Source organism: Symphalangus syndactylus, chromosome 20, assembly GCF_028878055.3.
Source record: "Symphalangus syndactylus isolate Jambi chromosome 20, NHGRI_mSymSyn1-v2.1_pri, whole genome shotgun sequence".
NCBI lineage: Eukaryota > Metazoa > Chordata > Mammalia > Primates > Hylobatidae > Symphalangus > Symphalangus syndactylus.
The window spans coordinates 40240649-40513682 of NC_072442.2; the positions used below are offsets into that span (position 1 = coordinate 40240649).

At 46.2% G+C, this 273034-nt stretch overlaps 8 protein-coding genes and 2 pseudogenes across 53 annotated transcripts; 5 read left to right on the forward strand and 5 right to left on the reverse strand.

The window, feature by feature from the left end:
• The first annotated feature begins 10315 nt into the window (after positions 1-10315).
• Positions 10316-39656, forward strand: ERBB2 (erb-b2 receptor tyrosine kinase 2). 23 transcript variants are annotated; one of them, XM_055256520.2, is made up of 29 exons: positions 10779-11058; positions 17706-17857; positions 19041-19254; positions 20037-20171; positions 20532-20600; positions 20805-20920; positions 21059-21200; positions 22670-22789; positions 23064-23190; positions 23286-23287; positions 23913-24027; positions 26329-26402; positions 26489-26579; positions 26796-26995; positions 27357-27489; positions 27572-27662; positions 28384-28544; positions 30860-30907; positions 34382-34520; positions 34601-34687; positions 34972-35070; positions 35788-35973; positions 36111-36266; positions 36389-36464; positions 36766-36912; positions 37620-37717; positions 37893-38081; positions 38371-38623; positions 38766-39656. In XM_055256520.2, exons 1-29 carry the CDS (start codon positions 10986-10988, stop codon positions 39119-39121), a joined length of 3849 nt encoding a protein of 1282 aa, XP_055112495.1. In that variant the 5' UTR covers positions 10779-10985; the 3' UTR covers positions 39122-39656. The 23 variants fall into 23 exon arrangements, with proteins under 23 accessions (XP_055112514.1, XP_055112495.1, XP_055112515.1 ...); XM_055256517.2 differs by having other exon boundaries at positions 10780-11058; positions 34601-34723; XM_055256514.2 differs by lacking the exons at positions 23286-23287; positions 23913-24027 and adding an exon at positions 28127-28228 and having other exon boundaries at positions 10780-11058; positions 34601-34723.
• Positions 34174-41606, reverse strand: MIEN1 (migration and invasion enhancer 1). 3 transcript variants are annotated; one of them, XM_055256542.2, is made up of 4 exons: positions 41467-41602; positions 41254-41351; positions 40744-40820; positions 34174-34984 (listed from the first exon to the last, which is right to left on the reverse strand). In XM_055256542.2, the coding sequence occupies exons 1-4, from the start codon at positions 41553-41555 to the stop codon at positions 34787-34789; spliced, it is 462 nt and encodes a 153-aa protein (XP_055112517.2). In that variant the 5' UTR covers positions 41556-41602; the 3' UTR covers positions 34174-34786. The 3 variants fall into 3 exon arrangements, with proteins under 3 accessions (XP_055112517.2, XP_055112518.2, XP_063485051.1); XM_055256543.2 differs by lacking the exon at positions 34174-34984 and adding an exon at positions 40207-40657 and having other exon boundaries at positions 41467-41606; XM_063628981.1 differs by lacking the exon at positions 34174-34984 and having other exon boundaries at positions 40207-40820.
• A 7681-nt stretch (positions 41607-49287) lies between these two features.
• On the forward strand, positions 49288-58642 carry GRB7 (growth factor receptor bound protein 7). Of its 4 annotated transcripts, none has more exons than XM_055256591.2 (15): positions 49288-49482; positions 53668-53827; positions 53937-54087; positions 54266-54422; positions 54548-54669; positions 54761-54838; positions 55423-55560; positions 55906-56016; positions 56240-56338; positions 56597-56677; positions 56776-56892; positions 57082-57142; positions 57267-57354; positions 57461-57554; positions 58108-58642. In XM_055256591.2, the coding sequence occupies exons 2-15, from the start codon at positions 53673-53675 to the stop codon at positions 58252-58254; spliced, it is 1599 nt and encodes a 532-aa protein (XP_055112566.1). In that variant the 5' UTR covers positions 49288-49482; positions 53668-53672; the 3' UTR covers positions 58255-58642. The 4 variants fall into 4 exon arrangements, with proteins under 4 accessions (XP_055112566.1, XP_063485901.1, XP_055112567.1 ...); XM_063629831.1 differs by lacking the exon at positions 49288-49482 and adding an exon at positions 49663-49740; XM_055256590.2 differs by lacking the exon at positions 49288-49482 and adding an exon at positions 50120-50272 and having other exon boundaries at positions 53623-53827.
• A 10394-nt stretch (positions 58643-69036) lies between these two features.
• On the reverse strand, positions 69037-177255 carry IKZF3 (IKAROS family zinc finger 3). 12 transcript variants are annotated; one of them, XM_055256122.2, is made up of 8 exons: positions 176315-177255; positions 144961-145014; positions 142270-142371; positions 104163-104423; positions 102914-103081; positions 99488-99604; positions 88895-89011; positions 69037-77780 (listed from the first exon to the last, which is right to left on the reverse strand). In XM_055256122.2, the coding sequence occupies exons 1-8, from the start codon at positions 176319-176321 to the stop codon at positions 77077-77079; spliced, it is 1530 nt and encodes a 509-aa protein (XP_055112097.1). In that variant the 5' UTR covers positions 176322-177255; the 3' UTR covers positions 69037-77076. The 12 variants fall into 12 exon arrangements, with proteins under 12 accessions (XP_055112097.1, XP_055112103.1, XP_055112101.1 ...); XM_055256128.2 differs by lacking the exon at positions 104163-104423 and having other exon boundaries at positions 176315-177130; XM_055256126.2 differs by lacking the exon at positions 102914-103081 and having other exon boundaries at positions 176315-177130.
• LOC129469483 (large ribosomal subunit protein eL39-like) lies at positions 152398-152726 on the reverse strand (annotated as a pseudogene).
• A 3083-nt stretch (positions 177256-180338) lies between the features above and the next one.
• Positions 180339-189361, forward strand: ZPBP2 (zona pellucida binding protein 2). The gene is given in 9 exon segments (XM_055256135.2): positions 180339-180611; positions 180754-180819; positions 182928-183053; positions 183713-183874; positions 184521-184739; positions 185294-185376; positions 187500-187560; positions 187563-187679; positions 188898-189361. Coding segments are annotated over 9 exon segments (1014 nt in total). The 5' UTR covers positions 180339-180559; the 3' UTR covers positions 189026-189361.
• A 28694-nt stretch (positions 189362-218055) lies between these two features.
• On the reverse strand, positions 218056-231589 carry GSDMB (gasdermin B). The gene is made up of 11 exons (XM_055256929.2): positions 231574-231589; positions 230902-231150; positions 225801-225972; positions 223224-223392; positions 222426-222510; positions 221675-221713; positions 220480-220506; positions 219631-219791; positions 219367-219505; positions 218944-219014; positions 218056-218482 (listed from the first exon to the last, which is right to left on the reverse strand). Exons 1-11 carry the CDS (start codon positions 231587-231589, stop codon positions 218330-218332), a joined length of 1281 nt encoding a protein of 426 aa, XP_055112904.1. The 3' UTR covers positions 218056-218329.
• A 3240-nt stretch (positions 231590-234829) lies between these two features.
• ORMDL3 (ORMDL sphingolipid biosynthesis regulator 3) lies at positions 234830-241391 on the reverse strand. Of its 7 annotated transcripts, none has more exons than XM_055257507.2 (4): positions 241248-241391; positions 237854-238001; positions 236897-237048; positions 234830-236470 (listed from the first exon to the last, which is right to left on the reverse strand). In XM_055257507.2, the coding sequence occupies exons 2-4, from the start codon at positions 237977-237979 to the stop codon at positions 236335-236337; spliced, it is 414 nt and encodes a 137-aa protein (XP_055113482.1). In that variant the 5' UTR covers positions 237980-238001; positions 241248-241391; the 3' UTR covers positions 234830-236334. The 7 variants fall into 7 exon arrangements, with proteins under 7 accessions (XP_055113482.1, XP_055113483.1, XP_063485049.1 ...); XM_055257508.2 differs by having other exon boundaries at positions 237806-238001; XM_063628979.1 differs by having other exon boundaries at positions 237854-237996; positions 241248-241382.
• A 66-nt stretch (positions 241392-241457) lies between these two features.
• LRRC3C (leucine rich repeat containing 3C) lies at positions 241458-257585 on the forward strand. 2 transcript variants are annotated; one of them, XM_055257965.2, is made up of 3 exons: positions 241458-241665; positions 254154-254260; positions 256631-257585. In XM_055257965.2, exons 2-3 carry the CDS (start codon positions 254235-254237, stop codon positions 257430-257432), a joined length of 828 nt encoding a protein of 275 aa, XP_055113940.2. In that variant the 5' UTR covers positions 241458-241665; positions 254154-254234; the 3' UTR covers positions 257433-257585. The 2 variants fall into 2 exon arrangements, with proteins under 2 accessions (XP_055113940.2, XP_063485036.1); XM_063628966.1 differs by lacking the exon at positions 241458-241665 and adding an exon at positions 242628-242646.
• Positions 257586-266046: 8461 nt separating this feature from the next.
• LOC129470774 (uncharacterized) lies at positions 266047-266187 on the forward strand (annotated as a pseudogene).
• Positions 266188-273034: the final 6847 nt, after the last annotated feature.

Here is a 273034-nt window from a genome sequence, read left to right on the forward strand (position 1 = left end):
GTACTAGCATGGTAAAACCTTCATTTTATATATATATATATATATATATCTTGTGCCTCAGCCTGCCGAGTAGCTGGTATTACAGGTGTGTGCCACCACACCCGGCTAATTTTTGTATTTTTTAGTAGAGACAGGGCTTCACCATGTTGGTAAGGCTGGTTTTGAACTCCCGACCTCAGGTGATTTACCCGTCTCAGCCTCCCAAAGTGCTGGGATTATAGGCATGAGCCACCACACCTGGCCAAATATTTTTGATAAGTATCAAGTGCACAGTGCAGAACAAAATGTGTGTGTGTGTGCATGTGTATGTACACCTATACACTTATATACAGTACCCCATGTGAAGAAAAATAAGGGCACGTGTTACACGCATAGTATTATGGTTGTTATTTTAGAGAATATATCTAGAAAGATAAAAAAGAAAATGGAAATAGTTCTTGCCTCTGATGGGAATTGGGACTATGTGCCTGATCAATAGGGAAGTAAGGAACACTTTTTTTTTTTTTTTTTTTGAGACGGGAGTTTTTGCTCTTGTTGCTGAGGTTGGAGTGCAATGGCACGATCTTAGCTCACTGCAACCTCTGCCTCCTAGGTTCAAGCGATTCTCCTGCCTCAGCCTCCTGAGTAGCTGGGATTATAGGCATGTGCCTCCACGCCCGGCTAATTTTGTATTTTTAGTAAAGATGGGGTTTCTCCATGTTGGTCAGGCTAGTCTTGAACTCTCGACCTCAGGTGATCTGCCCGCCTCAGCCTCCCAAAGTGCTAGAATTACAGGACCGAGCCACCGCGCCTGGCTAGGAACGCGGTTTATTTTTGTACTTTTAAAATTGTGTACCGTCTGTGTATATAATCAATTAAAAACAAAGAAAAGCCGGGTGCGGTGGCTCATGCCTGTAATCCCAGCCCTTGAGGAGGCCGAGGCCGGTGGCAGATCACCTGAGGTCAGGAGTTCAAGACCAGCCTGACCAAAATGGTGAAAACTCATCTCTACAAGAATACAAAAATTAGCCGGGCATGATGGCAGGTGCCTGTAATCCCAGCTACTTGGGAGGCTGAGGTGGGAGAATCGCTTGAACCTGGGAGGCAGAGATTGCAGTGAGCCAAGATTGTAACACTGCACTCCAGCCTGGGCAACAGAGCAAGTCTCTGTCTCAAGACAAAAACAAAAACACAGGCCGGGCGCGGTGGCTCACGCCTGTAATCCCAGCACTTTGGGAGGCCGAGGCGGGCGGATCACGAGGTCAGGAGATCGAGACCATCCTGGCTAACACGGTGAAACCCCATCTCTACTAAAAATACAAAAATTAGCCGGGCGAGGTGGCAGGCGCCTGTAGTCCCAGCTACTTGGGAGGCTGAGGCAGGAGAATGGCGTGAACCTCGGGGGGCGGAGCCTGCAGTGAGCCGAGATCGCGCCACTGCACTCCAGCCTGGGTGAAAGAGCGAGACTCCGTCTCAAAAAAAAAAAAAACAAAACAAAAACAAAAACACAAAGAGGCCGGGCGCGGTGGCTCACGCTTGTAATCCCAGCACTTTGGGAGGCCGAGGCGAGCGGATCACGAGGTCAGGAGATCGAGACCACGATGAAACCCCGTCTCTACTAAAAACACAAAAAATTAGCCGGGCTTGGTGGCGGGCGCCTGTAGTCCCAGCTACTCGGAGAGGCTGAGGCAGGAGAATGGCGTGAACCCGGGAGGCGGAGCTTGCAGTGAGCCGAGATTGCGCCACTGCACTCGCTGCAGCCTGGGTGACAGAGCGAGACTCCGTCTCAAAAAAAAAAAAAAAAACAAAAAAAAAACCACAAAGAAAAAATGTAAAAACAATTTCATGCAGTAGCAAGCATCGAGTTAAATACAGTTGACCCGGCCGGGCGGGGTGGCTCACGCTTGTAATCCCAGCACTTTGGGAGGCCGAGGCGGGCGGATCACGAGGTCAGGAGATCGAGACCACGGTGAAACCCCGTCTCTACTAAAAAATACAAAAAATTAGCCGGGCGCGGTGGCGGGCGCCTGTAGTCCCAGCTACTCGGAGAGGCTGAGGCAGGAGAATGGCGTGAACCCGGGAGGCGGAGCTTGCAGTGAGCCGAGATCGCGCCACTGCACTCCAGCCTGGGCGACAGAGCGAGACTCCGTCTAAAAAAAAAAAAAAAAAAAAAAAAAAATACAGTTGACCCTTGAACAACACAGGTTTGAATTGCACGGGTCCATTTATACTCACATTTCTTCCACCTCTGCCACCCCCGAAATAGCAAGACCAACCCCATCTCTTTTCCTTTCTCTTCCCCCTCCTCAGCCTACTCAATGTGAAGATGAGAATGAAAACCTTTATGATGATCCACTTACACTTCATGAATGGTAAATATGTTTTTTCTTACTTATGATTTTCTTAGTAGCATTTTCTTTTCTCTAGCTTCCTTTATTATAAACATACAGTATATAACACATATCACATACAAAATGTGTGTGAATGGACTGTTTGCTATTGATAAGGATTCTGGTAAACAGTAGACTATTAGTTTTTTTTGTTTTCTGACAAGATCTCGCTCTATCACCCAGCCTGGAGTGCCGTGGTGTGATCATGGCTCACTGCAGCCAAAAACTTCTGGGCTAAAGCAATCCTCTTGTCTCAGCTTCTCCAGTAGCTGGGAATAAAGGTGCTTGCCACCATGCCCAGCTAATTTTTTAAAGTTTTTGTAAAGACAGTGTTTCCCTATTGCCTAGGCTGGTCTTGAATCCTGAGCTCAAGCAGTCCTGCTACCTCAGCCTACCTAAGTGCTGGGATTACAGGCATGAGCCATGGTACCCGGGCCAGTAGTTAAGTTTTGGGGGAGTCAAAAGTTATACATACACAGATCGCTTGAGCACAGGAGTCTGTGGTTACAGTGAACTATGATCACACCACTGCACTCCAACCTCGGTACAGAGCAAGACCCTGTCTGTTAAAAAAAAAAAAAAAAAGCGCTGGGCATGCTGGTATGCTGGTGGCTCATGCCTGTAATCCCAGCACCTAGCACTGTGGGAGGCAGGAGGGAGGATTGCTTGAGGCCAGGAGTTCCAGGTCACTCTGACAACACAGCAAAACCCTATCTCTACAAAATAAATATTTTTCTAAAAATTAGCCAGGCATGGTGGTCTGCACCTGTATTCTCAGATACTTGGGAGACTGAGGTGGGAGGATTGAGCTATGATTGTGCCACTGCACTCCAGCCTGGATGATAGAGCAAGACGTTGTCTTGGAAAAAAAAAAAAAGGTTATGCACAGATGTTTGACTGCATAAGGGTCAGCACCCCTATCCTCCGTGTTGTTTTCAAGTGAACTATATGACTGGATAATGTGATAGTGACAGCAGGAGGCAGGGGAATGGGGAGGGATGGGAAGCCTACTTTGGATTGGGTGGCTAGGAAAGGCTTTTTTGAGCTGAAACCAGCATGACCAGAAGGAAACAGCCATATTAACACCTGGAGCTGGGCACAGCAGCTCCTGCCTGTAATCATGGCTTTTTGGGAGGCCGAGGTGGGTGGATCACTTGAGGTCAGGAGTTCGAGACCAGCCTGGCCAACATGGTGAAACCCTGTTTCTACTAAAAATAAAAAAAATAAAAAAAAAAAAAAAATTAGCTGAGTGTGGTGGTGCACGCCTGTAGTCCCAGCTACTCAGGAGGGTGAGGCCGGAAAATTGCTTCAACCCGAGAGGCGGAGGTTGCAGTGAGCTGAGATCATGCTACTGCACTCCAGCATGGGAGGTAGACTCCATCTCAAAAAAAAAAAAAAAAATTAGCCAGGCATGGTGGTATGTGCCTATAATCCCAGCTACTCAGGAGGCTGAGGCAGGAGAATCTCTTGAACCTGGGAGGTGGAGGTTGCTGTGAGCCGAGATCATGCCGTTGCACTCCAGCCTGGGCAACAGAGTGAGACCCTGTCTCAAAAAGCAAAACAAAACAAAAAACCACACACACAAATAACACCTGGGGACAGATTGTTCTAGGCTGAGGGAACTGCCAGTGCAAAGGCCCTAAGGTAGGAACATGCTTGGCATCATTGAAAAACAGAAAAGAAGCTACTGGCTGGACTGCTGTGAGACTGAAGCAGCAGCCAGAGACAGGTCTCAGGTCATGGTGGAGAGCTGAGGCAACGGGAAGCCAGTGAGGAGTGTTTTGGTCCTGGAGCAAATGGCATGACTTGATTTATGTTTAAAACATTTACTTTGGTCTAGGCACGGTTGCTCACACCTGTAATCCCAACACTTTGGGAGGCCAAAGTGGGAGGATCAGTCAAAGTTCAAAGTTCAAAGTTGAGCTATGATCAGGCCACTGCTCTGCAGCCTGGGTGACAGAGTGAGACCCCGTCTCTAAATAATAATAGGGGCTGGGCACGATGGCTCACGCCTGTAATCCCAGCCCTTTGGGAGGCCGAGGTGGGTGGATCACGAGGTCAGGAGTTCGAGACCAGCCTGACCAACATGGTGAAACCCCATCTCTACTAAAAATATAAAAATTAGCCAGGCATGGTGGTGCACGCCTGTAATCCCAGCTACTCAGGAGGCTGAGGCAGGAGAATTGCTTGAACCCGGGAGGTGGAGGTTGCAGTGAGCTGAGATTGCACCATTGCATTCCAGCCTGGGCAACAGAGCGAGACTCCATCTCGAAAATAAAAAAGTAAAAATAAAAATAAAATAATAATAATAGGGCTGGGTGTGGTGGCTCACGCCTGTAATCCCAGCACTTTGGGAGGCCAAGACGGGCGGATCACCTGAGGTCAGGAGTCTCAATTAAAAAATAAATAGGCCGGGCGCAGTGGCTCATGCCCATAATCCCAGCACTTTGGGAGGATCACCTGAGGTCAGGAGTTTGAGACCAGCCTGGCCAACATGGAGAAACTCTGCCTCTATCAAAAATATAAAAATTAGCTGGATGTGATGGTGCATGCCTGTAATCCCAGCTACTCGGGAGGCTGAGGCAGGAGAATCACTCGAATCCGGGACACGGAGGTTGCAGTGAGCTGACATCATGCCACTGCACTCCAGCCTGGGTGACAATGAGACTCTGTCTAAAAAAAAAAAAAAAAAAAAAAATATATATATATATATATATATATATATATATAAAATAAAATGAATAATAATAAAACATTTACTTTGGCTGCTGTTGCCGTGGGAAGCATTGCAGGGTGTCAAAAGTAGCACTGGTGGAGGGGTAGTGATCAAAGTCTGGTGCTTTAGCTCAAAGGAGAAATGATAGAGACTCAGACTAGCTGGTGATGGAGGTAGAATAAGCATAAATGTATTAAAAAGAGGAGTTGATAGATCTTAAAGAATGATTGGATTTGAAGGGCAAAGGAAGAGAAGAATCAGCCAGGTGGGTTCAGTGAATGAAACCATCAGAAACAAATTGTCCCCTGAAATCAAGACTTTGTGATTGCCTTAGTTGTATGCTTCTCAAAGGTTCCTCGTCTCCTCTTCCTCGGACCAAAAGTCAGAGGCAAGAATGCCCTCATTCACACCCCAGTGGTCTATACCTCCAGCACCAAGTCAAGTGAGCAAGTGATGTCCTGAAAGGCCCCGTGGATCAGTGGAATGGAGCAGGCAGGAAGACTTAGTGCACCTGAAACAAGGAATCCAGAATCTGGGAGGAGGATGGCTCAGTGGGGCTTTCAAGGGACAAGTGTGGGGGTTGAAGGGGTCACTGTCCCTATACCAAATCCAAAAATATTGTGACCAGGAACCATTCTGTCCAACTCTTCTATTGCAGATGGCAAAGCAAAGCTATATTCAAGGCCACATGCAAAGCTACTCTCTGAGCAAAGAGTCACAGATAAAACGGGGCCACCAGTAGAATGGCCAGGACAAACGCAGTGCAGCACAGAGACTCAGACCCTGACAGCCATGCTTGCGCAGGCAGTAATGAGAGTGACATGTACTGTTGTGGACATGCACAAAAGCGAGGTGAGTCCCAGGACAGAAGAGTGCTTTTTGTTTCAGCAGAGCAGCCTGGGGAGAGATAAAAGCTACTCCTGGGGCCCGGGCCTGCATTCCTGAGATGCGGATGAGAGGGGCCCAGGGTCAGAGTGTCTGGCAAGCTTGGCTCTGCCCCTTTGCTGTCCTGGAGACTAGGGCTAACCCTGGGCTCAGGGAGTGGCCTCCCAGTGGTTAGGATACAAGTAAAGTGCTCATCAAAGGCCACCCCTAGGAAGGACCAATTTTACTATCAGAAGCTTCTAAGTTATACTCCTTTGGCCCAAAGGGACACCTCAAGCCTACTCTGAGGAACTCTTTCCAATGAACTAATTCCTACAGTCACTTCCCCAGCAACCTGTGCCTCAGCCTCAAGGCACTGTGGGGTAGGCCTCAGTTTGTGGCCTGGACCTCGGACTGTGGACCGGACGGCTCCTCCCGATTTCTGTTTGTTTTCAGTCCTCTGACCCCAAGCTGGCTGGTGAAGTAGGTAGAGGGAGGAGACTTTGGTGCACGTGTACACACAGACACACACACACACACACACACACACACACGAGTCTCCTGTGCCCCCCAGTCTCCATGGCTGGTCAATGATTGACTGGCATTTCACAGGCCGCTGGCTGCAGCCCCAATCTGTTGACTTAGAGGTCACCCTCGGAAGCTAGAGCCCTGTCCTGCTTCTTCAGTGTCAGTGGTCACTCCACTGCCCACAGGCCGGGGTCTTGGGCAAAACACATGCATCTGCCCTGATCTGAGTTTGCTGCCCTCTGTCCCGCAGTCAGCCCCACTCTGTTCCCGCTCCCTCTCCCCAGCCCCCTAGCTAGACCCCTCTCACCAGCACCCCCTTCCCTTCCCTGAGGGTCCCCCTCACTGTCTTTGTCCCTTAGACATCCTCTTTCCTGGGCTCTCCTGCCAGGCCCTGCTGGAGGGACAGTTAAGGAGGAAATCGAATCAGCAGCGCCCACCCCTGCCCCCCTTCCTCTCCTCTCGTCAGACACCAGACAAGGTTTTTTCCTCTGGCTTCCCAGCTCTGAATGGGCTCATTCTTTTTCAGAGGCTCGGCCCGCTTGAGCCTCCTCCCCAGGGCGTGAGTTCTGACCCCAGCTCCTCCCCCCATCCCCACTCCAGCCCCCACTCCAGCTGGCTCCACCCTCTCTACCGCCCACTGGGACTGGGCATTGTCTGCCAGTCCGGGTTTCTTCCTAGGATCTGGGATGCAGAGAGGATGGGTTTGCCTGGGCCGGGGGTGGAGAGTGAAGGGGGGAAGGCAGGATCTTTGTAGAGGGAGGGACCTGCAGTTACCCAGACTTCTTTCCTCTGTCTCCCCTCTTGGTACCCTTGACTGGGGCTCTTGAGGGTAATGGGTGAAGCCAAAGCCGCCATGGCTCAGTTCCCAGCTTTGCTCTGTGACCTTGGGAAAGTTCCTTTAGCTCGTGGAATCTCAAGGCTCAAGGTTCCTCTTCTGCAAAATGGGGAATGATAACACCTGCCTCCTCTGGAGCCTTGGGGACTCAGTGTTCTGAGGAATGTGGCTCTAGGTCAGTGGCACAGAATAGGGTCCAATGAAGCATGGCGTCCACAGTAGCTTTTCTGACTGGACTAACTTTTCGGGACACAACAGGAGGGCAGGGGTGGGGCCTGGGGAGAAAGGACACCTCTAACCCTGATCCTAACATCCCGATGGCCTCTAAGGCCGCCTGTGCACTCTTCCAGGTGCAAGCCCTCCAAGGTGTGACAAACCAGTGACTCCTGGAGCCAGGTCAGCCCATCCTTTTCCCGCAGGGCTGTAAGCTGCAGGACTGAGAGGCACGTTGACCAGGTCCTAGGCTGGATGATGGGGTGAGAGTAAGGGGTCAGTTTTGATACATGCTCAACTTTTCTCTCTAGCCCTAAGACATCCTGGGCAAATTGCTTACCTCAGTTCCCCTGATCCTCACCTTAACCCTAACACCAGCCCAAGAGAAAATAGGGATATTGATGGCCATCCAGAAGGGCTGCTGTGTTCCATACACAGCAATCTTTCTCGAATGTTTGTGACAACCGTCCAAGGAATAAGTCAATTTTACATCATCACTCCGGACACCTGTACAAAACTCCACCTTATCCTTACTATATGAATGTGCTAGGGTTTTTTTTGTTTTTGTTTTTGTTTTTGTTTTTTTGAGACAGAGTTTCACTCTTGTTGCCCAGGCTGGAGTACAATGGCGTGATCTTGGCTCACCGCAACCTCCACTTCCCAGGTTCAAGCAATTCGCCTGCTTCAGCCTTCCCGAGTAGCTGGGATTACAGGCATGTGCCACCATGCCCAGCTAATTTTGTGTTTTTAGTAGAGACAGGGTTTCTCTATGTTGGTCAGGCTGGTCCCGAACTCCCGACCTCAGGTGACCCACCTGCCTTGGCCTCCCAAAGTGCTGGGATTACAGGCATGAGCCACCACACCCAGCCGTGCTCGGGTCTTTTTCTATTCCATTCTTTTCTCTCTCTCGCCGTCTTTCTTTCTTTCAGTGGAGTCTCACTCTGTCGCCCAGGCTGGAGTGCAGTGGCAAGATCTCGGCTCACTGCAACCTCCACCCTCTGAGTTCAAGCGATTCTCCTGCCTCAGCCTCCTGAGTAGCTGGGATTACAGGTGTCTGCCACCACACCTGGCTAATTTTTGTATTTTTAGTAGAGATGGGGTTTTGCCACGTTGGCCAGGCTGGTCTCGAACTCCTGACCTCTTGATCTGCCCGCCTCTGCCTCCCAAAGTACTGTAATTACAGGCATGAGCCACCATACTCGGCCAACTTTGTATGACCTTCTTAAAGAGAGTTTCCCAAATTATATAAGCTTCAGGCCCCACAAAACCTGGATCTGCCCCAGTATAACTAAATCTGGGACCATTTATTGAGCAATTATTATGTGCCAAGAATTGCGCTGAGTGCTTCCAGAGCATTATCTCCTTTAACCCCAGCATAGTATGTCAGATGCTGTTTTACAGATGAGCCAACTGAGACCAGAGATGCTCAGTCACTTGCCCAAGGTCACGTGACTGATACGGAATAGATTCAAGATTTTTTTTTTTTTTTTTTTTTTGACACGGAGTCTCACTCTGTCGCCCAGGCTGGAGTGCAGAGGCGCGATCTCGGCTCACTGCAGGCTCTGCCTCCCAGGTTCACGCCATTCTTCTGCCTCAGCCTCCTGAGTAGCTGGGACTACAGGCACCCGCCACCATGCCTGGCTAATTTTTTGTATTTTTAGTAGAGACAGGGTTTCACCGTGTTAGCCAGGATGGTCTCAATCTCCTGACCTTGTGATCCGCCTGCCTCAGCCTCCCAAAGTCCTGGGATTACAGGCGTTGAGCCACCGCACCTGGCCAGATTCAAGATTTGAACCCAGGTCCTCTTGGTCCCAGCGGCCCCTGTTTCTCAACCCCCTAGGATGGCATAGCAACCTGTCCCACAAGAGGTGCCTGCTTTAAGTGTGCTCAGCACATGGAAGCAAGTTTAGAAATGCAAGTATATACCTGTAAAGAGGTGTGGGGGATGGGGGGAGGGAAGAGAGAAAGAGATGCTAGTGTCCTTCATTCTCCAGTCCCTGATAGGTGCCTTTGATCCCTTCTTGACCAGTATAGCTGCGTTCTTGGCTGGGGCATTCCAACTAGAACTGCCAGATTTAGCACACAAAAATAAGAAGGCCCAGTTAAATTTGAATTTCAGATAAACAATGAATAATTTGTTAGTATAAATATGTCCCATGCAATATCTTGTTGAAAAAAAAAAAAAAGTCTTCCTTCCATCCCTACCCCTACCACTAGGCCTAAGGAATAGGGTCAGGGGCTCCAAATAGAATGTGGTTGGGAAGTGGAATTAAGCAGGCTAATAGAAGGCAAGGGACAAAGAAGAAACCTTGAATGCATTGGGTGCTGGGTGCCTCCTTAAATAAGCAAGAAGGATGGATGCACTTTGAAGGATTGAGATAGAAGTCCTTTCGGGCTGGGTGCAGTTGCTCATGGTTGTAATTCCAGCACTTTGGGAGGCTGAGGTGGGAGGATCACCTGAGGTTGGGAGTCCAAGAGCAGCCTGACCAACGTGGAGAAACCCTGTCTCTACTAAAAATACAAAAAATTAGCTGGTCGTGGTGGCACATGCCTGTACTCCCAGCTGCTCGGGAGGCTGAGGCAGGAGAATCACTTGAACCAGGGAGGGAGAGGTTGTGGTGAGCAGAGATCGCTCCATTGCTCTCCAGCCTGGGCAACAAGAGCAAAAGTTCTTCTCAAAAACAAACAAAAAAAATCCTTTCGATGTGACTGTCTCCTCCCAAATTTGTAGAACCTCTTAAGATCATGCTTTTCAGATACTTCAAAGATTCCAGAAGATATGCCCGGGGGTGCTGGAAGCCACAAGGCAAACACAGCACATCCCCTTCCTTGACTATCAATTTTACTGGAGGATGTGGTGGGAAAACCATGATTTGATATTAAAACAAGTAGGCTTGGGATGGAATAGGATGCAAGCTCTCCAGGAAAGTTTAAGATAAAACCTGAGACTTAAAAGGGTGTTAAGAGTGGCAGCCTAGGGAATTTATCCCGGACTCCGAGGGAGAGGGCAGAATCACTAGCCTCTGCGTTTAGGGATTCTCCGAAGAAAAGTGTGAGAACGGCTGCAGGCAACCCAGGCGTCCCGGCGCTGGGAGGGACGCACCCAGGCCTGCGCGAAGAGAGGGAGAAAGTGAAGCTGGGAGTTGCCACTCCCAGACTTGTTGGAATGCAGTTGGAGGGGGCGAGCTGGGAGCGCGCTTGCTCCCAATCACAGGAGGAGGAGGAGGAGGTGGAGGAGGAGGGCTGCTTGAGGAAGTATAAGAATGAAGTTGTGGAGCTGAGATTCCCCTCCATTGGGACCGGAGAAACCAGGGGAGACCCCCGGGCAGCCGCTCGCCCCTTCCCACGGGGCCCTTTCCGGCGCCGCGCGCCCGGTCCCCACCCCTCGCCGCACCCCGCGCCCCGCGCCCTCCCAGCCGGGTCCAGCCGGAGCCATGGGGCCGGAGCCGCAGTGAGCACCATGGAGCTGGCGGCCTTGTGCGGCTGGGGGCTCCTCCTCGCCCTCTTGCCCCCCGGAGCCGCGAGCACCCAAGGTGGGTCTGGTGTGGGGAGGGGACGGAGCAGCGGCGGGACCCTGTCATCTGGATGCCCCGCCGAGGTCCCGCGGCCGGCGGGGCCAGAGGGGCCCGGACGAGCTCTCCCATCCCGAAGTTGTGGACAGTCCAGACGCTCAGGGCAGCCGGGCCCTCCGGCCGGAGAGGGCAGTTACACGGCAGCGGCTCGAGATGGCTCATCCAAGAGACTGGCGCTTTCCAGGCTCCGAGGGGCTCCGGGAACTTGTCAAACAAGTTCTCTGAAATTGTTCAGAAAGTTTTCCCGCAAAGGGTGTATTGCGTAGAGCGCGCGCGCGCGTTTCCCCCCTTCTTGAGCCCCCTCAAGCTTTCTCAAAGCCTTTCCAGTTGGCAGCCTCCGCCTCCGGACTGGCCTGGGCTGGATTCCTTGCGGGGGTCCTCTGCCCTGCCCCTCCTCCAGCCCCTCCCCGCTCCCCTTCAGACGATTTTGGTTTGGTTGCCCCTGCTTCTGGCGGGATCGGGTGTGTGTATGTGTGGTGGGGTGGAGGGTGGCATAGCAACCTGTCCCAACCAGAGCCGGGGAGGAAAGGGTGGCCCGGAGGGTGGCCTCTTGCTGGGGTCTGGATTGGGGGCGGGGAGACGTTTGCTTTGAACAGATTATTGGGGCCAGCTTAGGGACTGTGTTTTGTGACTTTTGGAGCGCGTGGACCATGGAGGGGTGGGGGTGAGTTTCTTAGGGTGTAAAGTGGGAGAATTCCCAGGGAAGGAAGCTAAGAAATAGGCCAGATGGGGGCCTAAGGAGGGCTGCGTTGTTCTGCTGCCTTTTCCTTGGTGCGTGCGTGGGGAAGGGTGAGCAGGGGCAGTGTGTATCCTGACCCATCTGTCCACCTGTGTGCATTAATCATAAAAGCTAACATACAGCCTGGGCCAGGTATACTCTGCCAGGAACTGTTTGTGGTGTTTTGCACGCATTCTCCTTTAATCCTAGAACACCCCTATAGTGGAAGTTCTGCCAGCATTCTGGACTCAAAGAGGTTGAGTAGCAGCTAGTAAGTGGTGGGGTCAAGATGGGACCCCAGGCTGTGCTACCCCCAACCATGCACTCGAAATCGCTATATGAATGAGTGCACCAGGAGCAATGAAGGACGCTGCTCCCTGAGTCACTGGGCTGCAGGGGAGACAAAATGAAAGTGTTCTGGGAGTCGTGGGTGGTCTCCATAGGTCAGGGGGTCTGGGGAGGGGGTGGGGCCCTTGGTGAGTGAGTGCGTGGCCGTGTTATCTCTGCATGTCTATGCCAGGGTGTTCCTCAGTTGTATGGTCTTTGTGTTTGTGTGTCTGGGCTTTGTGTTGCCAAACAGCAGTCTCTCTGCTGACTTGGGGACACAGGCTGAACTCTGTCCTCTGCAGGAACTCCCTCAAGGTGCTGGGCCAGATCTGCCATAAACAGAGGGAGGTAGCCTTCTATGGCCACGCCTTCTTGCTGAGGAAGAAGGTTCCTCTCTTCCAGGGAGTACATCCTTGCCCTCCCTGTTTCCCAGGCGGGCATCTTCACCTCTCATCTTCTGATGAGAAGGGTGAGCCATACTGAGCTGTCAGGCTGAGCTGCTGCCCTTCCTCACCTTGGGCTGGGAGTTGATCAGCGAATGGCAGTTGCTGCAGAGCTGGATTTGAGGGCTGGGTTCTCTGGATGGGGCCTCCTCATGTCCTCACCCCTCAACCTGCACTGTTGATTGTGTTGTGCAGGAGTTGGTTAAAAAGTCGTTGCACAGCCTGGGCAACAAGGCAAAACTCTGTCTGTACAACAAATACAAAAATTAGTTGGATGTGGTGACACGTGCCTGTAGTCCCAGCTACTCTGGAGGCTGAGGCAGGAGGATCACCTGAGCCCAGGAAGTTGAGGCTGCAGTGAGCTGTGATCGCAAATGCTCTCCAGCCTGGGTGACAGCGTGAGACCCCGTTTCAGAAAAAAAGTGTACCACCCAGCTGCCTCCAGCACCCAGATTTTACTCAAGGGCTGAGGGCTGGGGCAGGAATGTGGGGGAAGGGGAGGCCTAGGAGGAGCCCCAGAGGGGTCAGGATTTTGCTGAGATCCTTTCTTAGAGGTATGAGTTTTACAAATTGCAGCAAATGCATCCTTTTAATCTTGCAGAACTCCTTCATATTTTAATTCCAGTATGATTCTTCCAACAGCCTCCTCTTTTTACTATACTTGGGGAAAGTACTCATTTTGTTTGTCAAGAAAAAACAATTGGAAAGATAGGGATCAAATGTAAAAAGAAAAAATACGTGGCATTCCAAAGTCAAACACAAAGCATGTTTAATTTTCTCGTGGTTTGGGATTACCCATATTCCTGCCGTATGAACCTGTCTTGTCTTAACTTTTAAGAAATGTATGGTGTACTTCCTGTATGCTAGGTTTTTATCCAGGGTTTCATTTAATCTCTGTGACAGTCTCATCCTGTACAGATGAGAAATTGGAAGTTCAGAGAAATGAAGCAACTTATCCAAGGCTCCCAGCTACCCAGTAATGTCCAGGGCATTTTTGGACTCTAATGAGGAGGCATTAAGAGGTGGTTAGAGTCTTACTCCAGCCAACAATAATGGGTTGAACAAAGCCTTAGGGGCAGGCAGGTGGCCAGATGGGAGGAGAAGCTCTCCTCTTGTTCAGGCGAATGACCTTTCCATCCACTTCTCTAGGCTGTAGAAAGTGGGGCTGAGCTGGGGGGCCCTGAGGTCCCCTCCTGACTTCAGAGTCCTCTCCCTTCCTGTCCAGCCAATGCCTGTCTTCCTTTTGGGCCCTGCCAGCATGACAGGGGGCTGCGGGCAGGAGGGGACAGAGGCCACGTTGACACAGGGCTGTGGGCGAGAGAGAGAGACAGCTGAAGTGTCAGCGTGAGGGGCCAGTATGGTGTTGCGGCTGGGAGGGCTGGGGTGGGGCCCGGGGTAGTTGTCCCTGTCCTTGGGCGATGGAATGATCTGGAAAGAGATTCCCTTCCCTGCCCTCCACCTGTGAGAAGCCCCTGTAGAGTGGCACCTCCATCTTATGTTTGGCCACCCATCCTCCCCCTGGGAAGAGAGCCGAGGTGGGGTAAGGGATGTGTACTCTTTCAAGGAGTGGGAGAATTATTCTAGCGAATGTTTGTGTTGTCCCAGTTCTGTTTACAAAGCCTCATGATGTTTACAGAGCCTCGTGATGTTTACAGATGGCTGCGCAATTCATTACCTCATTTAACTCTCATATACCACTTCTGAGGGAGTAAGAGCTGTTACAGCCAAGTTTAGGTCAGTAAATATTCACCGAGTTGCAGGTACTGCAGGGCATAGAGATGAATCCGATTTAGCTTCTGCCCTGGAGGTCTGGGAACTTGCTCAAGATCACTCAGTGAGTAGCCGAGCTAGGGTTCTCATCTGAAGACCCTGGGCCCAGGCCCTGGTCTGATGTCAGGCCTGATACACCAGGTGTTTGTGGTCGGGGAATCCAAGTGTCATTGGAATGGGCTGTGACATTATGGGTCTACAAGAGCTGAGCTTTGGGGACACAGGTCATTTTACTGTAGTATTCATGGAAACCAAGGGAAGTGTTGGCTTTTCTTCCGTGAGCAAGAGGAGCAGCTGGGGCTGCAAGCTGGTGGGGAGGAGAGAACCCACCTGAGAGAAACCTCAGGACTGGGGTCAAGTCCTGACCGCCAGAGTCCAGAGAGACATGAAGGACTGTGACCAGCTCTGAGCAGAGAGATGGATACCATGACCTCAGCTGGTCCCTTTTGTTCGGAGACTCTTGATTGGACTTCATTCATCCACTCATTCATTCATTCACTCAGCAGACGCTTTTCCAGCGCTCCCTGTGGCTGGTCCTGCCTCATACTGTCTTTGCTCTGGAGAATTGGAGGTTGGGGTTCCTGAGGGGCAGGGTCCTGGAGACAAGGACACTCCTGGGTAGAATTAGGACCTACCCCCCAGGAAATTAACGGGGACTGGGTGCCGTGGCTCACGCCTGTAATCCCAGCACTTTGGGAGGCCAAGACAGACGGATCACAAGGTCAGCAGTTCAAGACCAGCCTGGCCAACATGGTGAAACCCGTCTCAACTAAAAATACAAAAATTAGCCAGGTGTGGTGTCAGGCGCCTGTAATCCCAGCTACTGAGGAGGCTGAGGCAGGAGAATTGCTTGAACCTGGGAGGCAGAGGTTGCAGTGAGCCGAGATTGAGCCACTGCACTCCAGCCTGGCGACAGGGCGAGACTCCGTCTCAAAAAAAGAAAATCAATGGGACAGGGCAGATATGGGGACAATGGTAAGGAGATGGGAGAGTGGGAGGGAGGTGTCAGGAAGGCCTTCTTGACTTCATGTAGGCGGTGGGGGTGTTAGCCAGCAAGCCTCCAGTTCCCTGGGAACCGTTCTCAGGGTACCAATTTTACCACCTGTCTGCAAACACTTCAAGATTCTTAATCAGACTCAAATTGGCCACAAATCAGGTAAACAAACTCGCTAGTGGGGTGGGGCTACCACCCGTTCTGACCCTCCAGCCCAACCCAGCCCAGCCACCCTGCCCTCCCTAGAGCCTGTGGTGTTTATCGGTGGCATCGGGAGAATTAGTGTGTATTTATGTTGGCGTGGGGTGTGGGGTGGATTTGTGTGTGTGCAGTTAGGCCTAGTGGAAGGAAGGTGGGATCTGAAGGCAGGCCGGCCTGAGTTCCAGTCCTGCCTGTTGCTCACAAGCTTTATGATGCGAGAGCTAACCCCTGCCAGCCTCAGTTGTCTTCTTTGCAAGATGGAGGTTGCAGCCCCAGTCTCTGGAGCGTGTTATGCAGATCCACCCAGAGTGCCTGCCAGGCACACAGTAGGTGCTCAGCTCAGTTACTGTGGCAGCCCCCACTCCCCATTGTTGTTGTTTTCCTATTGCCTGGCGGCCACAGCTGGTATCCCTTGAAAAGGGCTACAGGGGGTGGAGTCAGCCCCTGCCCCAGCCCTGTGGGGACCTTGGGCTTGGGCCAGGGCCTGGGGTCTGGGCCTGCAGACAGCTGTGTCTATAAAGCAGCTGAAGGGCTGAGGCCGGGGGAGGTCCTGGCAGCAGGGCGTTATTTTGGGCCTGGCCTGCCACCCCCAGCTCCTGTTGCTCTTGGGAGTCTGTTGGGGGAAGGAAGCGTGGGGAAGAGGAGGGGGTGCAAGTGGGTGAGGCATGGAGTGGGGAGGCCTCCCTCAGGGACATGGACCCTTGAGTTCTATTTCTGTTCCTCCCTCCTGTTCCTCCCTCTTTGTCCGTATCTGCCTAGAGAGGTGGGAATAGAGGCCACTCTGGGTATCACTAGGAGACCACCAGTTTGTGGCCACTGGCCACTGGCCCGGGCAGGGAACCTGGGGGCTCGCCCTACCAGCCTCTCCCAGCTCTCTGAACGCAGGGGGTACCTCGTATTACCCCCTAGGATTTGACCTTAGGCTCCAACTTGCTGGGAGAGAAGTGCCCCTGGTGTCAGACCCCAAGCTGGCCCTTGTGCTGTCCCTGAATCTGCATGTAGCCTGTGGGAGGCGGAGCAGTGACCGGCAGGAATTCTGGGCAGCTCAGGCACCTGTGGGCCTGAGGGTTTCCTCTGCCCCCACCCTTCTGATCTCCAGGGCAAGACACGCCAGGTGATTCATCTCACCAGTGCAGAAAAACAAGTTCAACTGGGCACTTTCATCTCCCCCTGCCGGCAGGCCCGGTGTGAGCTGCTACCCCGGCGCCCCTCACCAAGGGTGCTTTACCCCCTCTAGTATTTGTGGCCTTAGTGGGCATTTCTGGTCTCAGGGATACCAGGCTGGGGTCCAGGTGGGCCAGGTGTGTTAGTTCAGCCCCGTGCCCCATGGCTGATGGCTGGCGCTGGGCAGGTATGCAGGGCTGACGTAGTGCCTTTGTGGCAGCAGTTTCGTGGCACAGATTCTGCCAGCTGGTTCTGGAGTCTTGCCCTGAGGAGGTGGCCAGGGTGAAGGTGCCAGCGCAGGAACCTTTGGCGCATGCTTCACCCTGGCCTGGGATCTGCAGTCTGGGTCCAGATGCCCACAACTGGAGTCTGACACTCCTTTTCTCTTCATGGGGGACTCCCAGAGGTCTCTGCAATGACCAGGGCCCCGGTTGCCCCATGCCCCAGATGCAACTCCAGCTGACCCTCCTTCCCCACTCTCTGGGTGGCATTACGGGGGTGTGGATCCCTTGCCAGGAGGTTGGCACGTGGGTGTGCTGGAATGGCATAGGGAGAATGCACCAAGTTTGTTTGCTTGGGAGAGGGGCAGGGGGTATCCAGAAGATTCATGATTCGTCATCGCCGCTCTTGGGGGATTTTTACCCCTTTGCCCTGAGTTGTGCCTTTGGGACAAAGGAAGCCTTTCTTTGCCAGCCAACACCCTGTACTGGCGGGCGAGCTCCCCAGGGCTGGCACGCTGGGGCAGCCTCTGAATGCACAGGGTGGGCCTAGTCAGAAGAAGCCTTTCCCCTGAAATCCCACTACTTCCCAAGCACACAAGCTTTCTCCTGCTATTACACCTGCAGTGTGCAAGGGACATGGGTGGAGGGGTCCTTCAGTCAGGCTTCTCCCTATCTGAGGTGGCATGACTCGGAGTGAATTTGGATGGGGTGGCCAGGTCCGAGAAGGTCCCCCGCCAGTGTCCTCTGACCCATCTGCTCCCTCCTGCCAGTGTGCACCGGCACAGACATGAAGCTGCGGCTCCCTGCCAGTCCCGAGACCCACCTGGACATGCTCCGCCACCTCTACCAGGGCTGCCAGGTGGTGCAGGGAAACCTGGAACTCACCTACCTGCCCACCAATGCCAGCCTCTCCTTCCTGCAGGTGAGGCCCATGGGCAACCCAGCCAGGCCCTGCCTCCAGCTGGGCTGAGCCCTCTGTTTACAGGTGGGTGGCAGAAGAAGGTGCCCTGCCCTTCTGTTTCCTCTCTTGTTGTGGTTTCTCAACCAGGAAGTCCTTTCTAACGTCTAACCCCCATTCATTTTACTGCAGAATCAGTTGACTCTCTCTATAACGTGGCTGGCTGAGGTCATCTCTGGATGGGATGCGTCTGTGTTTCCGCTAAATCTTGTGCTCTCTTGCCAGCATGATCATGTCCCCTGTCCACCTGCCCCAGCCACTATCCCTCTCCCACCTACAGCAGCAGAAAGGGCTGGTGAGAAAGGTGGATTACAGGCCCAGTTCTGCCACTGACGAGCCCTATGAATGTGGCCTATACCCCCTTGGCTTCACTGGGTCTCAGTTTCCCTATCTGTATGTTGGGAGCAATTGTGAAGCTCAAAAGAGAAATGTCTGTGAAAAGGTTATGAACAGGAGAGAGAATGGAAACCAAGCTGCTAGATCGTGTCCACGGACCCTGGAGTGGGGCCACATGCTTGGTTTGTCAAATTGCAGACGCCGGCTGGGCGCGATGGCTCATGCATATAATCCCAGCACTTTGGGAGGCCGAGGCGGACAGATCACCTGACGTTGGGAGTTTGAGACCAGGCTGACCAACATGGAGAAACCCCGTTTCTACTAAAAATACAAAATTAGCTGGGCATGGTGGCACATGCCTATAATCCCAGCTACTTGGGAAGGCCGAGGCAGGAGAATCGCTTGAACCTGGGAGATGGAGGTTGCGGTGAGCCTAGATTGTGCCATTGTACTCCAGCCTGGGCAACACGAGTGAAACTCCGTCTCAAAAAAAAAAAAAAAATTGCAGACGCCATCCCATCCAGGCCTTTGCTTTCACTGATGAAGAAACTGAGATACAGAGAGGGCAGGGCACCTGTTCAGAGTTTATAAAGTGCCCCCCGACCATTATCTTTCTTGATCATATAAGAATCTGGTGAGGCAAGGTGGGGCGTGATCTTTATCTCCATTTTATCGTTTTATTTAAGCAGGAACAGGACTGCTCAGTGGCTGGGGGCCTTGCCCAAGATCTCCAAGCACTGGGGGAACCCCAGGGAGGCCCTGGGGGGTGGCAGTGTTCCTGTTTCAGCCCCACCCTGCTTCTCCCTCCCAGGATATCCAGGAGGTACAGGGCTACGTGCTCATCGCTCACAACCAAGTGAGGCAGGTCCCACTGCAGAGGCTGCGGATTGTGCGAGGCACCCAGCTCTTTGAGGACAACTATGCCCTGGCTGTGCTAGATAATGGAGACCTGCTGAACAATACCACCCTTGTCACAGGGGCCTCCCCAGGAGGCCTGCGGGAGCTGCAGCTTCGAAGCCTCACAGGTGGTCTTCACCGTCATTGAAACCTTCTCTTGGTTATTCAGAGCTGACCAGGGCCACTGCTAACCAGGGGGAGGCTTTGTGTGCATTAGAAATGGTGTCCTTCTGGGCAGACGCAGGCAGAGCCCAGGAAGACGCTCTCAGAAGACTGGAAAAAGATTCCCCTTCTTCCTAGGAAGTTGCAGCTTGCGTCAGCACACATAATTCAATCATGAGAATGCAGGCTGGGTTTTTGCCCCCACTTGGCTGAGTGAAGTGCACAGTGAACAACCTGTGTAACTATTTGCTGGCCCTGGAGCTGACTCTGCCCCAGAGTCTGGGTGCCAGGTGCTTTGCCCACATGGCCCATTTCAGTCACGCTGCAGTCCTGTCAGGAAAGAATCAGTGTTATTCTCACTCTACATATGAGAAAACTGAGGCTTGCAGATATAAGGGCCAAAAGTTACACAGCTAGTGAGTGATGGGGCTGAGTTTCAGACTCCACAGTCCCTTAACCACCAAGCAGCATGCCCAGAGTAGAGGTGAGAGGGAAGGAGAAAGCTGCGGTCCACGTGAGCATCTGGACCTAGCATGGACAACTCACTCCTCCCTGGCTCTCGCTTTGTTCTTGTTGTGGGTGTGGTGGTGGTGGGGCTCAAAGACGGTGAAGATATCTTTCTCTCCTCCCTGGGGAATCTGGGGGTTGTTTAAAAGGCCTGCTCTTCTTTTAGAAGGCAGGAGGGCCCCAAGGGAAGCAGAAAGTGACAGAAGGGGAAAGGGTCCTCTGATCATTGCTCACCCCACAGAGATCTTGAAAGGAGGGGTCTTGATCCAGCGGAACCCCCAGCTCTGCTACCAGGACACGATTTTGTGGAAGGACATCTTCCACAAGAACAACCAGCTGGCTCTCACACTGATAGACACCAACCGCTCTCGGGCCTGTAAGCCATGCCCCTCCCTGCTGCCTCTTCTCTCAGACAGCCTGACCCCAGCCCCAAACTCCTGACATACAACCCAGTGCCTGCCTGCCACTGCCCCAGCTGCCTACACCACCCATTTCCTCCCTCTCCATCCCTCCTGCCATCTCTCTGTGCCTCTTCATCTCTGGGGTTCTCTGTCCTGTCTCCCTCTGCTTATAGGTTGTGCCTCTGGTTTGGGGGCCTCTCAGCCTGTCTGGGTCCCTCCCTTGCTGTGCAGTTGGCCTCATGGCCTCTGCTGCTGTTTGTGCCTCTCTCCGTTATTAACCCGTCCTCTCGCTGTTAGACATCTCTCTCACTGCCTGTCTCGGATTCTGTCCTCAGGTCATCCCTGTTCTCCGGTGTGTAAGGGCTCCCGCTGCTGGGGAGAGAGTTCTGAGGATTGTCAGAGCCGTGAGTCTCAGGGAGGCCTGGAGTCAGGGAAGGGGAGGGCTGGGGCCTGGTGGAATGCAGGTGTCATACAGGTGACATGGGAGGGGTGGGATAACAGGCTTGGGATGTCTTCCCTGGGGCAGGTAGTCTCCCTAGAAGGTGATGCTGATGAGGGTCTGGTGCCCAGGGCACCACTCAGCCCTCATCCTGCCCTTTGCCCAACAGTGACGCGCACTGTCTGTGCCGGTGGCTGTGCCCGATGCAAGGGGCCACTGCCCACTGACTGCTGCCATGAGCAGTGTGCTGCCGGCTGCACGGGCCCCAAGCACTCTGATTGCCTGGTATGTGCCTCTGCTTTGTGCCCAATGTGCCCTATCCCCCAGGATGCAAGGGGTGGGCCCCCTGCCTGGTACTGCCCTATTGCCCCTGGCACACCAGGGCAAAACAGCGCAGTGAAAACCAGCCACCTGTCCCCCCAGGCCTGCCTCCACTTCAACCACAGTGGCATCTGTGAGCTGCACTGCCCAGCCCTGGTTACCTACAACACAGACACCTTTGAGTCCATGCCCAATCCCGAGGGCCGGTATACATTCGGCGCCAGCTGTGTGACTGCCTGTCCCTGTGAGTGCCAGGGAGAAACATAGTTTTCATCGTTTTGGTGGGGAGGTTTTTTTCTGTAAATGGGAGCATATGGGGAGCACTGTCTGCATCTTGCTTTGAGAGCTGGTCATGACAGTTCCTGCCCAACTGCCTTGTTCTTTCAACAGCTGTGGAGCAGGTGGCAGTAAGGAGAGGCAGCTAAGAGCCCAGACTTGGGAGCCAGATTGCCTGGGTTTGAAACCCAGCTCTATCAGTTAGTAGGCATGTGACCCTCTTGCTGTGCCTCAGTTTCCTTATCAGTCAAATGGGGGCAAGAATAGTCCCAACCTCATAAGATAGTTATAACATTTGAAAGAGTTAATATTTATAAAGCTCTTAGAACAGTGCCTGGTATGTACTAAGTGCTCCTAAATGTTAGCTTTTATTCTATAGTCTGGCGAGGTCAGTTTTACCTTTCGTTTTGTTTTTGAGACTGAGTTTAGCTCTATCGCAGTGGCGGGATCTCAGCTCACTGCAACCTCTGCCTCCCAGGTTCATGCTATTCTTGTGTCTCAGCCTCCTGAGTAGCTGGGATTACAGGCGCCCACCACCATGCCTGGCTAAATTTTGTATTTTTAGTAGAGACAGGGTTTCACCACATTGGCCAGGCTGGTCTCAAACTCCTGACTTCAGGCAATCCACCTGCCTCTGCCTCTGAAAGTGCTGGGATTACAGGCTTGAGCTACTGCACACGGACTTTTTTTTTTTTTTTTTTTTTTTTTTTTTTTTTTTTTTGGCAGAGTCTCGCTCTGTTGCCCAGGCTGGAGTGCAGTGGTGCAATCTTGGCCCACTGCAACCTCTGCCTTCCGCATTCAAGCAATTCTTGTGCCTCAGACTCTTGAGTAGCTGAGACTATAGGCTTGCACCACCATGGCTGGGTAATTTTTGTATTTTTAGTAGAGATGGAGTTTCACTATGTTGGCCAAGCTGGTCTCCAACTCCTGACCTGAAGTGATCCACCCGCCTTGGTCTCCCAAAGTGCTGGGATTACAGGTGTGAGCCATCGTGCCCAGCCTAGCTCAGTTTTATTTAACAGATCACCTATTTACTGATGGGCATTTATGGACTGGGCTCAGACCTGGGGAACCTCTTTCCTCCTCTCAGAGGAACAGGAGTGGGCCTTCAGATCCTGGCTGACTGTGTTAGGGAGAGGACAAAATGTAGAGCCAGACCATTTGGGTTCAAATCCTCGCTCCTCCACTCACTAGCACAATGACCTTGAATAATTTACAGAACTCTCTGCTTTGGTCTCCCTTTTTGCAAAATGGGAATCTCACAGTGCTGATCCCGTCCGGTTGCTGTGAGGAGTAAATGGATGTCAGGTGCTGATGTGTGGTAGGGCATTTAAGTATTGGCTGATATTATTCTTCTTGTGCCTGGCCACGGTAATGCTGCTCATGGTGGTGCACGAAGGGCCAGAGTATGTGGCTACATGTTCCTGATCTCCTTAGACAACTACCTTTCTACGGACGTGGGATCCTGCACCCTCGTTTGCCCCCTGCACAACCAAGAGGTGACAGCAGAGGATGGAACACAGCGGTGTGAGAAGTGCAGCAAGCCCTGTGCCCGAGGTACCCACTCACTGCCCCTGAGGCCAGCTGCAGTTCCTGTCCCTCTGCTCATGCAGCCTGGCCCAGCCCACCCTGTCCCATCCTTCCTCAGACCCTCTTGGGACCCAGTCTCTGCCTTCTACTGTCTACCCCTGGCCCCCCTCAGCCCTACAAGTGTCCCTATATCCCCTGTCAGTGTGGGGAGGGGCCTGGACCTTGATGCCCATGCGGCTGTTGACCTGTCCCAGTGTGAAGGCTGAGACGGCCCCTTGCCCACCCACCCCCACCCCCTCAGTGTGCTATGGTCTGGGCATGGAGCACTTGCGAGAGGTGAGGGCAGTCACCAGTGCCAATATCCAGGAGTTTGCTGGCTGCAAGAAGATCTTTGGGAGCCTGGCATTTCTGCCGGAGAGCTTTGATGGGTAAGAGTGGGCACAATGGCCTGAGACAGTGTCAGGGCAGGCAGAGTCCTGAGGATCCAGATGTGGCAGCATCTCTTGGGGATGGCAGGAGACAGAAGTGGGGGGGCCAAGAATGCAAAGAAAGCAGTTGGGAGACCAGAGGGAACAGGGCCTTTGGGGTGGGGGTGGTTATTTTTGTAAATGACATGCTATCCATGAACAAGGACTTGTATGGAGGTCAGACCATATAGATAAAGTAAAATTCCCTTTGAGTTCATAGCAGCTTTATTCAAAATATCCCCAAATTGGAAATAACTCAAATGTGCATCACTAGGTGAAGGAATAACCAAGTGGCAGTGTATCCATTTGGTGAAGTTCTACTTAGCAACCAAAGGAAACGAACTACCGATACAACATGAATGAATCTCAGAAACATTACATTGAGCAAAAGAAGCCAGAGACAAGATTCCATACTGTCTCATCCCCTTTATGTGAGGCTGTGAACAGAAAAAAAACACTCTGTGGTGGGAGAGATCAGAACGGTGGTTGCCGTAGGGTGGGGGGCCTCAAAAGGGAGGGACACAAGGACATTTCTGGGGTACTAGAAATGTTCTGTATATTGATTGGGGTAGTGGATACATGAGTGAATCCATTTGTCAAAACTCATTAAACTGTATGCTAAGAGTCTGTACATTTTATTTATTTTATTTTTGTTTTATTTCATTTTATTTTTTGAGATGGAGTCTCGCTCTGTCAGCAGGCTGGAGTGCAGTGGTACAATCTCGGCTCACTGCAACCTCTGCCTCCTGGGTTCAAGCAATTCTCCTGCCTCAGTCTCCTGAGTAGCTGGGACTACAGGTGTGTGCCACCATGCCCAGCTGATTTTTTTTTTTTTTTGAGACGGAGTCTCGCTCTGTCACCCAGGCTGGAGTGCAGTGGCGTGATCTTGGCTCACTGCAAACTCCGCCTCCCAGGTTCACGCCATTCTCCTGCCTCAGCCTCCTGAGTAGCTGGGACTACAGGCACCCGCTACCATGGCCAGCTAATTTTTTTTGTATTTTTAGTAGAGACAGGGTTTCTCCATGTTAGCCAGGATGGTCTCGATCTCCTGACCTCGTGATCCGCCCGCCTCAGCCTCCCAAAGTGCTGGGATTACAGGCGTGAGCCATCGCACCTGGCTGCCCAGCTAATTTTTGTATTTTTAATAGAGACAGGGTTTCACCATGTTGGCAAGGATGGTCTCGATCTCTTGACGTCGTGATCCGCCTGCCTCAGCCTCCCAAAGTGCTGGGATTACAGGCGTGAGCCACCACGCCCGGTGCATTTTATTGTATATAAGTTATACTTCAATAAAAAATGAAATGGGGCCAGGCAAGATGGCTCATCCTGTAATCCCAGCACTTTGGGAGGCCAAGGCAGGCAGATCACTTGAGGTCAGGAGTTCAAGACCAGCCTGGCCAACATGGTGAAACCCCATCTCTACTAAAAATATAAAAAATTAGCCAGGCTTGGTGGCATGCACCTGTAGTCCCAGCTACTTGGGAGGCTGAGACAGGAGAATCGCATAAACTCGGGAGGTGGAGGTTGCAGTGAGCTGAGATTCGCCACTGCACTCCAGCCTGGGGTGACAGAGTGAGACCCTGTCTCAAAAAAAAAAAAAAGGGTCAGGCGCGGTGGTGCTCCTATAATCCCAGCACTTTGGGAGGCTGAAGCAGGAAGATTGCTTGAGCCCAGGAGTTCAAGACCAGCGTGGGCAATATAGTGAGATCCCATCTCTACAAAAAACACAAAAAATTAGCCGGGCATGGTGGTACGCACCTGTAGTCTCAGCTACTAGGGAGACTGAGGTGGGAGAATCACCTGAGCCTGGGAGGTGGAGGTTGCAGTGGGTTGAGATCATGCCACCGTACTCCAGCCTAGGTGACAGAATGAGACCCTGTCTCAGAAAAAAAAAAAAAGAATTCCCTTTCACACTTCCTTTACCTCCACTCCCCTTTCCAGAGGAGACCATGGTTAACAGTGTGTGTGTTCACCTAGACCATTTATGCATCTGTCGACACACACACAGTGGAGTGTGATTTTCATCGTTTTGGTGGGGAGGTTGGTTTCTGTAAATGGGAACATATGGGGAGCACTGTCTGCACCTAGCTTTGAGAGCTGGTCATGACAGTTCCTGTCGAACTGCCTCATTCTTTCAATAGCTGCAGAGCAGGTGGTGGCAAGGAGAGGCAGCTAAGAGCCCGGACTTGGGAGCCAGACTGCCTGGGTTTGAAACCCGGCTCTACCACTTACTAGGCATGTGACCCTTGTGCTGTGCCTCAGTTTCTTCACCTGTAAAGTGGGGGCAAGAACAGTCCCAACCTCATAAGATGGTTGTACCACCATGCCTGGCCAGATGATATAAAGTTTGAATGAGTTAATATTTGTAAAGCTCTTAGAACAGTGCCTGGCAGATACTAAGTGCTCCTAAATGTTGGTTCTTATTATGTGGCTGGGTGGCTCAGGGTTTTATTTAACAGCTCCCCTATTTACTAATAGACATTTAGATCATGTTCCATTTTCAATCTTACAAAGAGTTCCACCTTGTATGTGGCTCTGGGAACATGGGCCAGTGTCTCCCTAGGCCACATGCCTAGAAATAAGCTTTCCTTTTTTTTTTTTTGAGACGGAGTCTTGCTCTGTCACCAGGCTGGTGTGCAGTAGTGTGATCTCGGCTCACTGCAACCTCTGCCTTCCGGGTTCAAGTGATTCTCCTGCCTCAGCCTCTCGAGTAACTGGGACTATAGGTGCGCGGCACCACACCCAGCTAATTTTTGTATTTGTAGTAGAGATGGGGTTTCACCATGTTGGCCAGGATGGTCTCCATCTCTTGACCTCATGATCCGTCCGCCTCGGCTTCCCAAAGTGCTGGGATTACAGGCATGAGCCACTGCGCCCGGGCAGAAATAAGATTTCTAGATCAAAGGATATAAATACTGTTTTGATAGATGTTGCCAAACTAAGGCCTGGGCTTTGAAGCCCAGGATGGAAACAGCTGGGCTCGATGGGCAAAGGGTTTGAGTGAAGGCATTCGTGGTGGGGAGTGGCTGGCATGGCCAGTGCTGGGAGTGATGTCCACCGTGTTCCTGGCTCTGCTGACTCCTCTCCTGATCCCTCCAGGGACCCAGCCTCCAACACCGCCCCGCTCCAGCCAGAGCAGCTCCAAGTGTTTGAGACTCTGGAAGAGATCACAGGTGGGCTCTGTCTCTGCATCCTGCTCTGCAGGGGCTGGGAGTCCTTGTCCTGTCCCCACTCCCTGAATCTCACCCTCTACCTGCAGGTTACTTATACATCTCAGCATGGCCAGACAGCCTGTCTGACCTCAGCGTCTTCCAGAACCTGCAAGTAATCCGGGGACGAATTCTGCACAAGTGAGCACTGAGAAAGAGGGGGCTTGATGGGGAGGAGTCCCAGAGAGGAGTCCCTGTGGGAAGCTTTGGGCCTGAGGGAGTACTCCTTTTCCCCTGGGACACAGCAGTAACCTTTCCATGAAAGTCTGCAGAGTGTGCTGGGGATGGAGAAAGATGAGACTAGCCTTTGCTGACCAGGAAGGGGTCCGTGGTAAGGTGCCCACCTTTCTCCCATAGTGGCGCCTACTCGCTGACCCTGCAAGGGCTGGGCATCAGCTGGCTGGGGCTGCGCTCGCTGCGGGAACTGGGCAGTGGACTGGCTCTCATCCACCATAACACCCGCCTCTGCTTCGTGCACACGGTGCCCTGGGACCAGCTCTTCCGGAACCCGCACCAAGCCCTGCTCCACACTGCCAACCGGCCAGAGGACGAGTGTGGTAAGACAGGGAGCCCAGTGTGTGCGCTCCCCATCTGCCAGCACACAGCAGTGCCCACAGGGCCCTGGCAGCAGCGTTCTTGGACTTGTGCAGACTGCCCGTCCCTGTGCACCCTTCTTGACTCAGCACAGCTCTGGCTGGCTTGGCCTCTTGGCATGGCTTCTGTAGCTGGGTCCTACCTGCCTTGGCATCCTTCCCTCCCCCTCTGTTTCTGAAATCTCAGAACTCTTCCTCTCCCTACATCGGCCCCACCTGTCCCCACCCCTCCAGCCCAGAGCTATGCCCACAGCCAGTTCCCTGGTTCACTTGGACCTGGGGCCTCCCCTAAAAGTCCCCTGCGGTCCCTTCCTCCTCACTGCAGTGGGCGAGGGCCTGGCCTGCCACCAGCTGTGCGCCCGAGGGCACTGCTGGGGTCCAGGGCCCACCCAGTGTGTCAACTGCAGCCAGTTCCTTCGGGGCCAGGAGTGCGTGGAGGAATGCCGAGTACTGCAGGGGTATGAGGGGCGGAGGAGAGGGGTGGCTGGAGGGGTGCATGGGGCTCCTCTCAGACCCCCTCACCACTGTCCCTTCTCCCAGGCTTCCCAGGGAGTATGTGAATGCCAGGCACTGTTTGCCATGCCACCCCGAGTGTCAGCCCCAGAATGGCTCAGTGACCTGTTTTGGACCGGTGAGCTGCTGGCGGGCTCAGAGCTGGGTGGAGGGGTCAGCGAGGGGGATTGCCAGGGACCTGGCAGGATGGCGAGATGCCGTAGGGTGTGCTGCTGTCTGATAAAATATCCCCGGAGAGGGCTCAGCGCTCAGACCTGAACAGCAGCAGAGTGGCAGGAAAGGGGCCCCGGGGACCCTGGGGCCCGGGAACCCTATGAAAAGGTTCTAAGGAGGTCTGTGTTTGTGGCTGTGACTGTGGCTGTGCTAGGGTGGTTAGCCCTGTGGGCTCAGGCGTCAGACTACCTGGATTCAGACCCAGGTCCTGCTTCCAGCCTTGGTTTTTTATTCCTAAAATGGGTATTGTAATAACAGCTACCTTGCTGGGGTGTGGCAAGAATGAAATTAAACAGGGCTTGGCACAGTGAAGCACGGGAAAGGCTTTCTACAGAGCAGTGACTGTTGTTACTCGCTGTTACACCTTAGGTAATGCGTTTTCCTCTCTGGGTGCCTCCCATTCTCTGGCTCAAGTCCCCTCCCAGGATTAAGCTTGGAGGAGGGCCCCGAGGGAGGGTCCACAGAGACTGGGTGAAGAGCAAGGGTGTTTGTCCCAGGAGCATGGTGAAAATTGCTGCTGGGTGGCCTTGGGAAGCACAAAGGGGACCCAACTAAGGGCCTGATCCTACTGCCCTGGGGGTGTCAGTGCCAGCCCCCCACAAACCTTTTCTGCCCCCCCACCCCAGGAGTCTGACCAGTGTGTGGCCTGTGCCCACTATAAGGACCCTCCCTTCTGCGTGGCCCGCTGCCCCAGCGGTGTGAAACCTGACCTCTCCTACATGCCCATCTGGAAGTTTCCAGATGAGGAGGGCACGTGCCAGCCTTGCCCCATCAACTGCACCCACTCGTGAGTCCAAGGGTCTTTTCTGCAGAAAGGAGGACTTTCCTTTCAGGGGTCTTTCTGGGGCTCTTACTATAAAAGGGGACCAACTCTCCCTTTATCATATCTTGTTTCTGATGACAAAAATAGCACATTGTTAAAATTGTAAAATTAAAACATGAAATATAAATTAATGCCCTAGCAGTTCTATCCCCACCGTTAATAATTTGAAATATTTTTCCTCTAGTTATTTTTATCTGTGCACATTCTAATATGTATATATAAGTTAACATATATTAATATTCTCCAGTTATTTTTATCTGTGCACATTCTAACACACACACACACACACACACACGTATATATTTTTAGACGGAGTCTCACTCTGTCACCCAGGCTGGAGTACAGTAGTACAATCTTGGCTCACTGCAGCCTCTGCCTCCTGGGTTTAAGCAATTCTCCTGCCTCCACCTCCTGAGTAGCTGGGATTATAGGAACGTGCTACCTTGCCTGGCTAATTTTTGTATTTTTAGTAGATGGGATTTCACCATGTTGGCCAGGCTGGTCTCGAACCCCTGACTTCAGGTGATCTGCCAGCCTCGGCCTCCCAAAGTGTTGGGATTACAGCAGTGAGCCACCATTCCCAGTCATATATTTCTTTTTACCAAATAGAATCACAGATCATACATATTGTTTTCAAATGGCTTTTTCTCACTTTCCAGAACCTTGAAATGTTTTTCCATGTTCTAACATGGTGATCTACCTTATTCTTTTAATTTTTCTTATTTAGTTGTCTTTACACATGAAACACATGAATACATCCTTGTGATAAACATTTTCAGTAACATAAAAGTATAAATGTTACAAAGCCAATGTGCCCTTTCACTCAACTCCCTGTCCACCCAGTCTCTCCTGTCTGCTGGGAGAACCACCGCATTGACTTGTGTGTTCATCCTTCCGGGCTCTTTTCTGCACACTTGTATAGACATACTACATTTATATTAGGTCGAGTCAAATAAGATTGCTGTTTGTATAAACCAAAAATGGTCAAGAGCCTGGGCGTGGTGACTGACACCTGTAATCTCAGTACTTTGGGAGGCTGAGGCAGGCGGATCACTTGAGATCAGGAGTTCGAGACCAATCTGGCCAACATAGCGAGACCCTGTCTCTATTAAAAATACAAAAATTAGCCAGGTGTGGTGATGCTGTTCTGCACTTTGCTTTCCCCCCGACTTGAGGTATCCTTTCTTGTGAGTACAGACAGATCTACCATCTTTATTTTTTTTTAATTACTCAACCTGTAACATGAACGTAATTTCACTTTGTTTTTGAGGGATATTGAGCTTGTTTCCCTGTTTTTGCAGTTTATTGCAATTGAGCTCCATACACAAGTGAGCCCCCTTTTGTATGCCCCCTAGTGTCCACGTGTTGGCATTTTTAGAGTATACAGTGCTGGCAATGTTTATCACAAGGATGTATTCATGCATTTCAATTCAAAGACAACTAAATGAGAAAAATTAAAAGAATATGGATCCGGGCTGGGCGCGGTGGCTCACGCCTGTAATCCCAGCACTTTGGGAGGCTGAGGAAGGCAGATCACCTGAGGTCAGGAGTTCAAGACCAGCCTGGCCAACATAGCAAAACCCCGTCTCTACTAAAAATACAAAAATTAGCCAGGCGTGGTGGTGGGTGCCTGTAATCCCAGCTATTTGAGAGGCTGAGACAAGAGAATTGCTTGAACCTGGGCAGTGGAGGTTGTGGTGAGCCAAGATTGCACCAGTGCACTCCAACCTGGGCAACGCGGCGAAACTCCGTCTCAAGAAAAAAAGAAAAAAAAAAAAAGAATATGGATCCAGATCCATATGGATCCTAGATCCAGATCATGGTGTTAGAACATGGAAAAACACTGCAAGATTCTGTTAAGTGAAAAAAGCATTTGCAAACAGTATATACGGTCTATATTCAGAGGAGGAACTGCTGGGTCATAGATAATATTTCATAGGTGTTGCCAAACCGTTCTCTGGAGAAGTGGTATCGGTTTACCCTGGGATTCTTCTATGGAGGGAATAGTTGAGCTCCTGGGCTTGCTCTTCTGGGTGCCCCTCCCTGCTTCCTACCCACCACAAGGAGCTGCAGGGGAGCGGGGCATGCCGGTTCCTTGGATAGAGAAGGAGTCTCCTTGTGGGGTGGTAGAAGGAGCACTGATGGCCTTGAGCCCAGTTTCTGCCTTTGTCAAATGGGGATAATGACCCAGCCACACCCCTCCCAGGGTTGTTGTGAGGCTGGAACGGTGGTTCCCAAGAGGGTGGTTCCCAGAATTGATGAGACTCTTTCTCCTGCAGCTGTGTGGACCTGGATGACAAGGGCTGCCCCGCTGAGCAGAGAGCCAGGTTGGCCTGGACCCCAGGATGTACCCCTCATTGCCCTTCACTCCCCTACTGGATGCTGGGTGGTCACTGCTGTAGGGAGGGGACCCCCTGACATATGTCCCTTCTCACCCACTCTTCCACTGTGGAACCTCCTGTCATTTTCCACTTCAACAAGTGACAGAGGACCCGCTCAGATGCTGAGGGGAGGGGACTGCAAGGAAAGATGGCTAGGAAACCCAGTCGCTCCATACCCTGGAGTAACTTGATGCAAAGTTCAATTCCTTGCAAGTCAAGGGAGACTTAGAAGAGTGCAGCTGCAGCACTGAGGGAGTGATGAATTCTTAACTGGGGATGGTGGGAGGCTTCGAGTGGGAGGTGGCATTTGAGCTAGGCTTTGAGAGAGGAGCAGGTATTGCACTTGCATTTAGGTAGAAAGCATTGGGGTGCAAGGTGACACTGGAGGGGGAAGCATCAGGAAATCCAGGGTGTCTTCAAAGTTCTGGTGTTGGGGGCTGTTGAGTAAGCACAGGAATAAGGGGGTCAAGTTAGAGTCAGGGTGGGGTCCGACCTGGATGCCATAGGCCCTGATCCCCAAGCCACAGGGTGGGACTTGACCGTCTGGGCAGTGGGGACCTTTGGGAAGGACTTTGGGGAGAAAAACAGACTGGAGTCTGTCTTAGGCAATCATCTGTCCATGAAATGAGCATGCGTTACAGGCTTGGTATGTACCAGACCCTGTGCTAAGCAAGGGGGTGTGAAGAGGACAGGGTGACAAGAATATTGGATCAACACCCAGGAGCTCCATCTATCCCAGGATGCACTATCTTTTTTTTAATTTTTTTGAGACAGAGTCTCACTCTGCCTGCAGGCTGGAGTGCAGCGGCGCCATCTCGGTTCACTACAACCTCTGCCTCCTGGGTTCAAGCGCTTCTTGTGCCTCAGCCTCCCGAGTAGTTGGGATTACAGGCACATGCCACCACATCCAGCTAATTTTTGCATTCTTAGTAGAGACAGGGTTTCACTATGTTGGCCAGGAGGTTCTCAATCTCTTGACCTCAAGATCCACCCACCTCGGCCTCCCAAAGTGCTGGGATTACAGACATGAGCCACTGTGCCCAGCCAGATATGCTATCTTTTTTTATTGAGTGATTGAGACAGGGTCTTGCTCTGTTGTCCAGTCTTGAATGTGGTGGTGTAATCACAGGCTCACTGCAGCCTTGACCTCCTGGACTCAAGTGATCCTTCTGCAGTAGCTGGGACTATGGGAGCGTGCCACCATGCCTGGGTAATTAAAAAAATTTTTTTTTTGTATAGGCAGGGTCTCACTATGTTGCCCAAGCTGGTCTCAAACTTGTGGGCTCAAGTGATCCTCCAGTTTTGGCCTCCCAAATTGTTGGGATTGCAGGTGTGAGCCACCACTCCTGGCGATGAGCCAAGTCTTTTTTTTTTTTTTTTTTTTCGAGATGGAGTCTCGCTCTATTGCCCAGGCTGGAGTGCAATGGCACGATCTCGGCTCACTGCAACCTCTGCCTCCCAGGTTCAAGCAATCCTTCTGTCTCAGCCCCCCCTAGTAGCTGGGATTATAGGCATGCGCCACCACGCCCGGCTAATTTTTGTATTTTTAGTAGAGACGAAGTTTCGCCATGTTGGCCAGGCTGGTCTTGAACTGCTGACCTCAGGTGATCCACCTGCCTCGGGCTCCCAAAGTGCTGGGATTACAGGCGTGAGCCATCGCGCCTGGCCGAGCCGAGTCTTAAAAGATGACCCTGTGGAGAAATGGTGGTACAGGCTGAAGGGACAGCTTATGCAAACACTGGGAGGTGTGGAAAATCATGACCTGTGGGTGGAAATTTTGGCTAGAACATCAAAATCATCGGGTGTACATTCCTGTACCCATGCAGCAGTCAGAATCTCTGGGGGTGGGGCCCCAAAACTGTATGCATACAGACGGTCCCCTGATTTGCGATGATATTACTTAGGATTTTTTGACTTTACAATGGTGGAAAAGCAATAATATACATTCAGTAGAAACCGTACCTTGAATACCCATACAGCCATTTTGTTTTTCACTTTTATTTATTTTTATTTATTTATTTATTATTTATTTTGAGAAGTTGTTTTGCTGTTGTTGCCCAGGCTGGAGTGCAATGGCACAATCTTGGCTCACCTCACTGCAACCTCCACCTCCCAGGTTCAAATGATTCTCTTGCCTCAGCCTCCAGAGTAGCTGGGATTACAGGCATACACCACTATGCCCGGCTAATTTTGTATTTTTAGTAAAGACGGAGTTTCTCCATGTTAGTCAGGCTGGTCTCCAACTCCCGAGCTCAGGTGATCTGCCCACCTCAGCCTCAAGCCACCATGCCGAGCCCTACTTTCAGTATTCAATAAATTACATAGCCAGGCACCGTGGCTCACACCTGTAATCCCAGCACTTTAGGAGGCCAAGGTGGGAGGATTCTTTGAGGCCAGAAGCTCGAGACCAGCCTGGGCAACATAGTGAGACCCGATTTCTACAAAAAATAAAAAAATTAGCTGAGTGTGGTGGCGTCTGTCTGTAGTTCCAGCTACTTCGGCAGCTGAGGTGGAAGGACTGCGTGAGCCCAGAGGTCAGGGCTGCAGTGGGCCATGATCTCACCACTGCACTCAGCCTGGGCAACACAGCAAGGCCCTGTCCCAAAAATAAATAAATAAATAACACAAACTTATTTAACAGTTTATTATAAAATAGGCTTTGTGTCAGATGATTCTGCCCAACTGTAAGCTGCTGGCAGTGTAAATGTTCTGAGCACGTGTAAGCCAGGCTAGGTGTCTTAAATGCATTTTCAGTTTCAACTTAGAATTGGTTTATCAGGACGTAGCCCCGTGGTGTTGAGGGGCATGTGTATTAACAGTCTCCTTAGTGACTTGTGTTTTTTTTGAGATGGAGTCTTGCACTGGCTGTAGTGCAGTGGTGCAGTCTCAGCTCACTGCAACCTCCGCCTCCCGGGTTCAAGCGATTCTCCTGCCTCAGTCTCCCAAGTAGCTGGGATTACAGGCACCCACACCATGCCTGGCTAATTTTTGTGTGTGTGTATTTTTAGTAGAGACAGGGTTTCACGATGTTGGCCAGGCTGGTCTCGAACTCCTGACCTTGTGATCCGCCCACCTCAGCCCCTCAAAGTGCTGGGATTCCAGGTGTGAGCCACCGCGCCCAGAGTCCTTAGTAATTTTTACACCATGAATTGTTGGAGCCCTAAGCCAGAGCCAAGGGCAAGAGTATAGAGAATCTGGAGATGCGGAGAGCGTTCTGATTGCCAACAAGGAGTTTGGACTTTATTGTGGAGGCAGTGGGGAACCAAGGCAGGTTTTAGGGTAGGAGAGGGTCCAAGCCTGTGGGTCACTCTTCCGACTTTCCTTTCCGAATGCCAAACACCTTCATGTCCCCCGTGGGCCCCCTCTGTCCCTCCCACCCCAAACTAGCCCTCAATCCCTGACCCTGGCTCCCGCCCCCAGCCCTCTGACGTCCATCATCTCTGCGGTGGTGGGCATTCTGCTGGTCGTGGTCTTGGGGGTGGTCTTTGGGATCCTCATCAAGCGACGACAGCAGAAGATCCGGAAGTACACGATGCGGAGGCTGCTGCAGGAAACGGAGGTGAGGCGGGGTGAAGGCCTCCCAGCCCGCGTGGGGTCTGCACTGGCCCCTGGCACTGACCCACCACCCCCTCACCCCAGCTGGTGGAGCCGCTGACACCTAGCGGAGCGATGCCCAACCAGGCGCAGATGCGGATCCTGAAAGAGACGGAGCTGAGGAAGGTGAAGGTGCTTGGATCTGGCGCTTTTGGCACAGTCTACAAGGTCAGGGCCAGGTCCTGGGGTGGGCGGCCCCAGAGGATGGGGGCGGTGCCTGGAGGGGTGTGGTCAGCAGTTCCGATGGGAGGGGCAAGAGCCGGAGGCAGTGTCTGGGGGAGGGCAGTGAGAAGAAGGGAGCGGGGCCAAGCCCCAAGGGTGGTGAAGGATGTTTGGAGCACAAGTAATGATCTCCTGGAAGGCAGGTAGGATCCAGCCCACGCTCTTCTCACTCATATCCTCCTCTTTCTGCCCAGGGCATCTGGATCCCTGATGGGGAGAATGTGAAAATTCCAGTGGCCATCAAAGTGTTGAGGGAAAACACATCCCCCAAAGCCAACAAAGAAATCCTAGACGTAAGCCCCTCCACCCTCTCCTGCTAGGAGGACAGGAAGGACCCCATGGCTGCAGGTCTGGGCTCTGGTCTCTCTTCATTGGGGTTTGCGGAGACAGGACTCCCGCAAACCTAGACTATTTTTTTGGAGACAGAGTCTTGCTCTGTCACCCAGGCTGGAGTGCAGTGGCATGATCTCGGCTCACTGCAACCTCCACCTCCTGGGCTCAAGCGATTTTCATGCCTCAGGCCCCTGAGTAGCTGGGATTACAAGCGCCCGCTAATTTTTTTTTTTTTTTTTTGAGACAGAGTCTTGCTCTGTCACCCAGGCTAGAGTGAAATGGCGCGGTCTCAGCTCAGCCTCCCAGGTTAAAGTGATTCTCCTCCCTTAGTCTCCTGAGTAGCTGGGATTACAGGCACGAGCCACCACGCCTGGCTGATTTTTGTATTTTTAGTAGAGATGGGGTTTCACCATGTTGGCCAGGCTGGTGTCAAACTCCTGACCTCGTGATCCGCCCACCTCGGCCTCCCAAAGTGCTGGGATTACAGGCGTGAGCCACCGTGCCTGGCCTAATCTTTGTATTTTTAGTAGAGACGGGGTTTCACCATGTTGTCCAGACTGGTACTTTGAGCCTTCACAGGCTGTGGGCCATGGCTGTGGTTTGTGATGGTTGGGAGGCTGTGTGGTGTTTGGGGGTGTGTGGTCTCCCATACCCTCTCAGTGTACCCTTGTCCCCAGGAAGCATACGTGATGGCTGGTGTGGGCTCCCCATATGTCTCCCGCCTCCTGGGCATCTGCCTGACATCCACGGTGCAGCTGGTGACACAGCTTATGCCCTATGGCTGCCTCTTAGACCATGTCCGGGAAAACCGCGGACGCCTGGGCTCCCAGGACCTGCTGAACTGGTGTATGCAGATTGCCAAGGTATGCACCTGGGCTCTTTGCAGTTCTCTTCGGAGCAAGCCCCTATGTCCACAAGGGGCTAGGATGGGGACTCTTCCTGGGCATGTGGCCAGGCCCAGGCCCTCCCAGAAGGTCTACATGGGTGCTTCCCATTCCAGGGGATGAGCTACCTGGAGGATGTGCGGCTCGTACACAGGGACTTGGCTGCTCGGAATGTGCTGGTCAAGAGTCCCAACCATGTCAAAATTACAGACTTCGGGCTGGCTCGGCTGCTGGACATTGACGAGACAGAGTACCATGCAGATGGGGGCAAGGTTAGGTGAAGGAGCAAGGAGCAGAGGAAGCTGGGTGGAGTGGTGTCTGGCCCCTGGGAGAACTCTGAGTGGCCACCTCCCCACAACACACAGTTGGAGGACTTCCTCTTCTGCCCTCCCAGGTGCCCATCAAGTGGATGGCACTGGAGTCCATTCTCCGCCGGCGGTTCACCCACCAGAGTGATGTGTGGAGTTATGGTGCGTGGTGGAGGGTGTTGGGAGGGGTGGGTGAGGAGCCATGGCTGGAGGGAGGATGAGAGCTGGGATGGGGAGAATTATGGGGCCACCTCGGCATGTGGAGGGAGGGAAGGGGCTGTCTGTGCCCCACCTTGCAGGGTCTATGCACTTCCCAGGGTTAGGGAAAGACCGGGTAGAGTCTGTCTCCTGGCATCACATCTCCCCCCCGCTGCCATGATGCTAGACTCCTGAGCAGAACCTCTGGCTCAGTACACTAAAGCTCCCTCTGGCCCTCCCACTCCTGACCCTGTCTTTGCCTTAGGTGTGACTGTGTGGGAGCTGATGACTTTTGGGGCCAAACCTTACGATGGGATCCCAGCCCGGGAGATCCCTGACCTGCTGGAAAAGGGGGAGCGGCTGCCCCAGCCCCCCATCTGCACCATTGATGTCTACATGATCATGGTCAAATGTGCGTGGCTGAGCTGTGCTGGCTGCCTGGAGGAGGGTGGGAGGTCCTGGGTGGAGGAGCCCCAAGGGGCATGAAAGGGGACCAGGATGTATGTAAACCCAGGAGCCCTGGTATATTAGGAGCCTCAAAACCTTCTTGTATCCCTTTTACAGTCAAAGTCCAAAGCCACTCTTGAGGAACACTCTTGTACAAAATTAAGCTGGGCACAGTGGCTCATGCCTGTAATCCCAATACTTTGGGAGGCTGAGGTGGGAGGATCCCTTGAAGCCAGGAGTTCAAGACCAGCCTGGGCAACATAGTGAGATCCTATCTCTACAAAAAATAAAAAAAATCGCTGGGTGTGGTGGTGTGTGCCTGTAGTCCCAGCTACTCGGGAGAGGCTGAGGCAGGAAGATCACTTGAGCCTAGTTTAAGGTTGCAGTAAGCTATGATTGCGCCACTTAAATCCAGCCTGGGCGACAGAGCGAAACCTCATCTCAAAAAAATAAAAAAGCAAACAAAAAGAAAAAAGAATGAAAAGGGAAACTAGCAGAGATGCCCAAAGGTTCTGGCTGAAGACCCCAGAGTCTGGTACTACTTCTCTACCACCTGAGGGCTTTGGGCTGTCCCTGGGGACTGTCTAGACCAGACTGGAGGGGGAGTGGGAGGGGAGAGGCAGCAAGCACACAGGGCCCGGGACTAGCATGCTGACCTCCCTCCTGCCCCAGGTTGGATGATTGACTCTGAATGTCGGCCGAGATTCCGGGAGTTGGTGTCTGAATTCTCCCGCATGGCCAGGGACCCCCAGCGCTTTGTGGTCATCCAGGTACTGGGCCTCTGTGCCCCATCCCTGCCTGTGGCTAAGAGCACCCTCCTGCAGAGGGTGGGAAGGGGAGATGAGTCCAGCATGCCAGGCCCCTCACCTGCGATAAGGCTTCCTCACGGAAGGCTGCATGCTGGGCTGGGGAGGGGCCGCCATCCCGCCTCTCCTTCCTCCACAGAATGAGGACTTGGGCCCTGCCAGTCCCTTGGACAGCACCTTCTACCGCTCACTGCTGGAGGATGATGACATGGGGGACCTGGTGGATGCTGAGGAGTATCTGGTACCCCAGCAGGGCTTCTTCTGTCCAGACCCTGCCCCGGGTGCTGGGGGCATGGTCCACCACAGGCACCGCAGCTCATCTACCAGGGTCAGTGCCCTCAGTCACACTGTGTGGCCGTCTGCTTACCTCCCCCAAGCCCGGTGGACTAGGGTCCCTTTCTCTGATGTTCCCTCAACTGTCACCTCTCAAGGAGACCCCATTATCCCTACAAAAAATTCTTACTGCCTTCCAACCCCTGTGACCCCATTCTCTCCACGGTGACTGTCATACCCCAAAGGTGACCTCTGTTTTTCTCCTGTGACCCTGTCACCTCCCATGGAGTCCCCATCCCAGATCCATGAGTGACCTCCATCATGACTTTCTTTCTTGTCCCCAGAGTGGCGGTGGGGACCTGACGCTAGGGCTGGAGCCCTCAGAAGAGGAGGCCCCCAGGTCTCCACTGGCACCCTCCGAAGGGGCTGGCTCCGATGTATTTGATGGTGACCTGGGAATGGGGGCAGCCAAGGGGCTGCAAAGCCTCCCTGCACATGACCCCAGCCCTCTACAGCGGTACAGTGAGGACCCCACAGTACCCCTGCCCTCTGAGACTGACGGCTACGTTACCCCCCTGACCTGCAGCCTCCAGCCCGGTATGGAGTCCAGTCTAAGCGGAGAGACTGATGGGCAGGGGAGGTGGGGACCTTCAGCCTAGGGTCCACTGTAGGGGCAGAGGGAGTGGCAGAGACACCGGGGTTCCTTCCCCTAACAGGTCACCTTCTCTTGGCCTTTCAGAATATGTCAACCAGCCAGATGTTCAGCCACAACCCCCTTCGCCCCGAGAGGGCCCTCTGCCTCCTGCCCGACCTGCTGGTGCCACTCTGGAAAGGCCCAAGACTCTCTCCCCAGGGAAGAATGGGGTCGTCAAAGACGTTTTTGCCTTTGGGGGTGCTGTGGAGAACCCCGAGTACTTGGCACCCCGGGGAGGAGCTGCCCCTCAGCCCCACCCTCCTCCGGCCTTCAGCCCAGCCTTCGACAACCTCTATTACTGGGACCAGGACCCATCAGAGCGGGGGGCTCCACCCAGCACCTTCAAAGGGACACCTACGGCAGAGAACCCAGAGTACCTGGGTCTGGACGTGCCAGTGTGAACCAGAAGGCCAAGTCTGCAGAAGCCCTGATGTGTCCTCAGGGAGCAGGGAAGGCCTGACTTCTGCTGGCATCAAGAGGTGGGAGGGCCCTCCGACCACTTCCAGGGGAACCTGCCATGCCAGGAACCTGTCCTAAGGAACCTTCCTTCCTGCTTGAGTTCCCAGATGGCTGGAAGGGGTCCAGCCTCGTTGGAAAAGGAACAGCACTGGGGAGTCTTGGTGGATTCTGGGGCCCTGCCCAGTGAGACTGTAGGGTCCAGTGGATGCCACAGCCCAGCTTGGCCCTTTCCTTCCAGATCCTGGGTACTGAAAGCCTTAGGGAAGCTGGCCTGAGAGGGGAAGCGGCCCTAAGGGAGTGTCTAAGAACAAGAGCGACCCATTCAGAGACTGTCCCTGAGACCTAGTACTGCCCCCCATGAGGAAAGAGCAGCAATGGTGTCAGTACAGAGTGCTTTTGTACAGAGTGCTTTTCTGTTTAGTTTTTACTTTTTTTGTTTTGTTTTTTTAAAGATGAAATAAAGACCCAGGGGGAGAATGGGTGTTGTATGGGGAGGTAGGTGTGGGGTGTCCTTCTCCACACCCACTTTGTCCATTTGCAAATATATTTTGGAAAACAGCTAGGCACCAGCCTATGTCTGGTCACCTTACACTTAACTCCTCTTTTCCTGGAGGGAGTGGCTGGGAATCTTCAGAAAGCCTGGAAGAGGAGCCAGACATCCAGTTCTCCAGCTTCAGGGTTGGGGGGGATCGGGAAACTGGATTCAGATCTGAGAGCCCTTTGACGGCCAGATCATTCTTATTTAGAACGAACTAATTCCTAAGGCCACTCACCAGAATGGGTTATTTCCTCCTTGTGAGTGAGGAGAGTGGCGGGTAGGGTGGGGGAAACATGAGGCAGGGTCTACTGTGGGACTCATTTTCCTTGCCTTGGCTATGCCAGAGGAGCTCACTGACCTAAGGAGTAGCTGTCCAGAAAGCCCACCCAGCCAGCACAGCCACCCTGGTGGCACGAAGGCTGGGCTGGCCAGACTCTGTGCCCCCCCACATTCCCAGACGGGACATATAAAAACACACACTAGTTAGCATTAGTGTTTGTAGTGCCACTTTACTGCCAATAGCTGACATTGCCCTGGGTTAGGGGAGAATAAATAAAATCTGTGGCATGAGACAGGTATTACTGAGGTGAAGAGTGGACTGGGCTTTCGTGGGCACTTATCCTGGGAAGGGGGTATGAGGTGGCTGGGGAAGTGTCCATGGAAAGTGTCTCTCTCCTGCCCCCAAGGCTATGGAATCTTCTATTCCTTCCTTGCACCCAAAGGGGCAAAGTGGAGGCCAGGGTCTCTTTGCTAAGGAGCTAAGTAGGGGAAAGAGGCAGAGGGAGCTCCCAGCAGGACCAAAGGGAGACCAAGGTTTGGACCCCAGAACAGAGCAGGAACCCAGAGTCCTGTGCAGTCACAGGATGACGCAGGGAGGACGGCTGTTGGTGATCTTTTCTAGGGGTTCTCCGTTACTGGCTCTTCGGATGGCCTCAATGAGCTACAGGACAGAGATGTGGAATGATAGGATGATGCACTGTTGGGGTAGGGTGACCAAGAGGTCCTCCCAACGCTGCAAATACTCACATCTTTCTCATAGGGAAAGCCCCCATTCTCCAGCTTGGAGAACACCAGCTGTCCATTTATCTCTATCTCAAAGGCACCTGGTAGGAAATCAACAGATAAATAAATTGTACACTGAGAACATAGGCAGAAGTCAGGAGTTCCTCCAAAGGGGTCCTCCGCCTTCAAGTCCCCCATCAGTCCCACTGGAGACCCATTTGTAGCTCCTTAAGCCATTCCCCAACCCTGGGTCAAACTCCAGGGAACCTGAGGGAGGCCTCGCCTGTGTGCCCCTCGCAACACTCAATAAAGGACTCCCCTCCAACCCTACACGATTGCAGTCTAATAGGTTTTTCCCCACAGGCCTCTGTGACGCCCCCTGACCTATGGAAGGGAACTCATGTTGGCCGGACATTTTACCATGTGCCAAGCACTGCGGGCACTTTACATAAAGCAGCCAATGTCAGAACTAGAAAGCGGGAGAGCTGGGATTTAGAGCACAGACTGACTCAGCAGGTGTTCCGCGAGCCTCACCTGTGCCCCCCAGGCGCGACTCGATCTCGATGCCCGGATACTGCTCCTTCACAGCACTGGCCAGCTCCAGGTAGGTCGCCTCGAAGCCGCAGGGTTCACTGGGGAGTCAAGATATGGGGCTGGGCTGGGGATTCGGGGGTGGGGCCTCCCGTGGACCCACCTCCGTCCGGCCCGCGGGACCAGGGTGGGGGTCCTCCAGCCGGGGCCGCTCACCAGTACTCCACCACGATGCGGACCCCACTGCCCGGCTCGACCTCCTCGTGAGGGGGCGCTACGGACGTCTGCCCCGGCTCCCCGCTCATCGCGGCCGGCTGCCCTCGGGCCCCTGCTTCCGGGTGTGACGCGAGCCGCGGGCACGTGACGGGGCGGGGCCTCTGGAGCGGGGCGGGGCCGAGGGTGGCGTCCGGGCGCCCCCTGCAGGCCTCCGCCACTGCTACGTTTTGACGTCGTAGGGCAGCTCCGGAGCTCTCGCCCCGGGCAGGGGCTGGGAGGACCGGTCCAGACCCTCCTTCCCTGGCCCGGTCTCCCAGAGTACCGGACTTCCCCACTCCCCACTCGCGGTGTCCGCTGGACTTAATGGCTTCATTTACTCTAATGGACTATCTTAGACTGCAAAGTGCTTTTCAGTTTACAAAAGAAAGAGAAAGTGGTGGGGCAAGCATCCTGGGGATGGGGGTGGGTGTGGCTGATGTATGAAATAGTTGACATTTTCTCGCTAACATGCCGATGGCATTTTTTTTTTTTTTTTTTTGAGACGGAGTTTCACTCTTGTTGCCCAGGCTGGAGTGCAATGGTGCGATCTCGCTTCACTGCAACCTCCGCCTCCCGGGTTCAAGCGATTCTTCTGCCTCAGCTTCCCGAGTCGCTGGGACTACAGGCGCGTGCCACCGCACCCGGCTAATTTTGTATTCTTAGTAGAGACAGGGTTTCACCATGTTGGTCAGGCTGGTCTCGAACTCTTGACCTCAGGTGATCCACCAGCCTCGGCCTCCTAAACTGCTGGAATTATAGACATTAGCCACCACGCCTGGCCCAGTTTTTTGTTTGTTTGTTTTAGTAGAGACAGGGTTTCACCATGTTCGCCAGGCTGGTCTCGAACTCCTGACCTCAAATGATCCGCCCGCCTTGGCCTCCCAAAGTGCTGGGATTGCAGGCGTAAGCCACCACGCCCGGCGCTGATGGCATTTGGAACCGCCCTATAGTTACATACACAAATGTTTCTGATCCCAAAGGTCTAAACTGCTTTTTCCAGTCTTTTGCAACTGCTTCTTGCCTGCACTGGAGAACAGTAGATGCTCTTCAGGCTCTGTGCCCCCAACAGTTTCTGCACATCCCTTCTCATTCAGCCTCTCACTGGGTGGCTGGCGTCATTATTCCCATTTCGCAGCTCTGGAAATGGAGTCTGCTCAAGTCCTCGCTGCCTTTTCCCTGCCTACAGTACCACTATGGTATCCTAACACGCCACCCACTCGAGTGTCCCTTTAGGCTATTTATTTATTTATTTATTTATTTTGAGATAGAGTCTCACTCTGTCACCCAAGCTTGAGTGCAGTGGCGCGATCTCGGTTCACTGCAACCTCCGCCTCCTGGGTTCAGGCGACTCTCCTGCCTCAGCCTCCCTAGTAGCTGAGATGATAGGTGCCAGCCACCACGCCCAGCTAACTTTTCTATTACTATTATTTCTTTGAGACAGAGTCTTGCTCTGTTGCCCAGGCTGGAGTGCAATGGCGCGATCTCGGCTCACTGCAACCTCTGCCTTCCGGCCTCAAGTGAGTCTCCTGTCTCAGCCTCCTAAGCAGCTGGGATTACAGGTGCCCACCACCAAGCCAGCTAATTTTTCTATTTTTAGTACAGATGGGGTTTCGCCATATTGGCCAGGCTGGTCTCGAACTCCTGACATTGTGATCTGCCCATCTTGGCCTCCCAAAGTGCTGGGATTACAGGCATGAACCACTGCACCCGGGCTCATTTTTTATTTATTTATTTATTTTTAAACCAGGCAGGGCGTGGTGGCTCACACCTGTAATCCCAGCGTTTTGGGAGGCCAAGGTGGGCAGATCACTTGAGGCCAGGAGTTCAAGACCAGCCTGGCCAACTCGGCAAAACCCTGTCTCTGCTAAAAATACAAAAATTAGCTGGGTGTGGTGGCGCACCAGCTACTCCAGAGGCTGAGGCAGGAGAATCGCTTGAACCTGGGAGGTGGAGGTTGCAATGAGCTGAGATCTCACCACTGCACTCCAGCCTGGGTGACAGAGTGAGACTGTGTTCCAAAAAATAAATAAATAAATAAATAATAAAAGAGAAAAGAAAAGAAAATGCAGTGACATGGCCGGGCGCGGTGGCTCATGCTTATAATCCCAGCACTTTGGGAAGCTGAGGCGGGTGGATCACGAGGTCAGAAGATCGAGACCACAGTGAAACCCCATCTCTACTAAAAATACAAAAAATTAGCCGGGTGTGGTGGCGGGCGCCTGTAGTCCCAGCTACTCGGAGAGGCTGAGGCAGGAGAACGGCATGAACCCGGGAGGCGGAGCTTGCAGTGAGCCGAGATCGCGCCACTGCACTCCAGCCTGGGTGACAGAGCGAGACTCCGTCTCAAAAAAAAAAAAAAGGAAAATGCAGTGATTTGTACCGTTGCCTAACCATCGCTACAATCCAGTTACAGAATGTTTCCGTCAACCTGATAAGTCCTTCCCACCTGTTTCTGGTCAATCCAGCTCCCAATTCCAGTCCTGTGCAACCACTGATCTGCTTTCTGTCTCTAACTTTGCCTTTTCTGGATGTTTCATATAAACAGAATAATACACTATGTGGTCTTTTGCTTCTGGTTCTTTCATTCAATATGTTTTCTGAGATGTGTTCATGCTGTAGCGTCTAGAGTAGTTTGTTCCTTTTCATTGCTGAGTCGTATTCTACTGTGTGGTTATGCCACATTTTGTTTCTTAATTCACCAGTTGATGGATATTTAGGGTTCCAGGTTTTTTTTGTCTATTTTGAATAATGCTGCTACAAATGTTTAGGTGTCTTTGTATAGGTGTGTGTTTTCATTTCTCTTGGGTAGATTCCTAAGGGTAGAACTGCTGGGTCCTGTGTTAAGTTTATGATTAACTTTTTTTTTGAGACAGGGTCTCGCTCTGTTGCCCACGCTGGAATGCAGCAGTGCAAACACGGCTCACTGCAGCCTCGACCTGCTAAACTCAAGCTATCCTCTTGCCTCAGCCTCCTGAATAGCTGGGACAACAGACATGCACCACCATGCCCAGCTAACTTTTTTTGTATTTTTTGTAGAGACAAGGTTTTGCCATTTTGCCCAGGCTAGTGTTTAACTTTTTAAGAAATGGCCAGACTGTTTTTCAAAGTTTTGCCACCAGCAATATATGAGGATTCGTCTCTCCATATCCTCACCAATACTTGTGTTGTCTCTTTGATTATAACCATCCTAGTGGACATGACATGGTATATAATTGTGATTATAATTCTCATTTATCTAATGACTATGTTGTGTATCTTTTCATGTAGTTATTAGCCATTCATATACATATTATTTGAAGAAACATCTATTCAAGTCTTTTGCCCATTTTTATTTGTCTCTTTATTATTGATTTGTAAAAGTTCTTTATATATTTTGGATACCAACCAAAATATATACAACCATATATAGTTGTATATGATTTGCAACTATTTTCTCCCAGTCTTTGGCTATTTTTTTTTCTTTTTTTTTTCTTTCTTTTTTTGAGACAAGGTCTCACTGTGTCACCCAGGCTGGAGTGCAGTGGCACAATCTTGGCTCACTTCAACCTCCACTTCCTGGGTTTAAGAGATTCTTGTGCCTCAGCCTCCCAAGCAGCTGGGATTACAGGCATGCACCACCATAGCCCAGATAATTTTTTGTGTTTTTAGTAGCAATGGCCAGGCTATTTTCACTATGTTGGCTAGGCTGGTCTAGAACTCTGGCCTCAAGTGATCTGGCTACCTCAGCCTCCCAAAGTGCTGGGGTCACAGGCATGAGCCACTTCACCTGGCTTCATTTTTTCTTTCTTTTCTTTGAGACAGTGTCTTGCTCTGTCACCCAGACTGGAGTGCAGTAGCACAATCACAGCTCACTGCAGCCTCAACTTCTCAGGCTCAAGTGATTGTCACACCTCAGCCCCACCAAGTAGCCAGGACTATAGGCCTGCACCACCATGCCTGGATAAATTTTATATTTTTTGTAGAGATGAGGTCTTGCCAGTTTGCCTAGGCTGGTTTCAAACTCCTGGGCTCAAGTGATTCCCCTGCCTCGGTCTCCCAAAGTGCTGGGATTACAGCTATGAGCCACCATGCCTGACCTCTTCTTTTTTTTTTTTTTTTTTTTTTTTGATATGGAGTTTCGCTCTTCTTGCCCAGACTGGAATGCAATGGCACCATCTTGGCTCACTGCAACCTCCGCCTCCTGGGTTTAAGCAATTCTCCTGCCTCAGACTCCCGAGTAGCTGGGATTACAGGCATGCGCCACCATGTCTGGCTAATTTTGTATTTTTTTTTTTTTAGTAGAGATGGGGTTTCTCCATGTTGGCCAGGCTGGTCTTGAGCTCCCGACCTCAGGTGACTCATCTGCCTCGGCCTCCCAAAGTGCTGGGATTACAGGTGTGAGCCACTGTGCCCGGCCTCCTGGCCTCTTCTTAATGGTGGCTTTTGAAGTGCAAAAATTTTAAATTTTGACAAAGTCTAACATCAATTTTTTTCTCTTGTCAGTTATCTTTTTGCTGTCATATTTAAGTTCTCTGCCTAACCCAAGGTCATGAAAACTATCTCTCATGGTTTCTTCTAGAAGTTTTATGGTTTTAGCTCTTACATTCAGGTATCTGATCTATTTCGAGTTTTTTTTTCTTATGCATCCGGTGAGCAAAAGATCTAAATTCACCTTTTGGCATGTAGCTATTCAATTGATGACAGCACCATTTATTGAAAAGCCTATCCTTTCCTCCATCAAATTGTCTTGGTACCTTGTAAAATCAATTGACCAGAAATGTACGGGTTTCTGCTTGGACTCTGGATTCTGTTCCATTGACCTATAAACGCATTCTTATTTATTATTATTATTATTATTTTTCCCCCGAGATGGAGTCTTGCTCTGTTGCCCTGGCTGGAGTGCAGTGGCATGATCTTGGCTCACTGCAACCCCTGCCTCCTGGGTTCAAGCAATTCTCCTGCCTCAGCCTCCCGTGTAGCTGGAATTACAGGTGCACACCACCATGTCCAGGTAATTTTTGCATTTTTAGCAGAGGCGGGGTTTCACCATGTTGGCCAGGCTGGTCTCGAACTCCTGACCTCATGATCCACCCGCCTCGGCCTCTCAAAGTGTTGGGATTACAGGTGTGAGCCACCGTACCTGGCCTTATTGTTGTTGTTGTTTTTAAATTCAGATACAACTTACCCACAGTAAAATTCATCCTCTTGAGTATACCTTTCTTTTTTTTTTTCTTTTCTTGAGATGGAGTCTCGCTCTTGTCGCCCAGGCTGGAGTGCAATGGCTCAAACTCAGCACACTGAAACCTCCATCTCGTGGGTTCAAGAGATTCTCCTGCCTCAGCCTCCTGAGTAGCTGAGATTACAGGCACACGCCACCATGCCCAGCTAATTTTTGTATTTTTAGTAGAGACGGGGTTTTGCCATGTTGGTCAGGCTGGTCTTGAACTCCTGAGCTCGTGATCCGCCCGCCTCAGCCTCCCAAAGTCCTGGGATTACAGGGGTGAACCACCGCGCCCAGCCTTGAGTGTACCTTTCTGTGAGTCATAAGAAACACACACAGTTGTGCATCCAACCCCACAACCAAGATACAGTATGGTCCCATCACCTCCCACAAGTCCCTGTGCCCCCTACTGTGGACCCCTCTCCCTCCTCCCCAACCCCAGACCTGGTTTTTGTTCACACAGTTCCACCCCCTCCAGAAAGCCATATAAGTTAATTCCTACAGCACTCTGCCCTCTGACTGTTGCTTTGTTTCCATCCCATCCTTCAACATCCAGGATGATCTTTCCGAAATGTAAATGTGCCCTCTCCTCTATGCTTCTACTTAAGTCTAAATACAACTTGCAGGGTCTGGTCTTTGACCGCTACTCCTGCCCATCTGGACAAACAGGATGGATGGCTCTCAAACCTGGCTTGCAGAACAGCCACCTGAGGGCTTGTCAATATCACACCTTCCTTCTGGGTCTTAGCCCCAGAGACTGAGATTCAGTTGCTGGAGAAGAGCCCAAGAATCTATTTTCCACACAAGGTTAGGGAGGTCTAGAGGCCACATTTGCAGAAGCACAGCTTCCTCTCTCCACACCTTCCACACCTGTCCAGGTTCACCCACGTGGCCTCTGCTTCCTCCCTTCTCCTCCAGCCCCACTCTCTGTCTCCGCATGCTGCATCCCCTCCTGCCCAGAGCTCTGGCATTGGTTTCCTCACTGGGGAAAGTGGCCTCCTTCCCCAATTCCCATCCACCGATTCCAACCCGCTTCCCATGTCAGCCAGCTTCTTCTCTGCTCAGCTGTCACCTCCACAGAGAAGTCTTTCCTTACTCCCTATGTGAGTCATTTTCCCAGCATAGTTGTCTCCTGTCATTTCTTATTTGTGTGATTCTTTGATTAACATCAATCTTCGTGATTGGCTGTGTGAGGATGGGGCGGGGTCTGTTTTTGTTGTTTATGCCTGTATCCCCAGCACCAAACATGGGGCTGGCATATGGTAGGTACTGAACAGATAGTTGAATAAATGAATGAGTGAATTGTCTACTCTGCCTTTGCACAAGCTGCTCCATCACCCAAGAGACCTTGCCTCCTCCCCCACTTCTTTGCTGGGCCCACTCATACCGGTTTTCCTAGGAAAACTCTGGAGAAAATTGAGGCAGGAGCCACTCATCTGTGCCCCTTCCAGGGTGGACCTCTTATCACCCTAAAGATTGTTTGTTTTCTTGTCACCCACATCAAGCTGGATGGTGGCCACAGCCTTTGATCTCCACCTCCTAACCCCTCTCCCAAGTACCCTGTGTTTGCCCAGCAGTGAACGAGAGAGCTAAAGTGATCCCTGAGAGAACTAAAGTGATCTCTCAGGCCGGGCGTGGTGGCTTATGCCTGTAATCCGAACATTTTGGGAGGTCGAGGTGGGCAGATCACCTGAGGTCAGGAGTTCGAGACCAACCTGGTTAACATGGAGAAACCCTGTCTTTACTAAAAATACAAAAATTAGCTGGGTGTGGTGGCAGGCGCCCGTAATCCCAGCTACTCCAGAGGCCGAGGCAGGAGAATCGCTTGAACCCAGGAGGCGGAGTTTGCAGTGAGCCAAGATGGCACCACTACACTCCAGCCTGGGTGACAGAGCGGGACTCTGACTCAAAAAAAAATAAAATAAAGTGATCCCTCTAAGAGGAATCCCCAGGGGCCCAGGCCAGAGCTTTCTCCAGGTCATCATGGCTCCTCCCACTTTGCCACCCTACCTAACCCCCTCGATTTTAAAGGGGAAGCCAAGACTCTGGACTTTGCTCAGAAGGTGGGGGGCGGGGAGTGGGGGCTTACCCTGGGTACCTCTGAGGGGCCAGGGCGCAGCCACCACGGTATGGGTGACTGCAGATCGAGGGGCAGGCCATGTTGCTGGACACCCCCCTGGCTGGCGTCCCTCCTTGGCAGGGTGCTCTTTGCCCCATGGGGTGGGATCCAGAGCTGAGACAGGCCCCCAGGCTTGGCCAATGAACAGACCAGGTTCAGGGAGGGTGTTGGGAAAGTGGGAAAGAGTGGACGGGGTGGTTTCCCTTACCTTGCAACCCCCAGACCCTCCCCCCTCCCTCCCAGGTGGTCGGGACTCTTGATCTTCGCTCTTGGTACTATCTGTTCGGCTGTCTTCCCCGCCTCTCCCCAGGCACCTGCCTCCTCCCTTGGCACCTGCTGCCAGGCTAGGAAGGGCAAAAACAATCCCAGTTGGCGTAGTGTCAGGGAGTCTCCGCCCTCCTCCCAGGTTTCCTCCTCCCAGGCGCCTCCCCTGGACCCGCCCCCATCTGCCCAAGATAATTTTAGTTTCCTTGGGTCTGGAATCTGGACACACAGGGCTCCCCCCGCCCCTGACTTCTCTGTCCGAAGTCGGGACACCCTCCTACCACCTGTAGAGAAGCGGGAGTGGATGTGAAATAAAATCCAGGAATCTGGGGATTCCTAGACGGAGCCAGACTTCGGAACGGGTGTCCTGCTACTCCTGCTGGGGCTCCTCCAGGTAAGGGGACCGAGATCGGTCTCAGACGACAGCCTGCCAGGCAACCCCCAGCTGCACCAGGGCCCCAGGCTGTGCCCGTCTCCGGCTGAACTGGCCAGCGGCCCAGGTGGGCGGATTGGAGCCACCTGGCTCTCCCCCTCCCCCGCTCGGTGATGTCAGGCCAGGGGCGGGGGCTGGAGGGGGACAGGTAGTTAAGGGCCTGGCGTCTCCCTCCCTGAAGACGTGGTCCCAGCCGGGTGTCCTGACGTCGGGGTTCAGGTAAGAACCCAAGCGAGCATTCATCCTTTGGGGGCAGGCACGGCCGGTCTGGAGGCCGGCAGGGAAAGGCTGGGTCTCCTGATGGGTTGCTCGGCCTCCCACTTTTCTCTTTTCTGCCCATCTCCCACCCCGCCCCCTCCTCCCCACCCACCCTCTTTTCGTCCCCATCCTGGTTTCCAGCCCTCCTTGTTCCCTCCCTGTACACCTCCCTGCAGCCAGAAGCTGAGAATGGGAAGGAAGACTTGATTCTCTCCTCCGACTTGGCTTTCCCGCTGAAACTAGCCCCTCCCCACACATCCGGGGAGAGCCGCCCTCACTCCCTGGCTCGCCCAGTTTACCCCAGTTTGGGTCTCCCCAAGTCTCTAAGACAGACGTCTCCGCGGGCTGCGGGGAGATGTGGGGAGGGCCCCCTCCACTTTGGAGGGCAGTGAAGGAGAGGGATCCTCTAAATTGTTGAGGCTCCATCTCTCCAGATTGTATGCCCTTCTCAGCAACACCGCCTCTGGCCCTCCGATGGGAAAGTGGAGGCCGGGTGAGCCGGGGTCCCTCCTGGCTTCAGCACGAAATGGTCAGGAAGGCTGGAGGGGTGTATGAGGGGCTCTGCAGTGCGGTGGGGCCTGGGGAGAGTGGGGTAGGGGGTAGCAGATGGTTTATTCTGCTTGATGAGGCTAGGGAAAGACCCAGGTTCCCGGTTTGGGTCTCCCTGGCAGATTGAGGACAGAATGCACCTGCTGGCAAGGCGGAACGGCCCCACCAACTAGCCGCACTGCCCCCCAGGAATGCCCTCTTTTGGTCCGCCGGTCTTGGACTCTGCTCTCCCCTTTCCTGATATCCTGCTGTATGCGGGGTGGGGGGACCTCATGGAGGCGGGCAGCCTGTAATGATTAACCGCACAGACACTCCAGCATTCTTCCCGAATTAAACTTTAAAAGAGCTGCCCCGCCTTCTCCCATTGGGTATTTTTCCTGAGTGAGAGAGTGGGCGGGGCCTCAGAGTCCTGGGTCCTCCCTTATACTAGGAGTCATCCAGGGGTTTCTCACCTTCTCACCTGGGCCCTGCACCCTAAAAGGTTATAAGCCTCTCCCGTGGGGGCGGGGCGTGGAGTACTGGGCGGACGGGGGCTCTCCCGCCAAGTCCAGGGCCCTGGCCCAGGCCTCAGTCCTGCAAGCCCTTCCCCCTGCTCTGGGAAGCAGAGTTGTTTTCTGTTGGCCCTGAACACCGGGCCCCGCCACCCGCCCTTAGGGCCAGTCAGGTGGGGCGTGATTCAGGAAGTAAACAAGGAGGTTGGGAGGACGGGAACGCGAGTGGGGCTGGAGCTACTGGGGGAGGAGGCAGCTGGGAAGCCACGGCCGGAGTTACCTCGTTGAGGGGACAAACTGATTTTGGGGGTCGGTGTTTCCAACCGAAGCTTTCCCGGGGCCTCAGTTTGAAAACTCCAGATCTCTAAGCTGCCAGGCCCACAGCCAGGACCCCTTCCTCCTCCCTGCTCACCCCATTGGTCTGGACCCGCCTCCAGCCTTAGAAGGGGCTTAAGGGCACAGTTGGGGGGCTTCCACCCGCCTCCAGCCTTAGAAGGGGCTTAAGGGCACAGTTGGGGGGCTCTGAAGGCAAACCCCAGCCTTGGGCTGGCCCTCTCTGATCTCTGAGGCCAGGCTCTAATGTGATTTGAATCCACTTCTAACCCCTTCCAAGCACTGCCCTCCCGAATTCTCTGCTCCTCTCCCCACCCCACTGTTGGTCTGTGATTCCTAGGCAGGCGTGGCCTCCTGCAGCTTGAAATGAAGTCACTGGGGCTGTTTGGAGACTGGGGCTGTTTGGAGGTTAGACTGGGGTGGGAATGGGGGATTGGGTTCTGGTATTGAGGTGCTGGTGTCTGTTGCTAGCGGGTGGTGGGTGTGTCTTGCCCCTCTTGGCAGGACCCTGAGCCTCCTCCCTGGCCTTTCATCCTGTCTGTCTTCTTGAGTGTTTTCCCTTTCCACTCCTGCTCCTGTGGTAGCCCTCTGGCCGGGACACCCAGGAGAATGTGTCAGGAGGAACTTCATCCACACAGGGCAGGGGCTCTGAGCGATGCTTTGGGTGGGGAGGGGCACCGCTGGGATGCTGGCTTCTCTTCATATGGGCCTCTGAATCCAGGCCGGGCATTGCCTCTCTCCTTCCAAGGTGAGGGACTCGCTGGTGAGGCAGTGGTTTGGGACTAGGGGTGAGAGCAGATCGCAGGTCTCACCTGGCCTGGAGCTAGGCTGAGGGTGGGGAGGAGGAGGTGACGTCAGAGAAGCCTCAGGCCCCACATCCTCCTCCCCCATCCTGTTCCCAGCCCCGTGCCTCCCCCATTCCGCTCTGGCTACCAGTGGGTTGGGGAGTTGGGGGAGGGTAGAGGCAGGGCTGTTTTTGTTTCTCCTAAGCCAGGAAGTTGTGTGGATGAGTCAAGGTTGAATGGAGAGCCCTAGGCAGTGTTGTCCCGCCCACCCTGACTCACCTGTCCCCCAAATCCCCTGATGCCCTCACTGAAGGGTCAGGTGCCTGCTCCCTCCTGAGGGGTCAATCCCAGGTGCCCCAGGTGGCCTCATAGTACTGGCTGTGTTTGGAGAAGAGGCTGGGGGCTGGGATTGCAGGTTCTCCCAGGTCTCAGCCCGGCCAAAGGGGTCTGCTGGGTTCCTGTGGAGGAGGGACCAGCCCCACCTCCACCTCTAGTGCTCGTCTTTGCCCGCCATCCTGTCTTTACTTGTCCTGAGTGTCTGTGCAGCCCCTATAAGTGATAAGACATGAGTGAGATTGACCTTGCCTGGGGATACCAGGTGCCCTCGGACAAATGGGTGGATAGGACAGGTGCACAGTAATGGATGATGCGGCCCCTGCGCAGTGCTGAGAGGGAGTGGTTCGGTCTGAATGTGGAAAGCCAGGAAGGCTTCTCAGAGGAGGTGGCTCTAGCATTGGGGCTTCAGGAAAGAGCTGGGCAGGAGGATGGCCTGGGGAGGGTACGCAAGGTTTGGCGGCTGCTGGGGCCAGGACCCCCACCCCAGGCCTGCTCTCCCCCTTGCACTGCAGCGGAGCCGGCTCTCCTGCCTTTCTGGCTCCCATCCTTCCCCACCTCCTTCTCCCCTCTGCATCACTCATCACTTGGGCAGGCCAAACTTCGCCAAGTACGAACAGGCTCTGGCAACTGGGTCTGGCAACAAAGTGCTGGAAAAACCCGGGGCAGAGCCCAGCGCAGTGAGTGCCCCACACATGGAAGCAAAGGAGTGGGCCTTTGCCCTGGCCCTGAGGGCTGAGCCTGAGAGTCTGTGGGGTGGTGAAATCTGTTGTGACCACCAGGCTTGTGGTGGGTGGACCCTTAGCTCTTCCTGTGAGCAACTTTGTGCTAAAGAAAGAGCACTGGAGCCGGGCGTGGTGGCTCACGCCTGCAATCCCAGCACTTTGGGAGGCCAAGGCGGGCGGATCAGGAGTTCAAGACCAGCCTGGCCAACATGATGAAACCCTATCTCTAGTAAAAATACAAAAATTAGCCGGGCGTGGTGGCATGCGCCTGTAATCCCAGTTACTCGGGAGGTTAAGGCACAAGAATCACTTGAACCCAGGAGGTGAAGGTTGCAGTGAGCGGAGATGACGCCACTGCAAAAAAAAAAAGAAGAAAAAAACAGAAAGAGCACTGGACTTGGAGTCTAAACACAGGTTCTACTCCCGACTCACCTGTGACTGAGGGCGAGAATGCTGCCTTCTCAGAGACTCAGTGTCCCCTTTTGTAAAATGAGGCTCATTCTATCCTTCCCCAAGGGCTTCAGGGAAACTCCAGTTAGAGCAGTGAGGTGCTAGGTAAACTCTGAGGAGCACCCTAACTGCCATGTGAGGTCGGGAGGTCTGAATTCTCTCATCCCCTCTCCCCAGGACAAGGGCACACAACTGGTTCCATTAAGCCCCTCTCTCCCTCAGACGCCATGGAGCTGGATCTGTCTCCACCTCATCTTGGCAGCTCTCCAGAAGACCTTTGCCCAGCCCCTGGGACCCCTCCTGGGACTCCCCAGCCCCCTGATACCCCTCTGCCTGAGGAGGTAAAGAGGTCCCAGCCTCTCCTCATCCCAACCACCGGCAGGTATGATGGGGCATGGGGCTTGGGGGAGGTCAGTGCTGGATAATACGCAGGGGCTTGCAGGCCACTGCTCCCTTCCCCACACCTCTCTCCCTTTTTCTTCTTGCCACAGGAAACTTCGAGAGGAGGAGCGGCGTGCCACCTCCCTCCCCTCTATCCCCAACCCCTTCCCTGAGCTCTGCAGTCCTCCCTCACAGAGCCCGATTCTCGGGGGCCCCTCCAGTGCAAGGGGGCTGCTCCCCCGCGATGCCAGCCGCCCCCATGTGAGTTGTCCCTCAGAAGGGAAGGGAAGGGAGGGGTTCTGGGTCTGTGGGAGATACACAGCTGCTTCCATGGAGGCAGGGGATCTTGGTTAGGAGTCCCTGAGGGTCTAGCAGGTGCGGAAAGGGAAGGAATCACCCTTTGCCTCCCCTCAAGTCGTGTGCAATTCCTGGGGCGCAGGTAGTAAAGGTGTACAGTGAGGATGGGGCCTGCAGGTCTGTGGAGGTGGCGGCAGGTGCCACAGCTCGCCACGTGTGTGAAATGCTGGTGCAGCGAGCTCACGCCCTGAGCGACGAGACCTGGGGGCTGGTGGAGTGCCACCCCCACCTAGCACTGGGTAAGTCAGGTGCATGGAACTACCCGGGCTGGGAGGTGATGCCTTGCATCTTGGGCTAGGCATGTGGCTCATCCAGGAGATCTGGTTGATCTCCAATAACCCCTGCTTTTTGCCCTTGACCCCAGAGCGGGGTTTGGAGGACCACGAGTCCGTAGTGGAAGTGCAGGCTGCCTGGCCCGTGGGCGGAGATAGCCGCTTCATCTTCCGGAAAAACTTCGCCAAGTACGAACTGTTCAAGAGCTCCCCAGTGAGTGCATGAGGGCGGTCTGGGTGCTGGGATGCCCTGATCCTCAACCTGGATGCTGGAGCCCTGACCCCTGACACTTGTCTACCCACAGCACTCCCTGTTCCCAGAAAAAATGGTCTCCAGCTGTCTCGATGCACACACTGGTATATCCCAGGAAGACCTCATCCAGGTGGGGGGACCCCCCATTTCACTGCATAGTCACGACTCCCCAGCACTGGCCAGTGCTTCTCCGCCCTTAAGTCCTGTGCCTCCCCTCTATGTGGTAGAAAGAGCCAAATCACAGTCCTGCGTGACTGGGGACAGTCACTTTCCCTGCCTGCGCATCAGTTTCTTCTGTTAAATGGGGGCGAGAAATGCATGTGGAGCATTTTCTTGTAAAAACCTGAGGGGGGCCGGGCACGGTGGCTCATGCCTGTAATCCCAGCACTTTGGGAGGCTGAGGCGGGGGATTACTTAAGCCTAGAAGTTTGAGACCAGCCCGAGCAACATAACGAGACCTCATCTCTCCAAAAAAAAAAAAAAAAAAAAAAAAAAAAGCCAGGAATGGTGGCATGAGCCTGTGGTCCCAGGTGCTTGGGAGGCTGAGATGGGAGGATCACTTGAGCTCGGGAGGTCGAGGTTGCAGTGAGCTGTGATCGTGCCACTGCACTAGCATGAGACCCTGTCTCAAAAAGAAAAAGAAAAACATCTTGGTGGTAGAGGGGAAGGGAGGAGGTCAGACCTCTCACTCTCCTCTGCTCTCCTCTGGCTCAGAACTTCCTGAATGCTGGCAGCTTTCCTGAGATCCAGGGCTTTCTGCAGCTGCGGGGTTCAGGACGGAAGCTTTGGAAACGCTTTTTCTGCTTCTTGCGCCGATCTGGCCTCTATTACTCCACCAAGGGCACCTCTAAGGTGAGGTCTTGAGGGTGCCAGCCCCAGCCCCTCCAGTCCCTGGTCCTTTTAGAAGTTGCCCCTTCTCTGCTGGAACCCCTGAGCCCTTCTCCCCCTGGGCCCCCCAGGCCAGCCACCTCCAGTTTACCATCTCTCCCTACATCCTTGCCTAGCTCACCTGCCCAAGGAGGTAGCAGGAGAAAAGATGACCTTAGTTTAAGTCCTGGCTCTACTTCTATTTGCTGTGTGACCCTGGGCACTCCCCTGCCCCTCTCTGGTCCTGAAATCTCCCCACCTGGCTTGTGGGGGGAGGTAATAGTGGGCAGGGTCCACCTGTACCAAGTCCTGCTCTCTCGTGATGCTTAGGATCCGAGGCACCTGCAGTACGTGGCAGATGTGAACGAGTCCAACGTGTACGTGGTGACGCAGGGCCGCAAGCTCTATGGGATGCCCACCGACTTCGGTTTCTGTGTCAAGGTGAAGACCTGGCCAGGCCTGGCCCCTGGCTTGGGGAAGCAGGAACTGCTCAGGCCCCTGGATCCTGCCCGGGGCTTCTGAGCCCCAATTCAGACGCCTAGACTCCTCTCCCTGCACCCTGGCCTGCTGGAAACTCCCTGGATTCTGCTCTGCTCTGTGGAGCAGGGACAGACATGTGGTCCTAAAGGCAGATACGGGACCAGTCAATTTCTTCTCTCTGCAGCCCAACAAGCTTCGAAATGGCCACAAGGGGCTTCGGATCTTCTGCAGTGAAGACGAGCAGAGCCGCACCTGCTGGCTGGCTGCCTTCCGCCTCTTCAAGGTGAGACCCTGGGAGTGGCATGGGGGGCTGGCCTGGCCAGAGGGATCCCCAGCTCTGCCTTCAGGAAGTCGCAGGAATGAGGAGGGCATCACGGCCTTGCTCTCTGATAACCCCCAGTCCAAGCCTGAAGTTATAGGAAGCGCCCATCAAAGGCAGAAACACAGCCCTGGTCTGGGCAAGCCCTGGTCTGAGGGGGGGGTCACAGCCACGCCCCCAGGACCTGTCGACCTCAAGCCCTCTTTCTCTCCCCACCCCCAGTACGGGGTGCAGCTGTACAAGAATTACCAGCAGGCACAGTCTCGCCATCTGCATCCATCTTGTTTGGGCTCCCCACCCTTGGTGAGTGTGCACAAGGGGATGAGAGGGTGGGCACGCAGACCCTGTCTTACGGGTACCTGGGCCCTGTTCTGACCTCTCCCCTCTCCTTCCATCTCCAGAGAAGTGTCTCAGATAATACCCTGGTGGCCATGGACTTCTCTGGCCATGCTGGGCGTGTCATCGAGAACCCCCGGGAGGCTCTGAGTGTGGCCCTGGAGGAGGCCCAGGCCTGGAGGGTGAGGCCTGCTGCCTGTGTGTGTGTTTGTGCTGGGGACCCACTCTCTGGGTGGGATCCCTGAAATAGGAGAGAGGAAGAGGGGGCGGGGGGAGGCCCCCGGCTGGGGAGAAGTGCTCTACCTTCCTGAGGTGCTGGGTAATGCCCCTAAGCATGCCCCGACTCTCCCGTATCTCCCACTGCTCCACAGAAGAAGACAAACCACCGCCTCAGCCTGCCCACACCGGCCTCCGGCACGAGCCTCAGTGCAGGTGGGTGACAGCCCCAAGTCCTGGGGCGGGGGCTGCCTCGACTTCTCTTTGCATTCCCAGCGGGGAGTAGATGGTATAGGGGTCCCCTCCCCAAAGTGACCGCCCATATCCTTCCCCACCGCAGCCATCCACCGAACCCAACTCTGGTTCCACGGGCGCATTTCCCGTGAGGAGAGCCAGCGACTTATTGGACAGCAGGGCTTGGTAGACGGGTAAGGGGCAGGGCCGGGCAACAGACCCAGGGATAAGAGAGATCGGGGTCCAGGTGGCAGCCATGGGTTCTTGGGTAATGCTGCCCCATCTCCTGTCTTCTGGCAGCCTGTTCCTGGTCCGGGAGAGTCAGCGGAACCCCCAGGGCTTTGTCCTCTCTCTGTGCCACCTGCAGAAAGTGAAGCATTATCTCATCCTGCCGGTGAGCTTCCCTGCATCCCCGGAGTCCTGCAATGAGACACAGGACTCCCAGCAATCTGTCCTCCTCACCAGGCCGCTCCAGAGGCTCCCTGGCCCCCAGTGTGTCTCCCTTTTCCCTGCACAAGAAGTGGGAGGCTGAGTGCGGTGGCTCACACCTGTAATCCCAGCACTTGGGATGGCCAAGGTGGGAGAATGGTTTGAGCCTAGGAGTTCGAGACCAGCCTGGGCAACACAGGGAGACCCCATCTCTACAAATAATTTAAAAATGAGCCAGGCACGGTGGTGCACACCTGTAGTCCCAGCTACTCAGGAGGCTGAGGTGGGAGCATTGCTTGAGCCCAGAGGGTCAAGGCTACAGTGAGCTATGGTGGCACCACCACACCCCAGCCTGGATGACACAGTGAGAAAACTGTCTCAAAAAAAAAAAAAAAGGAAAATAAAAGAAAAAGAAAAAAGAAAAGAATAAAAGGAAATGGGTGGGGCCCTGGCCCAGGAGGGAGCTTCCCAAGCCTTAGGTCCCTCCCTGACCTTCCATCCCCTCTACTGTACCCCAGAGCGAGGAGGAGGGCCGCCTGTACTTCAGCATGGATGATGGCCAGACCCGCTTCACTGACCTGCTGCAGCTCGTGGAGTTCCACCAGCTGAACCGTGGCATCCTGCCGTGCTTGCTGCGCCATTGCTGCACGCGGGTGGCCCTCTGACCCGGCCATGGACTGGCTCATGCCTCAGCCCACCTTCAGGCTGCCCGCCGCCCCTCTACCCATCCAGTGGACTCTGGGGCGCGGCAGCGGGGGACGGGATGAGGAGCGAGAGGGTCCTGCCACTCCAGTTTTCTCCTCTGCTTCTTTGCCTCCCTCACATAGAAAACAGCCCGCATTACAGTCCACTCCTGACCCCTCTCCTCAAGGGAAGGCCTAGGGTGGCCCCCTCTCCTTCTCCTAGCTCCGGAGGTGCTGTTCTAGGGCAGGGCATTATGGGAGAAGTGGGGGCAGCCCAGGCGGTTTCACGCCCCACACTTTGTACAGACTGAGAGGCCAGTTGATCTGCTCTGTTTTATACTAGTGACAATAAAGATTATTTTTTGATATACCTATGAGTTCTGGCTGGCTGAATCAAGAAGGGAACCAGAGCTGGACATGGTGGCTCATGCCTGTAATCCCAGCACTTTGGGAGGCCAAGGTAGGAGAATCGCTTGAGTCCAGGAGTTTGAGACCAGCCTGGGCAACATGGCAAGACCCTGTCCCTATAAAAAAATAAAAAAATGAGCCAGGCATGGTGGTGTGCACCTGTAGTCCCAGCTACTCAGGAGGTTGAGGTGGGAGGATCCCTTGTCCCTTGAGCCTGGGATGTCAAGGCTGCAGTGAACTGAGATTGTGCCACTGCACTCCGCCTGGGTGACAGAGTGAGACCCCGTCTGGAAAAAAAGGCGGGAGACCCGGAGAGGTGGGCACCTGTGGAGGCCTTGGTGAAAGTGTCAAATGGATCGAGGCCATGTCTCAGCTTGCCTGGACGTTCCTCAAGGGCAGGAGTGGTCGTGGTTATCTGAGAGTCTCCAGTGCCCACCATGCAGCTTGACACACAGTGGGCGCCCAGTCATTGCTAATTAAGTGAATGGACAAGAGACCATCATCCCAGAGAGATTTTCTGACAGTCTAAGTCTAGAGAGGTAACAAACAGGGCCTGGGAGTCAGAGATGAGTCTGACAGCATGCTTGTCCTCTGCTAGTCCTGGACTAGCTGGTGGGACAGTCGGCCCCAGCACGCACACAGTTAATGCATCCAGCCCCACCACCAAGACACAGAACGGCCCCATCTCCCCCAACAAGTCCCTGTGCCCCCTACTATCAGCCATGCTCCCTCCTACCCAACCTGAAACCTCCTTTCTGTTCTAGTTCTGCCCCTTCCAGAAAGCCATATAAATGGAGCCTGCTAGCATTCAGCCCTCTGCATCTTGCCTCCATCTCCAACACATCCTTCAGCACCCAGAGTGATCTTTCCCAGATATAAATTCACCACTCCCGGCAGGCGCTGTGGCTCATACCTGTAATCCCAGCACTTTGGGAGGCCGAGGTGGGCAGATCACGAGGTCAGGAGATCGAGACCAGCCTGGCCAACATGGCAAAACTCCATCTCTACTAAAAATACAAAAATTAGCCAGGCATGGTGGCGGGCACCTGTAATTCCAGCTACTAGGGAGGCTGAGGCAGGAGAATCGCTTGAACTCGGGAGGCAGAGGTTGCAGTGAGCCAAGATCATGCTATTGCACTCCAGTGTGGGCAACAAGAGCAAGACTCAGTCTCAAAAAAAAAAAAAAAAATGCAGATGTCTGGCCTCTGCCCACTGCTCATGCCAGTCTATGTTTTTGTCTCAGAGGTTTTTTTGTTTTTTGAGATGGAGTCTCACTTTGTTGCACAAGCTGGAATGCAGTGGCATGATCTCAGCTCACTACAACCTCCACCTCCTGGGTTCAAGCGATTCTCCTGCCTCACCCTCCCAAGTAACTGGGATTACAGGTGCTCGCCACCACGCCTGGCTAATTTTTTGTATTTGTGGTAGAGATGGGGTTTCACCATGTTGGCCAGGTTGGACTTGAACTCCTGACCTCAAGTGATCCACTCACCTTGGCCTCCCAAAGTGCTGGGATTACAGACGCAAGCCACCGCGCCTAGCCTTGTCTAAGAGTTTTTTAGTTTGAGCTCTTACCTGATGGGAGCTGCACCTGAACTTGCTGTTTAACTCAGGAGACAGACCCTCCTGCAGACATGTGAACCCCAACTAGTCATTGTTTTTGTCAAAACACCAAACCTGAATCTGATTCCTTGGATTCAACAACTAATTTACAGGAAATACAAGGGAAACAATGACAAAAATCCAGATGGGGAAATTCTACAGAACAGATAACCCAGTTTCTTCTTCAACAGCAACAAAATTACAAGAAAAGATGGGCAATCTCTAGATTTCAAGAAATTTAGACATATATCAACCAAATGATGTGTTGACCTTTGATTCAAATCCAAACTGTAAAAAGCATTTATGAGCAATTGGGGGAAATTTGAATTCTGATCAGATATTCGATGATATTAAGGGATTATGGCTAACTTTTTAAGGTGTAATAATGGTATTGCGGTTATGGCTTTTTCTAAGTCTTTATCTTTAAGAAATTCATTCTGAAGTATTTAAAGGTGAAATCACATGATGTCTCAGCTTTGTTTTTATTCCTTTTTTTTTTTTTCAACTTTTATTTTAGATTGAGGGAGTACATATGCAGGTTTATTACCTGGGTATATTGAGTAATGCTGAAGCTTTGTTTTTAAAAGAACCCAGAGGTGGGTGGGCACAGTGGGTCATGCCTGTAATCCCAGTATTTTGGGAGCTGAGGTGGGAGGAGTTTGAGACCAGTCTGGGCAACAGAGTGAGGCCCTCTCTCTACAAAAATACAAAATTAGCCAGGTGTGGTGACATGCATCTGTGGTCCCAGCTACCTGGGAGGCTGGGGTGAGAGGATCGTTTCAGCCAGGAGGTCGAGGCTGGTGTGAGCCGTGATTGCATCACTGCACTCCAGCCTGGGCCACAGAACATGACCTTGTCTCAAAAAATAAAAAGAAAAAAATAAAATCCAGAGGTTAAAGGAGAGGGTGTGGGCATAGTCATGGTATGGCCATGAGTTGACATTGGTTGTTGATATTGGTTGAAGCTTGGTGACAGGTACTGGGTATGTGGGGATTTGTTAAATTATCCTCTCCACCTTTGTATATGCTTGGATATTCTATTATATATTGATATATTTTAATGGAGAGCCCCTCCTCAAATCTTTGGGACTGACTGGGCAGGAGGTGGTGAGACGCTGTTTTGTAGGTGAGGAAACTGACGGCCCAGTGGGCAGCCTGGCCCCAGATCACAGTGGGAGAGCCAAGATTCCAACCCAGGTCTGAGGACCAGGTCTGGGCATGTTCTGCTTCCCCTGTCTGGCTGACGTCCAGGTGGCATTCCTCAGCCACAGTGACAGCAATAGTGGCCTAAGGGGGTCCTCCCTTAGAGAGCCCCTCCCTTCCCTGCAGCCTTGGTCTCTGGCCTGGAGGGTTGTCCTGAGGTGACCTTGAGACCGTGCAGCCTCTGCAGTGAGCCCCTGGGCTGGGTTTGGCAGCCCTGGCAGCCACTCCTGACCAAGGCACCCCCATCCTTGGCTAACTCCAGGCTGGGAAGCTGGGGCCAGGTCCAGCAGACAGAGGTAGGCAGAGAGGTCTCATGCACACCCCAGCCTGGGACCTCCTGGGAATCTGCTGGAAGAACTTACTGCAGCCCAAGGGCAGGAAGGGTGGCAGATTTTGCTTCTTTTTAGCAGGACTGGAGGCAGGACCCAGTGCAACCTGCTGCCTGCTACCTGCCACAGTTCCCAGAGCCATCCCCACTACAGGCTGCGGCTCGAGCACCGAACAGGGCAGTGTCAGCTGTGGGGCTGGCCATGGGTGCCCACGACCACCTCCGAGGTGTGGGTGCCAGGGTTCCAGGCTGGAGTGGGAGTAAAGGGGTCAAGGTGAGTCACCTCTTCGGCATGTCCAGGGGTTCAGGCTGCACAAAAAGAGGACCCAGTGTCCCTTCACAGCCTGAGGCACTGGGCAGGGACAAAGCCTCTCTGTCAATCAGCTAATTGGAGACTGTGAAACAGATGTCTTTCCCACTTTACAAATGGGAAACTGAGGCTCAGGGAAAGACAGGGACTCACCTGGGGTCACAGAGGGAGTTTGGGACAGAGGCCAGACTCAGCCCAGTGGCAGGTGGTGAAATGCAGCCCTGCCCTGCTCTAGCCTTTGTTCTCTGCCCCCTCCCTTCTCAGTGCTGGCCACAGCGAGGGACCTAGGCTGCTGGGAGCCCTTAGAGGGGGCAGCATTTGGCCCTGATCTGGCTACCTGAGACCAGCAGCAGCCCATTCTTGGTGAGTGTCTGAGATTTCTGGCTTTTTGGAGATGTAGCTGCTAAGAGTTTGGGAGGACAGGGTCCCTCTCAGGGCCAGCTCACAGTGGGACCCCTGGGTAAGATCCCCCAGCTCTGAGGATGTGGGAAGGATGCCGCTCTACCTCAGAGACTGCAGCATGACCTACAGTGGTCAGACAGCAGAAAGGACTGCCAAGGACAGCTGCAGTGCTAGATCGGGGAAGCTTGTGGTTCTGAGAAAATCTGGGCTGGTGGGAGGGGAAGCAGGGGCTTCTCTGGGGGAGAGGGTGGGGGCTGGGACCTCAGATACTGTCTTTTCAAAATTGATTTATTGGGTTTCATTATAAAATTATATGTACTTACTAAAAAACATTTCAGAAAAAAACTTGAGGGCAAAGAGGAAATTCCTCATCATCTTTCCATGCAGAGGAGGACCCAGTACTGAGAGAGGGTGACAGGGCCCACATCTGGGGAGCTGACACGAAGTGCTGCCTGCCATGCATCACACGTTCCAGCTTCCCGGGGCCAGCGTGGCCAGTGGGAGCCGGGTGCCAGGGCACATTGCCATCCTTGGCAGCACCATGGGCCTTTAGGGTAGGGGTTCTGTGGAGGGTGTGGCTACAGTGTTGGCCTCCCTGCCTGCTCAAGTGCGGAGGGGAGGGAGAACTGCTGCCAACGCTCTGGACTCTGGGATGGGGGTGGGCATGATTCTAGGTGAGCCCACCTCCCTGGGCGGGGCATCCAGACAAAGCCCTGGCCAGTTCTGCAACATCCAAGTTCACGGGTGGTGGACAGGCCCGAGGGTTCAACATCAGGTCAGGGACACTGCCTGGCTCCTTCCTTGGGCCCCAGTGCCAGGCACCCTGGTGAGGGATGAAGAGAGGAAGGAAAGGACACAGAGAGGGGAGCCCAAAGCCACTTGGAAGGATTCTTTCTTCCAAACTATCCACATAAGCAGTTTTCTAACTCCTTCCCAGAGCCCAAGGGTTCTGGCAGGGGCTTGAGGGGCAGGTTGGGGTGGTGATGGGGGATGCACTGCCTTTCTATCTGGAACTTGAGCCTTATGGTATATTCAGGAAAAAGGCTTGAACCAGTGAAGTACTGATCTGGTCCAACAGACAGAAAGAGGGCCCAGAGAGGTCAGGGCTTGGTCCAACTCGCACAGTGGTGGGGGGTCTGCAAAGACTGCTTTCCTGTCCTGTGCTGTGGGCAGAACCTCAGCTTTGGGACTTGAGGGGGAGTTTGCAGTGACAATTAGGACAAAGGACGCTGAGCTCTCAGTTGAGTTGGGGGAGGAGAGAAAAGAAGGAGTTGGATCCTGAGGGAGTTGGATGTTGCAGACTGGACTCCAGAGCCTGAGGGTGTGCGCGATCCTGGGGTGTGGGGGCGGGGCTGAGGCTGCTCCACAAGGGTTCTCGAGGTTCTCCATACAGGAAGGGGAGGTGTGGGGAAATGGGGATGAGGCCTGAAATTCAATCCCATGTGGGTTATGATGTCATCTGACACCCTCTCACAGGGCTGCACCTACCCCAAGGAAGGGGCAAGTTTTTCTTTGATGGGCACCTGGGGGGCTGTTTAGCTGGAGCCTCGTTTTATTTGTTTCGCTTTTTTTGTTTTTGTGTTTTTTTTGAGACGACTTTTGCTCTGTGGCCCAGGCTGGAGTGCAATGGTGCGATCTCAGTTTACAGCAACCTCCGCCTCCTGGGTCCAAGCAATTCTCCTGCCTCAGCCTCCCGAGTAGCTGGGATTACAGACATGCCCCACCACGCCCAGCAATTTTGTATTTTTAGTAGAGATGGGGTTTCTCCACGTTGGTGAAGCTCGCCTCGAACTCCTGACCTCAGGTGATCCGCCCACCTCAGGTGATCCGCCCGCCTCAGCCTCCCAAAGTGCTGGGATTACAGTGTGAGCCACCGCGCCCGGCCTGGAGCTGCATTTTTGTTGTAAGCACTTTGTTCTTACTTGGATTAAGTTTATCTTACGGTGGTTTGGGGCAGACTGAGGGAGATTGGAAGGCAGAAACCACCCCCTCAGGACAACCACGTGGATCTCCTTAGGGTCCGGGTAGTGGAACTGGGCTCTGTGACCCTGGAGTTGGAGGGGAAGCTGTAAGCAGGGATGGAACGGGCCACCCGCACCCTCACACAGCTGTGACCAACAGGCACGGTCATCCGCATTCACCTGCCCAACTCCCATGCCCTGAGTCCTGTCCTCCAGGGCATTCCTACTGGCACTAACCCAATTTCCCAAAAGATTCCAGGGATCTCTCCTCTCTCTTTTTTTTTTTTTTTTTTTGACAGTCTCTGTTGCCCAGGCTGGAATGCAGTGGCTGATCTCAGCTCACTGGAACCTCCACCCCCTGGGTTCAAGCGATTTTCCTGCCTCAGCCTCCCGAGTAGCTTGGGATTACAGGCGTGTGCCACCACGCCCAGCTAATTTTTGTATTTTTAGTAGATGGGGTTTTGCCATGTTGGCCAGGCTGATCTCAAACTCCTGACCTCAAGTGATCCTCCCGCTTTGGCCTCCCAAGGGAGGGTTCCTTCCTCCCAGGCTGAGGCACCCTGCCCCACACATCTACTGGAGGAACTTAGTGTTGGGGCCAGGGGGTGGCTGGGTAAGGCTGGATCCCAGACTTGTCAGGCCAGGTTGGGGTAGGGGAGGATACACGGGGGACCCGTCTCCCAGCCTTTCTGGGCCGGTGCCCGAGGCGATCTGCCCCGCCGCCCGCCCTTCGGCCACAACCCAGGTCACATGCGCGCGCCGGAGCCGACGGGCGCCAGGCTCCACCGAGCCACCGGCGGTCGTGGCGGCCCCTCGCGCCTCTGCGGAGGGAAGGCCGCCGGCTTCGCCAGGGGGCGCGCGTCGGGGTCGCGGCTCTTTGAACTCGGCCCCGCGAGGGGACGCGCCATCGGTTTCGTGGCTTGCGTGGCGCCGCAGCAACGAGCCAGTCGCCGCGCGGCGTTGCTTAGTCCGGGCCTCGCTGCGAGTCGGTGGGCGAGGCGAGAGGTGCTCCCTTAGCCAGGTGGGTGGAGGAAGGTGTGAGCGCCGCATCCCAACTTCGCGGAGCCTCCAGGCGCGGGCAGGCGAGACTGGAGTGCAGCGCGGCGGCCTAGTCCCGGCGTCCCGGCGTCCCTAACTCCCGCAGGCGCCGAGCCCATTCAGCCGCGCGGCTGCAGTGACACCCAGCGGCCGTCGCGGGAAGTGCGGGCGCCGCGGCCAGGCCTCCCGGGCTCTTGTCTCTCGAGGTTCCCACCCCGGTTACGCGCGGGCACCCCCGAGGAGAGCGGCCGCGCGCTGCAGATGCCCGCGGGGCACTTCCCCTGCCCCTCCCCCGTTTCCTCCCCGCAGGCGCCCGAGCGCGGGGAGATCCTGCGCCGCGGCAGTGCCCGGAAGGGCGGGGCGGGGTGCAGCAGCGGCGCTGGGCTGTGACCCGGGCAGTTTCACTTCTGGATCCTGCTCGGGCTATGATAGGACAGCGTGGGGGCGGCGGGGGGACACGCGGGCACCCCGAGATCCGGCGCTCGGGACCCCGATGAGGGGAGGCCTTTTACTCCCGGGGTGTCACGCGACCCACGCTTTCCCCCGTGTCCACTCCCACCCCGCATGGGTTCCACTTTGCTGTCCCCCGAGCTGCCGCTCCTCCCCAGCAGACACCGCCTCCGCCGGGTCTGCCGACCCCCGGAGAGGCCCCGAGCGGCGTGGGCGGCGGGAGGAGGGAGCTGTGAAGCCGCAGGCAGGGGGTTAGGCTGCGGGCTGCTGAGACGCCGAGCTGTTTCTCAGAAGTGCAGCTGCCCCTCCCCTCACACCCCCCTCACTCCCACCGCGCACCGCACCCCTGCCCCCCCTCCGCCGGCCTCGCTTTCCTCTCCCAGGCACCCTAGCCGGGAATCTGGGGTCTGGGTCCACGCAGAATTAAGAGGAGAACCTGAGAAAGGGCGGGGCCGGGGGTTCAGACCCAGCCTCAGCGCGCATTATTCCGAGCCTCCTACAATTCCACAGGTGAGGGGACCGTGTCCCCTACCCCTGGGGCCCAGGTTTGGAATTTGATAGAACAGTTAGGAAAATGACATCTGGAGAGTCACGGGCCGGGCCACTGTTACTCTAGCTCCAGCGCCCAGTGAGGAGAGGAGAGAGAGGGATGACTTGGAGCCCGGCTGGTGCAGTGAGGTTGAGGCCAGTCTTAGGAGTACCAGCTGGAAGGCCCTTCAGAGATCCCTGGCTCTGGGGAAAATCAATGCCCAGAAGGGGAAGTCAAGTGTCTGGACTCATCCCGAGAGGGAGAGAGGGCTGGGATTGGAACCAGGTCTCCAAATACTTGCGGGAGTCTGCGACTGTCTTTTGCTTGGGACTTCAGAGCTTTGCTGGATTCACTGACTCAGCCTGCTTTCCCCCAACATGCACAAACACACACACACACACACGAGACACATGCACGCGCGCGCACACACACACACAGAGATACACAGACACACACAAACACAGACAGACATGCAGGGAGAGAGACAGGCACACATGGAGACAGACACACCACGCAAAGAGACACACAGCTCCCCAGGAGTCTAGCGGGGCAGCTGAGGTCTGTGAGTGAGATATTCTCAGTGAGACACTGAGAATGCAATTCCAGTGGGGGTGAGATGGGGATTGGGCGGTGGAAGGACAAGCCCGGGGGAGGAGGTGGCATCGCCCCCCTAGTTCCCATCCACCACCACCCCCAGTGCTGTGGTTTATTTGCCTAGGCAGCTCTTCTGGGCCAGGGGGCCAGGGGACTGGGGTGGAGAGGCGAGGTGATGGGAAAGACTGTTCTGGGGCTTCCTGCCCCCTCACTCCTGGGGAAGGGGGGCAGCTGCCATCACCCGCAGGCCTTTCCACTGCAGCCCTTTCCTTGGGTATGTGTTATTCTGGGGGAAGGTCTGTTATTTGCAGAGAAGGGAGGCAGCTGCCTACTTCACAGGTCAAGACAGAGTTAAAAACAAAACCACAGCAAATTCAACACCCCGTGTCCTTCAGGGACTTTCCATGACACCTTCCTTCCCCCCTCTCCCCTAAGCCAGGGAGCACCTCCCCAGAGGGCCTCCCCACCCCAGGTGCAGTGGCTTTTGGCTTTTATGCAAACAACTGTCTGATCCGGGAATGCTCCACAGCCGGAACTGTGGCCTGGGCCGAATGTGCCCCTCCACCATCCCTTGGGCCAGTGTTTCTGGTCTTCCTGGAGCTGTGACCTCCACTCTTCCTCAGACCCTGGATTCTGAGGGACAGGAGATGAGGGCAGGAAGCTAGGTCCTTTCCCCCTGCCTGCCCTTGAGTGGCAGTTGCCTGCAGGTGGAGGTTTGGGCACAGCAACCTAAGTGAATGGTCCGGGGTTTTGAGTGATGGGGGAGGGAGAGAAGGAGGGTGCAGGTGTGGGGTGGCCTCCACTGCCAGGCCCACCACCCTCTAGGGCATCGAATTAGCTCCCAAGATCAGGAAGGAAAACTCTTCTCAGGCTGGGAGTCCATTCAACCCCAACGCCAGTGTGGACCTCTGGTCCTGCTCACTGGCAAAGGGGGTCAGGGTCTCCCTGTCTCCCTCTCTTCTGCCTGAGCTGCTTCTGCTTTGGGGAGGGATTGGGGATGGGGAAGGCCATATAATCTTCTCTCCAGGGCTGAAAACCAGCTACTGAGGGGCCGTTTGTGAATGTATTCAGTGCTAAAATGCAAAGGCAGGGTGCCATGCCATTCCTTTCTCCTCCTCAGCTTGAGCAAGACTGGGAAACCTGTAGGAGACCCTCAGCCAGTTTGGACATTTTGGGGTGCTGATGGGAGGGAGATGATGCTGATCATGGAGCCAGAGGGTGCTGGGGCCAGCCTGGCCCCACACTTGCTGGTCTTAAAACTTCAGATCATCTTTCTCATGCCTCTTCCACAGAAGACGGAAAATGGAGGGTGCTTTAGATGAGGCTGAGCAGAAGGCCAGACTCTCTCTACCTTCTCTAATGTTTTCTAAGAGAGAACACAATCACGATGGAAAGAAAGCAGCCCCATCCCTATGCCATTCTCCTAGGACTTTTCCCCCTAACACCTTCAGTTTTGGTCTCCAAGTATCTAAAAACTGTATTTAAATATGGTCGAGTTTAAGGACTGCAACTCAAGTTTCCCAATGTGGATGCCTATGAGCCCCCACACATGAAAAAGTCAGAACTTGACTGTATTTTAAGAAGAATCTCTGTTGAGGGAGGAAGGCAGAGCAGTGACTTGGAATAGGGGTGCACCATGCTGAATGTGTTGATCATGCTAAGTCCAGGTCCTCAACCTCCTCCAGTTTCCTTAGTGAACTAAGAACCAGTGGAACAAGGAACCCTATCAAGTGGGTACAGGGGCCAGCAGCAGGATCACAGTGGTAGGCTCAGCAAGGCGTCAGGTGAGAACCTTTATTTCAGTGATAATTCATTTTTCTTGATAACTGGACTTTAAGAAATAGAGGGGCAAAATTAAGAAAGTATTCCTTGGGGCGGGATGAAACCCTTCTACATCCTGACACCAGCAGCCACAAATGATAAGGATGCACAAGGACTAATTTCAAACATACCAGGATTTTTTTATTTTGCAGTGTAAAAATCAAACATGATAAACCTAGAAAACTATCAGCAGGGCTATTTCTTATAGGGTTCCAGCAAGGGTTAGCATTGCTACATTTCAGAAGCTGACTTTCTTTTAACAGTCTTTACAGAGGAGTAAACTTCACAGTCCCACACATGGCTGGGCTCCGGGTAGAACTCCATAGGAGTGACGAGGGAAAGTCACCACTGGGCAGGGAGGGCATTTCTGAGAAATGCAGATGAGAGGAGAGGCTGTGAGCACAGGCTGTGTCAAAACCCAGGGCAAGGGCTCCCTCCCGCCTTCCCTCCCAGTGGGAAGGCCACCCTGAACCCCAAACCACATTCTGTTCCTTCCTCATCATTCTGCAGACAATGGTCATCCACAGACCACATGTGTGGTGGCTTTGGCAACCAGAAATTTAAAATAAGCTATGGTTTTTCCAGTAGCCAAAATGATCCTGCACCAAAGCTCATAGACTGAGAAACTGAGCATGCAAAACCACAGTCTGGGTGAAGGGATGTCTGCTTTGTAAATGACCTGCTAATTCTTTGCAACCCACAGTAATTTGGTTTCTGTGAACCCACAGAAGCAGGCCCACCAAAAAGGGCCTTGTCTGCTAGCCTGGAGTATACATGAGTCACTGGCGGTGGGATCAGTCATTTTTAAGGCTGCCCCATTTTCCTAACATGTTAAAATGTGTGTTCTCAGTCTTTTCAAGAGAAGCAAAGCGGCACTTACAGAGTGTGAGATAGACTCACAGATCTCTGGCAAGGGATTGGGGAAGGTGGGTGGCATCTTGGGACTCTCTCCAGGCTTTCTAGAGTGGGGTCAGTGGAGAGATGAACAGTGAGAAGCATTTGAAGAAACTCAAGTTCTGGAGCAGCGGGGGGTGGGGTACTAATGGTTGAGGACTCACAGACAGTGAGGGAGCAAAGCGCTTTGGCTTGCCTGGGTGCGACACCATGAAGTATCTATAGCATGTGGTTAGCTCATGCTGGTTCCAAGGGTCAGCAGATCCTCTGCCCTTGTGCATTAAAACAACATGAAGGAAACTGTGTTAGAGATCAGTTACCTCCATAATTCATTTGTAAAGGAATTACTATTATGATCTAGTATGGTCTTGGGATATTTTTCACGTCTTTAAATTTAGGACACGGTACATTTTCCACTGAAAATTTACAACCATCCAACATAATGCACACCACCCCTCAAAGGTAACATCAGCTCATATACAAAATTATGGAAAACCTCACAACATCCTTGGAAGGTAGATATTGTTATATCCTTACAAAAATTTAATACACCCATTAACATTCCTATTTCAAATAGCTCAATCGATACCAACACATAAGACAGCCCACTATTGTGATACAGTATTAAGAAGAAACTCAGGCCAGCCGCGGTGCCTCACGCCTGTAACCCCAACACTATGGGAGGCTGAGGTGGGCAGATTGCTTGAGCCCAGGAGTTCAGGACCAGCCTGGGCAACATGGTGAGACCCTGTCTCTACAAAAAGGACAAAAATTAGCTGGGTGTGGTGGCCCACGCCTGTAGTCTCAGCTAGTTGGGAGGCTAAGACAGGAGGATGGCTCATTGCTTGAGCCCAGGAGGTTGAGGCTGCAAGTGAACCTTGATTGTGCCACTGCACTCAGCCTGGGGAAACAGAGTGAGACTTTGTCTCAAAAAGAAAAAAAAAAGAGAGGAAACTTGTATCCAGTTTATTCAAACTGCAAAAACCTGTGTGTCTTCATAACAATGGTGGGGCAAAGACTATCTACAGCTGGGGCAAGGGAGAGGCACAGTCTTGTGTTACTTTACAAGCTCTCAGAAGTTTAAAGCCCACAACTCTCCTTCAGGCTCTTCTGAGTCCATGGTCCTAAAGGGTCAGGAGTCCCAAACCCTGGGCTCATTCTCAGAACCATTCAGTTGTGCAGCCTTGGAGAACAGAGTCCTTTTCCTGAGGTGGCCCTGGTCCAGCTGCTGGTTTCAGATCAAAATTGTCCTCCTTCATCGGCACTTATATCTCAAATCGTTCTCCTTGTCTGAACTCTGGATATAGAGGTTTTTTGAACTATACTTTCTGTGTGAACACAAAAATAGCTTCCAATTCTCTAAAAGATGAGGTATCACTATATATCGCTTTTTTTCCTTCTGTTCCTGGTGCTTTTAGGACAACGTTTCACCACTCCCTTTTCTTTTCTTGAGCTCACAAGTCCCGATGCTGACTCTTTGAGTCCTCAGATAGCCAGGCTCTTTCACATCTTGAGTGTCCCAGAGTTTCCAAATCTCTGCTAGAGTCCAACATACCTCCTTTCAGTGGGGTACACTTTAAAGTGAGGACTTAAAAGAAACATTTCCATTGTGGTCTTATCACCTGGGATTATATGTAACAGTACTACTTTTTTTCCTTAAAACATTCTTTTTTTTTTTGAGATGGAGTCTCACTCTGTTGTCCAGGCTGGAGTGCAATGGCGCAATCTCGGCTCACTGCAACCTCCGCCTCCCAGGTTCAAGCAATTCTCCTGCCTCAGCCTCCCGAGTAGCTGGGATTACAGGTGCGCACCACCACATCCAGCTAATTTTGTATTTTTTTTTCGAGATGGAGTCTCGCTCTGTCACCCAGGCTGGAGTGCAATGGTGCGATCTCGGCTCACCACAACCTCCGCCTCCCAGGTTCAGGTGATTCTCCTGCCTCAGCCTCCTAAGTAGCTGGGATTACAGGCATGTGCCATCACGCCGGGCTAATTTTGTATTTTTAGTAGAGACAGGGTTTCTCCATGTTGGTCAGGCTGGTCTCGAACTCCCAACCTCAGGTGATCCGCCCACCTTGGCCTCCCACAGTGCTGGGATTACAGGCACCTGACCCTCCTTAAAACATTCTAAACCTCACATTCAGTAGGGGTTAGGGAGGTGGGGGTGGGGCAGGAAATAGGAGAATAATAGTGATACAGATGCTACCTGGAAAAACTTTATGTTCTGTCTCTTCCTCACGAAACAAAGCCGAAAAGAAAAACTTTATGTGGATGTGAGATTTGATAGTAACACAGTGTTTCAACTGAGCAAAATTTTGTGTTCTTAAACATTTCTGTTTGCCAAAGAAATCTGAGGTTGTGGCTGGGAGCAGTGTCTCTTGCCTGTAGTCCCAGCACTTTGGGAGGCTGAGGTGGGCAGACTGCCTGAGCCCAGGATTTTGAGACTAGCCTGGGCAGTATGGCAAAACGCCATCTCTGCAAAAAAATACAAAAAAATTAGCTGTGCATGGTGGTGTGCCTATAGTCCCAGCTACTTAGGAGGCTGAGGTGGGAGGATTGTTTGAGTCTAGGAGATCAAAATCTGAGGTCATTTTATATCTGGACCATTTTGAGTATGGGCCTAACAAAATGTTAAGCACTGCATTTAAAAGGTGAGAAATTTTGTCACTGACAAAGTCAGAGGCTGTGTCAGGAACAGCTCACAATGGGTCATAAAGCATAAGATTAGCTGGCTTATCTGTGCCAAGGCGAATGTCTTTTTGGGAGAATAACTTGAGGAAACTAAAGACTGATGAGTTCATTTTCTCTCTTTTTTTTTTTCTGGTGGTAGTGGTGGAGGCTCAAGGGAGAGACACTTCTATTTAGTTTTCTCTCCGTAGGAAGTACCGATGCAACACTTCAGGTAGTGACAGAAAACATTTGGAGAGCTGGGCACTGTTTGTGCATGCCCGTAATCCCAGCTACTTGGGAGGCTGAGGCAGGAGGATTGCTTGAGCACAGGAGTTTGAGTCTGGCCTAGGCAACATAGTGAGACCCTGGTCCTCTAAAATTATATATATATATATATATACAAAAAAAATAAAAATAAATTAAAAAATTAAAAAACACCTGGAGCACTGGTTCTGTTTCTTTTCCACCCTCAGCCCAGTTCTGTCACCTTGGCTGCGAGGAAACTTTGCATGGGTTTTTTTGTTTGTTTGTTTTTGTTTTAGACAGTTTCGCTCTGTGGCCCAGGCTGGAGTGCAGTGGCGCCATCTCGGCTCACCGCAACCTCCGCCTCCAGGGTTCAAGCGATTCTCCTGCCTCAGCCTCCCGAGTAGCTGGGATTACAGGCATGCGCCAACACGCCCGGCTAATTTTGTATTTTTAGTAGAGATGGGGTTTCTCCATGTTGGTCAGGCAGGTCTCGAACTCCCAACCTCAGGTGATCTGCCTGTCCCAGCCTCCCAAAGTGCTGGGATTACAGGTGTGAGCCACCGCGCCTGGCCCTTTGCATGGGTTTGGTTGTTCCTCAGACCGTGGCCTCCTGGGTGTATGGTGGAAGGCCCACCTGATAAGAGGCTGGTGGGAAATGAAGGAGAGGGGCCTACAAGGCTCTTGTTCAGAGGGAGTCTGCATGAGAAAGTACAGGTACTACCTGAAGCTGCTCCAGGGCTTCAGTGCCCAGCAGTGGCAGATGCAAGTCCTGACTCTGCCCTTCTTCTGCTAAGATTCTCCTTCACCCTCACCTCCCCAGCCTTGGCAAGGGGTTGGTTAATTAGTACAGCATAAGGGGTATGTACAGAAGGAAGTGTTTATCTGTGTGATGGTAACCACTGCATGTCTGGTTCAACTTCGAGACTTAAGGATGCAGAGTTGCCACACATAAATTTTTTCTGGAATTGATGGGCCCCAATCTAGGCTCAGAATGCCACAAAGAAAGTGCCTTTGTGAGTGGTCACCTTACTCAGAAAACTAACCTCAGAAGAATAGAAATCATGCAGCAAATTCATTAGTCACAGGAAAAAGGAGGATCATATCTATAAAAAGAGTCCCCAGGCTGGTGGAATGGGCCTTGGTTTCATAATCTTGAGATGCAGAAGGTGGTCTCAGGCTGGGTGTGGTGGCTCACGCCTGTAATCCCAGCACTTTGGGAGGCCGAGGCAGGCAGATCACCTGAGGTCAGGAGTTTGAGACTGGCTTGGCCAACAGAGTGAAACCCCGTCTCTACTAAAAATACAAAAATTAGCTGGGCTTGATGGTGGGCACCTGTAATCCCAGCTACTTGGGAGGCTGAGGCAGGAGAATTGCTTGAACCCGGGAGGCAGAGGTTACCGTGAGCCAAGATTGCGCCACTGCACTCCAGCCTGGGCAACAGAGCAAGACTCTGTCTCAAAACAAAACAAAACAAAAAAAGTTGGTCTCCTCTGCAAAGACTTGAACACTAATCTGGTGGAAAGGCTTCCTTTCCCTCGTTTTCTCTTCTACTAATCCCTGCTTCCAAATTCCCTTTCTCTTGTCCCTTGAAGAACCAACAGGATGTGTGATATTTCAAGAACATAATGAGCAACTCCTCTTTCACAAAGGGAATAAGCAATCTGGCATAGCTTGGAGTCTAGTATTACGGAAATACAGTGATATACTGAAGACTACACACCAAAATACATCCATTCCTTTAGCTGAAGTCTCAAACATGTTGGGACTGTTGCCATGGAATTTCATAAAACCTTTTTTCCTGAGACAGACGCCATGCCACAAAGAAGGATAAGCCATTTGTGCAGTCTGAGGTGGAACATTTTAATTACTGGCAGCACATAGACGAGTTGAGTTGGAGCCGAATGCATAAGCCCTTTAGAAATAAAACGCTAATCTACCAGGAATTTGGGATTCTTGGCTCTGGTAGAAATGTTCACAAAGCTGACTCTTAATTTGTAAATAGGCTCCATGAAGTTGTCCCTGGAAGCAGAATTTATTTTCCCTAACATAATTTCTTAAAAAGGAAAAAAAAAAAAAAAAAGGCTTTGGCAAACAGCTGCATGTGCCAATTTGTGTGTACGCTTTGTGGCAAGATCAAAATACTTTTCTGTTTTTTGTTCCTCTCCACCACCTTCTTCACATTCACAACTCAGTGGTTAAAGGAAAAACTTAACACACCATTTTCATACCAAAGGAATGTGAAATATGTATTCATATAAATACTCTTCTGCTTAATATCCATACATTAGGAGGTTTAAAAAATACCTTGTGGTTACTGCATAATCACATATGAATTAAAGCTAGAAGGGATCTAAGAGAACGTTTAAATCTAATTCCTATTTTATGGATGAGGAAACGGAGGTTTTTTTGTTTTTGTTTTGTTTGAGACAGGGTCTCACTCTGTCGCCCAGACTGGAGTGCAGTAGTGCGATCTCCACTCACTGCAACCTCTGCCTCCCAGGCTCAAGCAATTTTTCTGCCTCAGCCTCCGGAGTAGCTGGGATTACAGGCGTGTGCCACTACTGCCCAGCTAATTTTTGTATTTTTAGTACAGACAGGGTTTCACCATGTGCGTCAGGCTGGTCTCGAACTCCTGACCTCAAATGATGCACCTGCCTCGGCCTCCCAAAGTGTTGGGATTACAGGTGTGAGCCACCAAGCCTGGCCAGAAACTGAGTTTTAAGAGTTAAATGAGGCTAGGTGTGGTGGCTCACACCTGTAATCCCAGCACTTTAGGAGGCTGAGGCAGGCTGATTGCTTGAGCCCAGGAGTTCAAGACCAGCATGGGCAACATAGTGAGACCCCTATCTCTACAAAAAGAACAAAATTTAGCCAGACATGGTGGTGTGCACCTGTTGTCCCAGTACTCAAGAGGCTGAGGTGGGAGGATCACCTGAGCCTGGGGAGGTCAAGGCTGCACTGAGCCATGATTGCACCACTGCACTCCAGCCTGGGCAACAGAGTGAGATCTTGTCTCAAAAAAAAAAAAAAAAAAAAAAGTTAAACGATTTACTCAAAGTCACAGAGCTAATTAGCAAGCATTTTGTGACCTCCTATTCCAGTGCTAATTTTACAATGATAACAGCACTCCTCCTGATAGTATGTACACATTATGAGTGACAAGGATGACTTATACATCTGCAGAACCGTGATCAGACTTTCAAGAATTTTCATGGAATACAGCAGTTCCATTTCAATGGGAAAAAAAGGGCCGAAGCCTGCCTGATCAAGGAGAACTTCTCAATAGAGGTGTCCCTCCTCACCCCATTCCGGAGCTCAACTCCAATCTAAACACACATGCCATCTATCTCCAGTTCCTCTCCTGTGGGGAGGGGGAGGCTAAGCCATACTTTTTGGACTTTCTTTTGTGGAAAAAAATCATTGGCAAATTTGCTTTGGGTCTGTATCACCAATTCTCCATGAACTCTTTCAAGAAGTTTTAGGTAGCTGTTTTTTGTTTGTTTGTTTGTTTTCTGTTGGTGCTGCCAAACAATTTCCCCCTTTATACCCTTGCTCTGCCAACCTTGACCAAAGGAAAGCAATGTCATCATCCACAGTGGACAAATTTCTGGAGTTTCGATGATGGTCTATATTTAAAACCATGAGTTCTTCTGGCATAGATTTTCTCCTATAGACAATTGGTTTAGCCCAAAGCAGCTCAGCTTTTCACTGGAGATGGGAGGGTAAAGGATAGAAGCAGAAGTGCCATCAGATGACATTTTTAAAAAAATGTTGTGATAGGAAATGGATCTGATGCTTGGAGAATGGGGTCTTCAGTTACTCGTAACAGATACTTATTTTATGGCTGTTCTTTTACTTATCTTAGACTGTCATTTAGATTAGGGAGATTAGATCTTAACCCTTCAGCCTGTGAAGGGCAGAAGGGTGAGGCTTCCCAGCAAGGTCAGCTGGTCAGCTCTTCCTCTTTGTGGATTTGCACATATGACTGAAAGGCTTTTCCACATGTGGTTGATATATCTCAGAAAGAGTGTTTCATATAGCACATCTCCGGGACCACTAATTCCATTGCTGTAGAAGATAACGACCAAATACCTTTTTGGCTTTTAAATTCCATAAAATTCAAGTCCCTGATGGGAAAACAAAGGTTTCACAAAAGTAATAATATGCTAGATCTGCGAATAATTTCTGAAGGAAGACAGTGTTTCTCTGGCTACCCATGTGAACACAGCTAAAAATGGTATGAAAAGAAGTTTGGAACTGAGTATATTTTGAGAGCAGTCTGTTAGGCGAGGTCATTGGTTTTTAGAAACGATGCTGAATACTTAGGAGCAATCCCTGAGACCAGATATTCACTTCAGCAGGGCTCTGTGTTCTCCTCTGGCTATGTGAGACGAGAACTCATACCGATCATGGCTTCGATAGCCACACATGTTACACTCGAAAGGGTCACGGAAGCCGTGGCAGCCCATGTGAATCGTGAACATCACATAGTCCAGGAAGAGGACACGGCAGTGGTCACACCGATACACATCCATCACCTCCCCTTCCTTGTTGATCACTTTGATGGAGTCCCTTGGGCAGATGGGCGGGGGCTTGAGGAGTTCGTAAGAGCGGGGAACCTCCTTCAGAAATGGCATCCCATTGCGGGCCCGAGGCAGGACCATGTGATTTTGCTGATAGATGTGATTCTGGCGTTCTTCATGGTTGCTGTCAGTGTCCGTGGAGTCGTGGCCACTATTGTTGGGAGAGAGGCCTCTCTCAGAAGGCAGGCTCTTCTCTGGAAGGTGGATGCTTTTCTTTTCCAGCTCTTGAGGGGTACCGTTTGACATCTCAGCCCGGGTGAGGGCTATGGGATACATGCTGCTGATAACTGGAACCATCTCCGAGGTGGGAGCAGGCGGTGTCTGGACCAAGGGGCGCAGGGCTTCGGCGCCGAGATAGCTGATGGCGTTATTGATGGCTTGGTCCATCATGCGGGTCTGTATGAGCTCACTCTCTTTCTCATACATGTAACTCGAATTATAGTTGACATCAAAGCAGTGGCGCTTCTCACCTGGAACAAGGGACAGAAAGGGTTACAAAGGGAACACTGCCAAGGCAGAGAGTTTGTGAATATTTTCTAGAGACCTCAAAAAGGGAGGAGAGTTAAGTTGCCTGCTGCTCAAGAGGACCAAGCCTGGCAGAATGGTTTCCCATGGTGCTGTCTCAGGGGACACTGGTCGGCAGCAATGTGTTTGGATGGTTAAAATAAAGCCAGCAGGCAGAAGAGAGGGGCGGAGATGTGGTTCAGTTGAGGCCACATGGTAAGGTATGCCCACTGTGCATGTCAGAGGGGAGCCCTCAAGAAAGGAGGGAAAGAAGCAGAACACTAGGATGGGGCTAGAGGGACAAGGGAGCCACCAGCCCACAGGAGCCTGGGGCTTCTGCTATAGTTCGTGATCTCTTAAGACACAGTCAGCTCCCAACTCTTATTTTGCTTTTGCTTGTTATTTTCTGCTTGCAATATTAGGTAGCCAGGGGGACGGAAGTGCTGCAAAGAGTGGGGACATTCAGTGCCTCACCTTGGCAGCTTTTTAAATAGCTACAGAGATAGAGAAAATAGCCCCCCAGACTCCAACTGGCTACTCCCCAAACTCACCAGTCCTGGCTGACTGAGACTGAAGTGAAAGAGCTTCAAATGTAGAAAGTTTGAGAAAAGTTTTCTTGAGAAGAGATCATGGTCTTTGTCCCTTTCCTAAAGTGTGTTTCTCTTCCTTTGCTTGGCAAGTGTATCTCTGATACACATGTGATCATTAGGGCCTATCTCACACTTAACTGAAAAAATATACTTGTGGTCACCCTCTCCTACTTCTCATGTCAAACTGCTGAGAAGTTTTGAAAACAGAGTTTAGCCACCTTCAGGGTGTGTGGGTGTTGTGTGTTAGAAAACAGAGGCTCTCTGGTCACAGGGAAGGCAGGGATGGGGACTGCAGTGAGGGCAGATGTGCTCAGTGGTGAGTGGTGGGGAGACGGGAGAGAAAGCGAGGAAGGGGAGCCAAGTGCTGGAGGTGAGGCTGAGGTCACTGTTGAGCTTCTCCATTCTGTCAGGTCGGATTCTGGAGAGATTTGCTAAACCATACCCTTCGTAATGTTTCCTAGGCATGTTGAGATTCCAAAATTTGTCACTGCCATACAGTAAAGGGTTCAGCAATGAAAATAAAGGAGAAGAAAAAATGCCATGAGAAAACAAAAGGATTGGAAGAACCAGTTCCGGTTCTTGAGGTGTCTCCAACCTAGTGGATGAGAAATAAGACCTATATATAGGGAACTCGAGAAGAAGTATAAGTTAAAAGTTGGCCGGGTGCGGTGGCTCAGGCCTGTAATCCTAGCACTTTGGGAGGCTGAGGAGGGAGGATCACTTGAACCCAGGAGTTCGAGACCAGCCCGGGCAACATGGAGGAACCTCATCTCTACAAAAAAATATAAAAATTAGCCAGGCATCTGTAGTCCCAGCTACTCAGGAGGCTGAGGTGGGAGGATCACCTGATCCTGGGAGGCGGAGATTGTAGTGAGCTGAGATGGCACCACTGCACTCCAGCCTGGGTGGCAGAGTGAGACCTTGTCTCAAAAAAAAAAGTTGTAGAAGGACTGTTTTGCTTTATGGAGGTCTTTGCTTTTATTCTAAATGCCCACATTTGAGGCATTTAGGCAGGGAAGTAACATGTTCTTTAAAAAGAATAATAAGGTAACATACAGGCACGGGCAAGACAATTTGGTATAAATTGTATATTTAGGCATTAAGGGAATGCAGAAACTTCAGAAGTACTTGGGGAAGGGAAAGCATTCTTGGAAAATCTAAATTTTGAGAAGGGTCTTGATGAACTGGAAGAATTTAGATTTTCAGAGAAGCGGGAGAGGACATCCTAGCTGAGGGGGAGTGCAGGAATGAAGGCAGAGAGGTGGGACTACACGGGACATGCACAGTAAGCGAGTCTGGCTGAAACGTGATCAAGAAGTATGAAATACAGTATTTCTCAGGCTTCAGTCTTCCTTCACATTCTGCAATATCCACACACCAGGGCAGTGTGGTGGTTGAGAGAACGAACTCTGGTGTCAGATGGGCTGGGTTTGATGCTGGCTCCATTGGTCATCAGTTTTGTGACCTTGGGCAAGTCACTTAACCTGTGTTCCGTGTCCTCATGTAAAGTGAAGATAATTGTATGTACCTCACAGGGTCACTGGAAAGCACTTAGAACAGGGCCTGCCACATGGAAAACACTTGGTAAATGCTTGGGTTTTTTTCTCTGTTTGATTTGGTTCACATTTTCTTTCTTTTTTTCTTTTCTAAAATAAATGTGGTTTTTAAGGAAACTTTATATCACTAACATAAACGGAAAACCAGAATCACTTTCCACAAGTAGAAGGTAACTATGAAAAATAAAGACAATGAAACAGAGCATTTCATTAAATTTTGATAGGATACTACTGTGAGAACTTGGAGACTAAGATCCCTTCCCCCTTTGTTAAAAACAGAGATTACCAAGTGTGAGATTAGTGTTAGAGACAACTGGCATCAAATTAAGTCTAAATTTTTCTCCTTATTATGATCCGGGAGACTGAAAGAGAACTGGAAAGAAAATAATTGTCCTGCTGTGTGGACCCAGGTTTTTAAACGCGCCGTGTGCCTGCTGGCAATTTGCATCCTACATTTGGGGAAACACTGAAAAAAGATAATGCATGGTAGGACCGAATGGTGGGCATTCCGAATGGCCCACTGTAGGGTGTGAATCTGAACAAAGAGCCAAGGCTACCTGCCCTTGAGAAAGGCAGGTTTGTGGTTAACGTAACAGCAATGTGTAAGGCAGACCAGAACAGTGAGAAATTGGAGCCAGAAGAACCAGCTAAAAGATCTATTCCCATGAGATGAATTTGTCTTTGCATCCCCACAAGCAGCTGACCTTAAGGCCAACCTGATAGTTTCCAGAGAAATACCTGAGAGAAAAAAAAATATGCAAAGAAAGACACCCTGTCTTGGAAACTCAATGAGAAAAAACAGCAGAGTAGACCTTGGCCAAAGTAATCAATGTTTTTTATTTTCAGTTTCCAGATTGGATATATCTTTGGTCAAGGCCATCTGGAAGACTGAGAACATGAGAGCCAGCTAAGGTCACAGACATTCATTCCCTAGAATGTGACACAGAAATGATGAACTTCGGTTTCTTGGCCTTTTTAAGGTTATTGGTTATTTTCCACTGTGGACACCTCTATTCATCTCCCTAAATACCAGGGGTCCTTGAGAAACTTCTCTTTTCACCCAACAGAGAGGCTCCAGAAGGTTTCTGGGTGGGGTAGGCACATCACAAACTCTGATTTTATCCTTTCTCCCTAGAGTTTGCTTTACTTAACAAGGCCTACAATTTCATAATCTATACCACCTGCAGCATATGTCAGAAAACAGCTGAGTGCTAAAATTGTAAAAGGCAAAACAACCCCTGGATGAGTGGAAATATGTGACTGAATTCTGTAGTTAGCACAGACCATTGTTCATTGTTAAGGAGATGGGGCAGCCTCAGATGTTCACGTGCATGCAACTTGCAATCATCAGATCCCCTCGTCTCTGAGTTACGGTAACTTGAGCAGTGCAGATGATTATCAGTCACCTGTAGACACGATGACTCAATGTGTATGAAACTCAGAAAGGGTAAACTACAGTAATTGAAAAGCCAACAGCTCACGTTTCTTTAGTAACACACTCATAAAAAAGGTTAGTCAAACCACAAAAGTGTAACTGCTTCCAAACCTGCACGGAGCATCTGGTCCAGCTTCTAGTCAAAATCACACCACACCTTTAAATGATTCATGATACCAGCTTCAGGCTGAATTAGAGGTCTTCTTCCAACAAAAATACACACGGCAACAGCAAGTCCTAAGTTTAGAAACTAAGGCTGCCTGGTTGGGCCATTCCCTACCTGTGGTTCTTTTTAAAGGTGTCAATGTCTTATATCTTGGCTTTGTTAACTCTAAACTAAGAAACCACCTGACCTGAACTGATGCAATGTGGTGAGGACATATGGTTGTTGGCTTCTAAATGCCAACTTGGAAGTACAGAATCATAGGCTAGAGCTAAAAGGGCCCTTAACTGAGCTAGTGGATTCAGAACTCTGTCTGCAGGGTTGAGGGGGAAGACCCACCACCCTAATACGTTTACTTCTGGTCTTTATGTTTCACAGTACCTTGCATTGTGTCTTATATACAATAATCCCAATAATGATAAGTACTATTTATTAAGCCCCTGCTGTATCCACCGTGCCATCCTAGATATTTTGCATACTGTCTCATTTTGCCAGCCCATTAGGGGTTGATAGTTTTTTTTTTTTTTTTTTTTTGAGACAGAGTCTTGCTCTGTCACCCAGGCTGGAGTGCAATGGTGCAGTCTTGACTCACTGCAACCTCCGTCTCCCGGGTTCAAGTGATTCTCTTGCCTCAGCCTCCCAAGTATCTGGGACTACAGGCACGTGCCACTATGCCTGGCTAATTTTTGTATGATACCTTTTAAGGTATGAATTATCATCTCTTAGATGAAGAACCTAAAGCACAAACAGTTTGATTCACTTTCCAAGATTGCCCAGTTGGTGAACAGAGAACCAGGATGTAAACCAAGAGCCCACATATCCCAGTATATGCTTGAGTGTTAACTGATGTTTCCTGGCTGCTACCTTGCCCATGGCTGCACAACCCCACCACCAGCAGTGACTTCAGGTTTTCTGCTGCGATGGTTCCCATAGCAGAGGGAAAGGGGGCTTAGTGGCAGCAACTGCTTTTTTCCACATGGACCAGCACATGCACTCAAGAAGTATATGCTGCGCAGAGTTGTTACGATGTCTATAAAGTGCTTAACAGTGCCAGGCATGTGTAAGCACTCTATTCTCATTATTTGCTTACCACCATGGTTAGGTGATTTGAGGAATACAACAAAATTGCAATCCACTAGAGGAGATGCAGCATTTACATCATTTCATGACAAATCAGTATCCTTAATGCTACATGGTAGAACAAAACATAGAGTAGCCAAGAGAGTAGAAAGAGAAAACTGAGCTACTTCTCAAATATGCCACACTTAATATGGGGCAAAGATTCATCTATAAAGTTTCCATGAAATCAGAGGTGGTGATAGTGATGGTGGTGGAGACAGTCGTATCTATAATAAGAAGCAGACTAGTAAACTTGCCTGGAGTGCAGAGGGAGGATGGAGCAGAGAGAGAACACAGGGGTATGGGAATGTGGACAATGTGTGCTTCTTTTTCTTTTTCTTTTTTGAGACAGGGCCTCACTCTGTTGCCCAGGTGGGATTGCAGTGGCGTGATCACAGCTCACTGCAGCCTCAACCTCCTGGGCTCAAGCGATACTCCCATCTCAGCCCCCTAAGTTGCTGGGACCACAGGCCCATGCTACCATGCCTGGCTAATTTTTTGATTTTTTTTTTTTCAGAGACAGAGTTTCACTATGTTGCTTGGGCCTGTCTCAAATTCCTGAGCTCAAGTGATCCTCCTGCCTTGGTCTCCTAAAAGTGCTGGGATTATAGGCATGAGCCACTGTGCCTGGCCTACAATGTGTATTTTAAGGGCAGACGTGAGGGAGGCCATTCAGACAAGAGTGAGATATTACACAGAAGAGGGAGGAGGAGTTCACTGTGGCTGAAGCAAAGGACTGGTTGGCTGAAATGATAAAATTAGAAGAGGTAAGTTGAAGACAGATTGTGGAGGGCTCAGAAGGCCTGACTGAATGGTTTAGATTTGATTCCACTGGGAGCCATTGAAAGGTTTTCTTGAAGAGGGGGACAAAATGATCGAACCTTTAGAAAAATAACAGAAATCCAATATTTATAGTCACCATGATGTGGTAAGGTGAAATATTCAGGTTTTAAGTCTTAAAGTTCTTCAAGTCACTTAAATGTGCTTGCTGCTGCATCATATAATTTCCCACAAGTGTTATCCCTCACTCTTATCAGCACACATCTGAAAGCAAATGAACAAAAAAGGCAGGAAAATGGAATATCCAATCATCATCATGGCTCTGATCTCAACCTAAGTGAAACTAACACTTCTTGCAGGAGGTGGAAAACAGAGGGGAGCCAGAGAACAAGAAGAAACAGGAAGGAGGAAAGAACAGAGAGCTGTGGGGGTGGCGCTGGGGAAAGCTGAGCTGGAGACCACATTTGGTGCTGCAGAAGTCTTTGTCCTCTGTGAGACACTGGGAAGTGCTGTGTGGATATCATCTGTTCTCATGGAGTCACCAGGGAAGACTGTTCTTTTCTAAATAGAATCACCCTTGAGGGAGAACAATTGCCCTTCTTCAAGGGTTTTTTCCCTCCTATCCATTTTCTTTTTTGTTTTTGAAACAGAGTCTTGCTCTGTTGCCCAAGCTGGTGCGATCTTGGCTCACTGCAACTTCTGCTTCCTGGGGTCAAGCAATTCTTGTGCCTCAGCCTCCCAAATAGTTGGGATTACAGGCACCCACCACCACACCTGGCTAATTTTTGTATTTTTAGTAGAGACAGGGTTTCACCATATTGGCCTGGCTGGTCTTGAACTCCTGACCTCAAGTGATCCACCTGCTTAGGCTTCCCAAGTGGGGAATTACAGGTGTGAGCCACTGCACCTGGCCTCTCCCACCAACTTTCAATGACCAGACTCCTCGCTGTCCAAAGCCCCGCGCATGACATGCACTGCTCTTGTTCACCTCCTGGGGAAGGAAGAGCCTGGACTGCAGTGCCTTATAGGCCGAGGTCTGGCGCTGCTCTGTCACCTGCCAGCTGTGTCACTCCACCTCTCTGATCCTCCTTCCTTCCATGGTAAAAGAGCCTCACTGGTGGTTCCTAATATCCCAAAAATACTATGACATTGTAATGCTTACAGGATTATGGACATCAGGCCTTTGGGAAGGGGTTGGAAAAATACTTTTTTTCTCATAGAAACAGGTATTAAAACTGCTTCCTGTTGCTGTTAACCAAAGCAAGCAATTTCTCATTAGTTACTTCACAGGGAGATCCGATGGTTTGTTGAAGTGTCAAAACCTCATTAACATGTTTACCACAGGTGAGTGAGATCTTTTTTTCATGTTCTTTTTGATATGAAAACTTCCTTTAATAAAGTAATACATAAAACTTTTAAAATAAGGAGATGCTATGGTAACCAATTTAGTCTGAATAACATCTGTTTTTTTGGGAAAGAATAAAAATCGGAGAAATATGCAGAAATGTAGTCATTTTTCTTCTGCATCCAAGAGAGAAATCCATTTTGAGCCAAGTATTTGAGGATGGCCTAGTTTGAAGTGTAGTCAAACAAGTTTATAACAGGAGAACAAGATTCAGAGAAAGGAAATCCCCTAAAGGACAGTATGTGCAAAGGAAGGTCTTCTTGTCCTTAGAAAAGAACAACTTAAACAGAATTATTCTGACAATGTAAAGATGGTGATTCCCGATGGACTTGTGTCCATTTTTTTCCCCATTTGAAACAAAGACATACAAAATTTCTTGGAGAATTAGAAAAAAAATTATTTTTCTCCAACTTGAGAGCATGTTTGTGTCTCAAAATACATTTAGACTTGATCCAATCTGTCCCTCTTCCCCAGTTCATCTCTAATGGATGCAAAATGCTCCCTACTGGTAATTATCTCCAGCCCGCCTGAGATAGCAGCAGGCTGACCTGTTGGTCTATTTTCACCTTTACCCTCACAGTTCAGGTCAGGGAAGTCAAGGCTGGTCTGAGTGCTGTGCAACCGTCAGCAAGGATTAAAGGGAATGACTCACTCTTCCTTCACACCTTACCCATTGCCATTACCCTGGCAGCTGAATCTTCAAAAAACAGTGCCTTAGAGAGGAAATATAGGAGAAAGGAGAGAAGAGGAGAAGAGAAGAGAGGAGGCAAGAGGAGGGGAGGGAAAGAGAAGGAAGAGGACAAGAGAGGACAGGTGAGGTGAGGCGAGACGAGGCGAGGCGAGGGGAGATGGAGAGAAAACAGTAGCCCCACGTTTTACATCACTTCATCTCATACACTGCACAGTGTCACAGATAATGTTCCTTTTTCCCTCCGTTGACATTACTACTTTCTATCACAAAAGTTGATTCAATTAAATAATTTAATGGGTTTCTTTTATTTTTAGTTTTTAAAAACCTTTCAAACAAAAGTTTAGGATATAAGTTAATGCAAGAAGATTAGAACAGTGCCCAAGAACAAGAATACCATATATATGACAGGAACTCTTAACCTTCTGTATGATGAATGAATGGACAAAAGAGTGAATGAACAAGTAGTACTGCCCTAAGTAAAACACGTGAATGTCAGGCTAATATGACTGTGTTTTAGATTCTCAGATTTATACCATCTTCCTAAAAAAAAAAAAGACCCTAAAAACCTAGGATATGGTTTACAGCATAAACACCGTTATCTGTATAGCCTTGAGAAAAAGGCTATCTGAAGTTACGCACATGGGCTTTCTAAACACACAGTGGTATCAATAGTTGCTGCCTTTTATTTCTTTTCTAATTAATCTCACAGACTTGTACATGGGAGGAAACTTCCTGGTCACTTCATCACCTATTCAGTCTCCTCATTTCACAGATGAGTAAAGAGAGGCCCAGAAAGGTTCCGTGATTTGTCTAAACACACAGTTAAGAAATGACAGAGCTAGGATCAGAACCTGGGTCTTTTAGCTTCTAATCCAGTACTCTTCTTATTGCACTACAACACAATTTACAAAAAAAAAAAAAAATTCCCCCAGTTATTCTGGGCCCAAAGCTCTGAAGTTGCTACCTCAATCAAGAGCTAACTCTACTAGGTTTCTGATTCCAGCACAGAGAGAATGTGATGGTTCAGAAGATGAGAGAAATCAACACCTACAAGATCAGCATCTCTCACAAGTCTGGAAGTAGTGAAGTGAAAATCCTCTGGTTGCAGTTGTAGCAAACAAACGAAATAGATCCCCGAGGCAACAGGCAAAATGGCATGAATTTGCACATATGAAACATGCTATATTTTTGAACCCATGAAATACCAAAGCAACTTTTATTATATTAAGTAGGGCTTTAGTTCAACTATAGGTTTAGGGCAACCGTAAATACTAGGGACTGTCTCTCAAATTTTAGTTCTCTTAGACCAAAATGCATAGACCACAACTGGATTGAAATTAAGTCATGGCTGGGTGCAGTGGCTCACGCCTGTAATCCCAGCACTTTGGGAGGCCAAGGCGGGTGGATCACCTGAGGTCAGGAGTTCAACACCAGCCTGACCAACATGGAGAAACCCTGTCTCTACTAAAAATACAAAATGAGCCAGGCATGGTGGTGCATGCCTGTAATCCCAGCTACTCGGGAGGCTGAGGCAGGAAAATTGCTTGAACCCAGGAGGCAGAGGTTGCGGTGAGCCGAGATCGTGCCATTGCACTCTAGCCTGAGCGACAAAAGTGAAACTCTGTCTCAAAAAAAAGAAAAAAAAAAAAAATGAAGTCGCTTTACACTTTTTTCTTGCCCAGCTCTCCCTGTGATATCCCTCCTCATGTCGGCTTCAGCCATTTCTAGAGTCAAAACTTTCTCCAGACCAGCCTGGGCAACATAAGGAGACTCCATCTCTACAAAAAAGTTTAAAAATTAGCTGAGCCTGGTGGTGCCTGCCCATAGTTCCAGCTACTTGGGAGGCTGGGGTAGGAGGATTTCTTGAGCCCAGGGGTTCGAGGCTGTGATTGCACCACAGCACGCCAGCCTAGGCAGTACAGTGAGACCCCGTCTCAAAACAAACAAACAAAACCCATAACTTTCTCCAAACTAAAATACACTCAGAATAATGAGGCAAGCTTTCTTTTGTACTCCAGTCAGAACCTCTTCACGTAAGTAAAGCCCAAAAGATATATGGGCAATATTTGTAGACAATGTCTTAAACTCAACATTTGTTTACTGTGCCTAAACTCTAAATGGAAGTCACTACATGCTCCCCTGACATGTCTCACCAAGGGGAGGGAGGACAGCAAGGAGGAGGGGATCTCCCTAAACTGAAATATACCAACTTTACTCTGACAAAATTTATTCTTAAGGTGACTAAAAGTGCATAAAAACTTTTCAGCTAGTCAAAATAAGTAGGCAGAAATACCAAATTAGGTAATTTTGAAATATATGGGTTCTTTCAATAGACCTCTATAATTCACATAGAATGTTTGCTTGTCAAAACATTATCTATACCGGAATCAAATTTAGTCAGATTTAAAAACCAGGCAGGCAACTTATTATCTGTAAGAGCTATTGAGAAGAATAAATACAAAAGGACTGAAATAAAACATCAACAGCTGCAAGCAGCTTTGGAAAAAGAGGCTGAGACAGGTTTCTAAAATATTACTGATGTTGAGGGAGGTCTATTTTCATGTGATAACTATTTTTGTTCAATATCACCAACTTTCAATTTATAGCAAAACTGATACATTCAATTTCAGCTGTCTACTTCACAAATACAAGTCTATTTTAAATATCATGGTCACATTTATGTAAACATCTGGGAGAGTTCAGCAAAATATCTCTGCCATTTGGAAGTCCTAACACTTCAATGAACATAATTATTTCATAGCCATCTCATTCTGCTGTATTTTTTGACAATGTGAAAACCAATGGCATAAAAATGAACTCCAGTAAGACAAATGATTAAATCAAACCTTGTTATTTAAATCTATGTTTGCCCAACCACTTTCCCTTAAAGCCAATTCTCAATCAAATTCAAGAAAATATGGCAATATGTTTTAGAGCATGAAAAAAGTTTGAGCATGCTAACGAACCAACTTGTAAAATATAATTACAAAAGATTACAAAAATGCTATCTTGAACATCTTACTGGTATAAATTGCATAAACTCTCTCATGCAACATATGTCATTCAGAGTAAAGAGGAAGGAACAGGATTTTAAACATCACATCCATTTAGGAAATTGGATATCAAATACTCCCATCTCCTGTCATGATGATGCTTTAGTTAATATCTTTTATTCGATTTTCCAGAGCTATCAAAATGAACCACGAAGAATAAAAGTACACAATGAAAAACTAATTATTTTAACAGAGGTTAAGCTAGGAAGGGCCTTGTGTAGCAACATCCTATGTTATTTCATTCAAACTATCTGCTAACAACAGCAGGAAAAAGGTTTGTATTCTTACCAATGAATTTCTGAGGCATTGAGCTTTTTCGTTTTGCCACATTGCTTGCTAATCTGTCCAGTACGAGAGCTCTTTCACTTCCCATCTCTGCTTTGATGTGTCTTGCCTCCGCACTTGCTGGTTTGGAAAAATGTAAAACGAAGAGAGAAAAGAACACATTGGTACATGGGGAGAAAAGGAAATAAACTGGAGGGAGAAGTGTCCGAAGTTGGATGCACACTCTATTGTTGTTACCTGTTATAACTGCTCAGATTCTTGCCTGGGGTACCTGCTGTGGTCAGTGAAGCCGACACCAGGGCACATTCAAATCTTGCAGTCTTATGCCGAGATGGGAAAGCTCGACCCATCCCCAACCAGTACCTTCATTAGCAAGAGGAAGTATTAAATAAACAGCCTGGACGTGGTTGGTTGCAAAAAGATAGATAGATGGAGATCTAACCCCCGATCAGCCTTCTTTCTGATTCTGAGTAACTGCGTGTGACACCTGCAGACTGATATAATTCTTAACAACTTTGAAAAAAAAGCATGGTGCCCCAGATTTACTGCTCTGTTTATGTTAACAGCGCTTTTGAAAATAGATACACTCACATAGATAGCAAGACATCTACTCAGTGATTTGTGTATTGAAATTCTGAGTGGTTTCTTTCTTTTTCTTTTTCTTTTTTTTTTTCAGCACTCTCCTCTCAGTTCCTATCTTTCATATTCTGTTTCTCTGGGCTCTGTATTATCTGTTTCATATGCTCTTCACATTTCAAAATAGTCTCAGTTAAAATTTCCCTAAGCAACACTTCTGCCTTGAAATTAAAGAACAATTTGTATAACGCATCTCTATTGAATTTCTAATAAAAATGTGAATAAAAACTGCCTATGGGCTGGGTGCGGTGGCTCATGCCTGTAATCCCAGCACTTTGGGAGGCAGAGGTGGGCGGATCACCTGAGGTCGGAGTTCGAGGCCAGCCTGACCAACTTGGAGAAACCCTGTCTCTACTAAAAATACAAAATTAGCCCGGCGTGATGGTTCATGCTTGTAATCCCAGCTACTCGGGAGGCTGAGGCAGGAGAATCACTTGAACCTGGGAGGCGGAGGTTGCAGTGAGCCGAGATGGCACCATTGCACTCCAGCCTGGGCAACAAGGGCAAAACTCCATGTCAAAAAACAAAGAAACCAACAAAACACAAAAAAACCTGCCTATGAATGTGGGCTAATTGCCCATCCACAAATAGACCTGTGAGTGGTGTAGGAGGCCTGTGGTTCTCCGACCTGGCTGCACATTAGACTCACCTGAATAGCATGTAAGAAATACCTATGCCCAGGCCCCCCTTCAGATCAACTAAATCAGGATGTCTGGTATAGGGGCCTAGGCAAGAATATTTTCAAACCTCCCCAGATGATTTTAAAATGCAGCCAGAATTGAGAACTACTAGAAGAGTATATAAATAGTGGCAATATCTAATCAACTAAAATAGTAAACTGTAATGAATATAATTTACCTCAATTCAGCAGGCAGTGCCCAAATTTATGTCTAAAGTTCAAAGAGGGCCAGGCACGGTGGCTCACACCTACAATCCCAGCACTTTGGGAGGCCAAGGCGGGCAGATCACCTGAGGTCGGGAGTTCGAGACCAGCCTGACCAACATGGAGAAACCCCATCTCTACTAAAAATACAAATAATTAGCTGGGTGTGGTGGCAAATGCCTGTAATCTCAGCTCTCGGGAGGCTGAGGCAGGAGAATAGCTTGAACCCAGGAGGCAAAGGTTGCGGTGAGCCGAGATTGCACCATTGCACTCCAGCCTGAGCAACAAGAGCAAAACTCCATCTCCAAAAAATAAATAAATAAATAAATAAATAAAATAAAGTTCAAAGAGACACCAGCTGCTCTAAATACAAGGCTTGACATTTTAACACATGATGCTAGCCTGAGCCAGGGATCAGCAAACTTTTGTCTGTAAAGGGCCAGACAGTAAATTTTAAAAATTTGTCAGACACATATAGTCTCTATGTTATATTCTTTTTTTTTTTTTCTGTCCCACAGCCTTTTAAAAATGTAAAAATCCCTGTACACAAACAGGCCACTGGCTGCACTTGCCCAGAGTGCCACCGTTTGTCTTCACCTACCCTGGGCAAACATATTGTGATGCTGTAAACATTTTTCTCTGTTTTCTCATAAACACTTCAGGAGATCCAAACTAAAATGAACTATCCATACATTTCTATTATGTCTAAGGAAGAATAAATTGAAATTAGTTTAAGGGATTAGAGTAAGAAACAAGTAGTGGCTGGCACAGTGGCTCACCCCGTCATCCCAGTGCTTTGGGAGACTGAGGCAGGAGGATTGCTTGAGGCCAGAGTTCGAGACTAGCCTGAGCAATATAGCAAGATCCTGTTTCTACAAAAAGCAATTTAAAAAAATTAGCCGGGCATGTTGGCATGCACCTGTAGTCCTAGCTACTTGGGAGACTGAGGTGGGAGGGTTCCTTGAGCCCAGGGGTTTGAGGTTATAGTGAACTATTAAGGTAACTGCAAAGACCGCAATTACTTTTGCACCAACCTATTAGTGCCACTGCACTCCAGCCTGAGTGACAGTGTCTAAAAAAAAAAAAAAAAAAAAACAAGCCCCAAAGTATTAAATATTTCTAATTTTATTAGTGGCCTTATAAAACTGTATGTTAGTCATTACCCAATACATTATAAAGCTCAGTTTTCATTATTTAGTTAATTTATTTACATCTTTTTGAAACAGGGTCTCAACTCTGTCACCCAGGGTGGAGTGCAGTGGCATGATCACAGCTCACTGCAGGCTCAACCTCCTGGGCTCAAGTAATCCTTCTACCTCAGCTTCCAAAGTTGCTGGGACTACAGTCTAAAGCCACCAGGCCTGGCTAATTAAAAAAAAAAATTTTATTAGTCTCAATATATTGCTGAGTCTGGTCTCCAACTCTTGGCCTCAGGCAGTCCTCCCACTTCAGCCTTCCAAAGTGTTAGGATTACAGGCATGAGCCATTGCACTCAGCCAAAACTCAGCTTTTTTTTTTTTTTTTTTTTTCTGGAATAACATAAAATCTGGCTCTGCCAGGTGTGGTGGCACTAGCTCATAGTCCCAGCTACTCAGGAGGCTGAGGTGAGAGGATGGCTTGAGCCTAGGAGTTCAAGTTCAGCTTGGGCAACACAGTGAGATCCCATCTCTTAAAAAGAAATCCAGCTCCAAAAATGAGAAAGGGAAGAGGATGATAATAATGACAATACTTACTAGACAGTGAGTTTCTTGTCAAAAATAACTCTAGCCTCTAAAGAAATAAATCATAGCCTTCAGTGAAGCTATTAACAACTATTTGTGTAAATGAAAACAGTAAGGGTCAGAATAGGGGGCCTGAGTGGCTTTTGGGCTAGTGCAAAAGTACTGGATTGACTCTGGCTGACCAGCAGTTGTAAATAACGGGCACTTCAGCCACAAGACACTGCTATTGAGTGAAGAGGGTCAAATTCTGTCCAGCACAGGGATAGGTTTAAATGACCAAACAGGAAATTATTTATATATATTATTTCCTTTCACACAAAGCCACCACCAGATGTGGCACTACCCAAAGCCCCAAGAACAGAGAGATGAAAGACAAAGCTTGGAATTTGCAGTAAGTTCCTGGGCTGTTAGAAGGAGACTTTTTTCTTAGAATCAGGGGAGAGGCAGCTAAGTTTGCGCTTTGACTAGGAACATTCATCCTGGTTCCAGCAATTTTGAGAAGATTAAATCTAAGTAAGCCTCCCCTCAACCCTGCAGTTATCAACAAAAAATTTATAGGGAAAAAAAGAATGAAAAACAGTATTCTGGGAATGTTTACCTTTTATGCCCATTTTACCATTGTTCTTACTAGTCTCTTATGGTTCCTCTCACTGCCAAATCATTACCCAGGAATTACCCCAAGCACGGTGCTACCCATCTAGTTTTCCCATTTGTTTCTCAGCAGTCGCTGTCTACATTTTACTGAAGTCAATGTCAATTACAACAAGCAGCTTTCTGAGGACACGTAATCAACATCCTCTACATTTGGGAGGATGCTGAAGTGTGGACACATTGACCTAAATAACTGTAATTAGGGCAGGTCACTAAATGGCAAACTTTTGAGATAACATCACCTTTTATTCCTTGTTACCCACCAAACTGGTCTTGAGAGTCATTTCCAGATAAACATTACTCTGTAAATCAGTGACCAAATGCCTGACATTTAAAAACATAAAATTCTGCAGTGTTCATGGATGGACATATTTTGAGGCATGGATGGAGACTTCTCCATTTCCACAACTCCGATTAGATTAAAAGAAATCCTCTGAAACGAATCTAGAGGACTTCTGTTCACCCATGCCCTCTTTCTGGGTCATTCACTCAAAATATTAACTACAAGAGCCCCACCCTCATTGTACATGTGAACACACTCCTACTGATTCAGTTGATCTTCACTGAATTAACCTTGTTTTCTAGTTGATAAGTTAGGCAAAGGCTAGTTTTCAATTGAAGATGGCACTCTCATTTTCTTTCCTAAACTGCTAGTCTTTTGCCTCACACTTGTTGGACAGCTGATGCACAATACCATGAAATGAGCGCCCTTTGAAACACAAAGAGCCAGGTGCCATGGCTTGCGCCTGTAATCCAGCACTTTGGGAGGCCGAGGCGGGAGGATTGCTTGAGCCCAGGGAGCTATGATCTTGCCATTGCACTCCAGTGTGAGGAACAGAGTGAGCCCTGTCTCTAAACAACAACAACAACAACAACAACACACACACACACATCACACATACACAAAGAAATGCTTTGTAACTGGACAAGTTCTTTGGGATTACTGAGCGGTTTAGGCAGTGCACTGAAAAGAAAAAAAAAGAGGACTATTGGCTTTTGGTCCTTTTCTCCAACTTTAGGACCCAACTGTCTATTTATACAAACAGTCTAGACTTGTTATCTTGCCACATCATGTCTCAGAAATGTAAGTGGAGGGAAACCAGTTTGGCAAGATAGTAAGGGAACAAGATAATGGGTTTAAATGACGAAATAGGAAATCCGTTCCTGGGTGGTGTTTGGTGGTTTAATGCTGCAAGTGGTGGGTGTGGGGAATATGGGATGGTGGCAAGGAACAATTTGCACATTCAGTTCATGAGTGAGAACAGAATGAGTAGGACTGTCATTGTGGATCAATTTCCCTTCACATCGCTTGCCTACTAAATAGTAGATATACTAATTTTCATTAGAAAAGTTATTTTAAAGACGTGCTGAAAAAATAATAAAATGTAGTACAAAGTCACATTTACAGATTAGGTTACTACCTTTATTCCCTGTATAAGTCTTAATATTTGGTTTTAGTTAACTGTTTCCATGATACAATTTCTATTTCAAAGTCATTGGAGGTTTAACTATGTAATTGTGCTGTGCTTTTGTTTTTGTTCAAAATCCTTCATTAGATCCTGAAGCGTTAAGTGGAGCTTAAATAAGAAGTATTGCTTCCTGTTTCTTCTATGGTGTGGTCAGTCAGTAACTAATGGAGAGTGGAAAAAAGTGGTGTTATTATGCAATAGAAATTGTCTAACAAGAGATTGGTATCAAAGACAGAGGCAGGTTCTAACAAAAAAGTTTCATAAAACTGTTGCCTTTTTGAACAAGTAAAATGAATACTACCTGTGAGATAGTATTTTTTATTTTTTGAGACGGAGTCTTGCTCTGTTGCCTAGGCTGGAGTGCAGTGGCATGATCTTGGCTCACCACAACCTCTCCTTCCCGGGTTCAAGCAATTCTCCTGCCTCAGCCTTCCGAGTAGCTGGGACTACAGGCGCATGCTACCATGCCTGGCTAATTTTTGTATTTTTAGTAGAGATGGGGTTTCACTATGTTGGCCAGGCTGTTCTGGAACTCCTGACCTCGCGATCCACCCACCTCAGCATCCCAAAGTTCTGGGATTACAGGCGTGAGCCACCGCGCCCGGCCAGTATTGATTTTTAAAAAGGATAGGTTGGGGCCAAGTGCGGTGGCTTACGCCCGTAATCACAACAATTTGGGAGGCCAAGGTGGGCGAATTACCTGAGATCAGGAGTTTGAGACGCCTGGCCAACATGGCAAAACCCCGTCTCTACTAAAAACACAAAAATTAGCTGGGCGTGGTGGCAGGTGCCTGTAATCCCAGCTACTCAGTAGGCTGAGGCAGGAGAATTGCTTGAACCCAGAAGGTGGAGGTTGCAGTAAGCTGAGATCGTGCCACTGCACTCCAGCCTGGGTGACAGAGCGAGACTCTGTCTCAAAAAAAAAAAAAAAAAAATAGGCTTGGAAAACAAACAAAAATTTTTAAACATTTTCTTTGGTCTGCTAAATTGGTAAAAATATAAATTTATTCTGAAGCCCTCATGCTTATATTAGCTTGAAGAGCTATTGAAGATGAAAAGTTTGGAGTCCTAGATTCATAAATAGATGTGATTATTCAATTACTTAAAAATATTATTATTGCTAGAACTCATTGTTACATAAAAATATTTCCTGCTCCAAGTATTCATAATCTGTGTGAAATGAGGTTAAATGAATCTCTATACCAGCTGTTAGTCTCTTTCTGAAATAAGAATCAAGCTAATGAGAAAATGCAGTCCATGGTCTTTTGTATTTTTCTTTCTTTTCATATATACCCCATTAAGACAGAATTGGAATATTCTGATGGTGTCACTTGTGATGCCTGATGTAGAAACTTGGACTAAAGTAGCAATATCACTTGTGTCTTTTTTTTTTTTTTTTTGAGATGGAGTCTTGCTCTGTTGCCAGGCTAGAGTACAGCGGCACGATCTCAGCTCACTGCAACCTCCAACTCCCGAATTCGAGCGATTCTCCTGCCTCAGCCTCCTGAGTAGCTGGGACTACAGGCGAGCGCCACCACACCCAGCTAATTTTTGTATTTTTAGTAGAGACGGGGTTTCACCATGTTGGCCAAGATGGTCTCCATCTCTTGACCTTGTGATCCGCCTGCCTCGGCCTCCCAAAGTGTTAGGATTACAGGCATGAGCTACCGCGCTCGGCCAGGATTGTAAATCCTTAAAGTGTAGGGGCTTAACCTCAACTCATCTTTACAAACAGCTTTGATACGAAGCCTGGCACATAGAGAACTCAACAAATGCTATCTGGATAAAAGAAATGATCAGCAAGGCCAGAAGTCCTGTTGCCCAATACCTGCATTTTTTTGCAGGCTGGTCTTCACTCCAAGGCCTTTTTACCCATCTGCTTGCTTCCAGAAAGTCCTGCTTCCCCTTGCAGGCAGGTTTGTCCACAGGCTTGGCTCTCACACTACGCTGCACTTCAATTTACAATAAGCACTTGAAGAATGAGTGCTGCAGGCACAACAGCAACGGAGCATCACCTCTTTACAAGTGACGGATGAGGCATAAGATGTACTATCCTGCTCAGGCTCAGAATGGAACCCCATGTCCACAATGGACTCCCAATTCTAAGAAGGAAACAGAAATGGAAACCATACATGGAAGGGTGCAAAATAGTTAAAGAATTGGCTTATGTTGGGTTAAATATTCTGTAAATTTTGGCCTCAGGAAAAATTATAGGAACTATTTGAAATATAAAAGAGTAATGTATGAACTGAGATGCAGTAACTTGATTAAGCTGTGAATTTACACATTTATAACCTGAAACCACCATTACAACATATTTGTTTGAAAAAAAAAATAAAAACTTGCTGACTTAGTTAACCCCTTATCTTTTTTTGCTGAGACTTAAAGTATGGTGCACGCATCCACCAAACCACCCTATGAAATGCAAATTAACTCAACCTCTGTATTTCAGCATTTCCTGAATCACCTAATATCACTGAGAATAGCTAAAATATTACTTTTGATACGTTTCCTTATTTGAAATTCCTAAAAAAGGTTGTGAGAATGGGAAGTAAGGTGGTGACCTTACTTCAAAATCAGTAATTTTGAACTTACTGTTTATAGAGTGTAGTTTTCTGATTTTTCCCCCTCCTTCCAGGAGAATCAGGACACACATATATGTATATATGTGTGTGTCTATTAGTATGTGTGTTACTATTTCTTTTGCCAACCAGATAATATATAATCTTTAAGAAATATAGCTAATCAAGCCAAAAAGTGGAAAAGGTGTAAAAGACTCAAATGTCCATTAGCTGATGAATGGATAAATGGAAAGTGCCATATCCAAACAATGGAATATTATCCAGCCATAAAAAGGAATGAAGTCCTGATAAATGTTTCAGCATATATAAATGCCTCAAAAACATTTTGCTAAGTAAAAGGAGCCGACACAAAAGGCCACATATTGTATGATTCCATTTATGTGAAATGTCCAGAACAGGCGAATCCATAGAGACAGAAGGTAGATTGGTGGCTGCCAGGAGCTAGATGGAGGGAGAATAGGGAGTGACTGCTAATGAGCACAGCACTGCTTTTGCGGATGGTGATAATATTCTGAAATTAGATAGTGGTGATGGTTGTACAACTTTGTGAATATACTAAAATTATTGAAATGTGCACTTTAAAAAGGTAAATTTTATAGCATGTGAGTTATGTTTCAAGTTTTTGAAAATTAAAAAATATGACTAATCACAAAAACAACTAAAGTTCTGGTGAATTTTAAGTAGGTCACTGAATTTTGGGTGAGTCTCAGTCTTGTCACCTCTAAAATGAAGAAGTAGGGTCAGATGCTCTCTTTCATTCTATCTTTAAATATCAGTGATTCTACTTGGAATATGATAGATTTTCATAGCTTGGGAATCTCTTACAGTGGGAGCTTTGCCTATTGTCTGAAATACAGAACTGCAAGTAGAGATGCCTACATTCCGTCTTGAGCAAGTACTGCCTGACTGCCATGAAGCATGCCACTTAAGATGTCGAAATCTTTCCTAGCAAGCAGACTCAGATAAAAGCAAAACAAAGAGAAGAAGATGTCAAAACCCAAATATTAGGTTTCTCTTTTTATTTTATTATTATTGTTTTAGAGATGGTGTCTTGCTTTGTTGCCTAGGCTGGGCTTGAGCTCTTGGGCTCAAGCAATCCTCTTGCCTCAGCCTCCTTAGTAGCTAGGACTACAGGTGTGTACCATGGTGTCTGACCTGTTTGTTTTTTATAAGGGGGTAAACACTTCTTTTTATTGGATAAGCTTTATCCAAATAAGTTGGATTTCCTTTATCAAGTTAGAAGGCCAACTCCTTGATAAAACCAAAGATGCCATTAGGATAAAAAGCAGAAGCACTGCAAGCCAACAGAATTCAGTTGGCCAGCTCCTAACATCATGCAATAGGTTTTATCTAAAACAAAAGTTTCCTCTCACTCAAAATGAGGGCAGTTTAAGTAGTCATTTCTACTCCATTTTTCCTGAGTTTCACATTATTTCTGTCATCTTTTTGTAATTTTTCTGTTTTAGCCTATTCAAACTACTCAACTGCAACAATTGCTGTCAAACACTAAATCCCATGAGGTTTGTACCTATTCTAAATAAGCAATTGGTTCAAGTTATCAAATAAAAATGTCAGACAACCCAAGCTGCAGAACCAGGCTGATAGCCAACTCAATGGGACAAAGGACAGCTGCAGAGATGTGACACAAAAAAGTTTCAGGCTGTTTCAACAAAGGATTAAAAGGAAATAAAACCACAATTGAGATATAGAAGAACATCTAGTGTTTCAACCAATTGCCAGTAGGCATCTAACTCAAATCAGTGAATAAAAGAACGAATCCCCAAAGCCAAATAAAAGCATCACAATAAATCATATGAGTAGAAAAGGATATAAATTGGGCCTTGTGCAAAGAAAATCCTTGTAGTTTTAATTGACTCTTCCCTAGCCACTCCCCAACCTCCTCTACCTTCAATTTTTGCCATTTTTTGTAAACGACAACTCCATTCTTCATCAATCTGTTAGGAAATCTTGTTGACTCTACCTTTAAATATACAGAGAATTAGAATACTTCTCACCACCTCTACCACTAACAAGACATAATTTTCTCTTGCTTGAATTATTGCAATGGCCTCCTAAATGGACCCCCAATTTCCAAGCTTGCCCCAAATACAATCTCTTCTCAAAAGCAAGTACAGTGATTCTTTCAAATGAGAAGGCCAATGATGTCACCTCTTTGTACAAAACTCTCTAAAGATTTTTAATTTCACTCAGAGTAAAAGCCAAAGCCTTTACAATGGCCTGCAAGGCCTGAGAAGATCTGGTTTCCCATTTCCTCTCTGGCTTCAGGTCCCATTACTCACTGTATTCCAGACACACAGGACTATGTACACTTCTTCAAATTTGTGCCCCAGGGCCTTTGCTCTTGCTGTTTCCTAGTTATCTGCAGGGCTCACTCACCCAGTTAAGAAGCCTGTTAAAATGTTAACCTCTTTGAAGCCTTCCCTGATTCTCACCCTCACTCCTCAGCAACTGCTTCATTTTTCTCAATAGCGCTTACCACCCTCTAACCTTCCAACTTACAGTTAGCTCATTTACTTTCTTTATAATCTGTCTGCCCCCAGTAAAATATAAACTCCGCGAGTCTTTTTACTTACTATTGTATCTCACCACCTAGGACAGCAGATGCTCACTAAACCTGTGTTGCGTGAACTCACCAGTGTCCCCCGGGTCAGTGCTCTGAAGAAATGTACGGCAGCGCTCCTTGTGCTCCTCAAGGGAACTTCTCTGCTTGTAACTCCTTCCACAAAACTCACATTTGTAGGGTTTCTCCACTAGAAGGAGAACATAAGGGGCACTCAGTGACCCTCAGGGGTTCCACACAGGTCAGGCACTGGGACTCTGTGACAACTGTTCACTAGAAATGAGACTGCTGAGTGAAGCCAGATTATTTGGATACTTTTGAATCTATATTTTAAATTTGGTAAGCTTAAATAAGGTTATGGTCTATAATCAATTATTATGTCAGAGTATTCTTCGAAAGGATCACCTCCTATCACAAATGGAAGAATCTGGATTTAGTGATTACCATTTAGCATAGTGTTTTGGCTTCAGGTCAAATTTTTGTTTCCTTTGGGAAAAAGAAAATAGGGCCCTTTTATTCTTCAAGGAGGTTAATGTGGTATAAGCAATGAAATAGGAAAGGATTCCTTATTTTGGACATCCATCTGGCAGTAAGTAAAGATTGCTGTAGTTTGTGGGAGTTAGCCATTCGGCTAGAAACTGATGGCCTTTTCAGAACATTGACATATTTGGGTAAATTTAGCTCATCCTTGCCACGTGGCTATAGCAAAGTCTAGGCTGAAACAACAAAAACTGAGCTAATTAACTACGGATTTTTTTGTTTTTTTGTTTTTGAGACAGGGTCTCACTCTATCACCCAGGCTGGGGTGCAGTGGCGCAATCACAGCTAGCTACAGCCCCAACTTCACAGGCTCAGGTGAAGTCTTGGCCTCCCAAAGTGAGAGGTTTACAGGTGTGAGCCATTGCACCCGGCCTGGATATTTTTGAATAATAGAAATAAAAATAGGCTGGGCACAGTGGCTCACACCTGTAATCCCAGCACTTTGGGAGGCCAAAGTGGGCGGATCACCTGAGGTCGGGAGTTCGAGACCAGCCTGCCTAACATGGCAAAACCCCATCTCTACTAGCCAGGCACAGTGGCTCACGCCTGTAATCTCAGCACTTTCGGAGGCCGAGGTGGGCGGATCACGAGGTGAGGAGTTCGAGACCAGCCTGGCCAATGTGATGAAATCCCATCTCTACTAAAAATACAAAAATTAGCCAGGCGTGATGGCGTGAGCCTGTAGTCCCAGCTACTCAGGAGGCTGAGGCAGAAGAATCGCTTGATCCTGGGAGGCGGAGGTTGCAGCGAGCTGAGATTGCACCACTGCACTCCAGCCTGGGCGACAGAGTGAGACTCCATCTCAAAGAAACAAAGAAACAAAATTAGCCGGGCGTCGTGGTAGGCATCTATAATCCCAGACTACTAGGGAGGCTGAGGCAGGAGAATCGCTTGAACCTGGGAGGTGGAGGTTGCAGTGAGCTGAGATGGCGCCACTGTACTCCAGCCTGGGTGACAGAGTGAGACACTGTCTCAAACAAACAAAATTAGCCAGGCGTTGTGGTAGGCATCTATAATTCCAGCTACTAGGGAGGCTGAGGCAGGAGAATTGCTTGAACCTGGGAGGTGGAGGTTGCAGTGAGCCAAGATCACGCCACTGCACTCCAGCCTGGGCAATAGAGCAAGACTCCATCTCAAAAAAAGAAAGAAAGAAAGAAAGAAAAATGAATTGTAAAAATGACTTCGTCAAAATGTCTAAGATGAAGGAAAAGTTTCACCCATACAATTCATGCAACCTTTATTCTGCCAACTCCCCAAATGTTTTATTGCTTGAAATATGTAAGTAATAACTTCAACTATCTGTGCAAGACTGGTCTTTCTGATTGTTGATAGAATATACTCAATGCATTTGTCAGTTTTAGGGGCTAAAATTTTTCTTTTCTTTTTTTTTTTTTTTTTTTGAGATGGAGTCTCGCTCTGTCGCCCAGGCTGATGTGCAGTGGCGCAATCTCGGCCCACTGCAAGCTCCGCCTCCCGGGTTCACGCCATTCTCCTGCCTCAGCCCCTCCGAGTAGCTGGGACTACAGGCGCCCGCCACCACGCCCGGCTAATTTTTTGTATTTTTAGTAGAGACGGGGTTTCATCGTGGTCTCGATCTCCTGACCTCATGATCCGCCCGCCTCGGCCTCCCAAAGTGCTGGGATTACAAGCGTGAGCCACCGCACCCGGCTAAAATTTTTATTTTCTAACTCCTCTTGCTCTGTTTAAAACAGAGGCTTTGGGATTTAAAGCACTAAAAGATCCTTATGGAATCCTAAATTAAAACAAATGCAGGTTTGCTAGGGCTAAAAATGTTACGTTTCTGCATAAATTGGGTTCTCTGGAATCTGTCTTTAAAAAGCCTACTATTGTTTCTTACTTGAAAAAGGCAACAGTAGAGAACTATTCTAATTTTTTCGAACCAAACTCATCCTTAATTCATTACTTTGAAAAATGAGCTGTAAAAGAGAGAAACCCTTCAATTGCCAATTATGATCTCTCATGGTGGGTTTTGTTGGGGCTGACTTGTTTAATCCTAGTGGCTGAATTATAACAAGTTTTGAGTTTGGGGCTAGGTTTTAATCAAAGCAGTAGATGTGAACTGACATAAAAACAAGCCTTTTTTTCCAATTAAAATTTTGCCAGATAACATCAAGAACATGAGGTCCCAAATTTGAAAATAAACTCAGTCTTATTTTTCTAGGACGGAAATTCTAAATCTTGAAAAAAAAAGTATTATCTTGGTCAAAATAAGGAGTAAAAACATCAAGACAGCACAAACCTTTTTACAAATCCTTACTGTTGTTCAATCTTTTAGAGATTTAAAATAAGTAGGCTGGCTGGGCATGGTGGCTCATGCCTGTAATCCCAGCACTTTGGGAGGTCAAAGTGGGAGGAATGCCCGAGCTCAGAAGTTTGAGACCAGCCTGAGCAACATAGTGAGACCTCATGTTTATTTAAAAAAAAAAAAAAAAAGTGGGCCGATCAAGAGGAAAGTTGGATTTAATAAATTTATCCTGAATGGCCAAAAAGTAGCCCCCAAACAATGATTTATATCCAGATTACAGTTTTTCATAATTTACAAACTGTACATCATTTGCTTGTCTCGTCTTTTGAATGGAAAGAGTGTGTGTGTTAGGAAAATAATCTTCTAATAAAGTTTACCAGAAGAAAATACTAATGGCTATAATTTTCTCACAAAAATTAAAAAGACATTTTTTATAGGGTGGGCTCTTCCTATCTGACTGTGTTGTTCTCCAGGGGTGCGAGGATGGTGAGGAGATGATAATCTCCACTGAGGCAGACGGAGAGCAATTAGTGCCTTAATGGTCGTGTAATTAGCCCTAGAGGTCTCTGCTGTTGTAACCCTTCAGAACAAGAATGACAGATTGAAACCTTCCTACTTAACTCTTTCTAGTTTCCACACTGGGCTCTGAGGAATGCAGTTCCTAGACATGGAATGCTCATTTCTCTCACTTACCAGAATGTGTCCTAAGATGCCCCGTGAGCGCATCTCTTCTTTGGCATGCATAGTTGCAGAGGTGACACTTAAAAGGTTTTTCCCCTGTGTGCAGTTTAATGTGGCGGAGGAGGTTACCTTTCTGAGTAAAAGATGCCCCACACTGATTACACTGGAATGGGCGTTCACCTTTAAAAAGGACAAAAAAGGAGATTTCTGGTCACAGGCAAGTGGAGAAACATATGCACAGATTAGATGCCTAGGGCAAAAGCTCATCTTTTAGACAGTTACTGTTCACATTGGGATCAGTTGGGAGCTGCATTTCAAGGCAAGCCTAAGACTTACTTATGAAATCTCCTCTGTAGAACAGAAAAAGCACCCACTAGCAAGGCTATTTTAGGTATCATACTGAATCAGAGCAAAGAAACAAGAGTAGCTCTAGAAGTGCTTTCTAGATCTAAGTTTTTATATTACTTGGTACTCCTTTTTTTTTTTTTTTTTTTTTTTTTTAGGCAGGGTCTTCTTACTCTGTTGCTCAGGCTGGAGTGCAATGGTCCCATCATGGCTCACTGAAACTTTGACCTCCTGGGTTCAAGTGAGCCTGTCACCTCAGCCTTTAGAAAAGCTGGGACTACAAGTGTTTGCCATCATGCCTGGCTAAGTTTTTAGTATTCCTTTTGAATATAATCTCCTTTAAAAAAAGAGCCAGAAACTAAAGTCCTTACAAGGTGTTGAGGGCTAGAAATTCTCCTTTTTAAAGTCTTCATATGAGATGTGGGATGGAATCAACTGGCTCAAGTGCGATGGTTGTGTTTGTATGCATTTTTATAGACTACCTGTTTATTGTCTGAAGATACATTATTTTAAACTGGAAATAAAAACTATGTCCTTTCATTTGCCAAATTTGAACCCAATACAATAAGATTTGCTCTTATTAAAAATGTTATGCAAAAATATACAAAAGATGGCTAAGAAGCAAATCACACAATTCAACTCCTACTTAGAAACTGAAGAAAAAGTATTTGGCTGACCTAGAACACTGTGCTCTCTACAGTCTTTTTTTATTCATAGCATTTGCAATATGTTTGCCAAATGCATGGTGAGGCAGGAATAAAAAGCACTGAGTAAATGGCAATGTAGAGAGAGAGATACATCAGCATTATAGCAAAACTCAATGAAAGTAACCAAAAGTTCCAAATTCCACCACTTCATTTCTCATGTGGCTGCATTAGGATAGTTTTCAGAAGAATGAAAAAAGCAGACTATTTACCAGTATGGCTTCGCTTATGAACCATTAAGACATTGAAGCTGATGCAGGATAATCCACACACATCGCAGTTCATCTTTCCACTGGTTGGCCTGCTACTATCGAATGAGACAACATGTCTCTCCAACTTAATGTTTTCATATTCATTATATTCTCTTGAATAGCTGTAAGGGATTTCAGGCTCTTCTGCATTTCCCATGGGCTCTGGCTTTAAAACATTCTCATCTCTTTCACCGTATTCATCTTTCACTTTCATTGAATCATCTGCAGGGAAGAAAATGCAAGAAATGAACAATGACTGTACTTGAAGCTATCAAAGCAGCTCAAACAGCAGAGACCCACAACTGACAATTAAATACCAAACGAAGCTAACAAAACACTGTACATCTACAAAACAAGAAAGCACCATTAGCATGACCGCACGTTATTTAAATTCGGAACCACAGTCAGAGGAAAACACATATACTTACACACATAAAAATAGACGATAGTGTTTTAGGCTATCCAGATAATTACAGATAATAGATTTTAGCTAAGTTTGCTCAAAGTAGCCATGAAACAAACATTGAGCAACTCTTCTCCAGTACTAGGGGAGAGGAAGGGTTCTCAGATCTAGTACTGTTTTGGTGGCTACAGTTAAAAAGGCAAGGTGATGTACTCTTAGGTTTCAAGGAGAAAATATTGTTTGAATCCTTCAAATGCATCCAATGTAAGCCATTAAGATTAAGAGTTGACTAGTTAATGTAGTTTTTCTAATTTTAAGCCATGCGTTGCCTCTTCCCCTTCCACGTATATGAATTGCTAAAACACATCTTATCTCTTTCTCTCTTGGAGCTGAGAAAGGTACAACACTGACTGTAGAGGAAGCTGTCAGTACTAATGAAAAAGTGTTGAGAAAGACAAAAGGAAAAGTAATTCTTTCATATAACCTAAGGAGTCACTTTCATTGACACAGGTAAGTGGGGCTCAATCTAAATAAGGGGAAGGATCCTTAGGTCCCAAGTTAGGGAGGACTAAACTCAAGGACTCAAGGATTGTGTAATAGGACTGGATAGGAGAGGAGGGACTGGCTCAAGTGAGTTGGCTGACCAAGTACTATCTTAAGAGCTGCAATGTAAATGAATGAAATTTAAAAGAAGAGCTGTAATACTCTTCATGAAGAGCATAAGAACATGTGAAGAACGTGGGAAAAATATGAAGAACATAAGAAACAAAGAAGGCAAATTTATGTACTTGCACTGACACTAGTAAAACCTAAGAATTTGCCTGATGTAAGAATAATAAACATTTGTAAGGGATTTTTCATATATAAAATATGCTATATAAATGCTTCCTTTTTCAACCATTGGTCCTTAGAAATCGAAGGTTGTACCTCCCCATGAGGAATCACAAATCAATGGAGTGTAGGGCTGGAAAGGAATTTAAAGGTCATCTAATCCAACCCTCTTGTTTCTCAGATGAGGAAATCTGGGAGCAGAGATGTTTTCAGTCTTTTGTCGAAGGTTACACATCCAGTTACTGGCAGAGGTGTGATTAGAATGCAAAACTTAAGCTTGAACTATCAATTACTTGGATTTGACCTCATGCACTAGACATATAAGGCCTAAGTGGGTTCTTACCAACTATATTACACACCCTCCCATCAATGGTGTAAATGTTAAAACCCAAAACACTCTGAAAAAAAGTATTTTAAAAAACTACATCCCTTCCAAAAAACATCAGTAAGTGTTGCTCCTCTTGCCACACAGGAGGAAGTACAACTGCAGCTGTGCCTGGCTTGCTACCTTCAACCCAAGTTTCAATTTTCACTTCTATCAAGGTTACCTTTCATCTATATTAACTGTGTTTGCTTAATAGAGCAAGACAGGGCCTAACCACCATCAGAGGAGCCAGGGCTGCCACACTGTTCCACTGCTTCCTACCACAGTTCATGGTTCACAACTTTTCACTCTTTGACTAGCAAAGATGTAGGGCTGTAGGATAAGTCCAACATGTTTCAAATTTGCCCACCCTATGCATCTGGGTTATATAAGAAATGATATCTGTTTCCTACTTGGAAAGAGGTTTACTTCTTTCTCTGGATAGGTCTTCCCTGCTTTCAAGTGGAATTTGTTTGCTTAAGTGTTTATTTTTTATTATTTTTTTTTTTTAAGAGAAGGATGCACCTGAGGCTTGTACCCGCCTCCCTTCCACCATCACTCCAGCTGTGGGTAATATCCCACCAAAGCTTGAGTGCTCTTCAGTTTGCATGTAGGCGTTTAAAAGAACCTCAACGGAAAATTTCAGCTACTTAAAACCAAAAACAGCAGATAGAAAAGGCCAGCAGTAAAGGATCCTTTCCATTTTGGCTAGAAAACGTGAACATGACCAGACTCAGGCCACTCCATGGTCACTGAACTTTAAAATGTAGTAAGATCAATGTGTTGAGTCTTTCTGAAAACAGAGGACATAAGAGAGCTGCTCCTTTCTCTCAGGATTTTGGCTTTAGTTGGCCTGACCTGGAATTCAATACGACACCATCTTGGCTCAAGAGCAGATCTTAGCTTTAGTCCTTTAGGAGTCAGCTATAGAGCAAGGAAGACAGTATTTGAGACCCAGAGACATAAGGACACAGGGACAGGGCATTAGAGAAGTCCTTTGGGCTTACGTAGTTGCTGGTTTGCCTTTGGAGTCTTACCAGTTTTAGATGAATGACCTGAATGACCTCTCTGCATGGTTACTGGGGATTAGCAATCTATTTTTATTTTATTCTATTTTATTTTTCTAGACATAGTCTTGCTCTGTTGCCCGGCCTGGAGTGTAGTGGCACGATCGGCTCACTGCCATCTCTGCTTCCCAGGTTCAAGTGATTCTCCTGCCTCAGCCTCCCGAGTAGCTGGGATTACAGGCGTGCACCACAACGCCTAGCTGATTTTTGTATTTTTAGTAAAGACGGGGTTTCGCCATGTTGGCCAGGCTGTTCTTGAACTCCTGACCTCAAGTGATCCACCCGCCTCGGCCTCCCAAAGTGCTGGGATTACAGGTCTGAGCCACCGTGCCCAACCAGATTCTAATTTATTCTAATATTCAACTCTGTTACCTTCTCAAGGTAAGCCATAATAAATTGCCAGCTGGGCGCAGTGGCTCATGCCTGTAATCTCAGCACTTTGGGAGGCCAAGGCGGATGGATCACTTGAGGTCAGGAGTTTGAGATCAGCCTGGTCAACATGGCAAAACCCCGTCTCCACTAAAAATACAAAAAATTAGCTGGGCATGGTGGCTCCCAGCTACTGGGGAGGCTGAGGCAGGAGAATCGCTTCAACCTGGGAGGTGGAGGTTGCAGTGACCCAAGATCATACCACTGCACTCCAGCCTGGGCGACAGAGTGAGACGCCATCTCAAAAAAGATAAAATAAAATAAAATAAATTAGAATTTAAGGTATGAATGAGATTCCTGAGAGATATTAGGCTTAGTACTCAGCCTCCAAACACAGTCCACCAAAACCAGGAAAGGCATTAGCCTGCTCTAATGAAGGGATTCATCCCATTCCCTGGAAGACTTATTAGAGCAGAGAAAAGGGGTGTTCTACTTAGAAAAATTCTATTAGAAAATACTAATGAATACGTCTAAAATCAAACTTGTCATCTTTGAACCCAAACTTGCTTCTAATTTACGTCTTATTTATGTTGACAAATGGCATCACCCTTCTTCCAGTCTCCAAGTCATGAAACTGTGGAACTTTTTCTCTTTCAATTTCTACATCAAGTCAGTCTCCAAGATCTATCGACTCTATGTCTTCAGGCTCTCTAGGTGCCAACTCCTCTTTTCCTTTCCTTTTGCAATTTGGTTTCACCTTTCATCACATCATACCTAAATTCATCCTCTCTCAACTTTTTTTTTTTTTTTTTGAGCCAGAGTCTCACTCTGTTGCCCAGGCTGGAGTGCAGTGGTGTGATCTCGGCTCACTGCAACCTCTGCCTCCCCAGTTCAAGCGATTCTTCTGCCTCAGCCTCCTGAGTACTGGGATTACAGGTGCCCGCCACCAAGCCTGGCTATTTTTTTAATTTTTTTTTTTTTAGTAGAGATGGGGTTTCACCATCTTGGCCAGGCTGGTCTTGAACTCCTAACCTTGTGATCTACCCACCTTGGCCTCCCAAAGTGCTGGGATTACAGGCGTGAGCCACTGCACCCGGCCTCAACATTCCTTTCTAGACAGATTTAAGACACAGGTGGTCCAGGAGTGGTGGCTCATACCTGTAATTCCAGCACTTTGGGAGGCTGAGGCAGGTGGATCATGAGGTCAGGAAATCGAGACCATCCTGGCTAACACGGTGAAACCCCATCTCTAATAAATATAAAAAAAATTAGCCAGGCCTGGTGGTGTGCGCCTATAGTCCCAGCTACTCAAGAGGCTGAGGCAGGAGAATCGCTTGAACCTGGGAGGTGGAGGTTGCAGTGAGCCGAGATCCTGCCACTGCACTCCAGCCTGGGTGACAAAGTGAGACTCCGTCTCAAGAAAAAAATAAAAAAAGACATAGGTAAACTATGCTTCTGCCTCTACAGCCTCAAAAAGGACTCAGAATTCTCTGTAATATGGCTTCTGCCTCCACAATTCACTTAATCTGCTCCCTTGAATATCACCAACCGTAATCTCCTGATTCCTAGATTCAGAGCCTTTTGGTATGCCACTCTCCCCAACTTCTTCGTAGTCCTCAACACTACTGACCACTCACCATTCCTTGTTCTTCTGCACTGCTATTTCTTTTCTTTTTTTCTTTTTTTTTTTTTTTGAGACAGAGTCTCACTCTATTGCCCAGGCTAGAGTATAGTGGTGCGATCTCGGCTCACTGCAACCTCCGCCTCCCAGGTCCAAGCAATTCTCCTGCCTCAGCCTCCCGAGTAGCTGGGACTACAGGAACGTGCCACCACACCTGGCTAATTTTTGTATTTTTAGTAGAGACAGGGTTTTACCATGTTGGCCAGGCTGGTCTCGAACTCCTGACTTCAGGTGATCCACCTGTCTTGGCCTCCCAAAGTGTTGGGATTACAGGCGTGAGCCACCGTGCCTGGCCCCTGCACTCCTGTTTCTTCAATGAAAATGTACCTTCTTTCCTTGCCTTTCTGATTGCTTCCTTGCCCCTTTTCTTCCTTCTGCATCCTAAATACTGTCCTTAACCTTCTTTTTTCTTCCCTCTATACCCCTCTTGTATGGCAATTTCATTCATTCTTAAGGCTTCAACTAACATCTTATATGATTAATTCCCATATATATAACTCTAGGTGTAATCTCTCTCCCTTTCTTTAGTCCTCTATTTCTGAAGGCATCCTATGTATCTTCCCAGTTACTCAGGCTAGAATCCTTACAGTCATCTTTCCTTTCTCCTGATTGGGCCCCACATTCAATCATTCAGTGGTTCTATCTGTGTATCCAATCTCTAATCTGTTTCTCCACTCCAGTATTTTGCATGCCCATTACCTAATTCTCAGACCCTATGACTTTTCCATGGTCTACTTATTGCTGTAGCCCCTGCACTGTTCTTTTTGCCTCCCTTCTTTCTCCTTTCCAGCCCATCTTGTTCATTGCTTCAAGATTGTTCTTCCTAAATTCTAGCTCTAGTCATGTTATAGCCCTGTCAAAATTCTTCAATATTTTCCACTGCCAACAAAATAAAGTCCAAACTCAGAAACAAATAATTTAAAAGGCCTTTCAGGATCTGGCCTCAACCTATCTTTGGCATATTAATTTTGACTAGTTAGATCTTTAACTAAAGAACTTCTAAGTAGACTTATTTCCACTGCCTAAAAGATCTTTCCTCAACAGGGCCACAGGTGCAAGTCCTACACATCCTGCACATTTTTTTTTTTTTTGAGACGGAGTCTTGCTCTGTCACCCAGGCTGGAGTGCAGTGGCGCGATCTCTGCTCACTGCAACTTCTGCCTCCCAGGTTCATGCCATTCTCTTGGCTCAGCCTCCCAAGTAGCTGGGACTACAAGTGCCTGCCACCACACCCGGCTAATTGTTTGTATTTTTAGTAGAGACGGGGTTTCACCGTGTTAGCCAGGATGGTCTCGATCTCCTGACCTCGTGATCCACTGGCCTCGGCCTCCCAAAGTGCTGGGATTACAGGCATGAGCCACCACGCCTGGCCACTGTCCTACACATTTTTAAAGGTCAAACTAATATGCTATCTCCTGGCTACCATGCCTTCCCTGATTACCCCAGCTGGAAAATAGCCTGCTCCTTCTTCCTGGGCTACTTATGAACTTACCTCCCCTAGTCTCCCTGATAAATATGTAAGCTAGCTGAGGGCAGAAGCTATACAGATTGTGTGTTTGTGTGTGTGTGTGTGTGTGTGTGTGTGTGTGTGTTTAACTCAGTATTCCCTATGACACTGCTTAACTTGTATCTGTAAGACCAGAGGTTATGTGGTTTTAAAATAGAAAATTTGGGGCTCCTACCATAGATCTGCTAATCTAGGGGTGGAGACTGGAAATGTTCGTTTAAAACCATGCTCTTCAGATAAACCTTATGCACAATGGAGTTTGAGAGCCACTGCCTAGAGTTAGACGCAGTGCCCTACATAAAGTAGACATCCAATAAATTCCTGGTGTATGAATATATCATTGCATTAGCCTCCTAACTGGCCCACGGCACATGTGACCTCTGTTATACTGCATCCTATCGCCAGAATAATCATGCTGTAGCAATGAAACTCTTGTTTAAAACTTTCAATGATTTCATTTGCTTATAGAATAAAGTCCAAACTCCTTAATGAGGTATTCAAGCATCTGTCCAGAACTTGCCCCAGGACTACTTAATCATCTCATTTCTCAGTCTTCTTGAATCACCTTTCTCTCTATACTAGAACTTTACTATTCAAAGTGAGGTCCCTGGATAAGCAGTTCTGCAACCCCCTGGGAGCTTGTTAGAAATACAGGTGCTCAGGCCTCAGCCTAGACCTACTGGACCAGAATTTGCATTTTAACAAGATCCTCAAGGATTCTTATGCACATTAAAGTCTGAAAAGCACAGTGGCAACCTGACTAATCACAGTTCTCCAAGTCTCTTCTCCAGCCTTTCCCATACCTAAAATATCCTTCTACCATTTCAATAGTGTATTCAAACTTCCACATGCAGTTTAAATGCCACTTCTTCCATGAAGTCTTCCTTGATACCCTTAACTAGAAAAAAAATTATGTTTCTTTGTTCTCACACATCCGTCTTATTCTGCTTTATATTTAGTATGATATAATTACATTGCTACAGATCTGCTTTTATGTAGTTGATGTGTTCATAAAATGTTTCATGCAAAACCAATAACACTGTCCTGCTGATTAACATTCTACATTCAGAAATGTTTATTTTGCCCTGATTTCAGTTGTCAGTGACTGGCAACACCCGTTCGTTTAATAAAGGCAGAAAATCTTAAAGATCTGGCAACAAATACTTGAATATATTTGGGGAACTGCCTGATCGTATCCTGAAGTCTTTTGTAAAGTGAATAAACCTTTTATAGTATGAATAATTTCATGTTTTGGTTTTGTAAGTTCTAATCTTCTTATAATATATATCAGGTTTCTTAGACATACATCTTAAGTTGACACTTAGAAGACTATCAAGAAGCCTCATAGACACTGGTAAAAGTTTATTTCTTAAGTCAGGTGGTGGGTGTATGGATGTTTTCTTATTATTCTTTAATCTATACATGTAATTATACTTGCCTTTTTGTACATATGATCTATTTTATAATAAAAAAAAAAGTTAAAGGCCTCCTGAATACATTTTTTATAACTGAACTTGTGGAGAAAAGAATATACCAAACCAAAAATTGCTGATAAAGGTAATTGCTATACATTCCCGGAGGTGGGGAAAAGATGTCTAAATTGAATCTAACCCATAGGAAATGAGATTAAACTAAACTTCTTTCTAAAGGAGCTACTCTAGGGTACAATTGCTCCCATCTTTGTCTATGTTTTCAGGCCTCTTAGGAAGATGACACACACGAACACACACACACCCCAGAGAGAATTTTGTAGGCTGAAGAGAACAAAGGTTTGGCTCACTGGGGCTGATGCACATGGTTTCATTTCCTGGGGTGATGGTTATCACATGAAAGGCTTGTACTCCAGAGTAGACATTTTTGGTTTCACCTGAGACACTGCAAAAACAATGGGTCCTGGAAAGGATCCAACATCTAAATCCTTCAGGGGCAATAGCAGTCTCAGCCAACTGTGCTTCAGTTTGTTTTTACAGGCACATAAAATGCTCAGTTGGAGAGAAGAACCTATCAAAGATGGCAAACAGAACAGACAACTTGGGTATCTTGGAGAGCATGTTGGTACTAGGAATTTCCCAGTGGAAAAAAGAGATTCTGAATTTCCACCTTAAACTATGAGATCTCAGAATCGAACTCTAAGAAGGACAAAGTTGGAAGTAATATCCTCAGGTCTGCCAGAGATATTGTGAGAAGGGACAAAACAAGATAGAGGCTGTTAGGGAAGGCACAAAAGGGTGATGTTATTTAAGTGTTTTACAAGGATCGGGGGTCATAACCATGAAATCTTCAGCAAATGCAAAAGTCAACTGGATAACAAAGAAGCTTAATCATCTTAATGTGGCATTTTAATGATGCCACTGATTTGCTATGCCAATTCAGAGATAATGAGGCCCTAATGCTACAGATGTTCAGCCAGGCTAAAAGAAAGGGGGGGTGGGCTTTTCTAGCATGCCATTTTCTAACTATCCAATTAAACAAATTGTGAAAGCATCTAAATAGTTTACCAGGTTTTGACAGCTGTTAATAGGATTTAGAAGCTTGAAGCACTAAAGAGCAAAATGGGAAATATATGTATTGTAGGTATTCAGTCTACAAAGTTTGTTACTGTCACCCAATCTAGCACAAACAGATGAACTAGAACAGTTTTCCTTATAAAATTAATGTCTATACTTCTCTCCCACAATGACCTCTTTGTATTAGGAAGAAGAACACTGAAGCGATGGGTCATTTTCATTTTCTAATTTACATTTTTGTATGTAAAGTAATGAGAGAGAGAAACTGATGATATTTTTAGAACTAAAGAGTAAGGAAAGTTTTAATATTTGCTAACCAGTAAAATTATAAAGCTTCAATACAAACTAAACTTTTGGTCATTGTTTTTTTTTTTTTTTTGTCATTGTTTTATAAAATCTATTATGTTTTCTTTTTTTCTCTTTTAAGATTTAAAATAATGAGCACCTGTTAATTTTGAAAATGCCTATTTTTAAATTAGGAAAAAACTGGAAAAGGTGAATCAGGCTAACAAGAGATGAAATACTGGCCGGGCGCAGTGGTTCATGCCTGTAATCCCAGCACTTTGGGAGGCTGAGGCGGGCAGATCACGAGATCAGATCAAGACCATCCTGGCCAACATGGCAAAACCCTGTCTCTACTAAAAATACAAAAAATTAGCCGGGCGTGGTGACGGGCACATGTAGTCCCAGCTACTCGGGAGGCTGAGGCAGGAGAATGCTGTGAACCTGGGAGGTGGAGCTTGCAGTGAGCCGAGATCACGCCATTGCACTCCAGCCTGAGTGACAGAGCGAGACTCCATCTCAAAAAAAAAAAAAAGAGAGAGAGATGAAATACTGATATCTCAATACAGGTTTGGATAAAATTCAATAGATTTAAGTTCTCATTGAAATACATTCTTGGCCAGGTGCAATAGCTCACATCTGTAACTCCAGCACTTCAGGAGGCAGAGGTGGGAGGATCGTTTGAGCCCAGGAGTTTGAGACCAGCCTAGGCAACAAAGTAAGACCCTGTCTCTACAAAAAATCAAAAAATTAGCCAGGTGTGATAGTGTGTGCCTGTTGTCCCAGCTACATAGGAGGCTAAGGCAGGGGATTCCCTTGAACTCAGGAGGTCAAGGCTGCAGTGAGCTGTGTTCGTGCCACTGCACTCTAGTCTGGGAGACAGAGCGAGACCCTCTCTCAAAAAAAAAAGAAAAAAAATTAAAGTCATGAGAAAATAGCCAGGTATGGTAGAATACCTGGGAATAGCTGGGAATACAGCATGCCTGTAGTCCCAACTACTCAAGAGGCTGAGAAGGGAGGATCACCTGAGCCTGGAGAGGTCCAGGCTGCAGTGAGCTGTGATCATGCCACTGTACTCCAGCCAGCCTGGGCAACAGAGTGAGACCTGTCTCAAAAAAAAAAAAAAAAAAGAATCTAAACTGGCCATCAGTAAATCACATCACTTCAAATGTAAGAGCATTAGCATGTAAAAAGTTTCATTTGCAAAGGAACTACCCTCAATTTTTCTAATAACGTTAATCTTTGCCTTATCTGACTATCAAATAGCTAATTCATGGGCATAATAATAAAAATAATTTTGTTTAATAATTTCAGTGCAATTCTTTGCTTCCCCATTAGAAGAAGGGGAGATTTACTACTTTTACAACAGAAATACAGTATACATCAGCAGTAGGTAAGGTTCCAGCTGCTCAGCTGGGCTAAGCTCTTCAAATGTCACGGGGCCAGGTATAATTCTTTATCTAGAATTGTGAGGACTGAAGGCCATGATGTATGAAAGGTCTTTCTAACTATAAAGAGTCTACAAGTATATTGTTTCATTTCTGCCCATTATAACAATTACTTTTTCTATTATTTTCATCTACGTATTAAACTCTTTTGTATTTATATTTTTGAGAAATAACTGCTACCCATCAAAAAATAATGGATGAAAATACATTTAAAGAGGCTGAAGTTTTAGATGTTGCCTAAACAAGCTAGACTAAAGTAGTTACCTGGTAGAAACTTCATTTGTAAATCCAAAAGAAAAAAAACTTCCTTTTCCATTCAAAATTCCCTTGCATAGAATATTCACTCTATCTTTTTTTTTTTTTTTTGAGACGGAGTTTCGCTCTTGTTGCCCAGGCTGGAGTGCAATGGCGCGATCTTGGCTCACAACAACCTCCACCTCCTGGGTTCAAGCCATTCTCCTGCCTCAGCCTCCAGAGTAGCTGGGATTACAGGCATGCACCACTATGCCCGGCTAATTTTGCATTTTTAGTAGAGACGGGGTTTCTCCATGTTGGTCAGGCTGGTCTCGAACTCTGGACCTCAGGTGATCCGCCCGCCTCGGCCTCCCAAAATGCTAGGATTACAGGCATGAGCCACCGCGCCCGGCCACTCTATCTTTTTTTAAAACAGGAATGAAAAAGTTTAAAGCATGTTAAAATACAATTCTCAGTAAAATTCAAAAACTGTCATCCAAATACAATTAAATTGGCTAAAAAACATTCTGACTGTCACAATACCAAACTCAGGGTCACAGGTAAAGGAAGGAATGAAAAAGTCTTCTATATCCAGAGCATGAGTAGTTCTTGGTGTATATAGCATGTTTTGTGTTATATCACAATTAGTGTATTTATTTCCCATATAGACTAGGAGTATTTTCAAGGTGGGGACCAGGTTTAAATAATATTTGTGTCCCCAGAACCTAACAAGGGCCTCGTTACTTTAGAAATTGAATGAATAGGCCGGGTGCGGTGGCTCATGCCTGTAATCCCAACACTCCAGCACTTTGGGAGGCCAAGGCGGGCAGATCATTTGAGGCCAGCAGTTCGAGACCAGCCTGGCTGACATGGTGAATCCCTGTCTCTACTAAAAATACAAAACATTAGCTGGGCTGTGGGGAAAAGAAAGAGAGATCAGCCTGTTACTGTGTCTATATAGAAGGAAGTAGACATAAGAGACTCCATTTAGTTCTGTATTTGAGATGCTGTTAATCTGTGACCCTACCCCCAACCTTGTCCTTGCAAGAGACATGTGCTGTGATGACTTAAGGTTAAAAGGATTTTGGGCGGTGCAGAATGTGCTTTGTTAAACAAGTGCCTAAAGGCTGCTTATGGTTAAAGGTCATCACCATTCTCTTAAATCTAGAGAAAAAGAAAAACATTTGTCTTCTGCCCGTCCCTGGGCAATAAAACATCTCCAGGTAAAACCCTTTGTGTGCTTTATTTACTGAGTAAGGAGATAACCGCCTTTAGGAATAAGGTGGGGCTTGCTGGAGCAATACTGCTAAAAGGTTTCTGGAGATGTTCGCATCTACATCTCAAAGCACAGCACCGGTGATGGTAAAGATAATTGTGAATAAATACTAAGGGAACTCAGAGGCCGGTGCTGGTGTGGGTCCTCTGTAAGCACAGCACCGGTCCCCTGGGCCCCGCTTTTCCTTCTCTACACTTTGTCTCTGTGTCTTATTCCTTTTCTCAAGTCTTTCGTCCCACCTAACGAGAAGCACCCACAGGTGTGGAGGGGCAGGCCCCCCCTTCACTGGGCATGGTGGCACGCACCTGTAGTCCCAGCTACTCAGGAGGCTGAGGCAGGAGAATTGCTTGAACCCAGGAGGTGGAGGTTGCAGTGAGCCAAGATAGCTCTGCTGCACTCCAGCCTGGGTGACAGCGAGACTCCGTCTCAAAAAAAAAAAAAGAAAAAAGAAATTGAATGAATGAATGAATGAATGAATGAACTTCTTGGGCAGCCTGAACCAATTTAGTGATGATAACTAGGCCAGGCAGAGAAGAAGTAGTAAATCACAATATACCCCTAACTTGTCTACAAGATTCTGATGCTGTCATGCAGTATGTAGTTTCTCTTAATGCATCAGAATAAGGTCCATGGCCCACAGTGCTAGCCAGTCCTCTAGTTGACTTCTTTGCCCACTGTGGTCTGGTTTCTGCCCTTCCTGCTCCACCATTTTGCAATAGGATACCACTGGCCAGTCCCTGCTTTTTAAACCTCTTTCCTTAGCTTATTCTTTGCTGGTTCTACTCCTACCTCACTTATTTACTTACATCCTCTGTTTATTCCTCTTTCTCTGTCTCCTCGATGTGAATTATTTCCTAGGGCCTATTTCTTGAAACTTTTGCCTTTTCATTTTACATACTCTGTTTCCTGATCCAAGTTTTTATTGCTGTTGATTCTCAAATTTTTATTTCCAGTAGACCTGGAAAGCCATAGACATATACTTCCTGACATGTACAATCACTTCCTAAATTTCCAATACTTTCACACTCAACAAGTTGCAAACAAGCTCATTATCTCTCCCATTTCTTCTCCGCTTTTCCTATAATATTCCCCGTTGTCCTCTCTACATAGTGGCTGTTTGATGTCAACTCTGTATATTATGCTGCTTCTATCAACATTTAGCACTGATATAGAGCGTAGTGACTACTTACCAAACAAACAAGGAAGTAAGGAAGGAAAGAAGATAAGAAGGAGGAAAGGAAAGCGTGAACAACTATACTATTATTTGCTTCAGGTACAAAATTAGGGTTGACAGTGTTTTTAAAAATTGTACAGATTGCAATTTTGCCTAAAGCTAGCATATTACCCCAGGATACAGGGAAACAATAAATTGTTATTTCTAACTTAAGGTATAACAATCAGACCCAAAGGGTATAAAGGATTCTTGGAGGAGAAGGAAATGAGTATAAGGATTAAGAATTAGAAGATTCTTGCTCTTTTTAGCATTACGTTAAAATACAAAATAAAAAAATTAACATTTACCATCTGTAACATATTATTTAGACTTTTACCCATCTCTGGTTCTTCCCTTCCTTCTTCCCTGGTTCTCAAGTAATGGAATTAGAGCACTGAGAAATAATAGAAGAAACTCAGCACTGACTTCTTCTGGGTGAATGTACATCATTAAAAGCACACAAGGGAATGAGCTATCTTGTCACTGGAACATGTTCATCCCTGGGGGTAAAGTGTAACAACTGCTTAACAGCTGCCCAGTAACATACTTCAAGGCTGCAAGCAAAGATGCATCCTAGCTCTACCGGAAACTGCAGAGGGAATATCGTCTGGCAGAATAAAACTAGAATGGAATCTGGCCAACAAACTGGAATCTATGTCCTTTCTATTTCAAACAGCAGCTTCTAATGATCACAGAGAGGTTTCTACTAACAATATTCAAGTAATATCAGATGGGTATTGGTAATTACAGGGAAGGAACAATATGGTATTTAACTTATTTTTTCCACTGAAAATAGAGTTGAATGACTTTTTTTTTTTAAAGTTTCTGATAAAAGAGCATGGGCTTTGGAGTAAGACAGAACCCAGCTTCAAATTGTACTAACTAGCTGTGTGACCTCAGCAAGTAATTTGACTTCCGTGAATTTTCTCATTTGTGTTGCAGTAATGATAATATCTACACCTAATAGGGCTGTTGCAGTAATGAAATCAAGCAAAATAATGTATATAAAGGCGTAGCATAGTAGCTGGCACATAATATGTTCATGACCTTGAGACAGGCAAAGATTTCTTAGATACAACACTGAAAACATGATTCATAAATGAAAATATCCTGCGACTCAATAAGACAAATAATCCAATTTTAAAATGCACGAAAGTAGTCTTTAGCTTTTCTAAGGTAATAAATAAAATTTTTAAAATGCACAAAAGATGTGAATTAACATTTCACCAAGGACATTATATGAATGGACAACAGACCAATGAAAAGATGCTCATCATCATCAGTCATTAGAGAAGTGTGAATTAAAACCATAATGAGATTCCACTTCACACCTGCTAGAATGGCTACTATAAAAAAGACACAATAAAGAGCGTTGGCAAGGATGTGAAGAAAATGGAACCCTCATCCGTTGCTGGTGGGAGTGTAAAATGATACAGTCATTTTGGAAAACAGTTTGGCAGTATGGTGGGCAGCCTTCTAAAATGGCTCCTAGCATTCACATCCTTGTGTAATATTCCCCTCCAGTGTGGGCTGGACCTAGGTGATTGCTTCTAATGAAAAAAACATGGAAAAGTGATGGAAGGTGTCTCTTCTGTGTTTAGGTTATAAAAGACTGTAACTTCCATCTCTCTCTCTCTCTCTCTCTCTCTCTCTGTGGTGCTTCTTGCAAGCTTCTCAGATGAAGTAAGATGGAGAGCAAAGAGCTGAAGGCAGTGTCTGGCCAACCTCCAGTGAAGAAACAGGCCTTCAGTCTAACAGCCTTCAGGAACTGAATCCTGACAACAACCACATGAGTGAGCTTGGAAGCTGATCCTTCCCTAGTCAAGTCTTTAGGTGAGACCACAGTTCAGGTCAGTATCTTGTTAGCAGCCTTGGGAGACACTGAAGCAGAGGACCCAGATAAGCTGTGCCTGTATTCCTGAGATAATAGGTTTTAGGTTGCTAGGGTTTGGGGTCATTTGTCACACAGCAATCAATAACTAATATAGGGGTAGTTTCTTATAAAATTAAACATAAATTTACCATACAAGCCAACAATTCTAGGTATCTGCTCAAAAGCAGTGATAACCTATGTCCACACAAAGACTTGTACATAAATGTTCATAGAAGCTAAAAAATGCAAATAATTGAATGTCCATCAGTGAACTGATAATCAAAATGTACTATATAAATACAATGATATTCTTTTTTTTTTTTTTTGACAGAGTCTCACTGTCACCCAGGCTGGAGTGCAGCAGCATGATTATGGCTCACCAGGCAGCCTCGACCTCCTGGGCTCAAGCAATCCTTCCACCTCAGTCTCCTGAGTAGCTGGGACTATTTAAAAAAAAATTTTTTTTTTTTTTGGTAGAGACGGGGCCTCTCTATGTTTCCAGCTACTCAGGAGGCTGAGGTGGGAGGATCGCTTGAGCCCAGGAGTTTGAGACCAGCCTAGGCAACACAGTGAGATCCCATCTCAAAAATTTTATGAAAAAAGAAATAAAAGAAACAAACTACTGATACATGCAGCAACATAGATGAACTTCAAAAACATTATGCTAAGTAAAAGAAGCCAGAAACAAAATATTACATATGGTATTATTCCACTTATATGAAATACCCAGAAACAGTAAATCTTTAGAGACAGAAATAATATTAGTGGTTGCCTGAGGCTGCAGGCAAGAATGGGGATCAACTACAAACAAGTACAAAGGGTTTTTTAGGGTGATGGAAATGTTCTAAAACATGGTGGTAGTTGTACAGCTCTGTAAATTTACTAGAAAAGTCATTGAATTGAACATTTAAAGTATGTAAATTATAACCACATTAAAGCTGTTTTAAAAAGAAATCTATACAGATAAACAAAACAAAATAAAATTGATAGCTCTGATACTGACTCTGATACTGACTCTGTCTCAAAATGGGAATATTTAGCTACCCATTCACCAACGATTACAAGAAGCGTCATGGTAAGTATAGTTTTTGAGCTATGATTACTTCCATATGACAAATGCTCAGAAGACTATTTTTAACTCCTTTTGTTCCTGTACAACTGATTTCATTCCCTTTCAACAAAATTAACAAGAACTAGCTTGTTGAAAAACACAAGGGCACCTGCTACTTGACAGTAGGAAAGGAAGGTTAAAAAATCAAGTATAAAAGAGTTGGCCCGATTGGACATTTCCCATACTTAGTTATTTTATTATCAATTTCAGACAAATACCTAACCACTGATTTTTGTTCTTTCTAAATTGGGCTAAAATCCATAAGGATCCAGATACATAAGGATATATTACTTCTTTGTCATATTTTGTGCTTTTATGGACCATACTGTCTCACTTTCTATTCTGCTAATAATTTAGTGTGTTTTACTAGGCTGTGGTTATTAATTAGTTAATGAGCACTATCTCTGGACTGCAAAGCAGCAGTGGTATAAATGCACCTGGGGAAGTTCACTGAGGGTTCATTCAGGAATGTGAGTTCTCTCATAAGACAAAATAAGAAAATAAAGAATTATCTTTTCTATACAGTCTCAGAGAGAGAGAGAACTAGTACAACCTGAAGGACTAGAACCGGAAAATCAAGCTGATAGTAAGTAAGGAATAGGTCATATAAAAATGCCAGAGAAGAGTTCTGAGCTCCAAGTAATGAAAAGAGTAATAATGGACCATTAAGTAGTGTTTGTTCAAATGTCGGTGGATGGGAGGTATGACCACAGCCTAGGCTGACTTAACAGAAGTTAACAAAGAGCCTTTCCTATTTTCTCAAGGGCTACTATGAAATTACTTGAGGAGTAAGAAAGGATAACAAAGGCCCTGGCTGAGATTTCTGCTTCTGTAGACACAGGTGCAGAAAAGGCTGGTTCTAACACATCTTGTCAATGTCTTTAATGCCACCAGACTGATGAATATAGTGAAATATCTATCGTGATCCCATTTTTACTTATTCAGTTGACATAATTAGCAAATCTGTTAAGGGTAAGGTCACAAATTATTTTTAATTATTAAACCATAGGTCTCCATATGTTACTGTTTAGACAGCATCACCCAGTGCAGAATGTAGTTTTCAAGACTGTCATTCCTGCAATCTCAAATCTAGATCCAAATGCAGTCAGTTAAAGCAGATTTCAACCAGGCAGCTAAATGAGAAAACATCTGGACCTCCCAGTCAAAATGAGAAAGGTCACATGTTAAACCCAGATAATCTTGTTTATTGGTGTTTGAAGGTTATACACCAAGGGCTGGATTACCAGGGTCCTCCTTTAGGCCTGGCTCTGACATCTTCATTCACCTGCTGTGTGTGTGACACTTTAAAATCCAAAGCTTTGAAAGTACTGTGTTATTAGTCACTTCCAAATGTAACTTTCCTAATTCTAAACCTGAATACTATGTCAACCTATTGCTAGACTGCTGATTAGATCCTAGAAGAAACCGCAAGACAGAACTGTCAGGGGCAGATGATGTCTATTCTTTTAAAAACTGTTTTCCACATTTCCATTCAGCATTTTTCTATGGATGAAGCACCTGTAATTTTCTCCATCAAAATTAAGAAAAAGAAAAGGCCTCTGAATAAGCAAGGAACAAAATTAAAAGATTGACATAGGATAGATTTCAGGATGATGATGAAGAAAGGGGGATTGAATCTATTTCATTATTTTTCTTTTTCTTTTTTTTTATTTACTCAGTGAATTTATTGTAAAAATAAAGAAACTCAATTATTCCAGTTAATGGATTTCACGTTAAATAGTTTAACTTCCAATGGGCTTTCTGAAGAGCTGTTCATAGGATGATATTTGGAAGAGTCTTTAAGGAAAAAAAGTGTGAACAATAAATAGTTACTTGCGTTAATGGTCACGTTATTTCATTAAAAGAAAGGAGGAGCAGAAATCTATGACATAGTTGCCCAACATGGCATTTATCTGCTGTAACAGAAAGCTGTAACACTGGCGGGCATTTCACAGTATTTGCGCATAGTAAACTTCTGCCATTGTTAAAGTCTGAGTTAGAATTATCAATGAATTCTTCTTTTTTTTGTCTTTTTAAATTTTCTTGATTTAAAAAAATGTATTTGTGTTTTGCAGGTTGGAACGCGAACCCAGTGTGGCCACGTCCTGTGAAGTTATGGACAAAATATTTCAGTTTCTGTTCACCTCTGTGCGTGTTTCATTATTTTTCATAATTAGTATTATCTTATATACAAACAACTGAACCAAAATTGTTTATGTTGGAAGCAATCCCACATGCCAATGAATATGAAACTATACGAAAACAGCAAAGTCAAGTTTCTTAAGACTTTACATGCTTTGGTCAGATCTTTTTAATCTTTTCTAGGTTGTGAACATCTTTGAGAACTGTACTCTTTGCCCAGAAAAAGGTACACATGCCCATAAACACAAAATTTCACATACTATTGATTGATTTCTCAAATCCTGAGATCTCAAGTTGAGAATCTCTGCCTTAGGCCTTTAAATAGGCTCAGGCTTAAAGACACCTCTGTGTTATATTTTGTAGACTTCATGTAATAGTGATTGGCATTTTTCAAATTTTTTGCTCAAGCATCCTCAAAAGAATTTTGAAAAATTATATATCTCTCTTATACATAGTGGACATTAAGTACATACTAAGTTGACAACTATAATTTTTCCTCATGAGTTTATTTTTAAACAAAAGAATACAGTTTGTGTATTGTAAATAATGATAGTTTAAACCACTACCACCCTTTCAAATGTATCTACTTAGGAATATATACATATCTGTGATTTAATTTACTCCATCATAAATTTAAAAATACATAAATAAGCTTTTCAAGAAAGTCAGGAAATTTCTCCTTGAACTTCTATTTCCATTTCACTACCCCCATGGAATTTTATCCTAATGTAGTACTCTTGCATGCTTGAGTCATTTATCGTTCATCCCATTATATGTATCTGCAGCAAAAAAAAAAAAAACCCAATAAAATATAGTTACTTTTGTTAACATGAAGTGCTATGTGTCAAAATGTGTTTTCTTCTGGATTGAATTAGCATTACAATTATTAACATACAATTGAGTAAAACAATTTAGGTATATTATAATTTTGATCACTAATTACCAAATACAGAAAGCAAAATTTATTAGGAACGTATCTCCTAATGAGAAGGATAGAGAGGAAATAATTTATGAAAATTTGATAAAAGAAATTATCTAATTGATTCTTTGTTTGGCATCTTGGAAGTACTTATACCTTAGAGGTGGGTGAGAAATGTTCTTTTCTTTTATAAAGTGGAGAAGGAAGGCTGGGCATGGTGGCTCATGCCTGTAATCTCAGCAATTTGGGAGACCAAGGTGAGAAGATGACTTGAGTCTAGGAGTTCAAGACCAGCCTGGGCAACACAGTGAGACCCCTCTACAAAAAGTTAAAAAATTAGCAGGGCATGGTGGTGCATGCCTGTAGACCTAGTTACTCAGGAGGTTGAGGTGGAAGTATTGCTTGAGCCCAAGAGGTCAAGGCTACAGTGAACTGTGATTACACCACTGCACTCCAGCCTGGACAACAGAGCAAGACCCTGTCTGAAAAAAAGAAAAGAAAGAAAGAAAGAAAGGAGGAGGGAGAGAAAGAAAAAGAGGGAGAGAGGGAGGAAAGGAAAAAAAGAAAGAGAGAGAAAGAAAGAAAGAGAGAAAGAAAGCAGGAAGGAAGGAAGGAAAGAAAAGAAAGAAAGAAAGAAAGAAAGAAAGAAAGAAAGAAAGAAAGAAAGCAAGCAAGCAAGCAAGCAAGCAAGCAAGCAAGCAGGAAGGAAGCAAGGAAGGAAGGAAGGAAAAAGAAAGAAAGAAAGAGAGAAGGCAGGCAGGAAGGAAAGAAACAAAGAAAGAAAAAGAAAGAAAGAGAAAGAAAGGGAAGAAAGAAAACAAAGAAAGAAAGAAAAAGAAAGAAAGAAAGAAAGAAAGAAAGAAAGAAAGAAAGAAAGAAAGAAAGAAGGAAAGAAAGAAAGAAAGAAGAAAAAGCAAGCAAGCTCAATGGCAGCAGTCTTCTAGGCAGATCAGTTTTAGGAAGAAGGGAAGAGAATATACTGAAGTTGCGGACCTGGAAATTGATTCTCTTAAAATTATCCCATACAATCCTTGGAAAGTTTTCCCAGCATTTGAAGAACACTACTAAAATAAAAGACCCCAATGCCAAAATGTACTCACATGCTGTTCTTCACTTTAGTTAATGAACCAATAATTATTTAGTGAGCACTTGTGAACACTGCAGGGGATAAATGGATGAATGGATGGTTGGATGGAAAGGCAGAAAGAAGAATGGATAAACACTGAGCATTTACTATATTCCCAGAACTTCGGCACAAAAGAACACAACTATAAAAGACTGTTCTTGCCATGTCTTTGGGACACAATCAAGTACAATAACACCCTGCCACGATACAATGTGTACAAATTTGGATGTAACAGGATTGCTGATTGCCTCCAGTTGTCCACCCTTCCCCATTTCTCAGACAAGAGCAAGCTAAAGTTCTTATGGGAATGGATACGAAGTAACTGCTTCATGATCATTTGGGTCTTTTAAGGTTTACAATTGTGTCCAGTTTAAACTTCACTGTCATTGCTTTGTGCTTTTTGTAACAGTGTATAAAAAAAACCCCACAAAACCACCTACTATATTTCATTTACTTGCAATAATGTGACCCCCATATTTTACAAGATAAAATTTCAGGATCCCATCTACTATGTAGTGGAGAGAGCTCATGTACTCTTCTTGTCTCCGACACTATTCTCTTTCATGCAAACTAAACACAAAAACAAAAACAAAACAGAACACCCAAAACCCAAAATCCCTTTGGGCTGACAAATTACAAAAAAATTGATAGTTCTTGTGAGCCAGGACATGATTTTGTTCAGTCTTCAGTCTAGTGGTGTTCTGGTAATTGCTTAACAACCAGCTCAGGATGGGGGAAGGGCTTATGTGTGGCATTTGCTGATTTCAGTGGTATAAATACTCCACTATGGCCAATTTCAAGCTACCATCATGGAGTCAGCCAGCATACAAAATTCTTGAAAATTTAACAAGCAGCTATGAGCTGATTCTGGCACACCACTGGGACTCCTCATTTATCCCTCAGCAGGGTACCTTCCTGTAGCTATCAAATGCCACCAAGGTACACAATGGCTCGGGTCACCGTGCCTGGTGCCAAAGTTTATTTGAGAAGCAGAACTCACTTGGCAAGAAAAGCTGCTATGAAAGTTAGCAGGCACATAAGGGTGTTTCATGCATTCTCTTAATCCAGCTGGAAGGAGGCACCAACACTACTGCTTAACGGACAAAGAATGCAAAAAGAGGCAGGGCGAGGTGGCTCACGCCTGTAATCTCAGAACTTTGGGAGGCCGACGTGGGCGAATCACGAGGTCAGGCGATCAAGACCATCCTGGCTAACACGGTGAAACCCCGTGTCTACTAAAAATACAAAAATAAAATTAGCCAGGCGTGGTGGTGGGCGCCTGTAGTCCCAGCTACTCTGGAGGCTGAGGTGGGAGAATGGCGTGAACCAGGGAGGTGGAGCTTGCAGTGAGCTGAGTTAGCACCACCGCACTCCAGCCTGGCGACAGAGCAAGACTCTATCTCACAAAAATAAATAAATAAATAAAAAGAATGCAAAAAGAAGGGAGAAAACTCTACAGAGGATCCACTAAGGACAGTTGGCAGCCCCATTTTTCTGTTAACCATTGCAACTGTCTATGGCTCTTTTGCAGATGTCAAATATCTTCCTACACATTCCTTTTAGTTTGCTGTGCTACGCAGCTTAGTTATGAAAAAAAAAGAAAAGAAAAAAAAATCCAGAGATGTTTTCTGTTAAAAAGTTTCAAGGGCCAGGCACAGTGGCTCACGCCTGTAATCCCAGCTCTTTGGGAAGCCAAGGCAGGAGGATTGATTGAGTCCAAAAGTTTGAGACTAGCCTGGGCAACATAGCGAGACCGCGTATCTACAGAAAAAAAAAATTAGCCATGCATAGTGGCATGCAACTGCAGTCACAGCTACTCTGGAGGCTGGGGTGGGAGGATCACTTGAGCCTGGGAGGTTGGGGCTGCAGTGAGCCGAGATCGTGCCACTGCACTCCAGCCTGGGTGACAGCATGATTTAAAAAAAGGAGATTCAGGGAGAAATGTCTTGGTTTTATCATCAACAGAAGTTACCCGTTTGACACAGTACAAGCTGGAAAGCTCTGCCCATGGTAAGCATTTACAGAAATCCACTGTGAGTGAACTTCTGCAGCAGAGCACTGCTGATTTTGTAAGATAACCCCTGCATCCCATGAGTGACAGGTCTTGATCTGGGCTTGAGAGATGTAATATTTTGATAAAAAATGGCACTTCCTTTTGAAGCATATATTTGCGTGTGCTGAGCAGTACCGCGGGAGCCTCAGCGAGTGCCTAAGCGAGGCTGACGCGGTCTCTCCCAGCTCGCTCCAGCCACCCTTCTTCACACATCTAAATGTGGCGGTAATTAGCATCCATAAACCACACATGTGGCTTATTTTTTTTTTTCCCCTTTCAGAAGCATCAAAGTAGTTTGTACTTTTTATAAGCACCAAAGAGTTGTACACCTCAAAAGGGACTGAGACTATGCCATGGGAAGCTACTGAAGATGGGAGCTATGTCTGCTAAGGGGGAGAAGAATTATTTTTTTCAGCAAACTTTCTAATTAAAGTTCTTATCTTTGATCTAACATCTACACTGCACAAGATGTCACAATAGAGAAAATGTAAGGCCTTTCAAAAATGATCAAATTCAACTCTTCTCATGGAATCAGGCAAGACCCATAGCTTGTACAGAACAGAAGTAATTAAATACATACACCGATTGATCACCACTGTACAATTAATTAAAAAAGAAATCTATTTCATGATGGGTATCGGGTCTATTTGATATTTAGTTGTGGAGCCAGGAGATGAAGCGTGTACTGTGTTGAATAGTGTCCCTCCTAAATTCATGTCCTCCTGGAACCTCAGAATGTAACTTCATTTGGAAATATCATCATAGTAGATGTAATTAGTTAAGATGAGGTCACACTGGATTAGGGTAGGCCCTAAATCCAATGACTAGTCTCCCTAGAGGAGGAGAGAAACAAGAGATGCCCACAGAGATGAAGCCCACATGACAATGAAGGCAGAGATTAGAATTATGCTGCCACGACCAAGGAACACCAGGCATTGCTGGAAGTCACCAGAAGCCAGAAAGAGGCAAAAAAGAATTCTTCCCTAGGCCCTTTTCATGGTCCCGCTCACACCTTAATTTTGAACTTCTACCCTCCAGAACAGTGAGATAAAAAATTTCTGTTGTTTTATGACAAACTGGTGTCTTGTTACCCAGTTTGTGGTAATTTATTATGGAAGCCCTGGAAAACTAAGACAGAGGGTAAATGTGCAACTCAGGCAGGGTAAACAGCTAGTGTTGATGGGTATCAAGGTATAGTGTGTACTTTTTACCCCTACGGCAGCTCCAGAACAAATGGCTTGTGTAAATAGAGATAGTGGATGATGGGGGCTGCTGAAAAATGGGGGGCCGGTAGAGTGTTAAATACAGGGGGTCAGTAGCCCAACTTTTATTCCTCAACTATTCAAAGAGGAAAAAATACCTTCGGCAAATGCATCATACCCTCATAACATACATGCTCATGACAGAATCCTTCCTTCCATTTTCTAAGTGGGAAATGGCAAAGAGGGGAATTCAATTTCAGAGGAAGAAGGACTGAAACAAAAAGTCGCAAGAGTTCTATTTCAGTCGTTCAGGCCTTAAGGCCATGTCTTTTCCACTAATTTAAGCACCTAATTACATTCTCTCTGAAATTGTTTGTGCATGACAATTCTTGCTGGGATGACATTCCACCATCTCGAGTCTTATCTCTACCTAGTTAATATCCCTCAGTACACTAGCATGAAACACATCTTCCCTCTAGCCTTGATACTCAGAGGTTTTTATTTTATTGTTAGTTGCTCTGTGATCACAGGCCAAGACATAAGCAACAAGAATATTCTTTCCCATGATATGTTGTAAAATTGTTTTAACTCTTGCTTTTGACATCACAGTATCTTGCTGACATTTTAGATCCAAGTAGAAGGTCCCAAATCTTTTGTATTCAGTAAAGTGGCTGTGATATTCCCAGCACTCATTGGATGCTAAACAAAAATAAAGACGGGGATCTCTGGGTTATTTCCTATGGCTCAAGATTAGTCTGAAGATAGTTACAGTTGGTCACTAAGAGGAAGAGAAATAATAATTGTTCATAAGAGTGAATGAGCAGGCTAGAAAAAGAACTCTGAGTTTCTTCATTTCTTCTGCTTTCCAATCTGGTTGGATTATACCACTTCATAAGTAAGTATTCTTAGAAAGATGTAAATATAGGTTAGGGCTCCTTTTTTCAAAAAGTTTATGATATAATGGGGTGAAAGCTTGTCATGCACAAACGATTTCAAATAGAATATAATTAGATGTTTAAATAAGTACTAACTGAACATACCCTTAAAAATTCAGCTCTGAGACCACACTGTGGGAGGTGGGATAGTACAAAAAGGCCTCCTGGAGGAAATAAACTTGAGTTGATGTAAATATTTGCCAGTGATTGTTAGACTTAAATTTTCAGGAATAAAGGAGAAAACCAACTAAATGGTAACACAACATTTATTATACATATGGTTTTATTTATGTCCAATTAATTTATGTAAATAGAGCTATATCAACTATATATGCATGTGATAAAAAGCTGTTAGTGATATATATTTTTCTAATTTTTAAAATAATAGTTAGAATCCTCACTGATGCCCTTTTGAAATGGTTACACAAACACTGTTCCTTTCAAGAGCCAAATCTTTTCTTAACTCATCATACAATAAATGTATACACTAGGTTAGGAGTAAGGAAATTATGGCCTGCAGGTCAAATCCAACCCACTGCCTATTTTTGTAAATAAAGTTTTATTGGTACAAAGCCACTCACATTCATTTATGTATCTTCTACAGTTGTCTTACCTTGCAATGGCAGAGTTGAGAAGATGCAACAGAGATTGTATAGCCCACAAAGCCTAAGATATTTACTATTTGGTCCTTTACAGAAAAAGTTTGCCAATACCTGCACTAGGCTCCTGGGAATACACTGTAAAAAATTACCACAATGTCTGTGGGATCATAAGCAAGTGTATTTATGTTCAAAGTTAATACTTTTGTTTTGTTTTTGTTTTTTTGAGACAGAGTCTCGCTCCGTCACCCAGGCTTGAGTGCACTTGGTGCAATCTCAGCTCATTGCTGGAATCTCCGCCTCCCAGGCTCAGAAGATTCTCCCGCCTCAGCCTCCCGAGTAGCTGGGATTACAGGCATGTGCCACCATGCCCAGCTAATTTTTGTATTTTTAGTAGAGACGGGGTTTCACCATGTTGGCCAGGCTGGCCTTGAACTCCTAACCTCAGGTGATCTGCCTGCCTGGGCCTCCCAAAGTGCTGGGATTACAGGCGTGAGCCACCATGCCCGGCCAATATTAATAGTTTTTGAAAGTTTTTTTCCAAATATTTTTGTTTTGTTTTCCAAACTTATTCTAGTTGGGTAAAGACTTTTCCCCTAGAAATTAGTCTGTCTTTCCACAAGAGAAAAAATAAAGTGAGTGTTTCCATCAGGGTGTGAAATTTTCTATAAAACAATTTTCTAAGAGCTGGAAACTTATAAAGATGCACATGATATTTCATTTTTTAACATATAAATTAGACATGATTGCAATTATTCTGAATTTTAAACACTCCAGACAAGTCTTTGGTTCCTAAAATCTTTCAAATGACATTAAAAAATAAATGCTTCCATTAAATTTAAACAGAATAGAATTCTCTAACATTTTTAAATAATTATTACATTATAGCTAAATTCCCTTAATTACCTTTAGAAGTATAATTCGAATTCTAGTCTTTTCTTTTTTTACAGATGGAGTCTTGCTATATTGCCCAGGCTGGAGTGCACTGGCTATTCATAGGTGCAACCATGATGTACAACAGCCTCAAACGCCTGGGCTCAAGTGATCCTCCTGCCTCAGCCTCCTGAGTAGCTGGGACTACAGGCTTGTGTCAGAGTACCGGGCCTAACTCTAGTCTTAATGTTTTCCTGTACTGCATATGGCAGTGGTACCTTGTTATGCAATAGGTATAACTTCTATCGGGCAATGCTGTTTTTATATTCTATTACTTTTATAATTTAGCACGTATAATTTATACATACTGATCATATTATATATTTTATAAAAGCGGGGTCCTGGTAACCACCTTTTCCAAACATATGTGACCCAGATTAAGTGCCAGTGTTAATAGTACAGTAGAGTAGTCCCCCCTTATTCACAGAGGATACTTTCCAAGAACCCCAGCGGATGTCTGAAACTGCAGATGGTACCAAACCCTATATACAGTCACATGCTCCTTAACGATGGGATGCATTCTAAGAAATGGATCATTGGGTGATTTCATCATTATGCAAACATTATAGAGCACACTGTATTTATACAAACCTAGACAATATGGCCTACTACAAACCTCGGGTATATGGTACACCCTATTGCTCTTAGACTGTACAGCATGTTATGTGTACAGCATGTTACTGTACTGAATACTGTAGGCAACTGTAACACATGGTAAGTATTTGTATATCTAAACATAGAAAAGATACAGTAAAAATAGGTCTTAACTTATGAGACCACCACTGTTTTTGCAGTCCATCATTGACCAAAACGTTATGTGGTATATGACTGAATACTATGTTTTTTCTTATACATACATACCTATGATAAAGTTTTAATTTATAAATCTGGCACAGTAAGAAATTAGTAATAATAACAAAATAGAACAATTATAATACTATACTATAATAAAAGGTATGTAATTGTTGACTCTCTCTCAAAATATTTTATTGTACTGAACTCACCTATTTTGGGATCATGACCATGGAACTGAAACTGCAGAAAGTGAAACCGCAGAGAAGGGGGACTACTATAATCTGTTTGCAGATTAATCACAAAATAGTGGAATGATCTTTCAACATTAAAATTAGCCTGCTCAGGCCAGGAGTGGTGTAATCCTAGCACTTTGGGAGGCTGAGGTGGGCAGATCACTTGAGGTCGGGAGTTTGAGACCAGTCTGGCCATCTAGTAGAGATGGTAAAACCCCGTCTCTCCTAAAAATATAGAAATTAGCCAGGCATGATGGCACATGCCTGTAGTCCCAGCTACTCAGGAGGCTGAGGCATGAGAATCACTTGAAATTAGGAGGCAGAGTTTGCAGTGAGCTGAGCTCGCACCACTGCACTCCAGCCTGGGCAACAGAGCAACAACAAAAACAAAACAACAACAAAATTAGCGTATTCATTTCTTTCTAAATGAAGCTTAAAGTAAATAACTGTTTTTTTCTCTTTCCCAAATTATTTAGAGTGATTGATCATATCTTCTATTCTCTATCAAGAACTGCATGACACTCCTAGACCCCTAGCAACTGAGAAAAATAATTTCTCTACACAAACATCCTATTAACCCATTGACATGTAGTTGGAGGTAAGGTGATACTATTGTATGGGTTCCTAACAAGGTGCTTCACCACTTGGGTTTTTACAATATTTGTTTTAAATTCCTATTGTTGAATGGAAATTATTGGTTTCTTGTTTATGTTTGAGTATTTAATCTGTTTTTTTTTACCCCAAACTATCTGAAAATATAAAACTCATAGGCTACCCCTGAACCCAAAGTAAATTTATAACATAAATTATAAATTCCCAAACCAACAGTGGCATAGGGATCACTATTTCAACTACAAACTTAATGGTATTACCTACTAGAACTCAGAAACTGTAACTCAGAAAAAAAACAAGCCACAGGCACAGCTATCATTTGCCTCATTCTGAGTGAGACTCCATGGATGTCACCTTCAAGAAATTGCATGAAGCTGATACAACATCATATGCCTTTCCTCAGCACAAATGACCACATCCTGTGCCAGGCAGCATTTTTCTGTCTCTGTGGTTAAAGACTGGTACAAATTAATGTATAGCTCGGTACAGCTGGAATGTTAGTTGAAGCTGTGATTTGAATCTCAGAAGTTTTAGACAAATAACTCAATTTCTTGGTCTCTTAAGAAATTTAAGACAAAAGAAAAAGACTCTGAGAAATGATTTTCTTTTCTTGAGAAGGAGTCTCACTCTATTGTCCAGGCTGGAGTGCAGTGGTGCGATCTTGGCTCATTGCAACCTCTGCCTCCTGGGCTCAAGTGATCCTCCCACCTCAGCCTCCCAAGTAGCTGAAACTACAGGCACACACAAAGCTAATTAAAAAAAATTTTTTTTTGTAGAGATGGGGTTTTACCATGTTGCCCAGGCTGGTCTCAAACTCCTGACCTCTCATAATCCACCCACCTTGGCTTCCCAAAGTAATGGGATTACAGGCATGAGACAAGCCACTGCGCCCAGCCTATTTTCTTTTCTTCCTTTAAGAAACTCATATATACACACATATAACTGACCTAGGGCTTTCATTTAGTCACTTACTCAACAAATATTTATTGCACACCTACCACAGTAGGGCCAGGTACTGTTCTAGGTACTGTAAATATCTAGCAAGGAAAAACATAGCCCAAGAAGGCTGGAAGGAGAGTAGACATGAAACAAAACTCCAAAGTTATCTGTGTTCAGTGTCATGCGATGAATTAAAATAGGGCTGTGTTAAAATAGTGACTGAATTGTCAGGAAAAGCTTTTCTGAAGAAATGACATTTAAGATGAAATGTGAGTAACAGAGTAACATTCATAAAGCAAAAGTGATTAGATTTATCAACATAAATATTACCATAAAATGTGAGCAATATTAATGTGAATATAATGCTCAAAACTCACAAAAAAGCCTGGAAGTAAGTACTCTGTAATGCTATTAGAGACTATCTTTGGGTGGTAGGATAGAGGTGGGGTTTTCTTTTTTCTTTCTATTTCAATGAACTTTCCAAACTGTGGTATAATACAAAAACATATTTGGTCTTTGTTCCTGCTCCCAGGATCAGGCACAGAACTTCTAAAGCCCTTGGAATTTCCTAAGTGATAGGAGTGTTTTTTTGTTTTGTTTTGTTTTGTTTTGTTTTGTTTTGTTTTGTTTTGTTTTTCTCACTAGAGCCTCCTGCCTCAGCTTCTAAGTAGCAGGGACAGGAGTGTCTTTTGTATTCATAACGAGCCCCTTTCAATAGCACCTTAGATTATGCTAATGAGGTAGCTGAGGCTGGGGCCGCTAGACAGCCTCAGGATGGAGCTGTTCACCAGAAGGACCTGGTAATTAGAGGGTTGGACCTTTCAGCCCCACCCAGTGACCTCAGGGAAGAAGAGAGAGGAAAGGAAACTGGAGATTGAGTCCTATAAACGCCCTTGAACAACAAGATTCAGAGAGCTTCAGGAGCTGGGGGTGTGGCATGCCCAGAGAAAGTATGGAAGCTCCATGTCACCCCTTCCTTGCTCTATGCCTCCCTTCCATTTGGCTGTTCCCGAGTTGTATCTTTTATAATAAACTGGTAATGATAAGTAAAGAAACTTTTTGAGCTCTGTGGGTCATTCCAGAAAATTATTAAACCTGAGGAAGGATGTGGGAACACTCAAATTTGCCCAAGTTGGAAGAAGTGTGGGTCACCTGAGGGCCTGGTACTTGAGACTGGTGTCTGAAGTAGGGGCAGTCTGTGGGACTGAACCCTTAACCTGTGTGGTCTGTACTAATTCTCAGAGTTAGTGTCAGAATTGAATTGAATTGTTGGACACCCAACAACTGAATTGCCTAGAGATTTGGTTGGGGATGGAAAACAACCCAGAATTGGAGTGGGATTTGCTAGATCAGCCCAGGCTCACAGAAACATGTGGTTTGAAAGGATAAAATAAAAGGGTAGGGGATGAGGAAATTTTGATTCCTGAGTGGCCATATGGTCACCTACGGAGCAGCAAAGGGGCTGTGATCAGTTACTAAAGGTAAAAGTTACCAGTGAAATTTAAAGATGAACAAACTCCTGCGGAGCTGGTTCACTGAATGCTTAAGGAAATGCAAACTAACAAGAAAAAAGTGAAATACACAATCCAATGGTTATTGTTATCTGTAACAGCTAAAATGAAAGTTAAAAAGAGTGTTGGGTTGGACCTTGATGTTGAACCACGCTCAGATTCTGGTGGACCTGAACTTTAGTTGCTAGACTCAAAGCTGCCTCTAATGGAAAAAATATGTAGGAAAAACAGAAAATACCTCTAAGATCTCTGGTCACCAAAAAGAGAGTCCAGGTAGGGGAGGGCAAAACCAAGAAACTACTGAAACCAGGGGGTATAGTGTGAAAAAGTTACTTTATTTTGTAGATCAGTACCATCAGCTTCCTAAAGAATTTTGACTAAAATGAATTGTAAGAATAAATAATTTAGGGGCAGTATCTTGGCTTTTAAATGCTTCAGAGTGGAAGAGCATGTTTGGGTTTATACAGGATCCACAGCTCACTATGGAACAATCACAGATGGCTACATGTGATCCAGACACACAGCAGGTCATTCCTAAGGGAACAGCTGACCTGATGGACTAGATAAGAGCTATTATAAGGTCTATTTACCCTGAGAAGGGGAACTATCTGACTTCTCCTTTCAATGCCAACTGGAACACCCCAGTTGAAGTAGCTGATATGCTTCATATGCAAGCCATGTGGAATTGGCTTTGTGATAATCAGGACTCACACACTGAATATGCCCATTACCCAGGTGATATGGTTTGGCTGTGTCCCCACCCAAATCTCATCTTGAATTGTAAACCCCATAATCCCATGTCATAGGAGGGACCCAGTGGGAGGTAAATGAATCATGGGGGTGGTTTCCCCCATGCTGTTCTCATGATAGTGAGTAAGTTCTCACAAGATCTGATGGTTTTATAAGTATCTGATATTTCCCCTCTGGCACTCACTCTCTCTTCTGCCACCCTGTGAAGAGGTACTTTCTGCCATGATTGTAAGTTTCCTGAGGACTCCCCAGCCATGCAGAACTGTGAGTCAATTAAACTTCTTTTCTTCGTTATAAATTACCCAGTCTTGGGTATTTCTTTTTTTTTGATATGGAGTCTTGCTCTGTCGCCCAGGCTGGAGTGCAGTGGCGCGATCTTGACTCACTGCAACCTCCGCCTCCCGGGTTCACACCATTCTCCTGCCTCAGCCTCCCGAGTAGCTGGGACTACAGGTGCCTGCCACCACGCATGGCTAATTTTTTGTATTTTTAGTAGAGACAGGGTTTCACCATGTTAGCCAGGATGGCCTTGATCTCCTGACCTCATGATCTGCCCCTCGGCCTCCCAAAGTGCTGGGATTACAGGCGTGAGCAACCGTGCCTGGGATTACAGGCGTGAGCAACCGTGCCTGGCCAGGTATTTCTTCATAGCAGTGTGAGACTGGACTAATTCAGTATATTGGCACCACAGAGAGTGGGGTGCTGCTATAAAGATACCCAAAAATGTGGAATCAACTTTGGAACTGGGTAAAAGACAGAGGTTGGAGCAGTTTGGAGGGCTCAGAAGAAGACAGAAAAATGTAGGAAAGTTTGGAACTTCCTAGAGACTTGGAGGGTTCAGAAGACAGGAAGATGTGGGAAAGCTTGGAACTTCCTAGAGACTTGTTGAATGGTTTTGACCAAAATGCTGACAGCGATATGGACAATGAAGTCCAGGCTGAGGTGGTCTCAAATGGAGATGAGGAACTGCTTGGGAATTGGAGCAAAGGTAACTTTTGCTATGCTTCAGCAAAGAGATTGGCAGTATTTTGCCCCTGCCCTAGAGATCTATGGAACTTTGAACTTGAGAGAGATGATTTAAGGTATCTGGTGGAAGAAATTTCTAAGCAGCAAAGCGTTCAAGAGGAAGCAGGGCATAAAAGTTTGGAAAATTTGCAGCTGACAATGTGATAGAAAAGAAAAACCCATTTTGAGGAGAAATTCAAACCAGCTGCATAAATTTGCATAAGTAATGAGATGCCTAATGTTAATTACAAAGACAATGGGGAAAATGTCTCCAGGGCATATCAGAGACCTTCACAGCAGCCCCTCCCATCACAGGCCCAGAGGTCTAGGAGGCAAAAATGGTTTCCTGGGCTGGGTCCAGGGTCCCCCTGTTCTGTGCAGGCTCAGGACATGGTGCTCTGTGTCCCAGCTGCTCCAGCTGTTGCTAAAAGGGGCAAAGGTACAGCTCAGGCTGTTGCTTCAGAGAGTACAAGCCCCAAGCCTTGGCAGCTTCCATGTGATGTTGAGCCTATGGGTGCATAGAAGTCAAGAATTGAGGTTTGGGAACCTCTGCTTAGATTTCAGAGGATGTATGAAAACATCTGAATGTCCAGACAGAAGTTTGCTACAGGGGTGGAGCCCTCATGGAGAACCTCTGCTAGGGCAGTGCAGAAGGGATATGTGGGGTAAAACCCCCCACACAGAGTCCCCACTGGAGCACTGTCTAGTGGAGCTGTTATAAGAGGGCCACCATCCTCCAGACCCCAGAAGGGTAGATCCATTGACAGCTTGTGTCATGCACCTGGAAAAGCTGCAGACACTCAACGCCTGCCCATGAAAGCAGCTGGGAAGGGGGTTGTACCCTGCAAAGCCACAGGGGCGGAGCTGCCCAAAGCCATGGGAGCCCACCTCTTGCATCAGCGTGATGTGGATGTGAGACATGGAGTCAAAGGAGATCATTTTGGAACTTTAAGGTTTAATGACTGCCCTATTGGATTTTGGACTTGCATGGGGCATGTAGTCCCTTTGTTTTGGCCAACATCTCCCATTTGGAATGGGTATATTTACCCAGTGCCTGTACCCCCATTGTATCTGGGAAGTAACTAACTTGCTTTTGATTTTACAGACTCATAGGCAGAAGGGGCTTGCCTTGTCTCAGATGAGACTTTGGACTTGGACTTTTGGGTTAATGTTGGAATGAGTTAAGACTTTGGGGGACTGTTGGGGAGGCATGATTGTGTTTTGAAATATGAGGATATGCGATTTGGATGGGGGCCAGGGCAGAATGATATGGTTTAGCTGTGTCCCTACCCAAATCTCATCTTGAATTGTAACCCCCATTATCCCCACGTGTTGTGAGAAGGACCCGGTGGGATTGAATAATGGGGTAATTGAATTATGGAGGTGGTTTCCCCCATGTTGGTCTCGTGATAGTGAGTGAGTTCTCACAAGATCTGATTTTTTTTTTTTTCTTTTTGAGATGGAGTCTTGCTTTGTTGTCCAGGCTGGAGTGCAGTGGCGTGATGTCGGCTCACTGCAAGCTCTGCCTCCCAGGTTCACGCAATTCTCCTGCCTCAGCCTCCCAAGTAGCTGGGACTACAGGCGCCCACCACCACACCTGGCTAATTTTTGTATTTTTAGTAGAGACAGGTTTTCACCATGTTAGCCAGGATGGTCTCGATCTCCTGACCTCATGATCCTCCCGCCTCGGCCTCCCAAAGAGCTGGGATTACAGGCATGAGCAACCACGCCTGGCCAAGATCTGATGGTTTCATAAGTGTCTGGCATTTCCCTGCTGGCACTCATTCTCTCCTGCCACCCTGTGAAAAGATGCCTTCTGCCATGATTGTAAGTTTTCTGAGGCCTCCCCATCCATGTGGAAGTGTGAGTCAATTAAACCTCTTTTCTTTATAAATTGCCCAATCTTGGATATTTCTTCATAGCAGCATGAGAAGAGACTAATACACCAGTTCACGGTAAATGCCATGGTTAAGTGGTGTCTAAGAATGTACATGTCAGATATGGTATGCTAAAGTCAGTGTGGACACAAAGAAAATAAGAACAAGGCCTGGAAAGAAGTTTATCACATTCACAGGTCCCAGAGAGGTGGTTATTATGTGCTATGCAAGATCACAGGAGAAAGCACCAGTGTTGGTCAGGAGGCAGAAAAGAGGAATGAGGAAAAAGCTTAGGTCAGAGCCTTAATTGGGGTTTCTGTGGAAAAGGCAAGGCAGGGCTGAGTAAACAGTTTAGGATTGGCTAGTTTTAACAATTCTGGTGGGCTCTAGAGCATAGAGATGGTCTCTGGTTGACTGATATCTGGCCCTGGGATGACTTAGGGTAGGTGAAATATAGGCTTGGTGTGTGAGAATTGGGTAATGGCTTATGGCAAAAACCTGTGAGTGCTTTCCAGCAACGACAACAATTGGATTTTGGACCAGAGAATTTCCATTTGAGGGGCAATTATTAGCCTGCTGTTGAATATTAATTGAAATTGCTCTTATGATTGAAGGACAAAAAAAAATTTTTAAACCTAAAATATTAATGAAGTCTTGGGTGATGTCAGAGAAGTGCTCTAATGGGGAGAGTAGTGCCCAGAAGAGTTCTATAATAACATAGAAATAGTTTATAGAGAATCATGATACCTTGGGAATGAAAGGATGATATACTCAGGAGCAGGGATCCTCTTTTCCCCTACAATTGACTTTGGAACTATGTGACGAGCTGCTGGATTCTATCATCACTTAGACAGTGCCCTATAAAGTAGTCTTTGACCAACAAAGAGATGCTTGATTTGTGGATGGTAGTTTTTTTGTTCGTTTTTTGAGACAGGGTCTCATTCTATCATCCAGCCTAGAGAGCGGTGACACGATCAGGGTTCACCGCAGCCTCAACCTCCCAGGCTCAAACGATCCTACCACCTCAGTCCCCCAAGTAGCTGGGACCACAGGCATATGCCACCATGCCTAGCTAATTTTTAAATGTTTTGTAGGGATGAGGTCTCACTATATTGCCCAGGTTGGTATTGAACTCCTGAGCTCAAGCAATCCTCCTGCCTTGGCCCCCCAAAGTGTTAGGATTACAGGCATAAGCCACCATGCCTGGCTGTGGATGCTAGTTTTAAGGTAAATGGACAACATCCTGTTTGGAACACCACAACTGTAATTAATGAAGGTAAAAACAAATCAGCTCTGTGAGCTGAATAATCTGCTGTTTTCCTAGAAGTGATGGAAGAACTGAACAGTGATACATGCCCATATGTTTCGGTTTCTGATTCATGGGCAATGGCCAACAGCCTGGCCATGTGGTAAGGCAAGAGTGCAATGGAAACTTGGCATATTACAGGGACTCTCATATGGGACAAAGCCCTGTGGAAATCACTATGGGAATTTGAGGGGTGCATTAAAGTAGGACCTGTCAATGCTCAGTAAAAGACCCCCCTTCCAGATATGGAAGCTGATCAGAACCAATTAGTAGGTATCACGGTGTGCGTGTTTGAGGTGAGCACATGGGTCCATGAAATGAGTAGACAGGATGGGGGATGCTACAGCCACTGCAGAAGAATTTGGACACATTTCCCTTGGACCCCCTGAGGCACAAAATAGCAACAAACTATTATGTCTGCCAATAAGAGAGACAGTTACTGTAGGTGACTATGGGGAAGATTCCCCAGGGGGAAGACCCCACACATAGTTGGCAAGTGGATTGCATTGAAGAGCCAGTGCTGGTAGTCCCAAGGGCTACAAATCATTTTTGTTTTTGTTCTTTTTTTGAGATGGAGTCTTACTGCGTCACCCAGGCTGGAGTGCAGTCATACAATCTTGGCTCACTGCAACCTCTGCCTCCCGAGTCCAAGCAATTCTCCTGCCTCAGCATCCCCAGTAGCTGGGATTACAGGTGAGTACCGCCACACCTGGCTAATTTTTGTATTTTTAGTAGAGATGGGGTTTCACCAGTTGGTCAGGCTGGTCTCGTACTCCCAACCTCAAATGATCCACCTGCCCCAGCCTCCCAAAGTGCTGGGATTACAGATGTGAGTCACCACGGCCAGCCTGTTGTTGTTCTTGAGACAGGATCTCACTCTGTTGCCCAGGCTGGAGTGCAGTAGCAGGATCACAGCTCACTGCAGCCTCAACCTCCCAGGCTCAAGTGATCCTCCAGCCTTAGCCTCCTGAGTAGCTGGGACTACAGGCCCTCACCACCACACCTGGCTAATTTATTTGTATTATTATAATTTTTTTTTATAGATATGAGGCCTCATCATGTTGCCCAGGCTGGGCCTGAATTCCTGGGCTCAAGAGATCCTCCTGCCTCAGCCTCTCAAAGTGCTGGGATTACAGGTGTGAGCCACTGCACCCAACCTATAAATTGTTTTTGACAGGGATAAACACCGACTCTGGACACGGCTTTGCTTACCTGGTGGTACACACAAATGGTCAGTACCACGAAAGAACCAGAACAGAAGATATTGCACCAATCTGAACGGCTGAGCCACATTTCTTTATACTAAGGAGCACTCTACTTCCAGCCCATAATGTCAAACAACGGGCAAAGAGCTATCCTCCTCAGAGTAATAGTTTGATAGAGAATTGGACCAGTCAATTGAAACACTGATTGTCTAAAATAGGGTAAGGTATAGGCGTGAAGGGTTGGTTTATGTATTTGCATAAGTGTGAGGTCACACTCAAATGAGCTAAGGGAGTGTTCCCACTAGGTAGATTCCTCTGTTTTTCTGGTGGATTAGGGAAGAGGAGGTGGGGGAAGATGCTGATATGACTATACAATTCTTGCCAAAGAGGAGGACATTGGTGTGATGACTATTCTTTTTTTCCTTCCCTACATTGTCACATCAGCTTTCTCTTTCCTACCAGATGCTGTGGTTGCAATACCAGCACTGTAATTACAAGTGCCAGAAACAGAGATGATTTCTAAAGCAAGAAAGTGTAACCATAGCTTTAAACCTTTATATCAGAACTCCTAAGGGCCTGATGAGGCAGGCTGTCCCTTTACCCCATCTGGAAAAATTGGGGTTAACATTGAATGCAGATATATTGCCTAGTGGTAGAAATAGCCCACTAGTTCTATACCTGTGTAACCCTATCCTGTATGTATGGGAGTTGACTGAGGGAGAGGTACTTGCTAGACTAGTATTGCTGCTTACGATCTAGACCAGCGCAGTGGCCAAACCTAATGTTCCTCCCAAAGGTGGGAAAGTTTGGGCATAAACAGCAAGAAGGAGGAAGAGTAGCTGAGAGTAAAGGAATGAATAAATGAGCTATGTAACAAGTCTTGTGAGTCATCCTAGCAAACTACTAAACATGTGGAGGGGAGTCCCTGATTTTGTAGCTAAGTCAGACAAAAGTGCAGGTTACCCGGGGACCTGGTACTTGAGACTGTTGTCTAACGTGGGGAGAGTACTGTGCAGTACTGTGAGACTGAGCCTGTAACCTGTGTGGTCTATGCAAACATCAGGAATTAGAATCAGAATTGAATTGAAGTGGGCTGAGTATGGTGGTTCATGCCTGTAATCCCAGTACTTTGGAAGGCTGAGTTTGGCAATCATTGAGGTCAGGAGGTCCTGGCCAGCCTGGCCAACATGGTAAAACCCCGCCTTTATTACAAAAAACACAAAAATTAGCCGGGCATGGTGGTGGGCGCCTGTAATCTCGGCTATTTGGGAGGCTGAGGCAGGAGAATCACTAAAACATGGGAGGTGGAGGTTGCAGTAAGCCGAGATTGCGCCACTGCACTCTGGCCTGGGCAACAGAGTGAAACTCCGTCTCAAAAAAAAAAAAAAATTAAATTGAATTGAATTGTTGGACATCAAGTCATTGTCTGGAAAACTGGAAAATTGGTTTGTTGGTGTCAGAAAACAGCCCAGACAAACTTTCTACAATAAACATGTATTACTTTTATAATGGCAAATAGTAAAACATTATGTTTTAAGTGAAGTTAATATAATTGGAACACTGGATAAGCACCTTAAATTCTCAAAATTTGCTGATAACCTACAACTATGAAATGCAAATATTTGTGAAATTAACAAAACAGAATCACTCCTAACTAAACCTACAAATGCAAGTTTTCCTTGGAGAACTGATTTCCTCTCCACACTAAGCCTAAGCAATATCTACAGCCATCAGTGTTTAGTCTGCACACTATGGCTCACCTCCTATGTCTTCATCTTCATTGGCTGGGCCTTCTCCACTGTCCACATTTTCCATTTCATGAGATTTGGTTAAACTGTAGTCATTCAAAACCACTGGACTTTCTAAAAGATAAAAGGAGTTTTAAGTATGTGGTTCAACATTAAAGGATTTTTATAAATATGTATTAAGTAGACCCCCATTTAACTTTCAGCTTCACACAATCCTTTAGTGACAGATAGTACCCCTTCACACATACCCAAAAGGGATATATACATGAAAACTCTTGAGGTTTAGAAATATGCCCAGGGTTCGCAGTGGCTCACACCTGTAATCCCAGCACTTTGGGAGGCCGAGGTGGGCAGATCACCTGAGGTCAGGAGTTCGAGACCAGCCTGGCCAACATGGTGAAACCCCATCTCTACTAAAAATACAAAAATTAGTTGGGCATGGCGGTGCGTGCCTGTAATCCCAGCTACTCAGGAGGCTGAGGCAGGAGAATCACTTGAACTCGGGAGGTGGAGGTTGCAGTGAGCCAAGATAGCACCACTGCACTCCAGCCTGGGTGACAGAGTGAGACTTCGTCTCAAACAAAAAAAAAAAAGAGAAAAGAAATATGCCCAGGGTTCATGTACCCTCTGAATACACACAACTTTCTTGCATATTTCTTTCTTCTGAGTTAAAGGGCACTCATGTTCCTTCTGGAGAAAAATTATCTCTCCATTGGTATATCTCACGATATTCAGTAGGATGCCATTGCTATTTATGACAAAGTAGTGACCAGAAATACTAAGCATGCAAACACTGGCATAACCTAATTTGGGAAAGATGCTTTCCTAGGAGGAAGATCTGTAAGCTTTCTGTATGCCAAATTCTGTTTTTCCCTTCTGTTCACATTATAAATGTGATTCTGTGGAAAACATATTGGACCCCAAGTTTCTTTATTTGTTTGAACATTTACTGAATGTTGACAAGGCTACAGATATGAATAAGTCATTATGTCTTTGAGGAGCTCATACTTTGAGATATAGATAAGAGAAGCCCACAACTCTAACACACAGTAGGCTCAGACAAGGGATTAAATAAAGGAAATACAAAGTGTTATTAAAGTTCATAAGTGAAAGGGAGCAGACATAATAAAAACATGCTTAGACAAACAGCAAACTTGTTACAAAATAAGTTTAAGAGAAATGTATAATAAATATTGATAATACTAGAAGTAAGAAAAAGGAACAATGCAACTGGAATTATTTTCACATATAAGCATAGTAGCTTAACAAAAAGATGACAGCAGAAGAAATGAACTGAAAAGTTACCCTCTTTTTATTTAACTCCTTCCCAATCTTCAATAAAATATTCGCTAAGTTCTCATTAATACAAAAAATAGTCAAAGACACTGAATCCTGTGGCACTGAGGCTGGGCTGAAGTAGGGAGGTAACTAGAAGCTCTGCAGTGGCACTCCTTTCAGCTGAGCCATGACCAAACACATGCAGGAGTGAAAGACACACGTTTCACAAAACCCATCACTAAGAGCCCCTGAAAATGTGGTCACCATGGATTCAGTGTTTGATTTATGAATATCCGAAGTTTCTAATTTCTGCATATTATAATGTATATTCTGTGAACTCTAAGATACCATTCTAAACAATGGTTCACTTTTCTCAAGCCTGAAATGACAAAAATACAGTGGACACCTAAACAATTAATATGAAGTTTAGGTTCAGTTAAAAGATGTGATTGGCCGGGAGCAGTGGCTCATGCCTATAATCCCAGCACTTTGGGAGGCTGAGGTGGGCAGATCACCTGAGGTTGGGAGTTCGAGACCAGCCTGATCAACATGGTGAAACCCTGTCTCTACTAAAAATACACCAGGCATGGTGGCGCATGCCTGTAATCTCAGCTACTCAGGAGGCTGAGGCAGGAGAATCGCTTGAACCCGGGAGGCTAAGGTTGCAGTGAGTCGAGATCACACCATTGCACTTCAGCCTGGGCAACAAGAGCGAAATTCCGTCTCAAAAAAAAAGAAAGGTGTGATTACAACTTACAGTAACACAAAAAGGCATTTCAGTGATAAATTAAATTTTGTAATGTAAGCTTTGATTCACACAGTGAGTTAATGGAGGACACAGAAGTTATTTTCAGGTAATAAATTATTGTAAATGTTTATAATTTATTCTAGAGCTGGGATCAATAACTATGGCCTGAGGTACAAGTCTGACCATAGCCTGCTTCTGTGTGGGCCCAGGAGGTAGGAATGGTTTTTACATTTTTTAAGGGTTGTAAGAAATACAAAAAATAGTATGTGACAGAGACCATATGTGGCCTGCAAAGTCTAAATATTTACTATCTGGCCCTTTACAAAAAAGTTTGCAGACCACTGTTCTACAGTAAAAATCGCAAGTCGTTCAAATACAGGCTACTATATTATTCAACAAAAACTGTCTTCAGAACAATGAGCTGAAAAATTAAAGACAAACAAACAAACAAACAGTGATCAACATTAGGTAGCATATGTTTGGCCCTAAGATGCTAAAGAACTTACATGATCTAAATGGATGAGTTATTTTTTCATCAGCAAGAGACAACCATATTAAAAAAAAAAAAAAACCACACATTTCCATAGCATTTTTACTGCAACCAGAATAAGCACATTCCTCTTTCTTTGGTATTTTTAGTAAAGGTATATTTCCAGAGAGGAAAGACCTGATGTTACCTGCGGGCACAGACTGCTCCTGAGTGCTTTTCAGTTCCGCATTTGTTTGTATATCTGAAAAGAAAAAGGTTATAAATATTAGCTACTTAGGGTACATTTCTACAGGTTTGAGCATTCCAAATTTAATAAGGGATACCATTTTGGAAAACTTAGCAGCAGAATTCCTCTTTCAGAGCAAGATTACTCTTTCTCTATACTCTCCCTAAAAGCCTTTCAAGGAGCATGAAAAAAAAATATTGATGCAGCAATGTTACTCTAAGAACTTTCTGCCAGAGATCTACTTACACCAAGAACAATATGCAAAAAGTGGGTCCCATTAGAAATAATTTCATATATTCTTTATTCTTCCCCCAATATTTTATTATGAACACTCTTGAGCACATAGAAAAAAAGAGTTCAAAGTGGTATATATATATATATATATATATATATATATACACACACACACACACACACATATATAATGAAATACTATTCAGCCATTAAAAAGAATAAAATCATGTCATTTGCAGCAATATGGATGGAGCTGGAAGTCACTATGTTAAGTGAAATAAGTCAGGCACAGAAAGACAAATATCACATGTTCTCATTCATATATGAGAGCAAAAATGTTGATCTCATGGAGGTGGAAAGTAGAATGATAGACAGGGTGTGTGGGTGGGAATGGGGGATGAAGAGAGGTTAGTTAATGGGTAAAACATATAGTTACATAGAAGGCATAAGCTCTAATGTTTGACAGCAGAGTAGGGTGACTATAGTTAACAACGATGTATTATGTATTTCAAAATAGCTAGAAGAGAGAACTCGAATTGTTTCCAACACATAGAAATGATAAATGCTCAAGGTGATAAACATTCCAAATTCCCTGACTTGATTATTATATATTCTATGCATGTAACAAACTATCACATGTGCCCCATAAATATGTAAAATATTATGTATCAATAAAAAATAAAAAAAAGAACTGCACAGTTGAACATCCATTACTCACCCTCTGGATTCTACAATTAACATTTTGCTATTTTTGCTTTCTCACATATCTTTCCACCCATTCATCTCTCAATCCATTCATCGATCCAGCTTTTTTGACGCATTTCAAAATAAGTTGCAGATATCAGTATACCTCAGTTCTAACATTTCAGCATGATTATTATTAACTAAAATTCAATATCTGTTTACAAGATTTTAAAAAGTAAATTTTACATACAGTGATATGCACGGATCTTAAGTGTACCATTCAATGAGTTTTTAAAAATGCATATCCTCATGTAATGCAAAGCCCTATCAAGATACAGAACATTACCATCATCCCAGAAAAGCTCCCTCACATCTCTTCCTAGTCAATTCCCACCCACATACTCCAGAGACAACCACTGTTTTGACTTTTTCCACCATAGATTAGTTTAGCCTATTTTAGAACTTCATAAAAACAGAATCACACAGACATATGGTATAAATTATTTTGCCCGAGGCTTCTTTCACTCAACATAATGTTTTGAGATACATCCATTCTGTGGTGTTTATCAGTACTTTGTTCTTTTTTATTGCTAAGTAGTATTCCATATGAATATCCCAGTTTGTTTATCCATTCTCCTATTGATGGACACCTAGACTGTTTCCAGTTTGGGCTATTTATAAGTCAAACTACTATGATATTCCTTTTTAAAATAATAAACTTTTAAATTTTAGAGTAGTTTTAAATTTGTGGAAAAATTGCAAAGATAGCACAGAGAGTTCCCATATACCCCACACCCAATTTCCCCTATTATTAACATCTTATATTAGTATGGTACATCTGTTATAATTAATGAACATATATTCATACATTATTACTATCTAAGTATTCAGATTTCCTTAGTTTTCATCTAATGTCCTTTTTCTGTTGCAGGATCCCTTCCAGGATCCCACATTACATTTAGTCATCTTGTCTCCTTAGGCTCCTCTTGGTTGGGACAGTTTCTCTGACTTTCCTTGTTTTGATGATCTTGACAGTTTTGAGTACTGATCAGGTATTTTGTAGAATGTCCCTCAACTGGGATGTGTTTGTTTTTCTCATGATTAGACTGGAGTATGATCATCCTTGCACAAGTATTTCTGTGGTCATATGCTTTCATGTCTCTTGAGTCAATACCTAGGTGTGGAATTACTGGGTTATAGGGTAGGAGGCATACATCTAGTTTCAACACAGTGAAACTAGAACTTGTTCAAAAGTGCTTCTTCCCTCTACTTTGGGCTTAACTTGCTCTGTTTCTGCCCTCTTAAGGTGAAATTTTAGTGACTGACTATTCCTTTCTTCTTTTCTAATTATAAACATTTAAAGCTATAAGTTTTCCTGTAAGCATTGCTTTAGCTGCATCTCATAAATGCTGGTGTTTTGATTATAATTCATTTCTAATTTCCCTCGAGACTTCTGTGATCCACTGGTTATTTGTAAGTGTTTAATTTCCAGATATTTGGGGGAATTCGGGAATTCTTTAGCTAACTTGTTATTGAAGTCAAATTCCATTGCACTACAGTCACAGAACACAGTCTGTGTGACTGTAGTCCTTTTAAAAGTATTAAGACTTGTGTTCTTGGTGAATGTGCCACGTGTAGTTGAGACATATGTATGTTCTGGTTTTTGGTGGTTTTCTTTGTTTTGTTTTGCTTTGCAGATCTGGCTAAGGCTTTATTTTGGAGGAAAAAAAAATGATGTAATTGTTTTGTAGCTGGAGGCATGGGCAAGGGGGGTATCCCAGGCAGTAAACTCCCCACGGGTGGGCTGAGGGTTAGGGCTGAGCCTCAGGTGGGTCTCCTGTTCCCTATACTCCCCTGCACAGTGGCCTCCTCCACAGGCTCTGGGGCAGCCACGGAAGGGGGTAGGCTGGGAGGGGCTGCTGTGGCCTTTTACCTGGGCAGGACATCAGAGGACTGGGACACCAGCTTCCCATTGCGGTCTTGATCTTCTTCACAACCACAGCCCTAGAGAAGCGGGCACAGCTAAAGGAGCTGGAGCCCCTGCCAGAGCCAAAGCTGGATCCCAAGCCATAGCTGAGGCCAGGGCTTGTAAGGCCCCTGTAGGCTGAGCTCAGCCCACCTGAATAGCCCCTGGTGGTCTTCATATGGATACTCATGCTCTGCATCCCAGACTTCAGCTGGCTCTCTTTGCACTCTAGCAGCTTCCTGTAGGTGGTGATCACAATGTCCAGGGCCAGCTTGATGGTCCTCAGCTCCTGGTACTTGAGCAGCCTTAGCACCACGTCCTGCTTGGCCCGCTGTAGGGCGGACTCCAGCTTGGACCCCTTGGCATTGGCATCCTTAATGGACCACTCCCCACACATACACAATGGCGGCCTCCAGGGAAGCCCTCTGGCCTTTGAGGCCCTCAGTCTCAGACTGGAGCCGGCTGATGTTCTGGTTTATCTTGGAGATCTCCGTCTTTGTACAACGCAGGTCATCCCTATGCTTCCCAGGCAGGGTCTGCAGCTCCTCATACTTGATCTGGTGCATGCTGTCAGCCTTGGCCTGGCTGCGGTTGGCGATCTTCTCATACTGGGCCTCGACCTCAGCAATGATGCCGTTCATGTCTAAGGAGCGGCTGTTGTGCGTGGACAGCCCCACAGATGTGTCCAGGATCTGGGACTGGAGCTCTCGGATCTCCTCTTCATACAGCTGCCTGAGGAAGCTGATCTTGTCAGCTTGCCATCCAGGTGAGATTCCAGCTCCACCCTGTTCATGTACGCCTCATCCGCATCCTTCTTGATGAGGACAATTTTATTCTCCATCTCTGTAAAATTATTGATCTCGTCCTCCCTCGTACTTGTTCTTGAAGTCCTCCACCAGCCCCTGCATGTTGCCAAATCTGCCTCCAGTTTCAGCTTCTCCTGGCCTAGAGTGTCCAGCTGCCACAGAAGGTTGTTGATGTAGCTATTGGACATGTTGTCCATGCTGCTCCAAGCCATCTTCTGCTGCTGCAGGAGGCTCTACTTGGTCTGCGGCATCTTGTTCTGCTGCTTCATGAACCGCGATGAAGGGGGCAAACTTGTTGAGGGTCTTGATCTGTTCCTTATCCTGAGTGCACACGGCTTGGATGTTGGGGTCCACCTCCAGCTTAAGGGGGCTCAGCAGGCTGCGGTTGACCATGATGGCTGTGATGTCTTCTATAACCACAGCTCGGCCATAGCCTCCACCCAGACCCATGCTGGCACCCAGGACACCCTGGACACTGCTGCTGCTGCTTCCCACTTGGGAGAAGCTCGCGGAACTGATGCAGGCACCGGGTCTACTCATGTAGGAGTGGCTGCTGAAGGTCCCGGGGCCAGAGGTGGACAACCTGTAGAACTTCTGGGTCACCTTGATGGACATGGTGGAGGCAGGAGTGGAGGCAGGTGGGCAGAACCAGGGGGAGATTCAATAAGGAGTGGAGAAGCTTCTTCTAGGTATTCTGCAGTTCTCAAGTGTACTGTTTAATAAATGTTAATTAAATCAAGGTAGTTGACAATGTCATTCAGATCTATGGATATACTAATTTTTTTTTTTTTTTTTTTTTTTTTTTGAGACAGAGTCTCGCTCTGTCGCCCGGGCTGGAGTGCAGTGGCGCAATCTCGGCTCACTGCAAGCTCCGCCTCCCGGGTTCACGCCATTCTCCTGCCTCAGCCTCCGAGTAGCTGGGACTACAGGCGCCCGCCACCACGCCCAGCTAATTTTTTGTATTTTTTTAGTAGAGACGGGGTTTCACCGTGGTCTCGATCTCCTGACCTCGTGATCCGCCCGCCGCGGCCTCCCAAAGTGCTGGGATTACAAGCGTGAGCCACCGCGCCCGGCCGGATATACTAATTTTTGACTAGTTGTTTAGTTGCTGAAAAAGGAGTATTAAAATCTCCAAATATGACTGTTAATTTGTCTATTTCTCTCTGTTCTAGGGACTATAAAATATATCTTTAATTTTCCAGTCTTCTTAGAGTTAAAATTATACACTTCACATAAAATGTAGAAAGCTTGCAACCATTTAGGCCCATTTCCTACCCTCCAACCTTTAAACTATAGTTATCATGTGTATCACATCTGCATATACTTTAAACCTTACCATACAATGCTAATTCTTGCTTTGAATAGTCATATTGTATTTTAAAGATTAAGATGAAAAAATAGTACTTTCTATTTACCCACATATTTAACATTTCTGGTGCCTTTTTTTTTTCTTTTTTTGAGATAGGGTCTCACTGTGTTGCCAGGCTGCGGCGCAGTGGCACAATCATGGTTCACTGCAGCCTCGACCTCCTGGGCTCAAGCAATCCTCCCACCTCAGCCTCCCAAGTAGCTGGGACTATGGAAGCACCACCATGCCTGGCTAATTAAAAAAATTTTTTTTGTAGGAATGGGGGTCTCACTATGGTGCCCAGGTTGGTCTCAAACTCCTGGGCTCAAGTGATCCTCCCACCTCAGCCTCCCAAAGTGTTAGGATTACAGGTGTGAGCCACTGTGCCGGGCCTGGTGCTTTTCATTTTTTCATAAAGATTTGAGTTCTGATCTGGTATCATGTCCCTACAGTCTAAAGAACTTTAGTATTTTTAGTAGTGCAATTATCTGAGGGACTTTTCTTAGTTTTCATTTATTTGGAAATGTCTTTACTTTGTCTTCAATCTTATAGGATATTTTTACTAGATATAGAATTCTGAGTTTACAGGGTTTTTTTCTTAATTTTTTTTTTTTTTTTTCTTTAAGAGACAGGGTCTTACTGTGTTGCCAAGGCTGATCTCAAACTCCTGGCCTCAAGCCATCCTCTCACCTCAGCTGCCCAAAATGGGATTAGAGGATGAACCACCACACCTGGCCCAGTTTTTTTTTCTCTTCCAGCTCTTTTAAGATGGCATTCCACTGTCTTCTGTCTTCTATTGTTTCTTTCTTTTTCCTTTTTTTTTTTTTGAGATGGAGTCTCGCTCTGTTGACTAGGCTGGAGTGCAGTGGTGCAATCTCCGCTCACTGCAAACTCTGCCTCCCGGGTTCACGCCATTCTCCCGCCTCAGCCTCCCAAGTAGCTGGGACTACAGGCACCCACCACCATGCCTGGCTAATTTTTGTATTTTTTTTTTAGTAGAGACGGGGTTTCACCTTGTTAGCCAGGATGGTCTCGATCTCCTAACCTCATAATCCACCCACCTCAGCCTCCCAAAGTGCTGGGATTACAGGCATTAGCCACCACACCTGGCCTGTCTTCTATTGTTTCTGATGAGAAGTCAGTGATATCTTGTGTTGTTGTTTTCCTATAGGTAATGTGTTCCTTTTCTCTAAGTGCTTTCAAGATTTTTCTCTTTACTTTTGGCTTTCAGCAGTTTGACCATAATATTCCTAGCTGTAATTTTATTTGCATATATCCCGCTTGGGTTCATGGAACTTCTTAAATCTGTAAAGTTATGTTTTTCACCAAACTTAAGAAATTTTCAGCCATTATTTCTTCAAATATTTTTTCTGTTCCATTCTCCTCCCCTTTTCCTTCTGTAAGTTCAATTATATGTGTGTTAGATCTTTTCATATTTTCCCACAGTTCCCTGAGACTTTGTCGTTTTATCCCCCCACAATGTTTTTTTCTCTGATATTCAGAATGATTTCTATTTTCATATCTTCAAGTTCATTTACTCTTTCTTCTGTCATCTTAATTTGCTGTTAAGCCTATCTAATGAGTTTCCTTTTTCAGATATTGTAATTTTTAGTTCTAGAATTTCCATTTAGTTCATTTTAATTTCTCTGCTGAGGTTTTCTATTTGTTAATTAAAAGCATATTTTCCTTTACATCCTTTTCATTTTTCTCTAAATGCTTTCAAATATTTTTTCTGTTCCATTCTCCCACCCTTTTCCTTCTATAACTTCAATTACAGAAGTGTAATTATTATAGTTTATACAAATTCTTGTCTGCCAGTTCCATTATGTATGCCATCTTGAGGTCAGTTACCATTGATTTCCTTTTCTCTTGAGTATAGGTCATATTTTCCTGCTTCTTCATATGACCACATAATTTTGGATTGTATGCTGGACACTGTGAATGATATATTACATAAATTGTGAATTCTATATGTTCCTCTGAAGCATGTAGGAATTTTTCTTTGTTTGTTTTACTTGTTTTTTAAGAGATAGGATTTTGCTCTGTTGCCCAGGCTTGAGTGCAGTGGCATGATCATAGCTCACTGTAACCTTAAACTCCTGGGCTCAAGCAGTCCTCCTGCCTGAGTCTACTGAGTACCTAGGACTACAGGTGTGTGCCACCACATCTGGCTCTTAAAGTTTTTGTAGTGACAGAGTCTCACTATGTTGCCCAGGCTTGTCTTGAACTCCTGGCCTCAAGGGATCCTCGCCTTAGCTTCCCAAAGAGCTGGGATTATAGGCATGAGCCACCATGCCCAGCCCTTTTTCTTTTAATTTTCTTTCTTTTTTTTCATATTTTTTGAAATGAAAAGTCTCATGTTTGTTACTGAATGCAGTCAACCAACACGTTCATAAGAGATTCAGAGAGAAAAAATATATTCCCAATAAAACATGTTCAACTCTCCAGACAGTGGTGACATTTTCAGCTTGATATGGTAACATGATTGTGACCTTGAGACAGCATAAATATGTGTGCCATCTCGTGCAATTCCTTACAGACCCAGCTTGGTTCTTTTCCAATGTCTCCTTTTGGAGTTGTACCTGATTTTATTACCAGTTTTCATCTAAATCCACTGGGGAATGGGACGATTTTCTTTTTGTTTCTTGGCCAGGAATCACTTAATCCTGAAAGTCTTGTGAGAAGACATGGTGAGAAGCGGAGGCAAGCACACACCACGATGGCAGAGAAAGGAAGAGAGGACTCTTTCTTAATTTTAATTTTTTTTAGACAGGGTCTGACTCTGTTACCCAGGCTGGAGTGCAGCGGTATGATTTGAGCCCTCTTCATCCCAGGCTCAATCAATCCTCCCACTTCTGCCTCCTGAGTAGCTGGGACTATAGGTGCAATCACAGCTCACTACAACCTTGACCTCCCCGGGCTCAGGTGATCCTCCCACCTTAGCTTCTAGAGTAGCTGGGACTACAGGTAAGTGCCACCATGCCCAGCTAATTTTTGTATTTCCTATAGTGAGGGAGTCTCGCCATGTTGCCCAGGCTGGTCTCAAACTCCTGGCCTCAGGTAATCCTCCCGCTTCGGCCTCCCAAAGTGCTAGGGTTACAAACTTGAGCCACAATGCCTGACCAGACTTTTTACTTTTTAAACCTTGCAAGTAACTTGCCTTGGTTTAAACTCAAACTCTGTCTCACCTGTTGTGGGCAGCAGCTGGGGTGACTAAATGTCCCAATATGCCTAGATTGAGGGGTTTCCTAGAACACAGAACTTTCAGAGTCCCACAGAAACTGGGATGAGTTAGTCACCTTTGCAGAAGTATAAATCTGTTTAGTTATTTTAGCCTCAGTTGGGCTATTTAGAGTGTAACTCTACACATTAGTGGATCAGTCAGAGAATTTATATCCAAAAAAGCCCTCTCTGGCTTTCTCCACTCCAGAATGTCTCCCCTCACTTCCCAGTTGCTGGGGTTGTTATGGTTTGTCAAAACTGTGAATTTTCTATCAAAGTTTTAGCCACTCTGAGTCTGAAATGGGGGCCTGCCCTTGGATAAAAGGCCATAAAACAGGCTGCTTTTGGTCATTTTTCCAATGCTTTCAGGTGATAATTTTTTTTTTATATTTTGTCCAGAATCTATCATTCTTATCCGTGGAAAGGTTGGTTCAATAGGAGGTACTACTCCATTACAGAAATTAAAACTCTCCTTTGTTCTTTATTTTGACTGTGACCATTTACTCAAAACTATTTAGAAAAGTACTGATTTAAAATGGTCTATAATCAGGTCATATTTCAATTTTTAGTTTAAAAAATACAGTCACTATAGTTACATTGTATTCTAATTTAAAACTTTTAATATGTTAGCCATTAGAGTTTACCAACAAAGCATAAAGGCAGGGGAAATACACATAGTTTAAAAATACACAAAGGGGAAGCTTGGCATGGGATGTCAAAATCCAAGCTGGATGAGAAAAATGTCCATGCAATGAATAGGGGTAGCCCAGGGTGGGCTGCTGGAGACCAGCCAGCATGAAGAGCGTGTCCATGCAGGGTAGGCAGTATGAATGAGGTAAGGAGGGTTTCAGGCCCCGTGCAGTGGCTCATGCCTGTAGTCCCAACATTTTGGGAGGCCAAGGTGGGCAGGTTGCTTGAGCCCAGGAATTCAAGACCAGCCTGGGCAACATGGTGAAACCCCGTCTCTACAAAAAATACAAAAATTAGCCAGGCATGTTGGCATGAGCCTGTAGTCCCAGTTACCCGGGAGACTGAGGTGGGAGGATCACTTGAGCCCTGGAAGTCGAGGCTGCAGTGAGATGAGACAGTGCCACTGCAGTCCAGCCTGGGCAACAGAGAGATTCTGTCTGGAACAAAAAAAAAAAGAGGCAAGTTTCCACGTGGAGGGACAAACAGCATGAAAAGTCAGAGCTCAAACAGTATAAGAGGACGTGCAGGGAGGAGGACTGCCTAGCCTGGACTGCTGGAGCCTGAAAGGGAATGAAGACGGGAATGAAGAGGGAATGAAGTGGCTGGCAGCCCCCACTAGAAGCTAAATGGAATGAGGAGAACTTCGATGCCAGGAGTAGTCCAGTGCAAAGTACCAAAACTCGAGTGGGGTGAAGAGGGCATCTACATTTTAGGGGCAGTTCTGCATGGGGATGTCAGAGCTCAAGCAGTTGAGAAGAATGTCCGCACAGAGTGGAGGCCACAGTATGGGATTATCAAAACCAAATGAGTCAAGCAGAACAACTGTGCTGAGTAGGAGATGCCAAGTGCCAATGGGTGACTGGTTGTATTACATAATGGAGGAATGGTCAAATAAGTAAACATAATAAGGATAATGAGAGCCAGGTTTTTCTGTGAGAGAAGGGAGTTACAAATATGGAAGCCTGTGGTCCTGTATTGGAAGTGGATGTACTGGCATGAACTCATGGCTTCTACTACATATAAAAAGATAGGCCAGGCAAGGTGACTCATGCCTGTAATCCCAGCATTTTGGGAGGCCAAGGCAGGAGGATTGCTTGACGCCAGGAGTTCAAGACTAGCCTGGGCAACATAGTGAGACCCTGTCTCTACAAAAAAATATTAAAATTAGAAGGGTGCGGTGAAGTGCACCTGTAGTCCTAGCTACTCAGGAGGCTGAAGCAGGAGAATCACTTGAACTCACAAGTTCAAGGCTACAGTGAGCTATGAAGGTGCCACTGCACTCCAGCCTGGATGACAACAAAGCAAAAAAAAAAAAAAAAAAGATAAAATATGTGTGTATATGGGCATACATAAATACAGTCCCTTTCCCTGTTCTCTGAGAGCACCTAGGAACAGTGAAACTACAATAGCTTCTAGATATTAATTTCTAAATATTATTCTCCATCTAAAGGAATGAGGCTCCCTGAAGAAATGGTTTACTCCAAGATGGGCATAGTGGCTCACTCCTATAATCCCAACGCTTTGGGAGGCTGAGGCAGGTGGATCATTTGAGGCCTGCCTCAGCCTCAAGTATTTGAGACAAGACTGGCCAACATGGCGAAACCCCATCTCTACTAGAAATACAAAAATTAGCCAGGCATGGTGGCGCATGCCTGTAGTACCAGCTACTGGGGTGGCTAAGGCATGAGAATTGAAAGTATGAGTCAGGAACATTTTGCTGTGCCAGCAAGCAAGGAAGTGCTCACAGAATGAAGTGGATATCTTAAAAAGAATAGAGCAGTCATCTTGAAGGGGTTTCCATGGGCCAAATCTGGGACAAGCGAGCATAAAATAATAATAGTATTAGACTATAACCCATTGAAAAAAAACCCAGAAATTCATGAGTACATTCTGACGTTAATAAATGAATAAATTAAAAGTGTGATGACAAATGGGATATCTATATAGTTTCAAATTGCTTCTCTCCAAAAATACTTATTAATTACAAGGTTGAAAGAAAAGAGCACCTATATAATTGAAAAGCCTGTTTGATATCACTGTAACTGAGCAAAGTTACATGTGGTCATCATCAGTAATGGGACAAACAAAAATTATGTGCCTTCTGATAGTCAGTAGAACACAGCATCACTTCTGTGATATTCCTGCCAAATATGCAAAACATGAATCAAACCATAAAGAAACAACCAAACTCGAATTTGCAGGGATAGTTTACAAAGCAGCTGGCTTATAATCCTCAAAAGTTTCAAGGTCATGAAAGACTGAGGAACTGTTCCAAACTGAAGGAGAGGAAAGAGACATGACAACGAAAAGCAATGTGTGATTCTGAACCGAAATATCTTGTGGTAAAGAACATCATAGAAGCAACTGGAGAAACCTGAATGGGGTCTGAGGACTGAATGGTAGTAATGTTGATTTCCTGGTTTTGATGATTTTATTGTGAAGGCAGGGCACATACACTAAAGCATAGGAGAGGGATAGAGCACCGTGTCAGCAACTTACTTTCAAAACTTGCAGAAAAAAAGTTTTTTTGTGCTGTATTGCAACTTTTCTGTAAGTTCGATAGTGTTTTTTAAAAACGCTAACTATGAAACTTTCAAATGCATGCTGAAAAGATTCTTAACGGAGGGAAAAAAAAAGAAAGAACGAAAACTAGCTCAAAGCTTTCACATGAGCAACCTTCATGTGGGAACATCTTTTAGTCACTACACAGAAAGATAGCTTTTGATTTGGTGAACTAAAGGCAAAATGTCTTGGTCCCCTGAACATTTTAAACCCTCTGACATTTAAATAGCTCTCAATATTTTTAAAGTGTCCTTTGTGTACTGTAAATAACACCAGAAGTAACTGAGTGTAGTTTCGAAGAGAAAAATGAGATTCTGACTACCTTAGCATTCATAACAGGAGAATCGCTTGAACCCGGGGGGCAGAGGTTACAGTGAGCCGAGATGGCACCACTGCACTCCAGCCTGGGTGACAGAGTGAGACTCCGTCTCTTAAAAAAAAAAAAGAGATAGGAAAACCATCAGTGATCAGGCCACATGAATGTTCTTCTTAGCTACTAAATTAAAACACAACAACAAGATAGATTGAAGTATATTTCCCCCCTAAACTTCAAGGTATTTATAAGAACATGAAGCCCATTCAAAGATAGGAGTGGACAGGTGGTGAAGGAACTCCCAACTGAAGACCAGAAACTTGTTATATATTTCTAAATGCAGCAAAAACATCTTAGTTTTTAATTAATCATTTTGTAACTTCTTTACACTTCAGTACCCCCTAACAAACCCACAAAAAGTTTCCATTTGATGGGGTCTACTGTGGTCTTTTTAATGTGTAGGCCGTCAACATAGCTTTGAAATATTTTCCAAAAGAATGCTCTACAAAGTTAAATAGGAAGAGTCCCTATATTGCTTTTGATAGAAATATAGTTTCCTGTACTGGTGTTTATACATATCTGGGGCAAATGATGGAAGAATCTTGGAGTGGGTTAAATTTGTTGAAATATAAATCTCATCAATTGTCTACATTTCTCCTGTTATTTGAACAGGGAAAGCATGCTCCTGCCTCAAGGCCTTTGCATTTACCCTTCCCCCTGACTATAATGCTTTCCTCTTAGAAGCCACTTGGCTCAATTTCTCTTTTCATTCAAGTATCTGCTTAAAAGTCACCTATTCAAACAAGGTTTACCTAATTACCCTACATAAAATGTCATCTTCCATTGTCATTTTCTTTCCTCTTACCTTGCTTTATTTTTCTTTATAAAATTTTTTCATTATCACCATCATTCATTTTTGAGACAGAGTTTTGTTTTTTTATTTTTTATTTTTTCATTTTTTGCTCTCGTTGCCCAGGCTGGAGTGCGATGGCGCGATGCAATGGCGCGATCTTGGTTCACCGCAACGTCTGCCTGCCCAGTTCAAGCGATTCTCCTGCCTTAGCCTCCCGAGTAGCTGGGATTACAGGCATGCGACACCATACTCGGCTAATTTTGTATTTTTAGTAGAGATGGGGTTTCTCTATGTTGGTCAGGCTGGTCTCGAACTCCCAACCTCAGGTAATCCGCCTGCCTCGGCCTCCCAGATCACCATCACTCATTTTTTTAAATCTGTCTTTCCCCACAAGAATGTAAGCTCCATGAGAACAGTGATGTTGTCTGTTTTGTATTGCTGTATCTTCAGCCCCCACACTAGTGTCTGCTCATGATGGACACTGAATAAATATTTGTTGAATGAACAAGTGAAGTTTTATATCTCTATTGTTGATCCCTATGAAGGCACTAGATGAAGGTTTTGCAAACTATAGCTCACTGCCTGTTATTGTACTGCCTGTGAACTAAGAATGGTTTTTACATCTTTAAATGGTTTTTAAAAATCAGAAGAATACACTTGAACATTTTACAAAATTCAAATTGCAGTGTTCATCAATAAAGTTTTATTGGAGGCCAGGCACGGTGGCTCATGCCTATAATCCCAGCACTTTGGAAGGCCGAGGCAGGTGGATCACTTGAGGTCAGGAGTTCGAGACCAGCCTGGTCAACATGGTGAAACCCCGTCTTTACAAAAAAGTACAAAAAAAAATTAGCCAGGCTTGGTGGCAGGTGCCTATAATCTCAGCTACTCAGGAGGGGGAGGCAGGAGAATCACTTGAACCTGGGAGGCAGAGGTTTCAATGAGCTGAGATTGCCCCATTACACTCCAGCCTGGGCAACAGGCCGAGACTCTGTCCCCAAAAAAAAAAAAAAAAAAAGGTTTTATTGGAACACAGCTAAACCCATTCATTTGTATATTGTCTATGGCTGCTTTTGTACTCCATCAGCCAACTAAGTAGTTGTGAAAGAGACCATATGACCTGCAAAGCCTAATGCATTCACTATCCGATCCTTTACAGAAAAAGCTTATGGAGCCCTGTTCTAGGTCTATTACTAATACTTCTATGTTTACTTTCAAAACCCTGAAATTGGAATTTCAAGAGAAAGTTGTGGTTTTCACTGATGCAGTAATCAAAGAAATAAAACATTTAGACAGCACCTTTCATACAAAGTACTTTACAAATGTCACTGATTGAAAAATTAATGCGACTTTTCAGAGGGTAAAAATATCGACCACAGGATATCCAAATATCCAGATAAAATATTTTTAAATGAACATACATGTATGTATACAAATATATACTTAGCATAATGTTTTCATCAGAATTTTTTGGTATTATTAGATAAAACCATTTTCTTATTTCATTTAAAAGCCAGAGTTGTAACCTAGCAGAAAACTCTAGTTAATACCTATTTCATTTGTCTTTTTGCTCTTTCCACAACTAAATAACCAATCTCCTGATATGTTTTAAGGTTTAATTAAAACATAAGTGTTTTCCATTAACACCTTATCTCTTAAATAACACTTCTTCTAAAGGACACAACTATTCTACTACTGAGATACTGACATATATATTTGACTATAAAAGTTAAAGCTTATTTCTTTTGCAGTGTTCCACAGCACTCTCCCATTCATAGCTACTCATAGCCATTCTAGCAATCTCAGATTGTTTTCTACCAGTATAGAAAACGAGACTTCATCACATGCTTACTGAGAGATGATAATTTCAAATTTGTTTTTAGCCTTTTAGATTCTCTTTTCATTGACGATGATACTATATAAATTTTTTCACCGGTTAGTTTCTTTAAGATACCAAGGTTTTGTTTTTTTTTTTTCAGAGTTTCTAACATTTCATGTGCTGTAAAACGAAAGGGGGCAGATTATAAATAAAATTTAAACTTGGAAATGGCAGGAGTCTAGTTAATTGAGATTTCATGGAAGTTCACATACGAATGCTTTACCTATTAGTTCAAATATAAATTAGCTATGAACAAAATCAAATATTTACATTAGCAACAAAAATTTACAATCATGTTTTTAATTCTAATGGTTATAAACTTGCCTTTATTTCTAATACTGTACTATTAAATAATTACCATTCAATTAAGAATATTAGCTAACAAAATTTTCCTCTTAATTTCAGAGATCATATTTCTACTCCACGGTCTGTTTTCCCAGTAGGAAGTATAAGCACTAAAGGAAAGCAAAATGTCAAATCTCAGAAAGAATCCTGTATTGAGTTTGCCAGCTGCCAGGCACCTCTGGTGCCTGAGAGCTGCCAGCAAGCTGTCTCTGAATGTTGATATTCCATTCCTTCTTTATAATAGTAAATGGAGTCCTTTATACCCATACTTCTTTTTAAAAAAGAAAAAGTTTATCTTATCTAAAATGTTCACTTTTACTTTTTAATTAAAATTTTAGAAATTGAGGCACTGACTATAAGAATGTTTTCACAATTGCAACATTAACACCTGGGACCATAAATGTGGCAGAGAAGCATTAGCTGTCATTTCTGCAAAATCCTTTACCAGTTCTCCGTATCACCATCATATGTAATCATTCCTCAAATTCCATCGGCACAAGAACAGCTCTGTAGGATGAAAAATGATCCCTATAACCGATGAAATTAGCATATTAGAATCGAAATTATTATCGTAACTAGCTTACCTCTCCTTCCTCTGCCATCTGATGTTTGAATGTCCTCTAATATCCCCCTACTTGGGTTATACAGCCTCTGCTTGAACACTTCGAATAATACAGAAGTTATTCCTTTCCATTTCAGAAAAACTCTAGTAGTTAAAAGCATTCTTTCTTAAATGTAGCTGAACTCAAATTTCCTGAAATGTCTATTTCAGGTCCTAGTTCAGCTTTCTGGGAACATACAGGATAAGTTATAGCTCAGATGTTACCACTCAGTTTCCCGACCATGGTGAGAGCTGTCTTCTGAACCCGTTTTTGTTTGCCTGTGGCTCTCCAAAAACGTGGCATCAAGCACTCAGCCTAATAGTGCAATGAGATTTCTTTTTTTCTCATAACATTTCTGGAAGATAAATAGGGGCAATGGCATTTATTATTTTCCCCATTTTACAGACAAAATCCAAGATACAAATAATGACAAAAAACATAAAGGCCAGTAATCGCCCAAGGGCACAAAGTCAGTGACACATTAAGAAGAGAAGCAGGATTTGTCTCTTGAGTTTTACTGTTGCTTCAGAGAATTTAAATCATGTTTTAAATGCCTTCCTATACAGATTATAGATTTTAGAAGGCCAGAACTAGAAGAGATTTTAGATCCAATTAATTTCAAACACCTCAACTGACTGTGCATTATTGCTGATTGAGGGGAAAGGAAGATAACAAAAACAAAGACATGCGTTAAAGTGAGAGTAATCCCTCCAATCATGAAATACTTCCTTCCCTATTTCCTTGGGCTAAGGTAAATGTTAAGAAACATCAAGACTGCTTGTTTAAAAACACCAGATCAAACACAACCAAGTTACTGTTCCAGTTCTTCCTATCCTCTCCCTTAAAAAAAAAAAAAAAGCATTCCACTTTTTCTCCTAGATTAAGTGTTTAATGAGGATACTGTAGACCGTGTGGCACAGGTGAACTGCTGACAACTGTTGTTAAAACAACAAAGTCAGTGTCTAGTGTTATTTTCCTTCAAAGGTCAGTTACCCTTAAGTTGTAGACAAAAACATACATTCCAATTTTACCTTGTATATCACATGCTACCAAATGAACATGCAGAGAGAAGAGGAAAAATGGGCATTTCATGTCATTGCTACTTTAAAAAGATGTTTCTGGTAAAATGATTGAATCCAACATATTGAAATGAAGACTTGTTTTATAACTGTAAAATGCCTAGTTTTATAACTGTAAAATAGCTGGAGCCAAAAATAGAATCACTAATTTGAAGTGGGTAACAGAGCTAAATAGGAAAGTTGAAACAAACTTCTAGAGGAAAACAGAATATTTTAATGACTCTGGAGTAGGTAAAGATTTATTTTTCTTTTTTTCTTAGAGACAGGGTCTCACTCTGTTGCACAGGCTGGAATGCAGCGACATGACATAGCTCACTGCAGCCCTGAACTCCCGGGCTTAAGCAATCTGCCCACCTCAGCTTCCTGAGTAGCTGAGACTACAGGTGTGCATCACCACCCTCAGCTAATTTTTAAAAAATGTTTGGAGAGATGGGGTCTCATTATGTTGCCCAGGCTGGTCTTAAACTCTTGGCCTTGAATGATCCTCCCGCTGCACTCTCCCAAAGTGCTAGGATTACAGGCAGGAGCCAACGTGCCCAGCAAAGAATTCTTTAGCAAGATATAAGCAGCACTTAGTCACAAAAAAGAAGCTGATAAATTAATCTTCATTAAAATTAAGAATTCTATTCATCAAATAGATTAAGAAAAATAAACAAGTTACAGACTGGGAGAAAGTATTTGTATTACACATCTGACAAAGTACACATTCCTGGCTGGGTGCAGTGGCTCAAGCCTGCAATCCCAGCACTTTGGGAGGCCGAGGAGGACAAACCACTTGAGGTCAGGAGTTTGAGACCAGCCTGGCCAACATGGTAAAACCCCGTCTGTACTAAAAAAATACAAAAATTAGCCAGGTGTGGTAGCAGGTGCCTGTAATCCCAGCTACTTGGGAGGCTGAGGCAGGAGAATCGCTTGAACCTGGGAGGCAGAGGTTGCAGTGAGCGGAGATCACGCCACTGCACTCCAGCCTGGGCAACAGAGCGAGACTCCGTCTCTCACACATACAAAATATACATTCCCAAAATATAAAAATGCCTACAAAATCAGGCCGAGCGTGGTGGCTCACACCTGTAATCTCAGCACTTTGGGAGGCCGAGGCGGGCGGATCACAAGGTCAGGAGATCGGACCATCCTGGCTAACACAGTGAAACCGTGTCTCTACTAAAAATACAAAAAAAATTAGCCGGGCATGGTGGCACATGCCTGTAGTCCCAGCTACTCGGGAGGCTAAGGCAGGAGAATGGCGTGAACCCGGGAGGCGGAGCTTGCAGTGAGCCGAGATCACGCCACTGCACTCCAGCTTGGGCCACAGAGCGAGATTCCGTCTCAGGAAAAAAAAAAAAAAATGCCTACAAAATCAGTAAGAAAAAAGACAACCCAATTAAAAAAAAAAATCCAGCCAGGTGTGGTGGCACATGCCTATAATCCCAGCACTTTGGGAGGCCAAGGCAGGCGGATCACCTGAGGTCAGGAGTTTGAGACCAGCCTGGCTAACATGGTGAAACCACATCTCTACTAAAAATACAAAAATTAGCCAAGCGGGGCGGTGGGCACCTGTAATCCCAGCTACTCAGGAGGCTGAGGCAGGAGAATCACTGGGAGGTGGAGGTTGCAGTAAGCCAAGATTGCACCACTGAACTCCAGCCTGGGCAACAGAGCGAGACTCCGTCTCAGGAAAAAAAAACCAAACATATATATATATATATATATATATAGAGAGAGAGAGAGAGAGAGAGAGAAAGAGAGAGAGAGACAGAGAGAGGGAGGGTCTTGCTCTGTCACTCAGGCTGGAGTGCAGTAGTGTGATCATGACTCATTGCAGACTTGATCTCCCAGTATTGGGACTACAGGTGCACACGACTAGGCCTGGCTAATTTTTGTACTTTTTCTTGTAGAGACGGGGTTTCACCATGTTGCTCAGGGTGGTCTTGATCTCCTGGGCTCAAGTGATCTGCCTGCCTTGGTCTCCCAAAGTGCTGGAATTACAGGCGTGAGCCACTGTGCCTGGCCACCTAGGTATATATTCAAGAGACATGAATACATATATGTCCACCAAAAGACATGCAAAAGAATGTTTGTAATACAGCCAAACACTGGAAACAATTAATTGTCCATCAACAGCAGAAGGTACAAATTGTGGTATATCCATACTATTCAATAATAAAAGAGAGTGAACTACTAACAAATATAACAACTTGGATGGATCTCAAAAATCTATTGAGGAAAAGAAGCTAGACCCCAGAAAAGCATATATTGTATAATTAATTTATATGAAATTCAACAACAGGAAAACTATCGATAAGGATACAAGTCTGAATAGTGATTAATTTGGGGCAAAGGGGGAAATTAACAATAAATGGACAGAAGGAAACCTTCTGAGGTGATGCAAATGTTCCATATATTGATCTGGAAGGTTGTATATAGGTGAAAAATAATCAAGCTATATACAAAAGATATGTGCACTTTAATTGTATGTTATTCCTTAATTTAAAGAAAATCCATTGAACACTCACACATCTCCAAATATCTAAATCCTAAACCTAAGAAATGCAATTATAACAGTATCTTCTTGCTTTTGAAAAAAACTTTGAATTTCAAGAGTTTCTCATGATTCTGCTACAGAATTTTTATAAGTTGCATCTACACCAAACACTCACTGAATGGGCTCCATACATAGCTTAAAAATCATGTGGTACAGAAATTGATTTACATGTCATGCATAAACTAAACACGAAGATATTTTCAGTGATCACTAATTCCCCAAACTTCCCTGCAAATTGGGATTTCAAAATGTTTCAATATTGGTATTTTTCTTTCAATAAACTTACACTACAGATAGTGTAAATGTCACTCATCTTTGAAAAACAAAAACAAACAAAACCTCTCTTAATCCACATTTCCTTCCAGCAACATCCCACTGATTTCTCTTCTTCACCCTCATAGCCAAACTTCTGGAAAAAATGGTCTGTAATCAACGTTTCTACTTCCTCTATTCCCATTCCCACTCTAACCACTTCGATTTGGTTTCCATCCCCACCACTCCACAGAAACCACTTTTGTCAAGGTCACTAGCAAGTGTTATGTTGCCAAAACCAACCACACTTTTTGTCCTTATCTTGCTTGATTTCTCAGCCACATTCAACATAGCTGACCACCCACTCCTTCATGAAATACTCCCCTTTCTTGAATTCCGTTACACCACACTCTGCTGGTTTTCTTCCTGTCTCACTGGCTGCTCTTTCTCATTTGCTGGCTTCTCCTCTACTGACCAAATGAGATATGTCTCCAGGCACTATCCTGAGAGCCCTTCTCTCAATGTATTCTGTGTTTAGGTGATCCCATTCATTCCCTTGGCTTTAAATATCATTGGCTGGGCACAGTGGCTCACGCCCATAATCCCCAGCACTTTGGGAGGCCAGGGCAGACGGATCAAGAGGTCAGGAGTTCGAGACCAGCCTGACCAACAAGGTGAAACCCTGTTCTCTACTAAAAATACAAAAACTAGCCAGGTGTGGTGGCGCACGCCTATAATCTCAGGTACTCAGAAGGCTGAGGCAGGAGAATCGCTTGAACCCCAGGGGCAGATGTCGCAGTGAGCCAAGATCACACCACTGCACTCCAGCCTGGGTGACAGAGTAAGACTACATCTCAAAAAAAAAAAAAAAAATCATCTATGTGCTGAAGAAGACAGCCAAAGCCAAATTCCTATCACTAGCCAGACCTCTTCTTTAGAGGAGAGGTCCCTGACCCTGCCTCCTACCATTACTCTCCATATTAGCATTCTTTTTATTTCCTTCATGGCACTTAGCATAAATTTAATTATTTCAATTGTTATTACTTGTTCTTTGGTCTGTCTTCCTTACCTTACCAAATTCCATAAGGGCCAAAGCTTTGTCTGGCTTTTTTACCACTGTATTGCCAGTATTTTGCATATGTGACACAAAACAGGTATTCAATAAATAGTTTTAGAATGAAGAATGAAGATTTCTGGCTTTTGAATTATATTGTATAATAAATGTTGTATTACAAGATTCATCAAAATTAAACGTTATAAAACTGTCATTCTTCAACTATCTTTTAAAATCTTTTAAACAATAAAAAACATACGTTAAGTATATATGTGAAGATGACCCACCACTGATGCAATGTTTGCTATCAGAGTGATGATAGGTTTTGCTGATACTGTTTAAACTGTAGGCAATGCTTGTCAAAAAATTTTTTATTTTAAAAAAATAACACGCCAGGAGCGGTGGCTCATGCCTGTAATTCCAGCACTTTGGGAGGCCAAGGCAGGTGGATCACCTGAGGTCAGGAGTTCGAGACTAGCCTGACCAACATGGAGAAACTCTGTCTCTACTAAAAATACAAAATTAGCCAGGCATGGTGGCGCATGCCTGTAATCCTAGCTACTCGGGAGGCTGAGGTAGGAGAATCGCTTGCACCTGTGAGGTGAAGGTTGCAGTGAGCCGAGATCGCACCATTCCCCTCCAGCCTGGGCAATAAGAGTGAAACTCGGTTTAAAAAAAAAAAAAAGGCCGAGCACGGTGGCTCACACCTGTAATCCCAGCACTTTGGGAGGCCGAGGAAGGTGGATCACGATGTCTGGAGTTGGAGAACAGCCTGGCCAATATGGTGAAACCCTGTCTCTACTAAAAATACAAAACTAGCTAGGCGTGGTGGCGCATGCCTGTAATCCCAGCTACTCAGGAGGCTGAGGCAGGAGAATCGCTTTAACCCGGGAGGCAGAGGTTGCAGTGAGCTGAGATCACGCCACTGCATTCCAGCCTGGGTGACAGAGCAAGACTCCGTCTCAAACAAAAAAACAAAGTCCCAATTGTAATATAAAGGTGAAATAAATGAGTAAATAATATTCTATATTTCAAAATGTAATGCACCAGCACAGTTATTCCAGAAGACAGATAAGGTAGATAGACATATTTGTAGAATCACCATGAATGCAACAGCTAAATGCAGAAGGATGCATGCTGCATCAATTAAAAAAAAAAAAAAGCAAGGAAATAAAATTTAAAAAACAAGGAAATAAAGCCATGGATTAAATGAAAAACAATAATAATAATGGTAAAAGAGGCTAAGCTCTAAACTAAACAAAAAAATCATCCTCTCTCAATGTAGGTGGTAATTCCAATCCTAGATAAATTCAAGTGTACTAAAACCAGGCAAAAATGCTTCATGTTTGAACATAAAATGGAGTTAGAGTCTAGAAGTCATTAGACAGCACAAAATGTCACTACGTTTCAGAAAAGGAAGGTATACCTCTTAGAATGAGGGATGGCTTCCTAAAGGAGATGGCGTTTAGAATAGACCATAATGGATGAGTGAGGATTTCAGTTGGCATGATTGTGGTGCTATTAACAGTGTTGGGAAGTCAGGAGAAGTTGGTTTGGATTGGAGAGAAAATTAGTTCATTCTTGGACTTGTTGAGTTGGAAGAACAGCATTAGAAAAATGAGGAGTGAGGGAAACCAATGCCTGAACAGGGAACACTAAGCAGCAGTCCAGAGTCACATTACAGGACAGAAGATACCACTGGAAAGGTACTGAAGCTATGTTGTGGAGTATCTTAAATGTCCAACTAAGTATCTTAAATGTCTGAGTAGGAGAATAACTTTATATTTTAGGAAGATCATTCTGGCAGCAATCCTCAAAACAGATTAAACAGATTAAAGAGGCATGTCTAGATATAGGGTTACTAGTAAGAAAAACATGTAATGGTCTAAATCAGTCGTTTTCAAAATGTGTTTTATGGAATCCAGGGTTGCACAGGGCTGATCTATGGCAAGAGGAAGATAGGCTTAGCAGTGGTCTCTTGCTGCTTCTCCAATCTCTCATTTGGAACATTACACTTGCATCTGATCCCACATAAGATTTTGGTATAAATGGTGTCCTGTTGCAAAAAAACAAGTTTTTGTGTCTAATCTTAACTCTTGTTGAAATGTGAGACTAACAGTGAAATATCTCAAGGTCATCATATAATCATCAAGTCTCACTGTGTAGAGTAGTAGTTATAAAATCTATAAGCACTACATGAATTCCTAATATCAACTTGTTCAATCTTTATTTGTACTATTATATAGATTGGATCTCCCTCCCCAAATTGGATTATGTGTAAAAATGTTCTAGTTGCTTAGGTCTGGGGCAACTAAGTCCATACTAGGTCATTGATGTTTGCAATGGATATCTATAGAGTCCTTTGAGAATCTCCAAATTCCTTTTATTGAGATGTGCATACTATGCTATTGGCTTGGCACACTTAGAAGCTGTGTACTTGTTTGTGCATTCTGGTCTCCTAGCCCTACTAATTCAAATCTGAAAAATTAGTCGGGCAGTATTGGCACATGCCTGTAATCCCAGCTACTCAGGAGGCTGAGGCAGGAGGGCTTCACCTTATTATTTCAGAACAGTTTTTAATTAAACTATTCCCAGAAACTTGAGAAACGATGATAAGTAATCTTTGCTTCAAAGCTGAATCATAAAAATATTTAACATTCATTTTATTTCATTCTGAACATAAAAATCAAACAAGAATTGCCCCAACTTTATTATAAGCATTTAAGATTTATAATATACAATGATGATGTAACATGCATTATAATATACAATGTATATTGTATATGTACATTATAACATGTACATTGTATATGTACAATATAACATGTATATTATAAATCTTTTAAATGCTTGTAAGGTTACATGTTACATGTCTTTGTTAGTGACTAGTTGATTACTATACTGTGACAGAAGCATGTCCCAAGCAGCTGAGCCTTAGCCTTTACAGGCACTTAATAAAGTACAGAGAATAAGACAGTTAGAAATATTCTTATTTATTTATTTATTTATTTAGAGACGGAGTCTGGCTCTGTCACCCAGGCTGGAGTGCAGTGGTGCGATCTCCACTCACTGCAACCTCAGCCTCGCAGGTTCAAGCAATTTTCCCGCTTCAGCCTCCCAAGTAACTGGGATTACAGGCACGTGCAACCACACCTGGCTAATTTTTGTATTTTTAGTAGAGATGAGGTTTCACCATGTTGGCCAGGCCAGTCACAAACTGTTAATAATATTCTCACTTAAATAACTTTTACAGCGCGGTGGCTCATGCCTGTAATCCCAACACTTTGGGATGCCAAGGCGGGCAGATCATCTGAGATCAGGAGTTAGAGATCAGCCTGGCCAACATGGCAAAATATTGTCTCTACTAAAAGTACAAAAATTAGCTGGGCTTGGTAGCGGGCACCTGTAATCCCAGCTGCTCGGGAGGCTGAGGCAGGAGAATTGCTTGAACCTGGGAGGCAGAGGTTGCAATGAGCCAAGATTGCACCACTGCACTCCAGCCTGGGCGACAAGAGCAAGACTCCATCTCAAAATAATAATAATAATAATTTAACATGAGAAAATATGCACAGGAGAAAAAAGACCAGCAGCACCATGATTTTACCATCACGTTTATAAAATGTTAATATTTGGAAAAAAAAGTCTTATTTTGAGGTCAGAGGATAAATTTATACACTGATCATCTTCCATACTTTAAAGTCTGGAATTTCATGTGAAATTCAAATGAAATTTAAATCAAGTTGGCCCGTGAAGCACATTTGCGGCACTGCCTACACTGTATGTAAGCATATAAATCAACTATTAGTGATTTTTAGCAGTCTAGGTCAAGGGATTTCTTAACTAAGAGATAGAGGTAGATGACAGCAAAAATGATTAGTTGTTATATATTATAAAAATTAGTTACTTCCAGTTTTCATACTGGACAATATTTTCCATCAATTATGATGTAATTCCATATCCATAAAAATGTTATAAGTTTGTGAGAGTGATCTTTTTCTCATATCCACAGACTCCTAGAGGAAATTGTTCTGATGTGCCAAATAGTCTGGTAAATTAATAGTCTCTCTAATAGACATTACTTCTTAAATGAACTGATGTTGCTGTGATAGAGTATTCAAATTAAGTGATGTTCAACAATTTTAAGAATCAAAACATCTATTGTGAAGAAATGGTTTATTGTGGAAACTGCAGTGCTTCCCTGAAATAAAAAATGTACCAAAATTATTAAATAAAGCCAAAAGTTAGAAGACATTGTATTTTGTGGGGGGCGTGGATTAGAAAAATGGCCTTCTTCACCCGTTGGATTTAGCCAATACTTCAATCTCTTCTACTAAACCTTTAACAGTACCTTTAACAAATTAGCCAGCAAAATTTACCAATTTCAATGTCTCTATTTTCCTTCCTCCCTTTACTATGAAAGCTGGGCAAGAAAAGAGTCAAATGACCAAACACACAGGCAACTCATTCATTAATTTATTAAACAAATATGACTACAGGCCTACTATGTGCTGGGGACTGGGTTGGGTACTAGTTACCACCGATTATAAAAAGATCCCTAGCTACGCATGGTGGCACATGCCTCTAGTCCCAGCTACTCAAGAGGATGAGGTGGGAGGATCGCTTGAGCCCAGGAGTTTGAGACGAGCCTGCAATGCAGACAGACCTCATCTCAAAAATTAAAAAAAAAAAAAAAAAAAGAGAGCGATCCCTAAACTTTGGAAAATAACAGTCTAGAAGGGGCTATAGGTGTATTAATCAACAAAATAAACAAGAAATCTAGTTGTATAATCCTTAGATAATTCAAAGTAGAAAAATAATAGTTTTGTACTGTTTCATGAGTGACAGTATTGAAATGTTTTCCATTTCTTATTTTAAAAGTTTCCTTCATTGGCCGGGCATTGGTGGCTCACATCTGTAATCCTAGCACTTTAGGAGGCCAAGGCAGGAGAATCTTTTGTGCTCAGGAGTTCAAGACCAGCCTGGGCAACATAGCGAGACCCTGCTCTATTGAAAAAGAAAAGAAAAGAAAAGAAGAAAGAAAGAAAGAAAGAAAGAAAGAAAGAAAGAAAGAAAGAAAGAAAGAAAGAAAGAAAGAAAGTTTCCTTTGTAAACCCACAATAACCTAATGTGCCAAAAATTTCATCTCTAAGAACACTACTAAGTACAAATTGTGACATATTGCCAATTCCACTGTTACAAAAAATCACTCAGTAAGCTGATTTTAAGTACTGACAATAAGTAAAGAGGAATGCATTTTGTTTCATATCCATTATCAAGTACCTAGTTTTTTGTTTGTTTGTTTGTTTGTTTTGGGATGGGGTCTCACTCTGTCACCCAGGCTGGAGTGCAGTGGCGCGATCTTGGCTCACTGCAACCTCCGCCTCCCAGGTTCAACCAATTCTCCTGTCTCAGCCTCCCGAGTAGCTGGGACTACAGGTGCCTGTAACCATCAAGTACCCAGTTTTTAAATATCTCCTGGATTGGACACATATCTAATATAATATTGTCATATGGTATTGTTATTTAATATAATATGGTAATTCTATATTATTTTCATTTACTCTATACCACTTTGGACTTAAATTTTTTGTTGTTGTTGTTGAGACAGGTTCTCACTCTGTTGCCCAAGCGGGAGTGCGGTGGCGTCATTACAGCTCATTGAAGCCTCAAACTCCCAGGTCAAGCCATCCTCCCACCTCAGCCTCCCAAGTAGCTGGGACTACAAGTGCACACCACCACATCAGGCCAATTTATTTTTATTTTATTATTATTTTTTATGAAACGGGCCTCACCATGTTGCCCAGGCTGGTCTCAAATTCCTGGCCTCAAGAAATCCTCCCACCTTGGCCTCCCAAAGTGCTGGGATTACAGGTGTGAGCCACTGTGCCCAGCCCTTAAATTTTTTAAGTAATGTTTTAATTAAAAAAAAAAACTTTTAATTTTGGATGCAAAAACCAGATTTCAATTAGACTGAAAAAATAACCTCATTCAGAATCACTAGGGATAAAAGTATCTTGATGAGTTATATAGTAATATTAATTAATAAAGTTATACACAGATTACTTTTCAAACAATCTACATATATTATAAATAAATTATAATTATTGTTTCATTATTGCATCTTTTTTTAGTGATCCAAAAGGCCTTGGTGTCATCCTTATGATTTTTTTTTTCTTTTGAGACAGGGTGTTGCTCTGTTGCCCAGGCTGTGGCATGCTTATGTCAGTGCAGTGGCATGCTCATGGCTCATGGTAGCCTCGACCTCCCAGGCTCAAGCCATCTTCCTACCTCAGCCTCCCAAGTAGCTGTTACTAGAGGCATGTGCTACCACGCCTGGCTAATTTTTGTAGTTTTTGTAGAGTCAGGGTTTTACCATGTTGCCCAGGCTAGTCTTGAAGTCCCAGGCTCAAGCAATCTGCCCGCCTCAGCCTCCCAAAGTGCTAGGATTACAGGCGTGAGCCACCACTCCCAGCCTCATCCTTATAATTTCTAATTATCATAAATATACCAGTTAATATGGAGCTAAATTTAATAAAGGCTAAATAGCAGAGTACATTCTATGGCCTTGTGATGTGTAGGGTCTCTTTTCAAAATAATTAATGAATGCTTAGGACAAAAAACATTTATTGAGCTCCTACTATAGGCAAGTTTCTGTGTTAATCACTGAGTTCTTCTCATACCTGGTCTGGAACAATAGCTTGACATATGAGCCAATTATCATTGGACATCTATCTAGGCCAGGTGCAGAGTGGCTCACTCCTGTAATCCCAGCACTTGGGAAGGTTGAGGCGGAAGGATCACTTGTGGCCAGGAATTCAAGATCAACCTGAGCAACATAGTGAGACCCCCATTTCTACAAAAAATAAAAGATAATAAATTAGCAGGTCATGGCGGTTTGTACAATAAATTACCAGGTTATGGTGGTGGATGCCTGTAGTCCTAGCTACTCAGAAGTTTGAGGCAGGAGGATCGTCTGAGCCTAGGAGTTTGTGGTAGCCTGGGCAACAGAGCGAGGACTATCTCTTAAAAAAAAAAAAAAAAAACTGGATGTCTGATAAAAGATCTACCAATAATCTTTTAGTCCTAAATAAGTGTAAGTATATACATTTATATATGAATGAAAAGTTTATAATAATGTATTTTTGAAGTATCACTTGAAAGTGTATGCTATTTTTATGGTATCATCTATATCTTACTGAGAAAACAAATTTCTGCTCATATTCAATGGATATTTTAATGGACTAATTGCGATCCTGAAATCTGCTTATGTAAATTTAACAGTTAAAATTTGGCTTTACACAAAAAAGAATGAAATCATATCCTTTGCAACAACATGGATGCAGCTGGAGGCCATTATTCTTAGTGAATTAACACAGAAACAGAAAACCAAATACCGCATGTTCTCACTTACGAGTGGGAGCTAAACACTGGGTACACATGGACTGTTATGAATTAATGTGACCCCCAAATTAGACACTGATGACCCCAAAACGGGGAAGGGTGGGAGGAGGGCAAGGGTTGAAAAACTTGAAAAACTACCAATAGGAAACTATGCTCATTATTTGGGTGACAGGATCAATAGAAGCCCAAACCTCAGCATCACATAATATACTTATGTAAGAAACCTGCACATGTACCCCCTAAATCTAATTTTGTTAAAATTGGCTTTAAGTGACAGTCTAGCAAAAAATATCCTATAACATTTTTGTTTTCTAAGCTTTCTTTTTCAATTACAGTTTAAGTGCTTAAAAAATTACTGAGTTTTATCAAAGAATTACTAGCCCCAATCTCCTACTTTAAAAATTTATTTAAATAAAATGCATCAGAATAAACATAATAAAAAGTACTTTTTCAGCACTATTTTAATTGAATGCAACAAATTCGAAGGCCTTCTATGAACCAGAAACTGTCTTTGGCATTCAGTGTACAAAAACAAGACACAGTCTCTGTTCTCCAGAAGCTTAAAGACCAGAAGGGGAATAAACATCTAAATCAATAAATAATTTCAACACAATGTGGTAGAAGTATACACAGAAAGGAGAGGCCCTTAGCTGAGGTGAAGGAACATGAGAGACTGGGTAGGGGTGATCACCAGAAGGCACTAGGTCATCAGAAGAGGTCATCAGAAGAAGGTCATCGTAGAGCCTTCATGGCGATGATGCCTGGGCAGAGTCTTGAAAGATGAGTAGGCATAAGCAAGTGGAGAATAGATGAACATAATAGCAAAGACATGGAAGCATGAAACAGCATACTGGATTAAAGGAAGCACAAACAGGAATTTTGAAAAATTATGTTCTACCAGGACGCCACGGCCTTTCTGTGGCTTTTGTTTCTTAAAACCTTCGTATTTCATCCTCCATACACTCACAACGGAGGGCAAACAGATTCCATCATCTACAGGCTTTATCTCTGTTAATCTCAGCCATCCAGAACATAGAAAGGGACCTGAAACAAAAAACTACTACCACAAAATCTATGTGGTAAGAAATATAAGCTGACATCAAGAAGCAGACAAAAATTGTACAATATCCTAGGTATGTTTGGTGTAGGGGCATTCAGCTCAAAACCCCTGTGAGAATATATTATGGAATAATACATGATCTGATGGTGAGAACAGTAACTCAAGAGTTGCCGAGATAAACTTATCTCTTGTGTACCTTGCTTATAAAGCAGGGAGCTGCGTAATAAATATACTTAGAAAAATCTTTACTCAATATTGTTAAAAATAAAAATGTTTTACATTAAATAAGAAGTCTGCCATTACCTGTGAAATTCATATTTGTGAACCACCTCATTTCCCGACCATAACAGACAGAAGAGATGTTATAGTACAAATAATAAAATTTAGTGATTCATAAAGAGTCTTTGGGTAGAAAATATTTAAGGTCACAGATTGTGAGAAAATTAAAAAGTTATAGCTTCTGATTTAGTATATTCATTAAATCTCCATTTCTATAAGATTTCTATTTCAAAAGCTTATTCATCTGACATCTTCATACATAGAAAGTCTCAATAAATTAATTAAAAGATAAATGAATTTGTTAAATGACTTTATATGCTGAAGGAATTATATACAGTATTGCATTGTACAATAAACTGTTATGAATCAATGTGACCCCCAAATTGGGCAGAAAATAAAGGTATTCCATGAAGTATTCTACTTTCTTACATTGCCAAGAGAGGTATACACTATAGACCAAATCTCTATTCTAGACTGAGATCAAAACCACAAGATGATATAAAAATATTTTAAATATCAAAAACATGGGCCAGATTAGTCTATTTTGGGTAGCTATAATGAACTAGATATTTTACCACATCAAATACTCTATCTGCAAAGGACCTGACATTAAAATAGCCAAATTCACATAATTAAACTCTTTTTAAAATGTAAATGTTAAAATTTTTTCATTAAGCATAACCTATACTATCTAACTCGATGGACCTATAAATTTAATCTAATCATGTAAACACAACTTTAAAAAATTATTGATCTATATTCTCTTTCCATTTATAGTCTACACATTCTAAATTAAATTCTACACAAGTTTTCATTCTTTTCTTCTTAAGGGAGTCTTCATCCAGGCTTATTAAACATCTGTGTTAGTACACCAATAACCTAAGATACGCTAGTTTCTTTATTGCACATTAAATAAATGAATTTGGAAGTATTAACATTTATAGAGAAATACTCCAGTTTCTATGGATTTACACGATTCTGTACATTATCCTTGATACGTGGTATGGTTAAGGCTAGGAAAAATAGTGTCAGAGTACTGATTTATAATTTCATAAAAACAAATTAATCATTTGTAATAATTAAAGCATAAGAGCTTTTCAAAGTTATTTTTCCCATAGTATACAACAGCCCGACTTTTTTTTCTTGTTATTGGCCAATAAAACGTTTGTTAAAAATTACACTTCAATAAACCATTATTTAAATGTTAAAAATGCAAAATTTTTAAAGTTTTCAAGCCCTAATTTAAAAAATTAAAAGCACAAAGTTTCTGATATTTTAACAACTTCATATACTCTAGAAATAAAGCTGCCAAAGATCAGTTCATTGTTAATTAGAGATCCTTCCATTATTACGAAGAAAATATCCACAATCTTCATATTTATCAAAGTAACATTTTAGTTAGGTGTCAATATCTCATTTTTAATAGAATGAAATTCTGAATTTCTTAATCCCACCATCTCCCCCGAGTTGAGATGCATTTGCCATTTTCAAGGTTTTAGAAACCATTGTTGAAAAGACCACTGAAGAGTTTACAGTAGGTATCCCAAGGAAGTATAGAATGAAAAATGTTTGAGAAGCAAGGATAGTGTTACGACTTTCAAAATTAATTCATATGAAACTCCTAATGTGAACCTGATTTTTGCATTCGGTAAAGAAGACTCATTAGAAGATTGAGTTCCAAGGGAACTGCAAATGCCAACCGCTTTAAAATGTACCTTTCCCATATGACACCATTTACCCTTGGAAGAACACAAGTTACTCAGATTAGCCTAATTCCAATAAACACTGAGGCCATGAAGGAAAAAGTATCCAAAAGGGTTGGTTATTCCACCCCTAGATTTGCAGCCATTTCAGGGACACCCCTTAAGTGCTCCTCCTCTGCAGATGTAGGGTAGACCCCCCATGTCTGACAACCCTTTAGAAATAAAATTGCGAAGAAGTTATCACTTTCCAAAGGGCGGGGGAAGGACAAGTGAGAGACGTAAGAGAATCGACGCGCTTTGTCCTCTGAAATACCTCATATTTACTTTTGACAAAAGAAGTAAATAGAAGCAAAACTGAGATTCAGAAGAAACTCTTTCTGCTGCTTGCACAGGTCAAGTTTCTCAAAGACCCCGGAGAAAAGAAGCGGGCTGGAGGCTCACCTTCCATGTCGCTGACGGGCCAGGCTGGAGCTGCAGCTGTGGCTACCCGGCCTCTCCACGTGCTCCTGCCTTCGCCTGGACTCAGCGCGCAGCTGGCGGGAGATTCCCGGCGCGGGGAGTCCCCGGGATCCGGCAGCCGCGTCGGCGCAGACTGAAAGGGGCAGGAGCCGGCGACCTGCCGGTGCGCGGGGTTACAGCGGCGCTGGCTGGCGGCGGCTTTAAAGGACGCTGGCCGCGGACTGCCGCGGGTTCCGCGCCTCAGCCCCCTTTTGAATGTCAAACATAAGGAACCCCGACAGGATGGAAATGTCGCATCACTAAATTGTCTCAAAATGTCTATTTTAGAAGGATAATGGGTGAGAAAAGTAACATCACACGGAGGGTTGGGGGTCAGCCTTGCTTTCTTGGCAAGCTCAAGTTCAAAGACGTTTATCTTAAATTGAGGAAGATCTGGAACTTTTTGTCTAGATTCAGTGATTAACAGCCGTGGAAAGTATCAGTGAGAATCCCCTTCTTTCAAAGTATTTTTTTTTTCCTTCCTCACTTTTTCATTTCACATGGTAAAAGTTTTTGGTCCAAGTTTTCGGAAAGACAGCTGGAAAGGATTTTGGCACTTCTATCAATTCAACTTTTTAATTTTGGGGAGCAATTATCTCACTTTTGTTTTCCCTCTGGGAACTGCTTGATTTATTTGCCACCACTCACACAATACTACCCACTCTATATAAATACAGGGAGTGTTTTATAGAGTGTGTTTATTTTCTCCCAGCCTGCCTTCTTCTAAATACACACCTTACAAAAATACATATATGATGTACCAGAAAATTAAGCAAAGAAAGTAGAGCTAAGGGTGGAAGGTGGGGGCAGTAAGATTGTAAAATTAACTTAAAGATGTTAGTATACAGATATGTATCAGTCAACATCTTCTCCCAACACCCTCCCTACTGTCCAGAGGTAAAGCACACATTTGACTGCAGAGAGAGGAAAGGGGAAGTGACCACAAAACTGTTTGTCAAAGCAGAACTTTTCTTCACATTGAGGTCTAAGGGACATTGTTCAGGTGAGCCCTTCTAAAGATACCCAGCATGTTGGACAATATACGAATGAGTCTCAAAAGGCCACTGTCACCGCTATTAGAAAATTATATTAGTACATACAAATGTATTTGAGACTTAAGGTTGAGGGTTTGTGCATTAGCTGTCCATATCAGAAGAAATCCACAAGTTAAAGTATACATGCTGTAATTTTATGAATTGTAGTTTTAAACCATAGTATGTCGTTGGAATAGGCAGTCTATGTGATGTGTGTATATAGTATATATAAATATATTCAAGTGGGTAAAAAACTACACTGGCTTTAAGCACCACAGTAGCATCTCTATAACTGTATGAGTTGGGAGTTCTGCAGGATGACAATTTTGGAGAAATACTCTAAACACTAGGTCTAATTTTAGTACTGAAAGGGGAAATTTGTTGTTTGTTAGTTTCTAAAAGCAAAAATAGCACATCAAAAGTAGCAGAAGAGGAACCGTAAAATTTCACAGGGATGGTATGAGGATGAAAAGTTATTTGGTTATGAAAAAGTTGTAGGCCAGGCGCAGTGGCTCACGCCTGTAATCCCAGCACTTTGGGAGGCCAAGGCAGGTGAATCACGAGGTCAGAAGTTCGAGACCAGCCTGGCCAACATGGCAAAATACTGTCTCTACTAAAAATACAAAAATTAGCTGGGCGTGGTGGCACATGCCTGTAATCCCAGCTACTCGGGAGGCTGAGGCAGGAGAATCGCTTGAACCCAGCAGGTGGAGGTTGCAGTGAGCTGAGATCATGCCACTGAACTCCAGCCTGGGCAACAGAGCGAGACTTCATCTCAAAAAAAAAAAGAAGTTGTAAGGAAACTTTATGATTTTCCATTACAATGTTCTTCTGTATATTTGACAGTGGAACGTGTTAGTACTCTGTAAATAGTTCAATACTGAGTATTTCAGACTCCCGAGAGTGATACTTAAGGGGATTAAAAGTGGATTGGTAAAATAACCTATGTAGCTACTCCACCTTCAAGGAGATGCAGCATAAATCCCCACTCTTTAAGTGTGGGTGCACAAAGTGACATCCTTCCGAATAGTATAGTATGAAAGCAGGGGAATAAGTTGACAGTGGTGAAACCTGACAAACAGTACCTCAGCCAGCAGACCAAGGTTAACATCAAGCGATAAGGCATGTTGATAGTAGGTCCCCTTGATATGATGTGATGAGAATGTCATTTTATCTCTGTAATCTGCCGCCTAAGAATCCATAATTCTAGTCTAATATGGAGAAAGACACCAAATTCCAGTAGAGAGACATTCTACAAAATACCTCACCAATTAAAGCCACGTCAAGACCTTCAAACACAAGAAAAGTCTGACACAGCCAAGGGGAATCTAAGGAGATACGATGACTATAGGTAATGTGGCTTCCCGCATGAGATCCTGGAGCAAAAAAACAAACGAGGTAGGGAGGACATTGAAAAACTAAGGAAATCTGAATAAAGTTTGGACTTCAGTTAATAGTAATATATCAATATCCGTTCATTAATTGTAAGAAATGTACCATACCAATGTAAGATGTCAATAACAGGGAAAATCGGGAGGGAGTATGTAAAAACTCTCTGTACTGTTTTTGCAATTTTTCTGTAAATCTAAACCTCTTCTAAAATAAGTTTATGTAAAAAGAGTGGATGGGTACTTCTGACAGACAACTATTACTCATTTGGTTAAGTCTCCTCTCATAGGATTTAGTTTATCACATAGGATTTACAAGGATCAATTACTTACAATAACCGAGAAGTCAATAAAACACACTGTGGATATATAATGTACTTTGACTAAAACTGGAATGACGAACTTGTAGGGAATCAAAGATAATGCCTAAATCTGTCTTCATTATCATCACCTTAAGAAGAGAACAGTTGAGACCAGACCATGAATCCAGACATGGTAACTGACAATGGGTGGATCTGACTCACTGAGTCACATTTCATGGCTTATGCTATATAGGTAAAATTAACAGTGACTAAAAATGAAATTACTGACAAAGGTTGCTCCTGGACCATATGAGAGAGTCCAAGTACTGACTCGGCTCAAAGGAAATAAAACCGAAAACTCTTGGTCTCACCCAAAATAACCATTCTGCACCCTGTCTGAACCTTGGGCTCTCTCTACTAACCGGCCTACTCAAAACCACTACTGAGGGTGGTGTCCCGCTGCTAAGAAACAGACAACACACAGGGCCTTTCGGGCCACCAAACTAGTGGCCAGGAAGGAACCATCAAAGACGCGGGCATGATCCCCTTTGGAGCTCCCCGATCTTGACTAATCATCCATCCCTACAGAAACGGCCAGTCGGGCTCCATCCCTACAGAAACGGCCAATGGGCCTTACAATTGGGCCCATTTTTAAAGCAAGGTCACTTCATCAACCTAGATACGTTTGCACTGGGGGAGGTCTCTCACATCGCCTCATACTTGAAGTGAAAATGAAGATTCAACGTTCCTCTAGAGTGGGAAGGCCCGGAGGCGCCTTCTTGGCTCAGTAGTGGCTCTTCTGGGTCTTGGTCTTGCTGGTAAAGAATGCAATTAGGTAAAAATCGCGTGTCAGTTTGAAAGAGATTCGACACACAGTTTCAGCGTTCATGAGAAGAGAGGCGTAGGAAATCCCCACGCGGGCCTCTGCTTCACGTGAGGAGAAAATTGTCACAAGTCGCTGCCTTCCTCAGGTACCCATCCTAGGGGATTCCTCATCGCATCCCCTAGCCGCCCTACCCCACCACGGTCCTTGGGACCCGCGGTGTTCTCTCTCTCCTTGATCCCTCCATCCCCTAGACTGGGGACTCCCCGGAACGCGACACCGTGGCTTCTTTTCCTTTATTCTCTTCCTCCCTTCCGCTCCGCTCAGGGCTCCGCTCAGGGCCAGGAGCGCGGGAAAATGGCGCCGGAGGCGAGGCGCGAAGAGTTCGCATGCCTGCTGCCGCGTGGGCGCGAGAGGATCTGGCGTTTGCCTGCAGCGCCGTCGCCCCACCCCTGCGCGCGAGAATCGAAGCGCGCATGCGTTCTCCTGCGCGTCCGCTCTCGCGGTGGCTACCGACTGTTAGGGGAGGTGACCCTGGCTTTCTGCTCTGCACTGTGGAGGAGGTGGGGAGGTGTTGGGCCAGGGCTGAGGTAGGAGGGAGTCTGTCCCTCGACGCCTCCTGCGACGCCAGCCCCTGAGCCATGATGCGAACGTGGGTCCTACTCTCCGCGGTGCTCTGGTGCCTCACAGGAGGTGGGGCTCCCTCCACCCGGTCCCCAGGCCTCTCCCTCTGCCCGAGCTTCCCGGTCCTGCCTCCTTCGCCTCGCCCTGCCCTGCCCGACTCTGAACCCCGCTCCTCTTCTAACTAAAAGTCAGTGTTTTCTTCCCTCCGCAGTCCGATGCCCGCGTTCTACCTTATTCAATGCGAAGGGCTTCATTTATGGCAAGACAGGACAGCCAGGTAATAAGGGCCTCTGCACACGCGGGCCCATTGGAGGGGCCGGAACTGCGAAGCTCTTCCCGGAAGAGCTTTCTGGAGAGTAGGGGAACGAGCCAGCGTTTATTGAGCATCTATTATACTAAGCATCTGCTTGGCAGTTCACGACGGTCGCATTTTTTCATCCTTACAGCGACCCCTATTGTGTCGCCTTGCCTTAAAGCCTTACAGCTCACAAGGGGCTGGGATTTATTCCAGATCTCTCTCTCTCTGATGCCATCTCACTTCCAGGTGTCTCTGCTGCTTTGCAACGCGGGAAACCCTCGCAAAGGAGTGATTTCCAAGGCCTTCTGTTTGGAATATCTTTAATCCTCCCCTTATTAACTGGAAAAACTCCCACGCATCCTGCAGGGCTCAGCTCAAATGTCCTTTATCTCTGCAGTGAAACTTTCCCAAGGAAAATTAGTTACATTGCTAATTTCAGATAAATTGAGCCAGTTGATAGAATTTGTCATGTTTAGACTCCTTCTGTGTTTGGGTTCTCTCCCCGACCCCCAACCAAATTGTAGGACGTTGTCTTTATGTGCTCAGAGCCTGGCATTCAGTAGGCTTTAAAATTAATATCTTTCTGGGTTGCAGTGATTCCAAGCATACCATCGTTCTGTCCACCAAACCAGAAACAAGTAATCACACATCTTCCTAGTATGCCTCACATAGGCTTAATTATTGTTCCCAATGGAGAAAATTTACAGTTAAACATCAGGTTTCCCTTAGGGTAATCATGATCATCTTTTTCTTTTCTTTTCTTTTCTTTTCTTTTCTTTTCTTTTCTTTTCTTTCTTTCTTTCTTTCTTTTTCTTTCTTTTCTTTCAACAGTCTCACTCTGTCGCCTAGGCTGGAGTGCAATGGCACAATCTTGGCTCACTGGAACCTCCGCTTCCTGGGTTCAAGAGATTCTCCTGCCTCAGCCTCTCTAGTAGCTGGGATTACAGGCGTGCGCCACCACACCTGGCTAATTCCTGTATTTTTAGTAGAGACAGGGTTTCACCATGTTGGCCAGGCTGGTCTCGAACTTCTGACCTCAGGTGATCCGCACGCCTTAGCCTCCCAAAGTGCTGGGATTACAGGCATGAGCCACAGCACCAGCCAATCTTTTTTTTTTTTTTTTTTAAGACAGCATCTCGCTCCCTTGCCCAGGCTGGAGTGCGGTGGTGTGATCTCGGCTCGCTGCAACCTCGGCCTCCTGGATTCAAGCAATTCTTCTGCCTCAGCCTCCCAAGTAGCTGGGATTACAGGCGCCTATCACCATGCCTGGCAAATTATTTTTGTATTTTTAGTAGAGACGGGGTTTCACCATGTTGGCCAGGCTGGTCTTGAACTCCTGAGCTAGGTGATCCACCCACCTCAGCCTCCCAAAGTGCTGGGATTACAGGCATGAGCCACCGCTCCCAGCTGATCATCTTTAAAATAGTTTTGCTGAAGTCTTTTTCTGAACTTTCTTTGAGAGGGAGTCTCCCTCTGTTGCCCAGGTGGGAGTGCAGTGGTGCAGTCTCGGCTCACTGCAGCCTCTGCCTCTCAGGTTCAAGCGAGTCTCCACCCTCAGCCTCCCGGGTAGCTGGGATTATAGGCCCGCATTACCACGCCAAGCTAAGTTTTGTATTTTTAGTAGAGAGGGGATTTTGCCATTTTCTTCAGGCTGGTCTCAAACTCCTGGACTCAAGCGATCCGCTGCCTTGGCCTTCCGAAATGCTGGGATTACAGACATGAGCCACCGTGCACAGGCCTTTTCTGAACTTTGAATTGCTTCCACCAACCCTCCAAAAAATTATGATTTGAGTGAGTTCTGAATCTGTACATTAAAATGAACTTTAAATGTATCGTGTATTTTTATAAACAAAACTGTAATATGGAAAAATATCATGACTCATGACTAATAGTGTAGAGTTTTAAAAAACTTACTATGAGAAGCAAAAAGGACTTCAGACGAGCGTTCTAAATGTTATATATTGATTTTTAAAATAGTGAAATCCAACAAGAACTAATTCGTGTCTTCAGCACAAAATGGTAGGAGTATATTTCTTAATTTAACTTTGCTATATAATGTAGTTATACATTATTTTATTTCATCACAGACAAAATATATGTAGAGTTACATCAAAATAGTCCAGTCCTTATCTGTATGGATTTTAAGCTTTCTAAAAAAGAAATAGTGGACCCCACCTACTTATGGATTGGGCCTAATGAAAAGACGTTAACAGGTAAATTTGATTTTAATGTGTACTTTTTTAATGATATGAACATATTTTTAGAAAATCACTATTACTTATTGGAAAGAACAAATTGAAATTTAATTTTAATGGCAGTTTCTCTTGCTCCCTACTTAGAAAAATCATGTTATATTTTGGCCACTTCCTTATTTTCTCCTTATGCAAAAACTGAAGCAGTAATTTTTGTGCCCTGCTTCTCAGAGCTGTATTAATTCAAAGGTCTTTATAAAACCTAAAATTTATCATTGTAGTACCAGTATTGTAGCACCAATAGGAGATGAAATATCTAATATATAATTTTTCATCATGTTAGAGTGCCTTGGAACGTAAGTATTATTAATTAGTTTCCATCTTGTCTGAAGAAATTGTATAGTACTGCAGAGCAGTGTAATCTGTTTTTCTGAATTACTGGTATGAACCAATTGAAACTAGATGCCAAGAAACAAAGAAAGCCAAAATATATTTCAAAAGTGTACTTAACTCATGTAGTCTTCCACAGAATAATATGACAGAATTAAGATTTTGTGGGATTCTTAAAGTTGAGATAGTTCATTAATTTTTAAAATTTTTGTATCTATTTGTAACTCCAAGTGTACTAAATAATGCTTGATATGTTATATGTTAAATAAGTAATTTACTATTCTGTTTAGGAAATAATAGAATAAATATAACTAAAACTGGACAGCTGATGGTGAAAGATTTTTTGGAGCCTTTGTCTGGACTTTACACATGTACTCTTTCTTATAAGACTGTTAAAGCAGAAACCCAAGAAGAAAAAACAGTCAAAAAGAGATATGACTTTATGGTCTTTGGTAAGAATTTAGGCACATTTTAACTTATACATTTAGTTTGTATCATAATTAAGTGTATGGTTTCTTCATTTAATGAAAATGAGCCTGTAATAGGTGACTATCACCAATTATGACTTACAAAATATTTCAGGATGTATTTGACTAAGCAAACTCTTAAGTTGACATCAAGATAGTTTATCCTAAATAATCTTCTTTCAGCTCCCTACTTGCCTCTATCTAGATATGCAAGCACATCTACTTTATCACAATTTAGCAGGTAATTTAAAAACTGATCTTTAATTCTATAAAAGCAAGTTAATGATCCTTTCACTGGGTTGTGCTGACAGCAATGACAATTTCTATGAATTAAGGCCCTCCCCAAAAAGTCTTTCTTTTTCTTGATACAGTTATCTATATAGCCAACCCACAGAAGCCATTTCTCTTGTTGTACCAAGTAGATAATTATCAGATGAAAATAACATTTTCATTAAAGTTAATAGTTTTATGTATTTTTGTGAGGACTAACTGATAAAATGTTATTAGATAAGTTTCTATGCTGATTGCAAGATTGATGGGATTTAGTATTACATAGTATTTGAAAATTGTTTGGTAGAGGAAATTAATGCTAGGCACGATTGTTTTCACTCTTGTCTTTCTTTTTTTAAAGCCTATCGGGAACCTGATTATTCATATCGGATGGCCGTACGTTTTACCACAGACTCTTGCATAGGGAAATACAATGATGTATTCTTTAGAGTGCTAAAGAAAATCTTGGATGATCTAATATCTGATTTGTCATGCCATGTCATAGAGGCATCATATAAATGCCATTCTGTTGAAATTCCAGAACATGGCCTCATACGTGAGCTATTTATAGCACTTCAAGGTAAAATTTTTAAAATTTCTTTAATTTTGAATTTAGTCCTGAACCATAATAGATTGCAAAATTAATTACCATATTAATATAAGATATTTTAAAAGTAATAGGTCTTACATATTTGTTAAGCACTGAAGTATGTAGTTGACCTTAGCCTGTTTATGGTTTTAAAACTTAACACACTAATTAATTACTTTCAAATATGACATATTGTTGCTTCTTAAAAATCAATATTAATACAGCCTTTATGCAGCTAATATTTCACTTATAACTTCTTACAGAATTTTAAATTGTATTTTTGAAAACTTAGTAAAAGTGAATAACCAAACCAAGTTCATTTCTATTCATTTTAAAGCCTTGTAGTTACTTACATTAGCCCCCAGATGGAGTGAAACCATCGAGTGTAAATTATTCAAATTGTGCATCCTGTTTTATTACTAGGATTAGATAGCTGAGCTAAACACGTGCCTGCATGCACACGGAATTCAGCACTTGGACCTTTATTGAAATGTTTGGAACTTTTCAGAATCCCTTTGTGAATCTATCGTTTTTTTTCTCTTCAGTTAATCCTTCTGTGCCAGGGTGGAAAGGTGCTTGTGATGGACCTGTTGACTGTGAAGATACCACTAATCATAATATCCTCCAGGTGAGAATTTCATGGTAAGGAAGAAGTATTTGTCTTTTTCTTTTTTTAGAGACAGGGTGTCACCCAGGCTGGAGTGCAGTGGTGCGACCATAGCTCACTGCAGCCTGAAACTCCTGGGCTCAAGTGATCTTCCTGCCTCAGCCAAGGAGGAAGTATTTGAAAATCAATAAAGCTATTTAAAAAATTTTTGTAAATACTTCGTTGTATTGAAACGTTTCTTTAAAAACCTATTTCTCCATCTTGTGAATATTTATCAATAATAAAAACATTTCTAAGGAGGAAACAAATTATTTTTTTAAAAAAGAATATAAAGTATTAATAATATTGATTTTTTAAGTATTATTGATTTTTGGTTTCAGTTTTTTAAACTGAGATTATGAGATTCTTATTTCAAGATGTGATTTTTTTTTCTTTCTCAAAAGAGAGCTGGAGTATCAAGATGTGTTATTTTGGAGTAGCACATCTGTAATATTAGATAGTTCCCAAGGTTAGTATTATGTATTTTATCTATGACCGAAGGATAGATCCCTGGTCTTTGTTCCCCAAATGATGATTAAATAGTGGCTTAAAGAACAACTTCACAAACATGTCACCCTACGTTAAGCCAATGGTGCTTCCAAAATTATATCTATATTGGTCATAATAGTTGCTCTCCCCTCTACCATCCTCAGAGGCTAAGGACATAGTCTTAAAAATCCCTTCACTCTCTGGTCTAGTTCCTGAGCTCATATCCTTAATTGATATTGTGCATGGCTTATGAGAAGCACTTAGCTAAAATTAGTTATTATTAAATTCTGTGCTCAAAAACCCAAAATTTACATCATCGGTTTATAATGCTTTTAAAGAAAAGTCTTTTTTTTTTTTTTCTTGAGACAGAGTCTTGCTCTGTTGCCCAGGCTGGAGGTGCAGTGGTGGCCATCTCAGCTCACTGCAACCTCCACCTCCCAGGTTCAAGCAATTCTCCTGCCTCAGCCTCCCAAGTAGCTGGGACTAAAGGTACACGCCACCACACCCAGCTAATTTTTTGTGTTTTTATCAGAGATGAGGTTTCACCATGTTGGCTAGGCTGGTCTCAAACTCCTGACCTCACGTGATCTGCCCACATCTGCCTCCCAAAGTGCTGGGACCACAGGTGTGAGCCACCGCGCCTGGCCAAGAAAAGTCTTAACTTTCCATTTTGCTTGGCTCTTTTTCTTCCATGATCATGGAAATTAGATATAATGAACACCCAATTATCTACATATGGGATAGACATTGCAAATAATTCAAAACAAGTTTTTTAATCTTATTTTTTCTTTTCATTTTATTTTGTTTTGTTTTTGAGATGGAGTCTCATTCTGTCACCCAGGCTGCTGTGCAGTCTCAGCTCACTGCAACCTCTGCCTCTGGATTCAAGTGATTCTTGTGCCTCAGCTTCCCGAGTAGCTGGGATTACAGGTGCCTGCCACTACACCTGGCTAAGTTTTGTATTTTTTAGTAGAGACGAGGTTTCACCATGTTGGCCAGGCAGGTCTCGAACTCGTGGCCTCAAGTGATCCACCCACCTCTGCCTCCCAAAGTGCTGGGATCACAGGCGTGAGCCACCACGCCCAGCCTAATCTTAATTTTAATTTTTATTTTTATTTATTTATTTTTTCTGAGACGGAGTCTCACTCTGTCGCCAGGCTGGAGTGCAGTGGCATGATCTCGGCTCACTGCAACCTCTGCCTCCCAGGTTCAAGTGATTCTCCTGCCTCAGCCTCCTGAGTAGCTGGGACTACAGGCACATGCCACCACGCCCAGCTAATTTTTGTATTTTTAATAGAGACGGGGTTTCACCATGTTGGCCAGGATGGTCTCGATCTCTTGACCTCACGATCTGCCCGCCTTGGCCTCCCAAAGTGCTGGGTTTACAGGCATGAGCCACCACTCCCAGCCAATTTTTCTTAACCATTGCACATATTAATTGACAACAGTTGATAAGGTCAAGGCTAGACTAATTTTGGTGTTAACACTCACCTTTTCAGGAATTTATCTACATAAAGTATGGCATGCTTATAGTACATTATTGCCTGTGATACTGGAGGATAAATTTGGTTCATGGTTTAGTAATTGTACCTTTCTCTGATATTTTTCAACCTTAGGCAAGAGATCGAATAGAAGAATTTTTTTGGAGCCAAACACATATTTTCTACCATAACCTTAATAAACTCTACCAGCAATACATTTTGTGGACCACAGTTTGCAAGTAGTACGTCTGGATAGCTGTCAACCAGGCTTTGGAAAAAATGACAGTCTACACAGTAATTGCGCTAGCTGTTGTGGTAACTATAAAATATAAATTTCTAAATATTTAGGTTATAGAGTCAGAAGAATAAGTAATTAACTTGGCATAACTGAATAGAATCTTTACAGTGATTCTGTTACCAAAAAAATATATATATTTAGCTAAAGGGAAGTAAAAATTCAAAGCCCCAATTTTTTTTTGTTTTTTTGAGATACAGTCTCACTCTGTCACCCAGGCTGGAGTGCAGTGGCATGATCTGAGCTCACCACAACCTTCGTCTCGCGGGTTCAAGTGATTCTCCTGTCTCAGCCTCCCCAGTAGCTACCACAGCTGGCTAATTTTTGTAAAAAGTAGAGACAGAGTTTCACCATGTTGGCCAGGCTGGTCTCGATTGAACTCCTGACCTCAAAGGATCCGTCTGCCTTGGCTTCCCAAAGTGCTGGAATTATAGGTGTGGGCTACCATGCTTGGCCCTTTTTTTTTTTTTTTTTTTTTTGAGATGGAGTCTGGCTCTGTCACCCAGGCTGCAGTGCAGTGTGGCACAGTCTCAGCTTACGGCAACTCTGACTCCCAAGCTCAAACCATCCTTCAACCTCAGCCTCCTAAGTAGCCAGGATTACAGGTGTGCAAGCTGTAAGTTTTGTATTTTTACTGACTAATTTTTGTATTTTTAGTAGAGACAGAGTTTCGCCCTGTTGCCCAGACTGGTCTTGAATTCCTGAGCTCAAGCAATCTGCCTGCCTTGGCCTCCCAAAGTGCTGGGATTACAAGCATGAGCCACTGCGCCCAGCCAAAGCCCAAATTTCTAAATATAGTTATTTTAATGTATATTAACTCTTCCTGATGTACTCTCTTGTATTATAAACATTTCTATAATGTTCTGTCTTAAGCTACTGTACAATGAAGGAAAACAGAATGGTCCTACCTAGAAAGCAGAGAACTAGGAAATAGGAACTAGAAAACTAGAAATAGGAACTCATAAATGGGGCACTGCAGAAGATACGGTAAAATACTGATAGTAAAAGAAAAAATAGGATTCTTACTTTCTCCTGTCTTTAAGATCATCAAGTTATAAAGTTTGAAACTCACATAATCTTCCACAACTTAAATGGGCTGAACACTACCTGGTATAATATAGGTACCGAAATGGTGTGATATTAAAGGCAGATTTATATTGTTGGTATAGAATACCTCCAAGTGGTAGAGGCATAAAATACCTCTAAATTATAATTACTACCTGTGTTTTCCTCTGCAGTGGTTTGTAGTCCTGCAACTTTTAGTCCTGATGTTAATTTAACTTGTCAGACCTGCGTTTCAGTCCTTACCTACAGAGCTAAATCTTGCCCACAAACTTCAAACGAAAATCAGCAATATGAAGATTAGAGGCGAAAGCATTGTTACTTACTTGTGGAAGTCGGGGACATGAGATGATTTTCACATCCCAGAGCATCATAGATAGTTCTGTTAAGTAAAATCAGTAAGACCAAACCACTGGAAAACATGCATTTTAGAAACTTTAAAATAAATGGTTAACATGGCATTTCTAAGAAGGCATTTAATCCAGTATCTCTAGTGTACAAAGGAAACTTCAAGTATTAATGGATGATTTTTAATGAAATGTTTTATTGTTTACAAACGGTATGTTGCTGTGTACCTAAGAGTATAGTAAGGTCAAGGACAGTATCAAAGTATAATAAAATAAAAATTTTATACTCTCCATATATTTGTTTGGAATCACTCTTGTATGATATAAAGGCATGTATATTACCTTTGTATTAGAACCAAAAAAGTTATTTATTTTGGTCCCTATGATTTTATTTTTTAAGATAAATTAATATACTGTATTTTTTAAAGTATAGGTTTAGGTTTACAGAATAATAGAGCAGATAATATATAGAGTTCCATATACCCACCGCACCCCATACCCTCATTCCTCCTTACACAATTTCTCCTATTATTAAGATGTTGCATTAGTGTGGCACATTTGTTACAAATGATGAACCAATATTAATTTATTATTAATTATAGCCCATAGTTCACATTAAGATTCATTGTGTTGTGAGTTTATGTGGGTTTTGACAAATTCATAATGGCATGTGTGCACCATTGCAGTCTCATACAGAATAGTTTCACCACCCTCAAAATCCTCTGTGCTTCACTTATTTATCCCTCCCCCTGAGCCCTGGCAACCACTGATCTTTTTACTGTCTCTACAGTTTTGCCTTTTCCAAAATGTCATGTAGTTGGTTGGAATTATGCAGTATGTAGACTTTTTAGACTGGCCTCTTTCACTTAGCAATATGCATTTAAGGTTCCTCCATGTCTTTTTGTGACTTGATAGCTCATTTTTTATTGCTGAATAATGTTCATTGTATGGATATAGCATAGTGTGTTTATCCATTCAACCATTAAAGGAAATCTCAATAGCTTCCAGTTTTTGGTGATTAAAAATAAAGCTGCTATAAACATTTGTGTGCAGGTTTTTGTATGAACATAAGTTTTCAACCCAACTGTGTAAATAACCTAGGAATATGACTGCCGGAGTGTGACTATGTGTAGTTTTATGAGAAACCACCATACTGTCTCCCAAAGTGGCTTACCATTTTGCATTCACCAGCAATGAAAAAGTATTCCTGTTATCCTTATACTTCCCAGCATTTGGTATTGTTAGTTTTTTTTTTATTTTGACCATTCTAATAGGTGTATGGTGGTATTTTATTGTTTTAATTTGCAATTCCCTAATGACATCTGATGTTGAACATCTTTTCATATGGTTATTTGCCATCTGTGTATCTTTTTGGTGAGGTGTCTGTTCATATCCTTTGCCCATTATTTAATTGGGTTCTTAATTCTCTTATTGTTGAATTCTAAGAGTTCTTTGCACATATATATATACACATATATATATACACACCTATATACACATATATATACACACCTATATATACATATATACACACCTATATGTGTATACATATTTATATACACATATATATGTGTATATATACAAATACATATATATATGTGTATATATATACATATATATACACATATATATGTGTATATATGTTTTGTTTTTTTTGAGACAGGGTCTTGCTCCATCGCCCAGGCTGGACTTTGTATATTTTGGATACACATTTTTTTTAGTTAATCTTCCAATTTATTTTCTTAGTAACTTTAAAAGATGTTAAGTTTATTAACACAATAAATTAAATACTACATTAATAGATTGCAACATATATGCATGTAATATATATGATAAAATTACAAAAGACAAGAAAGAAAGTGAAGCAATGTTGAAGGCAAGGTTCTGTATTTTCTTAGAACTAAGTTTCCATATTAATCTGAAGTAGACTGTGATAGGATAATACGCATATTGCAATCACTGGCACTACCACTAAGAAAACAACTGAAATAATGCAACTCAAAAACAGAAAAACTAAAAATCTACACTGGAAAACATTATTTAACAAAAAAGAAGCCAGTTAAAGATAAAGTAACAACAACAACAACAAAAAGACAGGAGAAATGCAGAAAACAATTAGCAAAATGGTAAATTTAAGCACAACCATATCAATAATTGTATTAAATGTTATAGTTCTAATGCAATCAAAAGGCAGAAATTGTCAGACAGACTGAGTAAAAAGAAAAATTCAACCATCACTACCTGCAAAAGAAATGCATTAGATTCAAAGACACTAATACTCCCAAAGTAAAAATAAAAAATATAGACACTATACAATTAGTAACCATAATATAGCTCAAGTGAATATATCTATATCAGGCAAAGTAGATGTTAAAGCAAGTACTACTCAGCATGAAAGGGGTATTTCATAATGAACACAGGTTAAATACATCAAGAAGAAATAATGTATCCACACCTAACAGAGCTTCAAAATATTCAAGTCAAAATGTAAAGAATTAAAAAAGGAAAATAGATAACTTCATGACAATAATTGAATATTTCAATAATTTACTCTCAATAATTGATAGAACAGCTGGTACAAAAACCATAAAGGATGTAGAAGACATAGACAACATTATCAACCAGCTTGAGCTGACTGACATCTGACAAGGTGACATCTTTTTTTTTCTTTTTTTCTAAATTTTTAATTAAATACAAGTTTGCAAAGATTTTTTCACATTCTTTGTGAAAATTTGCAAAAAAATTCTTTCGCTTTATTCTTTCAGCTTTTCATTCCTTCAACAATGCCTTTCACAGAGAAGAAGTTTTTAGTTTTAATAAAGTCCAACTTAATAATTTTTCTTTCATGGGTCATGCTTTTGTTGTCATATCTGAAAACTCATTGCCAAACCTAAGGTAACTATATATTCCTGTTATCTTCTAGAAGTTATATAGTTTTATGCTTTATATGCAAGTCTAAGATCCATTTGGAGTTAATTTTTATGAAAAGTATACATTGTATGTCTAGATTCATTTTTTTGCATATTGATATCCAATTGTTCCAGCACCATTTGTTGAACAGACTGTTCTTCCTCCATTGAATAACATTTGCTCCTTTGTCAAAGACTAGCTGACTACATTTGTAAGGGTCTATGTGTGGGCTCTTTATTCTGCTCCATTATCATTTTGTCTATTATTTTGTCTATACTACACTGTCTTGATTACTGTATAGTAAGTCTCACATTTGAGTAGCGTCGGTCCTCTGACTTTCTTCTTTAATTTGGTGTTATTCTGAGTCTTTTGCTGCTCCATGTAAACCTTAGAATCATTTTGTTGATAACCACAAAATAACTTGGTTGGAGCTTGTTTAGGATTACAGTGAATCTATACGTCAAGTTGGGGAGAATTAACATGATAACAATATTAGATCTTCCTATCTATGAATGGAATATCTCTCCATTTATTTCGATATTCTTTGATTTATTGGAGTTTTGTGGTTTTCCTCATATAGATCCTATACATTTATTATTATATTTATGCCTTAATATTAAATTTTTTCATGCTAATATAAATGATATTGTGCTTTTAATTTCAAAGTCCAAATGTTCATTGCTGTTCTATAGAAAGGCAATAGACTTTTGTATATTAACCTTATATCCCGTGATTTTACTATAATTACTTAGTTCCAGGAATTTTTTGCCTATTCTTTGGGATTTTCTACATTGACAATCATATCATCTGTGAACAAAGACAGTTTTATTTCTTTCTTTCCAATCTGTATACCTTTTATTTTCCTTCTTATCTTATCGCATCAGCTAGGACTTTGAGTATAATGTCAAATAAGAGTGGTGAGAGGGGATATCCTTGCCTCATGCCCAGTCTAAAAGAAAGGGAAAACATCTAGTTTCTCACCATTAAGTGTAATGTTAGTTATAGACTTTTTGTAGACTTTCTTTTTTTTTTTTTTGAGACAGAATCTCGCTCTTTTGCCCATGCCGGAGTGCAGTGGCGCTATCTCGGCTCACTGCAACCTCTGCCTCCTGGGTTCAAGGGATTCTCCTGCCTCAGCCTCCCGAGTAGCTGGGACCACAGGCGCCTGCCCCCGCACCCGGCTAATTTGTATTTTTTTAGTAGAGACGGGGTTTCACCGTGTTAGCCAGGATGGTCTCGATCCCCTGACCTCGTGATCCGCCCGCCTCGGCCTCCCAAAGTGCCCTCTATTCCTAGTTTGCTGAGAATTTTTATCACAAATGGGTAGTAGATTTTGTCAAATGCATTTTCTGCATTTATTAACATGATCATGTGATTTTTCTTTAGCCTGTTAATGTTATGGATTACATTAATTAATTTTCAAATGTTGGACCAGCATTGCATATTTGGAATAAATCCTTCTCGGCTATGTGAATAAATATTTTTATACATTTTTGGATTTAGTTTGCTAATATTCTGTTAGGGATTTTTGCATTTATGTTCATGATATATTAGTCTGGAGTTTTACTTTTTGTAATATCTTTATCTGGTTTTAGTATTAGAGTAATGCTGGCCTCATAGGATATGAGTTAGGAAGTATTCCCTTTGCTTCAGTTTTTATGGAAGAGATTATAGAGAATACGTATCATTTATTTCTTAAACGTTTGGTGGAATTCACCAGTAAAGCTGTCTGGGCCTCTAACAAATACTGGAATGTACTTAAAAATCATAGTGAAGGGGCTGGAATAGTGTAGCAGGCAGAATAAGGGCCCCTCAAGGATGTCCACATCTTCATCCACAAAACCTGTGAATATGTTAAATTACATGTAAAGGTGAATTAAATAAAGTTACAGCAGAATTAATGTGGCTAAACATTAAAATAGGGAGATTATACTTGATTATCTTGGTGGGTACAATGTAAACACAAGGGTCTTTATGAAACAGGAAGAAGGAAACAAATAAGAAAGAGAAGAGATGGGGATGACAGAAGCAGAGTCAGAGAGATGTTATGTTGTTGGTTTTGAACACAGAGGAAGACAGCCATGAGCCAAGGAGTGCAGGTGGCCTCTAGAAGCTGGAAAAGGCAAGGAAATGGTTTCTGTAGAGCCTCCAAAAAAGGAACAAAGTCCTGTAAACATCTTGTGTTTAGCCCAATGAGACTCATATTGTATTTCTGGCCTACACAATTGTAAGATGGCAAATTTTTGTGATTTTGTTTTGTTTTTTAGAGATGGGGTCTCACTATATTGCCCAGGCTGATCTTGAACTCCTGGGGAATTTGTGTTGTTTTAAGCCACTAAAAAACAAAACAACAACAAAAAAACTATCTGGGCCTGATGCTTTCTGTCTTGGAAGATTATTAATTATTGATTCAATTTCTGGCTGGACATGGTGGTGCACACCTGTAATCCCAGCACTTTGGGAGGCCAAGGCTGGCAGATCACTTGAGCTCAGATGTTGGAGACCAGCGTGGCCAACATGGTGAAACCCTGTCTCTACTAAAAATACAAAAATTAGCCATGCGTGGTGGCGGGCACCTGTAATCCCAGCCACTCAGGAGGCTGAGGCACGAGAATTGCTTGAACCCAGGAGGCAGAGGTTGCAGTGAGCCGAGATCACGCCACTGCACTCCAGCCTTGGGCAACAGAGCAAGACTCTGTCTCAAAAAAAAAAATAAAAATAAAAAATTAAAAAAAAATTCAATTTCTTTAATAGATCTAGACCTGTTCAGAGTATCTGTTTCTCCTTGTATACATTTTGGTAGGTTTTGTCCTTTAAGTAATTTGTTCATTTCATCTCAATTATCAAATTATAGAACTATTTATAATATTCCTTTATTATCCTTTTAATGTCATTAATAACATTAATGTTTAGTAGTGATAATCCCTCTTTTATTTCTGATATTAGTAATTTGTGTCTTCCCCTTTTTTTTCTTGGTTAGCCTGGCCAGAGTTTTATCAATTTTACTGATGTTTTCTAAGAACTAGCTTTTGGTTTCCTTGATTTTGTCTGTTGATTCCCTGCTTTCAATTTAATTGATTGTTGCTCTAATTCTTACTAGTTCTTTTTTTCTGCCTGCTTTAGGTTTGTGTTGCTCTTCTTCCTCTAGTTTCCAGAAACTTGTACCTCTAATCTAAGGCACATGCTTAGATTACTGATTTTATATTTTTCCTATTTTCTGATATGTGCATTCAATGCTATCAATTTCCCTCTAAACATTTGCTGAATCCCACAAGTTTTTATAAGTTGTATTTTCATTTTTGTTTAGTTTAATATATTTTAAAATTTCTTCTGAGATTTCTTTGACCCATGTGTTATTTAGATGCCTATTGTTTAATCTCCAAATATTTTTTAATTTTCCAGCTATCTTTCCGTTATTGATTTTTAGTCTAATTCCATTGTGGTCTGCAGGCATACTGTGTATGGCTTTCTTTCTTTTTTTTTTTTTTTTTTTGAGACAGAGTCTCACTCTGTCGCCCACTGGAAGTGCAGTGGTGCAATCTCAGCTCACTGCAACCTCTGCCTACCGTGTTCAAGTGAGTCTCCTGCCTCAGCCTCCCGAGTAGCTAGGACTACAGGCGCCCGCCATCATGCCTGGCTAATATTTTTATGTATTTTTAGTAGAGACAGGGTTTCACCATACTGGCCAGGCTGGTCTTGAACTCCTGACCTTGCGATCCGCCCGCCTCGGCCTCCCAAAGTGCTGGGATTACAGGCGTGAGCCACCAGGCCCAGCTTGCTTTTATTTTTATTTTTATTTTTTATTTTTTTTTTTTTTTTGAGACGGAGTCTCGCTCTGTCGCCCAGGCTGGAGTGCAGTGGCGCGATCTCGGCTCACTGCAAGCTCCGCCTCCCGGGTTCACGCCATTCTCCTGCCTCAGCCTCTCCGAGTAGCTGGGACTACAGGCGCCCGCCACCACGCCCGGCTAATTTTTTTTGTATTTTTAGTAGAGACGGGGTTTCACCGTGTTAGCCAGGATGGTCTCGATCTCCTGACCTCGTGATCCGCCCGCCTCGGCCTCCCAAAGTGCTGGGATTACAAGCGTGAGCCACCGCGCCCGGCCCCGCTTGCTTTTATTGTTTTAAATGTGATAAGTACTTGGGAGGCTGAGGTAGGAGGATCGCTTAAGGCCAGGAGTTTGAGACCAGCCTGGGCAACATAAGCATCTCTTAAAAATTTTTTTGCTCAGGTACTCTGTTATGTCCAGAATGTTGTTTATCTTGGTGAATGTTTCATGTGAGCTTTAGGAGAATATGTATTCTGCTATTGTTGGATGGAGATTCTGTAAATGTCAATTAGATCCAGTTGATTAATGATTCCATAGTTCAACTATATCTTTACTGATTTTCTGCCTGCTGCATTTGTCCGTCACTGACAGAAGAGTGTTGATGTTTCCAAGGATCATAATGGATTTGTCTATTTCTCTTTGCAGTTCTGTTAGTTTTTAACCCACATATTTTAATGCTCTGTTGTTAGGCACCTATAAAGGACTGTTATGTTTTCCTGGAGAATTGACCCCTTTATCATTATGTAATACCATTCTTCATCCCTGATAATTTTCCTTGTTCAGAAATCTACTTTGTCCAAAATTAATATAGCTACTCAAGCTTTCCTTTGATCAGTGTTAGCTTGGTATACTTTTTTTCTTCCTTTAACCTAATGATAACCAGTTGCTAATACATAGCTATTCTGAAATGAGGACTTTCTGTCAAGATACTGATGTCTTATTTTCACTGTGAGCTGGCTTTGTTTCCTGCATAACTATAACAGATTGCTAATTAACATTGATAAATATATCTCATTACTTTTTTCAATCACCATACAGGTTCAGTATCCCTTATTCAAAATACTTGGGGCCAAGCATGGTGGCTAACATCTGTAGTCCCAGCACTTCGGGAGGCTGAAGCAGGAGGATCACTTGAGGCCAGGAGTTTGAGACCTGCCTGAGCAACATAGTGAGACCCCGTCTCTACAAAAAAAAAAAAAAATTTAAATAGCTCGGTATGGTGGCATGTACCTGTAGTCTCAGCTACTCAGGAGGCTGAGCTATGATTATGCCACTTCACTTCAGCCTGAGTGACAGAGCAAGACCCTCTTTAAAAAAAAAACATAGGGACATGGATGAAACTGGAAACCATCATTCTCAGTAAACTATCGCAAGGACAAAAAAACAAACACCGCATGTTCTCACTCATAGGTGGGAATTGAACAATGAGAACCCATGGACACAGGAAGGGGAACATCACACTCCGGGGACTGTTGTGGGGTGGGGGAAGGGGGGAGGGACAGCATTAGGAGATATACCTAAAGCTAAATGATGAGTTAATGGGTGCAGCACACCAACATGGCACATGGATACATATGTAACAAACCTGCACATTGTGCACATGTACCCTAAAACTTAAAGTATAATAATAATAATAAAAAGAAATAAAAACAAAACAAACAAACAAAAAAACCTTGGGACCAGCAGTGTTTCAGATTTCAGATTTTGGAATATTTGCATTATACTTAGTGGTTGAGCATCCCTAATGCAAAAATCAAAAATGCATCCCTAATCCGAAATCAAAAGTGCTCCAATGAGTATTTCCTTTGAACATCATGTCAACACTTAGAAAAGTTTCAAATTTTAGATTTTCAGATTAGGGATACTCAACCTGCATCTTTCCAAAATAAAGCAGTTCTAATTCCACCGCATACTGGGGACTAAATTTTACCAGTACTGCTTGTGTATCCTGCTGTGGTTTTCTAAGTGTGTTATATATTTACAGTTTTGTCTCTTGAAATAGACAATTTTACTCTGGCATAGAGCTATTTATTCTAATCACATGTTGATGCTACTTTTAGGCATTATTTTATTTTAATTTTATTTCAATAGGTTTAGGGGTACAAGTGGTTTTGGTTTCATGGTTGAATTGTATAGTGGTGAAGTCTGAAATTTTAGGGCATCCCTCACCCAAGTAGTGTACATTGTACCCAATATGTAGTTTTTTATCCCTCATCCCCCTTCCACTTTCCCCTCTTCTGAGTCTCCAATACTCATACGCATTATACCACTCTGTATGCCTTTGCATACTCATTACTTAGCTCATACTTATGAGAACATATGTATTTTGTTTTGTTTTGCTTTGTTTTGAGACAGGGTCTTGCTCTGTTACCCAGGCCAGAGTGCAGTGGTACGATCTCGGCTCACTGCAGCCTTCACCTCCTGGGCTCAAGCAATCCTCTTACCTCAGCCTCCTGAGTAGCTGAGACCACAGGCATGCACCAACACACCCAGCTAATTTTTTTTTTCTTTGGTAGAGCCAGGTTTTGCCATGTTGCCCAGGCTGGTCTCGAACTTCTGAGCTCTAGTGATCCACCTACATTGGGCTCCCAGAGTTCTGGGATTACAGGTGTGAGCCACCACACTCAGCCAGTATTTGGGGGTTTTTTTTGGTTTTTGTTTTTTGAGACAGAGTCTCACTTGCCCAGGTTGGAGTGCAGTAGTGCAATATCGGCTCACTGCAACCTCTGCTTCTCTGGTTCAAGTGATTCTCTTGCCTCAGCCTCCCACGTAGCTGGGATTACAGGCATGCGCCACCATGCCCAGTTAATTTTTGTAGTTTTAGTAGAGACAGTGTTTTACCATGTTGGCCAGGCTGGTCTCAAACTCCTGACCTCAAGTGATCTGCCTGCCTTCCCCTCCCAAAGTGCTGGGATTGCAACCATGATCCACTGTGTCCAGCCTGGTTTTTACTTCTGAGTTACTTCACTTAGAATAGTGACCTCCAATTCCATCCAAGTTACTGCAAAATACATTATTTTGTTCTTTTCTATGGCTGCGTAGTACTCTATGGTGTATACATGCCACATTTTATTTATCTACTTGTCAGTTGAGGGGCACTTAGGTTGGTTCCATATCTTTGCAATTGTGAATTGTACTGCAATAAACATATGCATGCTGGCTGGATGCAGTGGCTCATCCCTGTAATCCCAGGACTTTGGGAGACCAAGGCTGGTGGATTGCTGGAGCTCGGGAGTTCAAGACCAGCCTGGGCAATGTGGCAAACCCCCGTCTCTACCAAAAATACAAAAAATTATCCAGGCTTGGTGGTTTACACCTGTAGTCCCAGCTCCTTCTAGGGGGCTGAGGTGACAGGATCACTTGAGCCTGGGAAGCAGAGGCTGAAGTGAGCCATGATCATGCCACTGCACTCCAGTCTGGATGACAGAGTGAGACCCCATCTCAAAACAAACAAACAAACAAACATATGCGTGCAGGTGTCTTTTTGATATAATGACTTCTTTTCCTTTGGGTAGATAACCAGTAGTGGGATTGCTGGATTGAATGGTAGGTCTACTTTTAGTTCTTTGAGAAATCTGATATTGTTTTCCATAGAGGTTGTACTAATTTACATTCCCACCAGTGGTGTGTAAGTGTTTCCTTTTCAACACATCCACACTAACGTCTATTGTCTTTTGACTTTCTAATAATGACCATTCTGGCTGGGGTAAGGTGTTTTCTCATTGTGGTTTTAATTTGCATTTCCCTGATGATTAGTGATGTTGAGCGTTTTTTCGTATGTTTGTGGCTCTTCAAAGGGTCACACGAGTCCGGACACAATGGCTCATGCCTGTAATCACAGCACTTTGGGAGGCCAAGGCGGGCAGATCACCTGAGATCAGGAGTTTGAGACTAGCCTGGCCAACATGGTGAAACCCTGTCTCTACTAAAAATACAAAAACTGGCTGGGCATGTTTTTAATCGGTTCAATTACTTATTACAGCTATTTTATGCATAGAAATGTGGGGGGCATTCAAAGGTTAGTATGAGGAAGTTCCTACTCACAGGAGTTTATTATCTAGTAGGGGATGGTGGGGAAAGGATACAGAAGATAGAAAAGACATTAAACCTAGATTCAGTGCTGGAAGAGATAATACAGGTGTGGCACACACCTGTAATCCCAGAGGCTGAGGCAGGAGAGTCACTTGAACTCAGCAGCTGGAGGTTGCAGTGAGCCGAGATTGTGCCACTGCACTCCAGCCTGGTCAACAGGGAGACTGTCACACACACAGAAGAAGTATCACACGTTACATGAGCAGATACACAGTTTATCTGTGGTATTAAAATTTCATGGGAAGGCAATTGTGGGGGGAAGTCTAAAAAAAAGCTTCATAAAGGAGGGGAAAAGAGGCTGGCAACCCCTGGCATAAAAGATTAAACCCAAAATTGGCATCCAAAGCCTTCTACGGTCTGGTTTCCATTGACCTTTCCACCTTGATTCCTATCATTCTACACTGGGGGACAGATTGGACTAAATCTCTTAAGTTCTCTTCCAGCTCTAAGAATGTAAAGGTCTTTTCAGTTTGAACTCTTTTCTGTAACTAGACTCATCTTGCTTTCTCCTAGACAGACTACACTTATTCCTCATACGTAGAATGCCCTTCCATCTTTGTTTCCGCGTTATTCACAACACTTCTACCCACACTGATCAATTTCTTCCATAAATGTATTATCTGCTACTGCTAATTTTAGCATGCAACCACATTTTTGTTATAATTAACTTTTTTTCTTTTTTCTTTTTCTTTTTTTTTTTTTTTGAGACAGGATCTTGCTCTCTTGCCCAGGCTGGAGTGCAGTGGTGTGATCACAGCCCATTGCAGCCTTGACCTCCTGGGCTCAAGCAATCCACCTGCCTCAGCCTCTGGAATAGCTGGGACTACAGGCATGTGCCACTACACCTGGCTAATTAAAAAAATTTTTTTTGTAGAGATGAGGCCTCACTATGTTGCCCAGACTGGTCATTTAACATTTTTAAGCCTCTTTCATTATTTGTAAAATGAAAGGATTATATTAAATCCATATTATCTCTTCCAGCACTGAATCTAGGTTTAATGTCTTTTCTATCTTCTGTATCCTTTCCCCACCATCCCCTACTAGATAATAAACTCCTGTGAGTAGGAACTTCCTCATACTAACCTTTGAATGCCCCCCACATTTCTATGCATAAAATAGCTGTAATAAGTAATTGAACTGATTAAATTGAGTCTGCATTCAGAGGTAAACTTGTGGTTATATCCTACTTGCTACTTATTTTGAATCTTGAGAATATTTGCAGCCAGGCATGGTGGCTCATGCTTGTACTCCCAGCACTTTTGGAGGCTGAGGCGGGCAGATCGTTTGAACCCAGGAGTTCAGGACCAGCCTGGGCAACATGATGAAACCCTGTCTCTACAAAAAAATTCAAAAATTAGCTGGGTGTGATAGCACACACCTGTAGTCCCAGATACTTGGGAGGCTAAGGTAGGAGGATTGCCTGAGCCCAGGAGGCGGAGGTCGCAATGAGCCAAGCCAAGATCACACCACTGCACTCCAGCCTGGGAGACAGAGTGAGACCCTGTCTCAAAAAAAAAAAAAAAAAAAGGCCAGACATAGTGGCTCACACTTGTAATCTTAGCACTTTGGGAGGCCAAGGTGGGCGGATCACATGAGGCCAGGAGTTTGAGACTAGCCTGGCCAACATGGCGAAGCCCCGTCTCTACTAAAAAAAAAAAAAAAAAAAAATACAAAAATTAGCTAGATGTGGTGGCACACACCTGTAATCCCAGCTACTTGGGAGGCTAAGTCATGAGAATTGCTTAAACCCAGGAAGCTGAGGTTGCAGTGAACTGAGATCGCACCACTGCACTCCAGCCTGGGTGACAAAGTGAAACTCTGTGTCAAAAGAGAGAGAGAGAGAGAGAGAGATAATATTTGCCCCTTGATACATTGATTCACACTTTTTCCATCCGCTAACCCCGATCCATAGTAAACTATTTAAATATTATAACACAGCAGAATTAAAAGCTTGTGTTGAATTAATATTTTGCAAATGTTAACCCATTAGCAACCAAATTAAATGAATGTAATATTCTTTATCTCATTAGCAGAGACACAAAGCCCTAAAATGGCAACAAAGTTATTATATCTTCTGACTTATTCAAAGGAAACAGAAGTTGTAACAGGATTCCTACAATTTGCTGCTGAAAAAAATCCCACCCTTTCCCTTTTTTTTTTTTTTTTTTTTGAGATGGAATCTCCCTCTGTTGCCCAGGCTGGAGTGCAGTGGCACGATCTCAGCTCACCGCAACCTCCACCTCCCGGGTTCAAGCAATTCTCCTGTCTCAGCCTCCTGAGTAGCTGGGATTACAGGCGCACGCCACCATGCCTGGCTAATTTTTTGTATTTTAGTAGAGTTGGGGTTTCACCGTGTTGCCCAGGCTGGTCTCAAACTCCTGAGCTCAGGCAATCCACCCACGTCAGCCTCCCAAAGTGCTGGGATTACAGGCATGAGCCACCGCACCTGGCCTCCCTCTTTTTCATCTTGATTCTGTATGTGTACGTTTGTAGTACTTAGAAGTCACATTTCACAGGATTGTATCTACCAAAAGAGTCAGTATTGAGAATTTTGTATTTTGTACTTCTGAAAGAGTATTTTCCCACACTATTATATTATTAACAATAAACTAATGAGCATTTGGTTTTCATTTGCTTGTTTCAACAACCATTTTGGCATATATGTGGTGTTAATAGCTTAATGCTTTGAACTGCAGGTGCCATATCTTCATGTATCGTAAACGTTTCTGTCTGAAGCGGTTAGAAAAACTAATGGATCTACTTAGTTCAGATTTAGTAAAATGTTCTGGTCATATGTGAAAGCATTAGTTTATTGAAGTACAAGAAAATCACTGATTACAAACTTTCAAGAGCACAAACCTTTAGCCTCTATGGACATATTAGCTAGGCTATCAGAGGTATTACTGGGGAATAAAAGGCTAACAGTTTATGTACCTTTCTAATCAATGATTAATAAAATCTCTTGTAAGAGCCTGTGTGTTGTCACTGGACATTTTTATCTTACCTTAGGCTTTCTTAACAGCTGCAAAGCAGACTATCCTGAAATTCTTACCAAGATATGTGTTCTTAGGTTACCTGTGTATTAACCTGCTCAGAATATCCAGAAGAGAAGATGTCCATATGTAATCTAGGCTGACCTTTTTCTGCCAAATTGTTTCAGTTGCAGATTATGGACTCTTGCCTTTCATTTTCATTATATTCTTACGGTTTTTTGTTTACTTCAGATCTTTAAAAACAAAACATTACAGGTTCATTTAAAGCCTCTTTATACTTTTCTCCTACCACTATTCTCCTTATCCCCCCCAAGAATTAATCACTACTCTGAAATTGGTAGGTATCCCTCCTAAGTTTTTTTTTGGGGGGGGGTTGTTTTTGTTTTAGTTTTTTCTGAGACTGAGTTTTGTTCTTGTTGCCCAGGTTGGAGTGCAGTGGTATGATTTCAGCTCACTGCAGCCTCCGCCTCCCAAGTTCAAGTGATTCTCCTGCCTCAGCCTCCTGAGTAGCTAGGATTACAGGGGGCGCACCACCATGCCCAGCTAATTTTTGTATTGCCCAGGCTGGTCTCAAACTCCTGACCTCAGGTGATCTGCCACCTTGGCCTCTCAAAGTGCTGGGGATTATAGATGTGAGCCACCACGCCCGGCCTTAAGTTTTTTAATCATTTAATTTTTACATCAAAGGTGTAATGCGTATGCTTTGCAACTTTCTTTACCCATATTTTTAAAAATTCTGTTAACACATGAAGATCTGATTCCATTCCTTCTCTATTCCACTATATTAATATGGCAATATGTATTATTTTCCATCTATTAACTGTATGTGCATCAGTCAGGGTCCAATCTCGAGACAGAAAATACACAGTAATTTGATTAGAGGAAGTTTAATATGAGGAATTATTAAATATAACAGGGGATTGGAATAATAAGGAATTGGCTAGTAAGATGTAAGGAGAACTCTAAAGAATAGAGGAATAACAGATATACATATATTTTTAAGGCAATACCACTAGGACTGAGAGTGTCTAAGAAAATCCACCATCCCCTAGGGCTGAGGTCCAGCTTGTTAAAATGAGCATAACCATGGGTCACCAGATGGAAGAAAAGCCATTGTCGTGCTAAAAATACACTCTCTAGAACTTGCCAGAGACCCATCCTCTGGGATGCCAGGAAAAGCTGTACATAGGGAAGTTTCTCACTAGTGACACTCTGCTATAAAACCACAGAAGGAGGCCAGACATGGTGGCTCATGCCTGTAATCCTAGCACTTTGGGAGGCCAAAGTGGGCAGATCACTTCAGGTCAGGAGTTCGAGACCAGCCTGGCCAACATAGTGAAACCCTGTCTCTACTAAAAATACAAAAATTAGCTGGGTGTGGTGGTGGGTGCCTGTAATCCCAGCTACTTGGGAGGCTGAGGCAGGAGAATCGCTTGCATCCAGGAGGCGGAGATGGTAATGAGCCAGATTGTGCCTCTGCACTCCAGGGCAACAGTGACACATCATCTCTAAATAAATAAATAAATCCACAGAAGGAGGAGGATTTGTCAGTGATGCTGCTGGCCACCAGGCACTGCACGGTATGGACAATGGAGAAGTTGAACATGCTACCAGAGCCTGCCAAAGCAAGAACTCAGAACCTACAGTGTCTCTCCAGCACCCCTTTCTGACAGTTCATTGTTGTGCCAGCTGGCAGAGGAAAAATATTTTCAGAGCCCAGATTCATTTTCAGAGAGCAGGCAAAAAGGATGAATTTGGAGCTGAGAGACAATAAGTTGCTAACTGTCACAGTCTAACCTTCTGGCTATTCAACGTCCGCATGCACCTTTCTATACACATTTGAACTCTTGGTCATGGACAAAACAATTTTTATTTTTTGAGACAAGGTCTCTGTTGCTCCAGCTAAAGTGCAGTGGCACGATCATAGCTCACTGCAGGCTTTGAACTCCTGGGCTCAAGTGATCCTCCCGCCTCAGCCTCTGAAAGTGCTGGGATTACAGGCGTGAGCCACCTCACCTGGCCACAATTTTATATTCTATCTAAGAAGATACAACTATCCATCTTAAAAGTACTCGCTGTTTCCCCAAAATGTAAAGATACGTAGTCCCAACAGTCATTGTTTCTATTGCTGACTATTTTAAATACTTCTCAAATTCAGTCACAATTCCACTGAATATTCTTACCTAAAGACTAAACTGTAAAATTATCTTCCAGCAATTTGTATATTAAAAAATGGAAAGGAGAGAGAAGAAGGATAGCATATTAAAATAAAGGTATTGGCTGGGCACAGTGGCTCACACCTGTAATCCCAGCACTTCAGGAGGCTGAGGTGGGTGGATCACCTGAGGTCAGGAGTTAGAGACCAGCCCGGCCAACATGGTGAAATCCCGTCTCTACTAACAATACAAAAATTAGCCAGGCATGATGGCACACACCTGTAATCCCAGCTACTCAGGAGGCTGAGGCAGAAGAATCACTTGAGCCCAGGAGGCCGAGGTTGCAGTGTGCCGAGACTGTGCCACTGTGCTCCAGCCTGGGCGACAGAGCAAGACTTTGTCTCAAAATAAATAAATAAATAAATAAATAAAGGTATGAATACAAGAAGCAAAGAGAAAATATGCAAAGCTACTTTGTTTCTGTGATTGGTCATTAAGGCTGTAGTTTATACCTATGCCTTCCTTCCGCAGGAAGCCAATTCCGTATTATTCTTGCCCTCAGTCAGAACTTCAGTTGCTGTGGGTTCTTTATGTGGTAGAATGACTGAAATTTTATTGCCAAAGTGTCTGAATCTTCATTGTTCTTACCTCTTCTCCTCCCCACACCTGTTTTTGGTTGCTATGTAGTTTTCCATTAACCTTTACTATTGGAGATGGAAGAACTAGAGGTACCTCAGAGAATCTGGGTTCCAGACATAGTCCTCCTTTCTACCCTTGTGTAGCAACTCAGTTTCCCCTTGGTCAGCAGGATCATTCTCTCCAGCCAGTAGATTAACTCTCCTTCTCACCTCATCCCCTTGTTTCCCTGCTTAGTTCAACAGCATATGGAGCCCAAAATGTCCAGGTGACAGTCTCATCTTCCAAACCAGGGAAGAACCATTGTGGTGTCTCCTTGTGGAAGCATCTCCCTCTTGGGAACACAGATCTCCAAACCATCAGAGTTCAAAGTTACCAGGATAGAGAGCGAACATTCTGCAAGTGGGTTATTGGGTGGAATAGTGAGAGGAGCCACTCCCACACCCACTCTTTGATTCCTGGACTATCCTGGCTATGAGGGAGACAGCACTAGACAGTGGCCTCTGATTCAAAATCTAAACTGCATCCTGTAAAGCAGAACCCATTTCTTTCAGGGTGTTGTCTCCCAGCCGACACTGTAACAGATTTTAGTGAGCCATTTCACCTTTCCGTTAAGCTAATTGCTTCTAGGTGTTGGGGAGTGGAGTAAGACCAGCGAATTCCACGGTCATGAGCCCACTGCTTCACTTCCTTTGCAGTGAAGTGAGTTCCCTGATCAGACACAACGCAGTGTGGAATGCCATGATGGTGGATAAGGCATTCTGTGAGTTCACAGGTGCCAGCGCTGGCTGAAGCATTATGAGCAGGGAAGGCAAACCCACATCCAAAATATGTGTCTATTCCAGTGAGGATGAATCTCTGTTGTTTGGATAGTTTTATTCTGTCGGCATAAAAAAAACTGGGCACACAGGTTAATGACTAGGTTATCCTGAAATATGCTAATGCATTATTCTTTTCAATAATAGCACGTCTCATTTTGAAAGAGTAGAACTTTATAAAAGTGAGAAAGACAGTATGAACATTTAATGGTCCTTCTTTTAATTTCCTTTTGAAGTAGAACTACCACCCCAACCATCCTAAAGAGACAGATGCCTGGCCGGACGCAGTGGCTCACGCCTGTAATCCCAGCACTTTGGGAGGCTGAGGCAGATGGATCATCTGAGGTCAGGAGTTCGAGACCAGCCTGGCTAACATGGTGAAACCCTGTTTCTACTAAAAATACAAAAAAAAAAATTAGCTGGGCCTGGTGGCAGGCACCTGTAATCCCAGCTACTCAGGAGGCTGAGGCAAGAGAATCACTTGAACCCAGGAGGTGGAGATTGCAGTGAGCTGAGATCACTCATTGCACTCCAGCTTGGGCAACAAGAGTGAAACTCCGTCTCAAAAAAAAAAAAAAAAAAAAAACAGACATGCCTACGGAGTTCAAAAGGAAACGCTGCATGTACTCCCACATTATAATGAACACGCGTACATATAGTACCACATGCCAGGAACTGCACGGAATGTTTCCGATGTATTCAGTAGTCCTCATATTCATCACAGGAGGCAGATACTCTTATTATTCACATTTGATACACATCAAAATGGAGGCATAATAGGGAAGTAATTTGCCCAAAGTCACATAGCTGGTATGTGGCAGACTTGGCATTGAATATCTCCAGTATCTAGACTCTCTTCCTTACTAACTATTCTGTCTTTCATAGTAAGTTTTATCTTAAACACCAGTAATTATTTCTAACATTTCACATGAGATCCTCAAACAAAGCAGTTTAATGGGAAGTGGCTGTTAGGCAAATAAGATACAACACAAAATTTAACCAACCCTTGAGGGAAAACTTACAGTGTCGGTCAAAGGGTGAACTACTGATGGCGTTGCATTCCAAAAGATTGCCACCTGCTCCTGTCTAATGTTATTCTTTTTTTTTTTTTTTTTTTTTAAGATGGAGTCTCGCTCTGTCATCCAGGCTGGAGTGCAGTGGCGCAATCTCAGCTCACTGCAACCTCCGCCTCCCGGGTTCAAGTGATTCTCCTGCCTCAGCCTCCTGAGTAGTTGGGATTACAGGCACCTGCCACCACATGGCTAATTTTTGTATTTTTAATAGAGATGGAGTTTCACCATGTTGGCCAGGCTGGTCTCGAACTTCTGACCTTAGGTGATCTGCCCACCTTGGCCTCCCAAAGTGCTGGGATTACAGGCATGAGCCACCGCACCTGGCCTCTGACTGATGTTATTCTGCTTTGACTTTTCTTCCCCTCTCCTTAGAAAATTCCACAGAATGTAAGCACTGCTGCTGAGTTTGCGAATTTCTCTTTTTCCTAAACCAGGAAGCTGTTTTCTCCTTCTATCTTTTGTTTTTCATCCTCCAGTTTCCTTTTACTCTTTAAATTGCTGCTTTATTAGCATCTGAGCTGTGTTCCCCTTTGGCAAGCTTTCCTTACCCCACAACCCATGCATCTGATAAATGTGTCTCAGGGTCCTTCCTGCCTTCTTCCTCCTTTTATGTTTCATAAGCTTCTTCAGTCCCTCAGAAAGAAGAGCATAAACTGACAGATTAGTGTGATTACCTTTAGCTCTGTGAGTGGAAAGCTTGACAGTCAAAACCAAAACCTGATCTCAAGAAAAAATATTTGTAACGTTATAAATGGGGAAAAACGTTTATATCACTGCCAGGCTTGTGCAGATGTCAGTGGCCTAGAGTGGAAATTCTGGATCTCACTGTAGCAAGCTGCTTATTTCACCAGTCATCCGTTACTCAGAATTGAACATTAATTAGTCAAAGAAAGAACTTTTATGTTTCTCCCTAAGTCAGAGAATTGTAGCTGCCAGGAGGTAATATAGCTTTAGACAGCTATGGCACAATAAGGAGTTTTGCAGGTCTGAAGACCCCTGCAGTTGTAGAAACATGGTTGGTGTAAAAGTAAAGTTCCAGGCTGGGCGTGGTGGCTCATGCCTATAATCCCAGAACTTTGGGAGGCTGAGGTGAATGGACCATTTGATGTTAGGAGTTCGAGACCAGCCTGGCCAACAAGGTGAAATGCCACCTCTACTAAAAATAAAAATAAAAATAAATTTTTTAAAAATAAATAAATAAAATAACCAGGAGCTTGTAATCCCAGCTACTCGGGAGGCTGAGGCAGGAGAATCGCTTGCACCCAGGAGGCGAAGGTTGCGGTGAGCCGAGATTGCACCACTGCACTCCAGCCTGGGTGACAGAGCAAGACTCCATCTCAAAAAAATAAAATAAAATAATAAAAAAGAAAGTACAGTTCCAGAGTGATCTCATGTTACAAAGACTGCTTGCAATGGGCTCAGCTATGAGGTGGAGTTTGATAAACAGATGCTATGCTATCACTTTGGATCATCCCAGGGTAACAACACATTGATATCTGGTATCAGAATCTAGAAGCAAAAAAAGAGCAATGAAGCTTTGGAAAACAAGATAAGGAAACAGGAAGAAAAAATAAAATAAATAAAAAAGTAGCTTTTTTTTTTTTTTTTTTTTTTTGAGATGCAATCTCGCTTTGTCACCAGGCTGGAGTGCAGTGATGCGATCTCGGCTCACTGCAACCTCTGACTCCCTGGTTCAAGTGATTCTCCTGCCTCGCCTCCCGAGTAGCTGGGATTACAGGCAGTAGCCACCACACCCAGCTAAATTTTTTTGTATTTTTAGTAGAGACGGATTTTCACCATGTTAGCCAGGATGGTCTCAATCTCCTGACCTCCTGATCCGCCCGCCTCGGCCTCCCAAAGTGCTGGGATTACAGGCATGAGCCACCGCAGCCAGCCAAAAGGAGCTTTGTAACACCAGCCATTGAGGTTTTGCACACAGTGCAGGGAGTAGAGGAAGCACACTTCAGTCCAAATGAGCTTGAAGTCCCTTCTCCGAAGAGGTAGTTCGCGCAGCTTTGACTGAACAGCTCCAATTTAGATTCCTGGACCCTACCTCATTTCCAAGGTTTCCTGGAGTGTGGCTCACTTAGAAGGAAGTCAACCAAATTTTAAATGGAGAGGAAAGACTAAATTGAATCTGGAGATATGTACATGTGCCTCCCTTTTCTTTCCTTATGGCCCAGCTTTGTTTGAGCCTACTATCCAATGTTTTTGTTTTGTTTTGTTTTGTTTTCTTGTTTTGTTTTGTTTTGTTTTGTTTTTGAGATAGAGCCTTGCTCTGTAGCCAGGCTGGAGTGCTGTGATGCGATCTCAGATCACTGCAACCTCCGACTCCCTGGTTCAAGCGATTCTCCTGCCTCAGCCTCCCAAACAGCTGGGATTACAGGCATGCACCACCACGCCCAGTTAATTTTTGTATTTGTAGTAGAGACAGGGTTTCATCATGTTGGCCAGGGTGGCTTCGATCTCCTGACCTCAAGATCTGTCTGCCACGGCCTCCCAAAGTGCTGGGATTACAGGCGTGAGCCACCGTGCCCGGCCCCAATGGTTTCTAAAGCATCTCCCAAAGCATGTCTACCCTGAGTGACAGAAAGCAAGTGAGGAAGACATCTGCAACATACGATGGAAGGGGAAGGCCCTGGCTTTCTGATTCTGGTCCTGGCTCCATCATTTTCTTTTTCTTTTTCTTTTTTTTTTTCTTTTTGAGACGGGGTCTCACTCTGTCACTCAGGCAGAGTACAGTGGCATGATCACAGCTCACTGCAGCCTCCGCCCCCCTGGTTCAAGCTATTCTCCTGCCTTAGCCTCCTGCCTCCGAGAAGTTGGGACTGCAGGCATACGCCACCATGCCTGGCTAAGTCTTGTATTTTTAGTATTTTTAGTAGAGATGGGGTTTCATCATGTTGCCCAGGCTGGTCTTGAACTCCTGGCCTGAAGTAATCCACCTGCCTGAGCCTCCCAAAGTGCTGGGATTACAGACATGAGCCACCATGCCTGGCCCTGGCTCTATCATTTTCTAGTACAGTACATCTTTGTCAAAGACCATTTTCTCATCCCTTTTGTCAGTACAGCACAGGACTGTAGTGTTTCATTAGATGCCACTGTAACCTAGATGGCAGCTTAGGACTCTGTCCCTTGGAGATATGGGTGGTAGACTTGAGAAAAGATTTCAGAAAGCAGATGGAGGAGGGGTTTACACTGCCACAACACACACAAAAACTTCAAATAGAACAGTAAGCATTGCCATTCTCTTGTTTTTTCATCTTTTATATTGTGAAGTACATCATGGATACAGAAAAGTATATTTAACATAAAACTGTAGCTTAATGAATAATTCATCAAATAAACTCCTGAGCTACCTGCCACCCAGGTGAAGAAATAAAATATTGTTAGCATTCTTGAAACCCACCCCTTTCAGATGCTCCACCCCTTTCAGATATGATTCTCCTAATCATATCACTTTTCCACCAAAAAGGATGATTTCATAATAGTTATCTCCTTACCTTTCTTGGAATTTTACTGCCAAAGTGTAGATCCCTAAACAATATAGTTACTGTTTTTGAATGTTATGTGGAGATAATAATATTGAATATATTCTTTTGTACTTTCTTTCCAAAGATTAATCTCTTGTAGCTTTAGTTCATTTATATCAATTGCTGTATAGTAGTCCATTGTATGAATATACCTTAGTTTGTTTATCCATATTCTATTGTTGGTGAATATTCAGATTGTTTCCAGTTTTTGGCTGTTAACGACATTCTACTAAAGAACTTTCTTAAGAGTATATCCCACTGATCGACATGTGCATACGTTTCTCTAGGGTCTATACCTACGTTGAATTTCTGGAACACAGGGTAGGCAAATCTTTGATTTGTAATGCCAAACTGTTATTCAAAGCGGCTGTACTAGTTTACCTTCCTAGCAGTAGTGTATGAAAGTTCCCATTTGTCCAGGTGCTCACCAACACCTGATATTGTCAGACTTTTAGATTTTACAGTGAGGGAATAATGTTATTTCATAGTGGTTTTAATTTGTATTTCCCTGATTAGTAATGGAGTCAAGCATCAGTTTATACATTTGTTAGCCATTTGGTTTTTCCTTTATGGAAAGTGCTGTTCAAATATTTTGTCTATTTTTCTAATGGGTCATCTTTTTATTAGTGATTTGTATTAGTTCCCTAAACATTCTGGATACTAGCCCTTTGTAAGTTGCATGTGTTTTAAATATCTTCTCCCATTTCGTGGGCTTTTTACCCTCTTTACGATATATCTTGTGAACAGAAGTTTTTAATGTTAATATAATTATCATTTTACCTTTCACATTTAGATCTATAACCCATCTGGAATTTAATTTTTATGTATACTGTGTGATAGGGATCCTTTTTTTTTTTCTGAGACGGAGTCTCAACCTGTCACCCAGGCTGGAGTGCAATGGCATGATCTCAGCTCACTGCAACCTTCACCTCCCGGGTTCAAGTGATTCTCCTGCCTCAGCCTCCTGAGTAGCCGGGATTACAGGCGCCTGCCACCACACCCAGCTAATTTTTGTATTTTTAGTAGAGACGGGGTTTCACCATGTTAGCCAGGCTGGTCTCAAACTCCTGACCTCAGGTGATCTGCCCACCTCGGCCTCCCAAAGTGCTGGGATTACAGGCGTGAGCCACCACATCCGGCTCATTTTTTTTTTTTCTTTTTAGAGACAGGGTTTCACTCTGTCACCCAGACTGGAGTGCAGTAGCACAGTCATAGCTCACTGTAACCTCAAATTTCTGGCTCAAATTAACCTCCTACTTCAGTCTCCCAAAACGCTGGAATTACAGGTGTGAGCCACCATGCCCAGCCAAATTTCATTTTTTATCTACATGCTTATCCACTTGTCTTGGCACCGTTTATTGAAAAGTCTAGCCTTTCTTCACTCATCTTCAGTGACACTTTTCTCATATATCAAATGTCCATTTTTACATGGGGATCTATTTCTGAGATCTCTCTTTCATTCTGTTTTTCTGTCTATCCTTGTTCCAATGCCACACTGAAATATTACAGCTTTCAAAATCAGTCTTGGATCTGGTAGAACAAGTCTTTCCACCTTGTTCTTCTTCAAGAGCCTCATAGCTGTTTTTGCCCTTTGCATTTTAGAATCAGCTTATTAAATTACACACCTACATAAACACACACACAAACACACACACTCACTCATTCACTCTACTGTTGGGATTTTTATTGGGATTGTACTGAATCCATAAATCAATCTGAGAAGAATTAACGTTTTTACAATGTTGTGTCTCCTAATCCTTCAATGTAGTATCTCTTCTTTTGTTTAAGTCTTTTCTAAGGTCTCTCAGTAAGATTTTTTTTTTTTTTGGAAACAGAGTCTTGATCTGTCACCAGGCTGGAGTGCAATGGCGTGATCTCAGCTCACTACAACCTCTGCCTCCTGGGTTCAAGCGATTCTCCTGCCTCAGCCTCCCAAGTAGCTGAGATTACAGGTGTGCACCACCACGCCCAGCTAATTCTGTATTTTTGGTAGAGACGGGGTTTCTCCATGTTGGTCAGGCTGGACTTAAACTCCCAACCTCAGGTGATCCACCCACCTCAGCCTCCCAAAGTGTTGAGATTGCAGGCATGAGCCACCACACCTGGCCTCAGTAAGATTTTATAACAATGTATTTCAGCTCTTTCAGAACTTCAGTAACATTTTCCTAAATATTTCATATTTTTGGTGCTATTATCATTGTATTTTTCAAATTTCATTTTGTATTTGTTAGTGGTATATATAGGATTACAACTGGTCCATATATTGATTTTAGAAAATTGTTAAATTATTAATTTCATAATTTATCTGTAAATCTTCTGGATTTTCAATGTGCACATTAGATCATCTGTAAGTAATGCAATATTTTACAATTCTTACATATTTTGTTGCTTTTTCTTGTTTAACTCCATTTGCTAGATCTTCTGTACAATGTCAAATAGACAGTGATAGTGAATAGCCTTGTCTTATTTCTGATTTCAGAGAGAAAGCTTACAACATTTTACCATTAAATATGATATTTACTATGTATATTTTGTACATACTCTTATCAGATTAAAGAAGTTTCCTCCTGTTCCTAGTTTTCTTTTTTCTTTTTTTTTTTGAGACGGAGTCTGGCTCTTTCCCCCAGGCTGGAGTGCAATGGCGTGATCTTGGCTCATTGCAACCTCCACCTCCCGGGTTCAAACGATTCTCCCACCTCAGCCTCCCAAGTAGCTGGGATTACAGGAACCCACTACCAAGCCTGGCTAATTTTTGTATTTTTGTAGAGATGGGGTTTCACCACGTTGGCCAGGCTGGTCTTGAACCTCGATGCCAAGTGATCCATCCACCTCAGCCTCCCAAAGTGCTGGGATTACAGGTGTGAGCCACCGCACCTGGCCCTGTTCCTAGTTTCCTAGGAATTTTAATCATGAATGGATATTGAATTTTATCAGGTGCATTTTTGTCTTTATTGAAATGATCCCGTCATTTTTCTTCTTAAATTGTTTGTGGTAAATTACATTGATTTTTCAATGTTAAGCCAGCCTTGAAATCCCAGATAAATCCAGTTTATATTATTCTTTTTCTACGGTGATTTGGTTTGCTGATTTGTTTTTCTGTTTTTTCATCTAAGCTCATGAATGAGACCGGTCTGCATTTTCCTTTCTCTTACTGTTCTTGTTAAGTTTTGCTAGTGTTGTGGATGAATTGGAAAGTGTCTCTGAAAAAGTTTGTGTGAAATTAGAGTTACTTATTCTTAAATGCTTAATTGGATAGCTGAAGAAACCATCTGGGCTTGGAATTTTCTTTGTAGGAATATTTTGTTTGTTTGTTTGTTTTTGAGAAAGAGTCTCACTCTGTCGCCCAGGCTGGAGTGCAGTGTCGTGATCTCGGCTCACTGCAACCTCTGTCTCCCAGATTCAAGCAATTCTCATGCCTCAGCCTCCTAAGTAGCTGGGATTACAGGCATGCGCCACCATGGCCAGCTAATTTTTGTATTTTTAGTAGACACAGGCTTCACCATGTTGCCCAGATTTGTCTCGAATTCTTGACCTCAAGTGATCCACCCAACTCAGTCTCCCAAAGTGCTAGGATTCCAGGTGTCAGCCACCATGCTTGGCCAATATTTTGTTCCTGATAGAGTATCCTTTTTTCTTAGAGGATTATTCATGTTTTCTTTGTTTGTTTGTTTGTTTGTTTGTTTGTTTGTTTTTGAGACAGAGTCTCTCTCTGTCACCCAGGCTGGAGTGCAGTGGCACAATCTCGGCTCACGGCAAGCTCCGTCTCCCTGTTTCACGCCATTCTCCTGCTTCAGCCTCCCAAGTAGCTGGGACTACAGGTGCCTGCCACCACGCCCGGCTAATTTTTTGTATTTTTAGTAGAGATGTGGCTTCACTGTGTCAGCCAGGATGGACTCTATCTCCTGACCTCGTGATCTGCCCACCTTGGCCTCCCAAAGTGCTGGGATTACAGGCGTGAGCCACCGTGCTGGGCCCATGTTTTCTATTTTTTTCTGGGACAACTTTGGGAAATTATATTTTTTTAGGATAACACCAATTTCACCTAAAATTTCAAATTTATTGGCATAAAGTCTTTTCTAATATCCTCCTGTCTTTTAAATGCCTGTAGCATCTTTGGAACTGCTCCCTTTTCACTCTTAAAACTGATGATATTTGCTCCCTCTCTCTTTTTATCACTCTTGTCAAGCTGGGCGCGGTGGCTCACACCTGTAATACCAGCACTTTGGGAGGCTGAGGTGGGTGGATTACCTGAAGTCAGGAGTTCAAGACCAGCCTGGCCAACATGGCAAAACTCTGTCTCTACTAAAAAATACAAAAATTAACCAGGTGTGTTGGTGTGCAGCTGTAGTCCCAGCTACTCAAGAGGCTGAGGCAAGAGAATTGTTTGAATCCAGGCAGTGAAGGTTGCAGTGCGCCAAGATCGCACCACTGCACTCCAGCCTGGGAGACAGAGTGAGACTCCATCTCAAAAACAAAAATAAATAAATAAATTAAATTAAATATCACTCTTGTCAGAGATTTGTGAGTCATTTTAAAGGTCCAATGTCTGTCTTTATTGATCCTCTTAACGTTTTTGTTTCTTATTTTATCAATTTGTGTGCTTTTTCTTCTCTTTTTCCTGGATTTATTTTGCTGGGGCTTTTTTGGAGGGGAAGGGAGCAGCTTGCTGTGGGGTTTGTTTTGGACTTTTCTTTGGTAGCTTTTTGACATGAATACTTAGCTTTTTGATTTTTTTAGCTTTTTTTCTTTTCTAAAACAAACAAGGTGATACATATATTTTCTTTAAAAACAAAAGACTTTAGCTTAATTCCACAAGTTTGGTATGTATATTTTTATTATCGTTAAGTAGAAAAAAAATCTTATAACTTCCATTAGGATTTCTCCCTTGACTTTTGAGTTACTTGACAGTATGTGCCTTAGGCTGGCATAGTGGCTCACTCCTATAATTCCAATACTTCGGGAGGCTGAGGAGGGAGGATCACTTGAGCCTAAGAGTTCAACACCAGCCCTGGCAACATAGTGAGACCCCATCTCTACAAAAAATAAAAATAAAAAATTAGATGGGGCATGGTGGTGTGTACCTGTGGTCCCAGCTACTCAGGGGGCTGAGATGGGAGGATCACTTGAGCCCAGGAGGTAGAGGCTGCAGTGAGCCATGACTGCACCACTGCACTCTAGCCTGGGCAACAGAGCAATACCGTGTCTCTCAAAAGGAAAACATATGTGCCTTAGCTAACCAAGCACAGTGACTCACATCTGTAATCCCAACACTTTGGGAGGCCAAGACAGAAGGATCGCTTGAACCCAGAAATTCAAGACCAGCCTGGGCAATACAGGGAGACGCCATCTCTACAAAAAAAATTTAAAAATTAGCCAGGCATGGTGGTGCACACCTGTAGTCCCAGCTACTCAAGAGGCTGAGGTGGGAGGATCGCTTGAGCCTGGGAAATGGAGGCTGAGTGAGCTGTGATTGCTCCACTGCACTCCAACCTGGGTGACAGAGCATGACTCTGTCTCAAATATATATATATTTGTGGAAGATTACTTCCTCCAGAGATAATTCGTGTTTGGTTCTGACAGGCATCTGGGGGTATATTCAATCCAAGACCCCCAAAAACCAAGTTCACAATTTGAGATTCTCTGGAATTCTCAGAGGATATAAATGCAGGCTAAGTTCTGAGAAAAGACTGGTCTGTGGTTTTCTCAGAATTTTTTTTCCTTTCCTTTCGCTAACCTCTTCCTCACTCAGTACCAAGAGAGTCTTCCCTGCAGTCCCCTGGGGGTGGCGTAAGAACAGTCAGTTTACTGCTGATTCACCCTAACCCTTACAGCGTAGCCTTTGAGATTAGTCTAATGTGGTAGGGCAGGTTTCCTTTTACTAGACTCCCAAATGTGGATAGGCCCTTGGCCTTGGCTTCTGGAGCCATCAGTCCAGGAGGCTAGCCAAACCCAAACTTAGTTTGCCTGGATTTGCAAATATCAATCCTTCTCACCTGGGGCAAAATTACTTTAATGTTCTAATATTTCACTTACCTCTCTGGGTCTCTAGAAAGAAAGGGTAGGGCGGCCGGGCGCGGTGGCTCACGCTTGTAATCCCAGCACTTTGGGAGGCCGAAGCGGGCGGATCACGAGGTCAGGAGATCGAGACCAAGGTGAAACCCCGTCTCTACTAAAAATACAAAAAATTAGCCGGGCGTGGTGGCAGGCGCCTGTAGTCCCAGCTACTTGGAGAGGCTGAGGCAGGAGAATGGCGTGAACCCGGGAGGCAGAGGTTGCAGTGAGCCGAGATCGTGCCACTGCACTCCAGCCTAGGGGACAAAGCAAGACTCCGTCTCAAAAAAAAAAAAAAAGAAAGAAAGAAAGGGTAGGTCACAGAGTAACTTCACCTGCTAATTTATATTTGGGAAATGTTTGAATGGTTTATAACAAGCATACATTTCTTTAACTTTTAATTACAGTTTCTTTAAAAATATCAAATAGAACTAAAAGGCTGGCCAGGCGCAGTGGCTCACGGCTGTAATCCCAGTACTTTGGGAGGCCGATTGGGGTGGATCACTGGAGCTCAGGAGTTCGAGACCAGCCTGGCCAACGAGGGTGAAACCCCATCGCTACTAAAAATACAAAAATTAGCCGGGCATGGTGGCAGGCACCTGTAATCCTAGCTATTCTGGAGACTGAGGCAGGAGAATCGCTTGAACCCAGGGGGCAGGGGTTGCAGTGAGCCGAGATCACGCCATTGCACTCCAGCTTAGGCAACAAGAGCAAAACTCTGTTTCAAAAATAAATAAATAAGTAAATAAATAAATAAAAGGTTGATGATAAAAACAGCAATCTCCTGTCTACCCCTCAGTCCCACACCTCCCAGCCTGCACTCCTTTCATTGCTTTCTAGCTTCCAAAGATGTATTAAAGTTTCTTATCTGCTGCTGCATTCTTTTTATCCTTGTAGGTTTATACAAAGCTTTCTATTGCTTTACTGTCATTTAGTGAGGCTTCAAAAGACAAAATTAACATGCACAACCTGCCACTTTTAATCAGAAGTCCATGCATGAAATCCAGGCTGGTTTTGGATGTTAACATGGAGCGAACTGGATACATCAAAGAATGGTTGGCTGCTCGTTTTAAAGAGGTCCCACTGGTGACAGGATGGTAGTGGCGATGGCAGTGAGGACAGACTGGTGAAGGGAGAACCCAGAGGCTTGTGGGGAGAAAGGGCTTTTGTAGTTAGGAAGAGACAGAGGTAGGCCCCTCAGCCAGCTCCAGCAGGATAGAGACAACAACATACAGCGCACAGAGAATTCGTGCCTCAGGGTCATAGTCCATGTTGTGAGGACTGCTGGCCAGCTCATCCCAGTTCTGCTCCACGATAGGTTTCACCTGGAAGGAAACCCACCAGATTGTAAGAGCCAGGAACAACGATATACCAGAAATGGCAAATATTTGGCCACACTCCTTACTGCTGAGCCGATAGGCAGACGTAATAATCCATCACGGCACTCTTTCCTGCAGAGCCCGGAGAGCTTCATACTCTCTCAACATAGTGGCAGGCTCAGCTAGTCAATCTGCATGGGAACTCAAGATCACACCAGCTGCTGTCCTGGGACTAACCAATTTGCAGCCCTCTCTTGCCCATAGATAAAAAACAGAGCCTAAAGAACCCACCACAAATTGTCCTGGCAACTCTCTGTCCGGGGAATTGTCACAAACCAGCTGCATGGATGTGAGCCGGCAGAAGACTACGGAATAAGAAGGGGCTGTACCCTGGGACTTCTGGGTCCCTTGAGAATATGGGCATTCCCTTCCACTATGACCATGGTCCTCAGCCTAGGCTGTCTCACCTGGTCCTTGAACAGAGGAAGGGTCCCCTTCTCCAGGGCCTCAGCCACAAGCTGCTGCTCTTCAGACAGCTCTGGGGGCAAAGAAAGAGAGTGGTAAAAAGGAGAGATACATGGTGAGACAGGGCCTCAGTGGCTGATCACACCCAGAACATGCATCATCAAAAGGTTCCAGAGAGCCCCTGGGAGTGCTAGATGAGAGTTACTCCAAATGGGCCTCTGCTGTGACTCCTGCTTCCCTCTTGGCCTGCAGGAGTCACAGACGAGGAACCAGCCCCTCAATGCCTGGCCTGAGGAAGACACGAAGGGGTGCCCCCCACAAACTGTGAAGGGCAACGTGCAGCCCCTCCTCCCAAGATGTGACTCCCCACAGGCCTCTCTGCTCACACTTCCTCCACCCCAGCCTACAGTGAGACCCTTCCTCACCTAGCAGGGCATCCAGGAAGTCCAGAATGGCTTTTGCACGTGCTTCTACCAAGACCCCAGCAGCATTAAAAAGGCTGCTTAGGAGAGGCTTGTCTGGGTCCTCCATGTGCAGCTCCCCGGAAATCAGGACCTCAGATACCTAGGGCCAGGAGGTGTGGGAGATGAGCAGCAGTCTCACCATAGCAGATTATCCTCATTGTGCCAACTGCCATCCCCTCTGGCTCCTCTCTCTCTCTGCCCCAAGGCTTTCTTAGGGTCCCTTACTCTTTGCTCTAGATCCTGCCGAATCTCCTCCTTGCCGAGGCACTTAGTGAGGGATTTTAGCACATCTTTTCTCTTCTCCTCCGTCAGATCCTGGAGGACGCTCTCCATGTCCTCCAACTTCTCCTTCGTGTTTCTGGAATCCTCCGAACTCAAAGACTTTCCTATAGAGGCAGCAATTGAGAACCTGGGCCACCCAGCCCAAAAGGCTTTATTTCTCAGGCTCTGTTATTTGTCTGACTGTCTTCTGGAGACCACCTCTTTGTATCTTCCCTTCTTCCAGTCTTTCCGTGTTAAAATTAAGCATCCTTCTTCCAAGATACCTACCATCATTGCCTCCCACTGACCCCACTTCCATCTCCCATCTCCCCAGCTCACCCCAGGTCTAGTCCCAACCCCAAATTCTTCTCCACCTCCTGGAAAAAAACAAAAACTTGGTTATTTGGCCCTTGCCATTCAAAGTGCAGTCCTTGGGCCACACTAGAAGTAATTAGGATTTGGAGAAAGTTAAAGCAGTGGTTCTCAACCTTGACTACATGAGAATCACCTGAGGAGTTATTACAAATCCTGATGTCCAGGCCACACCCCCACAATTAAGTCAGAGTTTCTGGAGACGGGACTCAGTTGTCACTAGTTTTAAAGTTTCCTGGTGTAATTTCAGGGTATAACCAATGAGAACCACTGTGTTTAGAGGAGACACATGCAGCCTCCAGACTAAAGTTGAAACCTGCTAGGCAGTGCCCCCACCTTCCTGCCCACTCAGCTGACCCCATCTGAGCAGCAGTCTTGAGTCACATGGACTCAGGGTGGGTTGGTGCAGCCACCCTGAACACACTTGTCTATCACCCTTACCTAAACAGGATGAAGCACCATCCTTCTCTGCAGAGAGAGGAAGAGTTATTTCAGAATCTTCAGATCACGTCCAGTCCCCTGCAGACTTCTCTTCCCAGTGATGGAAGTTTTTACTCTTGCAATCTAAGCCCTCACTGCTGGTGCCAGGGAGCCTGCATCCTCATCAGTGTGTGTCAATGGGAAAGCACTGTACTTGCAGACCCTTCCCACATCCTCAAAAACAGGCAGTCATAGGACTGTGCCTAGACGATTGAGGAGGAAGCCAAGGCCCAGAAAAGGGGCAGCATACACTCAGTCGCTCCGCAAATTTGGGTCAGACTTCTCTATCCCTTTCCAAGCTCTCTTAGGCAGTACAACCCTGCTGGGATCAAGGGGAAAACTTAGAAATTCCAGAGGAAGCCACATAATTCAGAATCACAGGGACCTTCTAGTCTCACTCCTTTATTTTGAAGTCAGGAAAGGCTGAGCACGGTGGCTGACGCCTGTAATCCCAACACTTTGGGAGGCTGCAGTGGGTGGATCACTTGAGGTCAGGAATTTGAGAGCAGCCTGCCAACATATAGTGAAACCGTGTCTCTACTAAAAATACAAAAAAAAACCAAACTTTGCTTGGCGTGGTGGTGGGCACCTGTATTCCCAGCTACTTGGGAGGCTGAGGCAGGAGAATCACTTGAACCCAGGAGGTAGAGGTTGCAGTGAGCCGAGATCACACCACTGCACTCCAGCCTGGGCGACAGAGCAAGACTCCGTCTCAAAAAATTAAATTAAATTAAAATAAAGTCAGGAAAACTGTGACTTAGGAGGCTGTAGAGCTAGTGAGTGGCAGGGTGGGACTAGACCCTGAGACTGCCTGACTCCAGTCCAGGACCCTTTTCACAGCCAGTGCTGTCATGCTGGAACTGGCCAAGTCATTTAATTGTGCTTCCTAGGTCAACAAGCCTTCAGGGTGGGCTGTAAGCTCAGGATCCAGCTGACTGCCAGCATAAAGTTGTCCTAGGAGCAGCCTGGAAACCCTAGTCCAATGTACAATCCAGACTCTTCAACAGGCTAATTTTTCTCCTGCGTTTGCCATGGTTCCCCCCTGTGGGTGCGTCTTACCACATCCTTGGACCTAACCACTCTATAATTCCATTTTTAAAAATAGTGTCTTTGCCCATTCTGAAATGACGAACAGGAAGCCCAGCAGCTCACTCACCTTCTGGAAAGGATTTTGTTTTGCCCCTGAAATGAATATCTAAACCAGCACCAAAAAGGGAGGAAAAAACAAGTTATTGGAGAGACCAGTTCTCACTCTGTAAGTTCCCTTTCTCCAGTCCCTCTCAATCCCTATACCAGCCTCCAATCAAAAAAAAAAAAAAAAAGACAACTGTTCTTTTTTTTTTTTTGAGATGGAGTTTTGCTCTTGTTGCCTAGGCTGGAGTGCAATGGTAAGATCTCGGCTCACTGCAACCTCCGCTTCCCAGATTCAAGCAATTCTCCTGCCTCAGCCTCCCAAGTAGCTGGGATTACAGGCACACACCACCACACCCGGCTAATGTTTATATTTTTAGTAGAGACAGGGTTTCACCATGTTGGCTAGGCTGGTCTCGAACTCCTGATCTCAGGTGATCCGCCCACCTTGGCCTCCCAAAGTGCTGGGATTACAGGCATGAGCCACCATGCCCAGCCAAAAAAGACAATTATTCTATTTGGAGACTGGGAGAGGAGTTAACGACTCTTATGTCATGTTCAGGCAAATCCTGGGTCAGCGGGTCCAGGTCCCCAGGTCAGAGCATGGAGCCTCAGTCCTTCCTAGTACTGAACCCACCCTTTTCCCTGGACCCCTCCCCAACCTCCAAGCTCACCAGCCACCCACCCTAGGCTGACAGAGCCTGGTTGAATCCCACCCCCCACCTCACTGGTGTGTTTAGGGCCCCCCATCCTGTTTTCCATCAGCCTTTGCTTACTCATCATCTCCTTGTTGGGGAAGACAAGCTGCTTTACTCGATAGCTCAGGACCCGATTTGGGGGGATGGTCACTTCCCTTTGGCCCTAGAAAAAGGAGCTCACATTGACGGATCCCCAGGTGTTTTTACATCATTATCTTGCCTGATCTCCCAAACAATCCTGTGAGGCAGTCATTTGTATCCCCATTTTATAGACGAGAAAACTGAGGCTCTGAGAGGTCAGCAGGTGAGCCAGTCTCACAGCTAAAAACAGTGGCAGAGCTGAAATTTGAACCCACGTCTGATGCCAAAACTCATCTTGTTGCCACTGTTCATTCAACAAATGTTTACTGAGGAGCTGCTTTGTTCTAGGCACCGTGGCTCCTGTCCTCCTACCTCCTAGAAAGGAGACAGACAATAAACAAGCAAAAATACACCTGTGTGATGATGAACCATGGGAAACGTACAAAGAAAATGAAGGCTGGGCGCGTGGCTCACACCTGTAATCCCAGCACTTTGGGAGGCCAAGGTGGGTGGATTGCTTGAGCCCAGGAGTTTGAGACCAGCCTGGACAACGTAGCAAGACCTCATCTCTATTTAAAAAAGAAAGAAAGAAATGCAAATGAAAAGAGGGCACTGCTAGAGAGTAACAAGGGAGGGACTGGGCAATGCCACCCAACCTTTCTTGGGGCAAGGTGGCCAAGAGCAGCAGGGCTGCTCGGAGAGGAGTGAAGGAAGAGTCTAAGGCTGGCATCGCCTTGACCTGCGGGGTGTGGGCCAACACTGGCCTCCACAGTCCCTGCCTCCCAGGATCCTAACCTTGTGTTTATAGCTGAGATGGCCCTGAGAGATCTGGCTCCAAAATTTATATTGCCGGTCGCTTTTCAGGGTTTCCTCCTTTACTGTCTCCAGAGTTTCTGTCACCAGATACAGGTTTTCTCTCGTATTAATTGATCGGAATGAAAAGGGTAGTTCCCTCTTCAGCTTCCTGGAGAGAGTGGAGAGAGATGAGAGTTGAGGATCTCAGGGCCTTACCTCCCACTGACTCTTCTCCCTCTCCGTGAGTGAGCTCCTATTTAAGATTAATCGCTTCTGAGACTGGAAAACCAAGGAACACAGCACCCCATCACAGTTCACTTTACCCACCTCGGGGTGGAGGTAGGGGTGGGGTACAAAGTAGGGCGAGAGGCCAGGTACGGTGGCTATCACCTGTAATCCCAGCATTTTGGGAGGCTGAGGTGAGTGGATCACCAGGCACACATCTGTAATCCCAGCTACTCAGGAGGCTGAGACAGGAGAATGATTTGAACCCGGGAGGTGGAGGTTGCAGTCAGCCAAGACTGCACCATTGCACTCCAGCCTGGGCAACAGAGCAAGACTCCACCTCAAAATAAATAAATAAAAACAACGTGGGGCAAGAATTCACTAGCATTTATGGAAGATTGCAATGTGCCAGCTGTGAGACACGCTTTTCCTTTTAACCTTCACAATCCTTCCATGTAACCTTCACAATTACACCCACTTTCCACGTAAAGATACTGAGGCTTAGTGACAGGTTGTGAATGGTCCAAGGTCACACAGATAGTAAGTGTAGAGCTGGGATTCAAACCCTGGTCAGTGTAAGTCCAAAGAGAGTGCCCTTCCCATGACACTGAGATAGGCATCTGTGAAGCCCAAGACACCCTATTCTCTGACAACGGGCTCCAGCTCTTTGCGCTGGTCCCTGGAGCCAGCTGCATCACCTGCCCTTAGGCTCATGAAGCACCTGATTCCATTCCCGCTGGGGGAAACTCATGTTGAGACCTAAAACAGTCTGATGCAATCAAAAGGCCCCCAAGGAAGACATGGGTCCCTGCCTCCGATGACTTTCCCCTACCTATCCAGTGCCCCACCCCACATATAGATACCAATACCCTCACCCACCTGACAAACAAGCATTCTATAATAGAAAACACTGAGCTCTCTTAGAACAATTCTGAAGGCCTCTCCCCAGCAATACTGTGGTAGGGAGGGGTAATTCAAAGGACCAGTAAAATTTTATTGTAAGCCTTTGTTTTTAATTTATTAATAAAAAAGGGTGGCCTGGGCATGGTGGCTCACACCTGTAATCCCAGCACTTTGGGAGGCCAAGGCAGGTGGACCACCTGAGGTCAGGAGTTCGAGACCAGATCTCTCTCCAAAAAACGCTGGCCAACATGGTGAATGAAACCCTGTCTCTCCTAAAAATACACAAATTAGCTAGGCGTTGTGGCGGGCACCTGTAGTTCCAGCTCCTCAAGAGGTTGAGACAGAAGAATCTGTTGAATCCAGGAGGCAGAGGTTGCAGTGAGCCAAGAATGTGCCATTGCACTCCAGCCTGGGCAACAAAAGTGAAACTCCATCTCAAAAAAAAAAAAAAGAAAGAAAAGGAAAAGAAAAAAGGTACCCGCTCCACTCAAGGAGAGCAAGGCCAGGAAAGTTGTGGGTCACCTTCCCCTGAGCTACTCTTCAATCTCCAGCAATCCCAGCTGAGGAAAACAACAACAGAACTGTTGCTGAGGGGATGGCTAGTGATGTCCTCTTGAATTGGAAGCACCTGCCCACCAGCTACCAGAACCTCTGTGGCATTGGATTGGTGCCATCCTGCTGGGGTGGGGTGGCTGCACTCCGTGCAGGAAACGTCCTCCAAGGGGTTCTTTGCTTTCCTTCTGCTTCACTTCAGCTCTCTTTCACTCAGTACCTACTGTGTGCTTGGGGTGAATACAGAGAGGTTAGTAAAGTCAGTCCCTTGTCACAAGTTGCTTCCAGTCCAGTGGGAAAGACGAACATGGAGGCCACTGGCTTGCCCACAAGGCAGAGGGAAACAAGCACAAAATACTGATGTGGGCAGCTCAGTGCAGGAGAGCAGAGGAGAGCAAAGGAGAGTGCCTCTTAAACCACCAGGTTTGGAGGCGGAGGTTGCAGTGAGCCGAGATCGTGCCATTGCACTCTAGGCTGGCCGACAGGGTGAGACTCCGTCTCAAAAAAAACAAAACAAAACAAAAAACAAAAACAAAACAAAACAAAACCAACCAGGTTTGTCCAAGTCAGAGGAATTAACCAAACTGGGGGACAGCAGGGATATGAGTGAACTGGGGGCATCAGAAGTCTTCCTGGAGGCTGCTCCTGGGTGAATGAGAAGGCTTTCTGGAGGCAGAGCAGAGGAAGGCGTGCTTGCGTAAAGGCTGAGGGAATCCTGGAAGTAGAGAGTGAGAGGCTGCCCTAGAGAGCCAGTCCCCCACAAAGCTCATGAAAAGCAGGGAAAAGAAAAATAAAAATAAATAAATTTTAAAAAGAGCCGGTCTGCCACCCTTGAATCCCTTGGTGCCCAAGATGGGCTTCTTCCCCTCCTTCCCTGCTGCCCAACTCCAACCTCACCTGTTCTCAAGGGTAGCCAGATACTGCTGGGATATCCGGTTCTCAGATATCTTGATTTTCTGACGGTGGAAGCCCTGGAAGCTGCCTGAAATTGTTATTTCTTTGGGTAATCTCACTATCAACTCTCCCTTTGAGTCTACATTATCCAGAATTTGAAACTCAGCCTTTTGACCTGGAAAGAGAATGGTAAAGGTCACTCTGGAGAGGATCCCCAAAAGATCTCTCTCCAAAAAACCCTCCCTGGGGCAGCCCCATCCGGGGCTCCATGCCACCATCCCCCTCCCTTCTGAGGGAGCACCCAGCTGTGGCTGTCCAGGAAATGCTGTTCTCACCAGAAGCACAGTTACCTTGGGGTCACAGGAGCCCAGATTTGAGCCCACTCCTCCACCTTCTTACCACATGACCTTGGGTAAGTCACTTAACCTCTTTGAATCTGTTTCTTCATCTATAGTAGGAGAATATTACTAATGTCTACTTCCTATATCTAGGGAAATTAAGGCCGGGCGCAGTGGCTCACGCCTGTAATCCCAGAACTTTGGGAGGCTGTGGCAGGCAGGTCACTTGAGGTCAGGAGTTCGAGACCAGCCTGGCCAATATGGTGAAACTCCGTCTCTACTAAAAAATACAAAAATTAGCCAGGTCTGGTGGTGTGTGCCAGTAATCACAGCTACTTGAGAGGCTGAGGCACGAGAATCGCTCGAGCCCAGGAGGCGGAGGTTGTAGTGAGCTGAGATCGTCACACCACTGCACTCCAGCCTGGAGGAGAGAGTGAGACTCTGCCTCTCTGCCTCAAAACAAAACAAAATAAGAAAAAGAAAAGGAAAGGAAAAGAAAAGAAATGAAGAAATTAAATATAATGATGCAGTTAAGCACTTAACCAAGTGCCTGGCATACATTCTAACTGCTTAATAATTGTAAGCCAGTCTTGTAGGCTGAAACGAGACAAAAAAGTAAAGCTAAAGAAGTAGGAGCCCCAGCCAATTGGGAAATAAAAATTAAGCAGCTCTGGGTGGGCACGGTGGGGTGGCTCACGCCTGTAATCCCAGCACTTCTGGGAGGCTGAGGCGGGTAGATCACTTGAGGTCAGGAGTTCAAGACCAACCTGGCCAACATGGTGAAACCCCATCTGTACCAAATTAGTCGGGGGTGGTGGCACGTGCCTGTAATTCCAGCTACTTGGGAGGCTGAGGCAGGAGAATCGCTTGAACTTGGGAGGCAGAGGCAAAGATTGCAGTGAGCCAAGATCAAGCCACTGCACTCCAGCCTGGGCGACAGCGAGACCACATCTCCAAAAATTAAAAAAAAGCAGTTCTGTCGCTGTTGTTTGTATGAACCACACAAGTATGAAGTGAGGCAACCCTGGAAAGTCACCCACATGCATGGACTCTGCCCTGATTGATCAGGCACTAATAAGGGCCTTGGTTCGGAGTCAGTTGCCGCCCCGGGGTTCGTGGAGGATGTGTGGGCATGCTGAAGGGGCTGTGTGCCTTTGTCTCCAACCTCCCAGATGGGAACCTACAGGGGAGGGAGAGCTCCCACTGCTAGGTTTTGGAGGCAGGGCTGGATTTCCAAAGACAAATCCATTTTGGAACTGGTGGAAATGTGACAGAATTAGAAACAGTGCCTGAGATCACTATTTGTGTGTACATGAGACACTAATGTCTTAGGGACCATTTGCTTCTTGAACAGTGTAAAAGAAAAGCAAAATATCAGAGAGTAAAAGAAAAATAAAAACCATGTGCACGAAGAGTACTATATAAAGAAGAGGAAAAAGAGTAACTTCTGGTAGAGAAACCTGACAAACATTACCTCAGCCAAGTGATCAAGGTCAACATCAACAGTGATAGGTCATGTTGATAGTACGTACCCCTGACGTGATGTAATAGGAATGGTACTTTACCTCTGTGGTCTTCCTCCCCGACACCCAGAACCCGGTCTAACCATGAGAAAAAACATCAGCCAAATTCCAACAGAGGGACATTCTACAGTATCCCTGACCAGTACTGCTCAAAACTGCCAAGATTATCCCAAACAGGTAAAGTGTGAGAAACTGTCACAGCTAAGAGGAGCCTAAGGAGACATGACAACTAAATGTAATGTAGGATCCTGGATGGGATTCTGGAATAGAAAAAGGACACTAGGTCAAAACTAAGATAACATGGGCTGGGCGCAGTGGCTCACGCCTGTAATCCCAGCACTTTGGGAGGCCAAGGCGGGCGGATCACCTGAGGTCAGGAGTTCAAGACCAGCCTGGCCAACATAGTGAAACCTCGTCTCTACTAAAAATACGAAAAATTTGCCAGCTGTGGTGGCAGTCACCTATAATCCCAGCTACTAGGGAGGCTGAGGCAGGAGAACCACTTGAACCTAGAGGTGGATGTTGCAGTGAGCCGAGATCACACCACTGCTCTCCAGCCTGGGCAACAGAGCAACACTCCATCTCAAAAAAAAAAAAAAAAAGTTAATATGAATAAAGTATGGACTTTAATAACAAACAAAAAACCCTATGCACACTTTTTTTTTTTTTTCTTTTTGAGACGGAGTCTTGCTTTGTGGCCAGGCTGGAATGTAGTGGTATAATCATGGCTCACTGTGCAACCTCCACCTCCCAGGTTCAAGCAATTCTCCTGCCTCAGCCTCCTGAGCAGCTGGGATTACAGGCATGCGACACCATGCCCAGCTAATTTTTATATTTTTAGTAAAGATAGGGTTTTGCCATGTTGGCCAGGCTGGTCTCAAACTCCTGACCTCAAGTGATCCGCCCGCCTCAGCCTCCCAAAGTGCTGGGATTACAGGCATGCGCCATCATGCCCAGCTAATTTTTAATTTTTGTATTTTTAGTAGAGACGGGGTTTCGCCATGTTGGCCAGGCCGGACTTGAACTCCTGACCTCAAGTGATCCACCTGCCTCGGTCTCCCAAAGTGCTGGGAATACAGGCGTGAGCCACCGTGCCCAGCCCTATGCACACTTTAACTGCACCATCAGCATTATACAGTTACAAAATAACCCATTTAAATAGGGAGCAGACCAAGCTAAAAATCAAATTACCAATTCCCATCATTGTAAGGATTTTCTAAGTTTGGTTTCACCTCTGCCTCCGAATTTTGTATGCACACAGATGAGCTTTTCCTTAAAGGAAGTTGACTGACTTAGTCAATTTTTTTTTCCAGACTTACACTTTGCCCTGTCCCTGGGGAGTAATATTATTGTGGCAAAACATCCTAGTTCTGGGTTGAAGTATTTTTCCATTTTCAGTGAATTGATCATTTGGCAAACTGATTTTTTTTTTTTTTTTTTGAGAGCTGGCTTTTAGCAAATTGGCTCTCGGCAATTTACTTTTCAGAGAATTGACTCAGTCTTTGAAAAATGCGAATCTGAAATTTCTCCAAAAGCCCCTTGCTTGCTTAACGAAACTCTGCTTGTGGAAAGGTCCACCACCTCCAAGTAATCTGGGTACTGCTCTTGGTCACTTAAAGCATTCCTGGCACATTGTAATACTCTAAAACTGCTCAGCGCTGTTAGAGCTCTTTTCCATCTCTTGGCATGAGACCTCATAAAAAGAAATGGACTGTATCAGAGAGGTCTGAGCTATGAACTCCTTGCCATTTTTCATATTATGAAATATTTTTACACATTATGAAATATAATGAACTCCTCACCATATTCCAGGGTGGGCTCCAAGTGAGAGTTCAACAGTTAACCCTGGGGCTTCTGAAACCCAAGTACCCCAGGAATAACTGAGATCAGAGGCAGGGGGTTGGAATAATTGACTCTTCCATAAAGTCCCTCAATACCTTAGGGATTTCTGCTAATCAGCAACTTCCCTTTCAGTCTTGATAGCCAGGGAACATGAAAGGATAATTAGAATCACCACCACGACCCACCGGATGATGGGAGATAACTTTTATTGGGTGCTCCTTTTGTGGCAGGCACTGTGATAAATGATTCATGTAATTTGTTCTCATTTGATTTTTTTTCTTTTTTTTTTTTTTTTTTGAGACAGAGGCTTGCTCTGTCTCCCAGGCTGGAGTGCAGTGGCACGATCTCGGCTCACCGCAACTTGCACCTCCCGGGTTCAACAATTCTCCTGCCTCAGCCTCCTGAGTAGCCAGGACTACAGGCGCATGCCACCACACCTGGCTAATTTTTTGTATTTTTTTTTTTTTTTTTTTTTTTTTTTTGAGACGGAGTCTCGCTCTGTCGCCCAGGCTGGAGTGCAGTGGCGCAATCTCGGCTCACTGCAAGCTCCGCCTCCCGGGTTCACGCCATTCTCCTGCCTCAGCCTCTCCGAGTAGCTGGGACTACAGGCGCCCGCCACCACGCCCGGCTAATTTTTTTTTTTTGTATTTTCAGTAGAGACGGGGTTTCACCGTGGTCTCGATCTCCTGACCTCATGATCCGCCCGCCTCGGCCTCCCAAAGTGCTGGGATTACAAGCATGAGCCACCGCGCCCGGCCTTTTTTTTTTTTTTTTTTAAGTAGAGACGGGATTTCACTGTGTTAGCCAGGATGGTCTCGATCTCCTGACCTCGTGATCCGCCCACCTCGGACTCCCAAAGTGCTGGGATTACAGGAGTGAGCCACCGCGCCCGTCCCTCATTTGATTCTTACAACAGTCCTCTAGAGTTGACACAGGAGGAAACTGAAACTTAGAGCAATAAAACAACTTGTCCAAAGGTCACCCAGCTGATAAGAGGCAGAGCCAGGCTTTGAAACCAGGTGCTTCCAGCCCTAAAGCCTGCATCCTTTCTTAACCAGTAAGCAAACTGCCCTCATTTACTTATGCATTTAAATGATAAACACATGAGAAGAGCTCTGCTAAATTAAAAGCAGATTATTTTACATGGGAAAAAAATGGAAAAGAAGACAATTTAGGAATGGTTTCCAATGGAAATAAATCTCCACTTCTCCCACTCTCCTCCCACCATGCAGCTCTTCTGTGCATTTCTTAAATTAAGGTGTATGGATGTGTACAAACAAATTCCACAGTTTCATTGTTGATTGGTTGATTTGGTTGATAACAATGGGGAATTGAGAAGGAGATGGAGTACAAATGGTCAAGGCCTCCTGGCTGGCCACCTGTCATCTACCTTATACTGACCTTGGAGCCCAGAATCCAGTTCATCTAACCTCTTGTCCCCATCTGTGTCCAGAATGTCCATCAGGGTGAGGCCTGTCGTGTAGTGCCGGCATCCAAAGAAAGTTCTCTTCTCCCCCACCAGATGGAAGCAGCGGAATCTATCAGCATCAACGAGGCTTCTAACGGCAATCATATCCCCTCCAGCATCCATCTCCTTAACTACAATTCTTGTGATTTCCTCAAATACGCTGAACATTGCGCCTGGACCAACTCAGAAACAGAAGCCAATTTCAGTTTTTGGGAGGAGGGTATTGGTTCAAGTATCTAAATCTTTCACATTTGGCAGCCTGAGGTGTCAGGCCTCTGAGCCCAAGCTAAGCCATCATATTCCTTGTGACCTGCATGTATACATCCAGATGGCCTGAAGCAACTGAAGATCCACAAAAGAAGTGAAAATAGCCTTAACTGATGAGCCTTAACACAACTTCCACCATTGTGATTTGTTCCTGCCCCACCCTAACTGATGCGATATAGTCTCCCCCGCCCTTAAGAAGGTACTTTGTAATATTTCTCGCCCTTGAAAATGTACTTTGTAAGCCTATCCCAAACATGTAAGAACTAATGATAATCCCACCACTCTTTGCTGACTCATTTTTCGGACTCACCCTGCCCGCACCCAGCCTTGTTGCTCACATAAAGCCCGTTTCATGGACTCTCTGCACATGGACGCACGTGACATGAGGTCAAGGAAGAGCCAAAGGTTCCAGGACAACCAGTACCTGGAATGATTTGCCTGCCTTACTTCTAGAACGTGAGGCAGCCATGACTCAGTAAAGAGGGCTAAACATCACAGATCCCAGATTCTCCTCTGCCCCTCATGGAACCCATCTGGGGAAAAAAGTAGCAGCTATTGCCCCAAATAGGGAAAGTGAGACCCATTTTCTACATCTCCCACAGTAGAGTTGCCCCCTTGTTCCAAGGGGCCTGAAGGATGGAAAGGCAGGCCCACCATGCTCCAGCCAGACTAGCCCCAACGTTGATGAACAGAGGAACCAGGGAGGGATGACGGGCACGGTTGCCAGACTTCACATTACTAACCTCAACTGGTCTTTTCTTCCCTTGGCTCTGATTCTTGGGCTCCCTGCCTTGCTGTATTCTGCAAGGCAATTGGATGGGTGCCTCCCTACCAACAATTTCCCAATGAGGTGGTGGTAAATTGGCCTCAGAAGAAACAAAAGCTTCCTGGGATCCACTTCCCCATCCTACCTTTGGCCACCTTCCCCTATATCCCTTCTGCCCGGCCCAGGCACTTATCCACTCGCTGCTTCCTCCTCTGTCTCTGCCCCCATCATGGTGGTTGACTCTCAGTTCACTACCAACCTGGGAATTCTAGGTGTCTGGAAAGACAGTGCCGGGGAAGGAACCACAGGCCCATCTCAAGTGGTACCCACCTCCTCTCTGACCTCAGCTGTTCACCAGAAATGGAAGTTGTGAGAATCCCCACAGATCTCCGCACAGTTCCTGGCCTCTGAATCTCAGGAAGCTAAAATAATGAAATTGAAAGTTGTCCAGGTGCAATTTCCTGGACAGGTGGGTAGGGTTGGGTGCCCCACCTCCCAAGCCTTTAGATAAGCCACCTTTTTTTTTTTTTTTTTTTTTTTTTGAGACGGAGTCTCGCTCTGTCGCCCAGGCTAGAGTACAGTGGCGCGATCTAAGCTCACTGCAAGCTTCACCTCCCGGGTTCACGCCATTCTCCTGCCTCAGCCTCCCGAGTAGCTGGGACTACAGGTGCCCGCCACCACGCCCAGCTAATTTTTTGTATTTTTTAGTAGAGACAGGGTTTCACTGTGTTAGCCACGATGGTCTCGATCTCCTGACCTCGTGATCCGCCCTCCTCGGCCTCCCAAAGTGCTGGGATCACAGGCGTGAGCCACCACCGCACCCGGCCAGATAAGCCACCTTATAACTGAGCTGGAAGCAGATTAGGGCCAGAACCCCTTCTTCTTCTTGTACCCAAGGAGTGGGTAGGAGATCCTGATATGTATTCTAGGTGAGTGTGGGCCAGACAATGGTGCACACCGCAGCGCCCTGGGCCAGGCAATCCAGTGTGTTTGGAATAGAGAAAGGGAATATGAGTAGGTATCAAGTGCCAGCAGGCAATGGCTGTGTCTGTGCCAGGGATATGAGGACCATAACCCAGCAGAACCAGCTGCCCAAATGCCATGCAATGGTCAACACTGAAGACCCAGGACAACAGCAGCTAACACCTGGAGGGAACAGGGTGGGCCTGTAAGGAGCACTCAGCTTCCCTCCCCATCCCGTGCTCCTGTGTACACTCTCAAGGAGATGCTGGTATTCCTTATCTGGATGCCACCTGGCTTCTCCACCTACCTCCTTCTCCAGGGAGAGGCCTCTGACCTCACCCATGTCCTCTCTCAGAGATAACCACCCGGGTGAGCCCAGCCTGTCTTCCGGCCTCTGCATGCCTCAGTTCTGAAAGAACATTTGAAGGGATGACAGGCCAGGCGTGGTGGCTCATGCCTGTAATCCCAACACTTTCGGAGGCCGAGGCAGGCAGATCACTTGAGGCCAGGAGTTCAAGACCAGCCTGACCAACATGGCGAAACCCCGTCTCTACCAAAAAAAAAAATTAGCCAGATGTTTTGGCACATACCTGTAATCCCAGCTACTCGGGAGGCTGAGGCATGAGAATTGCTTGAACCTGGGAGGCGGAGGTTGCAGTGAGCCAAGATGGCACCACTACACTCCAGCCTGGGTGACAGAGCAAGACTCAGTCTCAAAAAAATAAATAAATAAAAAATAGACGACAGTGGTGGTAGTAACAATTACAATAATAATAATATGGCTACCATATATTGAGTATTTACTATATGCCAGCCACTGTGCTAATTCTCACAACAGCCCTAAGAGGCATTATCCTTACACAACAGTGGAAGAAACTGAAGCTCAGAGAAGTTGACACAGCAACATGGCTGATAAGTGGCAAAGCTGGGATTTGAACCCAGATCATTGTTGATGTTCTCCAGCACCTCACCCTGACTATACTCTTGCAGGCTGGTGAAAGCAACCAGGGCACCCCTACTCCCAGGAGTGAAAGCAGTGGCTATATTTCTCTTTCCAATACTGTGTGGGCTCTACTCGGAGAGGGGTGGTGGCTGGACTTGGGCAAATATCCCACACTCCCTGACACTCACTCCAAGGGTGCTGTGATGGTGGACCGGGGCCAGAGACCCCAGGCTGCTAGGGGCAGCTCCTCCCTTCTATCTGGGACTTTGTGCCTTTCCTGGGAATAGCGGCTGATACTCCCCAGAACACGCTGGAAGGTCAGTGCCCTCGTGAGATAAGGATTCCTTGCTATAGGACTCCTCTCTCTCCTAGCCATGTTGGCCTCAGAAAGTCCCCAGAACATCTTCCCCTGCCACTCAGGCTTATGGTGAGAGGAGGAAGTATGAAAAGTCCCCTCCACTGAAAGGCCAGAAGGAAAGGCAGCGCTCCCAGGGGAGAGGTGACTGGGGAAAGGCCTTGGGGAGAGAAGTGAGAAACTGGAGAAGGGCTGGGGATTCACCAGGAAGGACCGGGCACTTGGGACCCTGGCTCCACGTGTAAACCATTGCTGGACTGTCCTCCTCCCTGGCCATGGCACAGGTCACCCCAGCCTCTGGGGCCAAGGCGCAAGACCTATCGGAGAACAGCCAGGCAAAAGCACAGAGAATTTTGCTCTCAGACTACCGCTGCCGCCGCCAGTTCCCCTCACAGCCCCCTTGGGGGATTTCCCTGCTGAAGCCAGCAGAAAGCCCAGCAGTCCCAGCGCCCCTCCCGCCACCGTCAGAGCTGCACTGATGCCCCACCAGCACGTCAGTGGGAGCCGCTGCCCACATCCCTGCCCCCTCCCTTCAGCCTTCCAGGAAGCAGAGGCCAGACACAGGGAAACAGAAACATGTTGCCCTTTTATTTGCGTTTCTCAGAATACTGTACAAAGGGAGTAAAAATCCTATTCACACTTTGCTTAGAAAGATTTTAAGGTGAAAGTTCCCTATGATACATGGGGTGGGAGATGCAGGGTCAGGAGGGAGAAAACAGGCCCAGTGACCTCTCCTGCTCCCTCGGACCCCTGGAAGAGGACACAGGGACCCACACCTTTTCAAAATTAACACTGCCCCTAGTCCGACTGGGGAGAGGAGAAGGCTCCAGCTCAGGCTCAGGCTCCCAGCCTCACTTTCTTCTCTGCAGGCTGAGACAGCGCCTACAGGCCACGCCTTCATCCTTCCTCTGTGCTGCTTGAGCAGGGATCCTACAGGACTCTCACCACAGACCCCACGTGGGGTGGCCTCACAGCGCCACATGTGCCTGCCACATGAGAGGCCCTGCCCAGTGCCAGTCTGCATGAGGAAGTTAAGGGGTGAGGGCCTGCAGAGGACCACAGCATCCATCGTTTCTGTCACAGCTTCCCCGTACCCCCGCAGGAGTCAGGGCCAAATTGGACCTGTGCTTACAATGACTCACGGGCCTTTTCCCCACCTGTCCACCCAACAGCCAACCCAGGAGTTAAACCCACAGCAGCCTCCCGCCCTCATTACTATCACATTCTGTGGGTAAATTAACCCTCCAAGTCTGCTTCCCTCCCTGCCCACATCCCAAAGGAGATTGGGTCTAGCTTCTGTCCCTACCCCTCCCTCCCTTACACCAGTCCTCTGCTGCTACGTGGCCCCATTCTTCTAAGTCTCGATTCACTAGCCCCCCTACAGCTCCCCAACCCCCACCAGGCCAGGATGGCAGCAGCCCTGGCCCCCTCACCTCTGGGACCAAGCCATCTACACTCCACCCCATCTTCCCCCCGCGACCCTCCCCACTCCCAACCAGGACCCAGGGTGGGTTGCAGGGAAGCTGACAAAAGCCTGGGACTTGGATTAGACAGCTCTCTACCCAGAAGGGCAAAGCCCCATCCCACACTTCCTTCCATACACAAAAGCACACACCGCGTGTCATCGAAAAAACCTAGGAATCACAGTGAAACAATCCAGAAGCTGTACCGCCCTCTGCTCCCTATGCAGGGGTTAAAGTGCTTTGGCTGCCTGAGGGCAAACAAGTGAGCAGGGCTTTTTCCCCGGCCTCCTGTCCCAACTGCGTGGTCCATGTTCAGCCCAGGAGCCCAGCCCATTCCATGACCACCTCCATGGAGTCTCTATTCAAAAAGCAAAAGGAAAAGATCACAAAATTCAGAAAAGGTCAGAGCCTGGGGGGCCTACCCCAATCCCACTACAAGCTACTCCAAGTTGGCTACTGGGGGAAGCGAGGGGGGAAACTAGGCCCAGAGGCTCAACCCCCATCTCTGGCAGTGTCCAGAGGCTTCTTCTTTCTGTCTTCAGTGTCGCAGCACACGCCTTTTACCCTACCCCTCCCCTGCCACCCTGGGCAGGGGAAGGGGCTGCACTCTCAGTACTTATTGATTCCAAAAATCCGGACTCCGTGGAGCTGGGGCAGCTTGGGGATGAGCACGCTCATCAGGGACACGGTGTTGAGGACAAAATGGATCTGGTCGTACTTAGTGTAGAAGCTGGTGAGGAAGTACCTGGGAGGGGAAGGGTGGGGAGAGATATAAAAGACTGTTGGGAGGACCCCTTCCTCCCTCACTTCCTGGGTGGGGAAAGGCAGAATCCTGACAGCTAAGGAGTTACAGAAGAGGTCCCCAGACCAGAGTAAGAAGCAAGAGCTCTCAGGCTAAAGAGGCCCCTCCCAGCCCAGCGCCGCCCCCACCTCCCAGCTTCACCCCAAGCCTGTAGGCCTATCTCACTAGCAGGAAGGAAGCTCCAATGGAGGAAAGACGGGGCCAGGGAGGCCCAAAGCCTGAGCCCAGTGTAAGACCCAGGAATATTCCAACCTCCTCTGTTCATCCCTACAACAGGAGCCACGGCAGGGTTAATAAGCATGGCTGGGCCCTGGGGTCCTCCAGGCCTTGCCCTGCCTGCTGGTGTCTTCCTGTAGCCCAGGCACTCACAGCACGATGGGTGTGATGGTCAAGAACTTCCGAGAGGCCGTGAACTGGACCCCATAGTCCATCTGCTCCCAGTGGGTTAGCAGCCTCGCCTTGCCCTGGTCTGGGGTCTCAAAGGGTGTCCCCTTCACCGTGTGCAGGAAGATATACATGCCCTGGAGGAAGAAGTCTTTGTTAGAGGATACAAAAGGGAAAAGGCTCCCCTGTCCAGCTCCTCCACCCAGTCACAGACAGAAGTAACTCCCAGTGATCTAGAGCCTCCCTCTGCTGGGCAGAGGGATATGGGCTGGAGGTCAGGATGGAGCACCTGGGAGTATGGCAGGAGAAGAACAAGGGGACTCCCTGGGGAACGGGCTAGGCCTGGCATGAGAATGCACGGTGGGAGTTTGCCACAAGACAGGCACCGAGATGCTGCCCCTCCAGGCCACTCATAGTCCCCTGTGCCTGTTGGGAGGAGGCAAGTGGATGGCACTAAGCCCTGCTTACCCGCCAAAGAGTGCAAGGTAGCAAGTGGTGAGGGAGCAGAGAAGGGCAAAAGTGGAAGACGGTTCAAGAAACTAACTTGAGAAAGGGGCATTTCTGTATCAGCCCAGGCACCAGGACTCCCGGGTCCTGGGAACTCTCTGGAGCCCTTTGTTCAGCTCTCAGGGGCACATCTTCCAGGCCAACAGCCACCCCACCCTAGAGATGTGGAAAAATCTGCAGATTTGATTCCTGTCATGGTACACAGGGTAGGAACCCAGGAGGGGGAGCAAGGCAGAGAGATAAGGGCTAGGCCTGGGCTCTGGAGGCAGATGTCAGTACATCACCCTGACATCTGGGCCAGGCCCGACAGGCTCCTCCTGTCCCTCAGCCCTGCCAAAGAGCAGCCCACGGGGCAGGGGCAGGGGCAGGCAGCAGGCAGGCTCTCACCATGTTGTGAATGAGGTTGGTGAGGGTCCAGACAACAGGGACACTCACAAAGGGGATGCTCAGCAGCACGACGTGGAGGAGACCGATGGCCAGCACGTAGGAGAGCCAGATGCCACGGCTGTTCATCACCCGGGTGTTGGGGTTCACCTCGCTGTGCGCTGTGCCCACATTCATCCTGCTGCCCCTTTCCGCTGTTCTGCAAACAAGCAGCACAGGTCAGACAGGTCACACTGCTTTCCCTGCTCCCTCTCACCCTCGGATCCCACTGGGAGGGAGGCCCTTGTTTCCCTGAGAACTCCAGGCAGTTCCACTCTTTTGATTCTCAAGCATGGAAAGTGGAGAAAGTCCATGTGGACTTAGCTCTACTGATTTCCTGCTGCTGGGCTGGGATAAACAACAGGCTGCCCCATGCACCACCCCATTGGGACAGGGCCCTGGCAGGGCATCGGAGGACAGGTCATCAAGAGGCATGCAGCCCCAGGGCAGAGAAGTCAAGGCCCATTCCCCAGCCTCACCCCCTATGGCACTCCCATGAGGACCCTCTGCCAACGAAGCCCCAGGGAGAGAATTCTCACTCAGCACAACCCCTGCTGGACTGTGTCTCACTGAGGGCCTAATGTGGGACATCTACTCTTAAGCTCTTCCCATCAGGAGGGAAAGGAAGTGAGGCTTGTGGGTACAGGCAGCAGTGGATGAACTATTTTGAGGTCACTGCATCCACTCACCTCCTCTAATTTTTTCAATTCTGGATCTCCCCAAACCCCAACTTAGGAGGACTCATCAGGTAGAAAGAGGGAAGTGGGAAGGGAGGAAGAAAGCAGAAAACAACAGACTAGAGACAACCTTCGCCCAGACCTGGAAGGCACCCCTCCTGGGTGACACAAAACAACCCATCCGGATGTTTTCTCCATTTGGCAGCCACTCAGGCCAACCCTTGTGATGCCACCCACTCCGCTGCCAAACCACCAGGGCCCTTTTCCCCACAAGAGAGGTGAGGATAGAGAACATGGCCAACGCCTGTAACTCCCATAGAGAGCTGGAATCCACTTCAACGTATGTCTCCCAAGGGCACAGACTCGAACTTGTGGCCTCCCTCCTGCCCCTGTTCTTCTCTGTCCTGCCCATCCTCACCTCAGTCTCCCCTCTCAGCACCTGTTTCCAGGTTTATATTAGCACCATGCCTTCCCCTGCCCAGCACCAACGGTAGGAGTCCTGCAGCAGGAGGAAACAGGAGGTGGCCGCAACCCACAGTGCGCAGAGGGAAGTAGAGAAGGAAGGGGTGGAATGATCTGCCCCTTGTGCAGAGTTTGGCCGTCCCCAGATCCCTGAGGGCCCTGTGACCAGGAGAAAGTGGAGACAGATGGCACCTGTGTACTGGCTCACCTCCCTATCTGAGATAGGGTCCTGCTTGCTAAAGACCGTAAGGTCATCACCATGGTAACAGCCCCATCTTTCCTGGGAATGCAGAAAAGAGTCCCAGATGGAGATATTCTAGAAGTACACAGAAGGCCACCTCCCTCACGCCCCTGTGGCAGCCCCTTCAGACCCAGATGCTATCTATCTCTGACTGGGATCCTAGCCAAACCTGCACAGGAGCCTGCATCCTCAGGGGCCAGTTCTTTACTTCCAGGATAACAGAAGCAAGTTTCCTCTTCTCAGACAGCTCCAAGCTTAGAGACCTCAGAGGAAATGTGACCCACAACACCATCCCAACAAGCAAACACCTGTGCGCCAGCCTGGGGCGCACTCTGATTGAAGTGACGCTCCTGGGACCCATCAGCGCAGCCCATTAGGGTGGATAATTGAGCCTAACAGAAATTCAAAGATCTAGAAAGCCAGGGCTGGCTCGGACTGTTTATCTTCCCAGGGCCTTGGGGCTTCAGTTACTCTAGCAGCCCCTGGGACAGCTACTACGCAAAAGCCTCCATCTGAGAGGGGAGGGCAGCATGTGGCTGAGAAGTGAGGGCTCTGAAGGACTTACCTCTGACTAAGGAGAGGGAAAGAGCTTCCCAAGTCTGACCTGAAACTGCCACCCCATCACCTCTCTGTAACCCGCACCTACAGGGGTGCTGGTATAGAAAGCCCACTAACCCTTCCTAGTATTTGTCCAGGAGTGTCAAAAGCCGTGAGGAATCCCAGATCACAGGACCCCATACGCCTTTCTGGCTTTCACAGGGCAGCCAACAAAACTTGATGAGCCTAGGAAAAGCCTAGACCTAGGTCCTAGCCGACACCCTCAGAAGCTTCTTCCTGAAGCCTAAACACTAGGTGCCCTGAGAGCAGGAAACCACCAGAGACCCCTGAAAAACAAGAGATCAATAAACTAACAAAAAGACTGGCAACGAGGAAACACTCTTGAGACTTTCGTGTGACTATGGATACATATCACTTCCATTAGTAAAACAACCAACTGGCCCCTCCCCTAGATGGGAAGAAACAGAGAAGAGGCTGGCAGAGGTCGACTAAGTCTACAGGAGTTGAGCTGAAAACTTCTGCTGCCATAGCTGGCAGGTGGCTGCTTAGTGCTGGGCCCTGATGTGGTTTCATAACCTGCCTCAAACCAGAGCCTGCAGCAACTCTGTTCTGTTAGCCACTTTTTTGCTGGTAGCTCTTTCCCCCTCCTTCCCTCCCCCCTCTCTTGGCTCCACATACAAATATCCGGGTCCAGCCAGTATGCCAGACACTCAAGCCAAGGCTGAGCACCACCAGGGCAGCCACCAGGTGAGCCCTTCCCATTCTCTCCCCCAGGAAGGAGCAGCCCTCACAACAGCAAACCTCCTGTCTTCTGGAAGAAGAGCACAAAACATCCAGGCCTGGATGGGGACCCCAACGGGGAGTCCGGGGCAGCACGTCACAATGCCATGTCCATTCCGCCCACCCCCCAAGCTGCAGGACCACAGCTGATAATCTCTCAACTCTGGCCCAGCCACCCCGACTGGGGGAGGGCGGTAGGAGCAGAAAGCGAGTGCCCAGGCGATCCCACACTAAGCACAGGAGAGGAGGAGCCAAGAGGCGGAGTCCTCACTGTTGTTGGGGTTTTCTGAGTGAAACCTCCGGCGCGGGGCCGGGGGGAGGGGTCCCGCTCTGTTCCCCAGCCTGGGTCTTCGCACTCGGAACCCGGCCCGGTCCGGGACCCCACAGCCATCTCCACGCGTTCACCCAGCCCTGGAGGCAGCCAAACGTTTATCCCCGAAGCCGAGCCGCTCCCCGCCTCCCACCCCTAGCCGAGGCGCTCCTCCCGACGTTCCACCTCCGGCCTCCCGCTCGCACTTTATTCCTTGGCCACCTCCCCAGGCGATGCACCCCCTCGGCTGATGCACCCCCTCCACCCCCCACTCTCTCTGCCCCCGTCTCTCCAGCCCGGGGCGCCTCCCCAGCAGTCCCCACCTTCTCTCCCGCCCCTCCCCTAGCCCTGGGGCCTCTTGGTTCCGTCCGGGCTCACCGTGTGGGGCCGGAGATCAAGGGCCCAGGAACGGTTCCCGGGAACGGGGGCCGCTGCTGCTCCAGCAGCTGTAACCACCCGCGGCTGCAGCTTCTCCGCTGGCAGCTCCGGCCGAATCAGCGCTCCGCGCCGGCCCCCGTACGTCACCACCCCGCGCCGGCACGCCCGATGCCTCCTGGGAGTTGTAGTTTCTTCCGCTGGGTCCGGGCCGGCCCGCCCGACGCCTCCTGGGAGTTGTAGTTTTTCCCGGGCTCCGTTCCCGGCCTCTTAGGGGACGCACGGTAGGAAGTTGCACCGTGACGTGATGGTCACATCGGATGATAGAATTTGGGGGCGTAACAATTCCAACTTTTGCTTCTGTGCCCTTCAAGTGTATTTTATCCGTGCCCCAGTTTTGCAAATGAGGAGACTTGGACTTGTAAGTAACTTGCTGTAGGTCTTTGCTGGGTCCTAGACTGGATCGAAACCCAGATATTCTGACCCCAAGTGCAGGGTTTTTCCACTGCACCTGGCTGCCTCCGCCCTGGCCCCAGATTGGCTCCTCCAGAAACAGACTAGCCCGGCCCTTTGCCTGCTGGGCCGTCCTGGGAGAGCGCTTTTCACAACGTTGGCTGGGATGAGGGTCTGGAGGGCCCAGAACGGAGCCTGCCTTCTCCTCAGTCACGCTTGGCCCAGGCTGCCCCGGACCGGGCCACATCCTTGGCCGCCCCGCACCTGACGTGAGAAGAGGCTACGTATCATAGATTCCTTGATCAGTAGTAAGGAGCCTGAGTTTCTGTCTCAGGTCAGCTTATGTGGCTTTGAATGAGAGGCTGTGGTCTGCAGTTTTCACATCTGCATCGTCTAAAGGCAAGGGCACAGACTTTACTGCCTGGTAGACATGGGGTAGGCCCTCCTTTATTGGCAGTGTGACCCTGGGCAAATTGTCTTAATCTCCAATTCCACACCTGTGAAACCCCACCTCCGAGGTTGTGGGAACCCAAAAGAATGTATGTAAAGCACCTGTTGCATTGTAGGAATCTACTTAATATTACTGTAGGAGGTTGAACTAAATGGCTCTTGAGGTCTCCTCGGTCACTCCCATTCTCCATGTCACCAAGAGGTCTTGTCTGGGTAGTTTCACCTCCTTATCCAGCTTCTTTCTAAGTCCACTCTATGCAGGGCAGGGCTGGAATAGCAAGATCAGATGATGTCATGGCATGCCAACCTGACTCTGAATGGCAGTTCATGGCACCCTGAACTGAAAGTGAGGGAACAGGAAGGAAAAGGCTAGCCCAGGGAAACTGGGGAGCACTTCATTCGGACAATACCTACCCTTCCTTCCCTAGGGGGCTGCCAGGAAACAGTTGTCACACAGCTGGAGTGGGACCCCCAGAGACACTTAGTGGTCACCAGGCAGGTGGGTATTTGAACCACCCAGAGCAGAACAGGCAGCTTCTTCAATATTTCCAGGGCCAGTGGCCCCAAAAGGGCTCATCCCAAGATCGAAATAATCATCCGAGTCTGAAATAGCTCTGCCTATGTCCTATGGAAGTTTCTCCTGGTTTGTGGAGGTGCCTTTCCTTATAGTCATCTTTCTGCAGACGTAAGCAAACCCAGTGTTGTTCTTTTCACGGAAACCTCCCCAGCCTTAAGGCAAGAAAGGTGTCTCTGTTTTTTCCTAAGTGTGCCTACTTGACTCCTTTGATTTTTCTCTGGGATTCTTCATCCTCCATCAAGTTGATCGAGCCCTCTGGATCTTAGTCAGTTTCCTGACATCTCTATGAAGTTCAGTGACCCAGACTGAGTCCACGTCTCAAACAAGGTTCTGACTAATGCAGAATCTAACAGAAAGATTACTGGACATGTCATGCACTATTAATAACTCCTGTTATCAAGGATTTTTTTTTTTCACAATAGGAATGAACAGAGTTCTGACTCACTCTACGTTTGTGGTAAATTGCAGATCACTTTCTGCTTTATTTAGCCGGAGTCCCTGTCATCATCTTTCTCCTTCTCTCTTTGCCCTCATAATTACCATGTCTTCCCCAAACGTTCTTCAGCTGTGACTAGCCCTAAGCACTATTCAGAGTGAGTGACAGCTCTCTTATTTGGTGCTGGGGGACACACAAACCCTTGGACAAACAATTGTCACTGTGTGCCAAGAAGCTGAAAAATTCTTCATGCCTCAGAGCCATAATTACACTTCTGGTAGCATATTCTAAGGAAGTCATCCCATGTACAGGAAAAGCTGCAGTGTGTCAGGATGTTCATTCCAGCAATATTTATAGTAGTGAAAAACTGAAAGCAACCAAATGCCCAAGAAAAAAATTACAGTATACCCACTGGATGGAATAGTATGAAGCCATTTAGGACAGATTGTGGCAGTATGGGGAAATGTTTGCTAAGTTACATGAAAAGATAAGGACACAAAACAGCATAAGATACATTCCCCAGGGATATAGCCAGCAAAGTGTAGAATGAAGAAAATTAGGACAAACACCCAATTCCCTTAACAAATAAAATACAAAAATTAGCTGGTCGTGGTGGCAGGCGCCTGTAATTCCAGCTACTTGGGAAGCTGAGGCAGGAGAATCGCTTGAACTCAGGAGGCGGAGGTTGCAGTGAGCAGAGATCGTGCCATTGCACTCCAGCCTGGGAGACAAGAGTGAGACTTCACCCCAAAAAAAAAGTCTTCCTTGGCCGGGCACGGTGGATCACACCAGTAATCCCAGCACTTTGGGAGGTGAGGCAGGCAGATCACAAGGTCGGGAGTTTGAGACCAGCCTGGCCAGCATGGTGAAATCCCATCTCTACTAAAAATACAAAAAAATTAGCCAGGCATGGTGGCGCATGCCTGTAATCCCAGCTACTCGGGAGGCTGAGGCAGGAGAATTGCTTGAACCTGGGAGGCAGAGGTTACAGTGAGCCAAGATCATACCACTGCACTCCACCCTGGGCGACAGAGTGAGACTTCGTCTCAAAAAAAAAAAAAAGTCCTCCTTTCAGACATACATACTAAATATCTGTGGATGAAATGATACAGTGATTGCATCTGCTTCAAAATAATCTGGACTGGGAACCATAGGGAAATAATAAGATGGGCCATGAGGTGATAATTATGGAAGCTGTGTGATGAGGACATGAAGTTCCTTATATTATTTTCTATACTTTTTTTTTTTTTTTTGAGACAGAGTCTCACTCTGTCGCCCAGGCTGGAGCACAGTGGTGCAGTCTCGGCTCACTGCAACCTCCGCTTCCCTGGTTCAAGAGGTTTTCCTGCCTCAGCCTCCCGAGTAGCTGGGATTACAGGTGCACGCCACCACATCCAGGTAATTTTTGTATTTTTGGTTGAGACGAGTTTTCACCATGTTGGCCAGGCTGGTTTTGAACTCCTGACCACAAGTGATCTGCCCACCTTGGCCTCCCAAAGTGCTGGGATTACAGGCATGAGCCACCATGCCGGGGCTATTTTCTCTACTTTTTTAATGTTTAAAACTGTTCATAATAAAAAGTCTAAACCTGCATATACATTAATGATTAAGATAAGCCAAAACAGAGCAGCACTGGTAACATCTTCTGGCACCAGACTGCCAGGGTTCAACTCACAGCTCCTCTAGTTACCAGCTGTGTAACCTTAAGCAAGTTACTGAACCTCTCTGTGCTTCAGTTACCTCGTTGCTAAAAGAATTGGCAAGTGACACTGGTGTTCAGAAAAAATAAAGTAAATGAAGATGGCGATGATCATGATAATACCCACCTCATGTTGTGGATATTGAATGGGTCAGTAAATGTGAAATGAAACACTTGAAACAATTCCTGGCACATAATTAAGTGCTCAGTATGTGTTGCCTTTTATTAATTAATTCCACATTTGAATGATAGTTGAGCATCTACTTTACTGGATTATGGAAATTCAACAAAATAAAAACAGACCTTGGGCCGGGCACTGTGGCTCAAGCCTGTAATCCCAGCATTTTGGGAAGCTGAGGCGGGAGGATTGCTTGAGGCCAGGAGTTCAAGATCAGCCTGGCAAGGTAATGAGAACCCCCCCTCCTCAACCACCATCTCTATAAAAAATAAAAATAAATTAGCCGGGCATGGTGGCGTGTTCCTGTAGTCCCAGCTATTCAGGAGGCTAAGGCGGGAGGATCGCTTGAGCCCAAGGAGTTCGAGGCTGCAGTGAGTTATGATCTCATGTTTCACTCCAGCCTGGGCGATAAAGCAAGCCCTGTCTCTTAAAACAACAACAGCTGGGCGCGGTGGCTAACGCCTGTAATCCCAGCACTTTGGGAGGCCGAGGCAGGTGGATCATCTGAGGTCAGGAGTTCGAGACCAGCCTGGCCAACATGGTGAAACCCCATCTCTACTAAAAATGCAAAAATTAGCCAGGCATGGTGGTGCGCCCCTGTAATCTCAGTTACTAGGAAGACTGAGGTGGGAGAATTGCTTGAACCCGGGAGGCGGAGGCTGCAGTGAGCAGAGATGGCGCCATTGCACTCCAGCCTGGGCAACAAGAGCAGAACTCTGTCTCAAAAAAGGAAGAAAGAAAGAAAGAAAAACAACAACAAAAAAACCTTGAATCAGGATGAAGGGATTTGGGGTGATCTTTTTCATTCTCTAGTTTCAAACTTTACGTAATGTGATATTACTTTTAAATTTTTTATGAAAATTGTTTCAAAACAAAATGAGTCTGTCACAGGCTCTTCCTGCCCTCTGGGAGTTCCTTAGGCTGCTAAGGTAGACACATTCCCCAGCCTCCGTGTGCTTTCATCTGGTGATCTAGGAGTGGTGATGGGGCCTCTGCTTGTGAGAGATACACTGTCTTGTGAGGTGAGATAGGATGATAAACAAGGAACATGTTCCTGGGATGCTGCTGGCCATGTTCAGAAGCTGGGAGAAAGGATGTCAAGAAACAGAGCCTCCGGCTGGGTGCGGTGGCTCACGCCTGTAATCCCAGCACTTTGGGAGGCCGAGGCGGGCAGACCACGAGGTCAGGAGATCGAGACCATCTTGGCTAACACGGTGAAACCCCGTCTCTACTAAAAATACAAAAAAAATTAGCCAGGCGTGGTGGCGGGCGCCTTGTAGTCCCAGCTACTCGGGAAGCTGAGGCAGGAGAATGGCGTGAACCTGAGAGGTGGAACTTGGAGTGAGCCGAGATCGCGCCGCTGCACTCCAGCCTGGGCAACAGAGCGAGACTCTGTCTCAAAAACAAAACAAAAAAAAAAGAAAAAGAAAAAGAAAAAAGAAACAGATCCCCTTCCCCTGGGGGAAAGAATGCCACCTCTGCACTCCTACTCCTCCCCTCCTCCCCCACCTTCTTCCTGAAGGGAGGGTGGTGAGGTCATGTCCAGAGCAAGTGCAAGAAAGGAAAGAACTGCTGCCATGCTTGGAGGTACATTGACAGTTGTGTTTTTACTTTTGTTTGGGTGGGGGATACCCCAGGCACGTGGTGGGAAGAAGGAGCAGGAGGGGAAGGCAGATGTTAAGCAGACAAAGGAACAGCGAATGACCCTTCTGAGAACTACTGAGCCAGTCAGAAGCCAGGAGTGGGTGCGGGACTGATAGCATCGCCAGCTGGACTCTGTTCTGCCTCCCTCGCCAGTCCTGTAGTTGGCTATTTTGGGCTGTGGAGAGAAAGGGCTGAACCGGTCAGGGCCACTGGGCCCCCATCCCCCAGCCAGTGCCTGGGAACAAGAACCTCCCTGGGGAACCAAGTGCAGGGAGGTAACTTAGGAACCCTTCAACCTGCATATTCTTTGATATGGACAATTGACACTCTCTCATGAACAAAAGCAGTTAGAAAACTGAAAATATTTCAGATCAAAAGGACAATGGATATAAAAACAGTAGGTTCAAGACAAGACCCCCTAGCTCCCTACCAACTGAATTCCTACTCCTAGCCTCACCTGTCTAGAAATCTGGGTGGCCACTGTTCCCAGATCACCTTCTTCTGCCTAAGGCCAGCTCCTCCTTCAGTAACAATCACAGCAAACATTATTGTTTGCTATGTTCCAGGCACTGGGCAAAGGGCTTTATTTGTCTGTTACAGAACCACCTCCGCCTGGGCTACTAGACTTGCTCCCTGTCTCACATTTGCATTTCCTGAACAGAGTGAATTCTCAATAAATGTTAACTGAACTATGTAATGGAACTGTTACCAGAAAGGGGTCCCGATCTAGACCCCAAGAGAGGGTTCTTGGATCTCACGCAAGAAAGAGTTCAGGCTGAGTCCACAGTGCAAAGTAAAAGCAAGTTTATTAAGAAAGTAAAGGAATAAAATAATGGCTACTCAATAGACAGAGCAGCCCCGAGGGCTGCTGGTTGCCCATTTCTATGGTTATTTCTTGATGATGTGCTAAACAAGAGGTGGGTTATTCATGATCCCCTTTTTAGACCACTTAAGGTAACTTCCTGACGTTGCCATGGCATTCGTAAACTGTCATGGCGCTGCTGAAAGTGTAGCAGTGAGGACCACCAGAGGTCACTCTCATTGCCATTTTGGTTTTGATGGGTTTTGGCCAACTCCTTTATTGCAACCTGGTTTATCAGCAAGGTCTTTATGACCTGTATTTTATGCTGACCTCCTATCTCATCCTGTGACTTAGAATGCCTTCACCGTAGGCTTCAGCCTCATTTTACCCAGCTTCTATTTAAGACGCAGTTGCTCTGGTTCACACGCCTCTGACAGAACTGCACGTCCCAGACCACAGCCACACAGCTCTCCCTTGTTCTTGCCTCAGCCTCGTACCCTTTTCCATCTGATGGACTCCTATACACGCCTCAGGGCCTACCTCACCTGTCACCTTCTCGGTGCAGCCTTCCCCAGTGTCCAAGCAGAGTCCACTGCTTCATCCTCCAGGCTCCTGTGACCCTGGCAGATTCCTCAGCCCAAGCCCACCCTTAGGTGATCAGATGGCTACATTTGTGCACACACCAGTCTTCCCTCATTGGTTGGGGGACATTTAGTTCTCAGCCAGGCACGGTGGCTCTACGCAAAAATACAAAAGTTAGCTGGGTGTGGTGGTGTGCGCCTGTAGTCCCAGCTACGTGGGAGGGTGAGGTGGGAAGACGGCTTGAACCCAGGAGGCTGAGGCTGCAAGTAAGCTGTGATCATGCCACTGTGGTCCAGCCTGGATGACAGAACGAGACCTATCTCAAACAAAAGAAAAAAACAACAATTCTGAATCCCCAATGCCTAAGAGGGCCTGATACACAGTACATGCTCAGATATGTGTTAAGTAAATGAGAGAGTACCTCCAAGCATGGCAGCATGAAGTGTATATATACACCCCTTGCTCTGTTCCACAGGGAACAACAATAGCAGAGGCCTTTGTTGTCCTCTCCCCGAAACTGCCCAGTAACCCGGCATTAGATGGGTCCCTGGCTGAGCTGATAGATAAAGAATGTAGCCTTTCCTTATCTATCTTCGCTATCTATCTATCTATCTACCTACCTACCTGTCTGTCTATCTTTTTCCTTTCAGTTATCCCCCCATCCAGGCTGGACCTGGAGGTCTCCAACATCAGGGAGGGAAGGGGATGGAGGCCTGCTGAACTTCTTTCCCCTGTGGTCACATGTTGGGAATATAGAGTTACCACCCTTGGAGGGAGGAGCTGTGACTCAGGATGCCGAGGGTGGGAGGCTAAGAGGCTCACTTTCCTGAGCCCTGAACTTGGGAGCCAGGGCCCTGCCATGCCTCAGTCTCTTCCCTGCCTGCCATTCTAGACACATGGAGCATCAGGCTAGAAGGGATCTCAGAGACTGTGAGGGTCCAGAAAACAGAAAGGATGTGCCCCGTGGCATAAACATCTGCTGGTCTTGGGCCTAGCCCGAGAATTTTCCCAGGCACTTCACAGGCCAAGACAGAGCGTGGGACTCCCCAGTGAGTCTTTATCATCTCACACCTAGACCTTTGCCATGACTGGTTTTCCTGCCACCAATACATCCCCGACACAACCAACAGAGTGATCCAAATATCAAATCTAATTTTAAAACCTTTCAATCCGACCAGATGCCGTGGCTCATGCTTGTAATCCCAACACTTTGGGAAGCCGAGGTGGGTGGATCACTTGAACCCAGGAGTTTGAAACCAGCCTGCTCAATATGACCAAACCTCATCTCTACACAAAAATACAAAAAAAAAAAAAAACAAAAACATTATCTGGGCATGGTGGCATGCACCTCTGGTTCTAATCCCTTGGGAGGCTGAGGTGGAAGGATTTCCTGAGCCTGGGGAGGTTGAGGTTACAGTGAGCTGTGATGCCACCACTGCACTCCAGGCTGGGAGACAGAGTGGGACCCTGTCTCAAAAAAAATAAAAATAAAAATTTGGCTGGGCGCAGTGGTTCACGCCTGTAATCCCAGCATTTTGGGAGGCCGAGGTCGGAGGATCACTTGCGGTCAGGAGTTCAAGACTAGCCTGGCCAACATGGTAAAACCTCGTCTCTATTAAAAAAAAAATAATAGCCGAGGCCTTTAATAAAAAAAAAATTGGCCGGGCATGGTGGTGCACGCCTGTAATCCCAGCTACTCGGGAGGCTGAGGTAGGAGAATCGCTTGAACCCAGGAGGCAGAGATTGCAGTGAGCCGAGATCAAGCCACTGCACTCCAGCCTGGGTGACAGAGTGAGACTCTGTCTAAAAAAAAAAATAGGCCGGGCACAGTGGCTCAAGCCTGTAATCCCAGCACTTTGGGAGGCCAAGGCAGGCAGATCACCTGAGGTCAGAAGTTCAAGCCCAGCCTGGTCAACATGGTGAAACCCCGTCTCTACTGAAAATACAAAAATTAGCCGGGCGTGGTGGTGGGTGCCTGTAATCCCAGCTACTCTGGCAGCTGAGGCAGGAGAATCCCTTGAACCTGGGAGGCAGAGGTTTCAGTGAGCTGAGATCATGCCATTGCACTCCAGCCTGGGCAACAAGAGTGAAACTCCGTCTCAAAAAAATAAATAAGTAAAATAATAAAAACTAAAAGCCTTTTTAATCCATAAGCCACGGAATCAAGTCCCAATGCATGCATGGTGTACAAGCCACAAGGATCTGCTCCCTTTTTACTTCTTTATCCCCGGCCTTTGCCACCACCCCCTCCATCCACGCAGTGATCTGGAAGCCAAGCCATTTCATGCCCCCTTGCTCTTGCACACTCTGCTTCTCCACCTGATTAACCCAGCCTTGAAAGCCCAGTTAACATGTCACTCCTTGGTGAAGCCTTCCTTGATTATACCCTGGAAAAGCTAGTGTACCAGTTAAGGATGCTCTCAGCGGAAATCAACAGACAACCCAAATAATGATTCTTACCCTGGGTTGCCATTAGAATCACCTGAGGAGCTTTTGAAACTTCCCATCACCTGGCCAGGCATGGTGGCTCACGCCTGTGATCCCAGCACTTTGGGAGGCTGAGGCAGGTGGATCACCTGAGATCAGGAGTTCGAGACTGGCCTGGCCAACATGGAGAAAACCCGTCTCTACTAAAAATACAAAAATTAGCTGGGCATAGTGGCGTGTGCCTGTAATCCCAGCTACTTGGGAGGCTGAGGCAGGAGAATCTCTTGAACCCAGGAGGCAGAGGCTACTGTGAGCTGAGATGGTGCCACTGCACTCCAGCCTGGGCGACAGAGTGAGACTCTGTCTCAACAAGAAAAAAAAATCTCCATCACCAAACACATGCCCGATGGGTGTACCCAGGCATCAGGAGTTTTCAAAACTGCCTATATACCAGTGTGCAGCCAAGTTGAGAAGCACTGAAATTAGGGGGTTCTCTTTCTCACATATTGAGTCTAGAGGTGGCTGCTGCTGGTGTTGGTTGAGTAGCTCAGTGATTTCCAGGCCAACATCTCAGTAATACTCAACCTTCCCTTTATGCTTTGTTGTCTCATGGCCACGAGATGGCCTGAGTTGACCCTTTCATGTCCAAAGTAGGGTCCAGGCATGGTGGCTCATGCCTGTAATCCCCAGCACTTTTGGGGGCCGCCGAGGCAGGAGCCCTAGGAGTTTGAGACCAGCCTGCGCAACAAAGTGAGACCCTCATCTCTATAAAAAAAAAAAAACTGGCTGGTTGTGGTGGCACATGTCTGTGGTCCCAGCTACATAGGAGGCTGAGGCAGGAGGACTGCTTGAGTTTGGTAGGGGGTCAAGGCTGCAGTGAGCTGTGTTTGCACTCCAGCCCAGGCAACACAGTAAGACCCTCTCTCAAAAAAAAAAAAAAAGGCTGGTGCAGTGGCTCACACCTGTAATCCCAGCACTTTGGGAGGCCAAGGAAGGTGGATCACCTGAGGTCAGGAGTTCAAGACCAGCCTGGCCAACATGGCGAAACCTCATCTCTACTAAAAATACAAAAATTACCTGGGTGTGGTGATGCAGGCCTGTAATGCCAGCTACTCAGGAGGCTGAGGCAGGAGAATCGCTTGAATCCAGGAAGTGAAGTTTGTCGTGAACCGAGATCACGCTATTGCACTCCAGCCTGGGAGACAGAGACTCCATCTCAAAAAAAAAAAAAAAAAAAACAAAGTAGGGAGAAGAGCAGAGCCCAGCCCTATCCTCTCTTACCAGCAAATCAAAGACTGTCCCACAAACCTATTCTGCAGACTTCTGCTTAGATGTCATTGACCAGAATTGGGCCACCCTCAGCTGCAAAGGAGATTGGAGAAGTAGACAACAGGATTTCTGATGGGCTGAGAAGATCAATCAGGTTGAATCGTCAAGGACTGAGTGCATTGCCACTCCCAAAGCCATGTGTGTTATCTGGTAGGAGGGAAGGGATGGTTCTGCCATGTTATTAATACTTATTCTCTCTCTGTGCTTCACAGCTCCTTGTACAAACATCAATTAATGCAGGCATCACATCAAAGCACTGTGGAGACATGTCTGTGTCTCCCTCCAGACCAACAATTCTCAACTCAGGCTGCTCATTAGACATATCTGGGGAGCTTTTGAAAGAAACCAGTGCCTAGACCCCATGCACAGAGATGTTAATGTAATTGGTCCAGATGAAGCCCCAGCACAACTAATTTGTAAAAGCTCCCCAAGTGATTTGAATGTGCAGGGTGTTTTGAGAACCCTGCCATAGACCCAGCACCTTAAGAACCCTGTCTATGTCCCCTTCAACTAGCACACAAGGCTCACAGGAAATCATCACTGAATGAATAAATAAATGGATGGCAGAGAATTTCTGCTCCAACTCTGCAGTCCCTAGTGGGCAGTGTGCACTGTCCTAAGTGTGGTTCCTCCCTCCCCTCAGATCTCCCTCCTTCACTGAGTTTGTACTCAGACTCCCTTAATTAACCACATCTGCAGCTCCAACTGGGCTCCTGCTTCTCCCACAGCTGCTGTGCTGGACACCCTAGTTCCACTCTTTTCCTGGAAGCTGCCCTAGTCTTAGAAGGAAATAACCCTCCATCAACAGCCAGGCTCAACTCTTGTGCCTCAGTTAAAGCCCCTGCCCAGTGTGAGAGAGGAACAGGGGGAAAGGGAGGATTGCTCAGCTTTCTGTCCCACATTCAGCTACAGTCCCGAAATGGACACCAAGTAGCCAGCAGCAGAGTGTCCGGCCCTCAGAGAAAAGGTTTGCTTGTTGCTTCTCCTGCCTAAGTGTAGAAAGTTATCTGATTCCTTAGACAAACGTGAGTCTGCAAAATTCCCCTGTTGACAACACAGGAGTAAGTCCGTGGTGAGTACATCCTCAGAGATGATATCATCTGGTATCCTACCATCTGGTCTGGTCCCCATCATGCTTCTGAAACTGCTTGTTCAAAGGTAACCTACAGGGCCAGCCTCACAGGCATGCGGCCGACAAGGTCCCACAAGACCTCATGCCCTGTGCTCAGAAGCGCTCTGCACTTGGTTTTACACTCTGCTGCTGTCGTCATCTTGAAATTCTTTTTTATTTTTATTTTTTAGAGACAGAGTTGCACTCTGTCACCCAGGCTAGAGTGCAGTGGTGCAATCACAGCTCACTGCAGCCTCCACTTCCAAGGCTCAAGCCATCCTCCTACCTCAGCCTCCCGAGTAGCTAGGACTAAAATATGCACCACCATGGTCTGCGAATTTATTTTTTCTTTTTGTAGAAAGTGCGTTTGGACAATTTTTTTTTTTTTTTTTTTTTTTTTTGTAGAGACGAGGTTTCACTATGTTGCACAGGCCAGTCTCAAACTCATGAGGCTCCTTGGTCCTCGGCCTCCAAAAGTGCTGAGATTATAGGCATGAGTCACTGCACCCAGCCTTGAAATTCTTTTTTTTGAGACAGGGTCTTGATGTGTCACCTAGGCTGGAGTGAAGTGGCACGACCTTGACTCAATGAAACCTCTGCCTCCTGGGTTCAAGTGATTCTCGTGCCTCAGCCTCCTAAAGAGCTGGGATTATAGGTGTGCGCCACCTCAGCCCAGTTAATTTTTTGTATTTTTAGTAGAGATGGTGTTTTGCCATATTGGCCAGGCTGGTCTCGAACTCCTGGCCTCAAGTGATCCACCCACCTCGGCCTCCCAAAGAGCTAGGATTACTGGCGTGAGCTACCATACCTGGCAAGGCCTTGAAATTCTTAAGTTTTCGCCTGGGTGTGGTGGCTCACGTCTGTAATCCCAGCACTTTGGGAGGCCGAGATGGGTGGATCACTTGAGGTCGGGAGTTCGAGACCAGCCTGACCAATATGGTGAAACCCTGTCTCTACTAAAAATACAAAAATTAGCCGGGTGTGGTCAGCAGGGACCTGTAGTCTCAGCTACTCCGGAGACTGAGGCAGGAGAGTCGTTTTAACCTGGGAGGCAGAGGTTGCAGTGAGCTGAGGTTACAGCACTGTACTCCAGTACTCCAGCCTGGGCCACAGAGTGAGACTCTATCTTAAAAAAAAAAAAAAAAAGAAGAAGAAATTCTTAACAGGTTTTTGAAACAAGGGACACCCCACACACACACCCCATTTTTATTTTGCACTCAGCTCTACAATTCCGTGTGCAGTCCTGATCACCCATAGTCTTGCAAAATCCAGCAAGAAAAATCCTTCTCAGAAAGGTCTCCAATGCGTATGACCTCATCTTCCTTCGTGTAAGTATATCCTCCCGTCTTTGTGACACCCCACTCTCCCGTACTCTTCCACCTCTCTGACCTGGCAGGAGGGCTTCCAGGTTCCATACAATACAATACCGTAGGTACCATCAGGCTCAACATGCAAGGATGTAGGGTATTGGTAAGCATGGCACAGAGGTAAGAGCTGCTAGCAGGCAATGGAAAGTGGTTGGACAAGGAGTCAGAAAACTGGGCTCTGGTCTTTGGCCACTGACTCATTGTGTAACTCGGGTCACATTCTGGGCCTCAGTTTACCAGTCTGCAAACTAAGGAGGGTTCAACTGGCTGGTCCCTTCCTTTGAGCTCTATCAATCATTGAGGCTCTGAATCCCAGCACCAAACTGGAGATAGTGTGGGTAGGATGGTGCCACAGGAGGCACCATGTGGTTGGACTTGAGGGCCAAGGGAGTTGCAGGGGATAAGCCACCGTGGGCTAAGGAATGAGATGGGTCATCCACATGGATCACATCTATGACCCCTTGTCACCCCTGCCCCTGCACAGCATACGAGAGAAGGTGGGTGGGAAAAGCTTGGCGTGGGTAATGAAATCATGGAGGAAGACCATGATGTGTTCTGAAAGTCAGTAATCCTAACAACTAGCCTTTGCACAGCACTTCACAAAGTACCTTCACATCCACTCCACCCTGGTGGGTCCTCCCAACCCTGCAGCAGTGTCAGGTGACATGCCCAGGTCACACATTAATCTCATCTTCTGCCTTGAAATCCTTCCTTCCCACTACCCAGTGAACATGAGGAGAGGGTGGTATCACGGAGTGGCGTGGCCTGCAAATGATGCCTAGGGTAGGGACGCCCTGGGGGAACCAGTCATCTAAGCCCTCTTTGGTGCCCAGGCCTGAGGGAGAGTTCAAAGTGCCAACCTGAGAGTCCAGGGTTCCAGCAAACTGAGAGAACCTGAGTCAGTTCTCATCCAGATCATAAAATCAGCAGGGAAACTCAGGGACGACCACATCAGGCTTCAGGTGCCTTAAGGAACTCCTTTCAACTCCTACAGAGGCAATCAATCCACCACGCAGAGAACAAAGTAAAGTTGAACCACAGCATCCCTGGCAGGCAAGAGGGCTGGGCACTGTGAGGAGCCAGGAGATGAAGAACCCCGGACAGACATGTTCTCCAAGGAAAGGCTAGGGGAAGTTTGCTCACCGTGGAAGAAGGGGCCACTGAGCGCGGAAGAAGGTGCCACGGCGTGAAAGAAGGGCAGAAAGGAGTAGGGGGAGGAATGGAGTTGGGGGAATACAGATTGCTGGAGACAGTGGATGTGAGATGGGGCCCACCCAGTTCTGCCTGCCAGGCCTGCCAAGCAGGGATCCTTCTGCCCAGCCAGGCTCTGGGTAAGGAAGAGGGGTTCTGGGAAGCAGAGTTTCAGCCTTGGGGAGCGATGGAAGCTGGCAGCATCAAGGCCTTGTGAGGGGAGCCTGGTGCAGGGAATGGAATTGGGTCCTGGTCTCCCCACGACAGAGTTCATCAGGGTCCAGGATCTGCCCTCTCTTGTCATTGCCTGGCCACACCATGGCTCAGGTATCCGACACCTGGGCCCGGAGTCACATGCCAGGAAACCCAACACTCTTGGGTCCCAGCTCCCAACTTCCAGCAGCTACAAGCAAACAGGGCTTCTGGAAGAGGAAGCGGGTCTCCAGAGCCCAGCAGCAGGGAGCCTACGTCCAGGGAGAGGGCACCTGCACTGGAGAAGGCTCTGCCACCAACAGGGGTGAGAGGAATGGAGGAGGACGAGGAGGAGGGAGGAAGTGCAGGGCAGAGAGAACAGAGCTGGGGCAGGCAGAGGGGTGGATGCTCCCGGAAAAGGGGTAGATAGGCATAGAAGGTGGGGCCAGAGGTCCATTTTACCTAGTCACCTGGCCTGGCTGGATGCCCTGACACCCTATCACTCATCCGTCCCCCTTGTCTCCATCATGCGAGTGCCAACCAGACCCTCTGGTGCCTACCTAGCCCACTTGGCAGCCACCCAGGTAGGTAGGGGAAGAAGACTTTATTCCAGTAGAGAAATCAACACAGGGACAGAGGCAGAAACTTAGAAACCCCCAGACCCAGAATGACCAACAAGGCCTCATGGATTAACCTTCTAGAATCAACAGACCCTAAAAGAGTTTCAAGTGCAAGAGACCCTTTACCCAAAAGACCCTACTGAGGAGTCTTAAATCAAGAGAGACCCCAATAAGGAGTGAAAAGGTCACCCAGGCTGGAGAGAAGCCCCCAGAGAAGAGGCCCCAGCCCAAAAAGACCCCCCAGAGGGACCTCAGGAGGAGAAAGCTGACAGTGGGGCATGCGATTCTCTTGACTCACTCTTCCTTTATGTGGCCTTTTCTTCCCCAGCTCCTACTCCACTCCAGGACTATGCCAATTTATGGCCATGCTCCCAACAGCAGGTCACCTCCTGTCCCTCCTGCTGGTGATAGGCACAGGGGGTACTATGCCCAGCCCCCGGGTGCCTCCCCGGGGCTGTTATGTGGCAAAGGAAGCAGGTGAACAGACGTTCCGCTGCAGCCAGGCAGGCCTGAGTGCTGTGCCCTCCGGCATCCCCAATGACACCCGCAAGCTCTACCTGGATGCCAACCAGCTGGCATCAGTGCCTGCTGGTGCCTTCCAGCACCTGCCTGTCCTGGAGGAGTTGGATCTGTCCCATAATGCCCTTGCCCACCTCTCAGGGGCAGCTTTCCAGGGCCTGGAGGGCACGTTGCGCCACCTCGACCTCTCTGCCAACCAGCTGGCCTCAGTGCCCGTGGAGGCCTTCGTGGGACTACAGATCCAAGTGAACCTATCCGCAAACCCATGGCACTGTGACTGCGCCCTCCAGGAAGTGCTCCGGCAGGTGAGGCTGGTGCCGGGCACTGGGACAGGCATCGTGTGTGGCTCAGGAGCCCGACCGGATCTCGTGGGGCAGGAGTTCCTGCTGCTGGCAGGGGAGGAAGAACTGTGTGGGTCGGGGTGGGGTGGGGCCCGGAGGAGCACCGATGTGGCCCTGCTGGTCACCATGGGGGGCTGGCTGACACTTGTGGTGGCTTATCTGGTGCATTATGTGTGGCAGAACCGAGATGAGACCCGGCGCTCCCCGAAGCGGGCCACAGTGCTGCCCGTGCGTTCCGAGGACTCCTCCATCCTCAGCACAGTGGTCTGATGACCCAGGATCCTCCTCCAGCCACACCCCACACGCCTGCCCCTATGCCCTCTCCTTTCCTCTGACCCCCTCTGCCTCCTGTGCAGCTTCACCCCTGCCCCCAAGCCCATCCCACCCCTTCCTCCTTTATTCCCCCTAAATACCTGTGCTGGCTCTCTCTCTCTCTCTGTGTGTCGTCTTAACCAACACCATCTTTGGTGCCTGGAGTTTTTTGGTGCCTACTCTGTGCCTGGATTGTGCTAGACTCAGAAAACCCAGAACAGAGAATGACAGCAGGTGGGGTGGGAGCAAGGGAGGAGGGGCTGTTGGGGGCAGGTTGAGGAGGGAGCCTGCACCTGGCCCAGGGCGATTTTAAAGGCTTCGCTGTAGGATGTTTGAACTGATTCTTTTTTTTTGACATGGAGTCTCACTGTGTCACCAGACTGGAGTGCAGTGGCAGGATCTCGGCTCACTGCAACCTCTGCCTCCCAGGTTCAAGCGATTCTCCTGCCTCAGCCTCCCAAGTAGCTGGGACTACAGGTGCGTGCCACCAAGCCCAGCTAATTTTTGTATTTTTTAGTAGAGTTGGGGTTTCATCATGTTGGCCAGGATGGTCTTGATCTCTTGACCTCGTGATCTGCCCGTGTTGGCCTCCCAAAGTGATAGGATTACAGGCGTGAGCCACCGCACCTGGCCTGAACTGATTCAGGTGGGTGGATCACCCAAGGCGGCATGCAACATGAACCCCTTGGGCGATGACAGGCCCACATAGCCCTTCCGCCACCAGCTTCTTCCTGCCCTACAGAGCTGAGGCCTGGAGAGGCAGAGAAAGCCAAGGGTACCCTGATGGAGCCCCCAGCTGAGGGGGAGTGAAGCTCCACCCCTTCCTGAATTGGGCTCACAAACAGAGGCTTTGAGAGCACAACCCTAAGACTGAGGTCTCCTACAGAGTGAGGGGCATCAAAGCCAGAGGCAACCCGGGGAGCTTATTCCAAAGGGAGGGACTGCCTTCCCCATTGGACTAAAGGAAGTTCAAACTGCTAGAAATGGTTTCGCCTTAGCTCTCTGAGAATCTGCCATCATCAATCTCTCTTACCTCCAAGGAACAGTCACCCCAAACCAGGAAGGCAAAGGGAAAGTAGAACAAGGCCCCCAAGCTGCCAAATGGATGCCACCACAAGCCCACTCCTTCATTCAACAAGCATCTGTTGGTCGGGCGCGGTGGCTCTAGTCTGTAATCCCAGCACTTTGGGAAACCAAGGTGGGCCCTGAGCTCAGGAGTTCGAGACCAGCCTGGCCAAGATGGTGAAACCTCGTCTCTACTAAAAATACAAAAATTAGCCGGGTGTGGTGGTGCGGGCCTGTAATCCTAGCTACTCAAGAGGCTGAGGCAGGAGGATCGCTTGAACCCAGGAGGCAGAGGTTGCAGTGAGCCAAGACCACGCCACTACACTCCAGCCTGGGTGACAGAATGAGACTCTGTCTCAAAACAAACAAACGAACACCATCTGTTGAGTTTCTATGCATGGCAGGCGCTGCAGCTACAAAGATCAGGAAGTTATGCCTGACCCTGGGGACCTGACAGGCTAGTGTATCAGTGATAACAGTCCAGGAAGACAGGGCTGTGCACAGGGGCCATGTGAACCCATAAGGAGCATTTCAATTAAACACGGACAAAGGGTCATGTACTTTGCTCACAGGAACCCTCGCTCAGAGCTCATTTATTCTTAGTTTACAAGAGTTCTAATAATTTCAGAACTGTGGCTTCCTGCTTATAACAAGTTAGAAACAGTATTTTTGAAGTAGCAAAAATTATATTACAGAGGGTCAGAATAACAGCAGTGAGAAAGTACACCCTAACGGCGGGGAGGGACATGATTAAAAGTCTAAGAACTCAAAAGGCATTGTCGTAGGGCATTTTAGTTCTCTTAAATGGCCCTGTGTGGAAAACTGACTCCCCCTGCCTCACAGGGGCCTATGGGCATTGGCAAAATGCATGAGATCAGTACATTGACTTTGGGTTGCCTGCAGAAAAGTTCAAATCTTGGAGTGTCCATTCTCAGAAGCAGGGAGCTGGTGATGCACTTGAGAAAGAATTTCCATCTTACCACGACTGAAGTAAATAAAGCAGAATAACTACTGGAAAATGCTACTTCAACCTCCACTACTTCCTTGTTCCTTCTTCCCACCGGTCGAAGATCTGCCCCTGGGGCCATGCAAAACAAACCAGCCTAAAAGCCCAGTCTTTTTATTTATTTATTTATTTATTTATTTAAATTTAGAGACAGGGTCTCACTCTTTCTCCCAGGCTGGAGTGCAGTGGTGCGATCATAGCTTTTATGTCCCACTACCACCACACATGCATATGTGTGCACACACACAAGTGCCTGCCTCGGGCCCCTGTAATGCAGTTGATCTTCCCCAATCATAATATATATTTTGGCCGGGCGCGGTGGCTCCCACCTGTAATCCCAGCACTTTGGGAGGCCGAGGCAGGTGGATCACCTGAGGTCGGGAGTTCAAGACCAGCCTGGCCAACCTGGCAAAACCCCGTCTCTACTAAAAATACAAAAATTAGCTGGGCATGGTGGCGGGCACCTGTAATCCCAGCTACTCAGAAGGCTGAGGCAGAAGAATCACTTGAACTCAGGAGGCAGAGGTTGCAGTGAGCTGAGATCATGCCGTTGCACTCCAGCCTGAGTGACAGAGTGAGAATCCGTCTCAAAAAAAAAAAAAAAAAAAATATATATATATATATATATATGTTTCTAAACTTATGACAACTGCCATCTTCCTCTTTCAGAACACCAAACAAAACTTAAGCCCCCACACGAATACTAATGCCTAAGGTCAGCCCTCAATTCTCATTCACTTTTGGGGCCAAGGCAATTTATCAGGGAACGTTTCCAGCAGAGGGTGTGTGGGAACGAGCACAGGGCACATCTGTCCTGTAGAGCTAAGAAAAGACTCAAGATCACCAAGACTGCAGTCACAGGGGTCCTGGTGAATGCCTCTGTCACTGTCGAAGGCAAATGTCAAAACTCCCTGGACATCCAAAACCTCAGCCATCATCGTGAATGATCTGGAAAACCTGAGGAAGAGGTGAGCTTGCAGGGTGGGGTAAGGAGGCAGGTTGAGGATTCCAGGCCAGATGCTAGGGGCTGGCACAGAGGAGCAGGACCCACCCAGAACCGCACGGACTGTTCAAGTTGGCAGGGATCTCTATCTTACAAAAGGGCCCAAAGAGGGGCAGCAAGTTATCCAAGGTCACATAGGGAGGGTAGGAAAGAACCAGGACTAGAATCCACAGGCCCTGTCCCTCTGGGACATACACATACTCCCCATCCAGGGGAATGAAATAAGGGAGAGATAGGGAGAGACAACCATGAGCCCAGGGTGCAGCTGAAATGGGCAGAGGGTCTACCCACTCGCAGCCTCTGACAGCCTCTGAGTCTAGCCCCACCCCTTCCACAAAGCTGAAGTAGGCAGAGCAGTCCTTCCTCCAGAAGCTTCCGGAGGATGGGGAGAATCTATACGTTGGGACCAAGACCATGGAGATGCTGAAGAAGGGGGGTAAGGCCAGAGGGGCAGCTCCATCCCCAATCTCACTGCTGTGGGGCTCAAGGTTGGGAATCTCTGAGATGCCTTCTCTGCCCCACCCCTTCCATGCACACTTGCCCATCTCCTTCCCCCACGGAGCCCCTACTCTCCTCTGCATTCTATGCCATTTCCTTTCACACTTTTATCTTTTCGAAGGACTTTTTCATCTATCATCTCACAAGAATCCCATGAGGAAGGCAAAATTGCTATTGCAATCACCATTTCGTAGAGTTTAGGAAACTGGACTTTGGAAAAGTCCAGGGACTGACCCAAGGTCAATCTGTGAGCAAAGCCCAGGTTTTGAGATTCCCATCCGGCTCTTTCCCCAGGCAGCTCCACCGCAGCCAGGGTTCTCCCACCATCTGCCAGGGTTCCCTTCTTTCATTCTCCCCTCCCTGCCCTGTGGACAGCTGTCTTTCCCAGGGCTGTCTGTTTCCACACGGGAGCATCATCATGGCCTTTCTCCCCAAGCAGTGAGTCACTGGGGAAAAGAGCTGGAGTCACAGAGTACAGTGTGAGGGAGGGGAGGGGAGGGGTGGCGGCTCCCTAAGGGACGGTTCCTACTCAGAGCCAAGCCCTCAGAGCTGAGCTGAAGTCTGGAAGTTTGGAGTCTTCCATTTCTTTTTGGGCTCTGCCCCCCAAACCAGCTGGCGACTCCACCCCCTCCAGGGTCCCTCCCAATCCCTATTCCACATCCCCTGCTGTGTGGCTCCCTAATGCCTGCACCTACCTGTCCCCTCCTGGAGGCAACACTATACATATTGGGTGCAGGGGCGGGTGGGGGTGGGAAGGGACAGAGAAGTCAGAGACAGCCAGTGCCCAGTGCCCCATTTCTTCTTTTTTTTGCAACAGAGTCTCACCCTTGTCGCCCAGACTGGAGTGCAACGGTGCGATCTCGGCTCACTGCCATCTCCGCCTCCTGGGTTCAAGCAATTCTCCTGCCTCAGCCTCCTGAGTAGCTGGGACTACAGGCGCACACCACCACACCTAGCTAATTTGTGTTTTTAGTAGAGATGGGAGAGAATCCACAGGGCCCTGTCCCTCTGGGACACACACATACACCCCTTCCAGGGGAATGAAATAAGGGAGAGATAGGGAGAGACAGTTTCACCATGTTGGCCAGGCTGGTCTCAAACTCCTGTTCTCATGTGATCCACCTGCCTCAGCCTCCCAAAGTGTTGGGATTACAGGCGTGAGCCACCACGCCTGGCCATTTCTGACCTTCACAGACATCCCCCACCCAAGAACAAGAAGCTGAAAATGCCCTCAGAAGGTCAGAGAAGCAGAGGGCTCTTCTCCCCATCCCCACCCCAAGGGTGGACAAAGCCTTAGAAGGTAAGAGGGACACAGAGACCCCTTTCCTAAGCAAAGGAAAGAAACCTGTCAAGTCAGCAGCTGAAGCCCAGAGCCCCTCCGCAAGGGAAAGACTTTGGGGTGATGGTGGGTGGGATGCAGAGGGGTCCCCTGGACATTCGCGGGACGTAGTGCTGACTGTGATGGCAGCCACGGGTTTCTTGGGCCTTTTCGGTGCATCCTCCCCGCAAGCCTCCACCACGCTGTTCCAGGTAGGCTGAGGCTAGGCCCACCCAGGGCGGCACCGTGGCGCAGGACACCTCTTCCGTTCGGGCTTTCCGTCCTCGTGATTTCGCTCTCCATCTGACAGTCATCCATGGTGACACGGTGTGTCCCTTTCCCCTTAACAGGATCCTCAATGCCCATCGGAAAACGTTGTAAGGCGTTGAGCCCCCAACGCCCCTTCGCCGCAAGACCCTGCTCTGACCATCTTTTCCTGGTGAGGAGAGTCTGCCCCGGGGGAGCAGGGCGCCATATCCCAGAAAGAAACCTCTGTGCCTGGGAGTGAGGGACTCGCTAAGTAAAGTGAGGTCGAAGAGGGTGGAGAGGGGTAGGGTCCCAGTCACCACTGTCCTGAACCCACAGTTCAGTCCGGGCCCAAGATGGCCCCACAGGAGCACAGCGGGTTTCGAGCGCTGCAGGTGGAGGTGAAGGACCAGCTGCGGTGCGAAAGGGCCTGACCCGGGCGGCAGATCGCCTGCGGAGAGAATGACCGGCTGGGATGGAGGAGGGGCTGGGGCGGTGTCGGCGTGGCTGGGGGAGGCGTGGCTGGTGTGGTAGGCTTAAGCAGTGAGGGCGGGACTGGTGCGGAGGCGGGGTTGGGGCGGTGAGGGCGGGGCTGGGGCAGAGGCGAGGCTGGCGGAGTGAAAGCGGGGCTGGGGTGGTGAGGGCGGGGCTGGCGCGGAGGCGGGGCTGAGGCGGTGTGGGTGGGGCTGGGGCGGTGTGGGTGGGGCTGGGGCGGTGTGGGTGGGGCTGGGGCCGAGACGGAGTTTGGGCAGTAAGGGCGGGGCTGGTGCGGAAGCTGGGCTGGTGCGGTGAGGGCGGGGCTGGCCGGAGGCGGAGCTGGGGTAGAGGCGGGGCTGGGGCGGGGTGGGCGGAATTGCGGGCTGCCGGGCAGAGATGGTGATGGCGTCCGGAGGGCGGGGCTAGGTGGACGGCCGGACTACAAGGGACGAGAGGCGGGGCTTAAGGTAGCAGGCGGCAGAGAGGATTGCCCAGGGGAGGGGTGGGATCGGGGACAGGGCTCAAGTGCTGAGGACCAGACTTGCGCCGGAAGCCCAAGCCGGGCTAGCGAGTAGGAAGGTGGATGGTGGGGGATGATAGGCTAGGCTTAAGATGGCTGAGGGCGGGGATACAAGCTGGTAGGGCCAGAGATGGGCTGGATGGAGCGTGATCGGCCTCCTCCTGGGAGATCTCAACCCACCTGAGTAGGCTTCTTCCGGCCGAAAGAGAGACTGGGCCCTGGCCCTGATGGAATGGCCATTCTGAGCGTGAAGACCTGCGTCCCCCTCCCTTCAGGAAGCTCCCTGTCTCTCAAATTTCAGGGGGATCATCACTTCCCATCTCTCTGCCAGGTTGATCGAGTTCTGGATCTACAGGAGCCAGTTCTGAGAGGGAGAACTGGGGGTAGGAACGGGGTCTTTGAATGGCTGCGGGACTGCAGGAGACTTCCAGCAACCTCAGCTCCATGTTGGAGGAACATTCTGTACCTGCTGGGGGCTCTGTGTGGTGAGGGTCAGGAATGAGGGTGAGGGCCATCCCTGATGTACCAGGCCTCCTAGGTTAGGCCCAATGGTACCAAGCAAGACCTACCACAAAAGTTAAGGATCCCAGTGCAAAATGAAAATGCAGGACTCCTTGCTACAAAAGTTATTAAGAATTATATTCGGCCAGTCGTGGTGGCTCACGCCTGTAATCCCAGCACTTTGGGAGGCCAAGGTGGGGGCGGATCACCTGAGGTCAGGAGTTCGAGACCAGCCTGACCAACATGGTGAAACCCCGTTTGTACCAAAGATACAAAATTAGCCAGGCGTTGTGGCACAAGCCTGTAATCCCAGCTACTTGGAAGGCTGAGGCAGGAGAATCGCTCGAACACGGGAGGCGGAGTTTGCAGTGAGCCGAGACCTCGCCATTGCACTCCAGCCTGGGCAACAAGAGCAAAACTCAAAAATATATATATATATATTCAAGACAGTAGCAGCAGAGCATTAAACCAAGCATGGGGCCGTGTGCAACTGCACAGGTTGCATGCCCATGAAGCCAGCCCTGATACCAAGCTACAAGCAGAGTAGGCGGGGTACAGACCCTATTGTCCCCTCCTCCAAGGAAAAGGCAAGAGAGGCAAGCTCATCTACCATCCCTACCCCAGCTCATTTTTCCCAAAAGAAAAGGGAACATACCATTCCAGGAATCTCCTCTCATCCTCTCCTGGAGGGGAAAAAATGAATCTGCAGCCCACTTCCCCTCCACGGACACACATGGGAACTAACCCCAGTTCCCAGAGCCACATTTTTTTTTTTTTTTTTTTTTTTTTTTTTTTTGAGACGGAGTCTCGCTCTGTCGCCCAGGCTGGAGTGCAGTGGCGCGATCTTGGCTCACTGCAAGCTCCGCCTCCCGGGTTCACGCCATTCTCCTGCCTCAGCCTCTCTGAGTAGCTGGGACTACAGGCGCCCGCCACCATGCCCGGCTAATTTTTTGTATTTTTAGTAGAGACGGAGTTTCACCGTGGTCTCGATCTCCTGACCTCGTGATCCGCCCGCCTCGGCCTCCCAAAGTGCTGAGATTACAAGCGTGAGCCACCGCACCCGGCCCACATTTTTTTTTTTTTTAAGACGGAGTCTCTCTCTGTTGCCCAGGCTGGAGTACAGTGGTGGGATCTCAGCTCACTGCAACCTCTGCCTCCCAGGTTCAAGCAATTCTCCTGCCACAGCCTCCCGAGTAGCTGGGATTACAGGTATGTACCACCACACCCAGCTAATTTGTGTATTTTTAGTAGAGACGGGATTTCCCCATCACGGCCAGGTTGGTCTCAAACTCCTGACCTCAAGTGATCTGCTCCCCTCAGCTTCCCAAAGTGCTGGGATTACAGGTGTGAACCACCACGCCCGGCCCACAGAGCCACTTTACAATGTCCTGCCCACAGAAGGAGGGAGAGCATGCCCTGTCCCTCATGCCCTCTCCTCTCCTTTACCCTCTGCAGAGTTGACTGAGGTGCAACAGCAGCTGCTGGCCATGTCCAGGGAGAAGGGGATCCTTTCCCAATAGATGGAGCTGGAGAGGGGCCTGGGGGATGACAACGAGGAGAAAATTGAGTTTGAGCTCATCCAGCTCCACCCCCACACTTGTGGATGGGCACTCTGAGGCCCAGAGAGCACACAAGACTTTAGGGCCACACAGCAGGCTCTTAGCAGAACTCTCTACAGAACTTAGGTCTCCGGATTCTTCATCCTTGCCCATCTCTGCTTCACTCTAGCATTAACAGGCAGAGGGGGGATCAAGGATGGGGACTGTAATAAAATAGCTTGCTGAATAGAAAGAGAGGCTGGGTGCGGTGGCTCACACCTATAATCCCAGAACTTTGGGAGGCCGAAGCAGGAGGATTGCTTGAGGCCAAGAGTTCCACACCAGCTTGGGCAACATAGCCAGACCCCATCTCTATTTAATATAAGAAATAATAAAAAATATCGCTTCTCGGCCTTTTGGCTAAGATCAAGTGTAGAAATAATAAAAAATAAAAAGTAAAAGAATGGCAGAGTGATGCCATCTTGAAGCAAAACTGCCATGGTGACTGGTATTGGATTCCTGATTCCAGCAGCAAAGTCTTTAAACAATGCCTGTAGCATAGATAACCCTTGTATTAGTCCATTCTCACACTGCTATGAAGAAATACCTGAGACTGGGTAATTTATAAGCGAAAGACATTTAATTGACTCACAGTTCCACATTGCTGGGGAGGCTTCAGGAAACTTATGATTACGGCAGAAGGGAAGAGAGAAGCAGACACCTTCACAGAGCAGCAGGACAGAGTGAGTGCAAGCAGGGGAAATGCCAGACACTTATAAAACCATCAGATCTCATGAGACTCACTCATGATCATGAAAACAGCATGGGGGTAACCACCCCCATCACCCAATTACCTCCACCCGGTCCCACCCCCGACACATGGAGATTATGGTGATTGTAATTCAAGATGAGATTTTGGGTGGGGGACACAGCCAAACCATACCAATCCCTCATAAAGTAACAATGCCTGTAACACAGATACTCCCTCATACAGACGTGTATCTAACCTCCCCAGTGGTCGTGACTTTTGCAAGACAGTCTGAGCCATGACTGGCTGCACCTGTTTTACTCTAAAAGCTTGTCATAGAAAAGATATTTTCTGGACAGCAGGTGTGGGGAACCACTTTTGTTCATAAGTCCCTGTTAAATGTTTCTTTCTAAGAAGCTGGATTTGTCAGCCTCTTTCTTTCTTTCTTTTTCTGAGACGAAGTCCCGCTGTTGTCCCCCAGGCTGGAGTACAATGGTGGGATCTCGGCTCACTGCAACTCCGCCTCCTGGGTTCAGGCGATTCTCCTGCCTCAGCCTCCCGAATAGCTGGGATTACAGGCGTCTGCCACCATGCCCAGCTAATTTTTGTATTTTTAGTAGAGACAGGATTTCACTATGTTGGCCAGGCTGGTGTTAAACTCCTGACCTCAGATAATCCGCCTGCCTCGGCCTCCCAAAGTGCTGGAATTACAGGCATGAGCCACCACCCCTGACCTGTCAGCCTCTTTGGCCTTTCAATTCCCTTGGCCTTTGGAGGTAGGTTTGCAGATATCTGCTCACTGCAGAACAGGGACAGGGGCTGAAATTTAAATTTTTACTGAAAATTAAAATTTAAAATTTTACTGCAGGCCAGGCATGGTGGCTCACACCTGTAATCCCAGCACTTTCGGAGGCCAAGGCAGACAGATCACCTGAGGTCAGGAGTTCGAGACCCATCTGGCCAACCTGGTGAAACCCCATCTCTACTAAAAATACAAAAATTAGCTGGGCATGGTGGTATGTTCCTGTACATACAGCTACTCGGGGGGGCTGAGTCAAGAGACTTGCTTGAACCTGGGAGGCAGAGGCTGCAGTGAGCCGAGATCGTGCCACTGCACTCCAGCCTGGGCGATAGAGGAAGACTCTGTCTCAAAAATAGATAGATAGATAGATAGATAGATAGATAGATAGATAGATAGATAGATAGATAAATGATAGATAATAAAATACAATTTTACTGCAGACCACTTCCGAAGTTGGTGGCTCCCTAAATGCAAAGCATCCTGTGATGTTTTTTCTCCACTGTGCAGATGGAAACCATCCTGGACTAGAATTTCTTTCAGGGAGAGGTGGAGCCCTTCTGTCTTTACTTTGAGCTGCTCAGGGGGTTCTGAGGTGAGGAGCTGAAAGTGGTCAGGCCCTGATGGGACTCTGTGGCCTTGACATACAAGGAGACCAAAGAGACAGATCCTCCTTACACCTGGGAGCCAAATGCCTCGACACTGCTCTGTGTCCTGTAAGCCAGCCTCTCCAACTTTTGGGTGCTGGCCAACAACACTTGGCTCTCCAGATATTTTATTCATCAGGGATCCCCAGCCCTGCCCGCCCATGGCTAGGGAAGACAGGGTGGGGCTTGAGGACAAGCCTAGGGGAGCTGGTGAAAATACAGAGTAGCGGCCAGGCGTGGTGGCTCGTGCCTATAATCCCAGCACTTTGGAAGGCCGAGGTGGGTGGATCACCTGAGGTCAGGAGTTCAAGACCAGCCCGGCCAACATGGTGAAACCCCATCTCTACTGAAAATGCAACAATTCTTCGGGTGTGGTGTCGTGCATCTGCAATCCCAGCTACTCTGGGGGCTGAGGCAGGAGAATCGCTTGAACCCGAGAGGCGGAGTTTGCAGTGAGCCAAGATTGGCACTCCAGCCTGAACAACAAGAGCGAAACTCAATCTCAAAAAAAAAGAAAAAGAAAAAGAAAAAAAAATACAGAGAAGCTCCAACACGTGCTCCCATGCATCAGCAGGGGCTCAGGAAGAAGTGGGTTGCTGGGAGGATCACCTGACAGAGGAGACTTCTCTGGATTTGGGCTGGAGGCTGGCAGTGGCCTCCTTGCCCAGATGGGGCTGATGGGTAAGGGGATTGGCAGTGGAGGGGTGGGGGCAGTGAAGGCTGACACCTTGAAGCTGGATACTGAGTTTGACACACTTAGAGCTGAACACTGATGTCTGTTCAGTCAGAGTTTGGGGAGGTCTTGGACTCCAAAGCCGATTTGGGAATTTGGGAAGAAACATTAAAGCTTTTTAGAGAATAAGGAAAGAGTATGGCAGCTTTACTCTGTTCAGAAAGGAGAATTTATGGAAGTATAGCTCACAGTCTGTGATCTGTGACCCCAAACATCCAACCTCCCATATGAGAGATAAAACACAGCATCCCTAGGAAGCATTCTTCCTGTGCCTCCACCAGGCAGTCATGCCCCAGCCCAGCCTGTCTTCATCCCTAACCATTACCATTCCACCTCCTTTTGTTCAGGGCAGGTCTGGGAATATGTTCGTGTGAGGGGTCACTTCTTGCAAATGCTCCAGTTATCCTGCACCCTTCAAGTAGGCTCCAAATCCTACAACATTCTCCTTGCCCTCCCAACTCCAAGAGTGCCAGCTTCTTCCCATTCTGGCCAGAGTTTGTGACTTCCATGAACGCCCATTATCTACTTTTCTCTGTTTCCTCTGGCCCCTTGCTGAGGGGGAAATCAATAATAATAAAAAGGAAGCCAGGCACAGTGGATCACACCTTAACCCCAGCAATTTGGGAGGCCAAGGCGGGCGCATCACTTGAGGCCAGCAGTTCGAGACCAGCCTGGCCAATGTGGTGAAACTTCGTCTCTACTAAAAACACAAAAAATAGCCCGGTGTGGTGGTGTGCACCTGTAGTCCCAGCTACTCGGGAGGCTGAGGCAGGAGAATCACTTGAACCTGGGAGGCGGAGGTTGCAGTGAACCAAGATTGTGCCACTGCACTCCAGCCAGCAAGAAAGTGAGGCTCGATCTCAAAAAACAGCAACAAAAACAATAATAAAAGGGAAAATGAGTAAGGAAATAATGCCCTGTCCCAATGACTGCGTCTGTCTGCAGCGCACTCTATGGGTCAGAGAGACAGAAAGGGTCCCACGCGGCAGGTCCCTGGGGCTTCCTCTCCTAAATCAATTCCCTCTTCTGATCGCCCTCTCCTAACAACCCTGCGTGGTCACAAGCTTGGTCTCTAAATCAGAGGTGATCATTGTCCATCACTACCTTGATTGACCACCAGAGGGAGGTAGAGAGCACAGTTTACCGCCTGCCTGAGCAGCACTCACCCCATGCCCTCCTGCCTCAGCATTAAGTCTCTTTTAATTGACCTGAAGCGTCCTTACAAGGCAGTCTAACTTAAATATCCGCCAGTACAATTTAAATTCTGCCTCAGGCCAGGTGCACTGGCTCACGCCTGTAACCCCAGCACTTTGGGAGACCGAGGCAGGAAGATTGCTTGAGCCCAGGAGTTCAAGACCAGCCTGAACAACATAGGGAGACTCCCTTCTCTACAAAAAATTGAAAAGTGAGCCAGCATGACTGGGCGCAGTGGCTCAAGCCTGTAATCCCAGCACTTTGGGAGGCCGAGGTGGGCAGATCACCTGAGGTCAGGAGTTCGAGACCAGCCTGGCCAAGATGGCCCGTCTCTACTAAAAATACAAAAAATTAGACAAGCATGGTGGTGCGTGCCTGTAATCCCAGCTATTTTGGAGGCTGAGGTAGGAGAATCGCTTGAACCCGGGAGGCGGAGGTTGCAGTGAGCCAAGATTGCACCATTGCACTCCAACCTGGGCGATAAGAGCGAGACTCCATCTCAAAAAAAAAAAAAAAAAGCCAGGCGTGGTGACACATGCCTATAGTTCCAGGTACTGGGAGCAGGGAGCGGGCGCTGAGATGAGAGAATCCCTTTAGCCCAGGAAGTCAAGGCTGCAGTGAGCCATGACTGCACCACTGCACTCCAGCCTGGGCAACAGAGTGAGAACCTGTCTCAAAAAAAAGAAAGAAAGAAAGAAAAGAAAAAGACGCAGCCAGGCACAGTGGCTCAAGCCTGTAATCCCAGCAATTTCAGAGGCCAAGGTGGGTGGATCACCTGAGGTCAGGAGTTCAAGACCAGCCTGGCCAACATGGTGAAACCCCGTCTCTACTAAACATACAAAAATTAGTTGGGAGCGGTGGCATGTGCCTGTAATCCCAGCTATGCAGGAGGCTGAGGTAGGAGAATTGCTTGAACCCAGGAGGCAGAGGTTGCAGTGAGCCGAGATTACGCCACTGCACTCCAGCCTGGGAGACAGAGTGAGACTCCATCTCAAAAAAAAAAAAAAAAAAAAAAGAAAGAAAAAGAGGCAGGGCACCCTGGATGGGAGGAAGGAGCACCACCAAGACAAGCTTAAATGTGGATATTTTCATTCCAAAAGCACAAAAACTTCAACCTGGCTAACCCCGAAAGCCCATATATCTCCTCCCTGCCTTGAACTCACCAAGCCCCCTGCTTGGAATACCAGTAGGCAGTCTGGGGGAATGGGGCAATGTGGTGCAAGCAGGGTCGGGATGACACCAGGAGTGTGAGGACAGGCCCGGCAGAGTGCTCTGAGATCAGAGCGAAGGCGGGAGAAATGAGAGAAGCAAGACTTCCTGGTCAGAGGAGAGAAAGCTGACTAGATGGGCTTTGCGGGTCCTCAGGGAGAGCAGAGCCATGTGTGGCTTTTAGATGCCACTGTTCTCCAGATCTTTGCAGAATCCACTAGACTAGGAACCTTGGCCTGCAGCCAGTGGGAGAAGGGTAGTCACTGGGAAGAAACTCCCAAAAGTCTGACTGAGGCAATGCTAGGCTGGTGAGAAGGTGGGAGTGGGATTACCTTCCCCGGAGCTGATTAAGGCATACGGAGACTGCACAGCCTCAGGACTATATGCTGAAATGCAGGTGTCATGTCAGTGTAGTGGCTGAGAGATACAGGGAGAAAGAGGTGGAAATCCAGGAAGAACCAGGAAAACAGACAGAGATGAAAAGACTGTAACACATAATAGGTTTCTATGTAAATATGTGCTTGTGATAGGGACCAGATGACTAACGACAACTTTTTTTTTTTTTTAATCGGAGTCTTGCTCTGTTGCCCAGCCTGGCATGCAGTGGCGTGATCTCAGCTCACTGCAACCTCCACCTCCCGGGTTCAAGTGATTCTCCTGCCTCAGCCTCCCAAGTAGCTGGGATTACAGGCACCTGCCACCATGCCCAGCTAATTTTTGTAGTTTTGGTAAAGATGATGTTGCCCTCATGTTTGCCAGGCTGGTCTCGAACTCCTGACCTCAGGTGATCCACCCACTTCGGCCTCCCAAAGTGCTGGAATTACAGCCGTGAGCCACCACACCCAGCCTAACGACAACCTTCCTACACACTCAAGCCCCCACCTCTGCCTCTCCTAAGGAGAAGGGACGTTTGATTGCTGGAATGGCTGGAGCTGTGGAAGGAGGATGAAGTATTGGATGGCTGCAGTGAGCCGTGATGGAGCCACTGCACTCCAGCCTGGGTGACAGAGCGAGGCCCTGTCTCAAAAAGGTGTAGGGTGGATGGGAAGGAATGTAAAGAAAAAGAGAGTGAGCAGGGACCAGAGAGGCAGGGGCAGGGTTTGGCTTTGTTCTGTTTCAAGACATAGAGAAGAGATATTTGGGAACATCTGTCATATTGAATGAGACTTTGGGGACCCAAGTGGAGTGATGACTATTTTAGGGAGTTTTCCTGAGTGTGGAATGGTCTAGTCTCATTCACCATCAGCCCCTCAAGGAAACCTTCAGTAAAGATGGAATTGGCCGGGTGCGGTGGCTCATCCTGTAATCCCAGCACTTTGGGAGGCCGAGGCAGGCGGATCATGAGGTCAGGAAATCAAGACCCTCCTGGCCAACATGGCGAAACCCTGTCTCTACTAAAAATACAAAATTAGCCAGGCGTGGTGGCACGTGCCTGTAATCCGAGCTACTCGGGAGGCTGAGGCAGAGAATTGCTTGAACCCAGGAGGTGGAGGTTGCAGTGAGCTGAGATTGCACCGCTGCACTCCAGCCTGGAGGACAGAGTGAGACTCCTTCTCAAAAAAAAAAAAAAAAAAGATGGAATTTACTCTTCACGGCATTCAGGGTTGCGTTTCTTTTTCAATGAGTGGTACTGAGAAGAGCCTCAAGGTGGGAGCAGGAAGGCTCTGCTGTGTCAGGTTATACCTGCACATATGCATGGCCACATAGCCCAACACTGTAAGGGCCTTGCTTGTAAGTCCCTTATTCTGTCCTCTAGCAATGTGACCATGTAGGCAACATTTGAAATTCCTTTAAAATTCCTTCTAGGCAGAGATTTAAGCTAAGAGGAGGACCTGAGTGACCTCTGGGGCGACATCTGAAAGCCCACGACAAGCCTCCTGGGCCTTTCCATGAATTACGCTGTGCCCCTGCCTACGGATATGCTTATGTGTGTATACAATATTCTGTGAGGAGCAGAGACGCTGAACACTAAACAACAGAAACCCATTTGGTCTAACTCCATCTCTGCCTACTCAGACATCTGCTTCTAGTGGTATCAGAGCTATGTCTATGTAGCTA

What these genes read in the sequence shown, in the direction of transcription:
- GSDMB (XM_055256929.2), bottom strand. An exon ending in ACTGGATTCTGGGCTCCAAG is followed by an intron (nt 225,973 to 230,901) that starts GTCAGTATAAGG and finishes TTCTCTTTCCAG; the next exon opens with GTCAAAAGGCTGAGTTTCAA. An exon ending in AACAAAATCCTTTCCAGAAG is followed by an intron (nt 220,507 to 221,674) that starts GTGAGTGAGCTG and finishes CTCTCTCTGCAG; the next exon opens with AGAAGGATGGTGCTTCATCC.
- MIEN1 (XM_055256542.2), bottom strand. Translation starts at nt 41,555, where the DNA reads ATGAGCGGGGAGCCGGGGCAGACGTCCGTAGCGCCCCCTCACGAGGAG. An exon ending in CGCATCGTGGTGGAGTACTG is followed by an intron (nt 41,352 to 41,466) that starts GTGAGCGGCCCC and finishes TTGACTCCCCAG; the next exon opens with TGAACCCTGCGGCTTCGAGG. An exon ending in GTCGCGCCTGGGGGGCACAG is followed by an intron (nt 40,821 to 41,253) that starts GTGAGGCTCGCG and finishes ATTTCCTACCAG; the next exon opens with GTGCCTTTGAGATAGAGATA.
- ORMDL3 (XM_055257506.2), bottom strand. Translation starts at nt 240,612, where the DNA reads ATGTTTTGTGCTCTTCTTCCAGAAGACAGGAG. An exon ending in CCAACCTCATTCACAACATG is followed by an intron (nt 237,049 to 237,805) that starts GTGAGAGCCTGC and finishes TTCTTCCTCCAG; the next exon opens with GGCATGTATATCTTCCTGCA. An exon ending in ACCATCACACCCATCGTGCT is followed by an intron (nt 236,471 to 236,896) that starts GTGAGTGCCTGG and finishes TTCCCCTCCCAG; the next exon opens with GTACTTCCTCACCAGCTTCT.
- IKZF3 (XM_055256122.2), bottom strand. An exon ending in GGAGCAGTCTGTGCCCGCAG is followed by an intron (nt 142,372 to 144,960) that starts GTAACATCAGGT and finishes TTTATCTTTTAG; the next exon opens with AAAGTCCAGTGGTTTTGAAT. An exon ending in AATGCCTCAGAAATTCATTG is followed by an intron (nt 77,781 to 88,894) that starts GTAAGAATACAA and finishes CCCTTGTTCCAG; the next exon opens with GTGAGAAGCGCCACTGCTTT.
- ERBB2 (XM_055256517.2), top strand. Translation starts at nt 10,986, where the DNA reads ATGGAGCTGGCGGCCTTGTGCGGCTGGGGGCTCCTCCTCGCCCTCTTG. An exon ending in CTGAGTAGCTGGGACTACAG is followed by an intron (nt 24,028 to 26,328) that starts GTGTGTGCCACC and finishes TGATCCCTCCAG; the next exon opens with GGACCCAGCCTCCAACACCG. An exon ending in GACTCTGGAAGAGATCACAG is followed by an intron (nt 26,403 to 26,488) that starts GTGGGCTCTGTC and finishes CTCTACCTGCAG; the next exon opens with GTTACTTATACATCTCAGCA.
- LRRC3C (XM_055257965.2), top strand. Translation starts at nt 254,235, where the DNA reads ATGCGTATGACCTCATCTTCCTTCGT. An exon ending in ATGACCTCATCTTCCTTCGT is followed by an intron (nt 254,261 to 256,630) that starts GTAAGTATATCC and finishes TTTCTTCCCCAG; the next exon opens with CTCCTACTCCACTCCAGGAC.
- GRB7 (XM_055256590.2), top strand. An exon ending in CTGCCTTCCGCCTCTTCAAG is followed by an intron (nt 56,339 to 56,596) that starts GTGAGACCCTGG and finishes CCCCACCCCCAG; the next exon opens with TACGGGGTGCAGCTGTACAA. An exon ending in GTTTGGGCTCCCCACCCTTG is followed by an intron (nt 56,678 to 56,775) that starts GTGAGTGTGCAC and finishes TTCCATCTCCAG; the next exon opens with AGAAGTGTCTCAGATAATAC.